Genomic DNA, 269,824 nt, shown 5'->3' with positions numbered 1-269,824 from the left:
CTACCCATGGGGTCAGCCAAAAGACCTGCTCAGATGGAGGGAGTTGCTCGGCAGCAGCCATGCAATATGTGACATCAGCCAGTCCTGTACCATCTCCACGCTAGGTTGGTATCTGTGTTTCTCCACTTCTGCACCTGCAGCTGGAACCACAGCCTTTTCTTCGTTGCAGCAGCCCAGCACTGCCTGCACCCAGGGCTGCTACATCTCCTGCACCACCTTCCTACAAACCCTAGTCAATGAGCAGGCTGCAGCCTGCTGTGAAGGTGCTGGCTCGTCTCCTGCCTGAGCTAGGGCACTCTGGGAGGGACCTTCCAGCTTGGAGCCCATTTTCTTTCTCCTCTTTTGCTGCTCTTTGCCTTTCTGGGCACAGAATTCAGAATTTCTCTTCCTCTTTCTGAGGCTGCAAAGGATTTACGAGGTCACTGCATAACCAAATCATGATCTGACTACATCTCATAAGCTCAGCAGCACTAAACTTGCTCTGTACTTGAAGGTGAAAATGGATCCTACCCTACCAAAGAGCAGTTCTGTGGAGGCATCTGTGGTGCCCATATCGCCCCAGGCTGGTACATGGGTCATTGCAGTAGCAATTCTGGGTTTTGGGCCATGGCCATACCAGGCCATCACTGATCCTAGAAGAGAGCATTTCCTGCTGGTCTCCTGATGATCCCCCACTGCACAGACTTACATCCTGTCCTCCCCTTTCCCTGCCACACAAGGACAGCGCTTTCACATCCTGTGCTGCGGCACAGTAGCTGCCACATTTCTGCCTGGGACACCGTGTTTAGATGCAGGTCAAGCAACGCTCAGTTGGGAGAGCTCTGGGGAATGAAACACGGGGTTTAAATATAGTTCTCTGGCCAGAATAGTAGCCTACATTCCCTTATAGTCATCAAGGACCTAAGGGGCAAGCAGTACCCTGGGCACGCATTGGCAACTCCAAACACACGCGTGCAGAAGGGACAGCAGGAAGCGGGGAACTCATTAAGAGACGATGGTATTTTTGCTGTGAGCAGGTGCTGCCAGGTTGGCAGCACCTCCGTAAGTCCAGATGGACCCCGAGGTCCCTTAAGGGCACGTGCAATGCAAGGGCTTGCCAGCCCTGATCCCAAGCAACTACCTGGCTTCAGCAAAAGGAGAGCAGAAAGTATTTGCTTGTCATTTCTCACCGCACTTTGCTGTAGGAGCATCACTCTCTATAGCCTGGGCTGCGTAGTAAAAGGGTGCCACACAGAGAAGCCCAGCTCTCCATAGGCGCCCCCACCACCCAGCCCTGGGGCAGACTGCTGCATCCCGGGTCCCGTGGGACTCATTCCAGGGAGGTGCTGGGATCTCAGCGGTGGTATCAGAGCCGAGCCACACACTGACCTCTGCGCCCACAGCAGCCAGGCACTCACGCCATGCAGCACCCATGCGCAGCACACACAAGGCTGCAGCAGTGAACTGCAGACCCAGAGGCCCGTGGTGAGGTGGGACATCCCATCCCTCGGGAGCAGCTCAGGGCTGGTGCTGCTCTCACCTTCTGCACCCCAGCTGCCTGGGAAGGGAGGGGATGGCTCTGCGCTGGAGGTGTTCAGCTGAGGGACAAGCAGCGTGTCAGGGCGTGTGGGCAGCGCAGGAGCTGCCCCATGGCTGAATCCCGCCTCTGTCCCTGGGTTCCCGGCTCCTGGGAAGCGTTGCTGGAGCTGGACCGAGTTTCCAGCACAGCAGAACGCTGCCCGCAGCGGCGAGCCGAGAGCCCGAGGAGGCGGCAGAGGCATTTCAAGGGGGATCCCGCAGCTCTCTCCTCTGCTGAGTGCCCTTCACAGCCAGCCGGCTCCTGCGCTACAGCGCTGGCGCCCTGCAGCCAGCCTGGATTGCAGCTGCGTGTCCTGCCGCTTGCCGGGAGGCGCCATCTGCTCAACACAGGCACCTCTCCTCCCCAGAGAGCACCAGCACGACCCACAGGGCTGGGAGAAGGGGGTTCCCTCTCCATGCTCCCCACTGCTGTCAGGAGCACCCTGCTGCTGAGCCCACCCTCCTGACCTGCACACAGCCCACTGGAGGGAAATGAAGGGATGAATGTTGAGTGATGTATGCCATTCCAGGGCTTAGTCTACTGCAAGAAGCCCAGGATGTCAGCCCGTCACCCAGTTTGCATCCAGATCCACCATCCAGACAGCTGCTCACTGGGGCATCCACCACGCACCGCAGGGCCACTCACGCTGCCCTCATGCAACCTGAACAGGCTCCCAGCAGGAAGATGAGCAAAGCTACACCCATGACCAGCCCCAGACATTGGGGTGCTGCTGCCCACCATGTGAAACGGCTCCCTTGAGACTGGAGAGGGGATGGAAGGAGACCGTGTCCTGCAGGGTCTGCTCTGGGGGAGGCTGGAAGAAGCTCCATCTCACCTGAGTCCATATTGCACCCAGCGCCTGTGTGTCGCTTTTGCAAGCTGGGGAGCTTCGGACTAAGTTGTGAAGTACTACTATCCACAGTCACTTAAGACTAATGGGGGCTGTCAACCTCTAAGTCCTGCTGTGATTCCAGTCCAAACCCCTTCCTGTGTTTTCAGCTGGCTGCGGGATCTCTATCCCAGAGCTATTGCCATCAGATTGGTCTTCCTGGGATGCTCCACCCCAAGTCCCTGAGGCTACGCAGACACTGGGTTACTATTCCAGTCCCCAGCCAAGATCCCTGTGTCTCCTTCTAGTCCTTGTCCAGCCTCATTTCACATGCTTCTCTCTTGCTTTGCATCAGAGGTTGCCTGGGCTTGAGCTCCAGGAAGGGGAAGATGAATCTGGGCCTACATAGACTTTCTTTTCACATGGTGAAGAATTATTTACACTCGGGTTGGGATTTGCTGCTCTACTAATTTTGTTGTCTCCTCGTTTGTCTGTTTGTCCCACATTTCTGATGGCATTTCCTCCGTCCCCCTTCCTTCCCTCACTGCCCCCTCTTGCGGGTGTCTTTCTTCCCTCTTCCTCCTCCTCATCCTCCCATCTGGCCAGGTTAGACAGAGGCAAGAAGAAGACACACAAGGAAGATAATCCATCGACTCCACTATCACCGAGTTTTATGCAGAAAGGGGCAAGAGATGCCAAACTGAATGACCTTTAAAACAAGCGAGTTCTCAGGTTCCCTCCCCCACCCAGCAGCAGCTCCTCTGCTCCGCTGTAACCTTCCTCTCCCTGCCCCAGCATTTATTTGTAAGTACCATCAATAATTAAGGACCTGCCTGCTTTCCTCGGCAACGGTGTTGACAGAGGCAGCTCTGACGTGTCCTGGCTCAGCCTGGCTGCTTTGCTCACTTGGGCTTTCAATTTTCTTCCCCTGCCTTGTTAGAAACACAGGAATGACCTGCCTGGAACAGACCAGAGGTCCGGAGACCCAGGATTGCTCCCTGAAGAGGGCTGGCCCCCCCAAAAGCAACCCCAGATCTGTTGGCTTTCACAGCCCCAGAGCAGCAGCACAGGATGGGATGTCTGGGGTGTCCCTGCTGTGGGCACCACCAGTCCCTGCCAGAGTCAGGCTCCAGGAGAAGAAACCCCTTGTCCACATCAGAGGACTGGGGAGCTGCCAACGCTGGTGGTTCCTTGCTGAGAAAACAGCAAGTGAGGGCTCTGTGGCTGCTGTCCCCAGCTCACCTGGGTGAGCATCACCCTGGGCACCCATCCCTGGGTACTCAGCCAGGGAAGTAGAAGAAGGAAAGTCCTACCAAGCTGTAGCACAACCAAGCAGGACCTGTTGGCCCTGGAGGCCTTATAACAGAGGGTTACAGATGGACTTAGAAATCAGGGATGGAAGGCTTCACACTGGCCTGAGGGAAGCACCGCAGGGCATAACCTGGGGACAGGCCAGGTACAGAGGCAGCAGCTGCACTTGGCACATCACTGTCCTTGGGAGCACTCCAGGTCATTCCCTGTGGGCTCAAAGGCACCCTGGCCCTTGAACAAACCCTCAGGCTGCAGGCTGCAGGCAGCCCAGCTCAGCAAGCAGAGCCTGCAGTGTGCTGGGACTGAGCCCAGGGCCCTTTTGTCAGTGCGATCCCGAGGCGGTGACAGGGCACAAGAGAGAAGCCTGGTAGTTCTTCTGGAGCTGGCTGCGATGCTGCCAGACACGGCGGAGACGTTCAGACAAGCAGTGGCAGAGGGCTGCAGCCGGAGGCGTTCGGCAGCGCGCACCCAGCCCTCCCAGCACGACCGTAACGCCTCGGGCTCCGCTGCTCCACCAGCCAAGCTCTGAATGGGAGCATGGAGGGAGCCGGGGCTGTGCCATGGCCCCAGCACCCTGCGCAGCGGCAGCGGGAAGCGGATCTGTCACGGAGTGTGGCTCTGGAGGACGGTGATGGCAGCTGGCAGCTCCCAGCCCTGCCGGTGCCGGGCTCTGCTGGGGTGGGAAGAGGGCACCAAAGGACAGCGGCAACTCAGCAGCCCTTGGCGTGCAAGCGCCCAGGCTGTCCTATCCCATCAGCGTCCGCCCCGACATTGTCCTTGTTGCAACGGGGTGGATGAGGCTCCCCTTCTGACCATACGTTCCAAGCTCTGGAATGCTGATGTACGGGGCTGCTGCTGGGGAACACTGAGAGATGGAAAAAGCACCTTCTTCCCTAGGTACCCCCACCTCCATGCAGCCCAGCGGCCCCAGGAGTGCTGGAAGAGCACCCTCTTCTGTGGGCCAGGCTCTGAGGAGCATCCCCAGCCTTCAAGGGAAGGGGTGGCCTCTGCAAGGCGTATCAGGAGTCCCTCTGCAACAGGTATCACAGCCAAGCTGGTCTTGAAGGTAAAAAAGGTAAGAAGGGACAATGCCCTCATTTCACAGAATCATAGAATGGTTAGGGTTGGAAAGGACCTTAAGATCATCTAGTTCCAACCCCCCTGCCATGGACAGGGACACCTCACACTAAACCATGTCACTCAAGGCTCTGTCCAACATGGCCTTGAACACTGCCACGGATGGAGCATTCACAGCTTCCTTGGGCAACCTATTCCAGTGCCTCACCACCCTCACTGTAAAGAACTTCTTTCTTATATCTAACCTAAACTTCCCCTGTTTAAGTTTAAATCCATTACCCCTTGTCCTATCACTACAGTCCCTTACGAAGAGTCCATCTGGCCTTGAAGGCCCCCTTCAGATACTGGAAGGCTGCTCTGAGGTCTCCACGCAGCCTGCTCTTCTCCAGGCTGAACAGCCCGAACTTTCTCATCGTGTCTTCATACAGGAGGTGCTCCAGCCCTCTTATCATCCTTGTGGCCTCCTCTGGACTTGCTCCAACAGCTCCATGTCCTTCTTATGTTGAGGACACAGAACTGTACGCAGTACTCCAAGTGAGGTCTCACGAGAGTAGAGTAGAGTAGAGGGGCAGGATCACCTCCTTCGACCTGCTGGTCACGCTTCTTTTGGTGCAGCCCAGGATACGGTTGGCTTTCTGGGCTGCGAGTGCACACTGAAGGCAGCTCACGTTTAGTTTCCCATCAACCAACACCCCCAAGTCCTTCTCTGCAGGGCTGCTCTGAATCTCTTCTCTGCCCAACCTGTAGCTGTGCCTGGAATTGGCCCAACCCAGGTGTAGGACCTTGCACTTGGCTTGGTTGAACTTCATGAGGCTGGCATCGGTCCACCTCACAAGCGAATTCAGGTCCCTCTGGATGGCATCCCTTCCCTCCAGCGTATCAACCGAACCACACAGCTTGGTGTCATCGGCAAACTTGCTGAGTGTGCATCTATCCCACTGTCCATGTCGCCGACAAAGATGTTGAACAGGATCGGTCCCCACACCAACCCTTGAGGGTAACCACTCATTACCAGTCTCCAGCTGGACATTGAGCCATTGACCACAACTCTCTGCGTGCAGTCATCCAGCCAGTTCTTTATCCACCAAGTGGTCCATCTATCAAATTTATGTCTCTCCAGTTTAGAGACAAGGATGTCATGCGGGACAGTGTCAAACGCTTCGCACAAGCCCAGGTAGATGATGTCAACTGCTCTGCCCCTGTCCATCAGTTCTGTAGCCCCAACATAGAAGGCCACCAAATTGGTCAGGCAGGATTTCCCCTTAGTGAAGCCATGTTGGCTGTCACCAACCTCCTTGTTGTTTCTCATGTGCCTTAGCATGCTTTCCAGGAGAATCTGCTCCAAGATTTTGCCAGGCACAGAGGTGAGGCTGACTGGTCTGTAGTTCCCTGGGTCTTCCATTTTCCCCTTCTTGAAAATGGGGGTTATATTTCCCTTTTTCCAGTCATCGGGAACTTCACCTGACTAGAACTTCAAATCTAAGAAAGCCCCCGGACCTCTGATCTGCTTTCTGGTGGCCGCAATGAGGAAAAGATGCTGCGCTGCCTGCCCTGGCCTTTTCCAAAAATTTCCCTGTGCACAGCCTGTGCTGTAGGACCTGATCCCCCACCGCATCCCTCAAGACCTCTTACCCCTGGCTGCAAGCACTGAGCGCCTTGGGTTTATCAAAACACAGCAGAACAGAGAGAGGTGGAAATTGGGGCAGGGAATGGAATGACAAAGAGTCACAAGCTAAAACGCGAAGCATGGACCACCCTGGGGAAAAAAAAGACACCGTGCAAAACCAACAGACTATCTCCATAAAAGTGCTGGAAAACAACCTCCCACTAGTTCTCATCCCCAGCCTGGGAAGGGAAAAGCTTCACACCTGCTCTGAATGTCGTGAAGGCTGTAACAAGCCCAGCCAGGAATAGAAGTCACTAACTAGATGCTTTCCCTCCTCCAAGGGAGAACGCAGCCAGCTCTGCTCTCCCACATGGCTCCCCAGCCTGGCTTACGCACCCGCTGCCAGGCTTGTGGAGCGAGGGGATGCTATCCACGCCGGAGAGCCCTGCAGCCAGCAGCCACGTGCCAGGGCAGGGAGGAACGTGACCAGCACAGCCGAGGAGAGCTGGCCACAGCCGGCACCCTTGGTGAGCACACAACAGCATCCCATTTCACAGGAATAAAGGAGCAGAGTAGAAGGGTGAGGAAAAGCATCCAGCATCAGCGTTTCTATACTGGTTATATCTGCTATGGCATGACCTGCTGAAGGTAGCACTGTTTCTGTGCACGTCTCCTCTTGGACTCTACTAAGGGAGATGTCTTCCCCATGCCCTCCAAGGAGCTGAGTGGCAGCAACCTGGCAGTGAGGGGACTCATGCTCCAGGGATAGGATTCGTGGGGATTACTGTGACACAGTAGAGACAGTGGCGATCCTAGAGCTAAGGCAGTGTTAATGGAGATGCCCATCTCTGGTATCAAGAAGAGCCAGCAGAAAGTGTCAGAGTCCCTACAGGAAAGGAAGGGTTGCTCAAGGGGCCACCCAGTTCTGAGCCAAAAGCAGCAGATATTCTGCTAACACAGCCATCTGAAGCAGAAAGGCTGGGAAAATCTGAGCAAATCCTCCCTGAGTCTGTTTTGCTGCCCAAAGACAGAAAATAGGATGTTTCTGCTGCCCACAGCTTCGAAATCACACTTTCTGGCAGGACAGTTGCTTTGCTTTTCCCCTCCTCCTCCTCATTTCATTAAGGGGGGTTAGGGGCTGAGAGAAGCTTGCTAAACCTTTAGACCTTTGCAGGCAGTTACCCAGTGGTGGTGAACAACCCTGGCCAAACAAGGTATTTTCCAGCAGGGAAGGAAGAGAACAGGGGTGAGGGAGCACAGAGGAAGAGTGGCTGTGGCCCAGGCATTGCTTTTTCAATTTAGCATAGCCTGGGAGCTGGGCACAGGGCACAACCTCGGAGCAGGTCCTCTCCTCCCTGGCATCCATTGGTCTGGGGCTCTACTAGCACCTCCCATGTCAATCCCACAGTGACCGGGGCTGAAGACCAGGGAAGCTGGAGGAAACACAACAGCCTGCAATCTGGCTGTGCTGGTTCTCCATCTCTTTCCTGTAGATCCAAGGGTGGAGAGAAAGGAGGAGAGCCTGGCACCGCTCCTGCCTGAGCCTAGTGTGCCATCTGGCATTTGGATGCAATACGCTGGGCTGAGTGGGAGTCAGCAGAGGGACCTGAATCTTCTGGCCTGACGTTGGAGGGATCTCAGAGAGAGGGAAGGAAAGAGGGCTCCAGCAGCAAGGAGGGAGGCGTTTGCTAATGGGAGCCAGTAGGTCCCTGGGCACAGATCCCGCCTGCAGGAGGGTTTTCGTGATTCAGTCAAGAACAAACATATGATCTGTGAAGAGAAATTAAAAACTAAGAAGAGGTAAATGAAACTGTCTTGTCTGGGGAGCTTCAGATTGGCAGGATGAGGCAGTGTGTCCACCCTCTCCCTCTCACCCTGCCACAAACAGCAAGGGTCAATGAAGGAAAGGGGTCCCAGTGGAAAGTGTTACCAGCTGCTGAGCTGAACCAGGCAGGGATAAATCCAAGTTTTGGGTGAGCAGCAAGGATTTGTTGAGACACTGTGGCTGTTCAGATGGGCAGAATGATACAGAGGTGGGGTGGAGCCTTGCCAAGCATCTTGGGTAAACACTAGGGCAGAGGGTGTTCTGCTCCAGAGACAGGGTCTGAGATGTGCAGGAAAGATCCAACAGCATCCAATTCTGCCTCCATCTTCTTGGGATGTGATTCCTGGGAGGCACAGCCTCAGTAGATGAAGAAAACCTCCTGCACTATTTTTGCACCTGCATGAACGTAACCTGGATGAAAGAAACCCTCCTGCTTCAGAGCTCAGGCCAGAGGTGGAGTGGCATAAGAAGGGAAAAAACACCCCCTTGGGCAGGTTGTATCCTGACTAACCCCACTGCAGCTGCGCTGTGCCCTGTGGGAGGTGGGGGACAAGTCCTGGTGTATCCTGGCAGGATAGCACTGGCAGCAGAGGGAGGATGCCCCTTTTCACAGACCTCGGTGTGATGCATGGTGGTGGGGATGCCAACCATAATGACGGGTGAGAGCCCCTCATTATTTCTTCTCCTGTCTTGTTTCTTTAATTAATCTCAAAGAGAGAGCATCCAACCCATCTGCACCCTCCGGCTTTGGTGGGATTGTTTATCTTGCTCCCCGCAGGGCTCCATTGGAAAGGCGAGGGTGAGCCAAGTGCCTGCAGCCTGCCAGCTGCCAGGCTCTGCTCCTCTCCGTGCCCACCATCCACGGGCAAAGCCTGCGGGATGTCCTGGGGAGATGAGCCTCTGTTCCCAGTGCTGATCCCTGCTCCCCACAGAGCTGGCACAGGCAGCAGATGGGCTGGTCTCCCCCTGCCAGCGCAGGCAAGGGGGCTGGAAGGTAGGTGGTGGAACCAAATCCAGTCTAATTAAGGGTAATTACCATTCATCCCAGGAAGCGGTAGGAGACAGAGCCCACGTTCTCCCTGCCTATTAATAGCTGTCAGCAGCTGCACAGCTCCTGCTGGGACCAGGGAGAGCAGAAAGCTTTGGGAGGAGCGGCAGCACAGAGAGCATCCTGCTCCCCTGTCCTTCAGTGCTGGCTGTGCAGGGGGCTTTTTCCTCCTTCCAGGATGCTATTCCTCTTTCTGCTTCCCCCATGATTCCAGCAGATGCTGGCTGCTTTTAAGCAGTGTTTTCCAGCAAAAGCTACAGAGAGCCAGAGGAGGGCCTGGGCACAGGGCTTTGGAGCCAGTCCCTGCTCCTCAGCATCCTCAATCTGATGAGCCCCACAGTTTTGGCAACTTTCTGTGCTCCTCATTGAAAGGGTAGAAGCCACTGGTGCAAGAGGACTCCCCCAGTGCCAAGGACAGACCTTGCTGGCTTCTGCCCTAGTGAATCGCTTTAGTGTCAGGCAGACATCAAACACCAACTGCCTCCTCTCAAACCTGACCTTCAGCTGTGCCCGCAGCTCTTCCCCCCAGAGAGATGAACCGCATCTGACAGATGGGGGCTGCCTTGCTGAAGGCATCAGCTAAAGAAACTGCCTCACATGGTGTAAAGGACTCAAATACAATGCTATCCTGAACTGGTACTGTGACTTCTGGCTGTCACAGCGTGATATGAGGACAAAGCGGGCTGCAGGAGATGCACTAACAGGGGACACGTGCACAGAGGGTGGTTTTTCATCCCCTTGCATTCCTGCTACCTCCAGCTGCCACTGTGAACAGACAGCCTGCTGCTTGCCATGAACAAAAACCTCACCAGATGTGTCTGTGCAGTCCCTGAGGAGACAGCTGGTGCTGGTGCCACCCCACCAGGGAGGAACCAAGAGGCAGATTAGAGAAGAGGAGAGCTGCTTGGCTGCGGGGTGTGTTGGTGGCTGGGCAAAGCAGGCCAGAGGAGGCAAAGGTACTTTTCTGTGCCCAGGCACTGTCCTCTCCTACTCTGGCACTAGGCAATGCCTGGCAATAGTCCCTGTCCCAGCAACAGCCCCACAGTTTCACTGCTGGTGCTGCAGGGCTGTCAGCAATCCTTGCACTCAGAGAGTTCCCCTTGAGTTCCCTTCTCTCAGCTGCTCACCTTGAAGTGGAAGATTCCTAGACTGAGAGGGGCCACATCCAGCATCTTCTTTGAGAGAAGCCAGGCTCTGCTTCTTGCTGGAGCCTATTACCGAGAGAGACCAGGGCAACAGCTGAGAAGGGAAATGTAAGAGTGGACGTTTGGGTCAAAAGAGGGGCTCCCCATGCCAGCCATGAATGGGCAACTTGGTCTTTAACTTCTGCAAGTCCCTGAAGCACACAGACGGCATACAGGCCAAAAGCCTCTCTCCCTGGATATGCTATGAAAGACCATTTGTGAATGGATCAGTTTGGAGCTTTCTGACAAAGCCTGAGCTTCTGGTGCAACAGCTCTTGAAATCACACCCAGTTGTGTGAGCTTTAAGACATGGGCAATAAAAGCAAGGATTTTCCCTTCTCTCCCCTTCCCAGGACATCACGGTGCTGCCTTCATCCCAACATGGCTCATCTCCCAGCAAGTCTTTACAAACGCCCTCAAAGAGACTAAGAAATCAAAGTGGGAGAATCCAGGTAGGATAACATGTTTCTAGTCCATCATGCCTAGGACATTAAGAGGTTGTCATCCTGCAGCCATAGCTCTGTCTCCAGAACAGCACCCGAATCCTCACTTTAGCAGCAGAAGATGCCCTGTGGGGTGTGTTCCTCCCACAGAAGGCACTGCAGGACCTTTCTCCTCTCCTATTTATTTGTTGTGATATGAAGTTCAACTACTGTTACACTGTCCTCAAACTCCAGGCAAAGACAGAGGAGCTGATAATGCACAACACCATCACAAGCGCTGTCTGGGGGAAATCTGAGACCTGGCAGCTAGAGGGATATAGAGGGCAGCTGGGATTTGCAGGTAGGATGATGCTCTAGTCACCAAAGCCAGGAAGCAGTGCCTTCCACAATCGCCTCCCTCAGATGTGAATGGGGGGAATGGGAATGAATATGGGAACGGATATAGACATTTTATCCTCCATGCAGTCAGCTCCTCCATAGCATCTGAGGAGCAACTGCCACTTGCACACCCCACTAGAAACACATGCTAATGTCTACATGCATGGAAATAAATGCTAAGGTAGATAAAGAGTTAATACAGCTATTTTAATTAGCCACCATTACTTGTTTTCAGCATATAATTCAACACCTGATTGCATCCAGTTCAACAACTGGCTGCAATACTCAGGCAACGCTGTCTCTGGGAATCAATGACTCTGGGCAGACACCACTGGACTCCATCGGACTGTGAAGTATTCAAAACATGACATTTGTATTATGTTAGCCATGAGGTAGGCTAAAGACTTCAGTGATGATGGCTTGTTGAAGGCTCAGCTCAGAAACTGAGCATAATTGTGGAGGCAACTCAGGGGGGCTATTTCTGTGGGTACAGTTTAGCGATCTCGAGTCAAACCAAATACATGCACAGAAATCAGTGCAAGAGAAAATATTTCTAGTTCTATATTGCTCTCATTTCTGCTTTTCAAGATTTCAAAAGCCCTGCAGATATGTTCCTGGGAATAATATGGTCAGTGCGAGGCCAGTGTTTGTGACGGGCTTTACAAGGCTGCTGACACCCCCTCTGTGTTAAACACCAGCTTGACTCACAGGCGGTGTCACTGTCTTCTCCAGAGCTGAGTGACAGAATCAGGCCACACCTAGGAAAGAGGCACATTGCTGCCGAAGCCTAACTCCCTATCTCTGAGAATCACAAAGGAGGCCTCAGAATCTTGATCCTTTTGTTTAATCTATGCCTCTTTGTGTGTATTGTTTTGTTGCTTAGCGTTTTGGGTAGTCTTGGATCACGTTTGTGACATCTTCACGACCACGAGATCTATTTTATATGAAAGTCAGCAAAGCTTCCCAAAATTGCCAGCTACTGTGGCGCTTGCAGGACTGCCGTGAGAGCTGGCACCAGCACGACGTGTGCTCCCACAGGGCACAGGCTGGCCACGCTCGCCACATACTCGCTACTGAGCGCACAGCCCGGGCCCCGCCTCCACGGCCCAGCGCCACCGCCCCGCCCCGGCAACGGCCGCGTCCGCAGTGACCGGCGGCGGCAGCGGCGGGTGAGAGCCGGGCGGACCGGGGGGGGCCGGGCTGTTCGTACCCCGCGGCCATCTGCAGCCGAAACCTCGGGGGGCGAGGAGGGGCCCGTGTGTTTCACAGCCGGCATCGCTGCCCCGCTCCCCGGGAGCTCGGGTCGCCTCGGTGCGACCCCTCCACCCCTTCCCCGGCCGTTCGCAGCTCTGGCTGTTAACCAGCCGGCCGGGCTAATGAGCCTTCTGCGCTCTCGGGGGCTCTGGAGAGGAGCCTCGCTGCAGTGGGCAATGGGTCTTGAAGAGCTTCTGTGTTTCTGACCCCCCTGCGGGGCAGTGACCTTCACCTGGGCACAGTGACAGACCCAGGACCACAGCGCTGGCCCCTTGCATCACCTGTACTGTTATATATATCCCCAAAGGGCCAGCTGGCCTTATTCTGCCCAACCTCCCATCGCAGACAAATTCCATTATATCTGAAGCTAAATGGATACCCCATTTGGCACCCTTTTTTTTAACTTCTTTAAAGCCCATTGCAGAGACACAACCGCTTGAGAAGCCTGTGATATGCTGCCATAATGCACACTTGGCATCGGCCTTTCTGAGTGTAAGGGAGCGTGATGAGTGCCTGCATGTGACAGCGGGATCAGGGGTGTGTTAGCCAGCCAACTGCTTGCCAATGTCCCTGCTAGCCCCCCTGCTGTAGAGGTAACAGCACGAAGGCCAGGGTGCTGCTGCACTGATGTGAGATGTCCCTCAATTTCTGGGTAGGCTGAGCTTCAGTGCAAATGTGGTCTCGGCTGTGGCATAACCAACCTCCAAATGAATTTCTCCTGCACTTGCAAATTCTTCAGTAAACGCAGCATTTACAGTTGCTCCATTTCTTGGATCGCCGTACTGCTGGTAGGAGGTATCAGCCAAAGGTTACTGGTTTCCATGCAACTCTTCTCTTTAGGTCTCTCTGGGCCTTGGTGTGAATCAAAAGAGCAGAAATCTTTTATTTCCAGGTCAAAACAGGTTCAGCTAAGGAAGGATTCTTAGGCATGCCAGGTAGCAGCATAAGTTGGCTGTGTGAGTGGATTTCTTCCTGGGAAGGGAAGTGTGATTTCTAATTTTTTTATATATATAGAAGTTTTAGTATAATTTACCTTTCAGCTTAATCTGAGTGTTAAATGACATAAACTGGGAACTTACTACATGTCCACATTCATTGTATATAATTTTATAAAGCCTTTTTAGCGGAGGTGACTGATGTGTATGTAGTAGGTGGGAAGGAGCATGCATTAATGCTCTTGACTTGGCTTATTGATAGTGAATTACAACGCTTCTCTGGTGTTTAAATACATGTTTAGCAAACCCGGTTGTAGAAACTGGCTTAGTGTGTGAGCTCTGGCTGGGCGAGACTCCTGCAGCCAGGGCGGAGGGGATGCAGCAGTGAAGGAGGCCCATCCCCTGTCGGTAGGCACACCGGTGTGGTGAGCTTACCGTGCTGGGATGGTGGGGATGGGGATGGGCACTGTGAGAGCGGTGACTCAGCGTCAGACTCAGCCCCCCTTCCCCGGCACCACAGGCGTGGGGTTGATTAAGATGCCTTGCGGGCTGGCTGCTGCACGACAACAGCCTCGCTCTTGCTTCACAGCAATGCTGAGTGGGGTGGCAGATTCAGCCGAGCTGACCTGTGGAGCTCAGGTTGAGGGGGGCTCTCCAGCGGCCAGGACACAGACACCCGAAGATATCTGCATCTTCTTTGGGGCCACCATAAGTAGGGGCTGGCCCACGCCTGGGTAGCACACACTGGCTGACCTCCTGCTGCAAGTGAGCTTTTCTCAGTGAGCTCCATTGCAATGCATGGAGAGGCTGCACCGTTTCCAGATCTGGCTTTTGGCTCTGCCTGACGGCAGCTCTGTCTCCCGGCTGGTCCCCAGGAGCCCCTTCCGTCATCCTATATGTGTCATGGGTTACATACCCTCTAAAAATCAATCTGCCATCAGTGAACTGGCAATCAGATCATCTGCTGAAATGCAGCCATGAAATAATCGTAGGCCACCGATGCTGCACTGGCTTTCCACAACAAGCTTTTAACAATTGCTTCCAAAAGGTCAGGAAAGCCATCAGGAGCTCCAATTATATGTGACTGGCCTGGAGGACAGAGTGACACAGATGCTTTTTGAATAGGACAGAGAACTGAGCAAGGAGAAAATGTTTTTCCCAGTCACTTCTACTCTATTAATGCCATCTTACTGCCATCCAGCTGTGCTTTGCCCTTCTGCTGAAGTTCATCAAGCACCAAAAGCTGGGTTTCAGCTGGGTCAGCATGCTGTGGGGAATTGGGTCTCTTCCCCTCAATGGTGGCACAGCACCTTCCTTTGGGGGCAGGGAACTTTGCAAAGAAAGGACTCATGGTCTTCACATCTATCTTTTTCTTCCACACCCACCCTTCTTCAGACCAACCAGGCTCCCTTTTCCTACAGCCTTTGCTCTGTCATCCGTACACAGTACCTCACAGGAAATACAGCTTCCCTGCCCTCGGTGCCCTTCGTCCAACTGCTTTGTGCCGGAGGATGCCCTGCCACTGCCATTTCCACCCTCTCCTGACTCTCATTTTGAAAGGGTTACTGTCTTCTTGGACCTGATTCAAGTGCATTTGAAGAAGCCTTTGCTGGCATATTTGCTGCAGTACGACATGAATCATTTTGTTTCTCTCCTCTAGTCCTTTCCTCCGTGCTTTTGCTGGTTCTTTGCAGGCCGTTCCTCAAATGTCTTTTGGAAGGGGAATGAGCAGAGGGAGCAGGACTAGCAAGGACATTTACAAAGCTTTCAGAGAGAGAGGGGCCTGTGCTGACTGAGCAGCACAGACTGGAAGGGAAGAGGAGAAGGAAGCAGCCTTGTGCATAGAAAGGACCTAAGATGTTTCACTTGGGGAGCACTGTCTGGCTCATGTCCTTCTCAAAGCAGGAGCTGTTTGGGATCAAAGAGATGTTCAGCTGAGGGTTTGTGGCACAAGATGCTACATGGCAGTTACCTTCTCTGCAGGATGTGGCTGCAGGGTCCTTTTGACTTTACTGTGGTGCAAGGCCACCTTTGCCCTGAGGCCTCCTCTTGGTCTTGCAGGACGCTGTCCTCCCTCTGACATTGCCATCCAACCATCTGCCTCATGCTTCTTTTAGGTGTCCCCAGCCATGCACTGCAGCCCTGTTATGCCCAGTTAGCCCCAGTAAGGATCTTCATGGGTCTGTATACCTCAGGAGATGCTCACAAGCCTGGATGCTTTTGTTGAAGCCAGAACTCAAGGGGCAGATTCCTCCCTAGTGTCTTCTCTGCCTCTTTCAGACTGGTAGGACTGGTAAGGGAACCATTAGGACTTCCAGGCAATATCCATACATGTGGGAACCTGACAGCTGACACCATGGGTTGTCAGGTTGTGGTAGTAAACAGCAAATGGGAAACTTTGGTCTGGGAAAGCTCTGCAGAGCTAGTAGGGTTGGGCATCCTTCCTTCCAGTCCAGGCTGGTTCTTTTAGCTCATATCTGCATAGGCTCAGTGTGGTTTGAACAGGTCTGACCCAGCTCATCAGTTAATGGACATTTGGAAAGAGTTCAGCTGGAGAGTGATTGGGAAAAGCAGAAAAATAATACAGTTATAGTGTATTCCTTTGTAAAGCATCTGTCTTTAAAGAGTCATAAGAACAGGCAGACTGCATCAAACCAGCGGGGAGTCTGGCCCAGTATCCCATCTCTGACAGTGGCTAGAAACAGAAGCACCCTCTCTCCCTCCAGCTGTGTTCAACTCACACTGAGGCAGATGCAGTTTCTGTGCATTGAGTCATTCTCAAGGGGTTTCTCTTCCATGGACTTGTCCTGGATCCTGCACAGACTCTCAGCATCCACAACATCCCATGGCAAGGAATTCCCCAGTTCAACTGCAGACTGTGTGAAGAACCATTGTTTTCCTTTGCTTTAAACCCAGCTCTTGCTCTCTTCACCTATTTCTTTTACTGGAAAAGACAGTAAACAATCAATTCCTGTCCATCCTCTTCAACAGCACTCTGAATTAACACCACATTATTATCTGCTTATTACATATGGTACCTAGAGACCTTTTTGTACAGGGCAGTGTGTAAAGATAAGGCTGAATAATCGTTGTTTTGCTGCAGTGCTTCCAGTCCAAGCAGAGGGGGTAGGTAAAGGGCAGGGGCCAAGTGTATTACAGGGGGGCAGTGTGAGCAGCCCATTCTCATCACTGGCCTCTTTCTAAAGTTGCCTTTTTCTTTTGCAGGCAGCCCAGCTAGAAAACGTGGTGGTGACTCTCAAGAAATTTTCCTCTTCTCCTGAAGGAAAAGTAGGTCCTGAGCAGGATGCAGCAGCCAGTGGCTGGTGACAGGAGCACAGCTGTTCCCTCGCTGCATCCGTCGAAGGCCAGCCTCACTGCTGACTTGTACTGTGCACACCGTCTCATTGAGGATCCCGAGTGGTCCCTCGCCACTGTCCCCCGCCTCACTGAGCTCTGCCTCCAGCACATCGTTCACAATTTCGAAAGTAAGTGGGTGCGTGTTTCCCCTGGGACACATGGAGAGAAAGCATCAGTCCTGGAGAGCAGAGGGTCAACAAGGCAGGCAGATGCATCTAAAGGGAAGAGTGTGGTACCCAGCCCTGCCAAAGGAACAGATGGGGAGAAATATCCCCTTGGGCAGCTAGTTAAACAAACTGTTTAGTTGCTAAGTATATACTTCTACACTCCAGGGATGGCTGTAGTCCTCTGGGCTGCTATCCAGGATGTGACTCTGCCTAACCTTGTCCTATCATTTCTTCTTCATTCCTCACTCTGCTGGACTCACTTTCCTCAACCATGGCCAGGGCTATAGAGTCACTGTTTCCTTCTCTTGATTCATGCATGCATTATGGTAGCACTTGAGGATGGAGCCCCATTGTGCTGAGTGCTGTACAAAGAGATGGAGAATTGGTCCCTGCTCAGAGGAGCTACCATCTTAGAATACATATTGTACTCATGGTCTCAGACCTTCTCCGTGGCTTTTGGTGGTGATGTGACAAGTTATATCCTCAGGCAGGGAATGTGCTTTTGAAGCAGGTGGACTGATGAAACATAGCAAAATAGAAAAAGGATGTCTTATCTGGGAACTGACTGGGAGGGGGGAAGGAATGACCTATATGTCTTTTTGGCTGACTTGGTGACGTGGCAGCAAAGACCAAAGATAGGTCTAAAGCTGTGTCTACATTGGGACTGTAAGATGGTACAGAGCAGCTCAGTGCTGCCTTACACCAGGAGCTGATGATACCTGGGGGTCTGAGCTGGGACGCTATTGCAGTCCTATCAGTCTGATCGGACAGTCCTATGCCAAATGGACTGGACCTACTTTGTGTGCACATAAGAGCAGTGTGCTTCGTGTCCCTCATGCCATTACCTGAGCTGTGTGGCTGCATCTTGCCCACTGCTGTGGCCTGAGTGAGCCCGAGTTAAGCCAGCCCTGTTCTGCCCATATGTCTCCCACCTCTGCTTGTGTTGTGGGACTTTGCAGAGAAGGTCACTGCAGTGCCAGCTGTAGCACACTGGAGAACGGGCTCCAGGAAGAGGTTGTGGTAAAACTCTGGGTGTCTTCACCCAGAAATGCCACAGAGACAAAGGAAACACAAAGCTAACCCCACTTTGTGTCTCAAATCTGATTTCCCATGTGCAAATAGAAATCATCCCCTGATGATTTCTATTACTCAGTGCTGCTGTGTACACGTCACCAAGCATTCACGGTGTGAGTACATACAGCTTTTCTGTGGCATTTCTTACCACAAAAAACTTCCACCACACAGAAGCGAGCTAAGACTTAGGGTGAGCATTGGGAAAGAGACTGAGGGGAGAAAGCTCCTGGGAAAAGAGAAATTTTAGTTAAACAAGGTGGACCTAAAGGCTAAGAGTGTGTCTCAGTGGAAAGGAACAGGAATCAATCTGGGGTGAGACAGATGCCTGAGTTAAGATTAAAAGGCACATGGACTTGCATGAAGAGCACACAGTTGTTGTTCTCAAATATCGTCCTTCAATATGCTTAGAAACCAAAGGGAGCAAGTTCAGCAAATGGCAAGCCAAGAGCTCTCATCACTGTAAGGCTGAACTAGCTCTCTTGGGAGCAGAAGCCCTGCTCTGAATATAAACTGCATTCAAACTGAATTTAAACTGGGAGATAAGTTTCTGATGCAGTTCCCAAATATTACAGAGTAAACCCAATTACGCTAATGTTTTATTGTAAAAGTTAGAAATCCTGCACAGAACTGCAAGAGGTGAATCCTACATGTTCCTGCCAGCTTTGCTCCCTGCACCAGTCACTGGCAACTGAGAAGAGAGCCAGTACCAGCAGAGGGGAGGGCATGGGCACACAGCTGAGGGGAGGGCAGAACCACAGTGCCAGCCATGTTTCCTACAGCCCTGACCAACCTCTCCTTCTATTCATCCCCTCCAGAGAACCCTATTTTGGACCGTCTTCTGCCTGAACACCAAAGGAAGGTACTAGACAGCCTCCCCACTGGCCTTCCACTCGCCGTCACTGCCAACCTAATAAGTGATGAAGACTACTGGAAGAGGTGCTGCACCAAGCGCTGGCAAGTGTGTGACATCTCCAACTATGGAGGCAGCTGGAAACGGATGTTCTTCGAACGTCACCTGGAGAACATCTTGAAATGTTTCATCCCTAACACCACGGACCCCAACCAGGTCCTAGAGCTCATCCCGCTCTGCAAAGACTATATTCGGAAACTGGAGGTTGACCAGTTCCTGCCACCGCTGGAGACAGATCAAAATGAGGAGAGGGATGACCTCTCTAAGACAGAGAGTGATATGGAATTCAGTGAGGTCTCCCTGCACCACTATGACCTGAGAGTCCTCGTTACTGCTCTCCCTTGCCTTGAAGAGCTTCATCTCACTTACGGTGTAAAGGACTGTGGCATGAACTTCGAGTGGAACCTCTTTAACTTCACCTACCAGGACTGCTGCAACCTGGCTGTCACCGTGAAGATGTGCCAGAACTTGAAAGTAATGTACCCCAAACCAACCCTTCCTCCCTCAGCGAGATCTTCAAATTGCTTGGGGATAGAAACCCAGGGACCATTTTTACTTGCTGGCAGCACCCTTCCTTTTTCGAGTTGCAGTCTGGCAAAGTGCAGAGATGTTAACTTGCTGGCCTAGTGCCGAGTACCTTGTTCTGCATATGTCCTTGTTAGAACAGGTTGTCAGAGGGTCGGTGAGAAAAATACTCACTCCCACAAAACATGTTCCCTGCAGCACAAGAGAAAGCAACACTCCTGTTTTAAGTCCTCACATAGTTCTGGGAAGGAAGAGAGAAGCACAAAGAGTTTTTCCTAGGGAGTTTTTGGTAGTTATGCTCAGTAAATACATGTCAACATGCCCCAGAGGAGCAGAGACCCCCAAGAACAGCATGGGGTAATACTCACATTTGCCTTAGGGTGATGAGGGGTTTTCCTTCTGGGCAGTAACACCATCTTCAGTTCTGTGGCAACTGCAGTGCAGACACTCAGCCCCTTCAAGCCATCAGGAGTCATTGCTGGCCAGAGCGCAGCCAGGGCGAGCTGGCTGGATGCTCTCCCCATGGATTGGCATGCTTTGGGAAATACTTGTCTGCTTGGCTTCCAGAAGAGAAATTACCTCTCTTGTGGTGAGGTGCCCTGGCCATGCAGGACACTGCCCTTCACAGAGAGCACTGTGGTTACCACGGGTGCACATACTCGTTCAGACACTGTTCAGCTGTTGAGTTTTGCTGTTATTCTCTGCAGACATTTTGGCAGCTTTATCTCATTTTAATTTAGCCCCCTGTGTTAGAGATCAGAAGAGAGGAACAGGCGTTTCCAAGAGATGAACCATTTCTCTCTAGAATAGGCATGGGATATCAGTGGCATACCCTGCCTGCTGGAAGTGTCTGGACACTCTAAAAGCAACTACTTTGCCTACTGGCTAAAGGTGTCTGGCATGAAGGGAGATGAATCCTGTCTGGTGGACCATAGGCTTAACTCCCCTAAGGTCTTGTACAAAGCTCAATCCAAAGCATTGGATGTTTTAGTGTCCCTGTCCTTTATCCCCACAGGTTTTGAAGCTGACGCAAAGCAAAGTGGATGATGACAAGACCAGGCTGCTGGTCCATAACTTGCTGGATCACCCCTGCCTGGTGGAGCTGAACTTGTCCCACAACGTCATCAGGGACAAGGGGGCACAAGCTATTGCCAAATTGATCAAACACAGCAAATTAGAAACCCTCGACCTGTGTAACAACCAAATCCATGACCTGGGGGCTCAGGCTCTTGCTCAAGCCCTGGCTGAGAGCTCCACCCTGACCTCCCTGAACCTGCGCCTCAACTATGTGGAGGACGAAGGCGGGGAGGCCATCGGCTGTGCCCTGCTGACCAACGCCACCCTGAAGTCTCTCCATCTGGGAAGCAATAAGCTGTCAGAGCCAACCGCTGCACTTTTCTCCCAGGTCCTGGCTCAGAACACCACCCTGACGAGTATCAACTTCTCATGCAACCACCTGGGGCTGGTAAGAGAAATCCCTTCTCCCTGCAGTTTTTGAGGCTGTGTGGTGGCCTTGCAAAGCAGAGGCTCAGCCTGCCCTGCCTCGAAGCCACAGAGGCAAATGCATCCCTCACTTTGCAATCTTGCTGCGATAACAATCGCTTGAGAGCAGATAAAGAGACTCTAGCAGGCGGCAGGAAGGAGAAGGTTATCTTCCATCCACACACACGCATTTATCTCAGTGAGCTTGTTCACAGGTCTGAATCTGGCTTCCAGGCATTGGGTTTTGGACAGAGAAGGATTTTCCCCCAGGAAACTGAAAACCAGGGAGTATGCCTGGGAAAAATCACAGCCGCTTACACATGTGGGAGTAGATAATAATGATAGGTGGTATGAGACAAGGGCCTAATGCATAGCCTCTGTGCTTTGGATCTGCTGTGCCACCTGTCACTCAGTAGCACAGAGATAGTATCACCCTTCCCAGAGTCTCCTGTCCATCATGCACTTAGAGGGGACTGTTAGAAAATTGGCTCAGTTGTTGAGCTCTTTTAACTCACCCTGCAGCTCTGGAATGGTGTGCTAGGTTGAAAGTGCCACGTTTGGGTGCTTGTAAGTGACTCCTAAAACACAGGCTTACATTTTCAAGACAGAGGAGCATCCACAGATCTTACCACATCCCTAAAAGCTGCAGTATGCAACATGCCCACAAAGCAGACTACTTCTCTTCTGCTGATTAAAAAGAGCTTTAGAAATCTGAAACTAGACAGCCAAATGCAATCATGCTGGCTTTTAAACTTTCTGCACTGCCTCAATTTTTCTCACTGTCACAATAAAGAGACAGCAAGACCAGCTGTCCCTGCTGGCAGGAATATTGGCATCAATGTGTTTGACAACGGTTTTAAAAGGATTTGATGGCAGAAAACCTTTTGTGAGTTCTGAGTTTTATGATCCTGGATGTGGAAAACCATTTGAGTTTAATGATATAGGGGGGCAAAGGTTGGAAAGGATAGAAGGATTTTTGCTTAGTAAATAATAATGTCTATATTTGGCATCTTCCTTCTGATGAACTCTCCTGTTACCCATTTGTGAAGCTCCACAGCAGCCCGACAAGTGGGCTGGTGGTATTATCTTTGGGGAAATGGGGGTTTTTGCTAGAGATGCATCAAATTCTGACCTCTGTACCCCATTAAAAAGAGACTCCTTCCTTTTTTGTTCCATCTTGGCAAAAGGTCTAAGAGGCGGGGTGCTGGGATGAGGGGACCACCTGCATGAAGGAGATGGGGACAGGAGGTGTATTTGTTAGCTAAAAAAAGAATACCTGTGGGGGAAAAAAGTCCAATTGTCAGTGCTTTAGGTAAGGGAGGGCAATCCCCCAAAGTGAGCGGCCTCCCTAAGGCTATTTACATTGCATTTCTGTCCCATGCAGGCTGGACTTCAGTTGCATGAGACGTTCCTCTCGTCTCACCAACCAGCCTGGGAAATGGCATCCAGACAGGGCACTGCTGGCATTGGGGCTCTCGGCACTGTCGGGATGAGGAGCAGCATGCTAATCACACTGCCATTTGTCCCCAGCCAGCAGTGAGCTGGGGACCGGGAACAGGGGAGAGCAGAGACTCCTCTCAGGTTATCATCTCTAGCCATGCTATTAACCAGCCTGAGCTTGAGGACTCCTGACATGGTACCCAGAGGGAGTCATTAGCATATGTCATATCACTGAGTGCTGCATAAGGTTATACTCCTTCCCTGCACTTCTCCTGTGAGCAACATTTCGGACTTGGGTGAAGGCCTTCATCCCTTTTGGCACCATCTCATGGACTTCCTACTGCCGGCAGCTGAGGTTGCACTGGGGAGGAGGGAAAGGGAGCAATACATTTCATTGTTTGATCTCCTTTAACCCTCCCTTCTCACCCGTTCGCAGGATGGTGGGAAGCAGATGCTTGAAGGGCTGGCGGGTAACAAGGTTCTGACCGAGTTCGACCTCCGCATGGCAGAGGTGGGCCAGGAGACCGAGTACCTTGTTCACCAGATCCTGTGGGCCAACCGGGAAGCAGCGAGGCTGGAGTCCCTGCAGCAGCCCAGAGAGCAGTGAGCTTTGCAAGTGCACTGTTGGAGACTCTTTACATCAGAGGCTTGTTTTCATTTGTATTTGTGAGACATATTCAACTTGTGGCTGCCACCACAGTCTTTCCCAGATCCCCACCATCCAACCACTGACATATTTTCATATAAGACATTAGATGTCATGGGACTGTACTGGCATCACAGAAGCAATTTGCCTCTGGAGTCCTCTCTCCCACTGCACGCAAGACTAAATCTCACCTCCTGTGGCATTTCTTACATGCTCCAGCAGCAAGCTTCGTTCAGGCAACTGGATGTTGTTCCACCTGCACAGAGGTAAGATGAAGTCTCCACAATCTAAATGGTCTAGTCCACACCTAACCTTCAGGGCAGGCTGCTCTTTTAGGCTTTTTGCTGAGGAGGATGTGAGGTGAATAGAGGATAGAGGAATATTGCTTCTTGTTCCTCAGCAGCTTTTTCTGACCTTTGCTCACGGATTTATTCATTTTTTATAGCAAAATCTCTCTGGAGCCTCAGATACGGGTGGTGAAAAGTAAAATAAATAAATAAATCAAATAAATGATCAGTCTCTCCACCATGGTTTCCTGCTTTGGGTTGCTATGCCTTTGATCACTGCCAGTCTGCTTTGCAAACAGGTGAATTCTTTACAACTAGATGTTTACCCTAACTAGTAGTGCTCTTCTGTGCAAGCCTGTCAAAAGAATCTGTATTTTGAGTAACTTCGAGCTAGAGGGGTCCCTGCAGGACTTCTAACCCACACAGCCCACAGGGTTGAAAACAGAGCAGCTTCCTTGGCCTTGGAGGCAAACAGAGCAGCTTCCTTCTGCTCCATGGGCTGTGGCCACCTGGGGACAGGAGAGGGCACATACCTGACTGCCTCGGTCCTTTGGCCACCCCACTGAGGAGAGGTGAGCAGGGAATTAAGGCTGACCTCCATCCCCTCCCGCACTCTGAGCAACACAGGGGCTTCACATGTCTCCCAGCACCAGCACTGACAGACCCACCGCTGGCAGCCACCTCAGTGAATCATCCGAAACTTTTATTACACCGATTTGGTTTACAATCTTTGTACTTTGATATTTCCAACAAAAAAGGCAACATTGTGATATACTGTTTGTACATATATAGAGAGACAGACAGAGCTAGATCATATTGACAGAGTTGAAAAGTAAAAACTGTTTCCCAGTGTTCACAAAAGAATCTGTTCGCCACGTTACCCGCTTCTGCCTTGCTCTGCCTGATGGATACAGACACCCGTGGTGCCGCTGGCTGCCAGCCGACAGGACCTTTACCTGTGCCATGTCATGCCCTTATAGATCAGAAAGGATGGAGTGTGAGGCTGTTCCCAGCAGTGGCGGCCATGCCAGGGGTGCTGACAGGGCTCAGCCCCAAGCCCTCACAGGCCTGTGTAGCTCCCATGGGTGTTCCAGGGGCTCTGTCCACAAGAAACCCTAGCCAGCAGCAGCAACTGTGAAACCTCCCTACCCGGGCATCTCCCACACCTTGCTTCCCATCCTCGAGACCGAGGTATTGAATAGATTTATTTCTTTTTATTTGCATTTACAAAATATTTCCACTGAATGACACACCTGAATGAGATGAGAACTCGTGTTCAGAAACAGCAGAAAAGACCCAGGTCGGCATTAGGCTGATGAAGGAACAGCTCCAGCAGCGAGGGTGGGGGCTTAATGGAGGTGGCCTGGTCCTAGTCAAGCCTGGCTGTAGCTCCAAGTACAGGGCTGCATCTGGTCAGCCAGTTGTGCAATGAAAGCTCGTGCTGGGAGGGCAGCGATGAGATCTCTCAGGTACGCTAGCAGACACAGGAGGAACTGGCTGCCAGAGCCAGTGAGGAACAGGGATGGAAAGAAAAGGGCTTGGGAAAACATATCATCACCACAACAACTGTTGACTTGCTTTCCAAGGATACTCACATCTCCTTTCCTGCAAATGGCCAAGGCTGTCAGCACCCTCCAAACCTGCTCCTGGACACCCCTTTGCCTTCCCTCCCATCAATCTCCTAGCCAAACAGAAAAGCCTAAACTGAGCAGGCTGCACTACTTGCCCACATCAAGAGCCTGCTATCTGCCAGTCTGCAAGGGTTGAAACTACTTCAAATGCCATACATGTTGGTAAAAATGAAAGTCCTGACAGCAACAGCAGATTGTCTGAGTGTGAACACTCCTGTCATTGGTGGGTCACTTGTGAGGTCCAGGTCTGGTTACCGTGGTTTGGGACTGCCATGCAGAGCGGTAACCAACAGGTCACTCTGTGCTGGGAAGGGCCAGTATGAACCCTTTAGCTCTTCCATGAGATCCATCCCCAAGGAGTGCTGCAGGGCTTTGAGGAGGGGGTCAGCTGTGGGCCTCCATCTGAGGAGGGAACAACCTTGGCACTTTGCCTGGGAGCTGGTCTTCTCTCCCTTGCACCAATGCAGTGTGAGCAGCACTCAGCAGCAGCAGAGGACCCCCAGCCAAGCTGGGAGCATCCCCTTGCCCATGTGCCACAGACATGGGGAGAGACAAGAGGGTGGCTGGGAAGTAAAGCAGGGGGAATGACACAAGGGCTTGCACTTGGGCTATGCCAGTGGGTGCCCATCAGGCCGGAGCAGGGGTGTCTGGCTGGCTCCCTCCTGCAGCAGATGGCAAGCCCTGCTTCTGCTGCTCCGAGCACAGCACACGCAGCAGCAGGAGCCCATGGCTGGCTTCCCAAGCCTGGCGGCTTCTGCTCACAGCGACCCAGGCATCGATTTGCAAGGTGTCATGCTGGCATATGCTGTAAACAGGATGGCAGGTTGATTTCAAGCACCAACTGGGGGTGGAGGAGCAGGCTGCCGTGGGGATGGGCAGAGGTTGTGCCTGGAAATGGTTGCTGCGTTCAGCCTCCCTTTGTTTCCCCAGAGCTGGATTTGTCCACACTGAGCTTCTGTCCTTGCCTGCCACGTACCTGCTGGCCCCCTGACAGCCAGCCGAGGTGCTGGTGGCTGGGGTTCAACAGCAGGGGGGGAAAAGACAACTGACACAAGCCCTCGGGGTCACTGGGGATACACAGCTTTATCCTGTCAGCACCTACAGCACATGTGCCCTGTGTGCAGCAGCCTCCTCAAAACTCCATCTCCAGCTAGCCTCGGCTGGGGCTCACACACTGCCCTGCAGACAGGGCACTTTTGGCTAATCTAGACCCCCTCCTGCTTCTTCCTTCCATTGCAGTGAAGAGGGATGAAGCCTGAGCAGCGCAGGACCAAGCCTTGTATCAGCTTCCCTAGGTGGAGTGGATGGCTCAGAAATGAAGCGTTCCTCCTCCCTACAGGCTACGCCTGAAATAGCCAAGCCTGTCAGATCCCTGTCCCTGGCTGTGATGGATTGGCCTCTCCAAGGCACAAGGCAATTTATTCATTAGTGACATTTACACCTTGTGGCTGCATTAGCCATTGCTGTTTGGTGACACGTGCTCGAACTGTCAGTGCTGGGCTCGGAGGCAGCATCACTGCTCTGACAATACAGAAAGGCTTGGTCTGGGCACCTCAGCTTGGAAATGCCTCCTGCCTGTCTCCCCGGCCCAGAGCATCCTCAGCCTGCTCGGAAAGCCTGCTTTATTCCTGGGCTTCTCCATCAAATGCCCTACTATCTCTACTACCCCTACCCTCCCTGCCTCGCAGCACCACTGTTCCAGCAGAGCAGCCTTCAGCCCTGTCTTGCCTCATGTCTTGGGGCAAAGACATCACATCCGAAAAGCCTTTTACAGCTGTTCTTCAACATCTCCTCCTCTCCCCATGTCTTGCTGAGCATTCACATACTATTTTGCCCTCCTCAGCTAGCTCCTCCATCAGGTGTGCCTTGTTCAGCCCATAGCAAAGCTGCCCTTGGTCCCAGCAAAGAAGCAGAGCCTGTGTTTGGAAACTCACCCAGAAGACACACTGTCCCCTGGTCCCACACTGCCACAACAGCTCATGTGCCTCTTCTGCCAAGAGACAGCACCAGGAACCTGGAGACGACCAAAATGTCAAGGCCTTCTGTTTTCTACCTTTGGTCTGTTGAACTTACCCTGTCTACAAAGGCTCAGAGAAGTGCTGTGAAATTCTCTGGGAGAGCATAAAGTGGTGCAAAAGTGAGGCCAGGGTGTGCTGCCTCACAACCAGAAGCATTGTTGGGAGGCTGTATGCAGGCAAACCAGCAGGTCATGGTGAGGTCTGGCCACCAGCATGCCTGAGATCATCACACATCCACTGGCATTTCACAGCTGCCCACAGTGCTAGCACAGAGAGGACCAAAATGATGCAAATGCACAGCCTTGGAGGAGTTCAGGGGAGGGGTTGCTTTGGCTCCTCAGAGGAATAACAGTTTGCACATCAGGTTTGGGAGGGTGGGAAGAGCTGGACAGTGCTGGCCAGGGAGCAGATCCAGCAGCTCTCCCGTTTCAGGAAAGGGATTAGCTTGTTCTCAAACACAGCTTGCTCCATGCTTTTATCCCTGCTCCCTGCCACTCGCTGCAGCAAATGTGACACTTCACACCATCTCCCCACAAAAATCAGGTCAGGAGTTTCCACTCACAAGGAAGCAGCAATGCTCTGTCACCAAACAAAGCCCTTGCCGCAAGGACGGGTGGGTGACACCAGACCACAGCCACAAACACACCAACCCTCTGCAGGGCTGGGGGTCCTGGACATGCACACAACCATGCAGAAGCCCACTGACATGCACAAACGCCTGGGTGAGCAGCCAGGTCACACCTCCAGGGGCAGAGGAAGCCTTTAAACTCCAGCCTTCATTCCTTATCACGCTATCCCCCTGCGTAGCAACAGGGCCACCATCCCAATCTTCCTTGAGCATTTCTTCTCCTGGTACCAGCACTGCACATGTCTAACAGAGCTGGCTGGAGTGTTTAAACCCACCCCATCATCAAAAATCTATTTTTTTTCAGCAAGGAACAGCAACCTGGAACACTTCTCACCACCATTATGGCCTTTTGGTCTCACGTCAGTTTTAAAAAGCCGTTGGCATTTCCAAAGTGAAATGCTGTTATTTTGGGCTCTACTTGTCACCGCTTTTCCCCAGCCTGCTGAATGGTGCTGTGCATGCTGCTTGATCAGACACACAATTACTTTCCTTTCCCTCTGCTTGGCCCCTGGGGACAGGTTCACTCTGGGAGGGAAAGTGCAGCACAAACAGAGCCCACCAGCCTCTAGCGTGGCTGAGGAGGAGGTGATGCCTGCTTTCAGCTGATCCTCTCTGTGCAGCTGCTTCTGCAGACACATATAGACTCAGGCTTGGGCTTTTCCAAACATTTTCACCCTGACTGGTTCATGGACTGCCATTCAAAGTCCAAATTCATGGCACGGCAGCTGATGGCACTGCTAATGGACATTGTGACCATGGGACCGATACAAAATACTAAGTCATCTCACCACGTTCTAGCTAGGCTTTTTCTTTCACTAATGTGAGTAGCTAAGATCACAGAAGCAGCTTGTGCTGATGGAAAGAACCTCATGTGCCTGTGTGTGAAGTTTGCTCTACAAAATCCGCTAAATTATAATCACAGTAGGGGATCCATCCATTCCCAAAGTTCAAAAGACCAGGGAGGGTTCAGGATGGGCACCAATTTCTCACAAGCTTAATTTTCCCAAATGAAGTTATCAAAACCAAAACAAACGAACAAAAAGGCCCAACAAAAACAGTCTTCCTTGGTGGGGAGGAGGAATAAAACCCACTTAGCTTTCCAGCAGCCACTGTGCTTATTCGCAGTGCTGGATGGTCATGCTGCACATTGCAATGGGCTCCTGAAAACTTGGCAGCTTCTGGACGTGTTGCATAGGTGGTTGATGTACCTCTTAGTAGAGCCTGTTTATGAGCTGCAGGAAGAGGAGCTTGCTGACCTCCACAAGAAACTGTCCCTCCCCCAGGACACACAGACAAGGTGAGGAGGGAAGGAGGAAGGGGACGCCACGGATCTTGAAGGTTCAGTTCTGTCCTTGGGACCTCTTTTCCCTCCTATGTGGAAAGGCTGTAGTCCTGTGGGAGAAGGCTCCTCTCTCAGTGTGGTGGAGGTCAACCTGCTTGTTATCTTGCTTTTGAGGGAGTTGAAGAGATCGCATCCATAGGCATAATGTTTCCCTTGGCAGAGCAGCTGTGATGGAGGCAGTAGAGCAGAACAATTCAACCTACTGCTTGCAGAGATAGTATATATTCAACATTCATCCATGTTGGCCAAGTCCCAACACGAACTCTGTGCATTAAAGCAATACTGTGACAGATCAATTTGTCTGGATTCAAGGACACACCACTATGAGGAGGTGCTAAGTCAACCTCACATTGATATAGCACCACCAGCTTCAATAAAACTACACTGGTAATGAACATAGCCCATTAATTTCTACCTGAAATGTGACTAAGCACCTTTTCCCTTTTTCCAGAATGCCCACGGGGAAAAGAACCTCAGGCAGGCTCAACCCCAAGACCCACTGGGCTATGAACCAGCCTTTGGCCCCCACACGTACCTGGCTCGGTGGAAACTCCAGGCCCATGTACATCAGAGGAGGCAGCATTACCAAAAAGAGCTAACACCTAAACCATGTTCTGTTTTGGAGACGATCTGAATCCAGATCATATTCATACAGACCTTATTCTAACCACTGAATACAAATGAAACATGATTAGAAGCACATATCACAAATTGAGACTTATAGCTCTTTGGTAACACAACTTCTTAGTGGTGATGTAGTATTTTAGACCCATGCCCTACCGCTACTGCAGCAGAGTAGGAGCACATTGCAGCAAGGCTGTACCCTGCTAAAAGTAAGGCAGCACTCTGGCGGTATCAGACAGTAGTACTGAAGCCATGGTTGGAAAGGCTGGAGGGAGAGCTTAAAAGATATTATTCTTCCCACAGGCTAATCAGCAAGCACTGTTTTAATGACACTGGGTGCTACCTAACTTTCTAAACTTCCATTAATAAACCCCTTCCTGCAGTCCCCTCCCCATGTGCACCCATCAGAGGTACTGAACAGCTCTGCGGCCTCTTGCATGGAGACACAACAAAGGCGGCAGGGTCGGGCTGTGTCTCCAACACGTGCATTTTATAGGGAGCAGAAATGGAGGGGGGATGTGCTTGTTTGGCATCAGAAAAACAGCAGCCTTAGCACTAATCCTGAGTATTTGCCTAGTGTCTGACTCTGAAAGGCCTAGCCTTGGTCATAAGCTGAGATTCCCCCTCCCTGTCCTAACAAATGCCCCTACAGTTGCTCAACCCAAAAGCCCTCTCTGAAATCTCCCTCCTTGATGTGGTCTGCACAATGTGCAGTGGGGCTCAAGAGGTACCACCAGCCTGGTTGGTGTCACCGCCTGGTTCTGCACAGGCAAAGTGCTAGGCACTATCTTGGAAGCTTCCAGTGTGTGCTGAGAGATGGATAAATGGGTGGTAATGTGTCTTGAACATCAGCTAATCTAGAGCTTCTCGCACACTTGTTCTATCTCTTTCTCTTGTTCAGGAAAGCTGGAGAGTACCCAACAAGTATACTGGCAGCAACAAGGAACACCAAATAACACAAACTTTCTGTCCAGCCATGCAGCAGTAAGGACTATCTCTCTCCTAGCGCCATGAAGGGCCAGGAACAGGATCTGTCTCTGGAAAAGTATGTGAGGAAAGCCTGCTGACAAGCACAATGCTGAGCCTGACCCTCGGCCCATGGAAAGCTGCAATAGGTGAATGACCCAGCTTTCACCTTCCCAGAGGGTGATGCAGGCTGTCCTGCTTTCCTTGCAAAAGGGGCCAGCAGCTCTGTGTACTTTGCTAACTTTGAAGGGATCTTCTGCACGAGAAATGAGGACACAGCCACTCTGACAGACCAAGGCATAGCTTGCACCTTTGGTCCTCTCCTCTTGCCCAGGCCAGGCTCAGAGCAGGAAGGACAGACTTGCTACACTTCTGCACCACCATGCAAGCCAAGGTTTGCCCCGTTTGATCCTGGGGGAAAGAAGACCCTGGGATTGGTGAAGGGAAGGCTGCAGAGACCAGATAACGCCTGCTTGTGACAGGAAGGCCATGGGGAAAAGGAGCAGATCCAATTAGACTCACCAGTCAATGGAGGATAAGTAATGGGATTAGGATACAGCAGGGAGAATTCAGGTTAGATGTAAGGGAGCAGGCTATCATGAGAGGAGCAGACTGGGCCATCAAATGAGCTGCCAAAGGAATCGTCATCACCGCACAGACACGGCAGAGAGCAGACACAAGTCTGCAAGAAGAGCAAACGCCTGAGTGCTGCTCAGCCTGGAGCTGTGGCGGGTGGAAGTCTGTGTGCTGAGGAGATGGGACCACTCCACCATGGAGAGGCTGTGCACCAGAACAGGGACAGACCAGCTCGGGATATCGTGCTAATAACCTGAGCTGCAAGGAGAATTTAATCAGCTGCCCTTTGCCCAGAGCACAGTGGTCCCTCACCAGCACTTAGGAGGAAACCTATACATGCACGCCCATCCTGCTGGCTCCATCAGTCGTCTGCCATGAGCTTCCCTGTCTGGCTAGACATGCTGCCCTGCCATTGCAGGCAGGGAGAAGGAGAAAGGGCACAACCCCAGTTTCAGTCTGTTCTCTTCAGCTCCACCACTTCCTTGCCAAGCCACCATACAGCTCCCATCTCTCCTGCCCAGTCCTGCTCCCAAGCATGCCATCCCCCTTTCCTGAGCCTGGCAGGAATGGAGCAGGCTGCACCACGCTGGGTAGTTCCACCATGTTCAGTGGGATAGCAAGAATATGAGGAAGGGGATCTCTGAGCAATCCTGGTGTGCAGTGGGAGCACTGACTAGAGAGGTCTCACTTCTCAGGATACTGTGGGTCAGGGACGGCCACAGACCATGGCACCGGGACTACATCTGGCACCTCTGTGGCTGGCACTATGTGCATGGGGAAGGTGTTCTGCAACAGGAAGACCCTGCAGGATCCTGCTGGCCAGAGCAGCAGTCATGCCTCAAAGATACATGTGTCCACCTGGATGGATGACCACCTCTAGAATAAGATTTCCTGGGTGACAATGGGGACAGAGGAACAAGTTGAAGAAATCTCATGAAAAGGCCCAGAAAGAGCCAAGGACAAGGTGCCTGAAAGCAGAACTCTGCTGCAGGTGCTAAAGGACAGGGGCACAGAGACCCTACTAATCTGTTAGTATTCAGAGGACTGTCATTGCCCCAAGCGGCTAAAAGGCCTGCCAAATCTTAGATATATCCATCTGTCCAAGGCACCTTGGAGGCTGGAGATTGAAAGACGAGCCACCACAGCCTAATTTAAGCAATGCGTAGGAGATTTCAAAGAGAACATGCTGGGAAAGACAAGAGGACCACACTCCTCACTAATGACCCATTGCAGCTCCACTGACTGAACCTCTCCTGACTCACTGGGACATACAAGCACACACCATTATCTCCCCAGAGTTACGAGGACCCTCGGCATTGGCCCTGGCTTACATTAAGCCCCTGAAGAGAGAAGCATAAGTGCACAGCAAACCCAATGTCATCACTAAACAAGAAAACCCTCAGGGCATCCAAAGGGGCTGCAACCACTTTCATCCAGTCTGGATGTGTGCAAATAATAATGAGAACAAAATGCAGAGAGTGATGTGCCCACACCAGAGACCTTCTGCTCCTCTGTTCTCAAAGGGACCCTCTTATTTAAACCAACATGATCCAGGTCTGGTACTAAGGGCAGATGACAAGACTGAATCATAACAGAGTGAGATTTTAAAGGACTTTCTGTTCAAACCATTGTCATTTGGAGTCTAGCACTTGAGATCCAGGAGGACAAGCTGACTTAAAAGGCAAGAGACACTGACCAGGACACACAAGGCACAAAGAGCAGAAGAACAGACTGCTCTGGGGTCAAAGCCAAGCAGACCCTTACAACGCCCACAGGCACTGACTGCTCCAAGGCTTGCCAGCAAGACATGATCTTCAAAAGAGGACTGATGTGGTGGCAGGGCGTGTTTGCAGCCTCCCCAAGATATAGGAGGTGAAGCAGTACAGCAGCATGACTAAAGAGACCCTTCATTAACAGTTGGCAGGACGAAATATAATGCCTCAGTTTGCTGTTACATCTTACCCTTTTGCAATGGCTGCAAAGGCAGATTACCAAGCTCAAATGCCCAACTGCTGATGGACTTGCAATTGTCACCCAAGACCTACTGCTCTCAGCCCTTGTTTGCCCCAGCCGATGAGGGAAGCGTGGTGAGGCTGAGGAGCAGTGCTGACTGATTTGGCATGCACTCCCACAGAGAGCTGATTGAAAAGGAGACAGCTTTTCTGAGAACAGGGACACAAGGGAACCAGGGATGTGTTGATGGAAAAGGAAAAGCTGGTGCCCGCATGCTGCTGCCACTCACGCAGCTTCAGTGACATAAAGGCTCCTTGCCCAATGTCACCAAGATCCTTTCCAGCAGGATAGAAGTGGCAGCACAAAGCTGAGCAGGCCAACCTGTCCTGACAAGAGCAGGGCAGAGGAACCCAGGGGTAATGGGCTACCTCACTTGTCACAGCCTGACCTCTCTGCAAACACCTCTATAGTGCAAACCGCTTGGTTTTAAGCAGGTTCTGCTCTAACATATCCCCAGCCTCTGTTCTGCAGAGCATCTCTCATGGCGGATACTTCCCTGTCTCCCACCTGTGGGTCCTGCACCCACAAGTGGGGCCCCACAGAAAGAGAATCTTTTTGCTCCTCAATTCCCCAGCCCAGGTTCCCAATGCTCCAGCATGCTTTTGCATTTCCCCTTTCCAGCCCCTCAGAGCTCCCTGCCAAAACCAGGCAGCCAGGAGCCTGCAGCTGAGAGTCTGCAGCCAGAGCCCGGCCTGATCTCATGCAACATTCACTCTTACAGACATGCACCAACCTGCTGCTCTATTATCAATAGGTGAATTGCAGCTGAACCTACCAGAGCCTTCCTTGATGCTTGTTGGAACCAATTAGGACTCACTTCAAAGCCAGGAAGGGACCTCGGCCACTTTATGTGTCACTTATTACCACGATGCCTGTCCCAGTGCCATCCTCTCCCCATTCCCCAGCTCAGCAGGGGCCTCCCATCTTCTCTTTCCAGCTGAGCTCTCCTCCAGCAAGCAGATCAGAAGCGCCGCAGATCTCCACTCCATCTGGGTTCACACATTCATCCCTTCCCTGGTGCTGCCTGCCTGCTGTAATCCCAAAGAGAAAGCCCTTTACCTAGGGGATGCTGACTCTCAGAGCTGGCGTGCTGAAGCTTCCTAAGGAGCTGAGCCTGGGATCCTCTGGAGGCGGTGCCATTCCCAGCAGTGAGAACAGAGTTAACAGTCGGAGCATGGTCTAAAAAAAACAGTGGGGAGGGTGGGAACAGTCGGGGGGAAGGGGAAGAGCTGGATTTGTGGCTTTCAGCCTTTGCTCTAACCTTGCCGCTCAGCTCCACGTGCCTGGATGCCCCAGACCTGTAGGCACAGGCAGTGACACGCCTCTCCCAAGGAACCTGTTCCCCTGCACCCTGCGAGAGGTGTCACTCCAGCATGGGCAGCGGGGTGGGCAGAGGTGCAGCAGGGCGCTTTCTGGTGGCTGCTGGTTCCTCAGAGCACAAGCCAGCCTGGAGCCAGGGCTGGGAGACAAAGCACCCTCCTCCCTGCATCAGGCCTGTCTTTTTATTCCCCCCTTTGGATCTTGATGCCATGAATTACGGTGTTGGGGTTGGTTTGGGTTCTTTTTTTTTTGCATGTGATGGTCAGTCTAGAGTTCTGTGCCGTGTCACAGGGCGAGCATCAGCACTCACCCCTCCGGGAGGTCAGGGCTACGGCATGGGGAGCTTTTGCTGGCTGCTGGAGCGAGATGCTCTGTCCGCTCCATCCTGATGTCCTCCTGGGCCATCTGCCTCCCCTGCGCTCCTCTCCTCAAATCCTGCGCTGGCTCCAGCCAGGCAATGGACAACGAGATCTTACCGGCCTCTGCTTTCACAGTGAGGTCTCTACACAGGACCCGTTGCGGTGGAGGTGACGGTGGTCGTGGTTTAGGCAGCCTTCATTGCGGTGCACGATGAGGATGGGGAAGTAGAGGGCGTCCTGGTAAGGAGGGGGGTCTTCCTCCTCTACAGTCACCTGGCTGGAGAGGCGGGTCTGCTCCGTGGGGCAGCTCTGCTCGTTCAGGCTCCCGCTCCGGCTCTGCCAGAGGCAGCTGCGTCGCGAGCCGTACAGGCGGCCGAGGGAGAAGCGGCTGCTGCTGAAGGGGATCCTGGGGCTGCCGTTGCAGATGCTCAGGGCACTGCGGGAGAAGATGGAGGAGCTGCTTATAGTCCTGTGGCACCGCTCGCAGTTCTGCCGGTAGCCCCCGTACCGGCAAGCAGAGTAGCTGGTGCAGCCAGACAGCCCCACCAAGTCCATCAGGACCGCTTCCGAGTAGCTGGGCACCAGCTGCTGGTTGGATCGGATGTGCCACTCCAGCTCGGTGCTGTCCACCGTGTTGACACGGGGCATCCTCCGGCAGAAGGAGCGCTCCTCGGCCGGCGTCACCGCCACGTAGTCGAACCCAAAGAGTTTCTCCACATGGTAATGGACATAGGAGGTGCGGTACTCATTTAGCACCCGCAGGGGCCAGGATAGGGTCAGCAGAGCCGCCACCCAGAAGACATAGTGGGATACATACCAAGGCAGGTTGTCTGGGTCGGAAAAGGCCACCATGTATTCCTTGAAGTCCACGTTTTTGAGGTGCATGCCCTCCCTGGCCTCCATGTAGTCATCCAAGCCCTCATTCTCTGTGAAGAAGCGGGCCCGCTGGGTCAGGTAGGAGTTCTCCGACTCCACGTTGGCAAAGCTGAAACACTTGGTGAAGCGGAGCCGCGTGGCCGGGTAGCTCTCTAGGTCAATGAGGTCCTTGGAGATGTCCTTAACTCCACAGTTGGAATAATCGAATTCGGCCTCTGCCACATGGGTGTTGACCCTCTCGTGATACACCTGGGTGGTGGTGTAGGCATCCCCGTTGCGGTAGCGGGTAACCTGCCGGGTCCTGCGGACGTAGTGGTAGCTGATGGCCTTCCACCAGATGCAGGGTGTCGCCTGCTGCATCCGCTGCACACGCTCGTGCACGCTCTCCACGTCCACTTTGTACTGCAGCTCGTTGCGGGTGTAGCAGTGCCAGCACTCCACCAGGTACACCACGTAGAGCATCACCAGGAAGGCCAAGGGGATGTAGACGTAGCCGTTGGAACAGGGGCTGTCGTGGTACATCATGGACTTGCCCTTGTAAGCGCTGTCAAATGTCAGCCGGGTCACCTTGGTGACATGGCACCAGGTCATGGCTCCCATGCAGCCGTACATGAGGAGGGACAGCAGCAGGCATTTCCAGTGGGACTCTCGGCACAAGGACTTGCTGAGAGACTGCTTCACCGGCCGCTGCTGCTCCAGGGGCCAGGGAGAAGGGGAGAGAAAACAAGAGAGGAGTCAGTTGGCTGCAGCAGCAGCAGGGGGAAGGGGAGCAGGCAGCATGGTGCCAAAGTGGCACCTGTAGCCCCTCAAACAGGGACAACACAGATGCTGTGGGGCTCTACCCTCAGCGGGCAGGCCGGTGGCTGGGATCGATCCCAGGGTGACAGTCCTACAGTGCAGGCAACTGTGACCCCCCTTCCCTTTGTGGTGCTCTGCCCCTCCATGGGAGCAGCCAGAGCCCAGCTGGATGTGGAGGAGAGCGGCAGAGGGCAACTCTGCCAGCCTGCACCTGAGCATCGCCCTTCTTCTATGGGGAGTAACCCCAGCACTGACACATCCCCTTGATGCACAGAAAGATGGAGGCTGGGGGATCTCCCCCACATGCCTTGGCTCATGCACCCATCCCACCAGTGCAAGCAGCTCTAACCGATGGGTTGTGCCACCTGAACACCTCACACAGCTCATCCCACCGTGCCTCACACTGCTCGCACACGAGTCTCTCCCCCTTTCCCAGTAATGACCGACAGCAACATGCAGGTTTCTCCTGCCAGGGCAGCACAGGCAGCCTGGGGTGCCTGTAAGATGGAGAAACAGACCTTCTGCAGCTGGGACAGTCTCTGTTCGGTAATGGCAATTCCCACCACAACACTTGGCAGCCCAAGGGGCTCTGAAGTGCTTCCCAAGTGCTTTATAACTATGGAAATGGGAAAGTATTTTGCCACAACTGAAACGCGGCCACCTCTGGTGGGAGAGAAAGCAAATACGGAATAACACTCTAAAAAGTGTTCAGGCTTGCAGAAAAGAGCACCCTGCCAATCTGCAGCAGCAGGGACAGCAAGCGGCCAGTCATGGCTCCCAGCAAATGTCCCTGCTTGCAGTGGGTTTTAGCTGTGGAAGCCCACACTTCTGGAAAAACTGCTCACAGGTCGCACAGTGAGGAAAGGACAGAACTTCAGCAATATGGATTTAATGGGACTAAACTGGTGCCTTCACCATAGGAACCATGCAGGGTTTCAGAAAGACCTGGGAAAAAGCCCTGCTTAAGGAAACCTCTGTCACTCTTTGCAACACCCTAAAGTCTCAAGTATTGATCCATCTTGGTTGGTGAGACCTGACATTATCACACCCAAAGAGAGAACATGGAAAAAGGCTATTTCCCTTCTTATACAAAAGACTTCATCCAGCAATCTCCAATGGAGCAACTTAAGAGAGGGGGGCAAGAACCCCAGCCTTGTGCAGATGCTGCTAAACTCACTAAGAGGCTTTCAGCTCTGCTCTGCCTCCCTAACTGTGCGCAGCACCACTCCTGAGCTCACCTCTGCTGCTGCAGGGGCTAGTGCCAACTGTAATGACACCACTCATGGCCGTGAAGTCCAAGCCTGGCCCCATCTCTTCACTCCTGAGCACACTGGGCTGGAGAGGTTTCTCATCCAGGGATCCCAAAAAGCTGAACGGGCTGCTGCTGTTAGAAAGTAGCGAGGGGGCTCTTTCACTTTTGCATTAAAAGCGAAATTGAAGCAAGAACCAGAGGCCACAAGGCCAGTGGCAGGCCTAGGGACAGATCTGGGCCTCTTCTTTCTTTTAAGAAATCCCTTTGCTCTCTCCTCAGCCCGAGTCCCACATGTCAATCTTTCCTCCCTATACCTTGCCAAAGCCTGGTCCAACCCCTGCCAGTGGGACTTCTGCCATTGCAATACAGCACAAATCTCCCACAGAGGCATCTCTTCCGGAGGCAGGGAGCTTCCCTTCGCCAGCAGACAGCCTGCAACAAGCGCAGCAGGCGACACATCCAGAGGGACCCTGGTGGCAATGGAAATGGTGACACATCCTACTGGGGGTCCCAAGCATCAGCAGTGCTGAGCCCCGCTCTTTGGAGCCATCATCTGAGAGCAAGAGCCAGTGACAGAGACACAGAGCCCAGGGAAGGCAGGTTGGGTAACGCTGGTCTGGAGGCAATAGGGAGACCAGTTGTGAGGCGGCTCTGCTTGATACCTCCAGCACCAACACGTGTGCCCCAGTCTTCCCAGTGCTACCCACCACTTCAGCAGCCTCACCGTCACAGGGCGAGAAGGGAACCCCAGGTAAGAGGAAAGGGAGCGAGGAGAGGAAATGGGGACACCCACAGGCAGAGATGGCTGAGCTGTGCCCTCCCTGCTCAGGTCCATGCTGTGCTTACAAGAGCCTGCCCGGATCCCTCTGGCTTTGCTTGGCTGCACCACAGCTCTCTGCACTGGATGGCTATTGCCCAGGCAGCTGATGGTTTCCTCTCCCCCAGCTGCTTTCTGCATTGCAAATCTTCCCCATCAGTGGCAGCCCCAGCTATGGGGCTCTAAGGGGGCTGCTTGGCCAACGGAGGAGCATGGGGAGGGTGCGAAGGGGGGCCTCGGGGAGATGCAAGGCACATGCTAACTCTGGGGTGTCTGTGAGGTGAGAGGGCTGGCACAGAACAGTGCCTTGTTTGGGGTGAGGGGTAACAGGGAACTGCAAACAGAGCACAAGGAATAAAGAAAAGCATTCAGCTCACTCATTTGCCACACTGGGGATGGGAGATCAGGAAGACAGATCTTTGGCCAGGTTGGTCTCAGAGAAGCAAATCCCACGTCCCAGTTGCTCTAGCCCCTCACATTCCACATGCTCCCGCTCAGGAGAAGGGAGATGCTGGCTGTCGCCCTGCAGAGATGCAGATAAGCCCTGCTGCGGTTACCCACCCAGGGCAGGGAGCGCGATGCAGCCCAGGCTGGGTTCCAGGAACTGTGTTAGCAGGGCTCTAGTCCATGCATTAGTCTCCTCCTAGGACTACGCAGTATTGAGATACTGCAGCGCTTTTACAGGGTCACGCTAACCCCTGCTGTAAACTGTTTAGAACCCAGTTTTGTTCTAGGCTTTTGAGGTAAAAAACATACACATTGGCCATGCTGGTGGAGTTTCTGAGAGCTGATCAAGTGCCAGTGATGGGATACAACCACAGCAGAGATGGAGGAGGAGCTAGCTGCAGAGTCTAATCCCAGTAGGAACTGCAGCATCCCTGCTCCTCTCCCGGGCTGCAAAGGGCTCATAAGAGCAAACAACCGGCTCCACAGCTTCCCCTTGCAGAAGCAGCTGAATAAGGTTGCCTCCTTGAGCTCTTAAGCAGCCCTGGAGAAGTCCAGCACAGCAAACATGTAGATGAAAAAGCTGGGGAAAAGGAAATCCTTTCTGTCCCAGAACAGTGCCACTGGGAGGAGAGCAGGCTCTGATATAAATGCCATCGTCATCTGCCCGCTGCAGTCTGATGGAACAAGGCGAAGTGCTTGCCCTATTTCACTGCAAACAGGGTTTCCCTCCATCACTGGGAGCCTCCCCCATTGCTCAGGCTCGAGCACCGGAGAGGGGTAAGCAAATCCGCTACTGCAGGTACACCTAAACGTCTCTGCAGTGCTAGAGGGCAGAACTGGCCCAGCCGGGGCCTGATCCCTTTGTGGGATCTCTGTGCTTCAGCTCACCATGTAGAACACATGGGACAACCCTTACCAGGCACCTGGGTGCTGTGAAGAGCCAGACTCCTGCTACAGCCTCCCCTCCCTCATACATAGCGTTTGCCTCTGACGTTGCCCCTGAGGTGAAAGGAGATGGAGTCCCATGCCTGCAGCTCTGGCTCTGGGGTGCACAGGAAGGGATGGAAGGGATAACTTAGGAGCAGCCATGAAGTGGAGATGTCCATAATACAGAGGGCAGAGGGAGTAGATGTGGGGCCCCCCACTGCTACTTGCACTAAACTCCTTTGACATCTGGGGAATCCTTTCTTCAAAATAGCCTCGAGGGGACAAACCTGCCCAGCACCCCAGTGGCCAAGCACATGGGGCAAAAGACTTTCATTGCCCCCACAACCTTGACCCTGCCACTTTGAACATTGAACAACTCCAGAAATCCTTTAAGCTTTTCAAGCTTCTCCTGAAGCAGCCTATCCTTGGCCCCATCTACCACCCCCTGTTTAACAAGTGTTCCTGTGTCTTCACCTCCTGCGCCCCGCAGAGACTCGCCTGAAACCCCTGATTCACCCCTAGAATGCTCAGGCCTCACTTCATTAGACACCCCGGATTCACAGGGTTGGGTGTCCTAGAGACAGCCCTCTATGGGGATGAAGAAACGGTTCAAAACAGCCTCAGAGCAACAGCCTGGAGGCCCAGGTAGCTCCTAAGTGCCAGGCTGTGGCAGCAGCTTCCAGGGGACTCCAGTGGGACTCCTTAGCATCAGTTTCCATGGCTCTGCCCTGCCTATTTGCTTACATCGTGCAACAAATTAATGAGCCCTGCTCCCTTTGACCTCAAATCCCCAGAACAAGGCAGGTGGGGAGGATCCAGTCATTCCTACGAACTGGCACCATCTTCCAAGGCCCCGGACAGACACTGGCAACTCCTGGTCAGGATGGTCCCAGCAAACCCCACCATCACAACCCACATGCCTACAGCTCAGATTCAGGAACTACCTGCCTAGAAGAGAGAGGTGGCTCAGCCCCAGGCTGGCAGCATCATCAACTGCAGAGGAAAGGGAAAGGCTGAGCATCTCAGAGCCAGGGAACCCTGCCAGCAGTCAGCTCCTGCAATAGAACCAAGGTCTCCATTTTACACAGCAGCTTGGAGGAGGACTGGTTCCTTACATCAGATCTCAGCTGAGCAGCAGGGCAAGGACCATTTTTTCTTGTTCCCAGGCTGAAACGCTTCCATTTCCTACCCTCCAAGGTGGAAATGCATTCCTGAGTGAGACTCAGCTCACCACCATTAAGTGTAGGTGTATGCATGTGATGCCAACAGGGAACAAGGGCTCAGCCCACTCTGGTCAGTAGCTCTTGCTACTTGCCTTGCTGAGACAAGCTGAGCAGCACCTGAAGCCTGCCTGGCTCCTAGACACAGGTATCTCAGAGATGTCAAGATGAGGCACCTTCAAACAGGACAGATCACGTTACCTATTCTCCAGTCCCCAGACATCTCCCCTGGCTCCCTGGGCAAAGGACCCTCACAGGCGGGGTTCAGCCACACTCATGGGCTGCTCAGCAATGCTGGCACAAGCAGTTGGTTCTGATGGAAATGAGGACATCACTCTGCAAGCACAGCCTTACACAAGCCCTACAGGGGAGCAGGAACACTCTCCCCTCCCGATATTTCTCCAGACAAGAGGATTGCCCTAGGTCAGTCCACGAATGCAAGCTCCCCACTAAGATCTCTCCTCATTGCACCAGCTGAGACACCAGCAAGCATGGCACTGTCAGGAAAGGCTGCAGCTTCCCTCTCCTCCACCAGCTGCTTCATGCAAAGTCTGTGATAGCTTCTTGCTGCAGAAAGTGTGCCCTTAGCCTAAAGAGTGCAGGTCATGGACTGCAGCCCTCTGCCTGCTCCCACGGGGTAAGATAATACTGGCACCCTAGTTGGCAGCCACCGCGGAGCAATCAAAGCGCAGACAATCTTCTCGGAATCCCTCAAGCCAGGGGACACTGTAGGCGAGAGAAACTCACCCAGGCACTGCCCCCACTACACTGCTTTCATCCAAACTGGCTCTTGCTCTGGCATCTCTCAAAAGCCACTGTGCTCTCTTGAATGTAGCAGCAGTGCTGCCAGGGCACTGGGGGCAAGAGACCATGTCCCAGCGTGGCACAAGCATGTCCTCATGCTAAAAAGGCACCTCACAGTTTAGCTACCCTGCTCAGATCTGTGTAGAGAGGCTGGGTTCAGGACATCAGGGCTTGTTGGATGGAAGCAGGGATTGAGGAGCAGCCGCAGAGCAGAGGAATATGGTATTTGTACAGCTTCACAGTCCTTGAACTTCAGCATTCCTCTCCCGCAATTATTTATAGCTAAATATAAGTCTGTGTATATGGAATAACCATGCATGGGCATGCATGCTTCTCCTAAGACAAGGAGGCAAAGAATACCAGGATTATGCAGCACTTGCTAACCGCAGCTCCTCAACAGCAGAGGACCAGTGATGCACCAGCTTCTGAGCACCCCCCGAGGCTGCTGCCCTTTGAGCTGTGGTCTCACCGGTGAGGACAAGCCACTGCACCAGGAAAACGCTGCCCTTCCTACACTGCCTAGGTGCCCTCCATGGGCCCCCGGCCCCATGTCATAAGGTGGGTCTTGCTAAGTCAGTACGGCTGCTTTCTCTCCTCTTGGGAAGCCCAAGCTGCGAGCGTGATGTGTGGAGGCAGACAAAGGGGCTCGCACACCTGCGTCCCTGTGCCGCTCCCCCTGCACACAGCACCCTGCTCCTCGCCCTCTGGGGCATCTGCTGCCTGGATGCCAGAAAAGTCATCAGCTGGGGGAGGACTGCAGCATACCTAGAGGCAAGGCTGTGCTGGTACCTGGCCTGCCCTAGTCTGCACCTTCTGCCTTCCCCAGCCATCCTCCAGCTGGGAGCAGCCACCAGCGACAACCCCAGGCTTCTCCTCATCCCCCCTGCTGCTCACTGCATCTTCCCTTGCAGTGACCTGGGCAGCTGTGCTACCTCCTGGCACCCCCAAGCCAGAGCGCAGCAAGGGGGGGTCTTCCATATCCATTTCTCCCAGGCACAAAACCCTCTCCCAACTGCAGTAAGCCCAAGCAGCGCCCCGCGCTCTTTTGTGGTTTCCCCCTACACCCCAGTCACCCGCGGCCCCACCTCCACCAGGACGGCGCTGGCTGATGCGCCCCTTCCAGCCCCGCGGCGAGCCCGGGCGGACAGCCGGGCGCCGGGCAGCCTGCAGCGGCGGGGACCGACGGGCGGGTTTCCTCGCCCTCCTCCCAGCCCCCAGCCGGCCCGCACCGCAGCCCCGGGGCCGGACAGGGGCTCCAGGCGAGGGGCTCCGTACCTGTGCGGGCAAAGCCCGGCCCGCGGCGGGGAGGTCAGTGAACGCGCCATGCAAAGCGAGCGGGGAGGGAAGGAGGGACGGTGGTGGGGAGCAGCCCCGGGCCGGGGGGCGGCCGCTCTTCTTCCTCACCTCCTCTCGGGCCCCCTCCGCCTCCTCCTCCGGAGGCACCGGTGTGCTGCTGCCTCCCTCGCTGGTGGCGGCGGCCGAGGCCGGGGGGGACATGGCGGCGGGGGCGCCCCGCTGGCGGTGCCTGCGGGCTGGGCAGCCGCATTATCCCGCCCGCCGCTGGGCGCTGCCTCGCCGGTCTCCGGGCGGGCGGCGGGGCGGCGCGGCGGGCGGGCGGCGCGGCGGCATGGCCCCCAGCCGCGGCACGGCGGCAGCGCTCGCCGCCCGCCGGACCCCGGCCCCCGGCCCCGCCGCAGCGCAGCGCCGCTCCCGCGCCCGCGCCCGGCGCGGCGGAGGGCGGGCAGAGCCGCGGTGGGAGGGCCGCGGCGGAGGCGGGGGGGACGGGATGGGATGGGGATGGGGATGGGGATGGGGATGAGGATGAGGATGAGGATGAGGATGAGGATGAGGTAGGGGATGGGGATGGGGATGGGGATGAGGATGAGGATGGGGATGGGGAGGGGAAGAGGTGGGAGCGCGGCGGGATCGCGCCCGACCAAGCGAGACGGCGGATGACCTTGAAGAGCCGGCGGCACGCAGAGAAGCAGGCAGCGAGCCCGACGCGGCCGTCCCTCGGGAGCCGCACCGGGAGCGGAGCTGCCGTCCGGGCTCCCGCTCCCAGCCCCGCTTACGGTGCGTCAGGCTGGCCGGGCTGCTGATGGGAAGAGGTGAGGGGTCCTGTGGGTTTCCTCCCCTCGGGATGAAGTGGGGGAGCTCGGAGGAGCAGGAGCACTTTGCTTGGGCTCCAGCGGTTTTCCTAATCCATGGGCAGCCCCAGCTGGTCGAGGGGAGTGTGGGGGTAAAGGCTGACCGTCAGCACTAATGCTGGCATCCACGGGAAAACCTTAGGTTGGGCAGTGTCTTCACTGCCATGATCTCCCCTGGGCCCAGGGATGCTTAGCTAGCTATCACAGAACTCACTGCAGCATATTTCACCCACAGACCTAACCTGTCTGGTTGTAGGGATGAGTGGGAAAATCTCTTCAGACCCTCAATCTAAACTCACAGGGGAGAATAGGGGAAACATACACAGAGCTCAGGAAGGGTCTGAACTCATCTAGGTCCAGATATTGCAGGTAGAGCCCAGCTTCCTTGACAGTCTTGGGAAATCAGGTGCCTCTGCAGGTACTTCCCCAGATCCAAACTGGGGAAAAGCATAAGCTGCAGAATTTGCTGGAAATTGCTTCACTTTTTCTGAGCTTTGAGACTCAGCCTTGACATTGGCATGAGTGGCTTGCTATTGCCCACTCTGTTGCCTGGGATGAGCCAGGAACGGTCCGTGGGCCTTATGGTCTCACTAAAGGAGATGCACCTGAGGGAAATTGCCAGCCACTGCTTCTTATGGGAATAGGTGTGACAGCCGGGGTGCTGCTGAAGGAGCTCATCTTCAAAAGAAGCTGGGGATGCATTTCCTCTTGCCTTTTTTCCCCTGTTTCCATGGGAACAGCAGCAAGCAGGAGCAGCCTGCTCTGAATTTTGTTGCCTACCGCTCAGGCACCCCTGCTCAATCCTCTAGGCAGACTTTAGCTCTTGAGGGCTTCAGACCCATCTTCACACGATGGATCCTATGCCTCCAAGGAGAGCTCACCAGTGTGTGTGTGTGTACCATGGCAGAGCAAGGCAAAGAGGCACAAGCCCAGTGCTGCCAGGATTTCTGTAGCAGCACTGTGTGCTGTTGCATGCACACTAATAGTTGCAGAGAATTTGCATGTGTACATGCAATTTCTGCTTTTTATAGCGCTAGGGACTCCTGGAGGAAGTGACTGCAGCTAGACCAAAAGGCGCTGATGGGATGATCACCCTCCAGGAACAGCTCTGGTTTTCTCTCACAGACAGGAATGTCACCCAAAAAGAGCAAAGCAGAAGGGTGGAGGGGGAAAAAGGTGATAGGCGTTTATGTCTTTGCATTAATAGCCCAAGGTGGCTCTTGCTCCAGGGGTTATGTCCATTCACTTTTGAATGCATCTTAACTTTGGACTTCTAGATGCTGCATGTATTCTGTGGCAAGGAGTCCCACAGCACACCTACAGGCTCAAGGAGCACCTTCCTTCCATGTGCCCATTTTGGGCTTGTTATCTGCTAGGACTAATCCTTGGGAAGCAGGCTGCTGCCACCCCTATGGAGCCATCCCCACAGAGCCCTGCAATTTACCCTCCACCAGTGGATTCAGTGGCTGGAAACTACTACTGGAAACAGTAGTAGGGTTTTTGTATTAGGCATTTTTGATATTGGTCCTGGCAGCATGTTTTCTGTGTCTTGGACATGACCTGCCAAGCACATCACCAGCTGTGCTGTTTCTGAGCCTAGGCGTCACAAACAAGTCCTGTGCCCTGCTGTGCCCAAACTGATGTTGTACAAGTTCTCAGCCTGTTGGAAACAGGCACGTGGCAGGTTTCAACCCCCAGATAGGAACCCAAGGGCATGGCTGACAACGTTACAAAGAGCACAGGAGAATGGGAGAAATAAGGCTGTATGATGCATAGGCCTTTTGGAAACTGAAGCAAGATGGCCAGTGTCCAAGATTGTGTTCTGTGTCACCATCAGAGGGAGAACCCAGCAGTCCTAGTTATAACACACTGCCCTAACCGCTAAAGCCTCCTTTTCCTGAGGGCAAGAGATGAAAATATCTTTGCTCTAATATGTGAGAATTCCACCCCCCCACCCCCCACCCCCAGTTATTCTGAAAGTTTCAGGATGTTCTATTGGAAGATCGCATTGGACTGCAGGACATTTCTGTTATGGGGGCATTTGTGATGTAACAAGATGGTTGAAAGAAACAGGGAGGCTTTTAAGAAGACGTGGCAACTGAAGTAGAGGTGGTACCCTTACTGGGATATCAATAGGTTTGTTCTCCAGATATTCTGTATCTGCCACCCTCCAGAGACATTTGTATCTGTTCTAAGCAGATATAAAGCACAAGGCCAATATTAGCAGTATTAGTTCACTTCCCATAACGCATCAAGCCAGAAAAGTTCTCACACTTCTGCCTCTGCTAGTTACAGAAAATGGCCTTTTTGCTCCTGGTCAAATATGGTTTTAGTTGTTACCCATGCAGTAAATTTGTGTTTAATTTCTGGACAATTTTGACAGAGGCTGCATTTTAAACCAGATGACCGTAGATACCTATCCTTGTCCTGGTATTTGTAGCCTAACTATAAAACTGGATTTTGCAGCATCATATATCCGGTTTAGCTTTATTTTGTCCAATAGGTCAAGTGTGATCAAAACTTAGTCTTTTGTTCCAAAACAATCAATGATTCCTAGCGATCTGCTGCTTTTTGTCTCTCAAGAAGCTGTGTAGCAGAGAATACCCTCATGTTAGGATGCAGGATTTTCTAATTTGGAAACTAATGCCTGTTTAATTTAGAGATTTCAAGGGTATTTTGTGCTGGCTGCCTGAGCCTTCCAGAGTGTGTCGCTCCAATTAAATTACTCCTTATTAATGCAACAAGGGAGTGTGGGTGAAGGAATGTGCCTCCTGACCCAGTTACAAGAGATCCCTTTGCCATTGCTGGTCGATGATGGTGATTGCACAGGTGCCATCTACCTTTGCAATCATTCTCCTCGAGGAAATCTATGCCATTAGGTACATTTTCCTCTGCTGCACTCAGACTTTGTGTCTGCTGGGAGGAGATCCAGGTGTGCCCTTTATTACTGTGGGAAGGAAACTCATAGGGGTCACTAATTTGTTACTGGGGAACTAGTTTGTGTTCAGCATCACTAGATAGGGGCCTGTATCTCCATGGGCAAGATGCCAGCGGTCCACAAACACACAAAGTCTTAAACTTCATGAATTAGGTTGCTCCTGCTCTGGGGTGCTTTCACAGATGAGAATTGCTGTCATTGGAAACTCTTTGGTCCCTGCTCCGATCCTTCCCTTTCCACCAAACTGCCTGTTTGCTTATTTTCCATCCAGCCCCACAAAAGTCCATATCTTTATCACCACAATTACTTGTGAAGCTCCGCAGAGGTTTTTGGCTTGGGTTAAATCAGCTTCCTCTCAGCAGCAGCCAAGCAGGATAGCCAGGGTCCTCTCTCACACACCCCCTAGAAATGAAAAGCAGATTCAGAGCTGCCCAGATGCTGTTTGACAGTCCTCAGGACATTTCATCTGATTCTCTTCTGCCTGAGTTTTTTGGCTCATCACCCTCAAAAATAAACAAGCCATGGAAACTAATGGCACTGAGCCTATGCCTAGTTATGGTCCTGGGAGTCACCTCGCTAAAAGCAGAAAATAGGTTTCTGTTGCAATTTGCCTTCCCTGCACTGAGCAGTTGGAGCTGACACATCTTGGTCTGGGGAGGCATCCCTTCTCCACCCAACCGTCCCCATGGACCTGGGCAGGCAGAGGAGATGAAGCTCTTCTGAGGAAGGTGCTAAGAGCCCACTGCACGACTGGCTGCATTACTTAGGGGCCATCACACAGGCTGGGGCTGGCAGTGAGGCCGATGTCCTGGGGGATGGCTGTGATCCCACCTTTGGTGTACCAGGAGCACCCGTTATCTGGCAACACTGACTTGTTCATCACTTATTCACAGTGCCAGGGGATGGCCACCTGCCCTCTGTGTGCCCTATGCTCCTGCTCAGCACCTGAATATTTCAGCTTGCTCACCCTGCCTCCCCACTGCCCTGAGCTAGCCATCCTGCTCACTCTGCCCTCCTAAGCCCTGCCTGGGCTCCTTGCTTGCTTACAGTAGTGTGTCTCCACCAGGCCTGTTCCCAAATCACTCTGATGCAAGTGTGGAGAGTCACAAGCTCTAATTCAGCCTGGCAGCTGGATGGTTTAACTCTACTGACAGCAGAGCTGAGCTTGCATGAGTAATATCTCTGGCAGCACAGCACAGCTTGCTAGGGACCAGCAGAGTGAGTAGCCACTTGGAGCACTGTTAGGAGGCAAGGACTGTGCTAGTGGCGGGCTGCAGGGCTGCTGTGAGGTGCTGAGGTGAAGCAGGAAGTAACTGAAACAGAACCAACTGAAAAATGAAAGTTAACCCATCCTCCTTTCTAACAACCATCAGCTCCAGTGTGGTGATGCTGAACCCTGGGATGCAGCATCCATCTGCGCTCTCAGGCAAGGTGAGCTGAGGGATGGTTAAGGGAGTTGAGGTTTTTGTTCTGTCTTGGGTAGTCCCCGCAGGGTAAACTGTGCTTAGAGAGTCATGAATAAGTGATATCCCGGTGATGGAGCACTGCCTTCCACAGCTATTCCGCAGGGAGGGAGGAGCACTCTTCATTAAAGCAGTGTGGCCTCACTGACAGAGGTTATCAGAGCCACCCTCTGGAAGTGAGTCTGTCTCTCCACTAGCTACAAAGGGAGCCCCAGGTGCTGAAATTTCTCACCTAGGGCACAGTTTCACCATCTCTTTAAGCATGGTTTTATTATCAGTTCTCCAAGACCATCTGCCATCCTTTCCCCATTCGTAACCACATCTGCCATCTCCTTTGGGAGAGCTCTGAGCACACACAGCTGCACACACACACATACACACATAAATAAATGCATACGGAGGCCTTATCAGCCATGCATTTGCTCGGATGTGAGCAGAGAGCGCTGCTGCTGCAGCCACTGAGCTGACAGCAGTTACACAAGGAGGATCTAATTTAGAATGAAATTTGGTTAAACTATCTGCAGGTTTTGTTCGTTCGCTTTGTAAGCTCGAGGATTTTTAGTGCATCTTGCATAGATCACATTCTGCTTGTAGAAGTGAATGCCATGGCTGAGGATGGGGTGAGTTAGGTGTTATCCCCATGCAAAGTATTAATTAATCCTCCTTGTCCGGCTTCCTACTCATCACACACACATATACACACAGTGAACAACAAAAGGAACTAGAAACCACCCTGTCCACTGTGGGACTCTGGGCAACAATGGGAATCGTGTCTCCTTCTCAGGGAGGTATTCCCTGGGCAACTTGCTGACCACTTACCATCCATAGACAAACTTGATCTGCTCCAGGTTGTGCCACCGTTTTGGTGTGATGGGTCCCATAACATTATGGGAGTGCACAGCAGAAGGACTAGAGTCATCCAACGTGGACTCCGAGGAGGAGACCTCCGTCTAGAAATAATCCCTTACTCTAAAAGCAAGCAGGTACCCGGAGCAGCATCCTTGGAGAGATTCAAAGTGACCCTGTGGTTTCAGCCAGACCTGCCACAAAAGAACAGCCAGTGTTTTATGGGCTGGTTACCCCAGAAAATGGGTACCTGAGGAGGACCTTCTTTGCACTGATCTGTTAGGAAGCTCGGCCTCACTTCTGGGCGTTGAATCTTCAAGAGCTATGTTCCTGCTTTACTCTGTTAGGCCAGAAAGCAAATTGACCCAGTTTGGTGCACTACAGAGCTGATTTGCTGTCAGATATATGGAACAGCAGTCAGAGAGAGCCTGTTGCCTTTCCTGCAGTTTTCCTCACTCTCCCAGGGCATCTGCTCCCAGTCAAGAGCCTGGTGCACATGGCTTCTGGGCTGAGCTCCCACAGCTGGAGCCCCAGGCAGAGGTCTGCTTTGCTGCTTGGGGTGCCCAGAGACATCTCTGGTGTGGATAATGCAGTGGGAGCTTCCTCAGGTAGGGATCTATCACCTTTCTGATGGGTTCAGTGCTTCTAATGCTGGGGATGGCAGAAAAGGGCTGCATTCCCAGGGAATGGTGCACACCAGTGCTCGCGTGGAACCAAAGCTGTGCAGTTGACAGTCGATGGGGGGGGGGAGAATGTAGCACCAGTCACATTGCCTGGTGTGAATTACTGCTGCAATAACTGCTTATAACAATTCCATGTAACCTCTGTTGCTTAAACATGGCAGAGGACCACAGGTGGGAATTACAATACCATTATTTTTCGTCAGACCAGACACAGACTGAGCATAAACTCATTTTCCCCATCACTCCCAGCCACACCTCACTTATTTCACCCAGTTAACAGCTCGAGGAACACTGGAGAAGACGCTGGTGCCAGGCAAGGTGCAACCGAGGTGAGCAGAACTTGGGTTTGAGAAGCCACATGCGGAGACCTGGGTTTCATTTAGGAAATCAGAGGATGGAACTGGGGAGAGGACATTATCAGGACAGTACCGGCGGTCACAGGTCGCCAATAGGGTCCTTCCCATGTCCAGGCTCTGCTCTGATGCTGCTGGCAGTGCAATGGGTGGGGGAGACTTTCTGGGCTCAGTTCCTTGCCGGAGAGGCTATTTTGAGTAGTGCTGAGTACCTTAGAGCAGCGTGTGTTGACACTGACCTCTAGTGGGAATAGATCCCTTCCTCTTTAGTATTTCCCTCCAATTTTAACCACTTTAAGTGACACATCTTAAGGGGGACTAGAGAGAGCCCAGAAAGAGTTTCAGTTTTAAAATCCTTAAAAGCAAATCAGAACATCAAGATTGGCTTCGTATTATATCTAAATGTTTTTATTCCCTCTACCACTATCTGCCAATACATTGTATATAGATTATATATGCATGTGCATGTATGTATGTGTATGCATCTCTATGTCTATCTCTATCTCTGTCTCTGTCTCTATCTCTATCTCTATATCTATATCTATTTAAAGCCTCTGAAAATAATGAAAGTCCCAAACCTACATGTCCAGGCAGAAAAGCTCTCTATTAAGAAGACAGCCTAAAATGGAGCCCAAGCCTTGCTGAATGAGTGACAGAAGGCAAATAACGGGGCAGAGTGGCCATGTTCATCTTTCAGACTTCCCAGTCAAATTGCCCAAAGGGTTAATAGAAGCACACCCAGCCAGAAGAGGGGCGTCAAGGAGATGGTGCCTGAGCTGGGTATTAGCGGGTGCAGTTGTAAGGTCAGAGCAGAGGGTGGCTGGACCTGGATGCCTGGTTGGCATAGCTGATTTTTAATGGGGAATGCCTGGTCTTCAGAGCTGAGCTGCAACACAGCCCTGGGAGAGCAATAGCCAAGCACGAGCACAAGCTCAAGAAAGGTCAAGGCTCACCTTAGGGATGCTGCAAGATCACTAGCTCCAGCTAAGCTCACATCATCAGCAGGGGAAGGGCATCTCCAGGGGCTGCTGGGTAGCCAGAGGTGTAAATGGCTTGCAGCAGACTGTGAGTCCCAAGTGGTGGCTCTCGAGTTACCTCCCTGCAGAGGTGGTTCAGGGCTCATTAGCTCAGGCTCTGTGCTTTGGCTGAGCCCCTCCTGGACCTGTGCTACCCTGGCAGCAGGCTCCACACCTATGCCCCAACCAGAACAGGACAAAATAATCAAGGGGTGACTGCCACTTTCTGCAAAGCAAGCAGCAATTAGTTCACGTAAAGTTAAGTCTTTGTGCATCACCACTCAGGTTTGTGCTGATTTGACCAAAGCGGATTTCTCCAAATATCTGATTTTATCCATGCAAAAGTGTGTAAGGAACCATTCCATAACAGAGCTGCATCTCTAGTAACATCTAGCATGTTACTAGAGAAAATGGCAAAGGTGTTTTGGAAGGTATTTGATGGGTAACCGAGTAGCAGTTGGGTACAGAAAGCTGAACGAGAATTCTGGGTGGGGGACAGGAACCTCAGCTGCAGATGCACATGGAGCTGGGGTGCAGCCACCAGCAGGATGTGAGAGGGAGTGACATGAGTGGCCTAGATCCCTGCTCTGCATTGAGCACAGCTGATAAGATGTGGGAGAAGCTCCTTTCCCTTAGCAGTTGTAGTCTTGCAGCCAAGGCAGTGCCAGGGACACAACTGGAATACTGAAACAGATCCTGAGCGTGGGAGGAAAACTTGTGACTGGAAGTTACTGATGCCAACGGAAACTTCCCCTGCCTGCTTCTTGCTGCCCTCGCACCCCAAGACCTTTCTTCCTGCCTGGCCGGGGTCACTTTTCATGGGTAGCTTGCCTGCAGCAAGGCTGAGGTTAAAGGCCTTTGTGTGGGGAGAGACACAAACTCGAGGTGGCAGCTGCAGCATGGGAGGGGGAAGTCATGGGCACTTTGCATGGGGTTTGTGTGAACTGGGTCCCGTTCGCACCACCAAGCTCTCCCCAGGTGAGCTCCCTTGCAGGGGATCCTTCACGTCCTGCCGGGCTGAGCTGGAAAGGTGGACACTCTGCAGGGGCAGAAAGGCATGTAAAGCGATAGAAGTGACAAGTCAAACCGATTTTGAAGTGTCACCTGCGTTCAGAGCTGTCTAGGTTGTCTTCCAAAGAAAGCCCACTGCTTGGGACACTGTAAAGTAACTAGATAAAGTCGATGCAGATCCATGAGGAACACAACTGGATAGTTTTGATGTTTGAAGGGGGGCACTGAAAGGCAGCCTGGTCAATCATTCACAGGCAGGCACCTGGGCCTTTGAGCTTTTATTTTCAGCTTTGATCTCAGTGTTCTGGCTGTTCTTGTGTGAGCCCTGGCAGCCCACTGTGGGCTATTTGCCACGCAGAAAGGCAGTGGGAAGGGGCTGGACCAAGCGACTTGTTCAGCCAACTGTAGAGACTGCTTGGCCTTTCCCTTTGCCTATACAGGCAGGACAGACAAGAAATGTGTCGGTGGTTGAAACAGGTTAAACCATGCACGTGGGAAAAGCAGACGCCTCCTCGCACCTACCTCTGCTGCCAGCAAGTGGCATCCACCGTATCGTTTCCCACAGAGCCTGCGGCTTCAGTCAGCACCCGCTCACATAACACCATCCTCTCCGCCGGTTTGGCGAGACTCCTCTCCCACCCCTGGCAGACCCGTCTGCTATTTAAAGAACCCCGACAAAACGGGCAGGGGAGGGGGTAGGTCCGGGACACACCGGCGGTTCAGTGCACCCACCTCCCCTGCGCACCCCGGGCGGGTTCTCTCCCTCCTGGGTGCTCCAGAGCGGGCGGGGAGCGGCAGTCCCGCTCAGGGGGGACCGGACCGGGGCGGGGCGGCGGCGGGGGGAATCCCGGGCAGGCGGGGCCGGGCGCGGCTGAGTCAGGAGGAGGAGCCGTGGGGCTCAGTCTCTGCGCCGGCCGCCGCTCGCTGGCTTTCCGGCCATGAGCCCCCCAGCGGAGTCGGGGCCGGGGCCGCGGCGGGCGGGCGGCGGGCGCTGAGCGATGTCGCGGGCGGCGGGCGGCGAGTGCCGCAAGGAGGCGGCGGGCTGGGAGGGCGAGGACGGGCAGTGCGACTCGGGCATCGAGTCGCTGCGTTCGCTGCCGGGCGGGAGGGAGACTCCCGCCGCCGCCGAGACCCCCCCGCCGAAATCCACCCCCGCCGCCGCCGCGATCCCCCCCGCCGACACCCTCGCAGAGGCCGCCGCCGCCGAGGAGCGGCTCGACTCCAGCTACGGCTCCGGCGCCCTTCCCGAGCCCCTGCCCGGGCTGCCGGCCGCCTGCCGCGCCGAGGAGCCGCCGCCGCCGCCCGAGGGGCTCAGCCGGCAGCAGCTGGAGGCTCTCACCTACCTTTCGGAGGACGGAGACACGTGAGTGACCGCGGACCCTGCCCTCCGTCCATCCATCCCTCCATCCCCCTCTCCATCCATTCCTCCCGGGCGGCTTGCGAGCCCGGACCCCCCAGCCCGGGGCTTGGCCCCTCGCAGCCGGCCGGCGAGGGTGCCGGTGCCTAAAGATAAGCCGGGTTTATCTGCAGTGGTCCCCAGCCCTCTCCCGAGGAGCACCCATTCTGCGGGCTGTGAGGGACTCCATGAGCCCCTGTCCTGGCGCTGAGCATGGATGCTGGGTGCCTTGGCATGGGTCTGGGTGGGTGACCAGTGGGGCATCTGAGCCAGGTCCAGAGAATGGCACCTCAGGCAACGTGGCACAGAAAGGAGCCACTTCAGGAAGCCAAATTCCACTTGCTGTGGGGCTGCTAGCAACTAGGGGGGGAATCAAACCCCCCCCTCTATCTCTTTCCCAGAGAATGCAATGTTTCCTCCCCAAGGAGGAAGGCTTGGTTGTGAGATAGCACGTAAGCAAGAGATTGGCAAGGCAGGGCAAGACCTCGAGATGGCTGTGTTAGGGCCGGAGATGCTCAACCGAGCAACCCAAGAACTACTTGTTCTCAGGTGGAAATCTCCTTGCCTTGCCAACCCGCCCACACAGCGCAGCTTTCAGCACAGTTGTGACGCATGCCCTGCTACAAGGCTGCCCTCCTGAGCCTCTGTGACGGAGATGAGTGTTTCTCTTCACGGGGGGGGGGCTTCCCACATCCGTGATGCCCTCTCGAGGGCAGAGGCATCACACGAGTTATTTGGCTTGGCTTCTGGTAACTGCCTTCAGCTAATCACAGCACTTTCCTGTCGTATGTTCCCTCGACAGAAGGTTTCCATCATGAGTGCATAGGTGCATACACAGAGCATGAGCAAAGCGTGCTCGCAGCTGAGAAGGGCAAAGCTTTGCCCCAGACCCAGGCTGGACTTTAATACCGAGTAATGGTGCAAGAGGAAGAGAAACTAAGAGGCACTGGCACAAGCAAGCAAATGTGTTCAGTAGCAGGAGCAGCAAAGGAGGGTCGGTCCTTGCCTGGCAGAGCACATTGGTTCTGAGGCTGAAGATGAGCTGGGAGCCAGCTGGAGTGTTTACTTCCCGGTTAGGAAGGAGCCTGTGCATCTGCTAATTAGTTCATTAATGCTCGCTGGGGGATCTGCTCCCAGGATTGGCTGGAAGTCTCACAGCAAGCAAGGTTATCCTAAACCAGCCTCCCACGTTCCCCAGTCAGGCGCCTGGATGGTGCTTCCTAGTGCTGTCCTGTCTGCAGGCTGGCTCTGGGGTTCCTCGGAGTGAAGGAGCTTTGCCACCTTTCCCAGCTATAACGCTAGAGCCAAGGTGCCCACAGAGAGAGCCAGGTGTCTTTTAAGCTGTGGAAGTAGCAGCTCAGACAAGCTCCCCAGGCTAGTCTGTCACACAGTGCCCAGGATTACCCGCTTGCTGTTCTTTGGTGAATCTGACAGATCTGCCTGCCTGGAGATGCTTTTGCTGCTTGGGGCTGTTCTGTAAGGTGGCTGAGCCCTTTGCTTGTCAGATGTGCTTGGAGAGACTTAACACAAGCATCTCATTAACTAGGGAAACATTAATCAGTGGTGCCTTGGTTACTGTAAGCAGGAGAGGCTCTCGGAGAGCTCTCCGAACGGTTGCAGTTGCTCTTCTGTTTTCTCTCACAGTTCAGAACAGGAAATCGGTAAAGAGTGAGGGAAGGAGTGAAAAGTCAGCTGGTGGTGCAGCTCACAGAGCTCTGGGCTGGCCGTGTCTGTGTCAGAGCTGGCTTTCTCGGGATCTGCTCCCGGCACTGGAAAAAAAAAACAACCCTATTCTTGTGGTTAGAGTGGCGAGGCTGTGGATTTCTGCCTCTGCTATTCCTGTCTCTCCTCCTGACCCTGTGGCAGAGGTAGGCGGCATTTATATTTAGAAATGCTGAACATCCACCATGGGTTGATGCAAATGGGGACTGTAAGCACCCAGCGATTCATTGAGCCGCCACCGGTTCTGTATGCAAAACCAAGTTGGGGCTGCTAGTAATGCTGAAATCTATGGAGCGATTGCTCATCTGGTGACAGAAAGTCCCCAGAGAAAAGGGATCAGATGGCTTCAGGCTGCGTCCCTTACATCCAGCCAGACAAACCCAGCAACTTCTTTTCATCTCCATCAGTGGCACATTTCCTTGTCTGCCACAAAACAGCTCCAGGCTGAGAATTAAAATCATGCTATCATTATATTTCAGGAGATTTGGGCAACAACAATTTCCTGTAATTGTAATTCTGAAAATACAAAAAGTTCAGGGGTTTTGGCCAAGTAGTTCCTGTTTCCCCAGATGCCCTGGCTGGTACTGAGCAGAGAGGAGCCTGCACAAAGGGAGCTGGCAAAAGTCTTGGCTCGCCATCTGACAAAAATCTTGGCTGTCCATAGCTGCCCCAGGCTTGCCCACCCGTGCTGCTTTGAGGTGTGCCTGTGAGCGGGCTGTGTTTGTCAGCCCGGTACTTGTGGGGGAGGTATGGGAGGTGGAGGAGCATGTGCTCAGGTGGTTGGAGCATCAGCAGGATCCTTTTTGGATACCTTCCTGCCCGCTTCTGCAGGAGAGGAGCATTAACCCAGGCAGGGTGAAGCAATGGGGCTAAAACGGGCTCTTCCTGTGCTCAAAATTAGAAGGGATCCTGTTTCTGCAGGAAGGAAATTGGCTAACAAGGGAGATGAGAGGGTGGTGGCCAGTGAAATGTGTGGGTACCGTCTTCCAACAATCATCTGCCCAAGCGTCAGCTCCCCTCCTGCCTGCCCAGTGCTGCTGGCAGTCCCTCTGCCTCAGGGAAGTCAGAGCTGCAGTAATCGGGCACCAGCACCCCAAGAGAGAGCGGCAGAGCTGGCATGGCAGGAGAGGTCAGGGATGAGGAATGGGTGGCAGGTAGAAGGTGACAGGTGTGCTTAGGGAGGTGATACGTATCCTGCTTATTGTGTAGCTGGATAGAGAACAAGGCCTGTGAGCTCAAGCACAAGCAGTTTCCTCCAAGCATCCATCTTTTCCTTGAGAACTAAGTAGCCTCCTCCAAGCATCCATCTCTTCCATGTAAGCAAACTCCTCGTCTGCTGAATGGAGTCCCGGTTGGACTGCTTCACGTGGAAGTGAAGAGAAGGGCTTTCCAGCATGCAGGCATGGCTAGTTCTGGCCAGGCTGCAGGCAGCTCTGTTGCTGTGCTCTGGCCTCCGCACAAGCTCAGCCTTTGCTAGAATTCACTGAGAAAACTCTTTCCCAGCCTTGCCAGGCAGATGCATGTGTCCGGTGTCCTGGGAAAGGGGTGGGTATGAGACCAGCTACTATGAAGTGAGATGGAATGTGATGGGATCACCTGTTGCATTCCAGCACAAGGGAAAAACCTCCCCTTTCAGTTTGGGCTTACAGCAGTTCTGCCGGCTCTGGAGAGGCAGAGTTGATTCATCAGTGTGGGAAATTAGGCAGACCTTTCCTCTCTCTAGGACTATATATTCTGTCTTAAACTTCAAAACATGTTTTCCTTTCTGCCCGGGCTGGTCCTTGGGCCACATACTAGTTTATGCCATCAGTACCTGATGCCACAGTGATGGGCCCCTTGGGCAGCTGGGTAGAGCGCGTGTAGTCTTGCTCTGGGCTCCTGGCTGTGCTGTGCTGTGGAATGCTGAAGGCTATGCCTCTGCAGGAGGGTGGTCTTCTGTATGGGGGTCCATATGCAAAGCAGCATGGCTCCTCTGCGGGACTGAAGGTCGGGGGACCCCAGCTCAGTCACAGGAGAGAGACCTTGGCCTCCTTCAGATGGAAAATGGGACTGAGCGGTTTTGGTTGGGTGCGTGTTTTGGAGAGGGAGGGGAGCAGAGGAAGCCTGACTTCCTCCTTCCCCCAGAGAAAAGTGCTGCCCTGTCTGCTGTTAAGAAATCACGTGCCAGTGACTCGTAGACTGAGATGCCTTAACAAGGGCTTAGGGACAGTTAATCGAGTAAAATTGGGGCCCCGCAGGAGCTGATGTTCTGAGCTCTCCTCCACGTGATGGTAGGGAAGTAGTCTTCCCTGCTGAGCCCTTCCGTGTGTGGGTAGCATCCTGTGGGGCCACGAGCCACTTCTCACCATACACCAGCATGTGCCAGTCATAACCCTCCCACCTCACGCATCTCTGTGCTAGAGATCTTCCTCATGAGGGGAACAGAGGTTGACCCCATCCAGACTGCCTGCTCGACGCTTGCCCTGCTGAACAGGGGTATTGCTGCACCCCTGGATCCCAGCGTGTGTGACAGCGAAGGAAACCCACAGTGAGAGAAGCAGAGGGCTGGAGAGATGCAGTTTCAGGAGAACAATTAAATAAAACTTGTGCTCTCTGCATCCCTGGTTGTTTTTGGGCTGGGAGTCCCCCTGGGCTGTTGCTGGCTGCCCAGCAGTCAGATGGCCGTGGTTAGTGGGAAGCAGGGATGCTCTTGTTTTTTCCAGAGGGGCTTTGGAAACCTCCTTTCCCAGTTGCCAGGGGAGTTCAAGTCCATCCCACACTGCTGTTGTGGGCAGAAAAGGAGTCCTAATGTGGGGCTGGCCAGAGGGACAAGGGTAACCTGTGTCCAGCTCCCTGTCCCTGGACTCTCAGCTCTTCCTCTGGACGTGCTCAAGAGTTTGGGAGAGCAGGAGAGGGCATGGCCTCCTTAGGATGCCCCAGAAGTTGCTGGCTGCTGCAGGGGTCACACATGTACAGCCTGATGTAAGGTGGGGTAAGTCCTGGCACAGCCTTCTGAGATCGCGCAGGCACAGAAGAATTTTTCCCTGTTTTGGATGACTTCAGCCTGGCCTGGAGGAAGTTTCTTTCACACTTTCCACCTGCCTAGGTTTTGCCTTGGAGCTGGGGAGAGACACAGGGAACTTCAGTGCAGAGGAAGGGAAAGAATGACTGGAAATTTCCATGTCCCGGGATGCAGAAGCCTGCTGCCTGGCTATACCAGATCAGTCGAGGTGGGAAGGGCTTCAAGTCCTTGCACTGTGCAGCAGGCTTGGCCGCTGCTCGAAAGGGTTGAGCTCAGCTAAATTAACAAAGTTTGATTTTTGTTGGTTTGTGGGTTTTTTTTTTTTAATACAATGTGATAAAAGAGGATCAGATGTGACTGTGCAGGAAGAGAGGCCGTGGGGTCTGAGCGTGAAAGTGGTTACTGGGCACCTCTCAGTGAGCTCCATGCGATGCTCTGTGCATCCCATAGGTGGGAAGCCCTCTGATGAGGCAGATGCAGGCTGAGGAGCCCGGAGGCCCTGGGATATCCTAGGCCCACTGCTGGTGCTTCATTAGAAGAAAATCCTGAGCCAGTGAGGATACTTGTGGGGCTGTAAATGATTGCTAGGGTGTGTTGTACAGGCTCTGGCAAAGTCCAGGCACTGTCCTCTTCCAAGAGCCTGTTCTGACCTCAAGATATCTCTGCGTGTACAGAAACTGTAGGAGAATGTATTTGCCTCCTGATTGTATTTGCTCCATTTAAAAGGTCCATTGGCTGCGGCATTTTTGGGAAGTTTGCTGCTTTTATTGCAATTGTTCATCTTGCTTCTCAACCATGACCCCTCTGGTGTTTAGTGCTTCTGCAATCCGGACACACCAGCTGCTCAGAAACTGAGAAGAATGCTCACATGTGTGGGTGCAGAGGCTAGAGGATGTGGGGCCAGGGGTGCCGTATGTGGGTGAACAGGGACACCTTCGTCTCCCCACCTCACTGGAAAACAAGACACCCACAGCCCTGTTGCAGTGCCTGCCCTGCCAGGCAGCCTCCAGCACCCCTCATCACCAGCAGCCACACCAGACCCTCTGCAGAGCACCACAGGAAAGCTGGAGGCTGACTCCCCTGCTCCATCAGTTCCCAGCCCTCTCTTTTGGTTCCAGGAGCAGCAGGCCCCCCCAGCAGCTGTGCCCTGCCCAGGGAAGGGGAGAAGGAAACCTGCACAACAGGAGACCCAGGGCTGGAGCAGAGGATTATGGGGATGAGCCTACAGCTGGCTGGGATTTGCTGCTCCCTTGGAGCTGCCAGAGGGCAGCTGTAACAGCTTTATGGAGCAGGGCAGCATTGCATTGGTATGCAGGGAGGAAGGGGAGCCAGGCTGGGCTGGCAGAGGGCTTCAGGGCAGGATGGAGCTGTATCGCTGAGCCTGCTGGCAGAGGTTCATGCTGATGGCTGAGGAGCGGTTAGCAGTGCAGGTTACAGGGCTTCGAACAGGAGAGCAGGGTAAGTGTGGAATTCCCCTGCTGTTTTCCTCCTCCCTCGCTCTCCCCACTTGGTGCTGGGCCATTTCCTCTCCTGAACAAGTTTCTCGTGCTAATTGTTTGCATGATTTCCCACTGCTCTGCTCAGCCAAAATGAGGAGCTGGAAGTGAACTATTCCTGCTGCAGATAAGGATCTTATCTAGAGAGGGAGAAAAAAGTAGAAAGAGAAAGAAGTAGAGTAGTAGAAAAAAGCTAATTCTACTGAATGCTGGAGCCCTTGTCCTAGGTGATTCTGGGGTGAGATCGTGAAGGGAGAGACATCTGAGGACAAGGTGTCTTGCTCAACAGATGGGGTGGGGGGGAAATCTGCATGGTCTGCCCCTTTTTTGGAGGGAGAGAAGAGGATAGCTGGAGATGTGGTGGGACTTCATCAGTTCTGCTTGTGTGTAAGAGCTGGTATCATCCTTCTGTCCTCAGGTGTGGACACTTTTCCTACCAGGCACTTGAGGTCAGTCAGAAGCTTGGGAGGTGTCCAGCACTGTGAAAATAGATGCTTTCCTGTGCCTAAACTAGGACTGCCTTAGGCGTGGCATGCTCAGACCTGAGGACATCTCCAGGGATGATCCTGACCCCTCTGCTCCAGCATCATTATCTCTCTGATGATGGGTAGATCACCTTGTGCCAGGGATGCCTGGTGCCTTTGCAATTCAGAGCGCTAATGAGACCCCTTGTGCAAGGATGGAGCTGGTGAGCAAGTGGCAAAGCTGAGAGTGAGCCCAGCAGTCTGTACTCTTAGGTTGGCCACATTTCCCTTGCCCACAGCTCCTCCATCCCTTGCCCTTTCCAAAACTCCCTGTTTGCCCTCTCCAAAAGCCCCTGCTGGGCACCCACCCCTATGGCTGCAGGCAGGAGCATGGGGAGGGAGGGAGCCGGCAAGCAGAGGAGCGCAGCGGCGTGCAGGCAGCTGAGGGACGGGCAAGAGTCTGAGCGTGGTGGGATGGAGGGTTTGTTCTGGCAAAGGCACGTGGCTGGGTGAGGAGGGGTGTCTGGCAGTGAGCGGGTATCTCTCCATCACTGTGGCCTGGCTCTGAGGCTCAGCTGTGAGCGCTGCATGCCAGCATGCAGCAGCCTATCAGCAGCTGGACTGCACGCTGCCATGGCAGATGTGTGTGCGTAGCCTTGGCCGGAAGAAAGTGGAGCTTGGCACGATGCCTGCGCCTCAGGTCTCCTGGGGGTAGGAGGTTTCCCGGGTTTGCAGGAGGCAATCCTGATTCCGAGTTGGCATCAACAGCCCCTGGCACAGAGTACACACGTGCTCTTGGTGCACTCATCCCAGCCCGGTGGCTGGATGGCTCATGGTGGTTGCCATGAGCTCACAGGTCTTGCAGCCATTTCAGGAACTTGAGGGCTGGCAGTGAGGAGAGGGGGGAACAAATGCAGAAATGAAAGCGCAGGAGGAGGCTGCACCTGGGTGGAGAATGAAGAGGGAAGGGGGGAAAGCAATCCTTTGAAGCAGCTTCAAGATGAAAGCCTGAGCTCTGGGCGGCTGGGGATGCTCAACCCCATTGCTTCCACAGCATAGATCCCAAACTTGTTCTGCCCCACATGGCTTTGCTGCCTTGTTGAGCAGCAAAGTCACCCAAGCCAGGAGGAGCTGCCCGGGGTTTCCACCTCCCCTGGGTGACTGCCCTGCTTGTCCCCATGTTATGACATGGTGTGGTGTTGGTAGTGGCAGAGGGGCCGGGGGATTCCTGGGCGGGTTGGGGCTGGCTGCGGTGGGGAGAGACCCCGGGTTCTGCTCTCTCCCCCAGGAGCCCAGCACGGCTCTGGAAAGTGAAAGCAGCGGAGGTTTAAAGTTCAAGCTGAGTTGCCTTGGAAAGTCCCCTGCCTGAGCAGTCTTATCTCTTCTGTACCTGAAAAAGGCAGATCCTGTGGCCTTCTGCACGTGGCGCCTGGGAACGAGTGTGGAGAAACAGGGGCTGTCCCTGCCAGCGAGCAAAAGACACCTTGGTGCAGCAGGTGCCACTGTGGGAACCACGGGCCTGATGCAAAACCCGCAGGGAATCTCCCTGCCTGGATCATACCCAGACAAGAGCCTGCCAAGGTTTGTTGGAGCTGTTCCTCCAGCTCTGCCCTTGCTCCTGCCCTCTGCTAGCCTGGCCTCGCCCCTCAGTGCTGCCCCTGCCCCATAGTGTGCCCCTGCCCATGGAGCTGCTCTGCCCTGGCTCACAGCCCCCTTCCCTGCCCTGGGAGCACTGACAGCGGGGGGCACACCCGTGGTGGTGCAGAGGCAAATGTGAGTTGCCTCTCCTTCCAGTGGGGAATTCCCTGCTGCAGCATGACCCGGGGCTTCCCCGGGGACAAAGCCTCTCCTATTGGGCACAGCTTCTCCCCATGATGGCAGAGCAAAGGGGAACCGGCCTTGTTTTGCCACCAAAAATGGCGCTCAACTGACATTTTGGGGGACTGACCTCTGAGCTTCTCAGCACACTCATGTGCCCCTTGCAGCTGGTGAGAAGGCAGCCCCACTTCTTCACTGCAGTGCTTTAGGGCCAGGTCTTGCCCTCCCACCTTGAGGGATGCTGTCCATCTCCCTCACTGCAGGTGACATCCCAAAGCTGGGCTGTCTGGTGAGCGGGGTGTCTTGCAAGGCTGGCACAGCTCTTGACCTTCATCCCTTGGCCCTGCTCACCTCTGCCAAGCAGCATGAGTGGCAGGAGCCCACTTAGAGCCTGGGTTTCATTTTGGAGCTGACATCTGCCAGAGATAAAAGCCACCCGGGGCAGTGGCAGTGGGGTGGCAGGAGGCTCACTCAGCTCATACCTGCCGTGCTCTGCTGCCTGCTCCTTGCTGCTGCCCACCATGGCTGGGGCTGGCTTGAGGGGGCTAGTCCCTCTTTGCTGGGAGGCCTGAGTGTGCAGCAGGTCATCAGAGGGGACTGGAAATTCCCTCCCGGCTCTGCCTCTGTCACGCTCTCACTTCTGTTCTGAGTGCACAGGGGCCGGCGTCAGACCCGGCTGGAAATAAAACCTTTCCTTGGGCTGGGGGACTCCAGCCTGCCCGGCCACCGCATGGCTGTGGGGAACATGGTTCTGAGGAGCAGGGCTGCATGTTGGCCACCCAGCTCTGATGGCCTCACCTCCAGTGTCCCTGTGCACTGGCCGGCTCCATGCCAGCACTGCCACGGCAGGGCTGGAAGGGAAGGATGTGGGGGAGAGAAGAGGAAATCGGTGTGGGCCGGCAGCTTGGCTGGCATGGGGACTCTACCGTGCAGGTGATCTTGGGCCGGTGCCGGGCTCCTGCCCTGCTTTGGCTGCCAGCCTGCACGAGGGGAAAGCAGAAATGCAGCATGCAGCTGGCAGCGGGGAACTGGAATTCCCCAGGCAGCAGCCAGTGCCTGTATCTCCCTTCACACCTGCCAAACCCAGCGCTTAGGCTCTGGGAAACACATCCCAGGCTTTTCGGACCTGTACCAGTTGGAGGCCTGGCTTTGGCCAGTGCAGGGTCCAAACCCTCTGCATGCTGTGAGGTCTGAGGGAGGACCCTGCAGTGCTTAGCAGGAACAAGCGGGTCTGTTCCCCATGTGGGTCAGAGTGAAGGACTGCCCCAGGAAGCCTCTGGCTATGTTCCTGCCTTGACCTGCTGCTGAGCTTCCCCAGGGAGAGGGCAGGATGGAGGAGCTCCAAACTGGTGACAAGGGAAGGGGACTGGGGAAGGTGGATAGATCATTCCTCCATGCAGCAGTGGTGGATATCTGCTTCTGAGCACAGCACTCAGAACTCATTTTTCTCTTTTTCCCCTCTCCTGTTCCCTTTATCCCTGCTGTAGGTTGGTTCACCTGGCCATTATCCACTGCGTCCCAGCTGTGGCACTCTGCTGTATCACTCATCTGCCCAGGGAGGTGCTGGAGATCCAAAATGATCTTTTCCAGGTATGAGGACGTGATAGGCAGAAGATGGGAGGAAGGCAGGTCCTCCCTGGATAGATGCCCAATCTATCTCTAGGACCCTCACCTGCTTCCTCCAGAGCATGGTGAAGGTCCCATGTGAGCAGCCCCTTTTCAGGGAGGGGAATAAGGGAGATACTGTGAGAGAGAGGTGTGACAGCTCCCAGCACCAGAGGGTAAAGGAGTCCTTTACGAGGCCCCAGCACATTTCAGACTGCCCCGGAGGGTGGAGCAGGCACCGCTTGAATGTGTCAGGGTAGATAACCTGGGAGAGTGAGATCTGCCCCCATGGACGATCCCTGAGCTGAGGCCTGGAGGTGCAGCAAGCTGTTTGCACTGCCCTGGTGTTAGCCACGCTTAATGCCGGGGCAGGGATGGGCCAAGCTGGCTCCCATAGGCTGGTGTGTCTCATCACACCTGGTGTCCTGCAGGGCATCCCCCCCTTCCCTAATTTCTGTCCTCACCTCCTCTCTAGACCCCGCTGCACCTTGCCGTGTACCTGGAGCAGCCCAGCGTGATCCAGGCGCTGATCCACAAGGGAGTGAACCCCGGGCTGCAGGACCGCAACGGCAACACGCCGCTGCACCTAGCCTGCGAGCAGCAGCACATGCAGTGTGCCCAGCAGCTGCTGCAGAGCACAGCCCCACCGCAGGGCACGGCACAGCCCCATGGGCACCACCACGACCTGCAGCTCCAGAACTGGCAAGGTGAGACCTGCCGGCAGCACGGTGTGGAGCCACTGGCCGGGTTAGAGCAGAGACCATAAGCTGTGTATGCAGGGATCCGGGAGCACAGCAGAGTGGGCATGGGGACGGGGTTGGTGTGCCTCAGCATGGACTAGGCTGACTGTGGCTCTCTCCTGCCCCCCCATCCCAGGCTTGGCCTGTCTGCACATCAGCACCTTGAAGGGGAACATCCCGATGATGTCTTTGCTGCTGGAGAGCGGTGCCAACATTGATGTTCGGGTAAGGCTGGGCATGGTGCGATGTTTGGGCAAGGCTGAGCATGGTGCATGGCTCCCTTGAGCGCTCTCTCCAGCCTCAGGGCAGGCACTGCTGTGGGAATGGGAGGCACTGAATTCTGAGGGAGCAGACAGAAAAGGTCCTAGAGGAGCTGTTCGGTGCTGTGACAGCAGTCAGGGTGGGGACTGCTCCCTCTGCACCCTGTGAAGGGAGTGCTGTGGACCCATCTGGGGGGACCCCTCACTCATGCACTTGTGGTGTGTGGGTTGCAGGAGGGTACGAGCGGGAAGACCCCATTGCACTTGGCTGTGGAGTGCCATAACCGCAGGGCTGTCCAGTTCCTGCTGCGCCACGGGGCGTATGTGGACGCCCAGATGTACAACGGGTGCACGCCGCTTCACCTCGCCGTGGGCCGCAAGGATGCTGCCATTGCCGCCATCCTCTCGCACTGTGGGGCTGACACCCTGCTGAGGAACATGGAGAATGAGACAGCCCAGGATCTGGCTGATGGCAATGATGATGTGAGTCTCTGTGAGGGGAAGCATGTGGCTCTGCAAGTGTGTTAGGGGCGTGCATGAGTTGGACAATTTGGGGGAAGCTCCTCGGAGGAGTTTCTAGCTGTGCCTGTCCTCCCTTATAGGGTGCAGGCATTGGCTCTGGGGGTGCGTGGGGTGGCTACCTGTTGCCTCAACCCCTAGGGAAAGCCCATAAAGGGTTTCTTGGCACTTCCCCCGCAAGGTGGGAGGCTTTAGATCTTGGTGGGGGGAGTATAGCTCTGGGCCCCTACCCCAGCTCTGTGGAGTCACCATCCTGAATCTTTACACATCCACACCTTGGCCTTTGCAGCTCCTCGCCTTGCTGCCCTTCGATGACCTGAAGATCTCAGGGAAGCCTGTGGTGTGCTCTGAATGAGCGGCTGGACTCCTTTAGCCCATTGGGCTGCCTCCTTGCTCTGCTCTGCCCTGCTGCCTGCTGGGACCTTGTCTGCCTGCAGTTCGGTGGGAGCAGCACCACTGTGGGAGACCTATCACCCCCTCTCCTCTTTGGAAAAGTTTTGTTGGCCTCGGGCTGCCTCCCCAGAGGGAAGAAGGCAGCGCTATGAGCACTACACAGGGGAGGCTTTTCTTTAAGTATTTGTGCCCAGCAGCAGGACCAAAATCCCCTCCCTGCCATGGGAGAAGTCTCTAGCTTATACAGGGAAGGAGCAGGAGAGGACTCCTTTTCATGCTGCATGGTGGACAGAGCATCCTCTGGCACCCGCAAATGCCATCAGAGTAAGCGTGGGGTGAGGAGAACTCTCAACACTCACTCTAATAAACGTTTGTTCTTGCTGCGGGCACCTGAGGTCTCATGTGATCAAACCCACACTGCTCCCCCGCAGCATCAGGAGGCTGAGCATCACCCAGGGTGCCGGGCACGGGGCTGCAGGGGCTTCCCCCACCCGCCTGCTCCTTCGGGGCCTTTGCACAGCAGAAGGTGAGTAGGAACACAGGGGCTTCCCCACTTGCAGAGCCTTTCTAGTGCTCAAGGCTGAGGCTGGGGGATCCCAGCCTGGCGCTCCGTTCCTGTGCTGTCCTGCTCAGCTTCAAGGCTGAAGAAAGAGCATAGGAGATGCTGGAAGACCAATTTTGTGGATCCCTGCTTCTGCTATTGTGCCTGACATCTTTCTGCCTTGCTGTGGTGTGGTTTCCTCTTGCACAGAGGATACAAAGATCCTGCCCTATCTCCTGGCTTGGGAGGGTGTTAAGAAACTTGGGGCATAGGTCTACCCTGAGTTTTAGATTCCCCCAAGCTGAGAGTGGAGGAGGTGGCAGGGTTATCTCCACATCCCTTCTGATGTTCAGCTTGCTGCCCTTCCCTGCCTCCTCTCCAAGCCCAAGGAGCACGTGCGAGGCATTAAGGAACCAGCAGCCAAAGGTGCTGTGGGAATGAAGACAACCGAGTGTGCCTGACCCCACCTCGGCCAGGGAAATTCCCCACTTGATGCCTGGGAGCAGCTGCTATTGTTTGGGGCAAATCCTGGATGGCGCAATCGCACAAGATGCACTGCAGTGAGCAGTGTGCTGTTGTCTTCTTCCTCCCTTCTTGGAAAGACAAATAGTAAGGGAATGCTGCCAGGAAAGCAGCATGGGCTCCCTGCAGACCTCTCTGGAGCTGGCCCAGTCTCCTCAGCAGCCCTGGGCTGGATTGTTCTGGTTTTTTTGAATCTTTGCCTCTCACCTCCTGGCAGAGCCTCAGCTCTGCTGCCAACGAGCCATGTTCTGCTCATGGGCCTCATCCAGCGCCTGCCAGGAGCTGGTGCCCATGGGGCAGCTCCGGTGCCACCTTCACAGGGGCTGTGGGGTGCACCCGGGTGGATGGGAGCGATGCGTGCTGCGGGGCAGTGGCATGGTGGGGACGGGGCTGCAGCTGGGTGGGAAGGGGGGGAAAAGGGCGGAAGCCAGTGATCTGCACTGGTTTTTTCTTTTTCTTTCTTTTTTTTTTTTAATAAAAGGAGGGTGGTTTTTAGAGATGTCAAACGTTGCTGGGTGTCCGCCTGAGGGCGGCAGCCGGCCCCGCAGCCTCCCCGCGGGCTGGGCCGGCCAGCGCGGGGCCAGGGCCGGAGAAGGCTGCGGTGTGTGCCCGGGGCAGGGCCGGGCCCGGCTCTGGAGCCTGGAAACCCGTCCTGGTGCCCGGCCTGGAGCCGGGGCCTCCCGGTCCCGCTGGCCGCCCCTCCGTTCACCGGCCGCTCCCGCCGGCGGCACCCAGCGCTGCCGCACTCCGCCGCGGGCACGGCGGCGCTCCTCCTGAGCGGCAGGGGGCGCTGTGGGCCGCCGCTGCCCGCCCGCAGGGCGGGTGTTCCGCCGCCGCCGCCGCCGGGAGCAAAGCTGAGGAGAGCCGGCGGGGAGCGGGGCCGGGCCGCAAGGTGGGTAGCGAGGCCGGAGCGGGAGCGGAGGGCGGGTCGGGCTGCGGGCGGCAGCGGTCCCCCGCTCGCACAGGGGGCAAGGGTGGGGGAGGGCTGCCGGCCCACCGCTGAGGACGTGGCCGCCGGTCCGGGAGGCGTCCCCGTGGCTCCGCTCGCCCCGCACCCGGCGGCAGCCTCTCCACGGGCACCCGGGGCTGGTCCCCGGGCTGAGGTCGCCGGAGCCTCGGAACAGCCAAGCCCTCGGGCGGGAGCGGGGTCCCGTATGCCTCTTCCCTGCCGGGGACCCCCGGCGCCAGCCCCTGCGAGCGGCCGGCGGGGACCGGCAGCCCGGGAGGCCCTGCAGGCAGCCCGGCGGCCGCGGCAGGGCACTCTGCGGCCCGGCGCTGGATGCGGGCCCCGGGCTATCACGCTCCAGGCTTGCGTTTGACCTGAGCCCTTGGAGGCGCTGGAGCTGAGCTCCCGAGGAGCGGGGCTGCAGGCAGGGGCTGTGTTCAGAGCTCCGGGCCGGGCCCCAGGCTGTGCGCCGCAGGCAGAGGGCTGCGGCCCAGCCCGGCTCCGAAGCGGTGGTTCGAGCGCTGCCCGTCCTGTGCGGAGGGGAACAGTCCCCAAGTCTGTTGTCTCGGCTCCCCGGCTGTTTGCAGGGCCCCAGACTAAGGCTCCTTTCATGCCTCACAGTGCCGCCCGCTTGCCCTGCGCGGCCCCCCCGCCTTCTACCTGTAACACTGGCGTCCCTGTTCCTTCCCAGCCTCGGTGGGGAGGGCAGCCCCTGCTGCACTGAGTCAGCTGTCGGGGCCTTGGAATTGCTAGCGCAGGCATAGAGAGAGCCATTGTCCCTCATAGCCTCCTCTTCACAGTCGCTGTGGGAGAGCAGAGCTGGTTCTCCTCCCATGGCCACGCCGAGGGGGCCGGCGGGGTAGCAGCAGGCACAGTCGTGCTGAGCAGAGCTGGCTGGCTTTCAGTCGCTGTGAGGCTGAAGGGAGTCGTGGCCCGTGAGTGCAGCAACCGACCCTGCCGTCTGTGTCTGACTTCTGCAAAAGCAAATGGCGTTTCTGCACCCTCTGCCCAACAAGAGGGCTGCTGTGATCAACCAGGGTTACTTAACACAGGCAAACCCAGCAGCATGTGGGCACCTTCAGCCCCAGGTGCCTGCACCGAACCCTGTTGTTGCATCCTGCAGTGGTGCGCCTGCAGCAGGAGATGACAGGGGTGGAGGTGTCAATCTGCCTTTTCTGCGGGGGAGAGCAGGGGGAGGAATTGGAAGCAGGCCCAGAAACCCACCCTCAGCTGTGGGTGGGTTTCTTCTCCCCAGGCTGGGAATTTCTGGGTCCTTAAGTCAGAGAAGGGAGATTTCAGGGTGAAACACAGCCTCGGCTTAGGTCAGGTTGTTGGGCTCTGGGAGCTGGCCACAGCCACTGAGGATAAGAAAAGCCTCTGAGGCCTTTCCCGAGGGGACAGGGGGTTCATGGGGAGGGCTTGTGCATGAAGTGACAGGGGACTTTCTTGCCTTTAAAGCTCTGAGTTTCTAAGTCTGTGAGTTTCATGTGAGGGCTACCAGAGGTCACAGCAATGTTGTACTGGAGCCAGGCACACCCCTAATCAGGGCCTAAATTCCTTTGACTCGCTTGTTGTTGGGGGACAGGGGATTAACATCTCTGGCCCTTTTCTGTCACAGGAGCTCAGTTTCTTCTGGTGCATGTTTATGTAGCCAGCCCCACAGCACCCTCACCTCGCCCCCAAGGTGGTCCAGAGGCTTTCTCTACTGGGAAAATTGGGGCAGGGATGGAGCATGGACCAAGGAAACATTCTACCCTGATGCAGGAAGCAGTGGTTTACTGTCGGAGGGGGGGATGCACATGTGGCCTTGGGTGTAGGAAGTTCTTGCCTGCTTGCTCATTCTGGTGTGTACCTGGTGCTCTTGTTCTTTGTGTGACCCACAGGTTTGCCTCTGTGAGGAAGGGGACAGCAGAGGGAAAAGCTCCTTCAGGGAGTTTTAAAGCTGTTTTAAAGCTGGCTAGGTCACCACCTAGGGCTGTCGCTGAAGAGTATCAGCTATACCTTATCAGATAGCCCTGGTAAAATCCCAACCAGGCAGCTGGCAGGGAAGTTCCTTCCCAGCCTGCTCTCTGGCTGTGTCTTGCCGAGTGGGTGACCCTGGTAGTTTCCTCTGGGCTGTGGGGAATGCCTTGGCACACTCCCTGCCAGCGCTGCAGTGGGGCAGGCTGACAGCCTGAGCCTCCCTGCTCTCCTCCGCTCACCTGCGCAGCCGGAGGGGAAAGCTCTGAGCTGTTTGCTCTCAGAGGAAGGCTGCTCAGGCCACAGGCTTGAAACATGAGCTGCTAGGTAGGAGTCACTTTTTCCATTCAGTGACCTTTTCTTTTTTTCCAGCCCGGAGCTGTGCTAAACTTTAACCTAAAACGGTGAGGTGCAAGGTGCTTCTTGCATGCAGAGTAAGGGCGTTGTCAGAATCTGATGGTTACAACAGTGTTCAAACAATCTCTCTGGTGCTGGAAGCCGAAGTTTCCAAGTCCACGTGTTCCTAAGCCAGAGTAAACACCCTTAACAGAAGCACTTATAAATGTCTGGCATATGCTTTTCAACTCCAGAGGGCTTTTTCTACTCCGTGTGCTGCCTTCATCAGTGCTCTTGCCAGGGTAGGACTTGGGTGCTGGTGGGGAGCAGGCTGGGCAGCGGGTGGTGTGGGCATGCAGAGCGGAGCTGACCAGGTGCTAGCAGCCCATCACCTGCCTCTTCCTCTGTGCAGATTTCGCCTTCCCCTCGTGCTGGCTGCCCTCCCTACGATGGCTACTGGTGAAGAGGTCGTCCCTGCCCTGCAGGACTCATGGGGCGACTTCTGGCTCTTCCGTTTCTTTGTTAATGCTGCTGGCTACGCGAGTATCGTGGTGCCAGGATTCCTCCTCATCCAGTACTTCAAGAGAAGGAATTACCTGGAGACAGGTAATGGCAGGAGCTTCGCTTCCACATCCTGCCTCCCTCTGAGCTCTCCGCACCCCCTTGGTCAACCCCGTTGAATGCTGACCAGTTGTTTCCCCAACCTGCTTTGTCAGACCAGGCTTGAACCGCTCACAGAGGTGCACCCCATAGCTGCCTCAGTTAAAGACAGAGGCTTCACCTCTCAAGCTGGTGCAGCTTGTGGTGCCCAAGGCTCTGATTAATTCTGTCTCTCTGTTTCCCTGCCGTGTTCAGGTCGAGGCATTTGCTTCCCTGTCATCAAATCATGCGTGTTCGGCTCTGAGGTGAAGTCTGTGCACCAGGAGGATGGCTCCCTGCCACCCCGAGCGGAGCCCCCAGAGTCCTCTACAGCCCGACAGGTCTTCAAGCTGCTCTTCTGCGCTGCTGGTCTCCAGGTAGCGGCCCTATGAGTGGCCATTCCTCTCTGGGAAGGGGGGGTGGGCAGCAGGTTTGCGGCCATCAGTTCTTTGAAAAGCAGGGATGTACGTGCTGTCCTTGATTGGGGCAGATTTGGAGGCTGGGGGCAGCCTCTCAACCAGAGTAGTCCACCAGAGGTGCTGTGTCACCTCTAAGGGCTGTGGAGGCCTGTTTAAACTGGTGTCATCTGCGCTGGGACTCCCGTCCATCTGATTGCAGTCCTCTGCAGCCATGGAGAGGGAAAATTCTGTGATTCAGCAGAGTGTTAGGGCTGCTTTTGTTCTGGCCCTCATGCCAGAGTAGTAAATACTTTTAGCCCTCTTATCTCCCTCTTATCTCTGGGTCACCTTCTGGAGCTGATGCATCCTGCCTTGATGGATTGGATTAAAATACTGGGGAGAAATACTGAATTCAGCTACAGACAAACAGGAATTTCTAATCGGAGTTTCCCTAAGTCTCAGCTACGGCCCAAGTGTCATTAGGAAGGGCAGCTTTTTGGGTCTGTGAGGACTAAAAATAGAAATGTGGGCATTGTGAGAGAAAACCCCGTGCAGCCAGCAGGAAACACCCACTTGCTGGCCCACTATCCCAGCCTTTTCAGACTTGCTGCAGCTCACCAGCAAGTCTTTCCATCTCTCTGTGCCTCAGTTTCTCCGGAGGGGACGTGTGGTGAGAGGAAGTCTGTGTTACTTTTGCGAGGGGCTCGGTGCTTTTGCACCAGACATAGCAGAGGTGACAGCCAGAACAGTGATAATCCCTGGAGAACAGTTTTGTCTGCTGGGTTTGAGACTAGAATTGATTTGGGTGGAAGAACCAAGCCCAGGGAGCTGGAAGTGAAAAACCCAATGCAGAGGCCACTGGGAAAACTGGCAAGACCTGTTGCGGGGACCTGGCACCAAAACTGCAGCAGTGCACAGATAACATTCCCTGATTCTGTCCATCTGGTTGAACAGGCAGCTCGCAGCGTAACAGCTCAGGGTACACCAGGATGTTTGCTTTGAGGGCTTCTCTCCCCTTGAAGAGGCTGTACATCCTTGGGGACAGGATGTTCGCAGTTGTAACCAGACGGGACCCTGGGTTCCCTCGGGGGGGTGGAGTGGTTGTGGCCCCATCTCCCGGGGTCGCATTGCTGTGCAGAGCGTGAGGCAACGCTGGGGCAAGCGAGGGTCTCCTGGGGTCTGCTCCTCCTGCGGCTGCTTGCAGCTGCCCTCTGTGGGTCCTGACTGTCCCTGTGCTCCTCCCGCTCCGCAGGCCTCTTACCTCACGTGGGGCGTCCTCCAGGAGCGGGTGATGACGAGAACGTATGGCGCCACTGAAACGGAACCTGGTGAGAAGTTCAAGGACTCTCAGTTCCTCGTGTTCATGAACCGCATCCTGGCCTTCACGGTGGCTGGTCTGTACTGCGCCCTCACCAAGCAGCCGCGCCACGGGGCTCCAATGTACAAATACTCCTTTGCCTCCCTCTCCAACATCCTCAGCAGCTGGTGCCAGTATGAGGCACTCAAATACATCAGCTTCCCCACCCAAGTGCTGGCCAAGGCCTCCAAAGTGATCCCAGTGATGATGATGGGCAAACTGGTGTCACGCAAGAGTTACGAGTACTGGGAGTACCTGACTGCTGCCCTCATCTCGGTGGGGGTCAGCATGTTCCTGCTCTCCAGTGCTCCCAACAGACACGTGTCCACTGTCACCACTTTCTCAGGTGTAATCCTCCTGGCTGGCTACATAATCTTTGACAGCTTCACCTCTAACTGGCAGGACGCCCTCTTTGCCTACAAGATGTCTCCTGTGCAGATGATGTTTGGTGTCAACGTCTTCTCCTGCCTCTTCACGGTGGGCTCACTCCTGGAGCAGGGTGCCTTGCTGGAGTCAGTTCGCTTCATGTCCCGGCACTCGGAGTTCACGGCCCACGCCGTGCTGCTCTCCGTGTGCTCTGCCTGCGGCCAGCTCTTCATCTTCTACACCATCAACCAATTCGGGGCAGCCGTCTTCACCATCATCATGACACTGCGCCAGGCCTTTGCCATCCTCCTCTCCTGCCTCATCTACGGGCACACTGTCACTGTGGTGGGTGGGCTGGGCGTAGCTGTTGTCTTCATGGCCCTCTTCCTCCGTGTCTATGCCCGCAGCCGCATGAAGAAGCGCAGTAAGAAGCTCCCACCAGGCGAGACCCCTGTGCAAAAGGTCTAAGGAGCTGGGGCCATGGTGTTGAAGCAGTGCCTGCTGTCCTGCCTCCACCTGGGGGTACTTGCTTGATTTCTGAGAACCCACTGAGGAGCAGCGTCGGGTATGGATGGATAGGTTGGACCAGTGACTCACTTTTCCACCTGCTTTTCTTGGGAAAGGGGCTGGAACAAGCCCAGGGAATGCTTTGGGCTGCCACAGCTCCAAACCTTTCCGTTTGCCTTAATAGGTCAAAGACTTTCAGGCAAGGCATGGGCCTGGGGGCTCACATCCTGGGGGGAAACCAGCATGAGGCTGCTGGTACTCCTGCCCCACCTCTGTCTTGTGGCTTCTCCAAAGTCACTGATGAACAAGGGAGCTCTTTTCCCTGGCACCACCTTGCCTCTGGCTAATGCACCTCCATTTCTGTCACTGCTACAGAGCTCAACTGGAGGGAAGGGCAAGCAGAACACTAGCTTTCTTTTTGAATCAACTCCATGTGAGTCAAGTCCCAGCCTGACCTGTCCCAAGGCAGGTGAGGTGCTCCAGGTAGGACAGGCACAGTTAAGGGAAGGACTCCCAGCCTGTCCTACCCCAGGCCTGGGCTCTGCTCTGGGAGAGCACTCTGCAGTGCAGGCCGGTACCTCCACGGCTGGTTTTCTCAGTTCCTTACCCCTGCTCCGAGCCACTTTTCTCCGCACCCCTTCACCCAGGTTTTTCTGCAGAGCCCAGGCTGGCCGGTACGGTTCTCCAGGCTTGCTGAGTTGTTCTAGTTTGCTTTTTGGTTACATCCGCTGCTGTCACAGGCCAAAGGCTGCGCTGCCCAGAAGCCCCAGCATCACCTCGGGGTGCCTCAGTGCCACAGGTTCTGGGCTTTGCAGTTGCCATTCAAAGAAGCACAAACAGCCCCTCTTCTTCCTGCCAACCGGAGGCACCAGGCCCAGCTTTCCTGAGGCCTGGCCAGAGCCCCGCTGTGCCTGGGGGGCTGAGCAGTGGGGCAGAACTTGCTTGCGGTGCCTTGTTCCTGCTCCACAGGCAGCAGGGGATGAGTGAGTGGGCACCTGCTCCCCAGGCAGCAGGGGATGGAGCAGTGGAAGCTGCTCTTCCCCAGGAGCCTGGGTTTTACTGGTTAACCCTTTTCTCCTCAACACAACCTGACTGCCATGCCAGCAGGTTTTGGTACTTTTGAAAGGCAACTTTTTTCTCTTTTTATTTTATTAAATTAAAAATATGCTGCATATAGTGCCCTGGGGGTAGATTTCTTTTTATTTTTAATTCTATCTACCTGAAAGGAGGGGAGAGACTTCTCAACCCTTCCTGTGTCCCCCCCACTAGTCTCTATGGGACAGCAAAGCTGTTTTTCCTTTCTAAACACAGGTGTCTCTGGCCAGGTGGGTATCCAGCCATGGCTGGACCCAAAGCTGCAAGACCTGACATGAGATCCTTGCACACATGACTGGAGAGTAGAGCCAGGTTTGGACCATGGCTTATGCTGGTGGGGAGGTGGAGGAGCTTTTAGCCTGATCCTGGTTTGGCTCCAGGGTCCCCTGCGTGGTGCAGCTGGGGCAGCCCCAGAGGATGTAGCCACAGCCTGGGTAGCCAGAGGGGTGGTGGTGCAGAGGCCTGGAGGAACCTCTCCTTTACAGGGTGGCATCTGCACCAAGACAAGCTCCACAGGCCCCTCACCAGAGCCGGGGAGGCTTGGGGTGCGGATGGTACATCCTACCGGTACATGTGGGAGACCTGGTGAAAAACCTTAGCTGTAAGCTTATGCAATCCAGTCATGGTGAGGGCTGGGGGCAGAGGCAGACCCTGGCCTCCCAGCTAGACAAAGGGGAGAGCTGGGTGAGGGCTACAAGAGGAGGAGACTATGGCCAGGAGCTGCTTACCACAGTGCTGTGCTGGCAGGGGTATCGGAGCTGGGGCCGAGCACAGCCCAGGCTTCAGAGCACTTGGCTCTCCAGCAGTTCTATCTGTGCTCCTTTCCTACCTCCGAGCTCTTGAAAGTGCCCGTGCAGCCTCACAGCCCTTCATTCTGCCTCTGCAAATCCCCCCCCCAAACATCTGCCCCCACTATCTGCTGACAGACTGAAAATGGAATTAATTTTTCCTTTGGTCAAAAAACCCCAAAAAGGTTGTGTGCCAGGTTGGGAACAGGATCTCTCTAATGTAAATGTAGATTTGAAGAAAAAAAGTTTCAAACAAAAAGAACCCAAAACCAGTTAAAAATAATTGACTTTCATAAAATGGTTTGGTTTGGAAGGGACCTTAAAGCTCATCCAGTTCCAATCCTCTGCCACAGGCAGGGACACCTTCCACTAAAGCAGGTTGCTCCAAGCCTCATTCAGTCTGGCCTTGAACACTGCCAGGGGTGGGGCATGACTTTACTGATTTATAGGGCAAAACCTTCCTCCCTCTTTTAAACACTTTTTTTTCCCCTCCTCTCCTGAGGGAAATAAACCCATGCTGAAGGCAGTTCCCAGCTCAGCTCCAGCACTGCCCTAGCAGTGGGCACCCAGACAGCTGCCACACGAGCAGCCCCGCACCTTGGTGTGCAGCAAGGGACTCCAGCAGGCTCTGCTGCCTCCCTCCCTCCCTGCTGAAGATGGACACTGGTTGAAGCCCACTCCATTTTGTGCCCGTGGTGGCTGGCAGGCAGCCAGAGAACATGATGGTGTCACTTCTCCCTGACAAAGCCCAGGAGGCACTGTGGCCAAGGGTGACAAACCCTGCTCATGGAGCGGCAGCTCAGTGCAAGCAGTAGATGAATCAGTGGTGATACCCCAGGCTTCTCAGCGGACACAGGCAAAAAACAGGGGTAGGCAGAGACTGCCAACCCCCCCAGGGCTGCAGAAGCCCAGAAAGGACAGGCTGGAGGTGGGAGGAGAGTTGTCCAGAGAATGAAGCCTTTTGGCCTAAGAGCTGAAGCGACGCAGCTGGAGTACAGTGCTGTCACTTCCCCCCTGCCCTGAAGCACAGCAGAACAAGCAGATGGCTCCTGCCCCAGCTCCTGCCCCAGGGGTGCTTGGATCAGACCAGCCAGCAGCAGAGCAGGCTCAGGCACTGGCAACGTGCAATTTGGAACAGGTTGTTCCAGGCTATGGGCATGCAGCACTCCAGCTGCCCACTGGAAGTGTCCCTGCCTTCACAGCACGCCTTGTGTTTCTCCTACCCACTTCTTGGTGCCCGTGCAGGGACAAGGTAGAGATCACCTAAGGCAGTCTGAAAACCAGTCACAGGGCAGGGGAGAGACCAAGGGCCCAATACACTCAGGCACAGGCTGAGACCCCTTCCTCCACATGGTAAGCATGAAATACAAGGGACCCTGGTAGGTAAATCACTTTCTTTGATACTTTAATTTCAGAAGAACATAAAAACCCTAGGAAAATAAACAAAACATAACTGAAATACAGTCTCCTACTCTGGAGGTCAGAGAAGCAGCAGCTCAGAGGAAGGGCTCTCCCACACCAGTGGAACAAGGTTTGATGCCTACTGGGAACATGGGAGACCCCATGGCTGGGACAGAGAAGCCTGATGCCTCCTCACCTCCGCTCCCCATCAGCTGTTCCTACTCAAGCAGAAAGACATAGAAGAGACATGCCTCAGGCTGCCTCAATCACTCGCTACTGACAAAGAGGGAATGATGACCTCCTGCACCCTGCCAAAAACAACCCCAGCCAAGCAAATCCAAGAAAACAGACACCACCAGGGAGTCAGTAGCAGCTGGTGGGAGCAGACCCGCTTCTAAGCAGACATGATACGGGGCATAGGCCTGGCAGGTGAGGGAAGAGGCTTCCTCCTGCTTTAGTCTACCTCTTCCATGCGGGATGTATCTTCATCTCCCTCCAGAGGGGGAATTTCATCTGGGGCAGCTGCACTGGGTACCTCTGCAGTCACCTCATCTTCATCAATGCCTGGGAGAAGGGAGGAAAGGAAAGGATGAGGCGTCCAGGTGACCCCTGATCCCAGAGATACTTCTGCCCACAGCCTGAGGGACAGGAATATTAGCATCCAGTAGTTATGCCAAGCCACATCTCCTGATTTACATTTTCAGCTAAATACCCAATTTGGAGGAAAAAAAGTTGGGTGCAAGCACAAGCTGTTTCATCAAATGGGTCACATCTCCCACAACAGACTTTTGACGTTCACTCTGAAGTAGTAAAAAAAAAAAGTCTCAGCTTGCAATCTGAGCAGCCTGGCAGTGGCTCCTGGCCTTGTGAGGGACAGGACAGTCCCCTCAGAGCCCTCCTCAAGTACTTTAATTCCAGGTCTCCACTTGCCCCTAGCCACCTTATGTACAGAGCCAGTTCTGCACACCACACCAGCACCACAGTTACTGGCCTCCTCCTGCCGCAAGACAGTACACACGAGCCTGACCAGCTAACTTGCTTTCAGACCTGCTCCACGCCTGAGAAGCTGCATGGACACCTACCAAGCCCCAGTTTGATCATCCTGTAGATGCAGTTGGAGTGGGTCTGGGGATCTTCCAGGGAGAAGCCAGAGGAGAGCAGAGCAGTCTCAAAGAGTAGCACCACCAGATCTTTAACAGCTTTGTCATTCTTGTCAGCAGCAGCCTTCTGGCGGAGGGTTTCCACAATTGGGTGGTCAGGGTTGATCTCCAAGTGCTTCTTGGCCATCATGTAGCCCATGGTAGAGTTGTCCCGCAGTGCCTGAGCCTTCATGATGCGCTCCATGTTGGCTGTCCAACCATAGGTGCTGGTGACGATGCAGCAGGGAGAGGAGACCAACCGGTTTGAGACAGTCACCTGCAAATGTACCCAAGGGTTAGCTGAACAAGGTCCATATGCCTTGGACTGGGCCCAGCCACAACACACACGATACCACAGAGGTCTTTGCCCCAGGTTCACCTGAGGACACCCCAAAGCAAGCACAGATCCTCCAAGCAGCTCCAGGATTGCTGCACAGATTGGTTTGGACAGCTCAGCCAGCACCTTCAGCACCCACTAATGTTTCCCACACTTACCTTCTCCCATCAATGCACGTTTTTGGGTCAGTGCCCCTCACCTGCAGCCTGGCTGCTTAGAGCAAGATGGTGCATGCTGGGATCTCCAGTCTCCTTTAGCGGCTCCTCTGCAGGAGATGAGAGGCATGCGTTGAGCTGGGGCCCTTGCCTGCGTCACAGAGGAGCCAGCCCTCCTCCCTCCAGCCCAGAGCTGAGCTCCCTGCCCATCTCACCTTCTCCACCTTCTTGTCCAGGATCTCCTTCATGAGTTTGCAGAGGGTTTCAAACTTGGCCTTGCTCTCCTCCATCTTCTTTTTCTCCTCCTCATCCTCAGGCAGCTCCAGCCCCTCTCTGGTGACCGATACCAGGGTCTTGCCATCAAACTCCTTGAGCTGCTGCACACAGTACTCGTCAATGGGCTCCGTCATGTACACCACCTCAAAGCCACGCTTCCTCACACGCTCCACGAAGGCTGAGTTGGCAACCTGCTCCTTACTCTCCCCTGTGTTTGAGAAGGGTAGAAATGAGATGTCACCAAGGCATAACAGCTAGTTCCAGCAAGACAAACAGCACCAGTCACTCAGAACCTTTAGCATGAAACTGGTTGCAGCCAGGGCTCTAGGTCTGGTGGTCTTCCCCCAGCAAACAGGGACAGGCTGTGATTCAGCAGGGAAGGCCTGCTGAAGGCACCAGCACCTACCTGGAAAAATCTGCTCTAAGTTAGGGGCTGGTAGGCAGGTAACCTGCCTCCGCCTCACTAGGACACAGAGGAGCTCTGGCTCACCTGTGATGTAGTAGATACTCTTCTGGCTGTCCTTCATACGGGACACATACTCTGCAAGCGAAGCCATCTCATCACCCGAGTGGGATGTGTGGTAACGCAGCAGCTCCGAAAGGCGCTTCCGGTTGGTCGAGTCCTCGTGGATGCCCAGCTGGGGGCAGAGGAGATGTGTGAAGCCTCCAGGATGGGAAGCGCATGCACTTGGCCACCCCTGAGGCACGGCCACCTCTGCCCACCCCCAACCACCTGAGTGCTGGGCTAAGGGCAGCCAGAGCCGCCAGCTGCCCACAAAGCCTCTGGAACACTTGCAAAACCCCCTCTATCCTGACACCCATGCAGAGAAGACATGGCACAGGGACACGGCTGCTCCTCAAGGCACACGTCATGGGCCCCTCCCTCCTGCGGGTGCAGGGTGCCCAGCTCACCTTCAGATTCTTGGAAAAAGCCTCGTAAAATTTCTTGTAGTTCTCCTTGTCCTCTGCCAGCTCGGAGAAGAGCTCCAAGCATTTCTTCACTATGTTTTTGCGGATCACCTTGAGGATCTTGCTCTGTTGGAGCATCTCACGAGAGATGTTCAGAGGCAGGTCCTCGGAGTCCACAACACCCCGGATGAAGTCTGAGTAGGGGAAATGAAAACAGGCATCAGGTTAAGAGCTCTGAGCTTCATCACAGGAGGAAAAGTGTTAAGACACTGACTACTGTGTGCCCACACCAGCTAGCAGGCTCTGTGCTGGGAGCAGTACCACAGGCTGTGGTGGTCCCAGCTCCATACTGGGAGATGGAAGTAGGGGGCTCTTACTTAGGTACTCAGGGATTAGCTCATCACAGCTGTCCATGATGAAGACACGCCTCACATACAGCTTAATGTTATTCTTCTTCTTCTTGTTCTCAAAGAGGTCAAAAGGGGCACGGCGCGGGATGAAGAGCAGGGCCCTGAACTCCAGCTGCCCTTCCACAGAGAAGTGCTGCAGAGACAGGAGGGAAAACCAGCTGCCAGAGTGCTTCCCTTCTGCGCCAGGGCCCGCTGTGGGCAGGCTGAACTACCACTCATCAGCACTTGGGCTAGCAGCCCTGGCACATCCAAGCAGCCTGCATTTGTCCCTCCTCAGCCCCACTTCCTCCTACATGCCAGGGGTCTCTGCCAGGCCTGGATGGAAGAGTCATGTCTCTCTGAGGCCAAACACCCTCCCATCCTGCTTCTAGGCCGACACTGCCAACAACTCCACTTGCATGGGAGCTGCAGTGCAAACTGAGGCACCAAGTAGCCCAGGAGCCCTCAGTCCCACTAAGGCACAACCATGCAGTAGCTGGAACCATGTTATGGGCTGGAAGGGGGCCCTCTGCCTCTACCTGGAAGCCAGGGTGGCCCTGCACCCACCTTGACAGCCAGGTGGTCCTCCCAGTCGTTGGTAAGGCTCTTGTAGAACTCGCCATACTCCTCCTGGGTGATGTCGTCAGGGTTGCGTGTCCAAATAGGCTTGGTCTTGTTCAGCTCCTCCTGGTCAATATATTTCTCCTTGATTTTCTTGGTCGTCTTCTTCTTGCCTTTACTTCCTTCCTCTTCCTCCTCATCAGAGCCCACATCTTCGATTTTGGGTTTCTCATCTTTGGACACTGACTCTTCCTCTTCCTTCTCATCTTTCTCCTCCTCTGCCTCATCACCACTGATCTCTTTCTCACGCTCCTTCTCCGTCTACGGAGAAAGGGACAAGCAAGAGTCAGGTTTATCCCCAAGCAACTGTTACCAGGAATCCTTTTGCTCCAGATGAGAGAAATGGGTGCCCTCCAAAGTCCAACAAATGTAACATCTGGAAGCAGGGCTTCTCCTGAAGCCAGCCCTAAGAGTCCCCCCACAGCACATAAAACCAAAAGCTGTGTCTGAGAAGATGAGACAAGGGGCAGAAAACCATCCATTCTCCACGGCTGGTTTAGATGACCTCCAGCAGCACAGATCAAAGGCCAAAAGTGTGCCTGGGTACCCACCACCTTCACCTCCAATAAGCCCCCAGCCTCAAATCATCTCTGGCCACAGAAGCTGGGAGCACCACTGCTCAATACCAGCCTGCAACTATGGAAGGGAACAGAAATTACTCTGCCCTTTTCTGGGCCGTTGCTCCCAGCACCACCCACCCCTGCCTCCAAGCTTCCCACAGTGCTTCCCTTACATACATAGAGTGTGATGGGGTAGCCAATGAACTGGGAGTGCTTCTTCACCACCTCTTTGACACGCTGCTCCTCCAAGTACTCTGTCTGGTCCTCCTTCAAATGCAGGATCACTTTGGTGCCCCGTCCAATGGGCTCGCCTACAGTGCATGGGGAGAAACATTAGTGTTTCAGGGCATAGTGTTAAAGGACTGAGTACAAGCAGGACCAGCTTCTTGATACATAACTAACAAGTGTAATTGACAATGCAGCATGGCTCTAGGAAGCACCAAGAAAAGGGGTGCTTCTAACAGAGAACCATGTTTGAGGATTTTTTGTACAATACATACCGTGGTCAGTTCGGACAGTGAAGGAGCCCCCAGCTGACGACTCCCAAGCATACTGCTCATCATCGTTGTGTTTGGTAATGACAACCACCTTCTCAGCCACTAGATAGGCAGAATAGAAACCCACACCGAACTGCCCAATCATGGAAATGTCTGCACCAGCCTGTGAAAGTAGAGAGAGATGACAGATCAGTGAAGAAACAGGAGATGTCTACAACTGATTCACAGCAGCAAAGAACTGGGTCAAGCACGCAGAGAAAAAGGCAAGTGCCAACAGGCAGCCAGCCTTACCCTCGGCTTCTCCCTGCTGCTGGGAAGGTGGGGAAGCACAGCTGGGTACACCAACAGCTCCCACAGCCAAAAAAGCACCATGGATATGTTTATACTCCAGTGAAAGCCTCTGGCCCAGTCCCTAGGGATCTCATGCAGATAAAGACAACCCACCTGCAGTGCTTCCATGAAGGCTTTGGTCCCGGATTTGGCAATGGTGCCCAGGTTGTTGATGAGATCTGCTTTTGTCATACCAATTCCAGTGTCCACCAAGGTGAGGGTGCGCTCCCGGGGGTTGGGGACTATGTCAATCTTGAGCTCTTTACCGCTGTCCAGCTTTGAGGGGTCAGTCAGGCTCTCGTAGCGGATCTTATCCAGTGCCTAGGGGAGGGAGTGATGCTCACCACCGCCTCCCGCCCGCAGCAGACACCCGCCTCTCCCTGCGCACCCCCCGGGACACCAGCCTCTCCCCGGGCAGAGGAAGGGGAGCGGGCTCACGTCAGAGGCGTTGGAGATGAGCTCCCGCAGAAAGATCTCCTTGTTGGAGTAGAAGGTGTTGATGATGAGCGACATGAGCTGGGCGATCTCCGCCTGGAAGGCGAACGTCTCCGCATCCTCCTGATCGCGCTGCATTTGCTCGGGCATCTGCAAGGCAAGCACAGCCCGTCAGCACCGCAGAGAACCACACCGGACCGGACCGGGCCCTGCCCTGCCTCCCGCACCTCCCTCACCTCGCTAGGCGTGACCCACCGCCGAAAAAGGGGCGTTGCCCACCGGCCGCCCTTTATAGGCACGGCGGGACTCACCACACACCGCCTCCTTCCGCCTTAAAGCGGTCCCGGCTCTGGCCGGACGCTTCAGCGGCTACTAGCGTTGCCGTTTTAACGGCGGCGGCCATGGTGGAGGCGGGCCGTAGTCCTCAGCCGGCAGTGCAAGGACACGATGGCGGCGGGCAGCAGCGCTGCGCTACTTCCAGAGCCTTCCGCAGCGGTGGTGGTACCGATAGCGGCTGTTCAGTTGCTCCCTGCGGCCGCGGCTCTTGCTGTCCCACCGGCATTCCCGAGGCTGGGAGCCGCGCAGCTCTGCCGTCCCGAGCCTGGGTGTAAGCAGCTCCTGCGGGTGAGGAGCGGGGCGGGATGGAGGGAGCGACGGGCTGTGAGATCGCGTCAGGGTCTGAGAGTAAAGAGGATCCCATTGGAAAGCGGTGTTTGGGCGTGCTGTGTTCTTAGTGTTTAACGGTGAAACAAACGTCGGTTTATCCTCCCTGTGGGGGCTGTGCGCGCACCCGAGCGGCAAAGGAAGCCGGGAGTGGGATGCGGGGACCCATAGCCTTTGGCTGGGGAAGCGGTGGCTGCGGGGCGTGTGGCGTGTGTGGGGTGGCAGCCGCTGGCAGGGGGTGCAGTTCCCCCCCAGGAGCAGGAGGGGGCACTCCGGCTGCTCCCAGGCACAAGGAAAGCTCCCGGGTGTGTGCTGCGGGTCAGTGCACCCCGAACTGTGCGGGTCCAGTCCCTGCCCAGAAGTGCCGCTGGTCCCCGGTGGACCCTGGGGGCTGCACCCCCTCCCCACTGAGCCTGCCTCCTGGGGGCCACACAAGCCACTTCACCCAGTGCCGGCTATGGAAACGCCTGCTGCCTTCGCCCCTTAACCCCCCCACAGCCCTCTCCCCTGCGGCGATGGAGACACACACATACCCAAAGGGTGTTTCGGTGTTTTTATAGAAAACGGCAACTGTACAGACGCACTTCCACAGACGAGGGATGGGGAAGCCAAGGGGGAGGTCAGGCCTCCCCCTGCAGCTCAGGCGGCCACGGGGAGGGCAGCCTGGGTGGGAAGGAGTTGCTGCCTCTCCTGTTGAAGCCCGCGGTGGGACATCCTGTCACACAACCAGGAAGCAGAAACACGACAATCACACACACACAAAGTAGGGGGACAAAAGCAAGGAGAGAGGGAGAAGGTGGGGTGTGGAGACCCCCTCCTCCCTCAGCCTAGCCATGGTGCGGGCTCTGCATGTGGGTGGGACACAGATGCCTATGCCCAGGGATACTGCTGGGCAGTGGGATGTGCACCGAGCAGACAGCAGGGATGGAGGCTGGCTGGGGCTCTCCTGCCTGCTTGCAAGTCTCAGCAGCAGAAGTGGTGTGGGATGTTCCCAGCCCCCCTGCAAGGAAAGGAGAGCAAGCCCCTCGGTGCCTCAGGGACAAGGGGAAGTGAGGAATAACACTGGATACCAGCCTTCAACTCTGTCAAGAGGAGAAGGAGGAGGCTGGGAATGGCTTTTGGCCTTGAGCTGGGGAAAATATGCAGCGTAGGAGGCAGCTGGACCTCTGTGAGATCCCGGGGGTCTTACACACACACAGCATGGGGAAGGAGAAGGCACGTAGGCCCGAAGGCATCACACAGCCAAGCATGGCAGGAACCAGGCCAGTCCTGCAGGAGTGGAACCGTCCCTGGGTCTAACATCTGCGATGGCAGTGCGGTTTGGCAGGGGCAGGCATGAGGGGCTATCTCCCCATGGTGCCAAGGTGTCCAGGGTCTCGGAGGAGGATGCGGAGCCGTCTCTCGGTGTCCCTGCACCCTCCAGGTGCCTCTGCTAGATGAGAATTCGGAACAGAAAGGAGACGGCAGCTCCTAGGGCCAAGCCCAGTGACAGGAAAAAGGCCATCACAGCTCCAGCTGTCTCTGCTTCATGGGCAAGCACTTTCCTAGGGGGAAAAACAGGTTATCGGAAGTGTCCTAGGGGATGCACGTCCTGTTCCCTTTTAAGTTCAATGGAGAGCTGGGAGGAAGCCACAGAGGAGCCAAAAGCCGTGCTCCTCTGCAGCAGGGGAACAGCAAGAGCAAATCCACCCTGGGACCAAGAGCCTCCCTCCAGACTAGGGGCTTGTAAGAAATGAGTGCATCAGGCAGTCTGCCCTCAAGCTTCTGGAGCCACGGATACCCCTCCTTTTCTCCTGCCCCATGCACTGCAGCCTGCCGGGCTGAGCCCCTGCACTGGGTAAGGCTGCTCACCCTGCTGTGAGTGCTGTGCCCTCCACATCCCTGCTGAGCTCCCCAGCGTGGCAGATGCGGGAAACAGAGAGCCCAAACAGCAGCTTCCTCATCTCTAGGATATGGAGGCACAAGGCAGATGGGACACTGGGGTTGTTTGCCCTGAGGTGGTGTGGCGATTCCCCTCTGTGCCTGCATCCCATTCTCCAGAAGCCAGGGCAGAGCAGAGGCAGGCTCCAGCAGTCATGCTGGGGCTGGCATCTGGGGTGGAGCCAGCCCTTCCCCATCCACAGCTCTTACTCACTTGGGCCCAAAGCACATGCAGAGGCTGGCCAGGTAGCCGTTGGAGATGGAGAAGAAGATCATGAAGGTGATGTACCAGGCGTCGTGAGAGAATACGACAGGCAGGTAGCCACGGGGTTGCACGTTGCACAGCATGAAAAGAGGGATAAAGATGACACGGAGGGCCACCATCACTGGCAGGAGGCAGCTGTCCTTCCCGGGCTGGGAGAAAAACACAGGTCACTGAGCAGCTGAGAAGTGGATATTCTCCATCCCATGGGATGCTGGCTGGGGCTATACAGAGGCTGTCCCTACTGCGCCAGGGCTGCAGAGGAGCCACAGAGGTGAGAGCCACAGCTGCTGAGAGACTTCCTCTGCTGCCACAAGTCTCAGTATCACCACTGGCTGTGATAAGGAGCTCCTGCTAGGTCTGAAAGTCCTGTCCCAGCCGACCTGGAGAGCACTAGGGCCAAAATACTGAGCTGGGCTTGCGGGCTACTGCTAAACCCTTGCTGGAAACAACAGGCAGGCAGGAGAGCCTTGTTCATGCTCACGCAATCTCCTCCTGCAGCCTCCATGCAGGACAAGGCTGGCTGAGGTAAATCCCCTCTTGCACCTCAGGGCCTGCAAACTGGGCTTTAACCAGCTCTTCAGCCTCCTACACCATCCCCAAGCCAAGCAGGGTAAGATCCAGCAATCTGGGAAAGGGATTATGCTGGGGCTGCTTTGGACAGTGCTGGGAAAAGCACAGACTGAGTTACAGTCTTCCCAGATCCTAGCAGAGTCCTTGGACATGTGAGGCTGGGACGAAGAAGCAGGCACCATCCCGTGTTGTTCTTGCAGCTGGGACCGAGACAGCCCCTGGTACCAAACGTTCCATCTGGGGTCCCCTCAGTTTGAGGTGCCAGCCCAGAGATGACTGGGCTCACTGGTCTGGGGTCAGGAGAGACCCACAGCTGCTGGGCTGTTGTGGCCAGTGGACGCTGCATGAGCATGGGGGAAGCTGAGGTTAGGACAGCTGCTGCATCTGTGGGCAAACTAGCAAGAGCAGCAGTTGCTTCTGCTTGAGGAGGAGAAAAGGAGCAAGCGGGGCCCCAACCGGGGAAATGAGGCTCAAACCACACACAGTCAGACTTTCCACACAGCCCTGTTTTGGAAATGTCTCCTGCTGGGTCATCCCACCACAGAGGCTGTGGCCTGGACACCAGGCAATACGGCTCATGGCCAAGGCTGAGGGCAGCCAGCAGTGATGGCCAGGGGAGAAGCAGCTCCAAGCTGTGGGGAAGCCAGGCCTGGACAGACCCACAGCATGTGTGGTGCTTGAGGAGCTTCTCTAAACGAACAGCCTGAACGATATAGGGGGAAATGGTGCTTGGGGGGGTGGGTGAAGGGGCAGGAAGAGACACAGACAGGACAGGCCCCTTCCTCAGCAACCCCCATCACAGCTCCCATCGCTCAGCCCCAGCAGCTCTGAGCCAGGCAGGGGAGATGAGAGCAAGGGCAGGGGACAGCTCTGTGACCCACATGGCATGGCTCTGCCCTGCTCCCAGGACAAGGCTCTTTAAAGCAGCTGTGTCCTGTGCTGAGGCCAGAGGTTTTATTTTGGGCTGCCCTGTCTTTCACCCTCTTTCGCTGCCGCCGTCCTGTCTCGCTGTTTGCATAGCTGGAGTGAAGGTTTGTTTACAAAGAGGCTGATGTGGAGAAGGCAGCTTCATCCAAGCCATGCCAAAAGAGGGGTAGGAGGAGGACAACACTGTGGTTCTCGGCTCTGACCCATAAATCTCTGCTTCGCACTTAAATCCAAGGCAGCAGTTAGCTCTGCACCTCCTTCCTGCTCCAAGCCATGGATGGCAGCCCCAGTGAGAGCCATGGCTGAGGGGCTGAGGCTGGGGTCTGCCTGAGCACTGGTCTGTTTTTGCTCCCTGCCCCATGCTTACCCATGTGAAGAGGGCAGTGAGACTCCGTCCTGTCCAGTCGAAGACATTAAAGAGCAGGAAGCAGGAGACAGGGATGAAGTATAAATCTGCAGAAAGGGGAGAAGGTCACTGATGAGCCCAGGGTGCCCCAGGGCTTTCTGCCACTCACATGGAGACTGTCTTTTGGGTCTAGGTCATCCTGGTTTCCCACTAAGGGCTGGAATGGTTTCCCAGCCAGGCCAGGGTCCGCATCCAAACCGTTGTACACAGTGGTTCTTCTTCCTCTTAGGCATACTGTATTGGGTTTGTGCAGTGAGGTTTTGGTAACCTGGAGGCTACAGGGGTGGCTCCTGAGAGAAGCTGCCAGAAGCTTTCCCTGTGTCCAACAGAGCCAATGCCAGGCGGCTCCAAGACAGACGCACCACTGCCTGAGGCTGAGCCCATCAACAACAGTGGTAGCAGCTCTGGGACAACACAGTTGAAGCAGATTCCCCTGCAGCCCGTGTTGCAGTCCATGGGGAGGCAGGCTGTGCCCCTGCAGCCCACGGAGGTCCATGGTGGAGCAGATATCCACCTGCAGCCCCTGGAGGACCCCACACCAGAGCAGGGGGTTGCCAAAAGGAGGCTGTGACCCGGTGGGAAGCCCACACTGGAGCAGGCTCCTGGCAGGAGCTGTGGCCCTGTGGTGAGAGGAGCCCACACTGGAGCAGGTTTGCTGAAGGACTTGTGACCCCACAGGGGACCCATGGTGGAGCAGTCTGTGAAGAACTGCAACCCATGGGAAGGATTCATGTTGGAGAAACTCATGGAGGACTGCCTGCTGCGTGATAGACCCCACACTGGAGCAGGGGAAGATGTGAAGAGCCCTCCCTTGAGGAGACAAGAGCAGCAGAAACATGTGATGAACTGACTACAACCCCCATTCCTCATCCCCCTGCACTGCTGGTGGGGAGGAGGTAAATAAATCCTAAATTAAGCCTGGGAAGAAGAGAAAGGTAGGGGAAAGTTGTTTTATGGCTTAGTTTTTATTTCTCATTACCCTACTCTGATTTGATTGGTAATAAATTAAACTAATTTCCCCAAATTAAACTAATTTCCCCAAGGCGAGTCTGTTTTGTCCGTAATGGTAGTTGGTGAATGATCTCTCAACCAACAAGCCTTTCGTTACATTTTCTCTCCCCTGTCCAGCTTAGGAGGGGGCTTTGGTGGCCACCTGGCATCCAGGCAGGGTCAAACCACCACACATACCTACTACTTCAAGCCCCAATTTCTTTTTTCCCCATTTACCTTGTTCCCAGTTTCCTCCTACCCCACCCCATCCCTGGCCACACTTACCCCATTTGTTTCCCTCTCCGAGGACAGTGGACACCTTAGCTGTGACGGATGGAAAGACGCCAATGGTGACAGTGAAGACGAAGCAGACAGACACAGCCATGACCCAGAGCTAGGCAGATGAAAGAAAGAGGCTGGTACCAAACACAAGGCAAGAGACCAGTGCAGGGATGGTCTCCTCTCCCCATGCTCTCCTACAGCTGTGCCCATCCCCTGATACAAGGGGCAGGGCAGGGGTTGCTGGCAACTCACAGACCTTCTTAAAAATAGCAATGACCGAGGGCTTCTCATCAGGGTTGTGGGGAGGGATGATCTTTGAGTTATTCTGCTCCATCCCATTGGGCTCATCTGCAGGGAGAGACACAAGTAGGGCATAGCAGACCCCAGAAAGCTGAGATCTAATTTAGTCCTTCTGTCTCATTCTTCCTCTCAGCTCTCCCTCCTTTTCCTTCCTCTTCCTTCTCTCAGCCCCTCACCTTTTTTAATCAGGTCTCTCTTGGTCTCCAGCTCTGCATTGTACACACTGTACTCAGTCTTGTCCTTCATGGAGTAGTATCGGAAGAAATCCTGCAGAGAGACAGCCACAGAGAACTCATTCATGTCTGAGGAAAGAAGGCTGCCAGGGGCTGTGTGGTAACAGCAGATATGGGCAATATGGGCAAAGAGTTTCCTCCACTTGTGTCTGATACTGACGCTTTCCTGCTTACCCAGGGGCTCATTTCCACAGTACCAGTATCCTAGAGAGGTCCCTCAGGACAGGGGAGAGCTTGCCCTGACCCAAGAGGTGGAGGCTGGGGTGCTGGTGGGCTATGGTCCTCCTGCTGCGGTGTGCAAAGGTCCCGTGTCCCCACAGCCTTCCCCACCAGGGTGACAAAGTCTCACCATGCGAGGCAGAAGGATGTAGGAGAAGATTGCCAGCACGATCGCCACACAGGCCGTGGTGAAGTAACCGATGAAGCTCTCAGGCTGCTGGGCACCAACTGGGAGCACAGGAAGGGAGGAGATGGGGGGGGGGGAGAACACACAAAGATGATGAGGGCTGATAGGAAAAGGCTCTGCTGCCATCTCCCACCCAACCGCACAGCATGATCCCAGCGGATGCTGTCAACAGCAGTGCTCTGGAAAGGCCCTGTCACCCACAGAGCTGGGATTACTCACTGGCAATACTGAAGATCATCGCCAAAGCAGCAAAGGTGCCTGCCAAGCCCTGCCCGCTCATGATGGGAGCTGTGTAGCTGGCAGGCAGGAGCCCTGCCAGCCCAAAGAGGCTGCTCTGGAGGATGGCACCAAAGGCTGCAAAGAGAAAAGATGCGCCCAAATGAGAAACCAAAAGCAAGGATGAACTGCACCTCTGCAGGGAGCCAAGGCCTTGCCCTGCAAGGCAAGGCAGGTCCCCGTCCTCCTTGGCTCTCCTGCAGTGAGTTTCATGCTTTTCTCCCTAGCCATGGGGCTGTGCCCCTTTGCTTTCCCCCACTGCCTTACTCACAGTTAATGAAGACAATGCTGATCATGGTAAAGACGAAGAAAGGCAGAGGCTCCATGGGAACCTTCACCATGATCGCGGTGACTAAAAACACCAGCCCAATGGCCACCAGGCTGCCTGAGATGCGGATCTGCTGGGGAATCCTGCAAGAGAGGGTCTCAATGAGGAAACCCCACACCCCAAAAGCCTGTGAGGCTGGGGCCAAGCTGTCCCATGGGAATCCCAGCCAAACCCCAGCACAGGAGACTGGTGCTTTGCCTTTGACTTGACTGAACAGGCTGCAGCTTGGCTCAGTGCTGAGGCAGGATGGGCCGGGGCAGGATGGGCTAGGGCTGGACTGCCCGATGGGGGCTGGCAATGGCAAGGGTGGGGCAAGGCTCACCGCTGGTGGATGAAGGAGTTGAGGCAGGTGAAGATGAGGAGGGGCACCATGGCGCAGAGAGTCATGAAGTTGTCAAACATGGACTGCAGGTAGGATTGGGACGAGGCAGCCTCACCGGTCTGGTTCAAAACGTGGCGGTTCTCTTCTGGGTCTGCAAGGCGGCTGATGAAATACTGCGAGGGAAGGAGCCTGGTGGGGCCAAGGTGCTGCGAGGTCTCCCCCTAGCATGTTCAGGCAACTTTTGTCCCCCCTCCAGCCCCATGCCCAGCCCTCCTGCTGCCTCAGCACCACTCGTCCCACCCAGGTCACCCATGCTTCTGTCTCCTGTACGGAGCTCAGTAAAGTGGGGGCTCTTCTGTGCTTTGCTGCCACACCTATACCATGGTCATGATGTGACAGGGGACGATTAGTGTCACGGGCAGCAGCAGGAGGGAAGCCCTCACCTCCCTAGCGGTCATGAAGAAATTCCATGGCAGCAGCGTTCCCAGGCCAAGGATGAAGAAGATCAGCCAGACAGCCTTGTATCTGCAGAGGGGACAGAGTGGTTTGGAGCGGGATGGTGGGCAGGGCAGGCAACAGGCGTCGCTTCTGACTATCCCTAGCAGCAGGAGGAACCAGCAGAGGGAGGGAAGAGGGAATGTATTGCCCTGCCCCACAGCCCCTGCTAGTCTGGGATGCTGGAGGAGATGTGGCACTGCACAGGGGCCACAGGAGATGCTCTCCAGGAGGCTATGAAGGCAGGGGGCGGCTGGCACACGGCACCCAGACACAGCGGCTGTCAGCAGAGCTGGGAGGGAGTCACACTCCTGTTCACAGCCCATTTGTAATGGAAAAGCTGAGCACCTCAGGGAAGGGACAGCTTCGTAGCCCAGTGAGCATGCAGGAGAGGGGGTCCCGCAGACACTGGCTCCCCCTGTCCTCTCCCTCATCTCCTGGTATCCTGGACGTGCCCCCACACCTACACCAGAGCCTGGCATTACCTGTCTTGGGGCCCGTCTCTTGCTGTCATCTTGTGTGGCAAAAGTCAGCACAGGTCCCGGCAGGTCTCGTGGCCACTCTCCGTCTGGAAAGCAAACAGAGGATTTTACAGGGAGTGAGGAACACGGGCCAGGCAGAGGCAGTGCTGGGTTCAACCCCCTGGCCATGCCACCAGGTAAGTGCTCCACAGGGAGCCACACAGAGCCAGCAAATGGCAACAGCACAGCACAACAGTTTCGGAAACCTGTGGCTCAAGAGTCCTTCAGCTGGGGCACGCCAAGCCTTCTCTCCAAGAGGGACACTGCTTTCCCGAGGTGCCCCGGCTGCCCGGCCCTGGCTGCCCAGCTGCTCTGCAGCAGGCTCTTAAGGGATTTGCGAGCCTGCAGCTCTCTGCCCCCAATCCTGGGGCTGTGAGCAAAGCATATGCGCAGCAGGCTGTGTCCACCCCCTGCCCTCCCCACCTCCCTCCAACGCCCGGGGCACGGCGGCACAAAAGACACATTTAATTGAGCAGCCTCTGCGGCCAGAACTAAGCAAACGCCCGTTTCCAATTCCCACTTCCCTGGGGCACTCACAGCCCTTTCCTGGGTCACCTTGGAAAGCCAAGGGCAGCCCTGGCACTGCTGTTCCCCCTCCCCAAGCACCCACCGCTCCTTTTCCCCCATCACCACCTGCCCAGCGCCTGCCACTACCCTTGTAGCCCCAGGAGCCCCAAGAAGAGACCTTCCCTCCCCGGTCCCCCCCTCCTCTTCCTGGGGCAGAGTGGGATTAGCCGCTTGGAGAAGCCACAGGCCTGCCTTGTCCTTTTCCAGTCCAGGCAGCACAGCATGGGGTGTTTCAGCACCTCTCCCAGGCCTTCATCTGCAGTGGGGCTTTCGGTGCTGAGGCCCTGGCCCCCCCCGGACATGCCCCTCAGCCGGCTGCACCGCTGCTGCCGGCTCCAGCATCCCTGCCTGCACCCTGCCAGGTATGGGAGGAGGCAGGCGGGAAGCAGCATGCTGGGATCTGTAGTCCCTGCCAACCCCAGTACGCGTTAAAGGCAGCGGAGCCCGTCCCTTGTCGCAGGCGCTCGCATGGTTCTGGGCACAGCTCGCCTCCTCCCTCTGTGTTCCTGCAGGGTGGGGAGCCTGCAGCTACGATGGAGCCAAAACACAGCTGGCAGGATGCAGAGAAGGATTTGGGAAGCCTGCTGACTGCTTGGAAAAGCCAGAGCTGGATGACAGGTATGTTTGCCTGGAACCCAGAGCCCCACCAACTCCTCATGCGCTACCCTGTTGATGCCAAAGCCATCTGCAGCACAACTCCCCTGCCTTCCCATGCAGACAGCTCCTGCCTTGCCCTTGAGCCACCCGGGGTTCCAGAGAAAACATCCCAGAATCTCCTCCCAGCAGCCTGCCAGCGCCCCTGTGGGCAGGCGGTGCGCTGAGCCCTGACCCTGGATTAGCAGGGGGATCTGCAAACACAACTGACACCCCGTCGCACACAGAAACCCCACCGGCGCCACGGCTTGACCCTGAGCAAACAGAGCTCACCCTAAAGCAGGAGGGAGAACCCCAACTCCCCCTGAGGGTTCCCAAGCCCTCAACACACTGCCCCTTGCCCAGCCAAGCCCCCAGCTCCCCTCCCAGCCCCCAGTGGGTCACATCAGTGTCCCAAGAAACAGGGGCAGGGACTGACCCCGCAGACATACCTGGGGAGGACAGAGCCTGGGGAGGAGGACAGGACACACAGAGTATTTGAAGGTGATGTGTGTCCCCCCTTCCGCACCCCTTGCTCTTGGGGTGAGTGTCAGGCTCAGGTCCCGGCTCAAGTCACGGGGACTAGGGCCATGTGGGTCTGGTGGCATCCGCGCAGGAGGAGGAGAGGTGTCGGGTACCAGAGCTGGCACAGGGCCGGGTCCTGCTGCCTGGCCAAGGGAGGAAGGGAAGAAAGCCATGGAGCCAGGGACATTGCAGAGGAGGCAGAGAGCATGGCTGGGGGTGCTGGGCAGGGCGCTCCGCCATGCCGCTTCCCGGCCACCTCCTGCTTCGGTCTGGAGAGTGCCCGCATCCTTGCGTCAGGAGCCCGACCTCCCCGCGGGCACTGCCGGCCGCAGCCTCCGACCTGCTCTGTTTGTTTTCTGTCTCACTTCGCTAAGTGCTTCCTAATTTTTTCCACTAAGAGCTGGTGCCTTTGTGCCAAGGGGCGCCTGGGTCAGCACTCATTACAGCAGGAAACGCGTCCAGCCACCACTCGTACAAACAACCCTACAGCAAACACGAATCAACGCAAGCAGCAGGTGGTAAACCCTGATCCCAACCTGCAAAGAGCAGCCCTACCGTAACGGACATGGGGACATAAGGGACCAGGGGATGGAGGCCACCCTCCAGCCACCAGGCTGGCACAGCACAGCTCTAACCACCTCCCAGAGGAGTCCCCTGATGTTTAACCTGGTCACCAGCTTGGTGGCTGCACAGCCTGGGGGACAAGGAAAAGGAGAAGTGATGCTGGGCCTTGACGTGAGGCCATCCATTTTATTATTTATTTGTTCCTGGGCGTAGAACAGTCTGTCTTATCCCCTCGGAATTGATGTGTAAGCAGAAGGAGCAAGATAACAAGGAATGGGGCTTAAGAAACACCAGGCTAGTGCCTCTGAGCAGGTACAAACAAGAGATGGCACAATTTTAATTGCCTATTCACACCGCACAAAGGCCTTGACAGATGCTAAGTGACACCTGTGTATTGGGCCATACTCAATCCCATTGCCAGCCAAGCCCTGGGAGCCCATGGCAGCTAGTGCCAGCCATCACCAAAACCGCCCAACCTCTGCAGAACTCGCACTGTGGGACAGCCACGCCTGCCCACAGCCATTTGTCACCAGGCTTTCGAGATGTCCCTGCCTCCCCCTTCCCACGTGCTGCCTGTTCTCTGGGTTGTGCTGCTTTCACCAACGGTGAGCATAGCACATGCTTGGCTTTCCACTCCAGAGCAATCGCATGGTGCTGGGTAGGCATGCTATACCCAGAACCACCAGCTCTTTGAAGAAAAGGCCTTTACGCCACACCAAGCATAGCACTGTCCTCGCAGTCCCTAGACATGGGGCTGCCAGCAGCTCTGATAGCGAGCACCCCATGTCCTCCTGCCACCACTTGCAGGGGATTGCTTTGCGGGGATAAGGTCATTGCTTCCTCTGAGCGCGGCCAAGATGGAGCTGGGCCAGGTGCCTCACCAGGCTTCACCCCATCCCCTACATCCGCTCACCCCTGGGTGACACCAGGATGGGGGCTCATCCAGGTTTACTGTGGGCAGGGAACAAGCTAGCATGAAGCACTGGTGGCCATGAGTCAGCTGGAGGAGGTGAAACATTCTGAGACCACCCGTTTCATGAGGTTTCATGTGCATGCCTAAACTCTGACCATACCACTCTCAGGTCCTCCTACCTTGTGCTGGGGTCCAGGGAACCAGCCTGCTGGGCAGCGTCCTGCCTGCCTCCACCTACAGCCACCAGCTGTGAGCACACGTGCTGGTATTGCACAAGACGTATGAGTGTGCACAATTGTGCACCATTACTGCAGCGTTGGGACAAATGCAAGTCCTCCCAAAATGCGAGTCCTCCCTGGGTCAAATCAGAGGCCAGTCTGGCTCAAAAGCTTTTCTCCATCAAAGGACAAGAATGGCACAGGCATAGACTAACTCCCTGATGGCTCCCCCAGCCTCTGAGCTCGGAGGGATGCATTGTTGATGTTTTCTGTAGCCCACAGTGGGTTTCACTTCCATGAAATCCCTGCTTACCCCTCTAATTCTGGAGCCTCTGAGCGAGAGCATCTCTTCCCATGCACAGAGCCTCAGCTGGGGCTCCCTTACACTCACCATCAAAGGGTGGATGAACATTGGAGTGGCTTCTCCATGCCAGTCAAGGCTTTACAGGCCTGGATTGTATCCACCCTACAGCACGTTTTCCAAACACAGAAATTCTAACTCACTTAGTCATCCAGGCAGAGCTCCACGCCTTCGGTCCTCCTTGCTGCTTTCCTCCCAACGTTCCCCTCGACCCTTCCAGGGACACAGGCTGGGGGCACGCAGGTACTGTGAGGGGGTGAGATGCCGCTCTGAAGAGCAGCACACAGCTTTCCTGCCTTGTTTCTCAAGAAGATGATTCTATGATGTGTTTTTATGCACACAAAGCTACCTGAAACAGCCGCAGGCCTTGTTGCGACTGGCCGGCTTACTGTGTAATCTTGTTTGTGGATTTGGGGCTTTTTGTTTCCCCCGCTTCCTCTATTGGTTGATATTATCTAAACTGAATTTCATCTGCATATCACCCAGTGTTGTAATGGTCTTCTGTACTCTTCCTAGCTGGCACTTGTCCTCCTGAACCTGAGTAATCCAATCACCTCAGCAAGCCCTGTCATCTCATTGCTCAGTCCCTTTTCCAGGTCACTCACGAATGCACTGAAAAACCATGGGACCCAACACAGCAATTTCTTTCCACTGCTGCAACTGACCACTGACTCCTACACCCTCCTTCCTGTTTTTGTACCAATTATGGAGCCATATGGGGACCTTCCCTCTTGACCAGCCAGTTCCCTTAAAAACTGGGCTGAAAGCCCTGATGGAATGTTTTTTGGGAAGCAGTGTGGGCACCCCGAGCCAAGTCCCTACTAAGCACTGCCCCAGCTAGAGGGCCCCTCAGCAGGAGCCTCCCTGGCTGCCCATGGACCCTGTCCCTGCGCAGACACCCAGGACACGCAGCAGATTCACCACTCAGCTTTTCCATGAAGTTCCTTCAAGCCTTTCTTAGAAACAAACGTCACATCTTTCCCCCTCCCAGTCCCCGGGGGCTGGGGCAGTTGTGAATGAATGACCAGAGGCTGCACGTGATAGCCAGCTGGTTCACCCTCCCTTTCCTTCTGGTGAACACCGCCTTGCCCTAGCAACTTGTTGCTGTTCAGGCTTTGCTTTCTAACCTTTCCTCTGCAGATGCTCTTTGAGGAGCCCCCCAAAAGAAACTCTTTTGGGGAAGAAACTCTCCTGGAGCAAACAGAGGCAAAAGCTTCATCTGGCTTTTCTGCTACATCCTCTCTTCCTCTGATACCCCGTCCCTTCAATGGACTGCAGCAGGCTTCCTACTGCTAGTGTGCCTTGTGAACAGTTTCCATCAGACAGCTGATAGCACTTCCTATTATTCTTGTTCTTCTCCTTTCTGAGCCCTGCCTCTTTGCAACAGGCTGCACCATCCGCTCCCCCAGCGCTGCTTGTGCCTCCATCCCGAGGAAGGAGTTTACCAGGGGAGCAGGATGGGAACATTTCTGCCTCCTCCCTTGCCCTGCTGCCTGCAGACAAACCTCTCCGCGTTGCCAGGGCCTGGCAGGCAGCATAAAACCTCCTGCAAGGCAGCCCATGAAGACCCTAATGAGGTGAGGGTCCTTGGGCAATGTTTCTGACCTGCTTCTCCTTGCTCCCTCTGCTCCCCCAAGGGCAAGAGAAGAGGCAGCGCTAGACCCACTCTGCCTTCAGCCTCATGGCGCTCCTGGCAGAGCCGGAGCTATGGAGGCTCCCAGCACCTGCTGTTATCTCGGCTGCAGGGCGGTGCGGGGGGAGCGTTCAGCCCCGTGGTGTGTTTTGAACCACACACACCAGACAGCTGCCAAGGCCCTTATCTGGAGGGTTCAAGGAGCCCCAAGAGGCTCCCCAGGGGCCGCAGGTAAAGCAACCCATCTGCGAGGCAAATTGCCCAAGGCCCGGCGGGACTCCAGCGCTGTCTCTGTAGGGCTTCCCACCAGGGAGAGGAGAGCGGGCAGTGATGGGGCACAGACAGCCCTAAAACTACCCCAGGTAACACAGCTCTTCCACCCATCACCCAGTCCTACAAGGCCATGGCTGCCTGCCTCCCCTCCAGGGCTGCTGAGTGGGTTTCCCGTATCAATACCCCATACCAATAAGGAGGTCTCAGCAATGGCAGCCCTGTGATGAATGCACACACCTTTCTCCTCAGCACCCAGTGAGTGCCCAAGCCCCGGCAAACCCTTGTCCAGAGAAAACCCCTCCAGGCACCCACACAAGCCCCTGGAGTGGAGATGGGTGCTCCTGCTCAGTGCCCCATCAAATGCTGCAGGGAGGGAATTTTAATGTCCCAGCAAGGAGCTTACCAGCAGGGCAGCTTGGTCCCAGACTCTTGCTCCTGGTCACTTCAGGCCACGGGACTGCGGGGACGGTGCAGACTTGGGAGAGGCAGGAAAAGCCCCATAAACATGGAAGCAGTTGCCTGCCCCAAGGCCAGTGGTTTAGGGGTGCAAGAGGAGATATAGCACCCGGGGGGGCAGGAGCTGAAGAGGGACGTCATTTCTGAGGCAACGTCAGACAGGGAGAGATAAGCTGTTCTTGGGAGCCTGTTTGCAGAGACAGGATTTGCAGGGGCTCTTCCAAGGAGCTGGTTTCCTTAATGACACCCGCTAGGCTGTCGTCCCCGGAGGGGAAAGAGCATTCTCTTCAAGCCACAACCTTGACCTGCTTCTTAGCAGGCTGAGGAAAGAGGCATGTTTTTCCAGGGCTAGGTTTGGGCTCCATTTGTTGGAAATTCAGAAAAATAAAGACCCTTTCTCCCAAGAGTGGAGGGAAGGATTTGCTCAGGGCTCCACTCAATGCAGCTGCAGAAACCACCTCCAGGACCTGGATGGTGCCTCCAAGCAGCCCTCAGCACCTCCAGGGGAGGTGTGGTGGAGTGACCCACTATGGGCAGGCACACCATGCACATGCCACCTGCCCATGGCTTCCCATGGGTTCAAGGAGCACCAGAGAATGCCTCCTTGCCCCAGACCTTCATCCTCACTTGGCATCCTCTGCAGCCAGCTGGACCTTCCATGTCTGCAGGGCCGGCCCAAGCACCCCAGAGCTGCTGGCGTGGTCGATGGAAGTGCTGCCCAGCTCTGCCTGGGGGCCATGGGAAGGGGGGGTGCTGAGGGAAGGGGTGCTTCCCAGGGTTGGCCTGGGGGTTGCAGCGGGAAGAGACACAATGGGAGGAAACCAGGTTTCCGCTTCCCAATGGAGAAAACCTTACAGGACCCTGGGGAGAGCAACCGGACACCATTAATGTAAAAATCAGCTGCAGTGGCCAGAGGCAGCCCTGAGGCAGGAGCAGGTCCTTCTTGCATCTCCATACCTGGGGCTTGGTGCAGCGGTGGCACAGGCCACCACATACCAGGAGAACCATGCACGCACAGAGGCAATCCCAACCATGACACAGCACAAGGCACAGTACCGGCTCCCAGCTCCCCTGCAGGCAGTGACACTCCTTACTTCCACCCAGTCTGGTGGGAAAAGGGATGCTCCCTGGTGGGCTGGGGCAGCACTTAGGTAAGAACCCCTGGGGCACAGCTGCCAGATGGATCTCTTGCTTTAGTAGCTCCCCCTGAGTCATGCTTGGGCTTGCTCAAGAGGAATCCCCATCTGTGCAGATGGTATCTTGCTTGGCCGCACCTTGGGCAGCAGCTACAGCACATCAGAGGGATTGGCTGAGCCTACAGGACAGTGTCCCCATTTTCCCCCACATGTCTGCAGCTGAAAGGAATGCAGGTGAGACCCATAAGAGGAAGCACACAGCAAGACAGGACGAGAACAAAACAGCTCGTGGCCAGACAAGCCTGAAGACAAGGACTCAATGAATGAGACAAAACCCATGGGAAAAGTCCCATGGCCAAGGAATGAAAGCAGGGAAAGATGAGTTTCTCCATAACCTGCCTTCTCCTGGGCTTGGTAGGACCATAACTACCTGCAAAATGTGGCTATTCCAAGGTCGCCACTCAGGAGTGGTACTGGAGGGGAAAAGCAGCCCTGCAGGAAGCCACCTGCTGTTGGTGGCCCCAGGGTGCTGGGATAGGGAGTGGAGAGGATTCCTCTGTTCCTGGTCCCAGGACTGAGCTCAGACCTGGCAGACCCAGGAAGGAGCCAGGCAGGAACAACACAAGGGTACAGAGCAACCTGTGGTGAGGGCTGGGGGAGAAGGATGGGGACAGCTTACGTTGCAGCTGGGAGCTCCTCAAAACAGCCCTGCAGTGACGGGCAAGGCAGGGGGGGCTGTGAAATCATGGGAAAGCCCCTTTAAATCCTTCCCCAAGCTATACATGGAGCTCCCTCTATGCACAGAGCCCCTGACATAGGAGGCCTGGACAGTATAACTCGATCCCAAACACGCTCTGTCCTTCCAGCTCTGGCTGCTTTCCATATGGAGCTAGTGCCGGATGCAAATGGGCAGAGCCGTCAGCAGCCAGGCAGGACCCTCGGGGCGCAAGAGCTGCCCGCACCCAGTGGGAGCTGCTGATCCACATGGTCCTGGGCCGTGCTGTCCCCTCGGCTCGTGTGGGTCCCCCCTCTCCCCATGTGGAAGAGCACCCCCGGAGCTGGATGGGGCACGCCTTGCCCCTGCACGCAGACACTCAGCGCAGGCGCTGCAGCAGGCTGCCAGCGCGGCCGGGCAGAGCTCGTTTTGCCCCCACTGGCAATTTCTGGAGGCTGGTCCAAGCTGCACGGCTGCTTCCAGCATCTCCTCAGCTCCCAGCCCTCGGAGGGCAATTCCTTCCTGCTGACCCCTGGCAGAGGCTGAGACAGAGGCACCAGGGACAACCACAACCAGGCCTGTGGCAGGTCGAGGTTGGCTCCGTCCTCTGCATGTCAGCTGTGCCTGGCAGCCAGGACAGGAATACAAGGGCTATTTTGGGTCCCTGCAGACCAAAGCGGCATTTCACTTGTAGGCCAGCACAGGAACAAGGGCCCTGGCTGACCGCTGCTTTTTGCATGGAATGTCCACAGCCCGACTGGGAAAGGGGATGGCAAGCAGGGAAGCAGGATTTGGCACCTGCCATGGTCCCTCTGCCAGCTGCCCGTCCTGCCAAGATCCTGCTTGTTGTCCGGACAGCCACAGTATCTCTCAAAGCCCTAACGCTTCAGCTGCTAAATACAGCCATTTCACAATGGATGGGGTTATGGCAGCTCTGCTCCAGGAAGTGGTTCATATCTGTCACCCTTAGCCAAGGGGCACCCTGATATCCCCAGAAAGAAAAGGAGGGAGAAACAAGGGGTGCCCTGGCTGGGTCTGCTCCTCGAGGAGCCACACACGCCTGCACATTTCCCAGCGGATCTTAAACTAGGCTGAGGGGAAGACGCAGCCCGCTGAGAGCCAGGCTTGCCACATCCCTGCTCTGCGGCAGCTCCAGAAGAGCCGCCTAGGCAGCACACGGGCTGTGGACCGGGGCATGGGAAGCCAAGGTGGCAGCGCGCCATCAGTGGTGTGGAGCGAGCAAGCAAAGGACTTGGAGTAAACACCCAGAGCGGAAACGCCACCGCTGGCACTCTCCTCCCTCCTCCCTGAACAGCTCAGCTTCCCCAGATGGCCTGGCAGGACTCGGGCAGGACATGTGGAGCCAGAGCAAGGCTCCAGGGGGACACCTCCTTCGGAGGGAATAACTCAGAGCCCAAACCTCCCACTCTTTGCACTGGCCTCGGCAAACCCATGGCAAACAGGAGAAGCTTTATGTGAGTAGGATCAGGCAGGGAGAGCCAACAGGAGGCTAGGAGCTCATCCCTGCATCTGCCCAAACCCTGGCAAAACAGTATCCCACACAACTGATAATAATAAGCCTGCTGCAAGCCGGGAAAGGGCAAGTCACATCCCCTCCAAATCCCAACCTGGAGGCACTGCCACATCTGTGCAACCAGCCACCACCCAGTGTGCTACAGCCATGAGGTCCTGCGCTGCCTGGGACCATAAGCATCCTCAGGGATGCCTCACAGAAGCATGGAGAACCCTGCATAAGAGCCACTGAGTGCTCTGCTCATGTGGAAACAGCGCTTTGCAGGCGTTGGCATTGGCTTGCAGGCTCTGCCAGCCTCCCCCGTGTTGATGTGGGGAGCAGAGGAGATGAGGGCGGCTTTGAGACACCCTGACGGTACCATAACCTTCATCAAGATGTGCTGGCCATCTGGCAAGGCATCCTGCTGGAGCTTGCCCAGGTGCCTGAACACGCTCGGATGCTGATGCGCTCCCACAGCGATGCTGGGAGATAGGGAGCCCAGGGGCCGAGCCCTGATGAAGGGATCCCTTCTGGCACTCCACATCATCCCTTGCAGACACAGAGGAAGGAAGGGAGGGACAGCTGGTGACAGACGACTTGTGTTTGTTTATTGAGGGCCAGGATTTTTACTGCTGTTGAGTTTTGTTTCTGGACGAAGGCCCCTCTTTTGGACCAAACCCAGCTGCAGAGCCCAGGCAGGGGAGCACAAGGCCCTACAGCAGCTCCCTTGACCCTCTGCAAGGCACAGCTCCTGCTCCACATCGCCTGGGAAGCCTGCACCCACTGCCCCCAGGGTAACAGCCCTGTCCGGGAACACGCTGGCAGATCAGTGCCCTGATGTGGTTCACCACACAGACACACCGGCCTTGTATTGCCACGAAGAGCGGGTGTGAAGATGGGAAGAAGCTGCAGGGAAGAGTGGATTGTTTCTTAATAGCTCGGTTGTGTGGCTGTTGGTCTGCCTCCTCCTGTGGTTAAGGGATAATGCCTCCAATCTCATCAGGATGGAGCAGAGATCTATCCAACCCTGCCATTGTCACCCACAGCCCTACACCTACAAACACCGATGGGCTGAAAGCAGAGTGCTGCCTGCATGCATTCTGCAGCAGTGAGCTCCCTGAGGGGGCAGAGGTCCTCTCTGGAGCAAATATCATCAGGGAGCTCATCCACAGCACTGAGGGAGGATGTCCCAGGCAAAAAGAAAAAAAGGAATTCCCTCCAACTTGGTCCTGAGGCCAAGAGAAGACAAAGCCTGTTGAAGGAAGGGCAGGCAGCTCCTTCAGCCCTGAGCCTCTGGCCAGGACCAAGAAGGGGACTGTACCACCAGTCCCTCCCACCTTCCTGAGCTGTTCTCCAGGAGCCATCCCCAAGCCTAAAAGGAAGGAGCTCCTCTCACAAGGGTTTCCCACAAGCAGACCTGTAGCAAAACTCAGATGGAGCTGCCCACCCCAAAGCCCTCGCTGCGTTTGAGCCAGCCCTCCTCTGGAGGTATAAATCATCTCCTTGTCCCTGCACGGCGTTGGTGGCTGGCTGCACTAAGCATGAGGAGCCACGCAGGGGTGAGGACCACACTTGGAGCTGCAGCATGGGCAGCAGTGGGGGAAGCCAAGCAGGATGGCCCAGTGGGACACCCCTTGCAGGAGGCCTGGACCATTTCAGTGGCAGTCCAGGGGCACCAGCAGGCATTCAGGCTGATGGCTTGCCCTCAGCACAGCAAGGCTGATGGCCCAATCCTGCTGCCATGACTCAGCCTTCGTACATGGCCGGAGCAGGCTGCTCCCAACCCAGCCTTGCTCTTCTCCATCTCCAGCCCCTGCCTGCTTCCTCCCTCTGCAGTTTCCCAGTCGGCTCGCTCCATGAATTTCCAGCTGGAAATCTCACAGCGAGGTGCCTTCCCATCAGACAAGTCCTAAAGGAAATGAACTAAAGCAAATCTCACTGGTAGTGGTGGGAAGAAGGCAATAAGGCTGTGCGGAAATCTGCCTGGTTTCCTGCTGGCTTCTGCATGAGCCAGCAGACAGGCAACAGGTCTTGGCTCCCCTTTGGCCTAAAAAACCCACTGTTCTCCTGGAAATGAAATCTGACTGTGCTTACCATGGCTTAAGTAAAGGCTGAAAGAGAGCCTCGAGCACTGCACCCGGAATGCCAGGCATAACAGCCATGCATACCCAGTGCTTTGAGCCTCCCCTTTCTTGGGATCGGTGAGACCAGGGAAAAGCCTGCTTCAAGCCAGAGCAGGACCAAAATGTCACAACAGTGATGCTATTCACACCACCACCATCAGCAGTGAAGTTACGCGCTATCCCTGTGCAACAGCTTCCCTTGTCTCATGGGAGCAACAGCCCTCGCACACGGTCCTCATGCAGCACCACGGCTCCTCTTCCACACAGGGACCTCAGAGCCCATGTACAGCCAACCCCCGTCCAGGTCTGCAGGGTCTGGAGTGGGAGATGGGGTGCAACTTCAGCTAGAGCACTTGGGTCCCTCCAGACCACACATCCTGATATAGCCAAACCCACCCAGCGTCCTCCCCTGCTCCACACACATCTTTCCCCATCCCACATCTTGCACACTGGAAGCATTGCTTAATCAAATCCTAATAGCTGGGTGGCTGTTAAAACCCTGACTTCTGCCCATGTGTAAATGCCTGCAGCTCACTCCGCACAGCGCTTTGCGTCTGAGCTGGGTCCGAGTTAGCATGGAGATGTGACCCCATGAGCTCGCTGTCCTGCAGCCCTGCAGGAACAGTGCCGGGCTGACAGGGGTCCCAGGGCAGAGCGAGGTGCTGGGGAGGCTCGGGAAGGTGCAGGGAGGTGAGTGGAGTTTGCACTGTGGAGGCTCTGTACAACCTGGCAAGGACCACAAGCAACAGCACCTTGCTGATAAGAGTGGGTGCTGCAGCTTCCTTAACACTTGCCAAGGACCTGCATGTTAGGCTGGACGAAAACAACATTGATCTACATGTGCCCCAGAGAAAGCACCGCAGGCTGCTCGCTGCCTTCCTAAAGCTGATGGCTGGTGCCTTCCCACCTGGGCTGGGCAGCTGGGTGCTCCCAGGCTCCCTCCAACCCAAAGGGCTGGTTCCCAAGTCCTGCTTCTGCCAGGGCAGCTGGGAATAGAGCCAGGCAGAATGAGGAAGGTGCAGCATGGGAATGGGTCAACGGGTGCCTTGTCCTCTGCGCCCTGACTTCCCTCCAGACCAGAACAAGGAGGGAGACAGGTCAGGACAGGGCAAGAACAAAGCCCATGGCTCACCTTCAAAGAGGAAGAGGCTCATTAATACCTCCCAGCCCAAGATAATAACAGCAAAGATGACATGATGGGGAAATTATGCCAGTAGTTAATATGCGGCTTGGGGTGGAAAGGTGAAGAGGGACAACTGCAGGATGGAGGTGCCCTACTGCCCTATGTGATGGCACCGGTTCAGGCTGAAGTGAGTTTCTTCAGCATCTTCACTGCAGGTACCTGGCACAGCATAGGGCCCTGCCTCTTGTCTGCACTAGCTGGGGGGGGGGATAGCCACTCAGCAAACTCAGCCACTCCTGGGGCCTGTGTTATAGCCCTCAGCACTGTATGAAAAAGGCCCTGCTCTGTAAAGAACATCTCAGTGAGCCAAAAGCAAGCCTACCTGTCTTTTCCAGGAGCAAAAGGCAATGGTGAGAGCAGGAATGCCCTGGAGGGCACATGTGTGGTGCTGGCACTGCACTGACACTGTATCAATAGCCCATGAGCCACAATCAGACAACCAGTGAACCTGAGAGAAAAGCATCCCTGCATAGTCACATCCTGAGATAGCTTTGTAGTGCTCTTGTGAGACCCCACTTGGAGTATTCTGTACAGTTCTGGTGTCCCCAGCGTAAGCAGCACATGGAGTTGTTGGAGCAAGTCTAGAGGAGGGCCACAAGGATGATAAGGGGGCTGGAGCATCTCCCATACAAAGAATAAGAAAATTTTAGCTGTTTAGCCTGGAGGAGAGAAGCTGCATGGAGACCTTACAGCAACCTGCCAGGATCTGAAGGGACCTACAAGGATGCCGGAGAGGGACTCTTCATCAGGGACTGTAGCAAAAAGATAAGGGGTAATGGCTTCAAACTTAAGGGGATATTTAGGTTAGATACAAGGAAGAAGTTCTTTACTGTGAGGGTGGTGAGGCACTGGAACAGCTTGCCCAAGGAAATTGTGAATGCTCCATCCCTGGCAGTGTTCAAGGCCAGGCTGAATGGTGCTTAGAGCAACCTGATCTAGTGGAAGGTGTCCCTGCCCATGGCAGGGGGGTTGGAACTGGATGATCTTAAGGTCCTGTCCAACCCAAACCATTCCATGATTCTATGAAGGCAGGGCTGGAGGGAACCCAAGGCTCTCTGGCGAGTGGGAATGATGCCATCAAGCCAGGATGGGATGCAGAAGGGGAATGGGATTTCCCATGTCGGCACTCACTGATGTCCCTCAATTGTGTCGGCTCACAACAGGCAACTGAGGGGCTGTTGGGCTGCTTCCTGCTTCGGAGCAGCCGGGAAGCGCATCCAGCTGCGGCCAACAGCTGCACAAATTCCTCCTGCAGCCCCCAGCCCTGGGGAATCTAGTGGGCTCAAGGATACAGGCTCACTTGTCTGCGATCCCACAGCCCCAGGGCTTGGCTGCTGCTGCCTTCCCACACAGCCCACAGCTCCACAGCCTGCTCCCGAGAGTGCTGGTGAGTACAGGCAGGGACTGTGTCGGTCTGGCAGTATTAGCACCTAGCAGGGGTGTGAGCTCAGATTTAACTACAGGCTCAGATTTTACTACAGGGGTGGGGAGGACAGCATAAAAGGGCTCCAACAGGAGCTCCTGGTGCTCCTGCCTGGGCCAGGCTCTCCGTTAACACAACTGGTTTGCTCAAGAAGGGGGGGAAAGAAATCTTCCACAGCATCACACAGCCAACTGAGAGCATTTTCTCGAGCAGGACCGGGAGCGACCCCGTCCCCGCGGCTTTGCTGCCAGCCAGGGGGCTGTGCCCCCACTGCTCGCACAGCAGCACATGGCGCCCAGCCCATGTGCCTTCCCATGGGTCCTCGCAACGCGCGCCCAGCTGCGGCACTGCACACAAACAGACACAAACACGGCGGCTCGGCAGAGATGTGCATCCCTGCAGCTGCAGGACCGCGGCACAAACCCCTCGGTGAAGTCCTGCATCCCAGCCACCACAGCATCACTGCGCTTCACCAAAACACATGCTGGCTGCTCTGCTTTGCCTCCCCAAAACCACATGTCCTCCCCACAGCAGTAACTACGGAAGGGGATCTGGAGTTGCCGTGAGAGGCAGCAAAGAAGGAAAGCCACAGAAGAAAAGTCCCCCCATCCCTAAAGGCAGAATGTATGCACACAACCCCCCCCCCCCCCCAGCCGCCACTCACACGCCGCCTTCCCACCTCGCTGCGGCGCTTGCGGCGCCGCTGGCTCCTTCCCAGGGCTCCCGGGGCGGGGGGGGAGAACCACGCACCCAGCAGCTTTGAAACGCTGCCGGGAGCCTCGGAGGGAGCCGGGAGGGGTTCGGAGGGGAGGTTACAATCTCCCCGACTTCAAGCCAATACCTTGAACTCGGCTGCCCACCGCTGCGCCCCGCTCTTTGCCGGCTCCTGCGCCTTCTGCCCCCGGCACGGATGGGAAGCTGCCTCCTCCTCCCTCCCCGCTCCGCAAACTCCTCCTTCCTCTTTTGCCGCCTTCAGCGCCACGCGGTTCCCGCATGGGTTTCCCCGCCTCCCTGCCGCGGGGAGGGAGCCGGTCAGAGGCGGCGGGACCCTCCGGGGCAGCCGCTGTCCCCCGTTCCACCGCGGAGCCCACCTGCGCCGCGCTCCGACACCTCCTCCGGGCCCCGCTCCGGAGGAAGCGGCGCAAACACACCCCCACCACATCCTGAGCTGCACCCAGCTCCGCGCTGGCGGCAGTGCCCTTACGTTAGTAAATATAGTAAACACGTTATACTACGGCGCTAAATGGGGCGCGAACTAGCCCTGTTTGCTAAGTCTATCGCTTGTCCCTCACGCTGCGTCCTAATGCAGGCAAAAACCCCCTCTGCTGGCAGTTACCACTGATGGGTGTAAATACACATATATATATATATACACACACAGAGGCATATATAGAATCATAGAATGGTTAGAGTTGGAAGGGACCTTAAAGCTCACCTAGTTCCAACCTCCCTGCCACGGGCAGGGACACCTTCCACTAGACCAGATTGCTCCAAGGCCCATCCAAGCTGGCCTTGAACACTGCCACGGACAGGGCAGCCACAGCTTCTCTGGGCAACCTGTTCCAGTGCCTCACAGTAAAGAATTTCTTCCATATATCTAATCTAAATCTTTACCCTCTTTCCGTTTAAAACCATTCTCTCTTGTCCTGTCACTACATGCCCTTGTAAAAAGTCCTTCTCCAGATTTCTTGTAGCCCCCCTTTAGGGACTGGAAGCTTCTCCAAGGTCTCCCCAGAGCCTAATCTTCTCCAGGCTGAACAAGCCCAACTCTTTCAGCCTGTCCCCATAGAAGAGATGTTCCAGCCCCAATCATCTTTTATATATATATATATATTTGGGTGTATGTGTGTGTGTATATATACATAATTATCATTATCTTGGGTTGCAGAGAGGCTCAAAGACAGCTTTTGCACTGTGCATTCATGGTGGTGCTACCCAGGATGGCAGGTAATGTGCAGACCTCTCTAAAATTTAGCCATTCCCCTGTATCCAAAGGATAAGAGTGTCGTGTGTGTCCAGTATACAAAGGGCAGGCGTGGGCTCAAAGCCAGGGTTTTTTCCAGCTGCCCATCTCCAGGTTCCTATCTCTCCGAAATAGCTATCTAGTCCACTGTGATAAAAGCCTGTCGGTTTGCTTAAGTGCCAAGGTGCAGCAGGACTCGAGGTACTTTGTCCCCCAGCAATGGGGAGTGCACCTGAATCCAACCTCATATCAGGGTGGTTAAATGTTCTGCAGAAATCTGTTTTATGTATCTTGGTGTCTCCAGGTGCTTCTGCTGGAGCAGAGGCCCCTCCTCACTCTCTGTTCCCCTGTGCCGGCACCAGGAAGTCCCTGCAGCTGCTTTGACTGCAAAAGCGTTTGATCCATTAATAAACAGCCTTGGAAAATTCTCTGCAGACAGTGATGCAGTTTGGGTTGGAAATTAAAATCAGACGTTAAAACACCCCCGAATGCTCTGGCAGATTCCCATCCTCACGCTCTCACAGTGCGATGATCTCTAACACATTGCTGCAGAATCCAAGCACCAAGCTTGTATTTTAAGAGACGTGCAAAACACCACTACCTAAGCAAGAAGTCCCCAAAGCCCGAGAAAGAGGCAATGGGGACAGGGGTGAGACAGCTCCCAGTGCTTTCTGAGGCACAATGATGCCACTGCGGGGTGTCACCCCCAGGAAGCAGCTTCTTTGCTGTCCTTCTCGGTAGCAGCTTCTGCTGCTGGATCTCTCCCTCTTGCTGGTGATAGATATTTGTTGTGCTTATGCAGTTCTGGGGCCAGATAGCAGGGTGCACTGGCAACATCAAGTGAGCAGCAGACAACATTGTCAGATAGTAAGACAAGAGGCTCTGGTCTTAAATGTAAGATTCCTATCAGATCAAATTCAATTTAAAAGCTCCCATCTCCACTCCAATTAAGCTCCTGCTGTGTCTCCCAGGCGATGATGGATCCAAGCCCTGGGCCTGCTTTTCTTCAGCCCGCTTCCCCTAAGCCTTTCCAATCTGGAAAGTCTTCTTCTGGGTAAGCTGCAACACAGGGAAAACCTCTATTCTCTTCGCTCTGCCCTGCTCTGCTCTGCTCTGCTCTCCTCTCCAGAAAAAGCAAAATAGAAGAGCAAGGTTGCCTGCTGTGGGATGTCTCATGTCACGTCCTCTCTAACTTCCAAGTGTGCCCTGCTGTCACTTACAGAGCCCCATGACCTCCGTGGCAGTCCCTGGGACATGGATGCTGTGGCTCCTCAGTGCCCATGTTTCCCCTTGAGATGTCCACACTTGCTGCTCAGCAGCTGGAGCTAAAATGTGAGCAGCACTACAGTTTTATTTTTCTATATGAGCTCTGACTTTAGCACAGACTAAAAGCTGTGGGAACTGATGCCTGAGCGCAGGGTCCAGACTGGCGGTGCCCAGCCGAACTGCCACCATGCTTCCAGTAGCCATGACAAGGCTCTCAGCATCATTAAGAGTCTCAGGCTCCATCAGGAGGAGAAACACCACAAACTTTACCTTTGAGTGGATATTCTGGGAAGTGTCTGCTTCAGGAGAGGGGGAGTGCAGCCAGTGCCTCACCTCAGGCTTTCAGCAGCAGGGTACATATCACTTACCATCACCAAAGGACGGGATTAAGTGTTCTCTAATTCACAGCTCTGTTCCTGTCCACACAGCCGCTCCCAAGCACAGGAATCAACATCTCTCAATAGATAAGTCTCTCGGTGGAGAAAGGGGGGTTGAAACCCATTAGCACTGAGCAGCATCACAGCCACGGGTGATCGCAGGCAGACAGGAGGCCAGCACATACACCCGAGGGGAGGAGAGAAGAAAGGCAGCTTCCAGATCCTAAACACAGCATGGGCTGTCTTACAGTGTCTCTGCACAGACCTCAAGAGCAATGCACGGTCCTTGGAATGTCTGATGCCAATGTCGGTGTGTGATCTCAGGGGGACAACACCTCCTCTGTGAGGGGAGGTGACAAATGGCACAGCTGGTGACAAGTCACTGCCCCACAAACATGAGAAGCCCTTGCTGGAGAGCCCAGCTGCCCTGCTTCCTCTTGATGGGGGATGCATTGCCTTTGCAGAGCCCTCTGCTCCCAAGTGACTCTTGTGTTATCATCTTCGCCTTTGTGAGTACAATAACAAGCCTCCCAGAAGAAGCAAACAGCTATGGAAATGGTTTCTGCTCCAAACTGGAAACAGCTGGTGCTTTGCCCAGTGCTGGTACTGGGCCCACCGCTGTACAACACCAGTATGACACTCACAGCTAAGCGTTTCTCCCCTGCGTAATGTAGGCAAGGAGAAAAGGCAGCCTCGAGTGGAGGCTGGGGGCTTGTTGCTGTTCCACCCTCCCCATCCCCGAAGCAGCAGCATGGTGCCAAAATACGCCGCTGCTGTTGGCAGATTGCTGCGCTCCCCCGAGCAAAGGGGGAAGGCAGAGCCCTGCTTTCCCGGAGGAAGGCAGCCAGCAAAGCCTCTCCTCTGCGTAAAGCCGGGAGTCCCATGGACATGCTCCCCAGGACACACTGATGGGGCTCGAGCTGCCCACGTCTTCAAGTTTTCTTTCTGCAACCTCAAACGCGCACTGCAGGCACCTGAACCCCAAATTGTACACTCTGCTCAATGCTAGTCTGTAACAGGCAGAACAAACAGGCAAAGTGCTCTCCCTTCAGAGGCATCTGCTGCCAAACCTTTCACAAAAGCTGCTGAGTTTTTTTGGTGGTTTGCCCTCCCCACTCCTTCTTGTAGCAATTCAACTAAAGCTACAAAATCCAAAAGGGAAAAGCAAACAAACAGCTGGTTTGGAAAGCAAGAGTGAAAAGGGAGATTTATTCCAGGCAGTGGGTAATGCATCGTATGAGATGAAGGAATATTTTCCGTTCCTCTTGGGCAATATTTGAGTTTTAAGGCCTGAGGAGGCAGCATTTGCAAGCACTCAGTGTTTCCAGGATCCTCTACACTTGGCACCCACGTCAACCGTTTTCCTTGGAGATTTGCAAGCACTTTGCAACCATATATTAATAAACCCACCAGCCCTCCTCTGCAATGAGATTTACCTCTCCCTCTAATGTGCCTGTGCTTGGGGCAGGGGAAACTGAGGCACGGCGAGGCCGTTATCCTGCAACAGGGCAGGATGCACACGTAAAGCTGTCCTTCCCAGTGCAAAACTGCCCTTCCCTTTGCAAGTGTGACACACAGCGACAGCATTTCCCTCCATCAGGCTCTGCCTGCCCCATAGCTCACCTCAAAGAGCCTCTGCGCTAGCCACAGAGCAGAGGAACAGAGAGCCAGTGTGTTTAAAAGGCAGAGCAGGCAGGCAGGACTGGGGTAGCAAGCAGATTAGCAGCCGTATCCGATTCTCTGCATGTGTGACAAGGCAGCGGAGCACAGCCAGGTTGGGAAAGGGGGAGAAGGGGCATTTTAATCAGTCACATGGAGGGAAACATAGAAGATGCTGGACCTCTGTCAAGTGCCAGCAGGTTATTAACCTATTAGTCAATGGGGGTGGGGGGTGGGGGGAACACTACGGGGTCCTGGGAATCCCGTTATAATGAGACTGCTGGATGCTTTGATAGTCAAAGCATCTCAGCCTGTTGCTGAGATCAGTGAATGGCTCAGGGACAGTTTTAGTTTTCCTGTTCCCTTGCTGGCCCTGGCTGACCCTGGAGCAGGGTTCTGGTTCCAGAGCTGCTGGCAGACCCTTTCTGGGGTGGGAGTTCTCTGGTCATTACTTGCAGGGCTCCGGATGGTGACCCCCTGAGACCTCGGTGCCCTGCCCTGCATTTTGGGAAGAGAGGTGGCAGGATGGAGGCGATGCTCACCTGATGGCCTGAGCCTGGCTGGGATGAGGTGGGAAAGGAGCAGGCTACGATCCCCTTCTGAGCTCTGCCTGTGGCACGGAGATCCAGCCAGGCACGTCACCACTTGCAGGGAGCCATGCAGATCTCCATCATCCTGCCATCCTTCTGCTTCCTCACACGACCCAACCTGCCGGGATAAAGTCAGGCAGCCTGCCTGTGATTTCTTTGCCAGAGCGCTGAGGGCAGCAAAGGAGCAGCCCTGAGTGAAAACCTGCAAGGAGAGGCCAGGGAGAGGGAGGCACTTGCTGCCAATCGGCCCCACTGCCTGCCCATGCCCAGCATCCCACTTCCCTGGTAACAATGAGGTGCAAAGGGTGTGCACCGCTACCCCCAAAGCACTCACAGCTCCAGTGAGCAGCAGGGAAGGGCCTTGACCTCGAGCACCTCCAGCCAGTGGTGGGGCCGTGGGTATTTTCCAGCTGGGCAAGCAGAAACAAACCCCATTGTGCACTGGGCGGGCACAGCTCAGTAAGGGGCTTGGGGTGCCCAAAGGGCTCCCAGGGGCTGGTGTGGACAGTAGGGACCAGCCAAGCTCCAGCCCCTCTCAGGTGACCAGAGGGGAGGGCTGAGGGCCTGGTACCCCGTGGAGCAGCGTTATCTTTGGGATGCAGAGCATCTCCCAGCTGAAAGGCTGTGGGGGGACACAAACCCCTCTGCCCAAACCACTGCTGAGGGTCTCCCATCCCTGTCACCTCCTGGCACGATCCTTCCCACAGCAATCCCTCCCTGCTCCATCCCCATCCCTCTGTCTCCCTCCCTGCACCGCTGCTGCCCTCTCCTCTGCTCCAGCTGCCCATTTGCTTAGTCTTACAAGTATTTACTGCCTAATGACACCAATTAGCCGCTGAATTGCCGGGTGACTAGTTATTGAGTGACAGCAGCACAGCCACCGGCCAAGGGTTACCCCCGCTGAGACCTGGGCAAACTCAGGACACACAGCACAGGCTCCCACCAGCCAGGGTTAACCCCTGGCACAGTGACAGACAGCAATGCCCTGCAGCATTCAGAAATGGCAGCCCCAAGGCTGAGCAGCCAGCATCACCCTGTCATGGTCTCACGCTGGGTGTCCTTGGCGGAGGAGGGAGCTGGCATGGGCAGGGACAGCCACACTATAGTCAAGGTCATCTAGCCCATTGAAGCTGTGCCGGGGGCACATCCTGCTCCTTGGCCAGCAGCACCAGCCTCCCACGATGGAGCAGAGCCACTGAAGAAGGAGCCGGCTGGCACCCGGCCACCCTCGTAAAACACCATGGGGGAGCTGCAGGCAGCTGGGAACTGGGGAATCTGGCAGGAGGAAGAGGGTGGCAGCTGCTGTGCAGTCCCACTCCCTGCAAAGCCTTAGTAGAGCATGGCTGAATCAAGCCCTGAGCAGCCACCTGAAGCCATGGCTGCCCATCAGCCTTCCTGAGGCACGTCGGTGGCAGTGAGCTGGAGGCTGCCCACCCTGCATGGCAGGGCAGGGGCAAGGCACCCCCTGTTTCCCCAGCTGGGCAGGCTCTGTGGCCACTGGCATCACAGGGACCATGGCGCATGGCCACCTGCAGAGACGAGGGCTCCAAACACAAGCCCTGGCGCTCTCATGGCCGTGTTGGCCCCGGTCTGTGCCCGACTCAACAGCTGCTGGCTGGCGTGGCGGAATTCAGCCCTGTGCAAACGTCTGGCACGGCTCACTAAATCCTGTTTGGAGTCTAAGCTTGGAGACTAAGCCTGTCCCGTCATGCTTTCCCCTTGGGCGAATCGGCAGCAGAGCTGTGGCTGAATGCTCCCAAACATCCCCCAGGGAAGTCTCCAGGAAGGCCCTTTCCCACAGCTTCCAACAGCTTCCAACAGCACCAGCCATTCATCATTTCCCCTCCTTGCCAGTCATGCTTCCGTGGGTTCCCAAGTGGAAATGAGACCCCCAGGCCACCCGGTGGAGCAGAGCCATGAGACATCAAAAGAAGGGCAGGCTGGACGCATGACCAGCAGCCTGGCCATCAGGTATCACCTGGGCATCACCTGGCCTGCCCTCCCTCCTTGGCCCCCCTGCAAAGCTCAGCATCTGCCCATGGGCAGAGGATGTGCTCACACTGCCCAGGGAGAAGGGAACCCTCAAGGGGGGGTGTCCTGCACCCCTCACGCATGGGGCTGGGGGTGACTCCCTGGATGCCCTGCGCTCATGCTGCTGGGGGGGGGCTGGCAGAGTTTTGACTGTCCCTAAAGGGGAGCCACCTGCTTCTGGGTACTGCCCATCCTCCTTGTAAAGCCCCATGACCCCAGAGGGGTTTTTCTGGGGCTGTGCTGGGGTCTCTACTGGGTGCTGTGACGGGAACACCCCCCCGCCCCGAGCACCCCCAAACTCACGCGTGCCGGTGCTGCCCCCTGCTGGCGCGGCCCGGCGCAGCCCCCCCTTGCGGCGGTCCCCGGCCGGTAGCTGTTGGGGGTCCCCAACCCGTGGGCCCCCCACCCCCGTGACCGGGATTCCACGGGGAAGGGCTTAGCCAGCCGACAGGATTAAGTGGCCCCGCGGCATGCGGGAAGGAAGGTGGGAATGCAGAGAGGGGGGAGCAGCAGTGGCGTGCTCCCAAAAGTGGGGATCTGATGGCTGGTGACAGAAGGTCCAGCCTTTCTGAACAGGGAAGCATCATTCCAAGCTGTCCCTCGGGCAGTGCGATAGAGAAGGGCAGGCAAGGGCCTAAGTGCCAGCAGCCCACTCACTGCGAGGATGAGGCAGTGGGCTGGAGCAGGGAGATGGAGCGTTGAGACCCATGTGCGCCAAGTGGGACCAGGTACCCCAAACTGCAGGCAGCGACTTGGAGGGCTTGTGGTGTGTCCCCTGTGCTAACCCATGGCTGTGTGCAGAGCGGGACTGGGGATGGGTGGGAGGGAGCCAGGAAATCTCGGGTGGGGGATAAGCAGGGAAATCCTCCAGCTCTTGCTTTGGAGGCGGTGTGAAGGAGCAGGGCAGCGTTTGCCTGTTGGTAATATACCATGCAGAAGAGAGATAGAGTTAGGAAGCAGATTTCAGGGTCCTGCTGTCGCCCAGGATGGATTACCTGAGGACACAACACAGCGACAGTCACCCTGAGCACAATACCTGTCCTGTGGGGCTGTGCTTGCAGCTCAACTGCAGGCCATGGAGAAAGGGGTCCTGGCTGGTCCTCCAAGAGCCCTGAGTCTCACAGGGATGGGATGAGATGGGACAGGACAGGGAGAAGCAGGAGGCATTTCTCCTCAAGGTAGCACACTCCTCAGAAGGCAGTTTGCCTGCTTCTCCCCACAGCCCTGGGCTATAAGGCAGCCAGGAGCATCCTTGTGCCACTGCCAAGCATCCAGCATTACCTTCCCAGGGGCTCATGGCCTGAGGCTGACTCGACACATCCATCTCCAGCTGACAGCGACTCACAGACCGCCTCCGGGGAAACAGCCTGCTCTGCTAACACTGCGACACAGACCCAGTAATCTCCTTTCTGGCAAGCCAGAAGGGGAAAATCAGCCCTGACAACAGTGGTGGCTGGCTCCCCATGAAGAGCACCCCTTCTGAGGAGCTACAGGCATCACGACTCCCTGCCTTCTCCCTTCTCCCCATAGGACCTGCCATCTCCAGTGGCTGCAAGCAGGTGGAAAAGCCTCAACTGGCTTTCACCAGTGCTGTGTCCTGGAATGGCAGAGCTGGGAAGCTTCCCAGCAGGGCTGAGATGCTGAACAGTGCCCAGCAGTGCTGCTGCTGTGCTGCTGCTAGCCCTGCTTTGCAGATGTAGTCATGCAGGTGCTGGGATCCCTGCAAAAAGACAGGCTTCTCAGAAGAAAACGAATTCCATGAAAGCCTGGCTTCCTGGTAAGCCCTGGAGTGGCTCATTGCTGCTGGCAGCTAAGGTCAGGGTTGCCTGCTGTGATGCAGGACAGGCTGCTCTGCCGCTGCTGCCCGCATCCCCCGTCCCACTGCTCCCAGTGCTGCCCAGCTGGCCTTCAGGGATGTTCCAGCTGCTTCTGGCATGGAGCAGGGCTCCTTATATGCACATCACAAGCAGGCTAGCAGCAGCATGTGGCTGTGTTCTTCCACCACATCCTCCATCATCTTCCCTGCATGGAAAATGGCCTGGGGACTATGAAAAGATGAGTTTCATGGTTTCCTACCACCCAGCTGTGTCAGCTTCCCTTGCTCCCTACCTTTCCCCATCTACCGCAGCTCCTACAGTGCCTGCTTCCTCGCTGAGGCAGCGCCAGGGCATGGGAGAGAGAGGGAGAGTGAGCAGCAGCAGTGACCCTCTTTTCTCACCTCTTGCATGACGCTTTACTGGGTCAGTAGAGCAGTGCCCTGACCTCAAGAGGCAGCACGTATGTGGGGTAAGGGCCACCCCATGAAGCCTATACTGCCTTTACTTTTGCCTCTCTCTCCTCTGCACAAGAGGTCACGCTCCTGCTAACAAGCCTCGGATCTCGGGGGCAGCCAGGACCTCTACGCTAGGCCAAATCATGCTGAGGGCAGCCAGGGAATGGCGCCTGGGGAGGAAAGAGCTGCACAGGGAACAGCGCAAGGGTAGAGGGCAGGCTCCCAGCTCCCCGCAGTCAGCCTACAAATAGAAAGAGTCATGGGAGAGTGCCCAGCTGTGGAGACAAAGGGCCTGCGAGAGGCAGATGGGGCTGCAGAAGAAGCCCTGGCAGGGAGGTGAGGGGTGCCACAGCCCTAGGGCCTCCAGGAACAGGAAAGGCTCCCCAGCAGTGTCCCCTGTGGTGCAGGCACCTCTGGGGCCATACAGGAACACATGGGACTGGCAGGTCAGGGAGGGAGTCAATGCTCAGGGAAGGCTGGGACTGACTCCAGAAGGTGACAGGGGCAAGTAAGAAGTGGCCATGCCAGTCCTGGGGTGACATCCTGACGGGCAGGGTAACCAAACACCATACCTAGCTGGCTGGTGCTGGGGGGTGGCAGGGAGGCTCTTGCTGCCCCATGGCATTATCCTGGTGCCAGCCATACCTCCCGGGACAGGGACAGGGGCGGCGGGGGGGGGGAGGTAAGGTGCCAGCACCTAGGGGTGCAGGGCCGAGCGCGCTGGGGTGAAGCACCCGTCGGACCGCCTGCCACACCCCAGCACCCCAAGCCTGGGACGGGTGCCGGGGCTGCCCTGGGACGCTGCCGCTACCGCGGCCGGGGTCCCCGCTCTGCCCCAGCACCCCGCGTTCCCACAGGCACCGGCCCGGGCGGCGGTGCCCGGTTCGCAGACCCAGAACCTGGGACGCCGCTCCCGCACGGGCCGGGGTGCGCCGGGGCTCGGCCACGCTCGCTTACATGTTGTTTTCCTTTCTGTCAGGCTCGCTCCGCGGTGCTGCCGGCTGGCAGGGCAGGATCCCGCTCGGCTCAGGCTCAGGCACAGCGCTGCCTGCAGTGCCTGCCTGCGGCTCGCCAGGTCCTAGCGCGCTGCCTGCCGCCTCAAGGACACCACGCACAAGGGTGCGGGACAGCCCTCAGCCCCAGCCCGGGGCCGCAACTGGTGCTCCCACCCCTGCCTGACCCTGCCTGGCACGCCGCTCCGACCCAGGACCCCGCTACTGCAGCACCCGTGTCTGCGAGAGGAATGCTGCTGGGGTCCCCCGCTGTCGCAGCCCCGGCACAGGGATGCTCCGTGCTCTGGGTTTCCCCAGTGCCTCCCCTCCCCCTGGAGCAGACGGCTGGCCCTCCCGCCCCTGCGCGCTCCTGGGGACCCTGCCCCGGGAGGGGGACACGGCTGTGCTGCCAGCCTGCAGCCCAGGCAAGGAGAGCAGGGTGCCGGCAGCAAGCCCCACCACTGCTGCTCCCCCCTTCCACTCCCTGCCTGCAGCGGGGCCAGGCTCCAAACCCTCCTTGCAGCCACCGGTCTGGAAAGCCACGGGTCCTGGTTGGAGTCCCAGACCTCTGTCCCCCCGGGGTTGGAGAGCAAGGCAGCGGGTGATGGTTCCAGGAGCTCAGCACAGGCTGCAGGGTGACCTTGCAGCAGCACTGCCGTGCAGCCGAAATGGAGGGCAAGTCCTTGGCTCGGCGGAGGAGGGCTTGGAGCCAGACCCCCAACCTGGTACCCGATGGAACAAGGCACAGCAGGGACAGCTCTTGTCCTGCTCACCCCCCTGCCTGCACCTTGCCTGCACTTTGCCATTACCTTGAAGGCTCAGCTCTCCCGGTGCCGGATGATGCTGCCTGCAGCCTCCTCGCTGCCCGGTGTCAAGTGCGATCGGGGCTTGGCAGGACCGGGGTGCGGAGGCTCCGCTGCCCGCCGGCTCTGCAGCCGGGAGGGGTTTGGGAGCCCTGGTGCTGGCTGGGGCCGGCTGAGCACGGCTTCCGCTGGCTCAGCAGGTGCAGCCTGCAGGCACGGGCAGATTAGCGGGGCAGGGGGAGGAGAAGTGGCTTCTGCCATAGGAAACGGCAACCAGGATTCGTCAATGGGTTGCAGCAGGGCCGAGCGCCAGCGTGGGGAAGGAGAGAGGGGAAGCTGCGGGTGGGAAGCCCCCCCGGGGAGACAATGTACCCTGTGCAAGGGGGACAGCCCCGGGCACTGAGAGCAGTGCTGCGGATGCCAGCATCCTCTCTGGGATGGCACATGTCACCCCACGCTGCTGTGCTGGACTCGGGCTATGGCGGGACACTTGTTGAGCCCCCACCCCACTGTGGGTCGGCACCAACCCCCTGGGGCCTGAGGGTGGGGGCCCCTCACAGAGCCCCCCGCACCCACTGCCCCTCCAGCGGGCCCCTCAGCTGCTCAGGAATGAACTGGCGCCTGCCCACCGGCTGCTCTCCTGGTATGTGCGGCTGGAGCCTCCTCCCCGGCCCATCCCGGGCTGGACCTCTCCCAGGACATTCCCCCCTCCCAGCCCTGCTATCCCCTTCGCCTCTTCCCATTAAGGCAGCGCAGGCAGCTGAGCTTCAGTGCCGGAGGAAAACAGGTGCCGGAGCCAAGAGCGATGGAGCCAAGTGGAAGGTGGGAAGGCACAGGGGGAGCACTAAACGCACAGCAACACCCCTCGCTGGCATGTCCTCCCACCCCTCACTGGGAGCACAGAGAAAGCCCCTCTGCCGGTGATGCCGGCGTGCCCACCTCCATCCCCAGCGGCACTGCGGGAGGGAAATGGGGTGACAGGAGCACTTCTCCTCTCTCAGCCCTTGCTGCAGAGCTGGGCTGCAGCCAGCACTTCTATTTTCAGCCCCAAAACATGTATCAAAAGGCGAGGAGTGTGTGCAGCCCAGCCTTACAGCCTGCCAGGGAGGGGCCCTGCTACCCAGAGCCCCAGAAGCTTCCCCTTCTCCCCCTGGGGCTGGTGCGTGCTCAGGGCAGGTTGGGCCACCTCCTCTTCCCCCTTACCAGTGCAGGCAGGAACCAGGGCAGCTGAAGCTGGTGTAGCCTGGTAAAGTTATTGCAAACTATCTGGTTTGCAGGAAGCCCTGGGGGTCTGGCTACATTCCCCTGACCTCTCCATGGCACACAGCACCCGCCTGCCGTGACCTGGGCCAGCGGCCATCCTACACTAGAGGAAGGCTGGGCAGGCCTGGCAAGGCTGGGCAGTCAGGAGCATTTGCTCTGCCTGCAGCGGTTTCCCCACCGAGCTCCCACAGCAGGGAAAAGGGGCCCAGATGCCCCATGGGATTAGCTGGGCTGGGTACAGGCACAGAGGAACCACAGGACAAAGCATCCTTGTGAGAGGCTCAGGCTTTCCCTCAAGAAGAACTGAACCCCACTGCAGAGGCCCCCCTCGTCTGAGGCTTCCCCCGCAGCAAGGGCCACCCTGTGGAGCCCGACGTGTGCTGCTGGAGGAAGAAGCTTGCAGACAATGTGTCTGTTTATTTTTTAATAAAAACAACACCCCCCGACCCCTGCTTGTGCTGCGTGTCGGCAGGATGCCTGGGGAGCCAGCGCACCCAGCAGAGCACCCGGCAGGAGGGGTGCTCAGTGCCGGGCTGAGGCCGGAGCTGCGGCGGCTGGAGCGGAGCCGCTCCCTGCAGCCTCTCTCCCCCGGGGAGGCGGTGAGCTGGTGCTGGGAGCAGAGACCATGCCGTGATGGCACCCAAGAGGATAAAAGGCAGGCTAGGGCTTTTCTTGCCCTCGGCTGGGGCTCACTCCTTCTTCCCAAAGAACTTCTTGAAGACAGATTTGTTCTTGGGGCGAGGGGGACCGGGAGTCTTCTCCCCCAGCGTGTCCTGTGGGGTGCCTGGCCGGGCCACGAAGGAGTGGCAGCGTGGCCGGGGCATGGCTGGCGCTTGCTCCCCGATGTACAGCGTGACCGAGTAGCTGCTCCCGGCCTCCACGGGCTCCTTGGGCACAGCCACTGGAGTGATCTTCTGGTAGGTGGCTGCAAGAGGGAGCAGTCAGCAGGGAGGCCAGGGTGACAGCAGGCGCTGCCAGCCCCCCAGAGCCCGCCCCGAGTAGGGGGCTGCAGCCCAGGCACAGAGATGTGAGACCGGGTGGATGCTGGAGCAGCATTGCACCTGCCCTCGGGTGTCGATGGGGACAGGGCCAGTGGTGCCACCTTCTGGCAGTAACAGCGAAACCAAGGTCCTACCTGAGGTGAAGGAGTAGGACCTCCTCTTGTTGGCCACCAGCCCGTAGTCGTCGTCTTGGCAGCTGTTGTCCCACAGCCCCGGGGACCCTCTGAGTGACCACTGCTGCTCTCTGTGCCTGGACACATGAGCATCCTCTGGAGCGGAATAGAGACAGGTCACAAAGCAGGGCCACCACAGGACACTCTTGTCAGCCCCAGAGAGGACACGGAAATATATCCCAGGAAGTGAAGGGAGGTAACTGGTGCTTCCCCCAACCCCATTCCTGGGCACAGGGCTCTGGATCTCCTGGCCCAGACAACACCAAGCTCAAGACTGACTGACAGGCTTCAGTTCCCCCCAGTCAGCAACCTTGCACCTCTCTGGACCGGGAAGAGGAGCCAGAGGACAGCAGGAGCCCAGCCAGGAAGAAAAGTCACCTGTTGCTGCCACAGCCCCATTGGATGGGCCATCCTGGCTGCCCAGAGCCCGCTGCAGCCAGGCGTTGGAGCGGGGTACCACCACGATCTCCTGGCTCTTGGTGGTTGTGACCTGATGCTGTCCCTGGAGGTGGGAGCTCCCAGGGCTGGGGACCTTGCTGAAACTGGAAAGTAGCAGAGATTTAGTGAACCAGACTGGCCGCCACGATGTCCTGCTGGAGCAGCACACATGGGCAAGCATGGGAAAGAGCTGTAACAACGAGACCCGGCTAGCCGGCTCCTGGCTACTCACCCCCCAGCACTGCCAGTGCCCTCGACATGCTGTGCTGCCACCTGGAAGTAATCCACTTCGGGGAAACCTGGGGGCAGAGCAAACATCCTGCTGGGTGCAGGCAGTGTGCAGGACCGTCCCGCAGAGCCAGCCCCAGGTCTGGGTGCCCGTGCTGCATGGCGGGCCCCTCCAACCTCCTGCTGCAATGCCTGCTCTTGGTCCTGCCAACCAGCCTATGATTTTATGGTGGGACCTAAAGCCCCTTGGTACGGGTACAGCAGTGGGAAGACCTCAGTATTACAAGTCTCCTTGCCTGGATGACAGGCAAGGGCTTTTCAGGCCCCACAGAGAAGATGCAAGAAGACCAAGGCGCAATTACAATTTTCCTGACACGAGCTTTTTGCTGCTGCGGCTCCACTGACGTCAGTTGTGCTATTCCTGATTTATAACTGTGTATGGGGTGTGAAAACAAAGCCTCCAAATCCTGCCTGGCAGAGATCTGCTGTTCCCAAGGCTAGTTAGGAGGAGGCATAAATCAGAGACAACACCATACTGCTGCTCTTCTGACCCCCCATCTACCAGCACACCGTGGTACGCACATACAGGCAGGCCCCTGCTCTGTCAGCAAGGGCTGCTCACCTGAGTTTTGCTGCAGCTTGGAGACCCATTCGTTCATGAGGGGCTGGGAGGGGGCCCTCAGTAGGTACTCAGAGCCATCCTGCAGCCTGCAGGGAGGGAGAACATGTCAGCAATGAGACAGACACGGGGTGCAAATACCACAGCCCCTGCCAGCCTGGGAAAGAGGGGAAGCAGGTGAGAAAGAAGGAAGGAAATCATAAGCAGTGGACTGAGCTGGCGCTGGCTGGTATCGGTGGGTGTCTGTGCCAGCAGGGGCACATCAGGGAGGGCTGCAAGACCCTGGCTGCCTGGGTTTGGGGTGACTCACTGAAGCCTGAAGCAGTTGGTCTTCTTCGTGTACTCAGCATCCGGGGTGCAGACTGCCCCGGCGAGGTTCAGGGGAAGGGCCACCACGGAGCTCTGCAGCACAGGGAACAGCAAGAACAACAGTGAGTTTGGCAGGTTCTGCCTTCCCCGGCTGCAGGGGTGAGGGTGCCCCACTGCCAACCCCGTCCCATGTCACCCCGCTCTCCCCCACCACACCTTGAGGCTGTCCCTGCGGTCCTGATAGAAGCACAGCGTCTGCCTCATCAGCACGGCATGGAAGAGGCTCCAGGCCCGGCAGCTGGCCTGTGGGACACAAGCAGGGGACAGCTGTGACACCAACAGCTTTGGGAGAAGAAGGCTCTGGCAACCCAAAATGCACCCCAGCCCCGGTGGGCTCTGCCGTCCCAGCAGCACTGCCATGGTAGTGCCAGGAGCATCCCTGGCTTCACTCCTGGATGCCTCCTGCCATGTCACAGCACCCCAGCCCTGAAGAAGCCCCGCAGCCAAACATGTACCTTCCTCCCTCCTGTCTGCAACACATGCTTCCTTTCCAGTGTCCCCTCCATCATTTGAAACTCTGTTTTACCAGGCGGGACCTGTGAGGGGACAGGGGGTGAGCGACACGGCAATGGGGTCTGTCTGACCCATCCCCAGCAGACAATGCCAAGGTGGGAATGGGACAGCAGGAGCAATTTTCTGTGCTGTTTGTAGGCTTTTGGGGTGCAGTTTGCTGGAGTGGGTAACCCAGCTGCTGCCTGGAATGTCCCCCAACCCACTGCTTGACTCTGAGGGACATCCCCTGGCTCTCACCTTGCTGCCCTCTCTCTCCTCTTCCCCACATCTCTGCCGATCCCAGGCGCTGGGGCCATCCAAGGGGGCTGTGGACACCAGCTCCTCTGTGCAGGGGGACGCTCCGTGCCTGCTGGGGCTGCCACTGCTGCTGTGCCCTGTGCTGGGGCTCTTCTCTCCCGAAGGGCTATGGAGGAGCCGGGCAGCGGTGGGAAGAGTGAACTTAGCCACTAGTACATTGCTGGCGGACGAGAGGATGAGGGGCCTGCCGGCAGTGGCGTCGGCGCTGGGCACGCTGCCTGCCCTGCTCCCTGGTCGGTGGTGGGCACGGCTGCCTGCCGGTAGGCTGGGTGCCTGCCGCTCATCCGCCCCATCCCAGATGGCCTGCAGCTCCTCCTCCTCTTCCTCAAACTGCCCATGGGCAGGGTGGCAAACCTCTCTGGTGCCCAACGCGGGGCTGTGGGGCTGAGGGGCCCCCAGCGCCCATTCCAAGACGGAGAGCTGGGTGGGGGCAACGGGGGACGCTGGGGACACTCTGGGCTGGCCACTGCCAGCTGGCCGCTGTGTGCGGGCAGGGCTAGGCACGGCTCCTGCCCTGCCTGGTGTGCCAGCAGGGGATGGCCCGAGCTCCAGCCAAGCGGCTTCGCGATGCCTGGCCCTGCCGGTGGCACCGGGGCTGCCGTCCCGGCTCAGCTGGGCAGACAGCTCATCCCTCTCCCATCCGACCTGCTTGTGCAGCAGGCCGATGAGGGGCGGCTGGCTCGGCCTGAAGTCCAGGGGGTCTTCACCAGCGCTGCCAGGGCGCCTTGAGCTCCAGCGCTCCTCCCCAGCACCGTGTGCCCTTTGCTGGCTGTAGCTGGGGTTGAAGCTCACCTCCTCGAACCATGTTCCTCGCTCGCTCTTAGGGGATGTCCCCAGCCCCTCGCCAGGCCCCTGGGGACTGTGCCCATGCACATCTGCCTTCTTCTGCCATACAGCCCCATGGGTGCCTGTGGGCTCCTGTGACCTCACCACCCTGACCTGCCTCTGCTCTTGCCCCTCCACTTCCTCCCGCCGCACCGTGGCCCCTTGGTGGCACCCCAAGACCGCTGGGTCCCGGGGCAGCTCCAGGCTGAGCACAGAGCCCAGGGAAAGGTGGGGGCATGTGGTGTTTTGATTTGGGACGTGGGTGTCCTGGGGGGCCACCCCGCACTCCGCATCAATGTCCCGCACCAGCGGGTTCCTGACATAGAGCAGCAGCTCCCCAAGCTGGGGTCCAGCAGCGGCTGCCCCCGGGCCCCCCTTCCTCCGGCTGCACTTCTGAGGCCATGTGCTGCTGGGGCCGTGCCGCTCCTCGGGTGCGGGCTGCAGGGAGCTGTCACCCATGATGCCCTGCAGGGTCAGCAGCCGGGCCTGCTCGGCCCTCGCCTGCTCCCGCCGCTGCAGGCTGTTGAAGAGGGAACCGGCCCCAGCCTTGGGCAGGGTGTGAGAGATGGCTGGTGTCCCAGCGCTGGATGCTGGAGGCCGTCGGGCGATAGCGAGCTGCCGCTTTGCACTGGAGGTTTTCCCAGCCTCCGGCTGTGCCTGGGGACACAGAGACAAGAGAGGTGTGACCCCCATGGCTGAAGCCTCCATCACCCTGCACCGACCACCCTCTCTCCATGCTGTGCCCTGGCAAGTGGGGAGCCAGGGGGCAGGCAGCCGAAAACGCTCACCAGCGGCACATGGCGAGCTGGGCGCACCACGGCTTCACCTCAGCCCCCCCGAGGGCTGCTCCCACCTCAGTGCAGGCAGGGGAATCTCTGCCCATGATGGAGTCCCCCTGGTGGGGTGCAGTGGGGGCTGCCTGTGCCATCACTTTTGGGTGGCTACTGAGACAGCAGTCACTGCTGTATGGCCCCAGGCAGCAGGGCTGGTGAATGCACTGGGCAGGGGCTGAGCACTCCCCTTCCCTGCAGAGACCCTCTCCAGCCCGGCCGCAGCCTCTCTCCTGGGTTTCCACAGCTGCAAAGATGAAAGCAAAGGGCTTTGCCTGCAGGAGCTGGAGCAGTGTCCCCCTGTACTCCTTAAGCTGGAGGGTGTTTGTTACCAAAACCCTCCTGGCAGCCTGGCAGCCCCTCGCCCTGCCTCGATGCCCTGTGACCTCTCCAGCCTGGGTCCTCTCCCTCAGGCTACCCAGGCTGGCTGCACTGGGGTGCCCAGCCACGGCTGCCCTTGGGACACGCAATGCTTCATGCAGACTCTGGAGCAACAACCGGATGCAAACACCAACAAAATACTGGGCTCCCAGCCCTAGGGTTACAGGCCATGCAACCTGGAATGAGCCCTCCTCAAACATGCAGCCTCACATGGCCCCATTCACCCTTGTTCCCTTCAGCCGGCTGCGCAAGGCACTGTTGCTGCACCCTGTCAATGGACGGGAGAGGCTCTCCTGCCTTCCATAGCTACCAAAACCACTTATCCAGGGGGCCAAACTGCAGCCAGCCCTGCCCATACCCCTTCCTCACATGCCCCAGCACCCATCACACTCTGGAGGTCATGGCATCTCCTGAGGGACCACCACTGGCAGGGCACAGCTGCATAGCAAGGAGGTAGGTAGCAATGGTCGCAGACAGGTTCACACCATGCAGCCACTCTGCCCAGCATGCAGCCTCCCCTGGGGACGTTACCTCTTCCACTGGCTGGTGAGGCGGCTTTCTCTTTCGCTTTAAACTACCCCAAGTGTTTCCTAAAAGCCCCTGGCAACGCTTCCAAAAGGTTTTACAGCCTGAGGGTTTAGTGGCAGGGAGCTGAGCAGGGGGAGAGAAAGACACAGAGAGAGTTGAGGGCAGAATGGGCGAAGGAGCCAGAGCAGGAGAGCGCAGGCAAAGGGGGTGGCGCAAGCTGGTCCTCGGCCCTTGGGCACCACTTGGCATCAGCACAGCCGAAGGTCCCTCTTCCTGAGACTGATACAGCCCCAACAGCTCGCTTGAAAACGGCCCATGGGGGCTACCCTGCAGCCCTCAGAGCCTCCCGGTCTGCATGGGTGCACAGCTCTGGGAAGCCGCCCTGGCTGGCCCTGGGACAGGCGCTGTGTGCTCACCCATGGCTCTGCCAAAGCCACCTGCCATCTCCCACGTACCGTCCGCAGCGCCTCCTCCCCCAGCTGCTCGCTGCCAGGCACCGGCTGCGCCTTCTTCTTCTCGCCCTTCTTGCTGATGCTGAGGATGAGGTTGACCGTCCCCCCCAGCCCACCGGAGCCCCGCGGCGGCAGCAGCAGTGTGGAGGTCTCAGCAGGATCCCAGATGACAGCCTCCTCGGGGGGTCCTGCACTGTGGGGTGTTGAGCTGCTGGGCTCCCTCTGGTTCTGCTCCACTGCTGATGGGTCATCTGAGCTGGGCAATGCCGGAGGGGAGATGGCCATTCCCCCTGGCAGCCGTGGCTCTGATCTTTGCACAGGCTCAAGGACGGAGCAGGGTGTGAACTCCACTGGGCTGTGGATGCTCTCCAGCTGGGGCTGAGCACACAGGGCATGCTGCTCCTGGGGAGCAAGGCAAGAGAGGGAATGTGGAGGAAGGGCTGCCAGAGGCAGGCATTTTCTCAGGACAATTTTCCCTTTGCCCTGCCTGAGAGTCCCAGAGCTATTGGCACACATCCCTCCCTTACTTTTGCACCACCCGCTCCACCCAGTGCCTTTGCTATCCTCAGCCTCAAGGCTGATCCTGCTCCCTGACAGTATCAACATGGCTGGGTACTCACTTGGCTGGCTGGGGGCATGCCCAGGGGGCTCTCCTGGTCTCTTCTGTCCTCCTGCTTGCTCCCTGTGTCCCGCTGATGCCTCTGTGCTCGCCAGCGCACCAGCACCCAGCCCAGCATGCTCTGCAGCTCCTCCAGGCGCTCCTTTATCTGAGGGGAGGAGAGATGCTGGTCAGCCTGCAAGGACCCCTGCCCCATGGACACTGGCCCTACCAGGACACCTCACTACAGAATAGCTGAGTGAAACTCCTTCCTGCCCTGAGCAGCCCCAGGATGGTACAGCTGAATGGCTGGCCCTGTGCCACTTGCTGGGGCTCTGCACCCACACCTTGTTCCCTCCTCCAGGGACTGTCCCCAGAGGACTTTGGGGGGGTGCTGAGGGTTTCCCCGTCCTCATTTGCCCAGTCCTTACCATTGCGCTCAGGTAGTGCTCCTCAGACACCAGCTGCTGCCCTGATGCTGCCAGCGCCTCGAACTCCTTGAGCTTCCCTTCGATCCTTCTCTCCAGCTCCTCGCATGGAGTCTCTGGGAGGCCATGGCCACTTGAGCTTTCAGAGAAGATCTGAGCCCGCGTGTCCTCTGTCCAGGAGCTGTAGGCATTTGAAAAATGGGCTGAGGAGGCTGAGGAATGACTCAGTCCGTCCCCAGCCCTGCAGGCCCCAGAGAAGCCATTCCCACGCTCAGGGATGGCTGGAATCAGCTTTCTAGGGTAGCAGCAAGTCTCCTGGAGCAGAGCAAGATGCTGTGGGGCTGCCCCACAGCAGGGAGCCCTGGCACAGCCCTTTGTTCCAGGCTTCCCATGGCCTTGCCTGACTGCAGCTCTGGCATTGCCCACGTACCCGCCAGTAGCCCATGCTTCCATGCCATGCTGTCACCAGCTCCCCAGCCACTGCAGAGCCAACCCTGATGGCTCATCGCCACTCACATCATGGCCAAATAATCCTTGAAGAAGAGCCGCAGCCGGCTGGCCTGCTGCACATGGGCCCGGGTCTCCTGCAGCAGCTCCTGCAGCCTTGCCCAGGCACGTAGCGTCTCCTGCACCTCCCGGCTGACGGGGCACAGCCGAGCGGGGCACAGCTCTTCCAAGTGTGCACTTGCCCTCTGCAGCTCCTCCAGCTGCCCCTGCAGGGTCTCTGACACTGCACACTAAAGAGCACAAGGCAGAAAAGGTTCAGGATGCATCTAACCCCTCTGTGCCCAGGCTGGACTCTCCTGTGTGCTGGGATGCTAGGATGGAGGGGAGGATGCAGGGATGAAGGGGAAGATGTGGTATGGAGGGGGGATGTGGGGATGGAGAGGGGGATGTGCGGATGGAGGGGAAGATGGGGGGATGAAGGGTGCTGGCACAGGGAGCAGGCAGAGCCACCCTTGGTGGGAGGACGGGCGGAGCGGAGGGCTGCCTGGTTTCCCCGCTCTGCTGGCATGAGTCACCTCCCTGCGTTGGGAAGATGAGCGAGGTGCTGGCAGCTGGGCGCTGGCACACGGGAGCTGACGTAAGCTCTTCTCCCCTCGCCTGGCCCGTGCTGGCAGAGGCAGCAGAGCGGGGCAGGGCTCGGCTCCGCTGGAAAATTCCAGCCCAGCCCGCCGCAGCGTGCCAAGGCTTACGACACCTGGGCCCCTGGGGGCCAGTGCCTCCCTGGGACGGCCCCAGCCAGCCGGGACACCTCCCCACCATGGGCACGGTGCTCCCTGGGTCTCACCTCCAGCTCCTGCTGCTGGCTCAGCAAGCCCTGCAGCCCCTCGAGATCCTTCTCACTCTTTACTGCAGTGAAGCCGCTCTCTGCTTGGATGATGTCACGAACTAGTGCCTCGGCTCTGCATCGAAGGGCCTCCAGTCGTGGGGACGCCTCTGCCACCTGGATGGGCATTGGGAGAGGGGATGAGCCCCAGGACGGGACCCTCTGTGCCACGACTCACCGTGCAGCCCCAGCCCACCCCAGCCAGAGGGTACCCTGCTGTGTGCCTGCAGAAGGGCACGGAGCAGCAGCAACAGGAGGGATCGGGATACCAACTTCACACAGAGCAGCCCCCATGTATCCAATGCCTTTACGTCCCACTGGGACCAGCCGAGGTGCATGCCCCATCCCAACTAGCCAGCATGTCCAGCTGCAGGGGAACTACCCAGCTGTTTCCCCAGACCCCCTGCCTTTGTCCCCTACCAGGCGCTCCAGGTTCTCTGTCTCTGCTGCCACCTCCATGACTCGCTCCCGCTCTTTCGCTGCATCGTTCAGCATCTCCACAGCCTCCTGCAGCTCTCCCAAGGGATGGCTCAAGTCCTCGCTGCTTGGTGGCTGCCCGGCCTGGGCCAAGAGCAGGGGAAAAGACCCCTGCAAGCTGCAATGCCCGCTTCCTGGCTGAAGCCAACAGAAAAAATGGGAGTGAGGGAGGTGGGAAACACACCCCCAGGCAGCTGGGCTGGAGGGGGGCACCCATGGGATCCCCCTTCCAGCCACAGACCAACCCTTGTGCCAATTCCAGATGCTGGGTGATCCCAAGGGATGCCTGGTCCCACTGCTCACCGCTGCAGGTCCCTGCCGGCTCCGTGCCTCCTCCTCTTGCAGGTCCTGCAGGAACTCAGACAGCACCAGGGAGTCACGCAGGTCTGCTGCCCGGCGCCGCAGGGCTGCCTGCACGCGTGCCAACCTGTGGGGACAGGCACTCATCACACATGCTGGCACCATCCACGCTGCCTTGGGGCAAGCATTATCCTCCCAGCACCTCCTCAGGGCGAGCATCCTCCTCCCTGCCCAACCTGGGGATCAGAGAGGAGGCACCTTCCCCCAGGACTCACTTATCCTCCACCATCTCCACCTTCCTCTGCATCTTCCTCGCTCCCTCGTGCTCGGTGGGCGACTCGCCCGCCGCCTCCTCCCGCAGTGCCTGCAGCTTGATGCCGCACAGCACGAGCTGCCTCTCCAGCTGGCCCATCTCCTCCAGGTCCTGGCGTAGCTCCACAGGGCTTTTCATGGCAGCCGGCTCCGAGAGCGACCCAGCCACAGTTTGCAGCCACCGCTCAGCCCGGTCCAGCTCCCCCACCAGCCTCAGTGCCTGCAGGAGAGGAGGAAGCCCATCAGCCTGGCTCTGAGCCACCCAGAGGAGGCAGGAGCCATTCTGCCACCCCACTGTGGGTACTTAGGGCACTGGCAGCTTGAGTGGCACAGTTGGAGCAGCATCTCCGGATGCCAGATGGAGATGCCACTGCCAACGCTGCAGCTCTGGCCTCGCTTGCTGATCCCCAGCAAGCAGCTGCAGCAGGGGCATGCCCCGTGCCCACCCCAGCCCTGCCTCCACATACTTTATCGATCTCCCGCAGCACAACACCGTTCTCCTGATGCTTCCTCTGCAGGTCCTCCCACAGCTCGCCCAGCTCCCGCAGCATGGCCTCCACCTGCGGGCTCCCCGGGGGCCTCCCCAGTGCCGGCCCCTCCTGGGAGGCAGGGAGGGTGGTTAGGATGGGCCCTGCTGCTGTCACCCCACACCCCACACCTGAGGGGGCTCACCAGGAACTCGGCCCTGGAGCTGGGGTCGAGGGGCTCCCGCTGCATCTGGGCTGTCTCCAGGCTCTCCACATCCCCCACCAGACACGGACGGACTCTGGGACCCACGCTGTCCTTGTGCGGGGACACAGTCTGCTGAGGAGCAGGGAGATATGGTATGTTAGTGCCTGGAGCAGGGACAGGCATGCGTGCGCAAGCAGCATGCCCACAAACAACAAGAGGGGGTCAGGGAAGGGAGTCCTGCCGCTCAATGCTGGCTCCCCTGGCTGGTCAGGGAGCAAAGTGTTTTTGGGGAGACATTACTGTGTTCACCACGTGGCAGACATCCTGCACGTGGGCCTCTGGCTGCCGTGTCCCCCACTCAGCCTCTGCCTCTCTCCTCCTCCTGCAGAGAGGGACAGTCAGGACTGCAAGGTCCCCCCTTGCACAGGGGATCCCCATCCCCTCCAACTCCATCCCACTCCCCACAGCCGGTACCTTTTGCTGTCCTCTCCATGAGGGAGCTGTGTCGCCACTGGGGAGCCAGGGCTGCTCTCCTCTCCTTTCTTGTGCTCCACCATCTTCCCTGGTACATCCTTTAGTACCTACAGCACAAAGGCTCCTGTTCCAACCTTGCCAGCCCAAAGCGTGCTTCCCTTTGTCCCAGGCCTCGCACTTATCACCTCCCATAAGCAGTGGGGCCAGGTCCAGGTGTGCTCAGCTCGGGCTTTGTGCAACACCTGATCCCCTTTCCCATAAGGTTGCTCATTTTTCCAAGGCAAAGGTGCCGGTGATGTCTGGAGGAAGGCAGATATCTGTGCTCACCCTGCTCCCAGGACCTCTTGTCCATTTGTCTCCTGCTTCCTTCCCTGCAGCTTGGGGCTCAGCACTCGGAGCCACAGCTTTTCCCACCGTGGAACTGCTCACTAGCACTGGAGCCTTCTCTGTCCTGGGAAAGGGGCACAAGAGAGGCCCAGGGGAGCAGAGGGTGAAGAGAGACCTTAAGTGGAGCTGGTGCCCCAGAGTCAGACTGCCAGGAGCTAACCCAGGTCTTTCCCCAGGCCTCCATGTCTAGTGCTGGAGGGTCCTGCCAGGCTGTGCCTTACCTCAGCGCCTGCTGGAGCTGTGCCCAGCTCTCCTTCACCTCTCGGTGCTTGGGGTTCACTCGGGCTGCCAGGCTGGGCTGCAGGCTGAGGAGCTGGGACACGGTCACATCCAGCATCTGGAGGAGAGAGACCAGCCAGGGAGCAATGACAGGGTGAGGGATGAGCCACCGTGGCCACAGTGCAAGTGCATGATGGCAACCCATCACCAGCCCTGTGGGTCCAAACCTGGTCCCCTCCTGCCCCCGGGAGGGTCCCCCATCCATCACATAGCCCCACCACCCCACACGGCTTTGGGGTGCCCACGGAGCCCCTGCCCTGCTGGTTGGTGCCAGTGCTGACCCGGGAAGGCACACACATCTCCCCTCTATTGGGACGCTTCCCAGGGCTCAGAGAATGAGGCAGAGCCTTGCACTTACCATCACCTGGCTGGCTATGTCCCTGACATCCCGATCCCGGCATGGCTCTCCCTCCCCTGGCTTCCCTACACCGCAGATGCTCCTTTGCTGTAAGAAGAAGCTGCAGTGAGCAGCAGCAGGAGGACAGGGCCCTCCCTCAGCTCTGGCAGAAAGGGGTGCTGCAAAGCTGTGCTTGCCCCACTGGTTTCCTTTCTTACACCAGGCTCAGTCCTCCAGCTCTCTCCCCAAGCCCCAGGCTGAGGGTGCTGGGACCACAGCAGCTGCCACGCAGGGGATGAGAGCAAGGTGCTGCCTGCCCAGTTTTGCTCTGGCCATGCAACAGCCCCGCACCAGGCTGACCCTGGCTCCCATGCTGGTACCTTGGTGTGGATGGCCCTGAGCAGGGTATCTGCTTGCTGGAGGAAGGCAGCCACCTCCAGGGCCAGCTGCAGAGCCTCGTGGTGCTCCTTCAGGGTCCCTTGCAGCCGCAGCCACCTGCGCCAGTGGAAGGGGAGAAGTGAAGAGCAGCCTATGCCCTTGTAGGGAGCTATGCAGAGCTGGGGTGACAGGAGGCAGGAGGGAGGTTCGGGGGTCCTGCTTCCCAGCCTGTTGGCTCCCAGTGCCCGGCTCAGCCTGTGCATCCTCCACTCACGTCTTGTTGAGGTGCTTGCGCCGGGCTGAGATGCTCCTGCTCTCACTTTTGCCTTGTTTCTCCAGCTTCTGGGCCAGGCTGTTCAGCTCCTTGTGCAGGCTCTGGAACTGCTGCTCCTCCTGGCCCAAGCAGAGACACCGACATCAGCATCCCCCCTCAAGGACCTGCACCATGCTCCAGGTTCAGGTCACCCAGCTGCCTCTCACCTGCTTCAAGTCAAGGATGCGACGGGTGAGCTGGATCTTGTCTGGGCTTTCCTGCAGGAGGGCTGCCAGGGATGGCTTCTCCTCCTGGGCCAGGGGAGAGTGTAAGAAGGCAGTGGGACAGCCTGGCTGTCCCCCTGCCTGGACTGCACTCCCTGCACCCCACACCTTGCGCCTGATCCACGCCTCCAGCCGCTCGGCTTTCCTGTTGAAGTCCTGCAGGCTCCGCAGCCCACCCAGGGCTTTGCTCTGGCTGGCGGCTGTCTGCTTCAGGAGCTGCCACTGCTCCCGCAGGGCCAGCAGTTGCCTGCGCACTGCCTCAGCGCTGGGGCTGGCCCGCCACATCAGCTGCTCACCCATCTGTGGACCCATTCAGTGTGAGGGGCTCCCAGGGACCCTCCACCGTGGAGAGCCCAGGGATGCGGGTGCTGCAGGGAATGGGAGCCGTGCCACCATCCACCCTCACCTGGTTGAGCTTTATCAGTGTGTTCTCAAAATCCTTCATGTCCCGCTGCAGCGTCTGAGCCACCTCCTCCCAGTCCTGGAGGTCACAGCCGTCCTTCAGGTCCCGCAGCTTGCCTCGCACCCAGCCCTCTGCCTGCAGTGTGGGAAGAGCCATGTGGCCAGGGACCTCCACCAGAGCCCCAAGGACACAACTTTGGGGACTCAAGCCCAAACCCCTCCGAAGCCACAACAGGGACTCAAGGACACTCTTTTGGCTGACAACCCATCTACTTCAAGCACCAACAGGCCAGCAAAGGGGCTCAGGATGGCATCAATTGCAATGGGGGTGGGAAGGTGAGCAGCATCTTGCTTCTTTCCAGCACCTGGCCCCCTCCCAGTAGGCCAGACTGAGCATCTCTGCACAGGACATCCCTGCATGTAGCATCTCTTCTCCCTTCACCCTCCTCCCTGGTGCAAGTGCCCATGCACCCTACCCAGTATGGCATAGAAGCAGCCCCCCTGCACCATCCCTGTTCCCAGGGATAAGGACTGGTTGGAGGAGGAGGATGGGGGCCGGGAGGAGCGTGTGCACGTGGGGAGGAAGCAGGGCTCTGGTGTGGGCTGACCCCCTCTCCCTGGGGCCGACAGCCAGGGAGAGGCAGCCAAACATGATCTCATGCCACAACCACGGCTTCGCTCGGGGCTGGGAGTTCAGCCTCCCCGGCGCGCGCCCTCCCCCGCTGCTCACATGAAAGGCCCCGGTGCCCCCCGCCCCGCTCCCCACGCAGCCCCTCGGGTGGGCACCCGGCTGCCCTCACCTGCAGCATCTCCCAGTTGAACTGGGCTACCAGAGGGCTTGGGTCGAGGAGGAGGGGTGCTCCCGTGCCGCTTCGCCCATCGCCTCTCAGTGCTGCAGCGGGTTCCTTACCCTTGGGGCTCTCTTTCTGGGGTGATGATGCCGGGGATGCTGCCAGCTGGGGTGGGCAGAGGTGGGGGGTTCAGTGTGCTGCCCCAGGGAGCCCTCCCCATCACCTCCCAGGAGCATTTCAGAAGCACAAATCAAGTATGTCAGCCTGCCTCATCCCTGATCCCACTCCTTCACTGGTGTTCTTGGGGTTTTCTCTCAGCATCCCGAGGCACAGCTCCCCTCTACCAAGGCTGCACCGGTGGCTTTTACAGCCCTGGCAGGGGGTTGCCAGGCTGTCCCTCGGCCTTGGCTCACTCCAGGGTAGTGGGATGGCACCCAACACCTCTGCTGGTCCCTGCACCCAATTTGGAGATGGATGCGGTGCTTGCTGCCCCTTCAGACTGAGGCTGCATGTCCCTGCAGGGAACGTTCATGTCTGTGGCATCTATTCGGTGTCACCCCAAGCAACACTGCCAGGAGATGGATAGGAGAGCCATGGGGCAGGTCCCTGATGAGCTCAGCCTGTCCCCCCTTCAGGGGCACCCGGAGGCCCCATCCCAAGCGAGCGGTGGTGGGGGCAGAAAGCACAGCATCTCCTGTGGGACTCGGCCTCATGGGCTGACAGTGCTGACGAAACCCTCTGTCAGGGCTCCAGCTCTGCCAGGGGTGACAGCGGAGGTCAGCCAGCGAAAGCACGGGCCCCCTTCCAGGCTCAGCCCCGGGTCCAGCTGCCTGCAGCCCAGGGGACGGCACAGCCACCCGGGCACTTGCTTCCCACCCCGCTGCCCAGGGATGGGGACCTGACCGTGCACTAATTGGTGGCAAACAGGAGCCTGAGCATCTCCAGGAGAAGCCTGAAGGTGCAGGGCTTGCTGCCTCCTCGCACCAGGCAGAAATTGCTCCTGCGGCTGGCCTGGGGCAGCCTTCCCTCCCCAAGGGGCTGGGTGCAAGCTGCCCTATGGGGTCTCAGCAGACCCTAAGCCTGCCAGGGTGCAATCTCCCAAGAGCCTGCAGAGTAGTGGGCTTCAGGCAACTAAGGCTCTCTAAGCACTCTGGCATGTGCTGCCCCGCCAACGGCATGGGAGTCGCTTTTCAAAGCCTTTCTGCTTAACCACAAGAACTACAGAAATCCTGTCTTTTTTTCTTTCTTTCCCTTTTTTTTTTTTTTAAATAGCAACACAGATTCTCAGGCCCTCCTGTGACTCTGGGATCTTGAGTCTCTTGACACAGCCAGGGCTGGAGGAGCATGTAATCCCGCTCCCTTGGAAGCAATAAACCCTCTGCCCACTGGCCTAAGGGGCTGACCCCTCGCCCCATCATGCCCAGCTTGTCCCCTCATTCATTTAAAGCAGCGAGGCTCCATCTGCACCTGGGCAGACCACCAGTGGCTGCCCTCACTTGCTCATACCCAAGCTGTGCCCTCCTAAACAGCGAGGGCAGTGGCACATACCGCATAGAAGGGGGAACCTCTGTCCACCGGCGAGCAGAAACCACCAGCCCGGAGGCTCCCAGCCTCCTGCTGCTCGTCCTCTGCATCCACATCCTTCCTGAGGAAGACCTAGAGACAGGAAGGCACAGTCATGAGCCTGGAAGTGCTTCACCATCCCATCAGCTGGGGGATGGAGGAACGTGCATCTGCCTCCCCGTGCCCTGGGCCAGAGGAGGCTGCTAGCAGTACCCAGACACTGCTTGGCCGGGCTCTTTCCCATCCCTCCTTATGCATCCAGGCCAGGCTCCTCTGCGCAGCATCTGCAGCTCCTGCCATGTGTTCAGCAATTGCCAAGAGCTCCTAAGGTCAGCACCTTCTCCATTTTCCCTCCCACACAGACACCCTGTTCCCCCTTGAATTGACTTCAAACGCAGCAGAAACCCATTCACTGGTCACCACTGGCCCCTGATCATCTAAGGACAGCAGGGCAGAGGCGCGAGGGCACAGGAGGACATTAACTGCAAGAGGACATTAACTCAGGCACAAACCTGAACCCTCTCAGCTGCTGATCCCTGACCTTGGTGTGGCTGGGATGCAAGAACTAAGGGGCGGCTGGCTTGCAGGGAAGGGCTGGCTCCCTCTGGATGGGGGCGAGGGAGGGAGAGGCAGGAGGAAGGAAGTCCAGGAGCTGCAGCCAGGCACAGAGAGGAGGTCCAGGATGAACTCCATGTTACCTTGTTCTTAATGGAGCCCAGCCCCAAGGGGAGAGGTGCGTGGGACTGATTGGATCATGCACAAGGGCTGTCACTCTCATCCTCTACAGATGGACTTTTTCTTGGGTTGTTGGATGTAGCAGGCCAGTGTAGGGATCTCCTTCCACTCCCTGCCCAGGCCCATCTTGCTCTCTCTCTAACAGCCATCCAAGTGTGCACAGGGCAACATGAGGTGGTGGGCAACATGTGCTGCCCCAACATCCCCTCCTATGAGCAAACAGGAGGTGTGGATCAGCGAGAGCCAGACCCAGCCCACCATGCTTGGACCACTCCAACCTGGGGACAGTGCCCAAGGGGCAACCAACCCAGGCAAAGCAGGAGTCTCTCCCTGCACAGAAAGTGGCTTTCTACTGTCTGCAGGATTGCAGAAGAGTCTCAGCATGGATGGCAGTCCCACACAGAGCTGCTGCCACCAGAACAGCTCAGAGTCCCACACACAGCCTAACAACCCTATAATTCCTGGGAGATGAGCACCACCAGAGCTTTCCAGGGGCCTCTGAAGCCTGGTTGGTGGCTGCAGGGGACAGGCCACCACTGCACGCCACAGCATCCCATCCTGAGCAGGAAAAGCGGGCAGGGAGCAAGGCTGAGTCACGGCCCAGCAGGCTCAGTGCGTCTGGCAGGAGGGTGCCAGAAGGAGAAGGCACCCCCCTGCCTGACAGCAGGGCTGAAGGATTTGGATGCCATTTAGGGGATGGCGGGGAGCTAAATATGAAATGCTTACGGGGCATAAGACCCTAGGAAGCCCCTCTTTAGGCAGCAGCTTCCCACGCCGGCTGCAGCAGGGCTCAGCCGTGGGAGACAAGCCTGCAGGTGACATGGAGCTTTATTTAAAGTCCCCGTCTCACAATCGTCAGCCGCAGGAAAACAGGGCTGCCGGCACAAGGATGACTTCATCATTCCCGCAGAGCTGCTCCACCGGGACTGCCCCCCCTCCACGGTCCCTCACAACAAACTCGCAGCAACCAAAGGCTGGGAGAAGGAGCTGTGCCCTCCCTGGCATCCAGCCGCTTCGCAGCAGGACCCCAGGCTTCACAACACGGGCAAAGCCACACATGAAACGAGCGCAGCAGCCTCAGCTGCCTCCTCTGTGAATGCTTCTTTCCCTCATTACAAGCAAGATTAACATGGCACATACGCTCGTCACATTCCCATAAAGGAGTAAGTGCCAGTGACTTCCCACAAGTAGGACGAGCGGGGTCAGACCCTCCTGGGCTGCACTGTGCCCATCCCAGAGGAGTCCCGCGTTCCTGCAGGGCAGAGCCAAGGGCCAGGGAGCACACTTGGGAAAGACCTAATGCACCCTGTGAGGGGGACAGCATTCTCTCCTGTCCTCTGGCTGCCATCCCACCAAACGCACGTTTTCCCCTGCACCCTGGCTCCCTCTCTGCCACCCAAAGCTCCATCTTGCAGCCTGCCCCCCCCTTCCAGCTCCATCCCCCCCAGGCCGGACAGGGAGGAGGGGCCGATCTTGGCAGCTTCCCGAAAGTCCCGCACCACACTGCAGAGCCGAGCACATGTCCCTGCCTTATATGAAAGAGGGGAGCCCTCGTGCCGATGCCCCTTGGGCTGCGCAGGCTCCGGCCAACCCAGCGAGGAACTGCCTGCGTGCCGGAGGAAGCGGCAGCTCTTGCGAGGCCGTGTCTGGCCTTTATTGGCAATGAGGACGAGGGTTTTGGCAGTGGGCTGTGCGGCTCTCCCTAGTGCTATCCCGCCGGGAAACCAGCTGTTGCGGTTCAGGGTTAAATCCCAAGGAGTTCCTGCCTGCTCTCGCCAGCAGCAGTGAGGTCTCCAAGCTGCCTTCCGCCCCATCCCAGCTTCACAGGGGGTCTCCTGGACTCCAGCACTGATGGATTCAGACCTCTGTGCCTGCTAGGGCTCAGGCCCAGAGGGTGGGGTGCTGGGAGCCCTGGGTCCTGCTCCTAGCCTTGTCCCAGCTCTGCCTGGCTGTGTGGCCCTCCATGAGTCACTTCCCTTCTCCCAGCCTCCGTTTCCCCTCTGGTAAATGGGAGAGTGAGTTCTCAGCTCCCCGCACACCACTGCCTTAACACAAGCATCCCAAGAGCTGAGCCCTCCACAGCCGGGCCCTAGGACAGAGCTTTTCTGGGTCATCTTAGCCCTAGGGGAAGCAAAGACCTCCTGCCCTCCAGCCTGACGGCACAGAGAAGTGCGGGGAGGAAACGGGGGGGCTGAAGGGGGGACATGGGAAAGAAAAGCAACTACCCCCAGGAGCCCTGTAGTGAGTGCTACCTCGGGGGCATGGGGACAAGGCAGCGGGGATCCTCTGGACCTCCCCAGGATCTACCCGTCCCTTGGCAGCCCGGAATGGGTACTGCAGGGGAGACACGGAGAGGAGGGTACAGGGTATGGGGAGCGCTTACCTTGAACTGAGCTTTCCCTGGCCTGCTGTTGTTGTTGTTGTGGTTCCTCTCGCCGCCGTCCCGCTTAGGGTCCCCGGGTCCCGCTGTGTCCCCCGCGCCGGTGTCCCCATGCCAGTTGGACAGCGTGATCTTCTTGATGGAGCGAGCCAGGGAGCTGCGGTTCAGCCGCTCATCGTCGGTGCCCCCATGCTCGCCGGGGCTGGGGCTGCGGGGCTGGCCCTCGGAGGCGGTGGGACCGGCCCGGGCGTGGGCCAGGTAGAGGGAGATGCGCTCGTTGAGGCTGCGGCGGAGCCCGCGGTGGTTGTCCAGAGCGGAGGCGAGGGCGATGCCGGGGCAGGCGTCCCCGGGGAAGTCGGCGGCACACTTGGGCAGCGAGAGCTTGGTGCTGATGGTGAAGGGCTGCACCTTCCTCGCCGTGCTGCCCGACATCCTCCCCGCTGCCGCCGGGCAGGGGGGCAGCCGGGTGGCGCGGCCCGGCCAGCGCGGGGCGAAGCGGCAGCGCGGGGCCCCCGCCGCCGGGGAGCGCCGGTGATGGACACAGCCCGGGCGGCGCCGGCTCCTTCCCCGGGGCGGGCGGCTGCGGCGGGGCCGCCCCTTCCCGCGGGGGCGCTCAGCGGGGCGGCCCCGCGGCGGGGGGCAGCGGGGCGGGGGGCGGCCCGGCTCCCATGGTGCGGCGGCGAGGCGCGGGCAGCCGTCCGGCCCCGGCTGCCTGGGCTGGGCTGGGCTGGGCGGACCCTCCCCTGCCCCGGTCCCTCCTCCCAAGGCGGGCAGGGCAGGCGGGGGGGGACCTGCCGCGCCCGAGCCGGTCCTGGCCCGGCCGGCGTCAGTCGTCCACCTTCTTGCGCAGGTTGAGGAGGCAGAGCAGGCAGGTGAGCAGGGCCTGGCGGCTCTCCCGGGAGCGCAGCCGGCGGCCCAGGCGGCGGAGCGGCGGCAGGAGGCGCTTGCGGGCCAGCGGCAGCAGGCGGGCGAGCAGGGCGCGCAGCAGCGGGGCGGCCAGCGGCAGGGCGGGCATGCTGCCCCCCCGAGCCTGCGGGGACACCGTCAGACCCCGGCACTCCCCGAAGTGCCTTGGCGGACCGGGAGGTGTCCGGGAGCTCCTCACGCTTCCCACGCTTCCATGCGGGAGCCCGAGCGCGGGGCTCAGAGGTCCGCACCGCTCCGGGAGTGGAGGGCTGCTTGCGGGACGCTCGGGGGAGAAGCACTGGAGGTGACCGCTATCCTCCCCACCTCGTTCCCTCTTCTCTTACCCTCCTTGGGATCCTTCCTGCTCTGGGGCACAGCTCAGCCCGTTCTGCCAGAGGAGCCTGCGCTGCTCAGCTCCCCCCACGTAGACCTGCCACCAGCCCAAATGGCAGGAACAAGAGCAAGGGACAACAACAAAAAAACCCCCAGCTGCCCATTTAAATGCCCCCTCCTCCCAAGCCAGACACATGCTCCCTGTAAGCGATACTGCTCCTCAGCCTGGGACCCCATTTGTCGGGGTGGCAGTGATGGGGGAAGAAGGGGGGCGAGGAAGGAACAACATCTGCCCACCACAGAAATGCGGGCTGGCAGGATGAGGTCCTGTTTCACTACAAGACTTCGCAGAAGCCCCAGAGCAAGCAGCCAGGTCCAAAATATGCCTGCCTGTCATTCTCTGCCAGCATGAGCGATTGCCACCCCGCTCCCACAAGGGCCAGGAATGCAGACCAGTTGGACAGCCAAGGATAATGGGCAAGGAATGGCCCAAGGTGTGAAGGGCCGAAGAGGAGATGGGCATTACCCTCTGGAAGAGCTGGGATCTGGCTCCATGTGGGGCTCCAGAGCAGGCTGGTAACCAATGTCCCATGCTTTCCAGCTGTGCCCCCAAGCTGAGCTAGCTTGGGCAAGCAGCCAGGGTCCTGCAGGCCACAAGAGTGCAAGCTAGCCAATGTGCAGACAGGAAGGTCCATGGCTTATGTCTGTGCCCTTCCGCTTCCCTCCTGCTCCTAACCTTTGTTTTGTTCCTGGTGGCTGGCTGGCTTCATTTCCTCCCCTTGTTGTTCTCTTCAAAAAACCCTGCCAAAGCCCTATTCTTGGCTCCCACTCAAGCAGAATTTAGGCAAATGAACAGACACGAGGGACTGAAAGCTACTGCTCCATCTCCCAGCCTGCCTGATGCAAGCTGTCCCTTGCCCAGGGAGTCCCATCCAAGGGCCGTTAGTTCAGCCAGGGTGACCTTTCCCAGCCCTGTGGATTCTTCTCAGGGAGCCAGCCATGGATGAGGAAAGCAGGCTGGCTGTGCCTCAGCACAGAGACACTGTGTGCCGAAACCAGAAACAGCTCCCCGAGGGCTCAGCTCCAAGCCCAGGAGCTGCAAGGACCGCGGCTGACGTCAGTCCCTTGGGACTGGCCTCCTGGAGGCTCTCGAGCTCTGGATGTGCCGTGGTCAGAGGGCTCCGGCTCCGGCACACTGCTCTGCTGTGTGCTGCTGCCGGCCCTGTGCCAGTGGTGTTACGGGGAGACGGAAACAGTCCGGTGTAGGAAGCAGGAGCCAAAGCTTTGCAGCAGCTGTGTCAGGGTTTACGCCTCCCTGGGAGGGAGCTTCTCTCCTTTTACCAGGGAGGCAGCAGGTGCAGTGCTTGGCTTACTCTGGAGACTCCTGGGTTCACTGTGCTGATCCCGGGGAAGTTGCTGCCTCGCTCAATGCCTCGATTTCCTCAGCAATACAGCCCTAGTGGGAATATCCCTCCCTATGCAAAGGGCCTGTGCAGTGCCCTGCCTCTGAGCAGGCTGGGCACCACTGGCGTCAAAAGTGCAGTGTCCCTGTTCAGCGGTAGTGACCACAGTGATGGAGGAGAGTGGAGATCTTACTCCCCAGGGAGCCTTACCTTCTGCTAGGAAAAGCCCTGCCTGAGCCCGAGGAGCTGCCCATCTACCATGGGATACTAGGGGAATCCTGTCCTCCCGTCCCATGGGGAAAGGGAGGTCCCAGCCAGGTGCAGAGGTGTTGCCGCAGAAGTGTTGCATCACGTTCCTGGGGGCATTGCATCTGAGCATTATATGGCAGAGAGATGCAAGGGAGGGGATGGAAGATCCCTTGGGAACAATGGGGCTTCAGTGTGTGGCTTCTGCAGAAACCTGTTCCTTCCCAGGGAGTGAGCACAGGTAAGTGCAGGAGGGATTACTCTGCTGTGAGAGCCAGATGCTTGCAACAACCCAGCACTGGACAGAAGGTGGGGCAGGGCTTGTTTGCCAAGCTCTTGGGTCTCATAAAGAGGCAGATCTTGGTCTCTGCCAAAAATGCAGAGACATTGCCGAGCTGCTTTCCCTATCTGGAGGGTTGGGGGGTTTGGCCTCCTTTCACAGTTGGGCAAAAGCACGGCCCAGGGAAGCAAAGGGACTTAACCCTGCTCCTCTGGTGAGTCAGGCACAGAGCTGGAAAGAGAATGCAACCTCAAAAGAAACCAAGATTCTGCCAGTATCTGCTTCCAAACACAAGATTTAAGGCACTGGCGTCCTGTGCCCGTGTGTTTCCTGAGCAAGGCATGTAGAGCCTTGCTGTAACCTCTCTGATCTGTGGCAGACTTTCTGCTCCTGCAGTTGCTGCTCTGTCTCTCAACCCTTTTTCTTGTCTATCCTTCATCCCTCTTCACCAAGGGGCCCAAAATCCCTCACCAGCTGGCTGGATCTTTTTTTTGCTGGGTACATATTGAGGCCACCCCTTTCAAGCATCCACTTTCTTTATCATACCAATTGCCAGGGGGGGCTGGGATGCAGTTCCTGAGCCCAAACAAGGACCATATACCCTTCTAGCACTAATTTCTCTCAGGTGGTCAGTTAGCAGCTGGACATCAGCAGACAAGGGCAGGAGATGCCCCTGTGCAGTGCAAGGCAGGCCCTGCTAACAGGACAGCATCTCTGCTTCATGGGATGGCAAGACCCTCGTGCCACAGGGGACAGGACGACCATTGGCACCTGCCAATGCTTAAAGCAACTGCTACATGGTGAAGGCTCCAGAAGATTTAGCAGGGAGCAGGGGTGCTGGGAAGCAGGGCATGGCCATTGGGCATCTCTTCGTAAGGTGTGCAAGATCTACTGCAAATCTTCCTCTGGGCATCGCACTGGGAGCTAACAGAAATGGCATGGGAGGAAGACGAGAGCTGGCCAAGAGTCCTTTCTTTGAGAAGACCTCATCCTTCTGGCAGGGACCCTAGGGGGTGTTGGAGGGGACACCAGTGGTGCCTGGCCCCGCACAGGAGGAATGTGGGCCATTCCTGGTGGGGAGGGACACAAGCACTATAAATAGTTCGCTTAACACACCGCGGACAGGCCCTGGAACACCCCGGCCCAGGCGCATTCGCTGTTGCTGGCACTGAGATGGCAGCTGTTGAAAAAGGCCGAATCCAGCAGCTGCTGCCGGTGCTCTCAGCCCCCACCCCATGCCCCCGTTCCTCCCACTCCCCTCATGGGGTGGCTGAGCCCTTGGCATCCCATGGCACGGGTGACACGGCATGCCAAGGAGGTGCCAGCTCTCAGCGTTGGTGCAGCTCCCTGTGCCAGCAGCGGCTGCAGGATGCTCCCACCTCTCTGCTGATGGAGCCAGAGAGATGAGGAGGATGAGAGAGGGCTTTCCTCCCTGACAGCAGCAGGGACACTGCTGAGCCTGGCCAGGAGCAGTGGGGCCATGCAAGGCTGGTGGCAGCTGCTTCCCACACACGTGCCCTCGGCTGCAGCTCTCCCAGCCCCAGCTCGGGATGCTGGGCTGCGCCATGGCCCCCTGCTAGCCCGCTCCACTCACACAAAGGCCCTTTGTGCCCACGGGAATGACATTCCTGCAGCCACGGGCCCAGGGCAGCACAGATGGGACCAGAGCCCGGCTGCCGGGGCAGCTGGTGGGGCCAGGTGGGGATGGGCTGCGGTCCTGTCCCCCATCCCATGCCTGCAGGATGGACTTGAGCAGCTGGGGTGTGGGGGGACCCCCAGCATGGGCAGACTGCTCTGGTTGTGGGAGGCGGGGGCACAGGGCATGGGGTGCTGGGGAGCAGGAGCAGGGGTGCTGTGCATCCATGGGTGCTGCTGCCCACCTGGTGTACTCCTGCCTGTGGGAGAGGTGTGGAAAAGGTGGGAGCATCCATCACAAGACAAACCCAAAGCTAAGAGCAGTTTTGGTCACATGTGGCCCCCAGCCCCTCTTGCTCCTCACCTTACACTGGCATTTAAGGACTCTGCTGGGCCTCCTCCTTGTCCCAGGGGACAGGGGGGATGATCCAGGCTACTCCTGTGGCATTAGCTGGCAGCTGGGGCCCCCCCGCCTGCTGGCCCCCCGCCAGTACTGGTCTGCCAGCTGCCGGACGGCAAGGGAAGGGATGTGCCAGCTGGCGCTGGAGGGAGGGAGGGAAGGAAGGAGGGGGCTTCTGGTAAGGCTATGGGGGCACCTGTCATCCCAAAGCCAGCCTGTCACCCTGCCCTACAATCAGGCCTGTGTGTGTGTGACAAGGGCCCGCAGCTGGGACAGCAGCGACAGCTCTGCATGCTTGCCCCTGTGTCCCAGCCCCACCTGAACCCTTGTTTTCCAAGCGCTTTTGGGTTGAATGCAGGAGCAGGGACCCCAGGCTGGCAAGCCCCAAGGTGCCCCCACCCCATGGGGGGCAGCTCAGCTCACAGGTAGCCCAGTGCAATTAGCCCACCTCCATCTAGCCCTGGAGAAATAGGCAGCCTGGGGAGGCAGCAGGGGGGATGCTCCTTCCTGCCATCGCACCTCAGTTCACCTCCATGCTCTGAGCCAGCCTGACCTGTGTGCTGGGGAGACTGGTCCCAGATTGCTGGGCTGGCACAAACAGCACCCGCACAAGGGATACCGAGATGCTGGGGGGGATGAGCTGCACAAGGGCACTCCTTTTCCAAACGCTGAGTCCCCCTGGGGCCATCTGAGCTGTGATGCCCTTCTGGGGTGTCAGCAAGTCCTGTTCTGAGCCATACAGTGAAAAACCCCACCATCCAGCCCTCCACTGTCATATTCGTGGAAGGCTTTTGCCTCCAGCTATAATCCGCGTAGTCTCAAAAGAATCAGGGGAAACCACCACAGGAAGAAAACTTCCCACAGCCCCTATCCAAGGTCACATACCTTGTGTGGTCCCTTTTCAGGGTCCAGAGCTCCAGGCTGCCCTCCAGTCCCACCCAATCCATGGTTAAATCCATGCTATCCAAGCAGACCCTTTTCCCCTACCCAACCTCCCCAAGACTTTTCCTCCCCTTTCTTTAGGAGCAGATGCACCTCTGCTGCTGCTGACACCAAGGAGCAAGCACTGGCTTTTCCTCCACTTGAAAAATCCCTGGGATAACCAAACAGCCCTGCTAAGAGCATACTGCTCGCTCTCACTTTGAGGAGCAGTTCTTCCTTACACCTTTCTTACGTGGTGCTTCCCCTGTGTGTTAGGATTCCCCTGCAAAGGAAGAGGTGAGTTATAAAATTCTAGGTGATATGGAACCCCCATTCCCAAGGCAAGACCTGCACCTTGTGGTGCTCTTCCCCCCATGCTCCAGGCTGTGTGTGAGTTGTGTGCCCTGGGCTTGGCTCTGCGTCTCATCCCCCCAACCCAGGCCACAGTGAGCAGAGGGAGGACGCAACCCCAGAGTCACTGTCCCAGGGCCACGCATCCAACAGATATGTTTATTCCTGGAGCGCGGAGTGAGCGGGGCGAGGAAGCGGAGCTGCCGGGCAGGCAGCAGTGGTTATTGCTGCAGGCACATCCTCCAGCCATGACAGGGGGCTGGGGGGAGCTAACTGCCCACCTACAAAGGACTGGCCATCATCCACCGGCAAGCTGGAGCCACCCTGTTAACCCAGGAGAAGGGGAGGGGTGGAGCACAGACAAGTGCAAGAATGGTGGCACTGGGGTCCATCTGCACAGGGCAAAGGAGCCCAAGGGAAGAGGAGAGTGTAACTGTGTGGGATGGTGAAAGAAAGCAGGAAGAAACCCCAATGTGTGCAGAACACCCCCTTCAAACCACCAACCCCTCCTCTGTGGGGGAGGGCATCACCTCTTGGGTTCTGCCCACCCCCTGTCCTGCTGGGGGCCATGAGTAGGGGCAGGGGATGCCCCAGGAGCTCCCAGGGATGGGATAGGAGGCCGAGCCGTTGTGACAGTGGTGGCATTGCTGTGTCCATGCGGAAGAGAGGAGCTTCTGCTGCACTACAGGGTGGCATGTGTTCATGCAGTGGGGGAGCCCCCAGACATTCAGTGCTTAAGTTGCAGGGCTTGACCCAGCGGTGGGGCAAAGGCATGGGCATGGAGGTGGAAGGGACGTGTTGAAGGCCACGCAGAAGGAGCCAGTGGGCTCCATGCTTTGGTCATGCTTAGTGGTGATGAATGCAGTGCAAGGGCATCAAGGAGAAGAGCATGGCCCTTCCTCCTCCCAGAAAGCCACTGCAGCTCCCTAGGAACCTGCTGCCTCTGCCTGAGCAAGGCAATACCTGCTGATGCTGCCAGGCATGGACACAGAGGCAGGAAACACGTGCTACTGGGGACGGGACAGCGCTAGAGCAAGTGAGTCCTGTCCTCCCCTTTCCCTTACAGCTCCTGCTTCTCCCTGCTTCACAGCTGGCCCCAGCCCACTCCTTCACTCCTGCCCAGCTCGGTGCAGGGATGCACAGGTACTCTGTGGTGCCTGCCCTCCTCCTGTTCTGGGCTGGGGAGACAGGAGCGGGAGTGGGAAGACACCCAGCTCAGAAGAGAAGGGCACATCCCCTGCCTGCCTTGACCCTGCCCTGGTCCACTGGAAAGGGTGGCATGAGGCTTGCCAAGAGGCAGGGCTGGTGGCTCAGCGTGGGATGGAGCAAGGAGGGAAGAGTATCCTGTGTCCACAGATCCAAGGGGAGGCACTTGAAGGGGGCCTGGGCTGCTGGGGGGTCCCAGTCGTAGAGTGTCCGTCGTGGTTCCTAGCCGCACATTGTCAGCAGCAGCCACTGGGAAAGACAGGGAGAAGGGATGAGAAACGCGGAGCCTGCAGCAATCCCGCTTTCTCATCTTGATCTTTTATGGGTTCTTTCCCTACCCAAAGGGCTGGAGGGCTTTCTACCACCCACCCCGTGTGCCCCATTCATCCTAGTGCCTGATCTCCTTGTCTCCCACCCTACCTCCCACTGAACTGAGCTTCTCACCTCAGTGAGGTTCATGACGGCTGTGCCAGTGCCTTCGGTATCCATGCTCTGGAAAAACCCTACAGGGGCACAAGAGCAAGGTGAGCAACGTGTCCCTCTGTGCCTGCCCATTCTGCCCCAGAGCCACACTCACTGAACATGGCCTCCAGCTTCACAAGGCAGCAGACAAAGTTGTCGAAGTCCACTCCCATGTCATCATCTGCATAGCGGGCCACCACCACCTGATGCAGCTTGTTGTTCAGCTTGAAACCTGCAAGGCAGAGAGCAGTCAACAGCCCAGGGAGGCAGGAGAGGAGGGTGTAACTATGGGAGTCCATGTCCCCACCCAAACGGGCCATCAACCCACCCAAGGAAGGGCACCATGTCCAGCCTCAGCAGGAAAAGAATGCTCTGCCTGGAACCATACGACTAGTTAAATCACTGATCCACCCCAGGCCTCTGCTTTGCCAGGATGGGACCCTGCAGCTCAGAGGAGGACAGAGGTTGGGACCACTTTCTGTGTGTCCCTAACTCTGAGGCTCCAGCACTTGGCACAGCGAGGATGGAGGAAGCCCAGTGTAGTCATGGACCACATCTAGCTACCACAACAGGTGGGCTCCAACTTATGCAATATAGGCTGGTTACACTCTTCTCCAGCTACTTGGGACTGGGCTGACAGCAGGAGCCCCAGCCCCGTCCTTTTCCAGACTTACCGGCTGACTCCAGAGCCATGCGCATCTCATAGGAGCTCATGGTGCCGGACTTATCCAGGTCATGCTGCCGGAAGATTGTCTGCAAAAGCATCACAGAGCCATGAAGGGCTGGCTGTCCTGTGCAGCCTGGCTATCCCCTCACCCTGCTGTCCCTGTGCAGTGTGCCATGCCTGCCGCTCCTCCTCACCAGCCAGCTCCGGATCTTGTTCCACAGGATCTGGAACTCCACCAGCCCAAGGCGGGCACTGCCATCTTTCTGGCGAACTTCGGGTCAAGGAGAAAGCAGCCAGCAAAGGGGGTGGTGTAAAGACAAAGCTATGAGATCTCAGCCAGATAAGGCAAGACAAGCCTGGCTACACTTGGCCTCCCCAGTTTTCCCTCCCAGGTTCCCTTCTCCATCCTGCCACATCAGCAAGATCAGAGCCTGCAACCCAGTGGGGAAAGTACAACGCTTAAGCTGTACTGCCATCCAGTCCCTGGGAGCAGCTGTGCTGCTGCTGTGGGAAGCGCATTGCTGTGGTGTCCTTGGAGAAAACTGGGCTGGCCTGCAGTGAAACAGAACGCTGCAGGGCCAGGCTGAAGAAGGGCTTGGAGGTGCTCCTCTACCTGATCCCTCAGTTGCATGCCCTTGTGCAGGCAGGAACACAGGCCATGGCTCCTGCCGCTTCATACCTCTCATCCTCACCTGCTCCGCAAGATGGCTTGGGCAGAAAGAAGCCCAACAGCCCTTATTCCATTCTGGGAGCGCCTTGAAGGCTGGGTGGCATCACAGCACGTCAGGCTGGGGAGCCTGTGGGGAAGGGAAGCACAGGGACTTCCTCCTGAAGGGGAAGGTTGAAGGCATGAGTGGGGCTGGGCTGGGCTTCTGTGGCAAAGCCAGAGTCCAAAGCAAGCAGGGGAACTGATGGCCCTTTCTAAAAGGGCTGCTAAAGCCCAGGGGTGTAAGGCAGGTTGCCCTGAAACCACAAGGATTCCTCCCTTCCCTGATGAATATCATCGACACAGCCGGAGAGCCAAGCCTCCTGGGAAGTCTTGCTGCCAGCAGGCTGAGCACCAGGGAAGCTGGTCCCTGCCCACGGCACCAAGAGGATACATCCATCAGGTTGACCATGTTGCGGCAGGAGTCCAGGCTGAACCCATCTGTCTTCAGATCTTTGTCTGAGGAGGAAGGAGGAGGTTGAGCACATGCATCAAAAGCCAACCCGCTGAGCAGGCTGCAGGGAGCGAGGGGCAGGAAGGGCAGTGCTTACGTCTAGCGAGGACTCTGTTCAGAATAGTGCGGAGCTCGAAGACACTGATTTCCATGTCCTGCAGCAGGAGCAGAGTTAGCAGCACCCCTTCCCTGCTCTCCACCCCACTTGTGGTCATTCCTCCCTCTCCTGCCTAAACATCTCTGCCTTAACCGCAAAACATTAGAGTGCCATTACATTTCCTGCATGCCCAGAAGAATTTAGACCACAGCTGGATGCCCCTTCACCACCCCTGGGGGCAGCTGGGCTGAGCAGTAGCAGAGATGGATTTGTCCGAAAGATGGGACTGAGCAAGCATGGGGTGGGCTGGAGCTCTCAGCCAGGAGTCCCATCCTGACCCCTCCCCATTCGAGGGTCTCCCAGAGCTCAGCACAGCCATACTCACCTCCCCTGCCAGCTGCTGGAACATGTTCTTGAAGCCATCCTCTATGTCATCCTCTGTTATTTCCTCCTGGGGTGATGCAGGCCAGAAAGAATTGGTTAGTGGTCAAACCTGGGTTCTGCCCTGCCTCCCAGGCTCAGCGAACCTGAACGGGAAGGGAAGCTCTTCTCATCCTCGTTACTTCCCATATCCCCATCACCTCGACCCTGCCAGCCTCTCTCCAGCCACAGTGACATCCCAAATCCAGGCAGCCACCTCTGGCCTTCAGCTCAACCCCCAAGCCCCAGAGCATCAGCACCAAACAAAACCAAAGTGGTGGCTCCTACCTCATCTGCCAGATCTGCCGAGATTTCCTCGTCCAGCTCCCTGTGGGCAGAAAGGAGGAAAACAAAGCCATGAGCAGGGTCCCCAGCCAGCAGCCTGCCTGTGGTGGGGAACTCTCCCATCACCCACAGACAAAGGGTGTCCTCCAGCCAGGCAGAGACTCACTCCGTGTCCGACTGCTTCTCGGTGAAGACCCGCAGGACGAAGTCGGCCTCCTTGTGCGGCTCAAAGGTGGAGGGCACCACGATGTACTCGCCGGGGGGCAGCCGGATCTGGTTGCTCACCTCCCGCAGGTTGATGAAGGTCTCAGACCGTGCCCGCGACTGGTTTCGCAGGAAGAAGTCCTTCTTCAAATGCACGTTCTGGCTGCCCCGGGCCTGTGGAATAAATGTACTTGGGGACCACAGCCCTGCAATGGGAGGGACCAAAGCCAGCCTGATCAGGCAGGACATCCCTGCCTTGCCCATCTCAGCAGGAGTCATCCCAGCACCCATTAACAGAGCAGGGTGGGAGCTCCCACTCCACTGGGTGCACATGTGTGCATGCACATGCATTAACCCATTCCTGCCCACCCCTGAACTCCTATCCAAGCGGGGGTAGGCTCTGGCAGCTCAGGACGTACCTCCTCAGGAACCTGCAGGAAGGAGAGAAGAGGGAAAAAGCCAATCAGAACCCCTCACAGCTGCACGGAGCACAGAATGGGGCACATGAACCCACAGGCTGGCAATGCAGGTGGGAAAGGTTTCCTTGAGGACTGGGATGCCAGGTCAAGGCAGGACTGGCAGGGATGAGCCGGTCCCAGGGAAGCAGTACTGGGACGGGCAGGGGTTACCTCATAGACAGCGAAGCCAATGGTGTGCATGTCACCCCCGACCCGCCGCTCCCGCCGGCGATGCTTCTGCATCAGAGCCACCAGGAAGCTGCAGGCCACCTCGTCATCCCCGGGGTCGTCATCCTCTTCCAGCAGCTTGATCTTAAACTGGGGGTTGATCCAGAATGTGGCTGGAAGGAAGAGGATGTGTGGATGAAACACCCGGCTCCATCACGCTGCTTAGAGTGGAGATGCGGAGGGGAGAGGTACCTGGGTGATTCCTGCAGCCCCCCGCAGTGCTTCCCCGGCGCCATGTGCCCTCGAACACTTGTGTGTGCCATCTGCTGAGCTCGTCCTTGGTGAGGGCATCAGGGGTCAGGTTGCAGATCTCCAGCCTGGAGAACTCCCTCATGAAGTCCCGGAAAGACATCCTGCGGGAGCAGGCAGGGGCTGAGGCCAGGGCACATCTTGGGTTAGGGAATGCAGTCAGCTCCGGGCCCAGCCAACATTTTGGCGGAATTAGGTGACAGCAAGATCTTTTACCCTGAGCAGTTATAGCTCACTTAAAGCACACTGCTGGGTTTGGGGAAAAAAGGATGTTTACCCTTCCTAGATGCTTTGCATTTTGTTAGGCTGAATTTCTTTAAACAGAGGAAAATGATTAACTAGATGAGATGAGAAAATGCTAGCAGGCTCTCCAGTGCTGGAAAGCCAGCTCATAAAAGCAGGTCACGTGTTTCAGGATCTCTCCCCAGCTCCTCTGCTCCTTCCCAGGCTCGCTGTTGAAAAAGAGCAGCACTTTGGCACTCACCAGAACTCCCCATCCTCCATCTTCAGCTGCAGCTCTTCCCTGTCACCGGGATCAATGCTGTCCCACTCGGAGGAGCTGGAATAGCAGGAGAGAGACAATTAGATGAGGACTACTCAAGGTGAACTGAGAGCACTTCAGAGCTGGCCCTCAACTGCCCCCCTCTCTGATGTGAAGGGCACTGCACATTGAACCTCCCCTCACAGCGCTGTGCACTTGCCTGCTGTGTGTGCAGTGCCCTCTGGCCTGCCAGCAGCGGGACTGAAGTCCCTGCTGCCCAACTCACCCATCGCTCCAGGCTCCAGTCCACTCCACCTGACCCCAGGGATTCCTGATGCGGATGAGCTGTTCCTGCTGACCCCGGTAGTTCACCTAACAACCAGACATGGGAGGTTGAGTCCACACCACTGGCCAGGCTATTTTATTGCCATTAAAGTCTCACTGAGCCAACTCACATCTCTGAAGGCTGTGACAGAATAAGCATGGCCCTTCACCAGCTTCTTGAAGGTCACCGCTTCCATATCAAAGGCACTTGTGATCTGAGGACAATGTGCAAGACTCAAGTGAATATGACTAAAAACCCTAACCCTTTCCCTCCACCATGTGGAGCATTCCCCTTGCTTTGCACTGCTCTAGCCAAGAGAAGCAGCAGGTAGCAGCTCCCTGCGCTCAAAGGCTGCTGGCTGAGGATGAGTTAAAGACAGTTTCTCTGATGAAGGGCCCTGCAGATGCATCAAGGAACCATCCAAAATTCTGAAAGCATGAGAGGGAGCAGACAGAAAACCCTAATCCAGGTAATTTGCAGATGCTGATGCAAGACATGGCCAGAGCTGTAGGCAAACCCTTGTTCAACAGCCTGCATTCAAGATGGACATTTCCGCTCCATCCAAAGTAGCCCATTCACAGCAGCTGGGCTGCAGCCCCACATGCTATGCCCCACACTAGCCCTGGAAAGGGTGCTCTGCCAAGAGGGAAAAGAAGTAACCTCCTGCCCAGTGTCCCAGGGAGGGCCCTGCTGACACCATCTCAGGCTGTGAGCCCTTGCTTTGGCCATTGCTGGGGCAGAGCCCGTGGCCCATCCCAGCGCACCACTTACATCGATGGAGCAGCCCAGGAGGGAGCCCCTCTCCAGCGCCTTGCGGATGATGCGGCCCATGTTGCGCGGCGGCCGTTTGAGGTCGTACATCTCTGCCACGCCACCGGTGAAGTCCTCAAAGCCCTCGGTGGTGCTGCCCCCCGAGAGCGACTCGTAGCAGCCGTTCAGCCTGAGCACCCACCAGCGAGAGGGAGGTGTGAGGTGACAAGGACACAGCCACTGCTGCTCCCCTGGCACCCAGAACAAGCAGGGACAGGGATAGAAGAGACCCTCTCCCCTCCACCCCACAGAGGGAGGTGCCCTGTCCCCCACATGTCTGCCTCAAGGGTACCCACTTGGCATAGGCCTTCTCCAGCAGAGCACTCCAGAACTCGGTGCACTCTGCTGAGTGGACAAACAGGAGCTCCCCGTCCTTGGTGGGCAGCTGGTCGTCCACCACCACATCCACCCATTCACCGAACTGCCAGATCTGCAGGGCCAGGAGAGAGTGAGATGAGCTTGGACCATCACGCAACTTGCTCATCCCTGCCCTCACCCACCACCCGAGCCAACCGGCTATGGAGGGCCAGGAGCTCCCAGCGCACCTGGAAGTGGAAGATGCCGGCATAGTCCTCCTGGAAGCTCTGCCCATGGGGCACGACGCGGTGCAGGAGCTCCTCGTTGAGCGTGAGGGAGCCGATGGCAGCCAGCAGCCAGCAGTCACCTGGGTAAGGAAAGGAAGCTGGTGTGAACACTCACCACCTCCCTAGCTGGGGGTAGGTGGTGGATGTGTAGGGGCCTGTGGCGTGCTCTCCTTGCAAACATTGGGCTCCCCAGCTCCAAAAGCACGTGGAGAGAATGAAGAGGGTCCATCAAACAAACAGAGCTCAGGGAGCCAGGCTTGCTCAGCCTGCTGTGGAGAGAAGTATTAGCTCAAGACAACAGGGAACAATCCTCCCTGACCAGGAGCCTGTGTCCAGATCACTAACAACTCCCTCTTGCAGCTGTTTATCTAGACCCTGCCGGGGCTCATTCATGAGTGCCTTCCACATTGCAGATAGCAAGTTCTGCAGTGGAATTACACTGTGCATTTGAAAAACAATTTATCCAGTGAGCGGTTTAATGCTGTTTCCCTGGCTTCTTAAATTGCGAGCAACACCACTGCGCTTTTCCTTCCAAGTGCTCTTAACCACAAGTGCTGCTCCAGGACAGCACTGTACTTTAAATTCTTTGCCTTGGTTCGCTGTTCTCTTTTGCCTTTGAAGCCTGTCACACCTTAGCCTTGAGCCTGGAAAACTTGTACCGAGCTGTGGTTTGACAAAACAGCAATCCACACTTTTTAATGAGCAACTGAACACCACCACGGTGCTCTGGGCTGTTAACGTGCTCCAGTTACCACCTCGAGTTTGTTCTAATTACTGGATGCGTTAAATGTGGTCAGCCCTGAAACCAGCGTGCTATGTGTGCTATGGTACATGCACTCCCAGTCGGGTACCCAACTTGACCCAGATCAGGACGACACTCTTGGTGGTACCCAGATCTGGTTCCAGTTGCCAGCCTGGCCAGCATACTCAGCCCATTAACACTGCTCTCCTTGTCTCAGTGCCTCTGCCTTGGGAGACACCCCTGGTGAAACAAAAAATCACCACTTATACTCCATAGCTCTCCTCTCAATTCCTTTCTGCCACAACGTATTGCTTTGCAAACACTTTGTCATGACCACCACATCCTCGCCTCAGTTTATTACTGTCATCCAACTGCCATCCCTCACCATTCACCAAAGCAGGGAGCTCTTTGGAGTAGCTCCTGACATTGTCGTCAGCATGTGTCACGCATGGATCCACCCAACATCTCTGCTGATCACAGCATGGTCAGGCTGTGCACACATCAACCCATCAATAGGGTGCCCCCCACCTTCCAGTTTCCACCGCGCTAAATGGGAAGTTAGCTTTGGTACAGCGATTGTTGTGCACAGGCTGGCATGAAAATGCACTGCACAGGTCTGGGGAAAGGTGCTGTGAAACTGCTCCACTCTCAACCTCATCCCAACACCTCTTCTCCATCCCTCCCCAGCCACTGCTCTCTTGACCAAGATCTGGGGACAGAGCTCCAGCACTCACCCAGAGCCCCCTGGCAGATGTCCGTCCGGGTTGCACCTCCAACGATGAACTGAGGGTCATCCACTAATTCCTGCAGGAGGAGAAGGGAATTAGATGCTGGTGCTGGATCTTGGGAGGGCCTGGGGTTCTGGGGGACTGGCGCCTGCTGCAGCTCTGACTCAGGAGGAAGGGTACATGGTCCCTGAGAGATGCACACCATCTGCCCTCTGCCAGGGAAAACTCTGCTTGGGGGCTGCAACCCCAAGGCCACCACAGTAAGGCAAGGCAAGGTCTGCTGCTGTAGCCATGGGAGGACACAGCTAGATAGACTGATGGCATTCTCCTTGCACTCGTGGCACCAGGAGATATACATCCTCAAAAGCCCCAGTTACCAAGGGTGACACATCCATGTCACGACACCTAGAAGCAATGGCATAGCCCACACATTGTAAAGCCCACAGTCTGCAGCCCAGAGGAAGCAGGCCCTGCTAGACATGATGCTTTTCTGAGCAGAAACTCATGGGGCATTGCTCTAGGCCCCTAGGGAAGGTGGTTATGAAGCACTGGAGGGGCTGAGCAGGCCAGCACCAGGCTGCAGGCAGGCAAACCACATCGGTGCAAGCACTGCAGGGCAGGGATGCCAGCCCAGCCCAAGAAGCAGCAAAAGCAAGCCCAGCACTTACCGATGGACGCTTCCACTCCACCCCCCTTGTCTTGCTGGAGTGCGGCCCCAGCTCCTTGAATCCAAGGGCAGAGGGGCCAGCTGGGAACTGGGGGTCCCTAAAGAGGGTGCCGCTCTCAATGCACTGCTGTTTGAGCGCCTCATAGTCCTGGTTGAGGTACTTGATGGCATTGTTGTGTTGGCCGAGCCCCTCGGCCCTCAGGCGGTCTCTCTGCAGACGGGCAGCCATCCCACCGAAGGGATTCATAGCAGGGCACCGGCAGCACTAGCTTCAGCTCCGCTCCCTGCAATGAAAAGGCAAGCGGGGCTGAGGCAGGGCCCGGTGCCTGAGCAACCCCTGGGGACATCAGCCATTTCACATCCAAGGCTGAATCCACAATTCCCCACCATTCCCACAGCAGGGATCTGCTCCATCAGCATGGTCCCGGGGCAGTGAGCAGAGCCGGCACACAGAGCATCCCCAGGGTGGCTCCAGCGCCAGGAAGACCTCCCCAAATCCCAGCCCCGGCACAGCCCCTTTCCGAGCCACGGCCTCCAGCCCGGCCATCGCAGCCCAGCTCTCTTTAGAGGACGCCAAAGGAGCAGAGCCGCTTTGAGGGCTGGCTAGGAGGAGACAGCCCACCGGCGGCCAGACCGCAGCTCTCCCGTCCCGTCCTGTCCCCGACAGGCGGAAAAGCCGAGCCTGCAGGAATTTCGGCCGCTTTCCGCCTCCCACAGCCTCCCCTCCCGGCGCAGCTTCCCGGTATCTTCCCTCATCCCGGCTCCTCCTTGTCCGTCGCAGCCGGGAGGGCGTCAGCGGCCGCCCCGCAGCGTGTCCCAGTCCCTGGGCTCCTCTTCCTCTCCCTCTCCCTCGAAAGCCGCCCCGGCTGCCTGAGCACTGAGTCAATAGGGCCGGGAAGGGAGGAGCCCGGCGGGCGCAAGCACAGCTCTATCTATGGGGCCGGCGAAGGACTAGGGAAGGAAGAGGCGGGACGGCCCTTCCCAGCGCACACACGGGCAGAGTGACTAAAGCCAGCGGGGCAGCCTGCGGGAGGCAGCGGGAAGGGATGTGGGGTGCAGCGGGGCACCCCGGCACCAGGAGACCGGGGCAGGGCAGAGACCCCACCCCGCACCGGTCGCTTCAGGGCTGCCTGGTCCAACCGTCCATGCAAGCAGGGTCGCCCGCAGCAAAGCCATAGGGCAGGGGACACCACCATGGGCTCACCAGTGTTTGCTGCTTACCCTGCCCCACTTCCCCCATCTCAGCTCCAGCTCAGTGCTGAATACCCCGGAGGTTTCCCCACACAAAGCAGTGGAGCAGTTCTCGAGTAAATAACCCAGGAGCCAGTGACCCATGCAGAGCACTGGGCTGGGGTGCCAGCGCTGGCCTGCTGCCTTCCCAGCGCCCCATCCCAGGGATCAAGGTGCAGCCTGGCTCCAGAGAGGCTGCTCTCCTTGTCCTGCAGTGCTGTGATGGTTAAGGGAAGGCAGGCAACAATGGAAAGGGCGTAAGCTCCTGGCATGTGCAAAAGGCATAAACTTGGCTGCTAACCCAAGGGGCTGCCCTAACCAGAAGCTTTTTAGGACGAAAAATCCCTCTCACTCCTCCCTCTCACTCCGACTGCCCTGGGATGCTCTAAACCCACTATTCTTCTCCAAGGCAGCACCAGCCCTTCTATCCCCTACAATGGCCCCAAATCTATGGCCCTCTTCCATCATCTCCTCCCTCCCACTCCTGCTACGCAGCCAGCACCCTGGCAGCCTCTCCCAGCAGCGAGGCACTCGCTGCCTGCAGAGCTGGTGGGATGGCTCCTCTGGTCCAGGCCGCTGCCCAGAGCCCAGGAGTGTTGCGGGAGGAATCCCAAACACAGCCACCCGCAGAGCCTGCAGCTCCCGCTCCCCAGCACTCACACCACAGCCTGCCGAGGGCTGGGAACTCCCCCTGCCCACAGCCCCCTGCACCCGCTCCCACCCTGCCTACCGGTGCTGGCCATGGCTGCGGACACGGGGAGCTCTGTGCTGCCTGGTCACAGGCAGCATGTGAGTTATTCTTAGCTCTGCAGCTCAAAATACTTGGGAAGGTTGTGCTCATGGCAGACGGAGGTCACGCAAGCGCAGAGTGAGGAAAAACATTTGAGACCCCAATATGGGACAGGAACCACGTGGGGCCTGAAGCAATGGGGTCAGTTGCTGACACCTCCCCAGCTGATGCTGTTGGGCACTGCAGGTCCTCCACGCTGGAGGCAAGTGCATGCAGAGACAAGCCAAGCCCCTGGGGCAGTTCTCCACACCAGGCACCATCCAACCACAGTGAGATGCTTTCCGGTGTCAGAGGCACCTCCGATCCCTCCCGGGTAGAAGCAGAAAGACACACTGGTCCCTGCAGGGTCCCTGATACTTCGTGGTACCTTGGTGCATACTGAAAAACCCCTGGGCAGCATCACTGCTGAAGTCCAGCCAAAAATCTCTGCAGACCTCTCGTTCACCAGCTGCTCTTAGATATCGAAGGAAGGGGGAGCTCCCTTCCTTAAAACCAGGCAGGCCGAGCCCTGACACCGCATCCTGCCGCATACTCAGCTCGGGGCAAGGAGCCATAGCCGCCCATAGGGTCCCACTTTGCGCAAGCAGCTCTCAGGCCCTCCCCAGTCCTCCGAAGGACAAAGACCCTCCTTTCCCACAAGCTCCCCTTTATGTTCCCGCATCCCCTCGGCGATATGCGGGGTTGGCATCGCATCCCGGGTGGCTGCGGTACCCATTTTACTCGCCGCCCTGATCGGGAAGCCTCCGGCTCTCTGCGGCTGCATTATCTAATGCAAAAATCCCCGCGGACGGAAAGGGGATCGCGGCATAGACGGGCAAACCTGGAGAAGCCCAGAGCCCGGGGAACCCCCCACCCTGGTGCTAACCCCGTGCTGGGGTCGGGTAAGGGTGGGGATGGGGGTGACTTACGGAAGCTGCTGCGGCCGCCACCGCCCTGCCCGGCTCAGCCCAGCCCAGCGCGGCCCGGTTCAGCCCCGCGGAAGGTGGGGTTTCAGCGGGCAGGATGTGCGGATGCCGGGAGGGCGGTGGGAGGGGGAATTAAAGGCGCAGCAGCAGCTCACAGCTACGGGGAGGGGATTTATCGGGGCTGCTGGTGCGGCCCATTCTGCCGGCACCCTCTCCCAGCCGCCGGGGGTGCAGCGGCACCGCCGGGCTGGGGCATTCCTTCAACCTTTGCTCCGAGCTAAGGGTGTGGTGCACCCCGAAACCAGGGCTCAGAGGAGACGAGGAAGAAACCTTCCCCTAGGAAAGGGTTTTGGGGTGACATGGCGCTGCCCCATGCTGCTGCCACCTCAGCTTAGCTGGGTGAAGCTCTGTGCTGCACCTCATCCCAGGGCTTGTTGACCTTCTGGTGCCTGGGCTGAGCATGGTGGTCCCAGTGGGTGCCACCTGCTGTGTGGTTCCTTCTCATAGAATCAACCAGGTTGGGAAAGACCTTTAAGATCATCAAGGACCCAGGGCTGCCAAGGGTCTGCGTCCTTGATGGACTTACCCCAGGTCTGCCGAGTCCACCAGGTTCTCCTTCCCAGGGGCCCAGGGAGGCGGTGCCTACACCACCTCGCTCCTGCAAGCCCAGGCAGTCATGGCCAGCACCCACCCGCCAGCTGCCCCTTGCTGCTGGGTGCCAGCAGGGGCACTCCAGCAGGTCCCACTGCCCTGGGGCTTCCTGCAGTGGGATGCCTGTGCATGTCCTCTGTGAGTCAGGGTGCAGCGATGCTGGGTGGTGCCCTTGCCAGTGGACATGGTTGCAGCAACATGGCTTTGTGTGGCATGGCATGGCCCAGCATAGCCTGGCACAGCTTGCCCTGATGTGGCTTAGCCCAGCATGGCCCGCAGCCCAATGGATGCCACCAGCTATAGGTTCCTATACCTCCCCTTGTGCATGGCTCCCCACTGCTCCCCAGAGCGCCTGCTTTCTAACCCACACCGCCTTGCCCCAGGGGGGTAAATCCTTGCTAGGCAGGGAGCAGGTTGCACATGGGGTCAGGAGCTGTGTCCCTTGCCTGCGGGAAGGGCAACTAGCGCATTCAAAACCAGCTGTAACACGGTCCTGCTGCTGCAGCCACAAGGGAAGTCCTGGCCAGGACACACCAGATCTGTCCTGTCCCCAACTCCACCTAAGAGAACCCACCACAGCTAGCTTGTTCTACCCACTCTGGTGTAGAGGAGGCATTGGGGTGCCCTTTATGGCTCCAACCCAGCCACAGCAGCCACTTCATCTTTATCTCAGCCAGAAGGCAGCTGCGTCCCTGCCCACAGGCTGGGAGCCTAGGGGGTCCCTGCTGGGGTCACAGCTCTGCACCAAGCTGCGGGCAGCAGCATGCTTTAAGACAAAGAGCAAGCAGTCCTGCAATGCCAGGACTTGTTCTGCCTTGGTTTTTGCCTGAATGGATCTGCCAGCTTCGTCACGAGCCTTGACCACCACTGCCTGCCTTGCCTGCTGAGATCCATCCAGGACAGAGCCCATCCTTGTTGTGACCCCATTCACCTCCTGTCCATCTCTTGCCTCATTACCCTTCGGTGGCCTTTAAAGCCGCTTTCACAGATCACTCTCCTGAGGTAGGAGACAGCTCCTGCATAATCCCGTCATGCAGGGTGCCCCATATCCTGCACTTTGTGCTTGGGAGCAGTTTCTGTCAAATACCTGCACAAATACCTGTGTAATTTCCTTGTTTCCTTCCCTCAAGTTTCCCTTTGCAGTGATGCCTGCAGGAACTTGGCAGCAGGCACTGTTCTTCTGGTCTTTAGCTCTCTTTGTCTGGGTCCAGGCATTGTCCCTTTGGCTGTGGGCTGCCGGGGGAAGGAGAGCTTTGTGTCCTCCATTCACGCTGTGTTGCTGGCACATAAAACTGCAGAGGCTGAACACAGGGAGCTGGGAACTGAGCTGGGAGGCTGCAGTGACTCGTCCATCTCTCAGAGGCCTGCCCCACACATCGCCTCTCCGTTGCTCCATCCTCCAAGCAACAGCCACGTACACAAACCTGTGTGTGCAGCAGGCTCCAGCCTGCACCCCAGAGCAGCAGGGAGCAGTCCTGGGGGCTGGCTGCTTGCTGCCTGCCCCATGCTCAGGGGATGGCTGAGCTACAAACAGCATCACACGTCAGGAAAGCAGACCCAGGCAAGCTACATGCCAGGAGTCTACCACCCCTCATCCCTTCCCAAAGGCTTTAGTCATCCACCCAAACCAGGCTCGGAGACAGGTTTCTGGCTGGAGGTGGCAGGATTAGCCATGTAAATGGCTACTGAGACTACAGGGTTGGGCTGACATCTGCCACCCGGCTAACAGCAACTCTCCCCTCCCCTCCCCACACCATTCCCAAAGCTTCTTCCTGCACCCCAGCATCAGTGCATGCAGCTCCCCACCCACCTGCTTTTAGCAGCAAAGCCTTTGATGCTTCTGCAGGCCAGAGGGAGAGCCTGCTTGGGCTGGGGAGCCCGTGAGCCATGGCTGGGTTCCTGGCAACAGGGCAAGGGCTTGCACTCATGCAGGGGGAGCACACAACCCTCCAATCCTCCTTTTGCATCACGCATGGTCCTGCATCCCTGCTGCACCTGGGGTCCTCTCCTCCCAGGCCCCAGCCCCCAACTCACTCCACAAAGAAGACTGCAAAAACAATAGCTCCTTTTTTTCCTTTTTTTCTTTTGTACACAAATATATACAGGGTATTATACACATCTCTACACAGACAGTGCCACTCGGAACACACAGCTCTCCGTGGGCAGAGCCCCGACAGCCACAGAGGCAGCCCCAGGCCACGGCCGTACCTAGAGACTGGAGCATCCCAGCCCGCCTGCTGGACCAGGGCAGGGGTGGTATGTGGGTGCAAGAATAGGGAATCAGGATCAACATCCCCCCTGCCCCAGCCTGGGAGCAGAGCAGGAGCTCTCAGCCCACATGCTCATGCCATTTTTATCTCAGCCCTGGGGGGACGGCTGACACTCACTGTGCCCCTCTGCACCCACATGTGCTCCAGCCCCAGCCAAGCCCTGGGAGCCAGGTGGCCTGCCCTCCCCATGCACTGAAGACCCGCATCTCTTCCCCTCTGTCCCCCTTTCCTCCAGGCCTAGGATTCCTACGGAGAGGTGTGCAGGAAAGTCAGCTACATCCTCCCAGAGCAGCCCCCCCGCTCTGCGTGTCTGGCTCCCCTCCACCAGGGGACAAGGGAGAGAGAAGCCATGGATGTGAGCACCCTGCCCCAGAGCAGAGCAGGGCAGGGCTGACGCTTCACTTGTTCAGGTCTATTAAAGTGCTTGGAGCTCCAGGGCCAGCACAGGTGACTGAAAAGGTAAATGACTGTCCCCTTCCACCCAGCCTGTCAGACCCTGGAGGGCACAGCCCCCACGGGCCAGTGCAGCACCCACAGGAGACAGGCAAAGGGAGGGTGGTAGTGTCTGCAATAAGCACCAAACAGGATGGTGGCAGGGGTTGAGGGAAATAAATATAGCTCGATAGCAGGGAGATTTATTATTTTCCTTTACATTTTACACAAGGGGAGGGGGTAAGCAATCGAGGGCAACTGATCCTGACCAGAAACCTGCTCTCAAAGAGCCTTTAAACAGGGCCAGACCTTCCTGCAGGTGTCAGGGGCTCCAATCCACCTCTCTCCCATCCATCCTGTCCCCTGCCTGCCTCTGAGACACAGCTACAGCCAGGGAGGGGCCAGGGGCGGAAGGGGAGGTAGGGGAGGAAGAGCCCCCTCTCTCAGGCTGGATGATGGCAGGGGAGCCTACACCCAGTCAGGGCAGGTGAAGAAAGCCAGCACAGCCCCAGGAAGCTTTTGTGCTCCTGAACATGGTGGTGGTCTTGCTCGGAGAGGGCTCCCAGGGCTCCCTCCCTCTCTGACCCCCTCAGCTGGGGGAAGACCCTGCGGCAGCTCAGGGAAGGCAGCCCATGGGGCCCCACTGCAACCAGGCAGCACCGACCTCGCAGGGTGCTGAGCGTCTGCCATCCAGGACCCTTTCTCTCCTCTCCCTAGCACCCGGGAGGCCCCCAGCAGAGCTCCCTGCCCCCAAGACCTGACCCTGCTGTGCAGACACAGAACAGCAAAGGGGGCCAGGGTCCCGCACAGGGGTCTGGTTGATTTGATTGAAAAGGGAGTAAAATGCCACTTAAAATGATGCTGCAACCCCCTGCCTGTGCCCCTGGGGAGGAGGGGACAGGACTTGGGGGAGAGGCTGCCTGCGCCTCCTCCTGCCCTCAGCACCCCTCACCCTGCGAGGGGCTGCCTAGCTCCCGTTCCTTCCCCACAGCCGTGCCACCCCTGACCACGAGGCCAGGCTGGCACCTTCCCCATGGCAGGGGATGTCTGTCACTACCCCAGTGCCTGGCCCAGCTCTCAGCACATCACACCGAGTGGGTGCTGCAAGGGGTTGAGAAAGGGCATGTGCAGGCGCAGGGAGAAGGTGCAACAAAAGGCACCCCCTCCCTAGGTGGGGCTTCCCATACACTGACTAAAGCTTTTAGTTTATCACTTTCCTGCAAGTCTAATAAATTATTAGTGTTTCCTGCCAGGAGGAAGGGGGACAGAGGGACCTGCTGAGAAGACCCCAAAGGTTCCCCTTGCACCCCTCCCCACAGCTCACCCAGCCTTCCTCCTCCCTGCAGGTCCAGAGCAGCACCGTGGGGGTCACAGCCCCCCTTCTCCCCAGCCTCCAGGGTTTTGGGGGCCGGGGACACGTTGAAGAAGGTAGCTAGTAAAGAGCATGCCCGCCGAGCTGCCGGGCCGGCGCAGGGTGGAGGAGCAGGGAAATGAAGAGCTTGTGACAGGGCTCCTGCCCTCACTGAAGGCAGCGGCCCCCTGGGGGGCGGGCGGGCAAGGGCAGCGGCCAGCACCCTTGGGTGCTTCTCCCTAGGTCTCCATGCGCACAGCCTGCCCCGCTCCTGGGCCTCCTTCCCCTCCCGCCCTCTGAGGTCCCTACTGGTGGATCTCATTCTCTATCAGGCTGTCCTCACACGACTGGAAATCCGTGTCGTTCATGCCATCTGCGTTGATGAGCTCCTCGTCCTGTGAGCCCTGCTCCTCCGACTCTGTTGCTTCACCCTCCGGCGAGGAGTCCTGCAGCACTTGGGCGATGTACTTCTGTCAGGCCAGGCACAGGGCAGGCGAGGGGTGGGAGAGAGCAGAAACACACGTGAGCCCAGTGGGCTTCTCCCGGCAGCACAGCACAATAAGCAAAGAGCCATGCAAGAGGCTGAGAGTGGGGATATGCTTGGAGGGTGAGGAAAGGTCCAGAATCCACAGGACGTACTGGGAGAGGGGCTAAAAGTGGGGATAGCTTGGCTCTGCAACAGTGGATCTGCCAAACCGCAGCATCCCCAGAGAGCCAGGGCTGGGAAAGCATGGAGCTTCCCAGCTCTGTGGAGCCCACGTGGACTGGAAGACTGTGTTCCCTTTTTGCCAGTGGATGTGTCCCTCTGAGGCTGTGCCTGCCTTCTCTGGGAATCTCCTTCTGGCAAGATGCCACTGCCCTTAGGTACAAGGAGACTAGTAAGGAGCCTGGATTACATATGCACACCCCAGCGCAGCTCCCCCGAGGAAGCAGGAGGCTCTGCTGTACCCCATCTCCACATGTACCCCCTGAATGGCTCTGCCCATAACCCAACTAGAAAAGCCTCATGGTGGAAGGAAGCAGCTGAAGGATACAGTGAGCCAAGGAGAAATTCAGAGAGCTGACTCTGAGATCTGAAGAGTTGGGCAGGGGAGGGGAGAATGCCCGAAGCACTTTCATGGCCTTCAAGGCAATGCCCACAGAGACCCCTTCGTGTTGCTCTAGGACCAGCTTGGTGTGTAACAGCCTTTGCTGACAGGCGACGTGCAAAGATGCAGAAGGAGAAGTGAGACTGACCCAGCTGGATTCACTGTCCCAGCCGAGAGAGAGGCAGAGAGTAAATGCACAGCGTCTGAGGAGCAGTGGGAAAGGGTTGAGTGTGCATGCATGTGCGTGTGGGGCGTTACAGTTCATCACCCAGCTCAGGCGAGGGGCACAGCACCCAACACTTGCCTCCCACCCTCACTGGGAGACTCTGGGTGCTGCCTCAGGGCAGTGAGGCGCGAGATACTCTGACAGAGAGTTACCCCCCTCCTTCCCAAACCCGGGTAAGGAGCACAGCAGGGCATGGACGTGGGGACAGGGACTCACAGCTGATTTGGGAGCTGGCAGACTGGTGGCGGGTCTCCCATTCTGCCTGTTTTCTACAGCGTCCACCTCTGTGTGGTCAATCTGGAGAAGAAAGGAGAAGTTAAGACTGCTGAGCAACATGTCTGCTGTCTCACCACAAGAGCAGCATACAGACAGCAGGGACAGCCTTAGGACTGTCCTCTGTGAAGAGACCTCAGGGTTGAGAGCTCTTCTGGGGAGCAGGCTGTGATTCCCCAGGAGCCCCTGCTGTTTCGTGGCTGAGCTGTGCTCCTTAGGAGAAGGTTCCACACCCCTACCCAGCACTCTGCCTCACCTTGTAGTTGTGAGCGCTGAGGTATTTGAAGTGCCCGAAGCAGACGTGACACAGGCAGATCACAATGGTGATCACGAGAACCACAAAGGTGAACATGGAAGTGGGGGCCAGGAACCCTGGGGCAAAGGAAAACCGAAGTGGTGTTGTCAGAGGGACTGTGCTCCATGGCTGCCAGGACCACAGCCTGGCAACGGAAGTGGCTCTGTAGGAGGCCAGGGGCTGGCATCCCAGCCCAGCACTCACCTGTGCGCATGGTGGAGAAGAAGAGAAGCCAGAAGAGGCAGAGGATGGGGGCTGCCACCACCTGGTTCACAGCCCCTGAATGGATTTTCTTGTCCAGCTTGGCAGGCAAGTAAGCATAATACAAGTTGTATCGGTCCACCAGGTGCTTAAGCAGCATGTACATGAGCCCTGGGAGAAAGGAAGGTATGCCAGCGGAGAATCATCCTCTTTCCCAGTGCCTTTGACTGACAACTGCCCTCTATCTCCCCCAAGCCACCCTTCTCACCTTCCCCTCTCAAGCTCTTCCCAGCCTCTGACACAGGGAGGCAGAGGGGTATCACTTACCAAAAGGGACGATGATGGGGCAAGTGATGCTGTATGTCATGACCACAGTGAAGACACACATCATCCAGGCATAAGCAGCTCCAAACTGGAACTCGTAGGCCTGGTGCTGCAAGAGGGAACAGAGACATGTCAACACGACCCTGGGAGCTGAGCAGGTGTGTGCAGCACACCCATCTATACACACAGCCCCATCAGGGCCCCACTGCAGCACTCCCATCCCCACGCAGAGGCCAGAAGCCACCCCATCAGCCCTGCTACATACTCGTTTGACATTCCTCCGCTCCGCGGCCGAGCGGGCCAGGCAGAGCCGTATCATGTACATGAGCAACCCAGGGATGCGCAGCAGGTCCATGGCATTCCCGATGAAGGCGGAGGCAATGACATAGTTGACGAAGAAGGCCCCGTTGTCTGGCAGGAACACACACCTGGGGAGGTGCAGCAAGAGCAGGCTGCAGGAGGCGCTCCCCCTTGCAGGGCAGAAGCCAGGAACCCCCAGTACCTTTGGATGCCAACAAGAACCTCCCCGCATCGCAAAGAAGGGCCTTCTGCCCAGCTCCACTTACTCAAATCGCACAGCAGCTTCGGCAAGGAACTTTTTGTCAAACAACCAGCGGAAAAACACATCCAAGCTGTGGGGGAGGGGGCAAGAAGAGGAACAGTCAGACACAGTGATCAGACAGACATGCACGTGCAAGGATGTGGAAGCTGCTCTAGAAGGACCCAAAGCTCTGACCATAGACTGCTTTGTTCCCTCTTGGGATGTGTCATTAGCAATTATGTAAATCAAACACTGGAGAAAATAGTGCAGCACCCAAAAAAGGGTGTAAAGCTTCCTACTCTCATGTGTATTCTTCTCCTTTTGCCCTGATCCTACAAGTATTTTCTTCTTCCCTCATGCAAGGAACAGCTGACTGACTCTATAGAAGAAACTGTTTAGGTATGAGGTCATCTCCAACACAGAGATTAAAAAGCTTTCCATTTTCCTCAATTCTGATTTTCTGATATAAAACTATCCAATCCTCTGGCACCTTGGGTGCTGCTGGAGTACACAGCTCCAGAGGCAACAGCAGGGGACTGAGTCTTCAGAAGGAAGCGTGGTCTGTTAACAGTATCCGGTCAAAATGCATTTAGCTGCCTAGTTTGTAACCATTTATCACAGAATCAGAGCGGTTTGGGTTGGAAGGGACTTTAAAGATCATCTAGTTACAACATCCCTGCCATGGGCAGGGACACCTTCCACTAGACCAGGTTGCTCCAAGCCCCGTCCAGCCTGGCCTTGAACACTGCCAGGGAAGGGGAGCCACAACTCTGGGCAACCTGTTCCAGTGCCTCAGCACCCTCACAATAAAGAATTTCTTTCTTATATCCAATCTAAATCTACCCTCTTTCAGCTAAAAACTGTTACCCTTGTCCTGTCACTACATGCCTCTGGACGGAAGACTATTCTTCTGCCTCTGTCAGAGTCTGTCTATTCTCAGGAGGTGCCTGACTTCACCACTGAGGGGCTGTACCCTGAATCTAGGGGGGTAAAGATCCTCCCCCCCATAATGTGTAAGCAACTCCCACAGTGAGTACCCCCAGTCCCACTCCCACTTCCCCTCAGCCACCGTTCAGTGCTGGGAGCCCGTGCCAAAGGCTGGCACCTAATGCACCACTGTTTGCCACAAAGCGTTTATGTAACTGCAGGAAGATTTGGGGCTCAGCACTGCTGCAGCCTATACATAACTTGCCCATGCAGTCAAGAGGTGTAACCTACTCTGATCTGGCTTGAATGGTGAATTCACTAGTTTTGTGCAAAATTTGGAGTGTGCAGAGCACAGAGGTGGAGAATGCCTCCTTCACCAGCAGACCTCGAGCAGACTTTTCACATGCATCCATGAACCATGCCAATTTTGTCTGCGTTATTTGTAGCACCACGACACATGTCAATGCATCTGCAGATTGATTCAGTCAGCTCCTCAGAGACCCAGACACGCACGGTCCAACTTAAACCCAGCCGGAACTAAATGTCACCTTCGTGAGATGGTGGTGGCCAAGGCACTTGTGCAGTGGGAAAAGGGTGTAGTGTAGGAGAACTACCAGGGGTGCATCTCAACCCTCCCCATGCTCTTGGTCTCTGCGCTTGCTTTCCCTTCCCACCACTTGTACCTGCTCAGGCCCAGCGATGGCAGCAGCAAGACCATGAAGATGAGGAAGGTGTAACACTTGTGCATGGTTGTCCTGTTCTCTCCAGACCTGAGGGCAGAGAGGAGGCCATTAATCTTTCACCATCACCCTGCCAACACCAGGAGCAGTGCCCCCATGGTTTTCCCATCAGTAGGCACTTCCCAGTGTCTAATCTGAACCCTACCCTGTCCGCTGCTAGTACATGGACTTGCTCCCTGTCCTTCCAGTGTGTATAAAGTCTGTTCTTGAGCCCCAGTTCCTCCCCTCCTTGTTTCACAGGCCCTCCCAGCCCTCTTATCTTTAGAGGACTCTGCAGTCGTCTCTCCTGACATGGTGACATCCACCCCACCAGGCTTTGCAACATAGAGCAGAAAGCAAAGCTTATGTCGCACGTCCTGTGGGGCATGTGCGTCACAAGCAGCACATTCTTACTGCTCTTCACTTCAAATACCTTCCCTACGGCCAGAAGCCATAGCAACTAAGGTGATTTTCCCTTGGAAAAGCTATGACTTACACATGGGCACAGGCACACCCGCTCACCAGAGCCAAGACTTCCCTCGCTACTAGCATTTCCCACCGTGACCAGCCTCAACTCCTGCCAGCTTTCTTCTTCTTGTAGATCTATGTTAAGCTCTGCTCAGACAACCATGCTGCACACAGCAGCTAAGGACCGTCAGAACAGCTGTCTATGGCAGACCCCAGGTGTCTAAAAGGCACAACATAACACCATGCTTGGAGTGGAAAACAGAAGGTCAAGCAGAAGGATCCAGCAGGAGCTTTACATCAGTGATAATGTGTAGTGGCCAGGCAGCATGCTGGTATGACTCAGAGCAGGCGCTGGCTGTCCTCACCTGGTCCAGTGCGCTTCGAAGAAGGCAGAGTAATACACGATAGTGGGCAGCAGAGCAGAGAAGCACCACAGCAACAGGGTGGGGAAGAACTGGGTGATGATGGGGTTCTGCAATGGCAGAGAAGAGCCCATGTGTTACATGGTGTGCCAGCTCTTGTGCCAGCTGCAGGTACAGCTGCCTTTGCTGATGCCCCAGCACAGCAGCTGCCACTGCAGCCTGGCCAGGGCTGATAATTTCTCTCCCCATCCCCAGCCTTGCAGGTGGTAGGGATGGTTCTCGTGCTATCCATCCTGCACACATCTCTGAAGGCCTTACATTGAGGTACTCCACGGGCTTGGTGACATTGAACTTGTCCATAGTGGTGATGATGATAGCAGGGGTAGTGAGGAAAAAGAGAAGGATGAAGAGGACCACATTGATCACGAGGCAGCGGATCCACCAGATGAAGCCCCGGATGGACAGGTGCTCCCTGGGAGGGGGGAAGGAGGGCATCAGGATGACTGTATGGGGGAGAAGGGCAGGTCTGGGGCCTCACGTACACACCATGGCCAAGCCTGCATGAACAGCACTTGGGGCACCAGCCCAAGGCTTTCCCCCTCCAAGTCAGATCAGATTGTTAGCTCAGCCAGGCTGGGCTTCAGCAAGAACAACTCATTCAGTTACCAGAGGAGCAGATGGGGAGGGAGACAGGGAGGCTGCACCCCTTTCCCCTTAGCAGGGCCCACTGAGCTGCTCACCAGTAGATGTTCTGTGGGTCAGGGGCATAGCTGACGGTCCAATTGGAGACGTGGAGGGACTCACTGCAGGAGGAGGCCCTGGGCTCCCCACGGCATGCACAGCCCTGGCACTTACAAGCATTGAAATCTTTGAGGATTCTGGAGAAGAGAAAGAGGGAGATGCTGACACAAAGGGCTGGCAGGGACAAACCAAGGAGAATGCCTTAGTGCTGGCATTCCTTTGATTTAAGGCGAGAGCTGGGACAGGTCATCTTCCTGGGGAGAAAAGGACTCTTTGCACTCACATGGCTGTGATGGTCTCATTGTGGAAGGTGACAAAGGCCATGCCCAGAGGCTTTTCATTCACCTTCTCCTTCTCCCGCTTGTAGTCATCTTTGAGCTTCTCCTCCAGCTTGGTATAGTACTCGATGGCTTCCACCTGGGCAGGGGGACCAGGGTGAGATCAGAGACTTGGAGACCCAAGCCCCCATGGGCCCTCCCACCCAACACCTCAGCTCTGCCCCCACCTCCTCGCAGCCTCTGATGACACAGCAGCACAGGTGGCCACAGGGCTTGGGGTTGATCATGGACGGGGTGTTCTCCTTGCTCTGCAGGTTGGTGAAGTAGATTCGGCCACGCTCTGCTTTCTTCCTGAAACCGCAGAGTGGAAGAGAAGGAAAGCAAGAAAAAGAAGGTGGCTCAGAAAAGCTCCTGTGGCAGCAGACTTGAGGGGGAGCCCATGGCATTGGCCCACCCTGCCTTCTCTCCCAGACAAGGAGTTACCTCTCCGCGTCGAGGAACATCAGTCGGGCCACGTCATAGCAGGGACGGGCCTCCAGGACAGTGCAGTTGGCGTAGGCCTCCCTGCAGATGGGAAGCACCAGCTCATCACACCCGGCACCAAAGGCTGTATCCTCAAGCAAACCCCGTTCAGGGCTTCTCTCCTGCCCTGGGCTGAGCATCACGATGTATAACAATAGCTTGGTGGGGGCAGCAGGGGAGCCTGCTGGCTCTGTTCTTTATAGAGGAGGCAACACCTAGAGCAAGCGCTACATCTTCCAGGCTCTAGCACAAGATGCCTCTTTGGACTTTCACCCTGTGGCAGCGCAGAACCTCTCTAACCCCACACCACCTCTGCCTTCATGGACCACAGGGTTTGGGATCAGGAAGAGGCAGAAGGGCTCCCAAAAGGTACAAAGCATTTCTCCTTTCCCCACGGTGCTTCTAAATGTGTCCCTTCTAAACATGGCCCTGACTGTTCACTGAGGTCCTGACAGAAGAGGAATTAATTTTTTTTGTTAAAAAGAAAAATATACTTTTCTGCAAGGATTGTGATCAGGGCAGAAGCAGCAGCACAACATCCCACAGTCACTGCTTGAGCACCTCCTGCCAGCACCTCATCTCTGAACCTGACTGTATCTCAGGATATGCCCTGTCCACTACTTAGCACACTGATCCCCTATGGTTATGCCAGAGATAGGTGGGCATACACAAAGGCATAAGACCAAGGAAACTGCACATTCAGATAAAATAAAAAGTACAGAAAAATAACAGCAAGATGCCCAAAATAAAAGTATTCACCTCTTTCTGCTCTCAATGTATTATTGCCATTCTAGGTAACAGTAGCGTTACCCCAAATAACATCACTGTTACAAAGCGAGCCTTTAATTATGAGTACAGTGAGACTCACTCAAAATGCTTCTTGATCTTCTCTGGCTCAGCATATTTTGAGATCCCATTGATGAAGAGAGTTCTCTTAACCTGGAAGGAAGGAAGAAAAAAGGTGAGGGCAGGTAGGTGTGGATGGTGTGAAAGACCAGACTGCAGCAAAGCCCTCTGAGGCGTGAGCCAGTGACTGGAAAATGCAGCCCCATCACTTCTAGCACCCTCTCCTATGCTTCCACCAGCTGTTGGCATCCTGCATCCTGGAGTGCTGCAGACCAACAGGCTAAGGTCTTACACTGCAGCTGCCTGAACAGAAACACGGGATACCCTTAAGAAGGTGGCAAAAGCAGCTAGAGCAACTCCTGAGGAAGACATGGGGCCCCCCTCCAGATTCACCCAGCGCAGACCTCTCCTGTTTCCCCACAGGCAGTCAGGGCTGCTGCTCTGGAGGAGATCTGCCTTTGGCCAGGCAGAATAAAAGAACAGCCATAATAAGAGTGCCCCACATTGCTGTGGGAAGTGGGGTGCTTGGCACTCTCGTCAAGGCTACCTTGACAGGAGGGCACAGGACAATGTGCCTGGGAGAGTGACCAGATCCTGCTCACCAAGTCATCCTCTTTGTAGCGCATCTTGGAGGTGTGCCGGCGCATGCTGTACACTGTCAGCAGCAGGTATAGGAAGGCAAAAGATGTGTGCAGCCACAGCAGGTTATTCCTGTCACAAGAGAGACCACAAAGGTCAATGCAAGGTTGCCACTACAGGTTTGCGTATGAGTGGTCAGGCCCTGAAGGTGCCAGGGCCATGAGCAGTGTAACCAGCATGGCCACATGCCCTACAACCACCAGCTTCACAGTGAGGGCAGAAATACAGCCTTCAAGAAAGTGAGGCTCTGCAACAAATGAGCATTTACAAAATGCCCCCCAAGGGCCTCAATTATCTATCCCACCCCCGCCCACACATACCCAGAATTCAGGTTAGCGATAGTTGTCCTCCCAAAGCTGTAGGCGTTGTTTTCTAGGGAGAAAGAGGCAAACACAAGCACATTCAGTTATCCTGAGTGGCACAGAGCACCACTAGGGTGGGCTACTGCAGGAATGTCACCTGCAGAACACCCCAGATCCAAGCTGCCCAGGATGACCCTTCAGATGCACCACACTCAAAGTGAAACAGCAGTGAGGGATTGTCTGTGTTAGTCCTGTCCTGCTCTCCACTGCTCTCCAGTGGTCTGGGATATGGTGTTGAAAGCAGGTCCCCAAGCCCAGCCAAAGCCTCCCTGCTCTCACCTAGCAGGTCCCCTGAGAAGTTGACAGGTAACACGATGCCCACGGAGAGCACACCCACAGCCACCAGCAGCCCGATGATGTGCCTCTGGAAGGACAGGTAGTGCACCGCATCACCCCCACACTTGTCCCGGATCTCGTCATCCCTGCCAGGGAGAGAAACACCCTCAATCTTCCACATTCCCTCAAGTGCTGGGTGAAGAAAAGCACAGGGGCATGGCTGCCCTTCTGGTGAGCCCACACAGCACCCCTGGTTCCGCCATACACATCTGTGACCAGGCCCTGGGGTAGGGAGCCCAGCACTCAGCCTTGAACCATCCTGGGCACAGACCTGCCCGTCCAATGCTTACTGCAGCTGGACACATGCAAACCCCAGCTCACATCCTTCTGATGGGCCTTGCCTCCCCTGCTGAGATACTATCCCACAGTGCTCTGAAGCCAAGAAGTGCTTGAGAGACTATGCCTGAGCATCATAAAGCTGGGGGTGCCTCCCTGCATCCCCCAGCCCCACTTTGTAGCAATTCCTTGGACAGCAGTGCCCACATCAGGAGTCCCAGGGAAAGGAGCATCTCTGCAGAGCAGGAGGCAGCATTCCTGAGACGGGACTGAGGCAGGGGAGACCTGGGCTTGGTGCTCTTCTCTGCCACAGACCCACTATGTGACCTTAGTTTTGGCTTCAGGACCCCTTATCTAGTCCCATCTTTGCTTGTCCTCTCCAGAGGACGCACTTCGCTTGTGTTCTTCAGAGAAGGGGCTGCAGCAAGGGCAGTGACTTCACACGGCTGTACTGTGCTGGGCATCCCAAAGCCCTGCCATGCCTTTCCTTCTTCCCCATGTGGGTCCCCTGTGCAGGTCCTGGGGCACTTACTTTATCCTGAAGATGGCTGTCAGCCAGGAGCAGAAACCCTGTGCAGAAAAAACACAGGAGGGTCTCATCATTCTGTTCCCTTATCCCCACTCCCTCCTTCAAAGGCTCAGGGACCACACTAGTGTCCTTCCACCTCAGATACGTGGCTTAGGGGGAAGACAGACCAGCACCCAGATGTGCAGAGCCATGGATGGGCCAAGGTGAAGATGACAGTGCTACTCCATGGGGCACAACACAGGCTGGATTCTGCCATGTGGCTGTCCAACCTCCCAGGCAACCCATGGCCTCTGGGGGCACCTAGCAAATGCACTGCTTTAGCCTTCATTCTGAACAAGAGGAGCTCTGCAGGGACTGTAAAGGCTGGGCCAAGCCAGTGCTCCCAAAGGACACCTGGGGAGGAGGACTATTTTCTGGGGCTTCACCACCCATCCATCACACCCTGTTATCCTACTGAACTCTGCCTCCCCTTTAGAGAGGAAAACAATGGTAGAGGTAGACAGCGGCGTGAGGAGCAGCTGGCAAGTACTGTTTGCCATGCTGAGACAATAGGTTGCACAGACATCCATTAAAGCCACACGGATGTACAGCCTACTTATTTAAGCACATGTCTAGAAGCCACATAGTTATGTCACCTTGAGGTCTACACCACACTCACACACTAAAAGGTGTGGGACTTAAGGCCTGGGGATAGGCAAACCGTGTTTCTTCTGAAGAGCCCTTTGTTCAGACAAGCTGAAGGCCACGTGAAGGCAAGGTGTTTGACTCTTGCTGCTACTCACATTGTCCCTCTGATCGAAGTCCACAGAGCTGGAGACGGAGGTGAGGCGCTCGTAGCGGTCATGGTTGTCGGAATGCAGGGCGGAGGCTACGCTAAAATGACAAGCGGGAGGCGAGGGAGAAAGTTAGGAGATGTGAGGAGGCAGCCTGGCCAGGAACCAAGAGCACCCAGAAGATTGACCCAGAGGTTAATTCAGGTCAGTTTGCTCCGGTTGAGATGGAGAGAGGTGAGATCAGAGGTAGCAGTAAGCAGAGACCCCTTCTCAGGCAGCACCCTGAGCCTGGCACACCCACAGGCTTGGCTGCGGATGCTACTTGCTCAGCACCTTCTGAGAGGCACCTGCGTTATTCAGCAGCCCTTGCAAGGAGGGCCTGGCAGCGCCTGCCACGAAGGAGAGACGAGCTCTGTTAAGTGCAGAGTTTATACAGAGGAGAGGAGGTGGGAACCAGAGGGAGCCGCAGCCCCTCCAGCCCTGGCGCTCTGGACAGGTGCTGGCAGCGGCTCCATGCCCACCTTGGGGAAGAGGAAGGTTGGGAGCCTGGTGAGCTCTATCCTGCTACACCAGCTCTCCACACCTTCAGTGCAGGGAAACCCAGAAGGAAGAGGAACACAGCTGAGCCCCAGCAGGAGTGCTGCCTGGAGCCCAACCTGCTCCACAGCCTCAGCTGAGCCTCCTGCCTGGAAATCCCTCCAGCATGAGCAGGGCAGACAGCTAGAAGCGAAAGGACAGGAAAGTAAGAGAGGTGAATATCACAGACTGCTTTACCCCAGGCACAGGCAGGGTCTTGAATGAAGAACCTGCAGCAAAAGCATCCAAGGCAGACAACAGCCCCCACTATGAATGGAAGTAGAGGGCAGCTACAAAGGAGATAGGAAAATGATCAGGAGACCTAAATTAAATAGCACTTCCAAAATGACAACAGCAGGTTGGGACCTTGGAGGTGCAAGAAGAGATATGGCTGATCTGAAGGCTAGAAGCAAAGGATAAAACCAGATGAAAACATGGTCTCCCTGTAACCAATACAGGTTCAAAGAAGATCAGATGGACAAGAACCCAAAGAAGCAGCTGAAAGTGCTAGAGACAAGGTGGCTGACACTATGGGAATGAGAACAAGCAAAAGACCCTCACAACCCTGATGAAGGAAAGAGGATGGGACATACAGCCTCTGTCAGAGCAGAGCAGCACCTGCTGAGTCCCTAGCTGGAAGTAATGGAGAAAGGAGATTAGCTGAAGGTCATGGGACTACAGCAGTGCAGATTCAACAGTGGTGTGCAGCCTTGCAACTGTGCAGCCCAACACCCTGCTCTGCTGGAGGGACAGCATGAGCTTCGACCAAGCTCTTAGCCCTTCAGTCCTTTAAAATTCCAGAGGGCTTGCAGCTGGGTGCAGGGAGTGAGGGCAAGTTTCTGCTGTTTGCAGCTCTGAGGAGAGCTCAGCATGATGATACGATGTGCTTTTGGCCCCTTTGTACTGGAAAAGCAGAGGGCAGAGCAGAAGCAGCACTGGAGGGAAGAACTGAGAAGAGTGCCATGTTATGAGATGACCAGGCTAACTCAGCTCCATTTGTAGGGATGCAGAGACAATAATGAGGAGGACCTGCAGTGCTGAGAAGACAGAAGAGGCCAAACCTTGCCAAAGATGGGAAGCTGAAGAGGGAGCTCCAATAGCACCTGCACCTAGCTGGAGGCTTTTTCAAGCAAAGCACTAACAAAGCAAGTGGATGGCAGCAAGGCTGCCCTAAGCCATGAGAAGATTAAAGGTGGGATCCCACCTGCTGCCCCAGGCTTGGTGCTGGCCCCACCAGGGAAGGAGAAGGACAGGGTCCAAGGCATGCACCACTGCAGGCCAAGGGAATCACAGGCTCTGGGACAGGAGGCCAGGCATGCCATGGAAAGGGCTTGCTGCGGTGTGAGGCAGGAGGTGGCTGTGTAGGTGGCAAGCCCCACAGGGCTCTGTGATCATTGCCCTTACACACAGAGGTGTGGGTAGGTTGGCATGACTTCCTGGTGTACACTGAATCATCGGTTAAGAATGCTGATGGCTACCACAACCCCTGGCAAGGGACAGGACAAGGGCACTTGCAGGTTCTCAGGCAAAGGGACACATCAGACAAACATACCCTTTTGCACCAAGAGCAATGTTGCACATTTAAGAGCTGGGAGCACTAGGTGGCATACATGTGCCCCTAACTCACCACTGAGCCCCAGCATAGAGCACAACTGGGATGGCAAAGTGCCACGAGCCTTGGAGGAGCACAGCCAGGATGAGGTTTCCTCACTGAGCAACACAGGCTTTTGGAAGTTTCTGGCTACCAACACTGTCCCAGCTCAAGCAGTAGGTTTGTTGGGGGTCAGGGGAGGCGCAAGAGCTTCAGCAAGTTCAGATGAAGAACAGGAGCAGGAAAAAGTGGCCTCCTGGAGAGAGTCAAGCGCTCATGAGGATAACTGAGGTGCCCCCCCCAAAAGCCTCATAGCATGATGGTTCTGCTACCTCTGCCTTACTCTCCCCGCAAGGTGTTAGCAGGGAAAAGTTGCCAGACACACCTGTAGCAGAGACAACCACTAGTGAAGCACTCAAACACGAGCAAGGGGTCCCCTCTATGCCATGTACCACAGGTACCACCATCTCTATAACTCCAACTGCTCTGCTCTTTTGGGGGCAAGGAGCAGCTACAAAAATAGGAGCATCCCTGTACCCTCTCAAGGCAATAGCAGTGGCAGGTCCCTGCTTTGCAAGTGCTGGAAGTATGAGAAGTGAGGCTGCATCTTGCTGCCTTGGCCTTAGACGTGTCAGCCTGGCTGGAGTGACCTCGCAGGCTCTGCACCACCAGCTGACTGCCTGCTCTGTGGTGTGTACCATCCAGCCAGTTGGCAAGGCACAGGGGATGCTCTTAGCCATAAAAGCAGCAAGAAAGAGGGAAGAGCAGGGAGAGATGGCAGGGTTTAATGGGCAACGCTAGGCCATGAAGCTGGAGGATGCTCTCAGCAGTGCTGAGGCAAGAAGTTTGCTTCTACAGGGGGAGAGAGAAAGGACAAAGGTGCTGCCTTGCTAAGTGTGCTGCCAGCTGGGGTTATGTGGCAAGGGACAAGGGCCAACACTTGCCCAGGTCCCAGCAGCCTCAGGGGGTAAAGAAAAAAGCTGTAAGTCTTGCAACTGCCTGCCAGCTCCTCCCTGTGCATCCATCTGCCCTTGCAGCCAGTGCGGGAGCAGAGCTCATGGCACCCTGGCACAAGAAGGACCAGGCAAAGGAGGTGACCAAACGTGCTGTGGGCTCAATCAGGTTTATTTTCTCCATCATAAGGCAGGGTAGCTGGAGGTGGTAGAGCAGGATATGTGATATGGCAACCTCCATCCTGGCAGGGACGGGGAGCTCCTTGGCACTACTGCCCTTGTGGAGTGTTTAAACACTACTAGGGGAAAACCAGGGTGCATCCAGCTGTGGAAGTGGCTGACACAAAAGGAAGGGAAAGAGAAGAGTGTGAATCCACTAAAAGGCACAAATCGAAGCCCAAACTCCCAGCCACTTAGATTAGTTCAGAAGCAAGAGAGAAAACTGCAAGAGAACAGGAGAGAGAACGAGAGAGAGAGAGAGAGAGAGAGAGAGAGAGAAAGCAAGAGAGAAGAAACGAGACCCTGAGAAAACGACATACTATTCCCGCTCCTCTCGCTCCGTCTGCCAGCGTCGGCGCCTGGGGGTACAGAAACAGAAAGGGAGAGGTTACAACCCTGGGAGCAGGTGCTGGGTCTCCTCCGTCACAGTGAGCTACGCACCCGGCACGGCTCCACACACTCCTGAGGAAGAGAAAGCTGCTGATGGTTAGACTGGAGAAGACCTTCCTTCCAGAGCCTGGCATCACCCCAGCTCACAACACAGAGCCCCCAACAGCCTGGGGGCAGAGTGCTTTGCTGCCAGCTAAAGAGAAGCTGGCCTGGCTCCACATGACGGGCATCTCAGGGAGTCCCTGAGGGACAAGGCCAGGCAGGACAGCCTGCCATGGCTGCCCAACTGCCATCTAAGCTCCCCTTCCATGCCTCTCCTCCCCAGCCAGGCAGCCAACACACTTGCATGCTACCCTCCTAAAATGCTCATCCCACCCTGCACATGGGTCAAGCAGCAGCAGGTCCTTCCTGGGATCCTCATCCTGGTGATCCACAGCTCTTACCACAGCCATATGCTTACCAGCTGTCCCTCACCAAAGAGTTTGCACCCCTCTCTGCCTGCAGCCACTGCTCCCACTCCCTTGCACACAAGGTGCTCAAGCATCACCTCAAGCATCAGAAAAAGACCACCTAAGTCCAGACCTGTGCAGCCCATGTGACCACCAGTCAGCACTTACATGACCTAAGCTTTCATGTAGGTCCAGAAAGCTTAACCCTGAGGAGTTGCTGCCCTCTCCCCCATGAAGTCTCATACAGCTATTACCTTCTCCTCTTTTTCCCCCCAATGTCCCTACACTGCTGATTCCCCCAGCCAGGCCAGGAAAGGAGAGGCCGAGGAGCCACAAGGACATAGCTGCTTATCTAATGCCATCCAGGACCACTTATTTAAACCAGGAGAGTTCCTGGTTTGGTGCTGGAAGAAAACAACTCATACTCTTTACACTGTTGTGCAGGGAGTGCCTAAAGAGCAGCTTGCTTGAATCTGTATCACCAAACGAACCAAAGAGGCTGGAGCTCAGCCCCATCTGAGCCTTTGAGTGCAACGAGCTCATGAAGCTGATTCAAAGGGAAGAATCACCTACCACAGCCAGCCTTCAGAGGCCACATTTTGCCTCTAGCATGTGACGAAGCACCACGGGCACAGCAAACCACCCCTGGAGAGGGGTGGACTACCTGCACAACCCTACTGGCTTAATCCAGGAGAGTTCCTTGGTCTGCAGTGAAAGAAAATAATCACTGTCCTTCCTGCTGGTGCCAGCAAAAACGACCATAGCATCTCACTCTGCTGTGGAGCTGCCATCCCCAGAGGGCCCTGGCTTTTGCCAACAGATGCTGTAGCCCACAAATGCATTGAGTAGGAAGGATCCATATCCAGACCGACTCATCAGCACTTAAAATGCAAACTAAACTCATATTAGCACAGCAGTACTGCACCTGGAAATGCAGCCTACCACTTTTAAGTGCTCTTAATGAGAACGGCATCCAGCAGAGCCAAAGATACCTTCAGAGGCCTAACAAAGCCTTCACTGTGGCAGCCCTCACCCTTCCTGTGACCTTTTTTCCTCTCTCTCTTCCTTCCATCTGCTGTTCCTTTGTAAGGGCTCTTGCACACCTCTGTCACTGTCAGGACCATAAGTTATATGGAGCCAATAGACACTCCCTGTGTTGGGAGAAGGATGCTGCAGCAAAAAAGCCAACAAGTGAGAATTTTTCCTGTCCTGGAGCTCAGGGGATGCAACTGGCATGCTTGCCTCTCCTCCCCAGCTGCCTTCAGCACATGCAAGGGGATTTATCCCTTCTGCCCCACAGAAAGAAGGGTACCACTCATGCCCTTCTCCCATGCTTACCTGTCAGCATCAGTCACCAGGGCCAGGCGTCCGTAGTCCCAAGCAACTTTACGCAAAATTGAAAAGACAAACAACAGTGCCTAGAAGAGAGCAAAGGAAGAGCTGTGAGATGAGGCATTGTCCAACTCTGTCCTTGTCCTCTGTGTGCAGAGCCACAGGAACAGGCAGGGTAGGAGGGGACAGAACTGCTTAGCTAACAGCACACTGAGATCATGGGACAGTACAAGTTCCCCAGGGCTGTTAAAATCAGACTATCTGTATGGCTGTGGGAGGCAGAGGTCCAGGGCACAACACACAGTAGCTAAGTCAGCCACAGGATCAAAAGGCCCCAAGGTCCCAAAGAGGTGAGATTATCCCTACAGTATCTGTGGTCCTGCAGTTAGTTTCTAAGGAGGAACAAGCAAAGCCTTTGGGTGGCTAAAGCTGCAGGGACCTGACACCATAAGCAGGAGTTTTGGGATGCGGGACTGACCTAATCTGACCCATGTCCTTAGGAAAATTTGCAACACCTTGCTTGGGCTCAGTGTGGTAGTATTGGAGTTAAGTCAATACTGGCTAAGATCACAGTAGGTAAAGGACATGATCAGGGCCATAAAGTCAGCCAGAAGCAAAGGATGGCATTCGGGGCTTTCAATTCTAACCACCCAACCACAGTCCTCCCTTCATGGATGATGAGGGGAGAAGGTGCTGAAGCAACAGTAGGTAGACTTACAAGAAAGCACATAAAATCAAGGGCTAGGACAGTAGGCACCCCTCCGAAGGGCAGCCCCTGCAGCACAGTGCTGCGGATGCGGGCACTGTAACAGTAGTCCTTGGTGCTGTTGTTGCATGTGGAGCTTTTGCAGGTGGCCCCCGCTGAGCCAAGCGTGGCAATCACGTAGGGAAGCATCTCTACAGCTTCATCGTCTTCCCTGGGGAACGGAGAGAAAGGCATGGTTAGAAGCACAGCAGCTGAACAACTCCTGCTGGAGTTAGGCGCCAGCCTTGCCTGCTACCTCAGGCTCCTCTGCACTACAGGATTTCCATGCGGAACCAGTGTGCAGGGATAGGTCATCTGGAGAAGCCTACTGAATGTGGAGGTGCTGGAAGGTATTTCAGCAGGTATTTCAGCAGCTGTGGTCCCACCACCCACAGTTCCTAAGCTCCCTTCCTCGTTCCCCAACTTTCATGCCCTTCAGGTGCATCTCTTTCTCACGGACTGCTCTTCTTCCTGGGAGACGGTGTGTCATCCCCTCCGCCTCAGCAGAGAGAACATTCAGGTACAGAAAAGAACAAAGGGGTGGGGTGGTGAGGGGATGAAGTCACATCTGGATGATGGAAACAAACTGCTATGGGACAGTTGCTGCATCATGATCCCACAATTTCCTTTGCCTGCCTGTGTGCCATTAACTTTATTAGGCTGAATCACCACCCTCTGCTCATCGCAGGCCTCAGCCCCCAGGTCCCAGGGCACCCATCAGGGGCTGGTTACACCCCCTGCTTGTTTTCTTTCCTTCCTCTGACTTGGATGCATTGAGATGCCACCATACAGAGGGTGGGAAGGAGGCGTAGCCTGTCAAATATTTATTCATTTTGGTGCACCTCAGATTGTTACAAGACCTGCAGCTGGGTGTGGGTCAGCACCACTGCAGTGTCACTGCTTGGACATGGGGAGATCTTCCTCCTGTGAAGAGCAGCTCCACGGGAAACACAGAGAAGACTATGCTAGCAATGGATAAATCAAAATTGAGCATCACTGGGATGATCTAGAAATAACAAACTGACAGCAAATCCACAACCACTATGTGTAACAGGAAGAGAAAAATCCCATCAGCTGCAGAAGGAAGAAGTGGTAACAGACGGGAAGATCTACCCAGGCTGCTGATCTCTGAACCGCTCCTTTTATCCAACATCCACCAACCATCCCAAATCCTTCACTACTACTGTGTACCATGCAGAAAGGCTGGTTGGCATAGCATCACTTCAGGTGCTGCTTACCCAAGCCCAGAAATGCCATCTTTGTGGGCTGGACAAAAGAACCATCACTTGCCTGAAGCACGAGAAAGCCACCACCACTGCCCTGTGCTGGCTTCACACATGTCCCAGAGATGCCCCCTGCCACCAGCCCTTGTAGCTACATGTTGGATGGTGACATTGGCAGGGAGGGCACAGGGCTCTTCCCTTGAGCTCACGGGTACATCCTGGCCATTTCCTGCCTGGCTGCAGAGATTTATCAGTATCACAGCACAGCGCTGGCTGGATAATGGTCACCAAACCATTCACTGCAGTGTCCTGGAAAGCTCAGTTTCCAAGTGATGCCTCCCAGCTCAGCTGGTACAGATGCACAGGTGCAAACCAGCTGAAGCACTAGTGATGAAGGGCACCACAACAAGCAAAGGCCCAGCTGGGTACAGGCTTTGAAGGGGGGTCAACCAAATTGGAAAAGCCACCAATCAGCTTGTAAAGAGATAGTCACAGGTACAGAGCTGGAGTGAGCAGGGCTGCTGGGAGCAGAAAAAGGGAGTAGAAAAGCAGGAGAAGAAAGCCAAGCCATGAGATCACAGTTGGGAAACAACTGGGAAGCCAGGCAGGATCATTCACCCTGGCTGAATTAACAAGAAACTTGGAAGCTCCAGGGGAGGGATGGGAAGAAATGATGGGATGAAACTCACCAAAGGAAAGTCACATGCTTTGGAGCATGAATGCTTATATCCCTCTGGTTTTACTTCCAAAGTGCCAGCCTAAATAGACTCACTGCAAAGAGAAATTACCTCTCATTCCTCTTTTCGGGAATCTTGCAAGCTTTTAGGTTGTAAATGGTATCTTGCAGCAATGAGTTCCAGATATTGAATAAAAGACTATGATCCTACTGCAACTGCCCAGCCTTCAGTTCTCCTTGCATTATGAGAGAAGTCAAAGAATAAAAGCCTTTGCTTTTTCTAGACCTAAGCTCACTACTATTTCTTCTCTTTCCCATGACACACGGTCTCTTCCAGCTCTAACCACTCTCACCACACACCCCAAATATATCCTCTCTTTTGACCCTATGGAAAGGTGATCAGAACCGCATACAGTATCCTGAGTAGGAAAATGACCTTGACTGCCAGAACAGCATCCTGATGCTCTCAGCATCTCTCCTTATGCTACTCCTTGTGCAGCTGAGCATGATTAACTTCTCCAGTGGCACCTCTGCACATTGAGGAAAAGTATCTCCAACCAGCCTGTAATGCTGCTGCCCTGGGTAGCCACAGTAATTTAGAAGCCAGCCATGCCCCAGAACAAACCATTCCTTCCAATACACCTGGCTGCACGCCTCTCAGAATCCACTTTCTCATTGCCTCACACTGCTTCACATGGTGTCACTTCATCTTGACAAACCTCAACCACCCCAGGGTATCGGCAGATTTTAGGCACCTTGCTGCACATTATCTTTTCGGATCATTAAGAACCAAGAACCTCATCCCTGTGCTCTTGTCACACTGAAATTGCTCCTTCACTCCTAGGCTTTGTTGGCAGACCCTTAGCCAGTTTCTGATCCATGACTTGACATCTCCTCCAGTGGACAGTTTTCTTAACAGTTTTTTGTGAGGGATTTCAGAAGTTTTCTGAATATCCAAGCAAGTTACACAAGCTGCCTGAATACTACCTACTATTTTACTGACGTACTGAAAGGCTTGCAACAGATCAGGAAGGTATGATTTTCTTCTGCAGAGACCAAACTGTTTTACCTCATTCCTGCATGTTTTATAGCCCCATTTTCTGGTAGTCTTTCTAAAAGAAATGAGGCTCACATGCTCACATTGCCCATGAGCCTACCATAATCATTATTCATACCAACCATTGTATGTTCAAGACAAACTTTGCAAGCCTATGGGTAATTTAAGCCACATTTCACAGAGACAGGTCCCAGAGATGTAGTTTTTTTCCTGAAGCCTAGATGATGGACTGGAAGGGACTGGAGATAAGCTTTCTTAGCTTCTCCAGTAACCCAACCAGAACACCCAGTAATGGAAAAGCTGGGGCATATGCGCAAGGCCTACACTGCCTTTTCATCAGCCCAGCCAGGTGGCACAGCAGCAGTCAGCACCATGCTTTGGTATGCAAGCTCCCACCTGGCTGGTAAGCACAAGAAGGGGCTCCCCATGGAGACAGAAGCGCTTCAGGGGTGCGGGAGGGCTGGGAAAGCTTGCAGGGATGTCTGGGGCACTTCTGCCCTTCCAGCTTCCCCAGCCATAGGCACACCTAGCAGCAGGGTAGAGGCAACCTGCCATCACACCACTTCAGATCAGACCCAGCAACATGCCCAGCTCCTTCTGGGGTTAGAATACAAATCTGGCAACTAAGAAAAAGCTTGGTGACCACCTCCGCAGGCTCAAACAACAATGCTTACCTGATAACCTTCCACCAAAGCCCTTTCTCAGGAACCTATCGGCTGAGCACGAGGCTGGCTAGTTTTGCCAGGCACAGAGCAACCCATGGACCCAGCAATACCTCTGTCCTCATGCTTGGTTTGCACCTTGGTCTTGGATGGCTGCTCCAGGGGACCCTCTGTCCCCACCCTCAACCACGCAGGGCATGTTGCAACCTGTCCGGTGCTGCAAGGTGCAGGGGTGGTCCTGGAGGCAGCTGACGTTGGGTGCAGTGTTTTAAACAAAGCACAGGCAGGGAGGAAAGTCAGTGTTCACAGCAAGCACAGCCTTGTGGTGCAGCAGCATACTTACCAGTTATAACAGGAATTCCCCTCTGGAAGCAGAGGAGGGAGGACTTCTCCAGCAACAACTGCCCCACTCTGCAAATACACACCTGATGCCCTGTCTCTCCCAAGGCAGAGATGGTTTTCCAAAGCTTTCTGTTCAGATCCCACTGCCTACCTCTGGGGAAGGACCCTGCGTGCCTCCTTACACCCATGCTGCCACTGTGGGTAAGAGAGCCTCTGTGACCACATGGGCTGTGCTGTACTGGGATGGGGTTAAAAGGTGCCTTTCCTGGTCCCTCCTTCCCCTGGTGTGCTGTAGGACAGGGGGAGCTTGGCTCTGCCTGGGCTGAGATGCTAACATCAGTACAAGCATCAAGAGCCAAGGCTCAGGGAATTGGTGGGAAGCTGTTGCAGTGGATGGGGTGATGGGAACCAGCCCATGGTGCCCAAGCCCTTTCCTGACCATTAACACAGCTTTCCACCACAGCATGCAGGGGGTCCAAGGAGGCAGTAAGAGCAGGACATCAAACCAGGTCCCGTGCAAGCCCCAGAGCCTTCCCCTCCTGCACTCTGTGCATTTAATGCCAACTTCCTCAAAACTGCAAAGACAGCATAGCTGGACCTGCCAAAAGGCATTTTCGGCTCTTATTCAGCAGTTCTGGACTCCATCCCCTTCTCTATAAGCAGCGGGAAGGGGGGAGGGAGGAATGGCAGTCCCCTTGCTTCCCCATCCCCAGAGAAGCCTGATCTCTGCCCCACACACCCAGCAGGACCAGCGTGTCCATGCTGCCCCATGTTTCCATGTCAGGAGCAGAGGCATCCTGCTTCCTAGCTGAAGTTCCTAAAGCATATTCCACTGGGTGCTGCAGGGTATCAGCTCCCACCCCCTAAGCCCTGTATAAATGCAGTGCTGGGAACTGCTGCTCTTGAGGGCTTGGCAGGGCAGGGGCTCTCTTCCTCCTTGCCTTTGTCCTTGGCCTGCAGCTCACCACAGCTTGCTGGGTTTTCCTCTTGGATGAGCACCCATGTGAAAGCCAAGCAAGCCTGCAAGCTCCCATCTGTCCATTGCAAAGGGAAAGAGGGAAGGCAGAGGCATGAGGCTGGGAAGGCTAGGAGGACATGCCTTGGCCCTTCCCTGGCTGTGTGTCAGTCTGCAGGGTGTGCATCAGGATGCTCACAGAGTCATCCTCCAGTCTGGGAAGGGGATAACACCCAGCAGAGGCCTGAGGGGCTTCTGCAGGGCAGAGTACCAGGAGGCACCCACTGAGGAGGCTGCCTTGCCCACTCTGAACTCTGCCATGGCACAGCATAGCTTGGGCGCACAATAAAAATAGCACTGCAGGCCCCTCCAAATGCAGCATTTCCCATTCTCACCAGCTCATCCTGGAGTCTTTGCCCCTCATGCCCAGTGTTCGCATCCTCTGCCAAAACCCTGACACCGGGGGAAAGAAAAAAGAGAAAGCATTCTGCTGGGACTCACGCAGGAATGATGCAGAAGCTGTACAGCCGGCTTACAGGCAGACAGATGCACTGACACAGGCAAGTGTCTAGCTGCGTTCTTCCAGCCACACCACTGATGTCAGCCAGACATGAGGAGGTGACCTGAGAAATGCCTGCAGAAAAATATAAATCAATAAAGCATGTGCCTGCACTTGCAGGAAGCATGATGTCAGCACACAAGCTATGTTCATTTGTTTTCTCACCAGTAAATGTTAATAACCCATCTGTAATTAGAACAGAGAGATTGTGCTCTGGTACAGATACATTCCTTTATGGAAAGGTGACAGCCACACAACAGACCGGAGGCACAGAGACAGGCAGGATACCTGCCTGGATAGCAGCAGGCTTGGGATTACAAAACAAAAGGTTTCCAGATTAAATAAAACCAACAAAACAAAACCAACCCCAAATGTGCTAAATCTCTAGGATTCAGTGTTCAGGGAGGTGAGGTGTGTTTTGGTTCCTGGCCCCAGAGGGTGCTTGCTGGTTGCATGGCCTGTACCTTGTGGACCTGCCCCTCCGAGGTGCCCTTGGTCTCCCAAGCACCATAGGTGATCTATGCTATAATGCCAGGGACCTGAGCCCGGAGGACGTGTCACCCTCTGCCAGCGCAGCACAGACCTGCCTGCACTGGGCATTGGGAACTTTCATGCAGCAGCCAGCAACCCAAAGTTGAGGAAACCTTTTCAACCCCTAAACAGCCACCTAGGTTACCTACACCTCGCCAGTGAAGCCCAGCAGAGCTCTGTGCCAACCGCCTGCAGCCATGAACAGACCACAGGAAAAGCAGACTGACCCTTGGAGAGCAAAGCAGGGAAAAGCCTCAGGAGAGACAGGAAGAAGGGGCCAGCAAATTAGCTGAAAGCCTTTCCCAGAGTACAGCAGCAAAAGAAATGGGTAAAAAACACTCTTGCTGCAGACTAAGCGGTGGGAAAGCTGCCCTGCACCATGCTTCAGACCTGGCATAGGGTTTTCAGGCAGCTGAAGGCTGGAGAAGTGCTGACACGCCGGGTGCATCAAGGAGGAACATGATCTGCAGGCCAAGGGAGAAAGCATCAAGAAGCAAATGTGCTACCAATGCATTTCAAACAAGCCTGGGCAAAGCACTGACAAGCATACAATAGAGATCAGTCCTGTATCACCAGGAAGGAGGAGGACCTGCCAAAGCCCTGCATCTCTCTGCCTCCTCTCCATCTCCTTCAGTCAACGTACAAAGCTCCCTGCATGCTTCATCATCTGTATGAGCTAGCCAGGCACACACCAGGCCTCCAAAGCTTTGATCTGGCAGGCTCGGCTTCTTCAAAGCAAAAATGAAGTGCACTCTTGCCCTGGGTCCGAAGTCCTTCCAGCTGGCTTTGCATCAGGCCTCAAATATCTGCCAGCAAAGGGCAGCACACCTTTTTTTGTGTGTATGAGCTCCCAGCCCCTGGGTTGGCAGGTACTGTCACTGTCAGCGCCAGCCCCTGGCCCCATGCTGCTCAGAGCACTGCTTTGCAGCAGCTTGTGTACTGCTGGCTGTGTCCATCCCGCTGGTCCTGCTCCCAGCACAGCTGGAGGCACAGCCAACCACACAAGTGCCTGGCAGGGATGGAACTGTAATGGAACTGTAACTACAGGGATAGACTGCAACAGCAGGGAGCCTTTGGATCTATGAGAAACCCGAGTTGGATGTTCCCCTAAAGGCGACTGAGGCCTACAGAGAAAACTTAATGAGCAAACAGGAAGGAAGCATGGCTTGCTTCCCCGCCTGAAAGGAGGAGGGGAACTCCTCCAGGAACTCTGTCCTGAACCTGCGAGAGGATGATCTTGAAGGGACACTGATGCTTTGGAGATCCCTACTTACTTCTTGGGGCTTGGTACTGGGCTGCTCCTTCGTTTCAAAGACTTGGAACGGGGTTGTTTGAAAGATGCCCTTCCCTGGGGAAAAACCACTCCACAACCTGGATAATCTCAGCATCAGGGAAATGTTCAAGTTTGAGGTGAAACCAAGCCATTTTATTGCCACAATTTTACCTTGACAGTCCTCCTTTGACCAGGCCACATCTCACTTCTTTCTTTGAGGTTATTTTCCGATTCATGATTTTCAATAAGGGGAAGACGTTTTGGGCGCTATCTTCTGTGAAGGTCAGGGAACCTGTCCATTTCATGCCTCTGACCCTTTCAAGATCCCCCAGGATAGTCAGTCACACAACCTTGCCTTTGAACATCAGCAAAACCCTTCATATGCTGCCATCACCCACCGGAAACTGTCAGCCTTACCAAGCGATATGGCTTTAGCTCCAGACAGCCTGGTCTTTTTTATGCCTCTTCTACAGCAACTCCCTCCAACCTGCTGGTAGCGCTTTCAAGTCATATGGTGCCCTGAACATAACGTTCCATGCCAAGAGGGGCTGTACCACAGCTTGAAACCCTAGTATGCTACAGTTCATCCTGGTTCATCTCTGCTGGCTAATCTGCCCTCAGCCTAGAAGACTCTTTCGTCGCTCTGGCTCTGTGTTTTGCTCCCACGTCGCACCTTGTTGCCCTCCTGCCTCAGTTTTCACATCCCTTTGGACTAAGTGCTCCTGGGCAAGGGGTGTCTGTCCCTGTCTGGCTGTCAGGGAAGGGCTGCTGGTGTCTCCGTCCCCTTCCCCCCCAGGGAGGTTTGGTATGGAACAGTGTAACACCATGCTGCAGCTCTGCTACCAAGATGACAGCCCAACCGCCTCCATCTGGCTACAAGGAACTAACAGAGCTACAGCACCTGGCACCAACCCCATCTTCTTTGCCTCCTGACAAACACTATGGAGTCTCAAAGCCACATGGACACCCCCATGGTCCTGTTCATGTGTCTCACCCTAGTCCACAACAATGGCCCATCTCCCCCTCTGCCATCAAGAGGCAGCCCAAACCTATCCATCAGTTCTCCACATCAATCAGCTCTCAGTCTGCATGGCCGCGTCACAGCCAACCCGATTTGCGTTAAAATTTTGAGTGTTAGATTTCATGACTCACTGAATCAAACACCTTGGTTCCAAATATATCTGTCACTTTCCCTGCAAGCTCCTGGGCTGTAAATCTATTGGAAAGAAATCAAGTTTGCCTGCCAGCTTGTACTTTATAAAGAAATACCACTTTCTGTTTGGCTTCCCGTGTTTCCTGTAGGCATATGCTGGTAGTGATACAGCAAACACAACATAAATAGGTTGAGTGGCGAGACTGATGAGGCGCTGGACTTCACACTATATATTCTGCAGAGCACTGGCCATATGGCAACCAAGCCCTGGTTGGGAGTAAGTCCCAGAAAACAGGGCTTCCTCACCTACCACCCAACACCCCAGCAGCAGCAACTCCACCAATTCCCAATGGACATTTACTAAACCCAAGGATGGAGACTCTACCACCTCTCAACACCAGTGGTTTTCACCTTCTGGTCTGTGGACCCCAGTAGCACATGGGCTGATCCTCAAGGGTTGCCTTCTTGGCTATCTCCTGCATGTCTATTACCAGTGCTTATGCTACCTGCACATGGTCTGCACCTTCCTCACAAAATACCTGTGGGCTCACCCCAGGCTGGCTCTCCCATACTTCATTTTTTAGGTGACAGTGTCTATTCATACAGGATCTTTACTCTACAAATACCACTTCAACTTTCCAGCACTGTTAAGGAGAATTGTTTAGGTGCATGACATCTGGCTTGGTTGAAACATGGACCAAGGAGACCTTGTCAATCCTTTATTTACTCTGAAATTTTCCATGTTCCCTTCAGTTTCTGAAGTGACTAAATGCCATCTTGCCCATTTTGCACAAGTACATATTTTTAGCAGAAGCTTTGCACCTCTCCTAGCTCTCATTCCTTTTTCCTTTGTTCGTTGTAAGCTCACCTCATCTTAAAGCTTCTTGTTTATCTCTGATCTTAATCCTCTTGTGCACAGGGGAATATAATGTACTTGCCTTCCCTCAGGCCCCATATCTGTTTGTCACAGACTGGGTATTCTCATCAACACCCAGCTTTTCCTCTTGAGCAAAGTGTATGTGTGTCTCTCATAAAACCAGGTTTTTGAGATAGTCCCTCAAGGTCACATTGACTGTTTCCTCCTCCTCACTTCTGCATGACAGGAGTCTTTACCTCCTTGCAGCACAGTGCTCAAAGACATAAGAATTTTGTTCACTGGGCACGATTACAATTGCTTACCTATACACTATGATCAGCACTTCCCACCACAGAAACCATTGGTCACGGAAATCGCCAAGCAGCAGTAAGAAACATCTCTCAGTTGTCCAAGCTGCCTCTTAGGGTTCCACAGCCAACTCCTCACCAGGGGCTGGTAGGATACCTACTGCATCAGCTGTGGAAGCATCCCTACTCCTTACTCTGCAGCATGCAAGCTGTTCACTCAGAGGTTATTTGGGTAAGTTTCTCTCATGCCCAGTCCTCCTGTCCTGAGCACGGAACACACCACACTCAGCATGCACAGGGTCGAGGCATTCTCTCTTGTATTGTACTTCAGAAGAGCTCCATGCCCTTCTTTTAGCAAGTGCTCCATAGAGACCCGGGAAAATTAAAACCCTGCATCAATTCAGGAATGGTGGCAAAGTGGATGCATGGGCTGCTTACAGAAGCATCCCTGGAGATGATGCTTAGCAGCACACAGAAAACCACTCCTTCATGTCAGGAGGTGAGGAAGATGGGCACTAGCAGTGAAGGGCTCACCAGCCTGTCTCTCTCATCCAGCAGAAAACATACAGGATGTAAAGCTAGGAAGCCTAGAGGGAAACCTCTTCCCCTGCGGGCACTGGGGGGGCAAGCACCCAGGATCCTGCATGACCTCCAGCACAAGCAGTCTCTCAGTGTTGCTCCTACAACAGGAACATCTACTCCAAATCCTGACACCCACACCCTTCCTATAACAAATAAAGGCTGATTCTTTTCAAAGGTCCTTAAGGAAGACTGTAGCTCCAAGTGTTTGCATTTTGCAGGCTGGGGATGTTCTCACCTTTTCCTCACCTTCCCTATAGTTCTCCTAGGGTAGCAGCTGCCTTGCAGGGTTGGTCTACAAAGGACCCACAGCACAGGCAAGCAACAAAGGTCAACATAATCACAACCCTGCAGCAGGCAGAACTGAGCTCCCTTTACGACTCCGTGCTGAGAAGAGATTCAGCAGCCACAGCAGGAAGAGGAAAGAAGTCAATTGTTCCTCAACAACAGCAGACATCAGCAAAGGGCTCTCACAGTAAGAGGTCTGGATGCGGTCAGCAAGCCAGGACAGGAGAACATCTAGGAACTAGCACTCTGCATCTGCTGGGGAAATCATGACAGGAGTCAGAGCTCCAGCAACAGCAGCACTGCCCAACACAGGGCACAGCACCAGTGCACTACACCCAGGGCAGGCACAGCACCCAGTACAATCCAGAGCAGCCGGGGAACCTTGGCCACAAGGATGTCCAAACTAGGACACTGTGACACTGGAAAAAACTTCAGACTTTATGGCACCCTACACACCCTGTCCCAGTGGCTACTGAACTCCAACAAGGGAGATAAAGGCTGTGAGAGACTGATTGCGAGTTCCTGCTGGGCATGAAATAAGTAACAAAGGTCACAGCACAGCGAGATGGACATTAAACACAGCCTCAAGACTGTCCTTGCCCTCAAGCCCTCATCTATGCTACAGAGAGAACTGCTGGACCTCACACGGCGTATCAGTGCCAATTCCTCTTCTGCAGCATGTTTGCTCTGATGCTGCAAGGGGGATCTAATCTAGAGGCAGCTTCCCATGAACCTCTATCTGCTCGGAAGAATGAGGGTGGAACTCCTCTTTTTGAGTTTCAGGGCAGCTCAGCTGCTGGGGCTGGGGTCTGTGGGCAGGACCCACTCGCACACACCAGGCTGGGGATGCTGGGCTCTCAGCCAGCCACCAGCACTTGAGAGATGCTGACTGGGCTCTTCTTTTCAGTGGTCTCCATCCACCCCGTGGGGCTTGGCAAAAGGAGCTGGGCCTGGCTTGGGAACACAGGGAACAAAGCACCGATCAGGCGCTGGGCACAGAGACGACGGCGCCCAGCCGAAACCAGGAACACCGAAGTGGTACTTGAAGGCAAGCAGCCCGGCTCCCAGACCACAGATAAAGGTGTGTGAGATGAAGTGGCTGCCTGGACTTAGGAGAGGGCACTGCGCTTTCAGTAAGACGTGGCAGTGCAAACCTTGTGTCATCCAGACTCCATCTCAATGTTGGGACAAACAAAGAAACAGCACTTTAACTGGGCAAAGCTGCTCTGACTCACTGTTTATCCATGGAGCACGGCTCCACAAAAGCAAATATCAAGCCTACGAAAGTCCACTGAAGACCTGCAGTTGGTAACCTGCATTCCTCTTGCTCACAGGCCTTGCTGAAGCCAGGGTGTTCACATGTAAGATCACTGAAATCCTGATCTGACATGAAGGAGGTGGCTTGGAGGTCCCCCCAGAAACAATGTGGAGCACACCAAATACTGAGCACCAAGGGCTGCTGGAGGTGAAGTCAGGAAGGGCCCTCCTGTCCAGATGGACCAGCATCACACAGAACTAAGACTGGATAGCTGGCAGCCGCCTCAGACATGCCTGTCAGGCAGCCACACCATCTCCTAGGCTCTGCTCCTCCAGGCTGTGGTGTTGGAAGGAAAACAGCAGCGGGTGCTTTCCATGGGCTTGAGCCTGGAGAACGCCCAGGAGCAGCTAAGCATCATGGCCTGGAGCTACTGTAAGTCAGCCTGTGCGTTTGGAGGCTGCTTTCCATGGAAAGCACCACCTGAACAGTGCAAATCAGTGGGGAACCATCTCATTGGAGCTGCAGCAGCAGCCCCAGGAGTGCCCATGCTCAGAACTGTGTTGCTCCCATCCCACCACCTCTGCTGCCAGGCTAAGTCCTTCAGCCTTGATCTTTATGTGAGAGTGGGAGCAAAGACCCATCGCTTATTCTGGCCATGCTTCCCAACACCACCTCTCCTTCCCAAAGCACTGCCTTGGATCTTGTGCTTCCACAGATGACTTCTAATGACAAAAGAAAACAGTGTGACAGCACTGATGGCTGGGGTCCAAGTGCCCCAAGCCTGGGGTGAATCTCATCTCTGATCTTGTGTCTCCATCCTTGCGTGAAGTCTTGAAGTTTGAAGGTCACCCAACAGCCACAGCCCTAACCCTCCCCTGGACATGGGGACCAGCACACAGCACAGCATTGACAGGATGCACCAAAGCACACCATAGGTTTCCACCAAGAAATCACACTCCTGGCTGTTCCCCTTCCATGGAAGGGGCATCCAACTGTATGGACCAATGTGAAGTGCAGCATCACAGAGGTGAGCAGGATAAATAAAAAGGAGCCAGTGGACCCCAAAGACAAGCAGGGTACCTTCAGACAACAAAACTGTTCTTTGCTGGTTCAAATACTGGAGAAGGTGTGGATGCTGTTCCATACCTTGTTTCTGGATGAGGACAACACACCGCATGTATTGTGTGAAAAGACTCACTAAAGCAGTGGCTGAGGCCTCTAATATAAAGTGACACAACAGCAAGCAGTTTCCTCCAGAATTCTCCTTATAGGCATGAAGTCTGCCTGGCCTTCCCAAACACATCACAGGAGCAGGAGTATTAAAACAATTAGTAGATTATGGCATCCTGAGATAATTACTAATTAATAACCCAGATGAGGTTACTGCTTAGTATTTCTCCCAACACAAATCCAGCAGCTGTATGGGCTTGTGCTTGTTAAGATGTTTCTTGAAGTATCTTAATGTGAGAGAAATCGTCCCTGCTCAGGAAGGCTCCTAAATACACACTTCAAATGCTCTCTCCAAAGTCATCATAACTTAAATACATGGCTAAATTCAAGTGTTTACCTAAAAAGGGTCAGACTTGAGCACTGTGCTCTGCTTCAAGCACCAGATGTTTTCCATGTGCGCCGATTATCAACCCAGCCCCAGCTGAGCGTCTCAGCATAGAGGCAGCAAAGACCAAGTAGCTTAACCACAATTTTTCTTTGATGATAAGTAGGTTCCTGCAGTACACTTCATCGTGGCTGGTTAAATAAATGATCCTAGATCAGAAAGCTTTCTTCTCTTCATGGGGAAATGGTTCTGGCAAGCATGAAAGGTATGCCATTCCTCCTGAACCTGTTTCCAAATTTCATTACTGCTGCTCCTCCAAAAATATTGCTCCCCCTTCTCAGCAAGGAGACTAAAGATCCCCTGCTGTCAGGAGACATCTCACCTGCCTCTGCTATCCTTAAACTCAGCATTTTTCCAAGCATACCTTTCCAGCCTGTTTCCACAGCCGATGTCTCTCTGTGTGGTCAGCATCTTTCTAGCCATGGTGCGCCCAAAAGTCCCAAGCACTGATATGACCAGAGCCAGAGCTGTACTGTGGTCTTGTCGCTCTGCAGCACAACGCCTTTGCATTCATAGCCTGAGAGGCCAAAGAGTTCTCTTTCAGTCACATCGTGGCCAAAAATCTAAACCCCTATATCCTGTCATCCTATCTTGTCCTCTCACTTTCCATTTCTTTCCGGCTCAGCTGCCTCCCATGGTGCCCAAACTGTCCAAAGCGGGAGGGCAAATCAAGCTTTTATTCATTTCCAAATAAACACAGGAGTTTGACGAGTGTCAACTGTTACATGGTGATCTTCAGTTTTCCCATTTATATCCACAAACATCCTAGCTGTCCCATTTTTACTTCGGGACACAAACCTGAACCTTGTTGCCAGACTTTCTAACAATCACGAGCATCAGCATCAGGGCTTGCCTGGCTCTTGGCAAACACCACCACACAACCAGCACAGCCTTTGTGTCACCATCACTGTTACAGGCGATTCTGATAAGGTCTCTTGCACTAAAGCACTTGAGTAACCTCAGAGCTGCCCAGGCAGTTGTATGACCCAGGAACTCCTGCACTCCTGCCAGGGCAGGCAACCTACAGATACCAAGGGCAGAGATGAACTCCATTAATGCATGATGGAGGAGCAGTTTCCTAACATTTGCTTTTCAAATCATGATGTGGAAAGACATGTGCCACACCAGGAAGATAAGGCAGGAGCCTCTTTCAGGGTGTTTTGCTTTTTATCAATGGAGAAAGCGCAGCTACACCACCTCATCTCACACACCAATCAGGCTGTTCCTGGAGTGCCTTTTCCCTGGCTCCTCCAGCACCTCACAGTCAGCTCAGGGGAGCCAGCCTGATACTTCACAGGAAAGCATTGTGCAGCATTAGGTTTACATGGCTTAAAACACTAGTTGGGCGACGCAGAGTAAGGATGGACAATGCTGCCTATTTGAGCAGCAGACCAAGCAGTCTCCACTCCTCAAACTGGAGAACTTTCAGGTTCAGTTTGCACTTTGCAAGCCACCACTGCCCTCCCAAGAGCTCCCAGGCAAGCCCAGCTGCTCCTTCCCCCAGTAACCCTCCCATTTGATAGGGGAGAAGGCCACAAAGTCAGAAGCCCCCCATCACCCTAGCAGGAGGCACATCCCAGGCATGCCAACTCACAGCTCCTTCTTGAATCACAGCTGCCCCTCCATCCTATGCTTCTAGGGCTGGGAGCACACCTCTCGAGCTAGCATCTAGAAGGGAAGGTGCCTGGCTGCTCCCAGAGCAAATGTGGCAGCCATGCTCTGCTCCTCCAGCACATGAAATGGGAAAGTACAGGGATGAAGGAAGGCAGAACCTCCTCCAGCCTTTCCTCCTGTGTGGCCAGCCCCACTGCTGCCACCCTGCCTCCCTGTTTATGCCCCAGGCTTGCCATGGCAATCCTGCCACAGCTCCGTAATCCAACAGGAAGGCTGGAATTTCACCCCTGGCACCCTGCCCTCCTCTTACGTCACCTGACCGGCATCCTGATCAGAGCCTGCAAGGAATCCCAGCGTACGGAAATCAGGCCTCAGCTGGGGTGGCAGTGCCAGCCACCAGGCATGGCTTCCGGGAGCTGACCGCTGGGTCTGGTGGTGGGGGGACACATCCTGTCAGGGTCAGTGCTGGGACCTCCGGATCCACCCTGCCACGCACAGCTCTGCTGGGCTCCACACCATGCACACACCGAGCGCTGCCTCCTTCACTGCAGCTCATCAGGAATCCACAGCCCCAGCAGTGCTTTAGGGCCAACACTTGCTCCCCAAGGGGTACGGGCGCAGGGACGTGCACATGTGACTGGGTGGCAATCAAAGCGAGATCCCTCTCTTGGTGCCTTCTACCTGGCACCCCAATGGGCCCTGCAAAGCAGTCATCTGCTCATCTTCAGAGTCTCACCCAGATGCTGGCTACATACCTTCTCCCAAGTCAGGGACCATCTCAACAGCAAGAAGCTGACAGCTACCAAGCCCAAGTTTTACCTCACTACTACTAGGTCAGTACCTTGGTCCCTACATGAAACACCTGCAGCCCCTCAGGTGTAACCGTAGCCCAACACAGCCATCTGCATCTAACTTCTCCCCCCTGAATCCTAGCTGCTTTTAAGCCTCCCCTCCAATGCTGCTATCCACACATTGGTAAGGGTGGGAGGCTGTGGATGGCTTCCCATGGCCAGGGGGACAGAGCTAGTGCTTAGGAAGCTCCCCGCAGCCATGCCCACAACAGCCACTTGACAAGGGGTCACCAGTGCCTCCACATGCCTGCCAGCCAAGCTCACAGCTTCCAGGCCCAGGTCCCACTACGCCTGTGCTTACCAGCAGACAAAACCCCTCCCAATATAGCATCAGTTGCCTATTTATAACATGCTGTTTACCAACACCAAGCACTCTCCTTAGAAGCGGAGGACGAGGTGAGTCAAGGAAGCATGAGCAAGGGACCTTTCTCCTGTCATGGGAAGATGAGGGGACTGTGGGAGGGTTACTTAGGGCTGGGTGCTGCAGCATGGCTGATCACCCTGCAGCTCCATCACTAATGCAACCAGACTCAAGTGTATGCTCACCATTCTTTTTAGATCAGACCCTTAAGGCCTGGGAAGATCTTCCTGCAAAAGGGTGAGATCAGATCGAGCACACAGGAGTCCACCAGCACCCCTTTGCGGCCTGCTTCATGCTTGGGAAGCACCGAGTGCCAGCAGGTGAAGAACAGATTTAACATAAGGTCTCCAAAACCCTCCTAACAGCTCCTGGGACCCTCTTCCAGCAGCTCAACAAAGGGCTGCTGGTTGCTCCAATGCTTTGACAGGGCTTCTTCAGGCAGTGCCCATCTCCCAGGGGAACCACAACCCTGGCAGCCAGCAGTCCTTCAGCAGGCAGGTGGAAGGCAGCTCCCACTGCTCACCCAGGCTCCGCTCTGGATGGTTGCTCCATCACTGTGCTTGCTCAGAGCCTCTCAGTAGAGTTCAACGTGGAGGGCGGTACAAAGCAAAGACATCTGAGGCACTAATGACACCAGCCTTCAGCAGTGGGCAGAGGTGCCCACAGCAAAGTTTGCTACAGGTCTCAAAGTGGGGTAGGGGGAGGAAAGAGATTACAACCCCAGGCCCCCATGGCAGTGTCTTGTATTTGTCATACTGCCCAGGAATATGCTCTTGAACAACAGAAGGCATGAAATGCGTACCTCCTAGGGCACCTTCAATTTTGCAGGCTTTCTCTGGTGTCCAAGCTATCCCCCCCTCCTGAGTGGCTGGAAACAGACCCTGTGTACTGTTACTGAGCTGCACACCCATATGGTGGCAAGTCAGAGCCTTGAAGTCCATCCAGGCAAAACAACCAGTGCCAGCCCCTGGCTCCTCCCAGAGCCACCACCACATTTTCCATTCCTCCCTCCAGGCTGCATCCAGCCATCTCCCAATGCCAGGCTCATTTTTAGAGCCTTACGTTTTCCTCTCTGTCTTCAAGAAAGTTATTGCTTTCCTGCCCTCAAATAGCCAACACCTCTTCCACCTACCAAACTGGTAATGGACCTCCTGGCTCCATTCCCCTGTCATTTCCCGGATCCATCTCCCTTGCCATTGCACTTACCAGTCCCAAACAGACTGGCAAGGATGTACATTCACTTTAAGAGGCTGGATCGATATCTGAGTTTTTAACATTTCCTAGCCGGCACAGGGAGGCTCAGGGGCTTTACAAGAAAGCCTCAGCTGGAGCTCGGTGTGTGTTCAGCCAAGGCCTGAAGTCCAGTTGTGTGCCTGAAGCACACTGCTTTAGGTGAGGGAATATAGGACATCATCACACACGTGGCCCAGGAACTGCTGGTCAACTGCACAAGTTTCAACTATAAACCATGCATGCAGCTCACCCTTATGTGACATCCTTTCAGTGTGGTTTCTCCCCACTCACAAGCCATGGGCCCAGTGAGGGTACAGATTTCTGCACTCCATGCGCTGCCCAAGGTGGAGGCACCAGCCAGCGGTGCTATCTGTGCCCAGGATGATCCTCACCTCCTGACTCACCATGGTATTTGGTGCTGGGCCCCCGCTCTTTGCCAGCTTCCCACACGTCCATGTGGTAGCTCCAGGCCATTCCCACCCGTCTCCCTGCCCACCCGCTCCTCCCAGCACCGACTCACCCGCCCCCAGCACTGACTCAATCCCTGCTGCTCACACATCCAGCCTGCCTCCAGCATCCCCAGTCGCAGGGCAAGGTGTCAGCACTGCTTTAGAGAGCAGCAGTGAAGCAGCATGGAACCACGATGCAGGACAGCCTGGCTCTGCTCTGCATCCCACCCAGACCAGCTGCATGACCACCAGCATGCTGCTGCTAAGCCCCGTGCCTCTGCTTCTGCCCATTGGAATCATATAAACCCCTCCCAGTGAGATCACATAGTTAATTCATGAGCACTGGGAAGACAGTCCACTTTCCAGATTAGACATACCAGCAGCACCCAAGTACTTCTTGCTGCTTGCACCCTCACTTACAGTCAACCAAAATCCCTACTGAGTTACTAGGAGTGAAGGGTATGTCCTGCAGCTATGGTACTCTGCTCCCATTAGTAAGGTCTGGGGAAGCGGCAGGGCACTGTTGCCCATTCCTTTTGGATTTACCCCTCTCCTGGGTGAGCAACACCTGTCCTGTCCCTGCTCAAGAGCATCACCAACTACAGGATTAAAACTGAAGATGTTTTTGAATGGTTTCCCCATTGTTTGCCAGGGTAACTGCAAGTGCACAAGGTTCACACTGCCTCTGCCAGTTCAGGTCAACTCCAGTGCACCTCAGGAAGTTTTTCTACTGCTGGTTTTATCTTCCATTCAAGGTCAGCACTCAGCTCCTCAGGACGAAGTCTGCTCCCCGCCCTCTAAGGAGAGGGAAGTGGCACTGAGCAGCAAGTTTGCCTCAAAAAAGCGAGAAAGAAGGAACAAAACACTCCCCCTCCACCCATGGCCCGAGTCATGGGACCCCTGCCAGCCACAGCAGGGCCTCTCCTGTCTACGGGTTGTGTCTACCTTTGGGTACCTGTGAGACCAGTGGTGCTGCAGGGTGCTCTGCCATTCCCCATTCACGGGCTCTTCATTCTGTGCCTCGTATGGCTCCTGCATATCACCTCCTGATATCCGCTTGTCTCCACTGTCACCTTTTCTCCTTTAGTTCTTCCCTTTCTTCCCTACCTGGAGAGGACTTCAGGTTTACGTTAGGACCAGGCCAATCTCCAGCCTTACCAGAGGGATTCCATGAAGAACAGCATATATGCCTGACCACTTTGTGTGGTCTGCTCTTCTTCTCACCCAGCATCCACAATCACTGGATTAGGAGCATAGAAACTGCATCTTCGCTATTCCCTTTGGGATTTGTAGTACTGATAGTAACACAGTACTGGGGAAGGAGCAGAAGGTTCCTCCCCTGGCATGGAAGGCAGCAGGGTCTCCTTCTGGACCTTTCGCCTGCTGGGTTAACAAGGGATGGGCTGGTTCTTGTCCCATCATCCCCAACACACATGCCTTAAGAAGTATGGGCAAATAACCAACCAATCTCAAACCACACCCCTCCAGCCACATATAAGTCTCAAACTCCCATTGCTCCTGACATCCATCTGGCATGAGGCTCCTGCAGGCAAAACGGGGCATGAAAACACACACACGTCCAAGTGGGGAGGCACAGCAGGAATAATAAGGCAGCTGACCTCCAGTGCCAGGGTAGGAGCAGAGCGTGTTGCCCCAGAACTCTGCTTGGAACCTCCAGAGCCAGCTCTGCAAGGAGGGGTTGGTTGGAGGGCTTCACAATCACTAATACCTTGCACAAGGGGTGTTCCGCAATGCTGGGAGGCAATTAAACATTGATCAGGATGACTGACAGGCTGGAAACAGCCAGAGGGAAGCGAGGGGAGCAAAGTGAAGAGCAGGCAGGGGTCAGACAGGCTTACCGCCCTGCAGTAGCTTTTCAGGACTAGGCTGGGAGCTTCCAGTCCATGCACCCATTCGGCCCCAACAAACCAGCTCTACCTCCACCACTGCTTGGATGGGCTGGAGTCTATCTTCACCAAACTTTGAGTTTTAAAAATCCCTTTTCTTGCTTGAAGAAATGCAGTGCAAACAAGAGACAGAGCACATGTGCTGCAGTCCAAATAGCAAAGCCCCCTCTTCCAAAGCTGTCTGACTCCTTTGTTCTCTATTTATCAGCCACACACTTCCAGCATTGCTTTCCTACCCAGACATCAGTCACTCCCATGTATTTTGGAAACAGGCTCATTAAAACTGCACACCTCCTCTACTTTGATTGCCCCATCTCTTCTCTTCACTTGATTTCTGAGCTCCAGCTAGAGGTCCTGTTTGATCTTTCACACCCAGCCAACCCCAGAGACATCTGTGAGCACAGCTGGGTCAGAAACCAGGGCAAAGACCAAGTGATCAACATGTCTCCACAGGTATAAGTCTGCTGCACAGATGGAGGTGCAGTTATACTGGCAAAACCGCTTCTCTTTTGAGGTGGTGGAATAAAGCCAGACTGGGAAGCAAGAGCATTTCTGCCATAATAATGTATGAGAAGAGGAATCAAAACAGGCAGTCCTACACATCAAGCAGGCCAGAAGCTGCAGGTGTTTTGAAGGAGGCACCTAATACACCCTACAGACATGGCCCAGACCATGTTTTTATGCCTTTGATTTGTGAAGGCACATCCCTCACCCTATACCCACCAGAGGAGGGCTGACCTATGGCTGCTGCTCCACGATACTCTTCTGGAGCTACTCAGGCTGTTCCATCCTGTAGCAGCCATCCCAGAGGAGGACACAAATGCTTACTGGGGTTATTCCCTACAATCAAAGCTCTGCTCACATCAAATGGAACAAAGCCTGAGAAAAAACAAAACAAAGGAGTGAAACATGGGGATTTTCCCCCCTTCTCTCATAGCATATCAAAGCATTTGCTTTCTCCCTGACTCACAACCATAGTCAGGAGCTATCTACTACCTTTGAAATTCCCCTCCTATCCCAGGCGATAATAAAACACGAAGATACGAGAGCGTGAGATTCCAGGAGCACCGGGCACCAGGGATTTACAAGGGATACATCCTGTCAGGCACACTGGATCATCTTTATTTTTAACAGCATTACAGTGTTAGTGGGTGAAAGGGAAGTCATGGATGTAGCAAGATTTTAACAAGCCATCTGCTGCAGCATCTCACCCAGTTGAAGTATGTTCATCAGGCTAAGGCAGAAACATCACCTCATGGACTGAAAAATGGGTGTAATGACCCTAAATAAACTGTCAGCTCTAAGTGACAGAGCACTGAACTGCAGGCTGGCAGGAACCTGAGGTGAGGGTGACATTTGGTTCCATTCATCATTTTCTCTGGCCACGGCACTTAGCTGGAGAGGTGGTAGGTGCTGGCTGCTCCCAGGTACCTTCTTTCTTTAGCAAAGAAGCCAGGTGCCACAGGGGAAGGGATGCTAGAAATCACTCAGAGGTAGATGATGGGCTGGGGCAAGGAGAGGCAGGGAGTAATTTCAGAGGCACATGCAGAGAGCAGGCATGGGTTTGTCAGGGCATCACCCTACACCAGCTGGGGCCAAACTAGTGCTTTCTTTTACTGGACATGCCTCCTCATAAGCTAGAGGTGTCTCAAGGAAAGGGCTTAGATACAAACAAGGAGGGCTTTGAAACCCAGAGAACAAGGGTGCACTGAGAAAGCAGCAACAGGCAAAGACAGGGATCTCCACCCATGCAAGAGAAGGCAGAACAAGAGAAGGTAGAACTGGGTGCATGGCTCGGAAGGCAACCACAGCCCCAGCATCACAGCATGGGTTTTTCTTGCTACTCTTCATGGCCTGGCATTTCCATCCTACCAAGCTAATGATACACAGTCATAAGATATGTTATGCTTACGCAGGATAAGCAAGTCTCACCGTAATCTTTCCTTGATTAGATAAACAGATTGATCTCCTTATGTTTCTCACCATAAAGCTTTCTCTCCAGCCCTCAGATTATCTTGTAACTCTTTTCTGCATTCTCTTCAAATTTTCAGCATCCTTTTCTGAGCACTGACACTGGATTTAGACAGTGCATTTTAGTACCAGTCTCCCCAGAACCTTCTACAGCAGTAAAGTCTCATTCAAGGGCTACTCACGCTCTTACATGCATCAAACACTTCACACTAACTGCCAGGCTTGAAGAGGCCTCGGTAGGTCATCTGGTGAGATTCTCTGCTTTAGACACAGCCAGCTGCAACTCGCCCTATCTACGGACTTCTGGCTAATTTGTTTAAAACAAACATCTCTGCTACAACTACAGCCCAGCCCCCCTAAAAACATTAGGAAAAAAATTCAAAACCCAAACCCACAGGATAGCCTCCTCTTCTGCTTCACCATCCCAACTGGTATTACAGAAAACCATGGCATCTGAACTCCGTTATTACAGGTAGTGACTTCCTGCCCTGTCTTCATCACAACTACAGTCTTCTAGAATTACACTGCTGTACATCCTTGAAGATCATGAAGTTCCCTCTTCCATCTTTTCTTCCTCAGGCTACACAGTCCTAGTTCTTCTCATCCTTCCTCCCACACTGTATTTCTAAAGACCTCAATCATTTCTGTTGCTTTCCTAGATGCTCTCTTGTTTGCGCACATCCTTCCCCAAGGGTTGCATCTGTGTCTGAGCCTGGTCCTTCAGCAACACCTCACCTGTGTCAAGTAGAGTACTAACTGCTTCCTGCACCTTAGAGGTGTCACTTGCTTGGCACAAGGCTTGCCTCGTTTTTCTCTTCACCAGCAGAGCACTAACTCATCCTACTCCCAAACTCTGGTAATAACATTTTCTCCTGTCTAGTCAGTCTCCTTATCAGACAGCAACCCTTCCAAGTACAGCTTTTCAACTGGTTGTGGGTCCACCTGAGGGACACTTATCTCCTGCCCCTTCCTCATTTGCCTACAAGGCTGACACTTGGGTCAGTAGCACAGATTGACGTAAGTCGAGATGTACTACATCTATCCCCCCTGCTCAGGCACCAGGCAAGCCATCCTTTCAGGCAGGGGTGTTGACCAACTTGACATGGTACATGCCAGATAAATGCACTGGTGGATTTTTAATTAGCACATTCTCCCACCTCCTTAACAAGATACACACTAACTGCTTAACTGTTGATTCCAGATTGTTTGGACAGGCTGTTGTACTGCCATCCTTTCTCCTTCTACTTCAAGGGATCAAGCCTTGAAATACTAGATGTTCTCCAAGGTGGCTGCTCCCCATGCAAAAGTTACCTTAAGTCTATTTTTTAAGTACTTTCAGGGAAATTTTACAAAACTTTGCCCACATGACTACATCTACTTTACCTAAATAGTCTTGTCCGATTTGTGCTTGGATTTGCTTTTTAACATTAATTCCTTTAAGAACCTTGTCACCCTGACCTTCTTTGCAAGGTGAGGACAGAGCTCTTACTGTCACATTTTATTTGTTCCTCTTTTCCATGCAGCCAGAAGCCAATTCTTTCTTCTGTCCAATAGCTGCATCAGCTCCTTCTGCCCTAGCTGGGAGATCACACTGAGTTTCACATCCAGCACAAATCTGGTTTCTTCCTCTCAGATTTACAACTTTGCAACTCATGCCAAATCAAGCTGCCTTTTCTGTGTTGTGTGTAATAGCGAGACCCTGGGCAGCTACCGCAGTTCAGGAGACACACAATAGTTAATTTCCAGGTCTATGTCTCAAGCACAGCAAGAACCCAGCAAAACCAAATCACCAACTTGCATATGCAGTCATCCTGGATAAGACGTCAGCTTTACCGCCATCACCCGAGATGAGTCCAATGGTTTCACACAGAGGGAGTCTAGACCATATGCACAGGAAATTGAGGGATGAATCCCGTTTAAGATTTTCCTTTGCACCTAAACACACTAAATTTTGACTCAAGAGCCCAAGTATCAGCACAGAGACCCTTCTCAGTCACTGCCACAATCCTTCTGACCTCCAAGAAGATGACATCAGATGTTGATAATCATTTCAAGCAGAAGACAAGGCCTGATGCCAGCTGAACTCCCTCTAACTACAAGATCATGCTAAGATTGTCTCATCCCCTGGCTTGATGAAGGGACTTGAGACAGAGCCTACTAAAGGACACTATTTTAATTAGCAAAAGCAGGGCTCAGGCCAACACACACAGCTCTCCTGCTAAATGCGCTCTGCTAATACCCCTGTCAGCAACACATCAAGAGACAGCTGGATGCTCTAAGGGAACCTCTCAGAGCTGCTTTTCAACGCAGGGCAACAGGAGAGATCACAACATCTCCCCTCAAGCCACACCACATGGCCTCCTTGTTGGTGTGACAGAGCCAGAGGTCACATCGGTGGAGCTGCCTCTCTGCAGGGCAATGCTCTGCACTAAGCCAGGAGCAGATCCCAGCATGGAAACTAGGGAGAACATCCCTAGGAGAAAGGGAACAGGGAGTCAAAGCAAGCAACTGCTCTGCACACAGAATTACAGGGTTACAGAGGGGATGAGCATACTCGATGCAGGGACTCACAGGAATAGCTCTGGTCACATACAGTCCTCCTAGGGAATGACAGGCAACAGTCAGACAGGAAAGGTCCACAGCAGCCACTCTTCCAGCCAGAGAAAGGCAGGGGGTTTTTTTCAGCTTGCTGTCAGAGGCTGTGGTGGTTCATGAGAGCAATTGCGGAACATACTGAGAACAGGCAGACATGAATCCTGCCTGCAACTGCTTTCTCCTGGTGCTGATGCAATATGCTGCCTTTCAGACACACAGTCCCTTAAGAGATCCAGCCCCTTTCTTTAATGCAATAGCATAAACATCTTCCCAGATTGGGCAACGCAAATAGGAATCTTCAAAACCTTGCTTTAAGCCAGACCTGTACTACCAACTGCCAATTTCTCTGGGGAAAAGCAGCACGCATAAAACAAGACCTCTCTCTCTTCCCAGCACAATAACCACATGGGCAGAAGCTGCTGGCATCACCAATTAGACCAAAGCACATCAAGAACAGGAGACCTTGCCCAAAAGATACAGCAGGCTATGCCAGCAGGATGCCCATCTTGCCTATATAAGCTGTGTAGCCACTATATGAGCTTGGCCTAAGGAGAGCACAGGGACAGTGGGAAAGCATTCCCACTCCTCCACCTGTTTTTATGAGGGATGGGGAGGAAGGGACTTGCAAGCACAAGTGGGAGAACAGCAGGCAGGCAATATCAACATGCAAGAGCCATGGGGGGAACAGAAGCATTTCCAGCACTGCTTAGCAACCATGTGCAGGGAACACATAACGAGCATGCAGAGAGAGCCCTGCAAAGGGCAGCGAGCACTGCACAGAGGAAAATGTTCTGCATCTCACACTTACCGAGAGAGTCTCAGGCTTCCTGCAGCTAATCTGTATTTGGAGCAGAGGGCAGACACCCAGCTCCATGCTGGACAGACATGAAGGGAGAAGGCAGTGCCAACCACAGGCCTGCAGACTCAGAGAAAAGCCATTTCATACTGCAAGCCTTTGCTCTACAAGCTTGGCACCGGCTTCACCAACCTTGCCCCTTCTCTTGCAGAGTGCATACACATACACGTTTCTTCTTCATACCTTGATTTCCGTTTTTCTCCTTTTAACCAACTTTCTAGCCAATGCACCCGGCCTGCTCCCCCAATCCCCCTGTGTTAAGAGAGCTGCTGCCAGGCTGAGAGCTGCAGGCAGAGAGATGCCTCCCGAAGAGTCCATGCTCAAGGCAGTTCCTGCACACAGCTCCCCATATGGCTGGTGAGACAAGGAATCCTTCCCAACAAGAGCCTGAGCTGCACAGGGCACAGGAGAGAGGCTGAAGGCTGCAGTTCCAGGCAGCGGGTACTTCAGAAGGGCCAGCTGCCCCATACCACAGCCCTCAAAGCGAGAGCATCAGGACCAGCAACACACTTGTGAAGATCAAAGTGGTGGAGGGACACAGGGACTCCCTCCCTGCTTAGAAACCTGCAAGCAAGCTCTGAGCTTCCCAGGCTCATTTCCAGAGCCAGGAGGAACAGCAGACAGCTCTGCTGAGACCAAACACAGGAGAACCTTCCTCTGACTCACGCAGCACCCCAAAGGCCACAGCCCATTCGAGGCTCTGCTGTTCCCCCCGCAATGCCTCCCTCCTGAGCCATCAGGCAAGACCTGGGACCCTGCAGAGCCAGCTGAGGCAGTAGCAAACCTACCCCTTTGCTTCAGGCTCCAAGCAGGGCCTCCGACTCCTTGTTTGAGAGGCAGAGAGGAGAACAGGCAGCAGGCTGGCACACCAGCTGCTCGCCACAGGAGCCACCAGCCGAGGGGGGACAGGATGGCTGCTGGGCTCAACACAGCAGGCTGCCAAGCAAGCTCTCGCTGGCAGGAAGGAGGTAGGTCAGGAGCAGCTGGAGGGGCTGCCACCAAGGAATGCTCCCCCTCTCCTTGGCTCCCACCCCTTGGAAAGCAGCTGCTAGATTAAAAAAGCCTTTACAGTACTGTCATTCAAGGACATGGAGACAATCTCCATTTGCCAAACATTCCCATCATTTTGTCTCATCTATGCACCACAAAAAGCCCCAGCAAAGATCCAGCCCCAGCCTCCAGCAAGCCTTATCATTCTTCCCCATCCTTACCCACCGCGGAGCTCCGAGATGCTTTGATATGTAAATCAGGCACAGGATCTATAACCAGCACCGTCTGCAGTTCACAGCGTGTGGGGTATATCCTACACCAGGGCCTCCTCCGGCACAAAGCAGGCGCCCCACGGCTGCGCAGGCTTCACGTCAGACAGCGCAGGTCCCGCTGTCCTTCCCGGGAGTGGGAGGTGCTGCCGGCAGAGCCGCGAGGTCCCCAGCACACAGCCTCACCCTGGCCATCAGAGTGATGCGGGCTCTTACAGAAGGAGACACGGGCCGGGGTTCACCTCGGTACACACGGGGAGGGTGGCAGAGGAGCCGCTGGCAGGACGCTGCGGGGCTCCCCGTGACCCAAGGCACTCCAGGGCTCAAGGAAAGCATAATTAGCAGGAGACAAAAAGCAGGCCCTCGGCACTGCCAGCTCTCAGGCTTTCACTGCAAATCTCACACTACCTGGGATTTTCTTAAAGTCCTACTTCCCACAACAAAGCAGCTTCATGAGGATATTTATCAAAAAAAAAAAAACACAAAAAACAAAAAAAAAAAAACCCCAAGCAAGCTCCTAGCCCATTTTATTGCTGAAGAAAGCAAAAAATATCACCAAGGATACTTTAAAAGCCCTGAAGGGAAAAAATAAACCCCACAACATAAACAAACAAGAAACAAAGCCCTCAGTATTTTTCTTTTTCTGACTGAACTCGCAGCTTCAGAACATTTCAGGATAGTCGCACCACACTCTGGTCAAAGGGAAGAACATGGAGCATTGGAAAGCCCCACAGCAATGCCTTCTTGACAAGAAAACCGACACCCTCAGAAAATACAGTAGCTTCAGCTCCTTCCAAGGTTACCGAAGACAGGAACAGACAAAAATAGAGCTAAGAGTGCAACAAAACATACTTATGAGCCAAAGCAGAGTATCTTCCCAACCCCCTGAAAGGCATCTTCTTTCCTGTTTATCTTGCTCCTATGGTATCCAGGTGAAGACTGCAGAAAGGGCTTCTCTCCTTGTAAAGGCAATGTGTGTTCCTACCACTAAAAGGGTTGGGATGAAAAGGCCTTTCCTAGGTAGACACCAGCTAATTGCAGTCATTAGAAGCAATGTCCTTAATGCTTTGCTATTTCTGGTTTGAATGGAGTCCTCGTGAAGTTGGTTTCGAGCTGAGTGGTTGGCTTTCTGCTCTCTCAGAGCATTAAGAGAATAAAGGCTATTAGGGACTACATAGCATGGGTGTTTGGAGGGGAACGGTACTAATCCCTGCACTTGCCAAGGCTCTGTCCCTCGCCCAGGTGGGGCATCTGCAGGACCATCCAAGAGGCACCTGTGCCCTGCAACCCTTTGGTGGCTTTGTGACCGCTGCTAACTGGATGCTCCTGCCCTGCAGCCGATGGTTTTCCATGTATGCTTAACCAGAGGAGGGCACTTCCACTGTAACAGACAAATCCGGGGGGAGGCTCCTCAGGGACTATGCACAACTAAATTAGCCACCCTGAGCATGTACCAGTTGGCCTTTTGCTTTCAACTCCGACCTACTATCAAGGGAAGAGCGGAGAAGGGAGGTGCCCAGAATCCCAAATTCCCTAAACACTTGGTCTCCATCCAGCTGAGAGCTATTAAACCTGCTCTGAGCACTGGGCTGACTGCAACCTCATCATAGATTTCTGGCATGATGCCTCCAGCAGGTAGCTCCGTACAGGGCGCATTCTAGGACAGGAGCAGAAACCACGGTTTACTGATTTGGAGGGGATGGCGATCAAGACAAAGAGCAGAAAGGGACTGCCTGGCTCCACAGCAATAGACACAAGCCTTATCTGACAGCCCTTTGCTAAGTCCTCCAGGGTACGAGAGGCAGGGCGGTACCAGCCAGCTGCTCCCACCCTTGAAACATCACTCCTGCCTCCCTGCTGCTCTCCGCCACAGCGGTGCCTGGAGGACAGGCAGGGAGGAGAACAAGCAGCTCCCCGGCACCCAGCACACACAAAAGCAGCCTCAGCACCTCCGACGGCGACCGCGGGTGAGATGGGAGCCGGTGCCACCCCACAGAAACCGGTCCGGCGACCCCCGGGCGCAGGAACCACGGTACCCAGCAGCGGCCGAGCCGAGGACCACGGCACAGGACGGGCGAGAAGCCCCGGAGCACCTCCCCGGCCCCGCTCCCACGCAGCGCCGGCGGGCGGCACAGGCCTCTCCGCGGGCGCCGCACCCGGGCGCGCCCCCGGCCCGCTCCGCTCCGCCCCAAGATGGCAGCGGCGCCCCCCGCCCGACCGCCCCCGCTGAGGGGCTCCGCGCAACGGCCCCACCGCCCGGCCCGGCCCGGCCCGGCCCGCACCGCCCAGAGGTGCGGCCGCTGCCCTTCCCTCAGCCCCCCCGGCAAGCACCGAGGCGGCGGCTCGCCGCGGCCCCGGGCCCGCCTGGCCTGGAGGGAGCCGCGGCCGCCGCAGCCCGCCGCGCCGGCGGCTCGCTTACCCGGTGTCAGACGCCGACTGGCTCCCCCAGGGCCGCCGCCCCGCTTCTCGCCGCCGGGCCGGGCGCTGCGGTACCGCGCTGCGCCGCGCACGGGAGCGAGCGGCGACCGCCCGGCTGGGCTCGGCTCGGTTCGGCTGGGCTCGGCGCGGGGCGGGGCCCCGGCGGGGCGGGGCGCGGCGGCACCGGCTCTGCACAGCGGTGGGCGGGCCCGCGGGCGGTGGCGCTGCTGCTCATGCGCGCGGGCGGCGGGGCCCGGTGTGTCGGAGGTGCGCGGGGCGGGAGCGGGGGCGATATGGCGGCACCGGGAGCGGGGGTGGGCTGGGGTGGCGGGGAGCGGGCCCTGAGCCGCGGGGCTCCGTCGCGGGGCTTTAGGCTGCCCGGGTGGAGCTGGCCGCGGCCTGTGTCCCGCCGCCGGCTCGTGTTGCGCCCCGTGTGCGGCTTTCACCCGGAGCCCGGCCCGCACGCAGCCTCGTGGCTGAGCCGGACGGGGCCCGAGCAGCTCCCCTCGGCGCTGGGGCTGAGAGAGAGCAAGCCGCAGGGCGGGTGGGACTGGGTTGCCCTCGTCCTCCCTTCCCGTGGCTACCGGCCGCGCTGCCCGCCTTTACAGGGAGCCATTTGCAGGTGTCTAACCCCTGAGTGTGTGTTGCTTGCTGTTCTAGAGACACTGAGAATCGCTGGCCCCAGAGGTGGCACGGGGGTGAGTTTGAGTGGCACGCAGCAGGGCAGCTAAGCCGGGGCATACTGCAGAAGCACTTGGGAGCCTGGGCTGCATGGAGCCTTTGTGTCCCTTGCAGGAGGGGTCACCTCGAGTGTCTTGTCTCTCCGAGAGGCAGCACCCTCTGCTCCTGCTGGGCTTCAGTCCTGCCCTGGCGGACAGGGCACATTCAGTCCTCCCCTAGCAGTCTGACCGGTGTGACTCCTGCACATGTGTCTTTCAGCGTGTTTCTGTGTTTCAGAATCCGTGTGGAGCTGAGCTGCCGGGATTAGGCTTGTGGGTAGGTGTGAGTCGTCATGCAGCAAAGTTAAACCAAAATTCCTGTGTCCTGACAAGAGTGGCATTTGCTCGTGTGTGTCATGGGGACTCGGGAAGTGTGGGTGCTAGTCTGTGCTTTGCTGGTTGTTCTCCAAAAACTGCCTTTGGAGGTCTGGTGAGTAAGGGGAGGCAATTTGGGGAAGAAGACAGCATGGTGGATTTCTTGTGTGTAAAGCTTACTCCTTGTAGTAAAAGCAGACAGCCTTTTTAAAAGCAGGATACAAATACTCATCTGAGCTGCGTTCACTTGTCTGGTTTGAGAGTTCTCCAAGCTTACCTGGAAGGGCCTTGTTTGGAAGGAAGGAAACTGAGTTAAGGGAAGTTTTGAGTGAGAAGCGAGGCTTATTCCAGCAAAGCTGCAGGTAGCTCTGTGCTGCCTTGTAACATGAGCATGCCTTTGTCTCCAGGACAGGTTTTTCTTAAGCCTGAATTCTATCTGTGTTAGGCATCATTTTCTAGTATGGCTTTATCAGGAAGGCCTGGAGCCGCTGTCATTCTTTGTTCTGTGAACAACTAACCCAGATTAGTGGTTCCTGACTAATTATTGAGCCACATCTCTCCACCTTCTCTTCCTTGTTTTTGTCCTTCTCCCTGCCACAGCTCCCCCCAGCGCGGTTGCTGCTATCTGCTTTGTGATTGCACCTTGCTGGCTGGGACATGGTCACCCAGGTCAGGGCTGGGAGCAGAATCTGGCCTTGTGGCTTGCCAGCTATCCTGTTCTTGAGACCTCAATATTTTCAGAAGTAGTTAAGATACATTTGAGAGGCGAATAGCAGCATTGAGTTACAGGAGTGTGGGCAGTTCTCTGAATTCACATGTAATTCCAGAAGGCAGAGACAAGGAGGGTCCTCGCTGGGCTTCACCTCCAGCCTCACAGACCAGAGAGAGCTTCTAGGGTTGAGTACCTGCTCTACTGCTCCTTTCCTTTGACCTCACACAGGTTATCCTCTCTGTAGCTTAATTTCCTGCCAGTGCACTGGGAGTAATCCCTCCCTTTTTTAGTACAGTGCTGTGAATATGAATATACAGAATGGTTTAAGGTGATTGGATAATAGAATGGTAAGAGCCATAAGTACTTTAGAGTTGGGTCATCTGGATACTTAAAATATCAGTTTTCCAGTAAAGGTGTTCAGCTCTTATTTTTTATCTGCCTTTCCTGATTGTGATTTGGAAAATTAGGTTAGTGTGTTTTGCTTCGAAATTGTTAACAGATGTACCTGTAATGAGTTTCTGTTTGTAACTTGGATCAGTAAATATCCTGATTAATAGCTAATCTTATTCATAAATGGAATTCAAAAAGACTTAATTCCTCTTTGTGAATCCTGGCCTTTCTGGTTGTCATTAATGTAAAACCAATTATGTCTTGGTAATGAATATCTTGTGTATTTTTAACACACACACACGCCCTTAATCACATTGTTTCCTTTATGAGGAGAGCCGTGAATGGATTTTGTCCCGTAGTTCACACTTGGCTCTGGTAGATCACCCTGGCAGACGGTCTATAAATAAACCAGCAGTGGCAGAGTAGGGGTTTAGGTATTTGCATGGCACATATTATCTTGGATTTATTTCCTGCATTCTAATGATGGATGACAGATGCAGTTCAAATCTTTGTGGCACCTGGAGCATGTCTGTTTTGGTCTCTTAGAAGAATAAAGGCCCCCACTATTTGACTGTGCAAATCAGGTTACTGCTATAAAGGTGAAGAATATTTTTCCCTATTTTATTTTGTATGTTTGACAGCAGGCTTTGAGTAGTACTCCTCACCATTTGCTTTGCAGCATCCATTGGTTTTCTCTGGGGCCTGTTTGGATGAGTTACTAGAAGAAAGAAGGAAAAGAAATAACTGAATGGTTGTGGAATGGCAGCTCTTGGGGATATAGGGAGCAGGGATCATTTCCAAAACTTGTGATTGAAAAGGAAACTGATACTGGATTGTTAGGTAGCAGAACTATTTAAAAGTGTGCTTACTCTAGGATGCAGGCAGGGTAAAAAGGGCACCTCGACTGGTTTTTAGGGTATACACTACTGATGAAGACTTGGTCAGAGCCGTTGCACTGGCCTCTTGAGTGTTCAGAGACCTTTTATGAGCTCCCATGGTTGTGTTAATAGTGCAGATTCATACAGACTATTCTTGTGAAGCACATCAGTATTTTTGCTGGAATGGAAGAGATCCATTTCTTGTCCACATCTCCTGGTGTTTCTCCAGAGATACTGTCATGATGTAGATGTGGGTTGGCAGGGAAAGAAGTTCTGGTCTTATGTTTTGTCATGTTCCCTTGCACGTAGCTGAAAACTGTGATTTCTGTGAATACTAGAGCCAGCATGAGGTGATGAAAATGTGTGTTGGGGGAACACAGACCTTCCTTTCCTAGTACTGTGTGCCCTGATGTAGGTTCCAAGTGAGTATGTAGTCCTGTTGTCCTTATCTGGAAGATGTCCTTGCTTCGTATCAGCTCCCTGAGGTGGTCAGCTTGTGTGTTTGCGCACATTTGACGAAAATATGGTATGTGGCCTGCTTCTGTTAGCTGGGGTGAAATGCTCCAGAATTCCTCCGTTCCAAAGCCACTCAAGATTGTGGTAGATGTAAGTTAGTTCTTTCATGTCAAGGAAAAAGGGTGAAGGTGGTAGCTTTAGTGTGGCACTTGAAAATGGCACAGTGGTTAAAGAATTTCCAGGGGCTTATAACTGGTGAAGAGTTTCTTGTTGTGCGGTGTTGGAATTTGATATCGGTCTGCTGGGTTGAATGGGGTGAGGCTGAAGGGCCCTCAAGAAGGGAGTGTTTGCTGCAGCCCGTTATTGTGTGCTCAGACTTCTTCAGTAAAGTAGAAATTGGGTCATTTCAGTGATATTTGATTAACAAACTCCTCCCTCCTCAATCTTACTCCAAACTCTGTCTGAGGTCTGTGCTAACTTTTAACAGGTGTGTGGAGTGCAGAAAAGCAAAGTGCCTCTGATTCTGGTTTAAGAAATTAGTGTCTCTGACCATGAGACAGAGCCACTGCTAGAATTTAGGGGCAGCAGGGTAGGGCCTGGGAGAGGTTTCTGTGCACAGTTCTTTATCACTGCTTTGGTGCAGCTACATGTGGCTGATGTTTGTATCAATTGTCCTTATATTGGGCCTTTCATTTTAGGATAGTGTCTGTTTAAACACTACTCTTGCCTAGCATGAAGAACTTGGAAATTAATCCTGCTTGAGCAGGAGATTGGACTAGATGACCTCCAGGAGTCCTTTTCAAGATAATTCCTTGGCAGGAGTGTATTAGTGATTAGGTACCTAATGATTTAAGGCCTAATGGTGTGAGGCAGCACAGAGAAGGAGAGAGGTGCTGGGTGTGCTGGGGCTGATGGCTGTCATCGCTTTATAGCAGCTCTTCAACTTCGGCACTAACTTGGAGCATTCATGTGGCAGCACCCAGCGTGACTGTGAGTGGCTTCTGTGCCCTTTGGAGTTTACTTTGGTAGTTAGCCACTCCATAGAGGGGAAAACTGAAGGCAGAAGAGAGAAAGCTCACAGCTGCTGAGGGAGTAAGTCACGACTGGGTCTGGTTGAGGAGCACCTGGAGACAGACCCAAACTTTCTGGAAGGGAAGCTGGCATGTTACGATAGCTGAAGATGTGATTCACTCTTTGTGAACCTACTTGCACCCTTGAATGCTGTGCTCCATCCCACAGATGCATTCTTCTCTTCCCCCCACCCTTCATGCTAATTGGAAGCATCCCCCCTGTTTACTCAGTTCCTAACAGGATGCTTCATACCAAATAATCATAGGACGTTTCTTAGCCTGTGACGCATCTTAATGTGCCGAGGAATAATTCTTAGCAAAGAAGGGGGTACTGAGTCATCTGGAAAAATAAAGAGTCCTTGGGCATTTAATGCTGTTGATGCTCCTGCTGGTAGTTTCTAAACTTCAAACCTTCACTGCTGCCACAGGGTAGAAACAGATGGTGACTCCTCCCCAGAGCAGGGCTGAGTTCAGAGTTTAGGCAGTGCTTTAGGACTCTGACATTCTGCCTTAAGCACATCTTGCTATGCTGGGCCTGACTTTGCTGTCACTCTGACAGAGGGAGAGTGTGTGCCTGTGCCTGCCCTGCCACGAGCCAGCAGACCTCTCCCATCAGCCTGCATAGTGGTGAGGATGAAGAGGCCCATCCTCTCCTGCCACCGAGGCCACCATGCCTCGGGGGAATAGAGATGGGGTGACAGGGGCAGCTGGATTCCCTAAGAAGTGTCCATCAGAGGCAACAGAGAGGCCAACTTGCTGCTGCTCTTTGGGTTTTCTAGAGGGATTCAAAGCCTCAGTGTGATTCTGGAGGTAGCAGGAGCAGTATTACTGAGTTTGAGTTTCATGCAGGGAAATGGTACACCCAAGTGCAGAGGAGGACACAGGCTGTCCTCTGCTAACGCAGAGTGTGGGCTTACAGCAAGGTAATGTAGTTGAACTTGCATAGAAATCCTGGGAGCAGGAATGCCCGGGTAATCAGACCTTGTTTGCCAGCAGCACTGTAAATACCACAGGGCCTTGTTGTCAGTAGGATTGCACAGTGAGGTAAGGAGCTGTGGCAAAAACACAGCCTTCTTGGAGGCTCATTTCAGAGAGGGCACAGTATAGGCAAGCTCTGAAGGGAAGCTCTGAACTCATTTGAAGGTCTTCTACCCCACTGAAAAGTGGTTTTGTTTAGCAAATCTCTGGCTGTTGCTGTTCTCTTCCAGACTTGCCTAAATGACAGGTGAGATGGTTTGCTGCATATCATCTTCTTTGTTCAGGGAGCACTGCTACAGAATTGCTGTGGTGCACATCTCCAGTGCTTCTCATCTTGCTGTCAGCGTTAGCTTGCTCTGTAGGACAACTGCAAACCCTAAAAATTACATACATCCCTAAGTAAGCAAACACAACACACTGGGGCAAAATAAAAACAGTAGAGGGAGAGTGAAGATTTAGCCTGGGCTTTACTTGGTTGTCATAAAACCAGCTGTGGCATCGTTTGTCAGAAGGCTGTGCGGGTATGTTTTTTCTCTATAGAGACATTAGGTCAGCTTTGTTAAGAAAAAGGTTTAAGAGTTAAAAAAATTAACTCTTAAGAATATTAAGAGTTAAAAGTTAAGAAAATGGTTTTACAATGTACTGCTACAGTTTGGCTCATCAGAACTGGCAAAGGGAGATAAGAGGTCAATGACTTTTTAATGTTTACTTTAGAAAGGGGAGAAGCAGAGCATGTGTTCGTTACACTGCCAAGGCCTAAGCAACCAGTGTCACACAGCAGTGGTTGCAGTCAGTCTTAGCTCTACCTGAGCTGGCCTGAAAGAGGACTGGCTCTCAGCCTGTGGTGTTTTCTCCCTTCTCCTGGATCTGCCTGGGTCTTCGCTCCCTACCTGATGTCAAGGTGATCTGGGTCCAGATAAACCTTTGCGGTTGCGTGTGCAGGCTGGTTGCCAACAACCTGACAGAATGAGGTTAGGGAACAGCCATAGATGTAGTCAGGGAAGAGAGTGTGGAACACTTAGAGATTGCCCCTATAACCCAGCTCTGCTGCAGTCTGGGTGCTGTTTTGGTTTGGCTTAAGTGAGCACTGTAATGTTAGAGCTGGTTGATCTGGACAGCCTTAACAGGGCGAGACTGGCAGAGGTATGATCCTGGTCTGTAACCATAGGCTGCTGAACACCTTGTGTATGCTAACGGGGAGCATGCCCTCACCAGTGGAACTTTGCCTTGTTTCTTGTCTGGCAAATTCTTTCTGGAAGCTCTGGTGCCAGTCTGTAGAGTATCTCTGGCATTTTGCTTGTTTTATAGGTAACATTGGTAGCTTTTACAAGTAACTGTGGTAGGTCACTGCAGCTTCTAAATTAGTTCACATCTGAAATTCTCAAACCTGCTGCTTGTTACATGGTTCACAGTTTACACAGAAGAGTCCTTACCGCTGTGTGCAGGCAACTGCAATGCAGTGATACTGAATCCAGCTTTGTAGTATACTCATCTGAATTATATTGTCTCCTGAATTCAGGCAGGGGTTGTTGATCTGCTTTGTGGTGTGCTGCAGATGCTGTTACCACTCCTTGTGCTGTGGATTGCAGTGTCTAAAGAGGTGCTGAGGCTCCAGTGTGTGATTCACATAAGGGAAAGGAAGCAAAACAAATTCTGTCCATTTTCCAGAGTTCCTAATTCTCTTGTTTCTTATGCAGGGAGGATTACCAGAATCCACATGGCTCTCTTGAACAGGCGATTGGGTTTATCCTTAACCCATCTAAGCAGTACGGTGATCCAGCGGCACTTCAGGTAATTTTCAAATCTTGCTTTTGCTTTTGTTTTCTTGGGAGATTTTTCTGATTGAAGTATGTGCTGTTAAGTAGGTCAAGCATAAGATACAGTATTTGTGATTCAAAATCGATAATATAATAATAATTAAAAAAAACCAAAACCATCTCACAGTTGTCTCTTCCCAGGTTGCAAAGTGAGCCCAGACACAACATAGGCAGGTTCCTGGCAGTCTGAACGTGGTCTGAACTCTGCATTTTCATATGGGTATAAGGAGGCTTTTAGGCCTTGACAGCATCACAGTGGCCTGAAAGCAGAAGTTGGAAGTGCCTGTGTTTTTCAGCCTAGTGCAAATAAGCAACAGCCAGCCCCTGCTGAATGCAGCACCAACTACATGTTTAAAATTATTCCAGAGTTTATAATTTCAGGTATTTAGAACAAAAGTAACCTGAAAAATTATTTCCTTGTACCTTAACAGTGCCCATTTTGTTAATTTTCTTTAGGTCCTTGTTCCAAGCTCAAAGCATTTAAAGCTTCTCAAATTTATGGACCTCATATTTTACAATGTCTTGCACAAAGCTTAGAGCCTAATCTCACAGTGCAGGTATGGGGAATCTCTACCATATAACTCTTTAAAGGGTCAGGGCTTAGCTTAAAGGATGAGAATAGTCATTCTTGTGGCTGTGCTCTGGCGAGGGTATTGAGACAATGCTCAGGGCTAGGTTATGTGATAGTCCCAGGAGCTATCTTGAGGAGGTACCTAAATCATACTGGCTTTCTCTGTAAATGGGTTGCATGAGAGCATTGGCCAGTAGGCATTTCAAGGAGGTATGTATGCTGACAGCCAGAGGGAGGCAGAGTCCACAGAGGTGAGCAAGACGTCAGCAGTCTTAATGGGAAAACCTTTCTTTTGTGGTGGGATTTTGCTCCAAGACTGTGATAGAAATGAAGAAAGGAGGGGAAAGAAAAAAGTCCTTCTCGTGCAGTTAATCTTGTACAGTGGTACCTGGGCAATCACACTTCTAGTGGTTTTGTACTGCTTCATTGTGCATTTGGCCCATCGAGGTTTCTCCGTCTCCTTCCTGTGACAACATCTTGTCCCTTTCCAGATTCCTTCCTTGTGCTTTCCCTGCTGTACAGCCACAGCTGACAGGCACAGGATAGTGTGGTATACCACATCCCTGCCAGGGGATGGGAGAGGGTGGCTGCTTGCAGAGGCGAGCGACTTCTAAGAGAGAAAAGAGGTGTCCTCCTGTAGGGAAAAGCTGAGGTAGGCCTCTGCTGTGGGAAGCAAATCTTGAGGGCAGCACTTGACCTCTGCAGCAGTTAGACTAACACAGACTGACCCAGCTGGCCTTCCTTTACTGGATGTAAAAATGCCGGCTTCACCTGATGAACATCCACAATATGTTTGATGCACAGGGGGTGGCTTGCTCTTCTTCTAGGTAGCATTGCAGTTACACATCTTTCATCTTCTAGAAGGGCTGATGGTCCCTGTTGATCTTTGTATACTAAACACACTTCTGCTCTGCAAAACAAGGTGAATGGTTAGGTTGATTCCCTATGCTGTCTATTTGAGTAGTTCAGCTGACACCAGCTTGGCATTCCTGCAGCTGTGTGGCCAGCATGTTTCTGGTACCTTACTGCAACTTAGTTGTTCAGCAGTAGAAAGTACCTTCCTGCTTTTCTGATGGTCTGTGTTTGGGCCTCCTTTGAAGACAAGCAACACATCACTTGAATTTCAGCTTACTGGATAAAAAAATAGCTATTCCTGTATCGGAGGTTGAATTGTTTCTGTTTATTCCTGCTGTTCCCAAGCATAGTCAGAGTCAAATCTAACAACTTAGTATTGTGCAGTTTATTTCTGCTGTTTGTTACTCCTGATAATCTCACAGAGCAAACAGATAAAGAAGAGACTGTGTCTCTCTGGGTTCCTCCCACATGGGGAAGGTGATGATGTGTTAGATTCTAGCTAGTGGCAGCTTAGCAGCCACAGCAGGACTTCAGGTGTCTCACTGAGAGCAGAATAAGATGGGAGACCCTTATAGACTTCACTGAAAAGAAGATTGTTAAGAAAAACCCTTATTGCTAGGGACTGTGTACAAGACTGAAAGAGTCTGACTTGAGTCTAAGCTTCCTGCAGGCTGTTTGTAGCGGAAGCAAGCACATTTTTTTGCTTGTAATTGAAATTGAATGGAATCATCTGCAGTCGCTAAAAAGCCCAGTAAATGTGAGCCACTCTTCATGCCATCTTTTAGTCGTGTTTCAGAGTAGAACGGTCATTACATTTGACATTTAGTGAAGAGTGTGCAAAGCCCGAAGTAGCATTTGGCTTTCAAAGAGCACATGGAATGCAGTCAGTGTGTCACCCATATGGTATGTATTTTTTGCTGGCGCCTTCTGAGTGGTGTGTGTAATGACAAGATCCTGTGCTGGGTTTGCCCTTGCTCCCAAAGGATTACTGAGGAGATCTGTCTAATTCTTTCCTGTCTTTTGCTAGTATCACTGGAGCACGCCAAGCGATACAGAAGCTCACCCGTGTGCGTGTGGTGGACAACAGCGCCTTGGGGAACACACCATACCACCGGCCACCAAAATGTATCCACGTGTATAACAAGACTGGGGTTGGCAAAGTAGGAGATAAGATCCTTCTGGCTATTAAAGGAGAAAAGAAGAAGGCTTTAATTGTAGGGCACAAAATGCCTGGTCCCACCATGACGCCTAGGTTTGATTCCAACAATGTAGTACTCATAGATGATAATGGAAATCCATTGGGGACTAGAATAAAAACACCAATACCCTATAGCCTGCGACGGAGAGAAGGAGAGTTCTCCAAAGTATTGGCCATTGCCCACAACTTTGTATGAAAGATAAGAAAGGTGTCTGGCAGTTGTGTTTATATGCTTTCATACAGTAGCTGTTCCTTGGTCCTTTTCTAAGAAAAAAAGTGGTGAAAAGTGAAAAAGTTGAGGTTCATCAAGAGTCTCTTCCTGTTTAAGAATTGCAGGCAACTAATTTAAATGTTGCAATACCTTGTTTTACTCTAAAAGGAGATTGATTTGTTTCACAGAACATCTGCAGTGTGTTTAATCATTAAAATAAGAACATGAAAATCCTTCTTGTTTTGCACTGCTTATGCTCTCTTTTCTATATTTCTGCCTTTCCCAGCTCCCCAGGAACAAGGCACAAAGCGCAGTCCCTGGTCCAATGGGGTCTACAAAATGGATTCACATAAAAGAGTAGGAGAGATACATAATGAACTATTGGCACCTTGGGCACATTTAATAAAAGGGTGAGTTTCTATGTCTTTGCCTAAGAAAAGTCTTCAGGAGTAATCAGAACTGGGAGAGCATGATGGCCTACAAACTTCAGTGGTGTGTGGTTGAACAGGGTATGCCAGAGATGGGGAAGCAGAGGTAGGAAGGGGAGGTGAATAGGGTAGGTTTGAGATGCAGCCTGTGCTCTCCACCTGGCCAGCCTCAGGAAATTGTGTTCTCTGAGTAATGCAAGGGCTGCGTTCAGAAGCTTGGAGCTTATGGCAGGTAAAGGAATACAGGGGGCAGAGCACTCCTAGAAATAGCAGTGCTTGGGAAGAGGGATGTAGCCCACATGTGTCTGGCCAGCTTTGGGCCTCTGAGCCAATTCCTCACATCTTGTGGCAATGGCAACTGGCAGTGCCTTGTCGTTCCACATCCTCTCCCTGTTGAGCTGGGAAAGCTCCTTACCCTGGCCCTGCATTGTCCAGATACAAAGGTCTGAAGACTGCAGTGCTGAGCTGTTCCATGTTTTAACTAGTTACTCCTGGCAGATGTGCCTACCCAATGCTCCTCACTGTGGAATCCATATTGCCCATGGAAGAGTTGAGCCCTGAATCCTTGTTCTCCATGATTCCAGGTAATGCAGACAAGAGATACTTTGGATTTAAATTCAGTCTTGACCTTTAAGTAATGGCACTGTCCCACCCTGTGAACTAGGGAGGATCAAACCTGTGTGCTGCCCAGTTCTGCGGGAAAGCAGAACCGGCTGCTGCCAGCAGCAACTTCCTCGATTGTTGTTGTCCATGGGTCAGTGGATGTTTGGTCTGCTGCTTTGAACCCCCCTGAACCCTGCAGGCATTGCCTTTGACCCCTTGGCATGCTTGCTTCGTAGATGTCTGCCCACTGGCATAACAGTGGAGCAGGCGCTCGTGGCTGCTGTCAGTCTTTCCAGTGTATCCGAGTGCAGTCGACTTCCAGGAGGAACTTTATGTGCTCAAAAGTGATGCTGATGCCATTTAGCTAAGCAGGATAGTGAACAAACCATGTGTGCAGTGAGCGTGCCTCCCTCCCTCCATGGCACGGCCCAAGTGCTCGGCCATTGTTTGCTGCTTTTTTCTCCCTGCTTCAACGTGCTCCCGCATCACTTTGGGATGCACTCTGGGCAGTCTGGGGTGGATGAGCGGGTTCCCCAGCTCTTTGGCGATGCTCGGTGCCCGCTCTGTGTGCCTGGGGTGCTGGCGGGGATGGAGCAGGGCTGCCCGGCCGCGGCCCCTGCAGCGAGCCGGACGGGCCCTCTAGCGGCACCCGGCGCGGAGTCCGGCCGGAGCGATGGGACTAGGCCAGGCGCTGCTCAAGCCTGAGGGGCTTTAAGGAGCGCTGGGAGCGTGGGTCCCGTCCTGGCACCGGGGAAGCTTTGTTCAGGGCTGCAAAGCGCTGGATCTACCCGAGTTAGGCGAAGAGGTGGGAAAGACAGCTCTGTGCCCTGCCATCGGCGGATGAATCTTCACAGCTGCTTGAGGTGTGTTCTAGCTTTTTCACAGCTCATCCCTTCAGCAGGCTTAAGTATTTTGAGAAAAAGGGTGAATGCTTTTATACATTATTAGGGAAGGTGTTTACGCCACTTAGCAGCTGTGTGGCCTTGCTTTACAAAACCTTCCGCAACCTTTGAAAGTCCCAAACCCCAATAAACACATAAACAAATACTTTTATAAGGTTTTTGTAATAAGCAAATCATAAGCCTATTGACATGTTTGCCATGGCCTTCCTGCAGGCAGAAGGAGCTCAGATTTCCTGAATTAAATCCTTTGGAGAACAGAAAAGGAAGCTGGCTTCCACTAGTGTAGGGCTGGAAAATATACTTTCAAAATATCCTTTGTTTCTGTGTAAAGAGGAGTCCATCCCAAGCTGGAATACCTTATAACTCGTCTAAAGGTCTGCTTTACTGTGAAGTTTTTGCTTGGCAACAGCTCCAGCCTTGAAGCGTCTCCCAGTAGGACCTAAGGGCCTGCAAACAATCCTTGTTTTTCCTGTCCTGAGCATAAGGGCTATGAGTCTCCTGGGATGCACAGACCCTGCTGTTTGGATATTAAATATTTCACAGAATATTTGCTAATAACTTTCCAGCATTTTGCTGGGGAAGAGGTCCTGGGGAGAGGCCACAAGAGGAAGCGGGCAAGACAATGCAGCATACTTGAGATTAAAAAGTGAAGCGATGCTTTATTTCTAAGTAAACTGATATGTGGAACTAAATCCTTAACCTCAGAGCTTAATAAGCAGACATGCAGACAGCTGAGCTAAGCATATCCCATAGAGCGTGTCCTGCAGTTTTTACCTGTCTTTCCCTAACGAGGAACGCAGCCTCGGCAGAAATCCCTGTCCCACTGCAAATTCCAGGTGCTGCCTGTAGCAGCATCTCAGGGGAAAAGGCCTGGCTTGTGGATGAGCCCTTAGCCTGCTCCCACCCATCCCACTGAATTCGGCGCCAGCGCAGTTGCAGGATGGTCAGCCCCTGACTGCCCCAGCACTGCTCCGGTACCATCCATCTGCGCTGCACAGGCAGGAGCAGATGGCTGGTGCCTGGCCAGTGGCCTAGGCTGATGTAGATTCTCAGGGTTCTCTTTTTCTTTGAGCAGCCCCTGTGTTCATAGAATCACAGAGTGGTTTGGGTTGAAGGGACCTTAAGGATCATCCAGTTCCAACCCCCTGCCATGGGCAGGGACACCTTCCGCTAGACCAGGTTGCTCCAAGCCCCATCCAACCTGGCCTTGAACACTGCCAGGTCTCCTCTTTTGTTTCAGCACAGGGGGAAATACCTGCTTGTTCTCAACTTCCAGGCTGGCCCCGCTCTGCTCCAGACATGCCAGAGCCTTCTGAGCAGCAAGGCAGTGGTGTCCCAGGAGCAGCTGCTGGGTTTCCTGGGCTCCAGCTTGCAGCACCCTCTTTTGCCATTCACCTGAGGCTGAGCTCTCCCCAAATGGGAGGCTTTTCCTTGTGCATCCATCCTGCTAGGAAATCAGATGCGATTTCCTCCATGGGTAGCAATTCTTGCAGGTCCTTTTCTTGAAGGATGGCTGCAGGCTGGTGGGATGATTCCCTTAGGGGAGGGAAGAAAAACAAAACACCACCTACCTCAGTTGCTGCCAGAAGGTCATTCTTTCCCCTGCTTCCTAGTTATGTTTGTTATTCTGCAACTGACAGGATTTTATATGGTAAATGGGAAAATTTCCCAGCATGAGGCGGTGCTTAAGAGGAATTCTCTCATCTCCTGTGCAGCCTCAGGGGGAGCTGCCACCTGCTGCAGAGGGAAGGCAAAGCCAAAGGCAGAGTCCTCCCAGGGTCTTCTTGCCGTGTTACAGATGTGCCTCCCTGATCAGCTCTGAGTGAGTCCCTGGGTCAGTGTCTGTTCCCGTGTGTTTGGATACAGGGTTTGTGTCAGATGAAGTTCCCAAGAGGGTGCCTATTCCCCTGGTGATGGTGGGGACTTTGTGCTCAGACTTTCTTCCTTGGGAGATCGGGGGAAGGGGTCTTTTCCTAGGTCATCCTGCATGGGTAGGGAGAGATGACCTTCGGGGAGATGCTTGCCCAGAAAAGACATGTGATGGGGCAATCTGGTGAGAGCTGGGGTATGGAAAGAGACAGGCGAGCACTGGGGATTAGCTGGCCGTGAGAAGGGGTGTCCCCAGAAGGAAGCAGGCAAGACAGATTATCACAGAGGGCTGCAGCGAGGAGCTGATGTCTTCCATCTGCTTGGAGACCGAGGCTGAGAGACAGGAGGCCCTGTCTTGTGGCCCTGTGCCAGCAGGGTGGATGGACCACAGAGCTGGGGGAGGCAGCTAGTGACTTTGGGGGCTGGGAGGGGGGGAGACAGCTGACATCACCCCAGCCGAACCAGGGCTGATGCAGCTGGAGGCTGGACTTTGGTCCAGATCGGTTGGCAGGGGTGAGGGTGGCAGGCTGCACATCCCAGAGCTGGAGGCTAGGTGGCAATGTGGGCATGGTGGTGTGCCTGGCAGCCTGCCCCCTTGGCCGCCATGCCACTCGCTCGGTGGGCCCGTAAGCCTGACTAACTGATCGCCAAAATCTCCCTCCATCAGCACGTTCCCCAGCCGCCGGCCCACAGTAGGGCAGCGGAGCCGCAGCCAGTGAGGAGGAGGAAGATGAAGACTTTGGAGCGACCCAGCCTGACCAGGTCCGTTGGGGAAAGATCCAGTGAGAGCCAGGGAGCTGTGACCAGGGCTAAACCCTCTCTCCGTGGAGCAGTGTTGAGTGGCCAGGGGCAGCAAGGTCACATCTAACCCTGTCCTGTTTTGGTGAGGGCGAGCTGGGCTGGGGAAATCAATGGAAAGAGGAGTCTGCGAGCGGCCATGTGACTCCCACAGGGCTGGTGGCTGCTCATGGCAGGGAGAGGAGGGACACAATGCCCTGTGCAGCAGTGGGGTGCTGGGTCTTGGATGGCAGTGGGCTGCAAAGCAGGGGCAGAGGTGGGGAGTGGGGAGGCACAGCCTGGGTCTCTTGGGAAGCCCGGAGCTGGGCCGCTCTCCTGATGCAAAACAACCCCTCAAAATGCATTGAGACTCCCTGCCGGGGCCATTCACCCAGAGGCAGATGCCAAATCCCCTTCCCTGAAGCTTGCCAAGCCTCAGGCGGTGAGCGGGGTTTGCAGGCTGAGCAGCATTTTCCACCCGGCCACTCGCAGAAAGGCAGTGACCCTGCCAAGCCCTTCTGATGAGACAATTTTTTAGCTGTCTGCTTCTCTTCAGGACGTGGCTGTGCTGCTTAAGATCTACATGACCCAGGGAGAGCAAAGAGGACTGGGAAACAGCTGGATCTGGGGCCTCGCTTGTTTATATCCTGCAGCTACTGTTCAAGATAGACAAGGGCAGGGTGAGAGTGTCCATCAGGGAGACCGTATGGGCTGGACACTTGTACTGGGAAATCCAGTTTCCCATGAGCTGGAGGGGGGTGAAGAGCTGGAAGTGAGGGGAGGATGCTGGGGCTGGCACCTCTGCCAGGGCAGAGCCCACAGGTCGAAGCTTGTGTGGTCGCTGCCCAAAGGGCTCTCCCGTGAGTGAGTTAGCACTGACGGCAGCCTTGTCAGCTTATTTTCTGAGTACTTTCTCCTGTTCTCCAGCATAAGAAATGGGGTGGTGAATGTTAGTGAATCTAGACTTAATGCTGTTGCGTAAATCAGTGGTAGAGCCTTGAGTGAGCTAGTGCATGCCGGGCTGGTCAGCTTATCTCAGAAGCTGTCAGGAATAGCGGATGGGAATTTTCCTAGGTCTGCGGCAGATATACCCTCTAACAAGAAAACAGAATTGGAAAGCTCAGGAGTGTCTAGCCTGGAGAGAAGGAAGATTAATGAGGGCTCCTGACAGAAGGATAAAAAGAAGGATGTGGAGAAAGCACATCAGGCACATCCATTCACCCTTCTGAGTGTGCAGTAGAGGGGACATTCAATCAAACAGTCTGGCAGAGGAAATAAAATCAGCTTTTTTCATTTTTCCTTTCACCCAACGCATAAATTGCCTCATGGAATTCATTACTCCAGGGCAGCAGCAAGCTTCATTGCTTAACACAGCTCAAAATGAACCTGGACACTTACCTCCATGCCAGGAAGGGTGAGCATGCTCAATATGAATAGTACACACACCCTCCCCAAAAGGTTGGGAAGTGATGTGCCCAGTTGTGGTGTAAACACCAATGACACACTGTCGCTTGGGCACCTGGAATATACAAGCTTGCTTTGAAATGTCTAAAGGCTATAAATTCCATGAACCTAATGTGGCTCTTCAAAAACAAACACTCAAGCCCCAGGATACAACGTGGACCAAGGCAGAGCTTGGGAAGCAAATCCAAGGTCATTTGGTGTAAGACTGTACCTTTCTCACTCCAGCGCAAATGGGCTGCTTTTCATAGTTATGGCCTCGTAGCACTTGGGTGTGGAGTGAGGGGTGGCACTGGTGAGTATTGCCCAGGGCCAAGGCCAGGACGTGGTGGTCCCGTGGCTCCTGTACGGTGAGGCTAGCCTTCTGCTTGCCTGGCAACATGGTGGGGTGAGCTCTGCTGGCACCTCAGTCTGCTAAAGGACTGCAGCTCTGTGAAGGGCTCGGTGGGCATCCTGTCCCGGGTACTGAGGTGCTTCCAGTGGTGCTCCACAGTAGCTGCCCCCCAGGCTGCCCATGGTGTGTGGGGAGAGGAGGTGAAGCTGCATTCGCAGCCCACTAGTTGCTCTTTCTGCCAGAGCAGGAAAAGGAATCAGTCAGGGTTGGGGCACCCCAAGGAAATTCTCATCTCTCACCCCTTGTTTAGCAGTTCCCGTAGCTGGGGCTATGCTCATACCAAAACCAAGGGCAATGCTTCAGTGGGCTTCCTGGCTGTTGCTCTAACTCCCCAGTATGAATGTGGATGGTGGCTGACTTCAGCCCTTGGGAGCTGAAACCTCCCAGGTAGGGTAACATCACCCTGTGACATCCACCCCTGCCCAAAGTGTGTCATCATGGAGCTCGTAACTGTGGCCATGTGGCCCAGTCTTTGCACCAAACCTCCTCCTCCTCTGATGGACCCCAGTTGTGACCATGGCATCTCAGTGTGGTTTCCTGTATTAGATACATCTCTTGGGATTAAAGGATTTGTCGCTGTAGCTTGTGACACTGGGGACCATACAGTGCAGGGATTGGAAATCATGGCAGTCCCTTCTCGGCTCGGAAACGAGCAATGTTTTGTAGGTTGGGAGAGCAGCAGTTGAGCATTAAGGACAGCATGTACTGCTCGAGAGCATGTTCCACCTCCTGCATCCGGGAGGTAGGAATAGCTCAGGTTGTTCCCTGACATCCTTGTCCTGCCAAACCTGCTCAGTGATGCCCAACCTATGCTTCTGGCCTAGCAGCTCCCTGTTGACAGCAGACCATTCCTGGTTCACCGGGGATGGCAAAAGCTGAGCAGGCCAGAGTGTGTTTCTTACCACTGTGCTTGAAGCCATCCCTAGGGGAGCCCAGCCTGTGGCCCCCCCAGGGGCTGGTTTGTACTGACTTTCACACTTTGCCCCATGATCTGGTCTAGGCTGTGTGGGATGCACAGGAGGCTTGGGAAGGTGGTATCTGCCTCCAGTGCAGGAGGGGCTGTTACTTCTGCATGATGAGCTTTTGGGCTTTTGAATTCATGCATGCCTGGACCAGAGAAAATGGTTGTGTGCTGCCCAGCCACTTGAGCTTTTCTCCTAACCATGTCTGCCTTGTTCCTCTTCAAAACAAGGCCCAGGATCCCCTATGTGCATCTGGAGAATGGTGAGAAAGGCTTAAGTTCACTGATGGCACAAAACTCATTGCTCAGAGGGGTAGATGAAGTGAGGAGAGACGGTGATAGGATTCTCGATGCTATCTTTCCCTTGTTTCCTGAGGTTGATGCTCAGCTCTTGGCACTTCTTCAGGAGGCCCTAGAAAGCTGCAGGAAGCTTCGAATCTGCATTTCGTGATGCTAACAGCAGTAAATAGCTGGTTTAACTGGCTTCACAAGTCTGCTGCGTTGCTCTTGAAATGCCTTGGCTCTGTCTTGTGGGGGAGGGACAGGTCCCTAGGAGGCCTCACCTGCAGCACGGTAAGCTGAGGACACAGGGGCCTCCGGGGTATGAAACACAGAGCTGCGGAGGCAATTCTCTCCTGGAGGCTTGGCAGCTCAGGCATTGGGGCAGGGGGGGAGAGAGAAGCCAGGCCAACCTCTTGCCTGCAAGAGAGGGTCTCCAAACACCTGCTGGACTCTGCAGGGCAGGATCCGTCCTTCCCTTGCTCCCTGGGCTCCCTTCGCTGCTGGTATCTCCACTCAGCATGTCCACAGCATTGAGACATCAAACCCGAGCCAAAAGCCCCTGTACCATGCAGAAGGGTTAACAGTGTGCTCGCTCCCTCTCTGCTTTGGGGCGCTTTGTTCATTGGAGTATTAAATTCCACAGCTGTAAATAATCTGCAGCAGGAGAGATTATCAAGGCCTTGGGAAGAAGCAGCTTTTATTAATAAGATCAGCTCTCCCTGCAAAGGATCACGTAGTCGCTCTCTACCCTTTCGTCGCTGTCAGCGACGATCCAGGCATTGCCAAGGATATTGGCATAGCTTCCCCACCTCCATCCCATGTCACCCGTCCTCCTGCCATGCTCCCTTCATTCCGCTGGTGCCGATCGGCAAACATGGCTCTTTGGAGCGACTGGTGGTGCGGGCTAGAAATGCTGCGCGCTTCACCTCAAATACAGCTGTGGTTTCACATGGCCGGGCTGCTGCTGGCTGAGGTGGGGAGGTGGCGGGACACATCCTTGCTGTGACAGGAGCATGATGCTGCTCACAGTCACGGCACCTGCCCCTGTGCCGGGCTGGAGGCTGCTCCACCTCTGACTCCTCCAGGGATATGGCTGTGGGCAGGGCCTGTCTGTTTGTTTCCACGTTTGTCCTGGGAGCAGAAAACAGGCCTGGCGGGTGTTTGGAAGGAGACACATTCCTGGTGATTTGGAACCACATGGTTTGGTGTGTGTTAGCTTTTTTCCAGAGCATCACGGGAACCTTGGGTGAAGGCAGGAGGATCACCGCTACCCAGGGTGGAATAGGCTCTATGTGGGAGGCTAGCCTGAGAGAGACTCTTTAGGATGGACACCAGGGCTTGGCCCTCTGTCAGTCCTCCCAGTCCCTGCGAATCCTGCACTTCAATACGAGGAAACACCTCCTTGCCTAATTCCTTCCTTTTCAAACCCTGCTCCCACTTGCAAGTTGTTTCTGATCCTCTTAGTGCATCCCTGGCAGTGATGGATTCTCACTGCCACCAGAGCTGAAAGCATGGTAGGGTTTGCAGCTCAGTGAGAGGGACATCAGACCTAGTGGTTGTTCCCAGCTCCAGGAGATGGCTGTGGCTGCGGTGGCTCCCCAGCATGCTGCAATAAGCCACCTGGTGCAGGGCTCTCCTGAGCTTTTAGCTTTCATTTCTGTCAGAGATGGAGAGCCAGCATGAGGCCCCTGCACCCCCAAACATCCATAATCAGCGCACAGACATCCTCCTCCTCTGCCAGGAGATGGATTGGTATTAAGAAGGAGCAAATGCTCTGGGTTTGGGGGAGTGCCCCAGTTTGCACTGAATTTTCAGGGCACCGTAAGCATTGCCAGGAGCACCAGCTCCACGGTAAAGCTTGTGAGAAGTGAGCACCAGCTCATCCTGCTGCCTCCCACTTTCTTTGCAAAGCCATTGAGCCCAGAGCTAACCCCGAGCAGACACGTATTCCCCGGCATCACTCACCCAGCCTACTCCTCCTCCCTGTATCCCCAAAGAGGCCTGTGCCCTGCTGACCAGAGCATCGCTTTTAATTAAAATGGTTCCCCTGTGATGTGCTGTCTGAATGTCTCCAGTTCTCCCCACTGGGCTCCAGCCAGAGGGACGTGCTGGGGCAGAGTATCACGCTGAAATCTCTCCGACTGCAGCCAGCTTAGAGAAACTGAAGTCAGAGCAGTGAAAGCAGCTCATAGCCACAGCGGCCTGCTGCCAACGGGCTCTACAGCAAGGGCGAGCTCTGCTCCAAGAAGGCCTGGGAATGAGAAATGGCCTCTTTCCTTTCAGAGGTGTGCAGAGCTGGGGATGCCCAGGGGAGGCTATGAATGTATCATAGAATCATAGAATGGTTTGGGTTAGAAGGGACCTTAAAGATCATCCAGTTCCAACTCCCTGCCACAGGCAGGGACACCTTCCACTAGACCAGGTTGCTCCAAGCCCCGTTCATCCCTGGTCAACTGCCAGGGATGGAGCATTCACAGCTTCTCTGGACAACCTATTTCAGTGCCTCACCACCGTCATAGTGAAGAATTTCTTCCTAATGTCTAAACTGAATCTCCCTTCTTCCAGTTTAAAACCATTCCCCCTTGTCCTGTCACTACACGCCCTTTTAAAAAGTCCCTCTCCAGATTTCTTGTAGGTCCTCTTTAGGTATTGGAAGACTGTTATAAGGTCCCTCCGGAGCCTTCCCTTCTCGAGGCTGAACAAGCCCAAGTCTCTTGGCCTGCCTTCATAGCAGAGGTGCTTTTGTGTGAACATACCTGCAGGAGAACCAAGCTGGTGGCCACGCTCAGCACCTCGTGGGATTTGGATGTCTCTCTCCAAGGCTCCCAGATGAGTAAGGGTGGGACATCCATTGGGGTTTATAAAATGGAGAAGGGAAGCAGGTAAGTGACGGTATCCAAAGGCTCCCCTTCTAAATGGAGACAAGCTTTTCCATGAAGGTGCAAGGGCTTCTCTTGGGTATCTGGGCAAGCACTTGGAGCACGGGCTGCCTGCTCCAAGGTAGCTTGGTCTCAAAGCCCCCTCAGCAAACATCTCCCCTTGCCAGCATTGTCCCAGCAGCTTTTCCAAAGATGAGGGCAGACTTCAGCCGTCTCTGCGGGAGGGGATGCTGAGGGTCAGTAATTCCCCTGGGGCACCAGGTGGAGACATTTCTCCAGCTTCCCTGGGAAGGATGAGTGCAATCCCCACCACCGGCTGCAGCTGGAGCTTCCCTGGGCTGGGGTCTTGCAGCGTTGTAGTTGCTGGTGGTTCCTCAGACATGCTGCAGGGTCAGCTCTGAGCAATGGGAACTGCTGGGGTGTTTCAACTGTTGCAGGAGTGTGTCCCCCACCCTGACCCATGTGGGACATATGCCATACAGGGCCGCTCTGACGCTCACCCCTCACAGGTGGGCACAGCAAATGGGCACCCCGTGGGGTTGGTGGGGTGCAGATGACTGGGTTTTACTCCTGTGCAGTCCCTGCATAGAACCCAACCACTGTGCCGTGGGAAGTGGAAATTCAGCCTTCTAGCAGGGGGTGAGCAAAGCCCTGGAAGGGCTGGGGAAAGGCTCTGCTGTGCAATGGGAAAGACTCTCTGAGGGGCTTGAAACCCATATGGCTGTTCTTAGGGGCCTCTCATCTGCTGAGGCATTCTAATAGCAGCCCCCTGTTGTCATGTGCTGCCCATAGATCGAGAGGTCTTGTGTGCTCACATGAGGCTGTGGCATCAGTTAGCAGTAAATTGAAATTCTTTTCCTCCTGGACATGCTGTGCTGAATCCATGGGCACCTATGGAAACTGCCGGGACACGGGTGTGCTGCTTTATTAAAGTATGCAGCATTTTATCCCTGGATGGCGGGTGGCAGGAGCCAGGCATCCGCTCGCTCGGCGACTTCTCCCCGCCCCGGCTACCTAAGAGAGGGAAACCTCCGGATCTGCTGAGAGCCAGTCGTGGCGATACCCTGCGTGACCAGCGCCACGCAGCCTTCCCCAGGGGGTCGGTCCCCATCCCGGTGCGCTCCGGCGCGCTCCCTACCCACGTCCCTGCAAGGCGGGCGGCCGCCACACGGTGTCAGGCGGGTGCCGGCATTCCCACCGAGCACCGCCCGCTCGCACCCGTGGGACCCGCCAGTCCAGTGGGCCTGGGCAAGAAGCCTTGAAAAATGGGAAATCACTGCCCGGGTTTGCTGTAACCGGTACACTGAGCGCTCCTTTCTAGAGGGGAAAGGTGGCTTCTGCTCCTTTTCCTACGGCAAGCAGGAAAGGAACTATGTTTTTCAGGTGCTGCGTGAATTTTGCGTGGTCTTTCACAGAGGGGACAGGAGAGGAGGTGGTCTCCTGCCTGGAGCACCCCAGGTGAGATGAGCTGTGCTGGGACTCAGCCTCTTGCTGCAGAATGCAGAGGAAGGCAGCCCTGCGAGGGGAACAAAGGGGCTTGGGTAGCGAGAGTGACACTTGCAAGCAGGGAGTGTTGGCAGACACAGCTGCCATTGCTTGGGGAAGAAAGCGCCTGGCAGAGCTCATGAGGGTGGGGGTCCCCAGCAGCACGAGGGGGTCAGGAGGTTCCTGCTGCTCAATGCGCCTTGGAACCAGGGCAGGCACAAGCTGGACCTTGAATCAAGTTCAGCTGTGCCTCTCCCAGCTCTCTGCTTTGTGGCTGCACCGGGTGTGTGTGTGGGAACCCATTTTTCCCGCTGCGTTTTCGTGGTGGAGGCGGGGAAGCTGGTGCAGGGAGAGGGCAGGCTGGGGAGGATGCACCAGTGAGTGACGTGTGATGCTGGAGCGAGCAGTGGCCCAGCCTCACTCAGGTGCAGCTCTCCGTGCCGTGCCTCACGTACAGAGACGCTGTCTATCCTCCAGCTATTTACCGCCAGCTCATTTTGCAAACGCTGCACTCACTAGAGTTTTTTTCTCCCTTCTCTCCCTCCCTCCCTCTCTCTTCCCTGTATTGATGCTCAGACAGTGCTCCTCATTCAGCTTCAAGCACGAGGTCTCCCACCTGCATTGCACACGCTGACCCTCCTGCCGGTTGTTCAGTTGGGATGGTCCAAATTCACACCCTTCCCCTCCTCTTGCTCCCCTGGGGCTTTATGCCTGGCAGGGGGAGCTCCGGTGAACAAAGAGGGTGGCTGGTGCGAGCTGAGATGCTGCCGGGGGGATATTTCGCCAGGGAGTCCGCTACTCCTGCTCTCCCAGCTGTGACCCTGGAGGTCCGGCCCTGGCTGCCCTGCAGGGCTGCTTGCTTCCTGCTGGGATGTGGGGTTGCCATCTTTGCTGCCACGGATAACCCTCCCTAGCGAGGAGAGAGAAGGAAGGAAAGAAACGAAGGGCATGGGGGATTGGGAGCATCACCTGATGTGGGTGGGTGGGGGCAAAACAGTTTCATGTCGGTGATAGTAAGGGATGTGGAGTAAGGCCCAACCAGGGATTGCCTCATTGCATACTGAGGAGGAAGAATAGAATGCTGTCAGCAGAGGGGATTGAGAGCCTAGGCCCTTCCCAGTGGGGAACTGGGAATGCATTGGAGAGGGAAAGGGGCTGCCCCTCCTCCTGGAGGGGGCTGCTTGGCCCTGGGAGGGTTTCTTCCTGAGCAGGGACTATGGCTTAGGCTAACTCACCCTTCTCCTGGCAGCATGTGCTACTACCATCTCTTTTTTTTAGTCTCAGGCCTATGGCTCTTTCAGGAGAAGCTGGGCTTTTATCTCCCCAACCTCCCGGTGCTGAGAGAGGTTTTAAGGAGGTGCTTTTAAACACGAGCTGGGGGTTTTCCTAAGGGTGGGAGACCAGACAGCAGAGGACTGCTGCCTCTGTGCCTCTGGATTTCTAGCTGCTTGGTCGGCGTCTGTGGGGCTGACTGCTCAGCACTTGGCAATGCCACCCCAGAGGGTGGTGAGGAGACCCCCTGAATACAGCCGAGGCAGGCCTGAGACTGGGGTGAAGGATTGAATCGAGACACCCCAACTTGGCATTAATAGTGAGGACAGGATCGCCTTTCTGCCGCGTGGAAAGTCCCGTGGGGGCTTCGGGAGCGCTGCTGGCCCGAGGGGTCGCGGTGGGGCCGGGATCCACGGTTAGGGGTGGGTGGTGCTGGCGGGGGTTGGGGGTCGGGGGGCGCTGGTGGGCCGAGCGGTGTCGGCCGCGGTCGCTACGGTAGGTGGCAGTGCCGCCCGGATTTATGAATGGAGGAGGAAGAGGAGGAGGGGAGGCAGATGGATGTGGGGAGGTGGTGATGGAGAAGGGGAGGGGGAAATTTGCTGGCTGGGCTCCGGCCTCCACCTCCGTTCCCCCTCGCCCCTGCGCCAGGCGCCCTCCCCCAGCCATTAGCATAGGCCTGCCCGGGTTTACATGTCAGGCTGCACGTTGCAGCGGCCGGATCCAGCAGCCAGCAGCGCTGGCAGCCGCCCCGAGTCAGCTGCTTCCCAGCGAGGAGCGGCGAGGAGCGGAGCGGGGCGGCGGGGAGGCAGCCCGCAGGCACCGGCTTTAAGGTGTCCTAGCCGAGATGCCGGCGCTGCCGCTTCCCGCCTGGCACCCGCCGCAACAGGGTTCCCGGACGACCCCCGAGCGCAGCGTGGGTCGGTGTGAGCGTGGCCACATGGGTTTTACACTGGGCTGCCACCGTGACCTTGGGCCCTGGCGTGCCGCTTGGAGAGCTGTCAGCCACAGGGTGCGGGTGCTGGGGTCTGGAAGCAGGCTGGGCTCTGGGGGGCACAGCCGCCTTTTGCTGTCAGCAAACTCCCTTTTCCCCACCGCCTGTTTCTATGCCCGGTTTCACAAGGCAGTGCTGGGGCATCCTTGACCCCTGCAGCTTCTTTGTGCCCCAGGGGATGTTCACAGCCCCCCCCATCCTGCTCTTCCATGACCTCCCACTTGCATCAGAGGGCCCCTGTGGCAGGGAAAGCTGGGAGAAGCTGAGTAACTCCCTGCCATTTGCTGGTGGAGAAGCTCAGGGTGATGAGTGCTCACTGCTTCGAGATAAGGAAAGGAAAAGCCCTTTTATTTTTTCCCTGGGGCCTCTGAGGCATCACCTGGGACTGCATGTGTCATTTCTAGATGCAGCTGGGATTTCCCACTGTAGGGACCCGAACGTTAGCATCATTGGCACATCTGTGGGATGGGTGACTGAGCAGCAGAAGTGACTGTGCACAGCCCCCAAATCGTCCTTCTAACACCCGGGCTGGTGTGGGTTGTGCCCACAGCACAGCACAGTCAGCTCTTGCAATTCCCAGGAGGCAGTGGGCTGGGGGAATTGGTGCTTTCCCACCCATTCTGACCATGCTGCCACATGGGGTAGCTTTGCCTGCCTGAATTGGTGAGGCTTGTTTCCGTCTGGGTTGGTGCAGAGATACTCAGGGGAGCTTTGGAAGAGCTGAGAGCAGCACTTCTACAGGAGGGAAGTTCGAGCATGGCTTTTCCAAACAGCATATTGATCCGGTTCCTGCTGGGTGTGCCTAGCCATCTGCCAGCCCCACGCCACAGCACAAGAGCAAAGCTGTCATGCGGTGTGGGCCAGCGACCCTGCAGAAAGCACTAGCCCCGCACTTGTGTCGTCTGGGCCACATTTCTCAGCAATGCCCACATTACTTGTGGGATGGACGAGGCTGGTACTGCAACACTGGACCCCCCCAGTGTGGCTGGCTGTGCCCCACTCATGGTATCCTGCAGATCTGGTGGTGCCTTTGGCACTGTTTGGGCACTGTATCCTGCCCACTGGTCCTGCTCCAGCATGGATGATCCCACCTGCCTGACCTAAATCCCACAGGGGTTTCAGCAGGACTAGGGTTTTTGTTACCCCTTGTCTGAACCAGTTAGGTAGGATTGCTGTGTGCTGGGAGGTGATTATTGTGTGTCACTCTAAAGGAGCCCATGCTTCAGCAGCATCCTGGATCCTGCAAGATCCGGAGGGCAAGCAAGCGGGGGGACTCTCCAGCCTGAGGGGTGAAGTGCCTCCGGGGCTGGGAGGTGATACAGGAGAAGGACAGGAGAGCCTGCAGAGGTGTGAGTGCTTCCTTGTGCTTGGCAAGAGGTCCCTGCCTGGGCCAGCACCCTGAGGTACTTCAAAGCCACCAGCAGCACAGACCTCAATGAGTCTCAAGCCCAGGGAGGACTGGGGCTCACCTTGCCGCCCCATTCGAGCCTGACTTGAGCGAAGGCGAGCAGCTGAACTTCAGAGCAAGCATGAAGCAGGGCCCAGCCCAGGGCCTGCAGTTTCTCACCTCTGCCCTGTGACCAGCACTGGCTACCGCTGCTTGGCTGCCACAGCTCCCCCTGCACCCTGCGTGTTTGCCAAGCACTCGAATGGTCCCTTGCTTGGAAGAGCTGACAATCCAGGGATTTTTGTTTGCATATTAAACCAGCTAAGTATTCAGAATGAACTCCAGCTACCACTGCAGGGAAAACAGCTCCAAGATACATAGTTCCCTGCCAAACCTGCCTGCACCACCTCCGAGGCAGCGGTGATGCTGCTGGGAGCGGGTGCATGGCAGGGCTCTGACCTGCCAGCCAGCACTTGGGCAGTGTCTGGCCAAGCTTTCAGGGAGAGTACCTCTCTGTAAAGCTGCCAGTGAGCATGCGGGGAGCTCGCCCTGCCACCGCTGTGTTGAGGGGCTTCCTCACACACGCCTGACTCTCCATCCTCAGGAAGCAGTCGGAAAGGAGTGGGCCATGCCTGCCTACAGCTCTAGGTACAGGGAAGCAGTTTGGGTGAGCCAGTGTGCACCCCACCATCCTGTGCCTGGGTCCCTGTGGCCATGGCATGAGTAAGAGAGACCCATGGGTAAGAGAGACCTATTCCACGTCCATGCATGGGGCAGGATGAGACCTCATCATGTAGGACAGTCACAATCGGGCCATTAGCTGTGTGCCTGGCGCTTGGTCTCACTGTTTTTTCCCCATGTGGTTTGCAGGACCTGGAGTTGGTCGGCCTGCTGGGCACAGGGCACAGCATGTCCCTTTTCCAGGGCAAGCTAGTCTGGCTCTCCCAGTCCCGTTTTGGGAAGCAGGGATCAGGGGAGTACACCCTGCCCAGCACGTAGGCCATCCTTGGGTAATGACTGTGAGTGTTTGGCTGGTCTGATGCAATGAACTAATTAGGAATTTGCTGTCACCACAGCTGGACTCACCTGGCTTGTATGCTGCAGCCGGGTGATTCTCGCTCCGTGTGACAGTCCTCCAGCCTTCCCGCGACCAGGAATAGCAGTGAGGGGATCACATGGCTGCTCTGGCTGTCCTCGCCTGCACCGTGCCATCCTCCTGGCAGCCACACATGCAAGCGTCATGAGGTGGCTTCAGTGGCCGCAGGGGAACGTGCTCCTCCTCACCAGCCCCGGGGACAGGCAGGTGACAAGTCTCCTGATGTGCTGGCAGCACACGTGGCTGGGGTGCAGCCCTGGCAGGAGAGAGCGGTGGTCGTGGCACCCCTCGTCTCTGGGATTTAGCCAATATAGCCACGGGTGTTGGGGTGACCCGACGCTTTGGAAACATCTTGCTGGTGGTTTGCAAAGGCCCTCCTGCCAGGCAAAGAGCTGAGCAGAGCAGACTGGTGCTACTTGCAGAGGGGAAGCATCCTATTTCCTGGGCCAGCATGGCACTCAGCTGGTGCTGGGTGCCCAGCAGCTGTGAGGTGGGGTATGCACAATGTACAAAGACTCTGCTGCCCGAGTCTGTGCCAGGTAACACACAATACAGAGAATCCCTTATTGCCAAGGAATAATTTTAATACCTACCCACGTGGCACAGGTTGGCCACTGGGCCTTCAGTGCTGATGCCAGCTCAGGGCATCCCAACATCACTGGGTTTTCCCACAGGGAATGCCTGGAAAGATCCCACTCCCTGCATGTCCCAAGGGGTGGTGTCTGTGAGTGGATGTGTTGAGGACCATCTTGGTGCCTGTGAAGGTGGGGGGTCCTGGGGAAGACATGCTGGGCGCAAGCAGACATCAGCTGCAGCTGCTGGAAGAGCCTCTGACAGGAAAACTGTGCGGCCCACAGAAAACGAGTCAGTATTGACATTCACAGAACATTTGTTTAGATTAAGCAATATGGCTCAAAGCTGCTCAGCTGTGGGGAGCTGGTCACCACAGCACTTACTGGATGTCTTTTGGTGTTGCTGTTCATGGCACTGGCCAAGTGGCTGGGTGGTGGCGGGGAGAATTGGCTCTGTCCCGTTAAACCTCCTCCTCCCCATCACTCCTTCTGTCCCTAGTTGCTCCTTTTAGCCAGAGAGCTGAGAAAAGGGTGTGTTTCCTTCCCAGAAGTGGATGCTCTGGGTGATGCCCTCTCCTAAAAAGCATTGTCTCTTGCAGCATTTACAAGGAGGTTGCGGTGAGGGCATCTGGTGCAAGGACCTGCCAACCTTTCCTGTGGACATGGGCACTGGAGACCAGGAGGTGACAGGCAGCCTTGCCCCAGCTCTTCCCCAGCTCTGCTGGGATGGAGGCACTGGGGTCCCTGAAGTGTTCAGGGCATCAGCTCTTCCACCAGCGTCCAAATGCAGAGTTTAGAAAGGGCTGTGGCCAGAGAGTGTGGGCTGCACTCCGATGGCACCAGCGCCTCATAGCTGCTTGTGTGCGTGGCTCTGCCAGCTGGGGAGGGGCATGCACAACATACCTCAGATGCACGGAAAAAACACATTTATTTCCTAGAAATCTATGTAAATTGGAACCATCTCCCACCAAGAAGTGCCGAGTTTGGTTTCCCGACGTAAAGTGGCAGCTACAATGAAGAAAAAGACAAATAAAAAGGCTGGACCACCCACTGTCTGGGGAGAGAGCACCCGGGTCCCCATGGTGTTTGGAGGGGGAACCGGCTGGGCCCAGAGGTCTCGGCAGGTGGGATGCTTGCTGCCTGTAAACGCGGGGAAGCCTTCCTGCAGCCCTCCCCAAACCCAAGGGAGCCACCTTAAGAGCTCTCCCTCCATAGGACCAAACGGGATCCGCCAGGCGTTTCATATACCATATTCTATAGCCAAGGAAACCTTAACAAAGAGCTGTACGCTCTCACGTTTCGCTTCAGGCTTCTCCCTGCTGCAGCTGGGGCTGAGTTTTTTAAAATCTTTGTGTCATTATTTCGTTCCTCTTTTGATTCAGCCATCGAGGGACAAGGACATGCCAAACGAAAAGAATGGGCATTTAAACAGAACTAGATTGAAGAGGCAGTGTGTGCGCTGAACAACAAGTCTTTTTACATTTCATATGATCTTATACATGGGCTCCATTCAGTATATTTCCCTTCTGTTTCATTTGAATGTACAGCATTAGCCATTCACATCCTCTGGAATTACAGCTCTTTAACATTTCCATTCTGAGCTGCCTCCATATTCTGGGGGTTGGGAGTGTTATTAGCTCAGCTGGGGAAGCACAGGCTGAGGTCAGAGTCGGTCTTGCAGGCTGGAAATGAGCTTTTTCTTTTTTTGGAAAGTGTAAGATTTGATGCTTGATGACTGCGGTCAGAAAAATAAACGAGCATACACAACTATACATATGTGCTGGAGCATGAGTGTATCTCATTTCATCGGAGGGGGGTCTTTTACATGTAACTCCTGGTGGAGCTATTTCTTCAGGTAGAAAAGTGAGCCTCAGTTTTCTGATGCTTTGTGATTGCCCGAGGTCGTACGCGTGCATGGCTCTGTGGCTGCTGCCTCATTGTCTTTTTGAAAGACAAATATTGAAAACAAATATTTACCGCACTGTTTACTAAAGCTCCCTGGATACTTGTACAAATTTAGAAGAGTTGGCCCAGAAAACTCAGTCAAACTGAGCTTGGAGTCACAAGAGGAAAACCAGGAGGGCCATGTGTGTGCAGCTAATCCTGCTGAAAAGGTTGGGAGCCAGTACCACTGTCCTGAGTGAGCATGGGTCTATGTGGAGGTATTGGTGCATCTTGCCGCCTGCTCTGCCTTACCTGAGCATCCTGCAGCATTCCCCTGGCATCACTTCTTGCACCCACCAGCACAAGGAAAGAGGCTGGAGTGGGACTGTTTCGCTCGTGAATTTGCCTTTTTTTTCTTGGCTTTAGTCGTCTGCTGGTACAATCAGACCAGTGTCCTGTTTGGGGGTGTCCCAACTGTCTCCAGCATCTACATGCAGGAAGGTTTTTTGTCAGGCAGCTGGGATATGAAAGTGGTAACAACCTGCAGAGATCAGAGAGCAGGACCTGTCACGTCTCTGCTGGCCACTTTGCAATACCTGCTTGCTGCTGAGAGGTGCTTCTCTTGGAGAATACCAAGGTTGTAGATGAAGTGGTCCTCAGGGAGCAAGGTCCCTGAAAGAAGTCTCTGCCTCCTCCACCACTCTTTTTTTGCTGTATTTTGAACTTTTTCTATGTCTTCTGCTTCATTATTTCCTCAGGCCACCTCATCTGGTCATTGTGGAAATGAGGACAAGGTGGCAAACAACATGGGCCCCCGGTGAGGCAAATAACCCAGTAAGATTGAGCTTGGCTCAGAAGGTAGCAAGGGTCCCATATTCCCCCTTGCCTGGCTTTCTATAAGAAAACAAGAAAGCAGCTTGCCTCAAGAGCAGGAGCACAGACGTGGAGGCTGGAACATGATGCCTTGTAGGTGATCACGGCCAGCTGACTTTGCTTTAACACATGGCATCTGCTGGAGAGGACTCACCTGAGCCAGGCACAAAGCCCCCATCCCCAGTCGACCACCCTTGAACCCATCGGACACAATCAGGCTGCTGGCTTTCCTGGAGATCCCATCAACCACAGCCCCCTGCCTTAATTTAACCTGGTTATTTATACCTTTTCCTGTGTGTATTTAATTATAGTAGAACCTGGCAATACCGCTGTGCTTAACGGTCTGTTGGTGTTTCCATTATGAGCCCAGACTGGAAGGGATTATATAGCCTGAGTGTTTGAACTGAGCCTCAGACAGAGTCTTGGCATAGACTTGCAGCCCAAATACAAAGATTTTCAATTGGCTAACGGCAGTTTTGAAAAGGGAACATTTTTCACATGCTTAGGCCTTTCCGTTTGCTTAAGCTGCCTTCCTCTGTTTTAAACCCAGCAACCAAGGAGTCGTAATTCAGACTGTTACAGCAGTGACTCATGTTCGTTGCACAGCGATGCTGTAAGCAGCCAAGGCAAGGCCTTCTGCCTTAAGTGGAATTATGCTTGGAAAGATGACTGGGGAAAGTCATCTTTTTCACTCACCAGGGTCACACCATCTGTGCGTCCAAACTGCAGCTACCGTGGCCAACATGAGTTGTCTCAGGCTCTGCAGTAGAGATATCTGATGCGACCAAGATGTCCTGGGTTTCATGAGCAGCCGGCAATACTTGTAGGGGGCATCAGTTGTTTCATCCTCAAGCAGACAATTGAAATAGATTAGCCCTATAAAGTCCTAAAGATGCTTTTTCTTCCCACCAGCTATACAGGGAGCCTGGGGTAATTAGCTCAGGCAGCAGCAGCCATGCTTGGGATAGTCTGGTGGGACCAGTCCCACTTGGAAGAAGTCTAGAGTAGCTCCCACAGTGGGATGTAGTACATACATCTATCTCCACAAGATTTTTCTCTAACAGCATGGAAGGCAGAGCAAGAGCAGGGGAAAGCTGTGTCTTTTTGTAATACATGGGTATTCTTGGTACAGAAGGATAAAGCAATTTGCCCATTGTCTGACAGCAGGTCAAAGGGAAGCCTTTCTTTGGAGCAAACCTAGATCTGTGTCACACACCGATGCTTCTGCAATGGGCCTTCCCCTATGTGAGTGCATGAAACAGCCAAGGTGATAAAACAAGCATGTGCTAGGAAGAGTCGTAAGTCAGGCTGGCCAGGCACCAGCAAACTAGCTAGTGAATTCCAGAGAAGCTTATAGCAAGGATCATGGGTTGCTAACAGCCTTTCTCTTGAAAGAAAGCTTGCCTTTGCTTTGGTGGGAGGCGCTCTGTGTCTGTGTCCCAGGGAGAACTGGTACATCCATTGCTGTCACCATCGATCTTCTGTCTTTTGGAGCCTAAGTGGAGGCAAATACTCAACTCTGCCCTTGACCAAATGAGAAGCAGCAAACCCCAAAGCTGCTGCATTGCAGCTTGGCCTCGGAGGGATGCTACACAAGGTGCCCTGGCTGCTGCTCCCCTGGAGCTGGGGCTGCACTTCATTCTCCATCTCAGGGGGTACTGGAGCTGGGTGCACTCAGCTGGGCTGTGCCAGGTGGCTGCACCCCCGACCTGGGAAGGGGGCACAGGAGACAGCTTGGTTCCCACCAGGACTGTCACCATGGGAACTTTAGGGACCGAGGCCATTTACGGCTGGTTGTAAACCCTGACTCTGACAGCAAAGGCTTTCTTTGCCTCTTCCTCTGGGCTTGGCCCTGGCTGTCTTAGAGAAAGCAGGCTCACACTTTGCCTCCGGCTGGCTCTGCACACACATCCCCTGGCACCGAGCTCTGGCCCACTGCGTGGGAGCTGCTCGCGCCCAGGGAAACGCCCTGGCTGTCTCTCCCAGAGAAAGTGGAGCAGATGCCTGAAGTCACCAAGCACTGCAGGTCTGATGGCTCTGCAGACATCTGTGGATGTAGGGGGCAGAGAAATGGTGGGCTCACTGTTCTTTCATGATGTTGGTGCCCCTTGGAGGAGCTCTCAGACCAATTTGTGAGGTTAAGGATCTCTGCTAAGGTCTATCTTCTCTCGGCAGGCTCCTAGCTTTGAGGTTGGAAAGGCTCATCTCTCGGCTTGGCCAAAGCTGGCAGTGCTGCGGCAGAGGAACAGCTGGCAGGAGCCACCCTGGGGAGGAGAAGTTGAGGGCAGAAGGACTTCAGCAGCCAGATCTCCTCTGGTCCTTCTTCCAATTCCAAATGCTCCTGTGAAGCCACTTCTGCTGTGCAGTTTCCGAGGACTACCCTGGTTTGGATGCCGAGCTGCCCCTCCTCTAGAGAGGTAGGTTAAAGTGCAGAGCTGGTCAAGAATTGCTCCTTCACCAAATGCTCAGCTCCTGTCAAGGAAAAAGTCACACTCACAACTTCTCGATGTTGCTCTGTCTCCCGGGAGCTGCTCTGTCTCCTGGAGCTTGTGCCCCTATTGCCCTTTCACAGGCCCAGCACCCTGGTTGAACTGCTCATCCCACTGTGAGCCAGAATGCCCTGATAACAAAATGTGGTGGCATGACCATGGTGCTGGATGGGAGCCTGGCACAGCAGGGGAGAGCGTGACAGGCTAGGGTAGAGCATGGCATGGCAAGACAGAGCTTGGCAAGGCAGGGCTCGGGGAACTGGGGGTCAAGGCCTGAGGGAGGAACAGCGCTTGGCCAAACTGCCTGGCCCCCAGGAGTTCAGGTTTGTGTTAAAAACTAAAAGCTTCCTGCAGGATCCAAAACCTACTGTTAAAACAGAATAAAAGATTCAATACAAAGAAATAGCTCCAACAGATTATGTCCAGCTGCTCCATAGAGGAAGCATTTAAGTGGAGAGCACTCAGAGACGCTCCCTTTCTCGAAGAAGCTTGCATGCTCAAACACTCTCCACTACAGGTTTCCCCACAGCTTGAGGTCCATCGTGTCTGCCAGGGCCTGTGACTCCATCTGCACAGGAGAACATCTTCTGCTGGAGTTACGCACTGGGAATAACATGGACCACTGCTTTCTGCATTCTTCTCCTGCTTCACGCTCCCTGATTTCCATCACCAATGAGTCACTGGCTGGCACCCCAGCTGGAAGATGGACAAGTCACCCCTGTGCTGCTGACACAGCCTGAATGCAAACTTTCTGCTCTTGCCTAGATATGAGATGAGAAAGAGGAGATGTGTTTCCTCAGAAAAAGTGGTAAGCTTTGTCCTGGGCTTCCTGTGGGATTCTGGGGGAAAAATGAAAAGGTGACACAGCTTTGTGAGTGTAAGTGCATTTTTTCCTCTGTGTTGGTTTTTTTATTATTATTTTTAAGGAAGTTGTAGGAAAATTTTCCTCCTTAAGGGAAAAATAAAGCAAAAGCAGAGACTGTAGCATTGACTGTTCATCCATGGAGAACAGCGGTCCCATGAAAGGCAAGCTAATGTCCATAGAGAGATTGTTTGTGTTGGTGCCTGGAGCTAATGAAGTATGGCTGTGAAGGGGGCTCTTAATGCTAGTGCAAAGTGAGGCTTACAAGCTTCAAATGTTTGCCTGGATGGTCTCCAAACCTTCTGCCCTCCTTTGGGCTGGAGCTGAGGTCGGAGACCTCGGAGCTGCGAAGATTTCATTGTGGCTGCCTCCAAGCAAAACCAGAGCATCACAATGAAAATAAATAAACAAATGGAGCTATTCTGAGCCTCAGTCACATTGGAGGGCTTCATTTGCACCATACCAAGCAGGATGTGTCTCCCTACTTGGAAGCAATGTCCAGATTCACAGTTTATTACTTTCTGATGAATTCCTCCTCTGTCTTCAGAGCATGGGTCCTCACGCCTCTATGAGACCCTCAGCTCACACTTACAGAGCTCTGCCGATTTCCACTAGCAGGGCAGGACCCTGACATCATGGTTCAGGACTGAGTGACCCCCTACTAGGAGGGTAATGTTTCCATGATGTGCAGCTTTCCCTCCATGCCTCATGTTGAAGAAACTTCTTTGCAGATGTGATCTTGTCCTGACACCTGCAAACATCAGCTCTTACACTCCCTGTGCACCTTTTGGCTGTCACCTCTGCCTGTTATGTTGTCCAAGACCTCTTGGTTTTGCTGGGGCCTTTGCCTCATTTAGTGCTGGTGACACTCAGCAGCTGGCTGCCTGCCTCCTCCCTCATCACTCCTCATTTCCTCTGGCTCCTGGGATACCTTGGCTTTCTCCAAGGTTGCATCCTTGCAGGATCCTCTTCATCCTTGTGCTGTGCTCTCGGTTGTATGCAGTTCTTCATTCTGAGTCCCCATAGAGGCTCATCTTTCTTTTTCCTCCTGGATCCAGTCCAGTTTTCCTTCAGCCAAATCCCCATCCCAAATCCTCTTTCCTCCCAGCAGTTCTTGTGGTCATGTCTTTCGGTTAGGTGAGCTCCTTTCCCCATCTTCCCATGCATGCATTGCTCACGCTGCCTGGGCCAGGATGGGGAGTGTGAGGAGGCAGGAGCTGCCTAATTTCAGGGAGGGCCTGGACTTGTGGTCTGGATCGCACTGATCCACAGCTTTGCTTATCTGGAAATCCTGCTCAGCCCCTGGCTGGGCTGCATCCTGAAAGAGGAAAAGTTTCAGTGAATTTAGCCGGTGAGCACTGTAAGGATGTCTTAAGGGAGCACATGTGAAATGGAATATTTCAAAGGCTTGGCTAAGTTTGGCAGCAGCGAAGAGTGCATCTGGACTAAACCAAAGGCCTTTCCTGCTCCTTCTTTTGCCAAACTTCAAGTCCGCATGCCAAAAACATGCAGTTTTGAGAGCTCTTCAAAGAAAAGGTCATCAGATTTCTCTGTAACAAAAGCAAGAGAAACCAAAGTATTTCCCCTTACAATGTTCTTGGAAGCAGATAAAACATTTTGGCTGAAATTATATATTTTATATCTATATTTGTATAGATAGTTCAGCATTAGGCAACCAACCAGCAAGACAAAGTTCAACCGAAACGGTTTAAGTATGGCCAAGTTAAAACCGGCTGAAAAGTGGTGCTTGGTTTGGAAGAATGACAGCAAGTTCAAAACAGTTGGCAGGAGTGGACCTACCTGCAGTGCTTGTTTTCTTGTATCTCTGCTTTCACAGAGCTGCTGAAGTGGCTATATCATATTTTGTTGGTGAAGAAAGTATGAGAAAGCCCTAAACCTTCCTCTTTTTTTCTGCCTTCACTTTCTTTCTCCCCCAAGCTAGAATGGCAGTGCCCAATCTTTAACCTGTGAGCAGCACCTGGGCTCCAGCCTTGGTTTGGAGATGGAGCTCAGGGCAGATGGGGTATGGTTGCTTATGCACAGGAGAGTTGGTCAGCTTATACCAGTGCTTTCCAGCTATCTCAGACTTACACCTCATGACAGCTCTGAATGGTGTTGTATCCTACAACACATCTTGTGTTAGGGAGAGGCTGTGTGGTCCTTACAGCAGAGTGAGGAGTGGAGGAGAGAGGGGAGCCAGGCATCACTGACTGACGTGTGGGAAGTGCAGCTGTGCAAGAAGAAATCACAGAAGATGAGTGTTCCAGGGGCAGGCAGGGCTGGGTGAGGCTGTACCACTGCTCAGGTCTGTACAGTATCCTCACTCATTTTTCTGCAGCATGATGAAGTGGTGGTTCACCAGCCTTCCTTCTGGTGCTCTGCGGTGTGTCTGTGTTCTGTCAAGCTGGGGAGTCAACATCCCAAGTGATGCTGCCTAGGACTGAGAGGAACTTATACTGCAAGGAGACCATCATCGGGATGTATAGCTGGGCCACAGCAAATGGCATAGATCTGCAGTGCAGCGGTGGAGGCATTAAAAAGGATGGAAGAAGCCTGAAGGCCCTGGTTAGCACCACTCGCTGCAGCACTGTGCACTGAGAGGTGGGTATGGATGCTGCATTAGCACAGGGCCCTTTTCCCTCCTCTCTCTCTTGCACTGCCTCTGTGCCTTGTAATGGTGAAGAAGAAGGTGAGAAGCTGGTGGGTGCACCGCCCTTTGCAAAGGTGCTGCGTGTCCTCAGAGGTGCCAGTTTTGCTCTGCTGCCAGTCTCCCGTAAGCATACTTTTTCCTCTCTGGGACACCAAATAGCCTCTGAGCAAGGAGAATGTGGCAGCCATCACACACCCTGCTGTGTTTAAGGGAGGGGAAAGAATACCCCAAGAGCAGGGGCTTTGGTGTGGCAGCTGCAGTTTTTATGACAGCCTCCTTGCATCCCAACTCTGCCATGTGAAGGGCTATCCATGTCTCGTTGGTGCTCAGCCAGCAGCAAGCTGCACTTCGCTTTCTGCCCGTATGCCAGGTCTGTGGCACCAGGCACTGTCTCCAGTTTAGGCACCTCTTGCCACTGGTGGTATGGACACTTTTGACAAAGGAAGAAGGGAGGAAGAACTTGTCAAGACCTGGATGAAGAAATCAGTATTTAGACTCAGATCCACAGCTGTAACATGGAGCTTTACATCTGTCTGCCACCAAGATGTGTTGAGCAGCCTCTGAGGTCGAGAGTTTTCCTATCCTTCACTTGGGTGGTCGGTGGGTGCCCAGCACGTCTCCAGCATTGCAGTATCTCCTGCCAGCCTTGGTCATCTGCTGATGTTCTTTGGTCTGAAGCGGATGGAGGCTGGGGTATGTGAGTCACTGTCCTCGGCTGGCCTCCGTCCACGCGCTCCATTTGGTGCTGCTTTGTGTGTGTGAGAGTGCGCTCCCCTCTCCAGCTGTGCGTGCCTGCCTGCCAGCACGCGGCTGATGGAGTGTGCAGCTGTGCTGCTTTGCACCTCTCTTCTAGCTCTGAGAGTCTTGTTCATGGATTAGGGGGAAAGAAGGAGGAGGAAGAGAAGGAAGGAGGGAAAATGAAAAGTAAATCCATAAATCAACAGAGGGGGAGATGCCTAGTAAAAGAGGATGTCCACTTTCAGACCTGTTTTCCCCCCAGGCAGTGTGGTGTGCCATCATCCCCACTGTGCCTTCACCACCAGCGAGCAGACGATGCTGCCACCCCACACCTTCCTAGAAGATGAACTGGGGTCCCTGTTGGAAGTCCTCCTGCTTTACTTGGGGGCTGCTAGCTCTTCTGGGCACCACGCTGGTTCCCAAGAAAAACTAAGCCACTGTCTTATGGCTTTGCACCCAGTTCTGCTGCTTCTGGGGCTGCTTCTGCTCTCTCCATGTGGTGAGGGGGCGACCCATCCTGCAGGTAAATGGACTGGACCTTCCTCAGTAGGCACCATCAGCTCTTGACCACAGTGTACGGCCCATAGAGCACAGAGGTGGTGAATACAGAGTTGGACAGCCCCTCCAGCAGGAGCTGGCTGCCAGCTGCAGAGCTAGGACACAGCCTCATGACCTTGTGCCCGACAGCCTTCTTCATTGCATTAGGCGCACAGGAGATCTCCAGCCATGGCACCTTGCAGGAGAACCATGAGACATCCCAATGGGGAGAGTCCCACGTGTCAGGAGGTGTTTGGAGGTAAGTTCTGCTCTTTGCAAAAGGTTGGGGAGGGCCACAGTGTGGACTGCCTAGGATCCTGATTCCTGTGTCATCCTGCAGAGATCATAACCCCCAGAGGGGCTTGTTGATCAGCAGGTGAACTAAGGGACATTTTTGGGAGCTTGAGTGCCATTCTCCTCACTGGGGTGTTGGAGACTTGGCTGTGTCAGTCTGAAGCTTTCCTTTGCATATCACAGAAAGCTTTGCCAAATGATCTATACCCTAGTGTGCGCCACAAAAAACTGCAATAGGTCTTCTGAGAATGTGCAGGACTATGAGAAAAGGGGTGGACCAGGCAAAATTGTATGGGTTGTGCTGCACACTTTCTTCCCTGTGTTTTATGGTGGATGGATTTGATGAAGACCCCACAGCCTTCAAAATATTGTCTCCCCTCCCCAAGCCTTTTCGTGGCAGATCCAGTTTCTGAAAGGGGACATTCAGATTTCCTGTTGCTTGGCCCTGTTAATCCTGTCGTTTCCCAGGGAACAGCAGTGGCCTAAAGCTTGATTGTGCTTTAGCTGGCATGGATGCAGATCTGTGGGCTCCAAGGGTTCCCCACCTGTGGGACACCTGTGCAAATGAGATTAGACAAGGCCCAGGGGATGGGGGTCAAATCAGGACAGAGCAGTGGCTTCCCAGCGAGGGCCTGGGAGGGCTGTAACTTCCTCAGCAGCTGTGAGCCTGCAGATGCCATGGGGAAGGTGCTCAGGGCATCTGGGCCAATGTTTAAGCAGCCTGGAGCGGAACCACGCTGACTTTTACAGTTTACAGCAGAGGTGTATGCTGCAGAAAGTGGAAGGTATTTTCCCAGTCTTTCTGGTGGTCCTCAATCACAGCTGAAGAAACACTTTGGATGTGAGAGCCTCCCGGTGAGATGTCAAGCCTATGCCCAGGCTAAACCCCCATCCCCGCCCTAACCTTTCTCATCTCGTAGTCCACGGAATTTCCCTGGCTTGCAAAGACCAAGGGTGATTGTGGCAGACTTCTAGTCATGGACTTTGCCTCCTGGTCTGGGTGCCAGGAGGTAACATGGTGGCAAGGCTGCCATGTGGGATGGCCCCCATCCCAGTGCTGGGTGCAGGCAAGGAGGGATAGGTTTTGACTCCTTGCAGCATGTCTTACTGTGCTGTAGGGTAGGGTGAGGAGTGTGGAATGTGTGGCACCAGCCTGCGAACAAGTGTGTGGGTGAAGCAGGGGTAGCTGCTGTGCTGGTGGGGATGGTGGGAGCGGGGAGGAGTGGTTGGAGAGAGGGCACCTCTATCCCCTAAGGTGCTCAGCTCCAGAGGGGGATGCCGGGTGTCTCACAGGATGAGCCCTCAAAATCCCAGTGGGTGCTACAGTTGCCTCAGGTGCTGCATCCTCTGACATCGCAGTACCCCATGGAAGAGAGCACCCCAGCTGAAGAAGCCAGGCTGGGTGCTGGGTAAGGAGCTGGTCTCCCACAGTGATTTCCTGCCCTGTTCTGCAGGCTGGCGATGGGGAAATCCAGGCAGCGCCCAACCTGGCGCTCCTCCCAAAGCGCTCCTCCAATAGCCTCCGACCTGCGGCGTTTCCCCCGCCACCTGCAGCTCAGCCCCTCGCCCTGTCCCACCGTCCCGGTCCCTCCTGGGTGTGGGGGGCACCTTCTTCCCTTCTGTGCATGCTCTGGCAGCCCCTCCTCCCCACCTGGGAAACAGGCTTCCTTCTCTTCCTGGCTCGCTGTGCAGACACCCGGCTTTGCACGTAGCAAATGGAGGCGATTTCCTCCTCAGCGCAGCACATGGAAAGTATTGAGCCGTGTGTGGGTTGGCTTGTTTTTTTTTTCCCCTCCTCTCCTTCTCTTCTCTTTTTTTTTTTCCCTTCCCTTGCCCAACATGCTGTCAGTGTGCTGTTGGACGCAGTGTTAGATCTTCCACTCTTCCCCGCTTGTGTACATCTGCTCCTGGTCATCCTGCGCAGCGCTGGATGTCAGGAAATGACTGGATCGCACAGCGAGCACAGCCGGACTGACCCGGCAGCGGCAGGGAGGGAGGGAGAAGGGACACTGGTGGGGTATTGGGAAGCAGGGGGGAAGAAGGAGGGTTTTGGGAGCCATAGTTTAGCTGAGACCTCTTGCGCTGCTTCTCTCCCAGTTGGAAGAGCTGTGGGGGTCCCCTGTGTCTCTCCCTTCCAGTCTGGTCAGTGTCTTCGGGGCTGGTTTGCTCCCAGAAGGGACATAGGGGTACACATTCCCTCTCTTTTCCAATGGAATATTATTTCCTGGTAACCAAGGAGGGTGACCTGGTAACCAACCAGGCAAAAGGGCTGAAGAGCCCTTTGCTCATCTTCCTCACGACCTGGGGCCAGAACAGAAATACACTTGTGTGTATTGATGTGTGAGATGCCCATCAGCCAGTGGGACTGATAAAAGAAACCTTGTAGTGAGAGGGGGTCTCTTTAAATACCCAACACTTGGTGTAGTCTGCCCTGACAAGGAAAACGGAATGCCAGGGGCTCCAAACGGACAGGCTCTATAGGTCATGATTGAGTGTGGCAACCAGGTTAGCATCAGCACTTGTGGGCTGTGTTATGAGGACTTCTGCCATCATCATTGTCTTGGGACAGAGTCAGTGTCCCCACAGACTGGCTGCAGCACCAGGGAAGGGAGAGCACTACAGCACAGCTACGCTGCCCCTCAGCCAAGGCAAGAGCGCTGTGAAGGAGCCACTGTGAAGGAGTAGGACCTTTGCAAGGTACTGGTGGTAGAGCCCAAGGGCTGTTTGTGTGTGTGTGATGACTTTGCTTTAGGGAAGGACAGCACGTATAGAACAGATACAGACACCTCTGAGCTAGCAGTGCCAATAGCTACTCACCACGAGGACATGATCCAGGTTCCGTGTAGGAGGTAAATGACTTATATTAAAGTCTGTGGGACCAAAGCTTCATTGCTTTTGTCACTCAAGCCAGCTAGATTTAATGCTAGGTTGGGTACATCCTTCAGGACAGGTAGAGTCTCCTTCACAGCATGCTGTGCTACTTGCAAGGACAGCACATGTGCTCTCTGGTACAAACACCCTATGAGCCCAAGGGTCTGTCCTCTCCATCAGTAAGTACCCTGCTGTGTGTTTGAGGAAGATACCAATGGAGTCAAGAAATTTGCTGTAAATTCTTACATGGAGTGGGGAGAAGGGGGGGATTTTTGCATCGGGCAGTTCACCAGCTTGTCTCAGTCCTTGTGCCTTGTCTCCACTCCTTGTACCACACACTGTCTGGGCTGAATACACATGCAGACATCACTGGAGGGCAAGCGGTATATGGTGGGCAGGGTGTTTCAGGACATGTTCATAAGGTGAGTGCCTGGGTTGCTACTATGCTTTATTAACCAGCACGTCAAGGAGCTCCCCCATTTCTGTTGATCTGAGCTGGGGAGATCTTCACCCTTCACCCTTCCCCCAGGTGCTGCTGCTGGTTCGCATTGCAGGAACTTGCGGTACGTGAGGGCTAGAGCAGCGTTTCAGGAGAGGAGCTGTTGGCCTTTCTCTCCACCTGACTGTCTGGTGTTTGTCCTCTGGACCATTTCCTTCCTCTAAGTAAGCACCCATCTGACTCATGTTTGAATCCCTTCCCTGCTGCTGCTCCAAGAGCTCACTGCGCACAGGAATTGCCGTGTGTGTGCAGACCTTGCGACGTGCCATCCTGCAGAGCATGCTCCCTGTCCTCCCACAAGCTGCTCTCCCTGAGCTGGTTACAAGCTTTCTCTCTTCCATGGAGTATCCTACATCCAAGCCTGGTCTTGTCTCTCAAGATTTTAACAGTGTCCAAGTTCTCCCTAAGATCTGAGCCTCCTTCTTCTGCAAGCTGCAGCCGCAGTGTGGCCAGTGCTTGCAGAAGTTTGTAAGCATGCAGAGCATGAGGTGTTTCAGAAGGCTGTGGGGCTTTTTAGCCAGAAGACTTTGGTGACATACCACTTTCTCATTGATCTGGTACTGACCTGACCCCGTCGGTGAGGTACTAGGAGGATGAACACAGGGTGCCATCTGCTAAACAAGCTGCAAAAGTGGCTGCATCTCACTTACAAGCCAGAGGGATTTTGCTCTCAGAGCGTGTGTGGGAACTTTGGGCAGTGCTACGGGGTTTTCTTTGTTTCCAGCTCCTCAGTAACATCCCTGGGTGGAACAACCTGGGAAGGGCTGATCTGAACAACATTGATGGACTCAGCTCTTGGTGGCCAATGGTGAAAGAGGCGACCATGGGATGATGGGAGATGCAGCCCATCAGGAGCTAGGGGAGGGCCCAGGATATGGGGCTAGCCTGGGGGAGGCATCCTGCACTGGGAGGTCAGGCTTCCCCCAGCCCTCACCACCTCCACTGCTGCAGGCACACAGTCCTGTTCAGGCACCCACATGCCAGCTCTGCTGTGTGCTCAGGGACGTGCTGAAGTGGGACTAAAGGTTTGGAGGGAGGAAGCTTCCCACAGTGTGGCCCTGGCAGTGAGAGCGGAGCAAGCCCACCCTGACTCCCAAGCATCCCTGTCCCTCAAGTTGCACTGCAGGCCTGTCCCAACGCCACTGCTCTGTCCTTGGGGTCCCTCCTTACTTTGCTTTCCAAATGAGAAAGGCTGATCTGGGTCTTTTCTCCTCCACATCACTCCATGAGATCCCACACTCTGCTCCTGGAAGCTCACCAGCACCCCGGCATTCCCCAGCTTTGCTCAACCCCATTAGCCAGAGAGCTGCAACCCTGATCATGGCCTGCAAGGTGCTGGCACCAGCTTGGCGCAGGTCTCATGGGCGCAGGCTGCCACTTTCTTGCCTAGCTTGCCCCATAGCTCTGCCCTGCCTGCCAGGCTGGGGCGGGAGCACTCAGCCCAGCAGGACCGGAGGCAGCTGGGGTGTGTTGATGGGAGCATGCTTCCTGGGATCCCTAGGCAAGCCTTAGTCAGAGCCCTGCTACCGTACGTGCAGCCTGGCACTGGGGTGGGGTGTGAAAGGCAGGGAGGGAGAGCAGTGATAAGCAAGCCTGGGTAATTAATTACCACTCCTGATGCATGTTTGCTCTCCAAAATGTGTGTTGGCATGATCCCGGGCAGGGCTTGACCTGGCATCCATCAGACACCTTCTTTTATCTCGGTTATTTCATCAAATCTGTTAATTGTATCTATCTCAATCCCTGGGCTCAGAATGGAGATTTCACATCAAACGGCAACGGCTCATGAAGTGGATCCTTTGCCAGCCACTGAGTTCAGCTCTGAGGCTGCAAATTGGCATAAGAGACCTCGCAGGCTGAGATTTCATCCCGAGCTCTCTGCAACCATCCTCCTCGCCCTGCTTTGGCAGATGGGATGTGCAGGATGCTGTCAAACCCTGGGTTTGGCAGGCTAGGCAGGGAAGGAATTTCCCACACTGATGACCTCTGATAAAGGATGTCCCACCCCAGCCTGCAGCAGTTGGAAAAAAGTGGCCACCTGAAGCTTGGAAACGTATCACATCTGCAGTGGTTTGAAATTGGGAGCAAGTATCTCTGTAAAATCCTTATCTGGAAGTCAGGCAGTGATGCTCATCCCAAAATATATGGGCTTGCCGCCAAAACTCCTTGTATAGCACGGATGCAAGGGTATTACATATGACGTCCCTCTTGCAGGAGCTGGCTGCCCAGCTCCAGGAGGCTTCCAGCCTGTCCTGCACATGCCCTGCAGACATCTTATTAATTTCCATTCCACAGCCCAATCTCTTCTTCCTCTGACACAATTAAAAGTTTCTTTGCAGCCCTCCAGGCGTCCCACCCTCTCACTGGCTTCCCTCTTCACAGCTCTTGCCAACTCAATCTCTACAGGACTTTGCCCTGAGCGTCCCTCCAGAAGAGCATCATAGCTGGGGCCCAGGGTGGAGATGTATGGGAAGACCACGGGGGTCTTCCTTGACTGATAGCCCAAACCTGAGCTTCAGGCAAAGACATGAAAAGCCTCTAAAAGGGGCATGAAGGAAAATGGGCCAGTGCCTTGTTCCCAGGAGAAAACAGTTCTTGTCTGTGCTTAGAAAGGGCAGCATCTCAGAGGCCCTCCCAGGGCTGCTTTTGGATAAGAGGCCTCAGGCCAAGAAGCCAGGTCAGCAAGCACAGGCTTGCCTCTCTTCTGGAGTGTTTGTCTCTTGGTGACATAAATAATAATAAAGGGTTTTGTTGCCTTTGGTGTCCTGCACCCCTGGCTCACACCTTGTGTCTGGAGTGGAGGAGCTGACGGGGCCATTTTTGACCAAGCACTCCTCGTGCAAGCAGAGTCCCTGGGGTGCTGCTGAGTCGTGCTGAGACACGAAACTATGGAAGATGGCTCCTTTCCAAGGATGCACATCTCCCAGAGCAGCCCCAACTACCAGCCACTGGGAATCAGGGAATCCAGTGGTGAGTCCACAGCTGGGATAAAGCAAGCGGCTGGACTTCCTATGCTCTCAAGCACCACGGTGAAGAAAGTGGTTTGGAGGAGGTGTGTAGGAAGCCTCTCCCAGGCACAAGTGGGTGAGAAGGGAGGGAGCATGCAGGCACTTGTTGGGAAAGCAGGCACGCAGGCAGTGTTGATCACTTCGTAGGGCTGGCAGAGTGGATGCAGGACCTGATCTCTTCCAGGAGCATAAGGAAGGTGGGGAGGGACCATACGGATGCTGGAAGTGGAGGTGCTGGGTGTGATGGATGGGAGGAAAGTTGCTGTCCCACAAAGCTGTAACTTCTCGCTATCATGAGATGTCCCACAGGACATCTGTGGCTGTCCCACAGACTCAAAAATCACCTCTCAGCTGGCCAGTGCTTGAATTGCTCCAGCAGCGCAGTAACATTCTGCACAGCTTTGACTCTTCCCTACCCAAACAGGGGCTGTTCCCTTCCCCCAGCTGCCCTGCCCACACTCACCAAAGGAAAACCCGGCCCTTTAATTCCAATCACAAATTCTGGAAATGGTTAGCGGGCTGTCATCACTCAGCCCCACCGGATATCGGGCACGGGGCATTTCCGTCCCCTGTAATTAATGGTGTGCAGGGCTGCCTGGCTCTGCAGCGAGGAGGGGAGAAGGGGGTGAGAGCTGGGTGTAGCGTTCCCCCCGCCTGCCTTTCTCACCGTGTGGTTGGGAAAACTGCTGGACCAAAAAGCATGGCAAAGAATAAGTTCATTCATGGCTAAAGGTAAGGACAAGGCAAAAAAGTTCACCAAAGAATTGGGCCACTCCTATCTGGGAAAAGAAACAGAAAATAGTGTGGGTGGGGTGGGGGGGACAATGCTGGGCAGCCCCCTTTGATGCACAGAACTACACTTTGTGCGGCTGCTGTCACAGCCCCCAAGGGGCCTGGGAACTCGGCAGCCTGTTCATCCCCTGTCTCTTCCCGGGTACCCAGAGGCAGCTGCCAGCTCCTGCCTGATGGAGAGGATGTCAGCATCGCACCCGCAGCCTCCCAGCAGCCTTTGTTTCCCCCTCTGCCTGCCCCTTTCCCAGGGCGCTCTCTGGCTCCCGGGAGCTGCCTGTTTGCCAGCTGCCTAGCGAGAGCCGCTATCTGCCCCGTGTGAATGTCGTGCATCCATCCAGCAGCCTCCCAGTCCTCTGCTGAAATGCCTCATTGTGCAGCTGGCAGGACTACGTGAGCCTAGCTACGTGGAGCGTCTTTTGCTTTGAAGCTAACTCTTTCTTTTGAGTCAACAGAGCTGTGTGGTGCAATTGTAAAATCTCCCTTCGTTGGCCAACCTCCTGATGTTAACTAAAGCTCCCTGCTATGGAAACAGGCCAGATGCTGTGGGATGCTGTCTGTAGTCTCACGTACTCTCCTTGCGTTGCAGGAGATGCTGGACTCGCACCTGCAGTGCACCCCTGAGCCAGGCAGAGAGATTGGAGCCATGTGCCCCCCCAGCCAGGGCAGTCACCACTTCCCTCATCCTTTTGCCGGTGACCTCAGATGAGTCTCTCCCTTCCTTTCGGATTAGCTGCTGAAATCCTGGCTGAAAGAGTCTGAAATGTGGTAGCAATTATCTTACAGAGAAGGGGTGAGGTTCCAGATGTTTAGGTGAAAAAAAGCAGAGGGATAGTACCTGTTCTCAAAGGAGTAAAGGAAATGTAGCCACAAGACAGCAGCCCTACCAGTCTGCCTTCAGTGTTGACAAGGACCCTGGAGCAGATGCCCTATTTGTAAGACTGACCAGGATCGCAAGGTGAGAAGTAAGACTCCAACATGGATTTGGTAACAGCCTGATTTCCTTCTACAACAGGGTTGGAGGGCAAGGCTGCAGGAGATTGAGAAGATGTGTCCTGGCTCTAATGCTGTGAGCTACTTGCATGATCAGCCCCGGTTTTGTTTTCAAAGATGCATATTACATTTCCTGCTGATGATTTGCCACATGGTTGTTGCAGGCTCTTTGGAGATCAGGAGGGGAGTTCAGGCAGATTGTGACATTGGTGAAATGATATAAACAGGATGCAATTCATAAAGGCAAATGCGAGCCACAGCAGGATAATTTGCTGTATGAATATACAAGGGGGCAACAAGACCTTCAGAAAAGGATGTGGGTGTCATTGTGGTGATGGGTGTCATTAGTGAGTGACTTGACAACACACAGATGTGAAGAAAAACAAATGTCCCTACTAGGCTATATAAACAAGAGTGCCACCAGCTCCATGTGTGATGCAGTTGTTCTACTTCATTCAGCATTAGGAAAACCTCATCCTTTCTGGATAGATCCAGTTTGGGGCAATGCAGATCAAGAAGGGCTTATACCCATTAGAGTCCATGGAAGATGATCAGCAGCCGAGTAACCATGACTTATGAGGAAAGGTTGAAAGAACTGCATTAGTTTAGTCTGCTTAGGAGAGGAGGAAAGGGAAAACATGACAACCTTCAGATTTGTAGAAAGTGTCTGTAAAAGGAACAGCATGGATTGTTCTCCATCTTCAGGAGACATAAGGTTAGGCATCCAGAAAAACTTTGCAGCTCCTTAAGCCCTTAAGGGCTCCTGTCCTCTTCAGACAGAGTGCCTTGCAGAGACCACACAATCTCCTTCTCTAGAAATTTCCAAACTCAAGGTGTTACAAATACCTGTGGTTAGATAGCAGTATCCCTCCTTTGCAGAGGTACATCTAGATAATGTCTTAGGTGCCCTGCTTTTGGTCATGCACCGTTAGATGGTCAGGCACAGCCATGAAGTTCCAGGACTGAGTTGGTCTTTGCAGGCTGACAATAAGGGCATTGCTGAAGACTAGTGAACAGCAATTCTCCTCACATTGCCATGTTGTTCAGACACCACACTATATTCCCTGTTCCAAAAAGTGGATAGCCTTGCAGGATACATGGCACAACACCAGCAAGCTGTCAGTTGTGCAGATGATGCTTCACCCACTATTCAGACAATCCTACCCTTCAGCTGACAGAGGACAGCAGGCTGCTATCACCTCTTGCTGGTAAATGCACTGGTTTAGTCACACCGCAAAGGCTCCTAACTCCGTAGAACTGTGGGTCAGTCAGAAAGGCTCATTACATCATTCCTGTCTACAAGAATCAGATGAGAAGACTTCCTGAATGGGTCCCTCATCTGGCGCTGGCTAGCTAACAAGTAAAGATTTAGATAAGTGGTGGATGAAGCCTTCCCTTTGTTGTGGCTGAAATTAAACCACTAATCCAGGGCAAGCTGAAATCGTGGAGTAAACAGTCCTTGAATGAGCTTTCATGATGGCAGAAAAAAGAGGTCCTAATATCCACTAGACTTTGCAGCAGTCCTTCAGGAGGAGGCTTAGTGGGAAAACGAACCTAAAGGAGCCTTTCAGAGGTGTACCAAACTCCTACAGAGGGCTGTTCAGAGCAGATATGGTGCCACAGTCTGTATGGGAAAGCCTCTTATGGCTGTGCTGGTTCAGCCCCATGATGAAGCATACAAACTGCCCCTTCAAACTCAAGATGCTCTGTAAAGGTTGGCACAAGCAAATGAGTCCCTCTGCCAGAGGGTAAGCATGTTCACAGAGGCTGGGTGGAGGCTGCATGGAAAAATTAGACCCTAAGCCTCACTGACACGGAGAAGCCAACCCACCGCATGCACTGAAGGAGGCATTGGCAATGAAAGGGCTGACCGTTGCCTGGATTACAACACTGAGACGAGAGAGGCCACTGTTGTATAAACATCTGTCAAGAGCAGATGAGGGCTGGAGCAGAGACATTCCCCACAGGTTTATATGATTTTCAAGGACCTGAGGCAAATGATCTGTTTTCTGGTCCTTGGTGATTTCACAGATGAGTGACTTCAGTGATCTCATGACCCATTAATAAACAGTTCTTCCAAACTCTTTGGCTGAATTGCCCCTGTGTAACAGTGCAGGATGAAACCAAGGAGAATAGCTTCCTCCAAGACATTATATTGTAGCTCAAGAGCATTTAATAAGGCCATCTGCAGGGAGTACAAAATCCCCTGTGCTTGGAAGTGAGGAGAAAGGGGTCACAATGGATAACACAGCTCAGATATTGGAAAGTACCCTCTTTGGCTGTCCTGCTCAGCCAAGACGAAACTGCCCAGCAGTTCGTTAGCTTCTGCTGGATGAAGTACACAACCATCCCAGCAACCCTCACAAGCTACAACTGGCCCTCCAAACATTCCCAGCTTTCACTGGGGATTGCATCTACAGTATTGATTTCTACCAGCCAGCACAGCTTTGTTGCTGGAGGGTGTGAAGCAGGGAGACCAGCCACACCAGCCAAACATCTCATAACATCTCATTTTGGTATCTGGCAAGTTTGTTCCAGGGGCTGAACTTGGAGGAGTAACATGACCTCCTCCCCTCCATATCTGACTGTGGTGCTCTGGCGAGCGAGTCATCCATTTTCCATGTGGAGCTCCCTGTCATTCCAAGGGAAAAGGCTGCACTTCCAGCATCCCTTGGCGCATGGGCCTCCATTCATCAGCTGCCGGCCAGGCAACACGCCATCCCCATAACAAAATGGCAGCTGCTTAGTTCCTCTGCTATTAGTACATCCCTTAGGATTTTGCTAAATTTCTCCAAGATCTCCAAGTCTTTTGGACAGTCTGTCTGAGTGGCAAGAGCTCAGCATCTGGAGATTTTGGTGTCGATCCCTCAGTGCACCGTGGCCAACTCAGAAAGGCTGCCTCTTCTTTTCCCCTGATTGCTGTGGGTCCTGCATAGGGCAGGAGTGAATTGGACCTTTTGCTGCTGCAGCTCCATGTTCTCAGGCAGAAGAAGTGTATCTGTTCCCATGGCTTGTCAACACGCTCTGTAAGCAGGAGACCCTCAGTAGACGATTAGGGAACACAGAATCTCCCCTTGTCTCCTGGTGGGGGGAAATATTAGATGAATAAATATCCCAAGCCAGGCCAGCCAGATCAAGCCCTCCTGATTTGGCAAAGTCAACCAAAGCAGACTGGGTGGTCACCAAGTGGTCCCCTCACTTTGGGGAAGCACACAACACATCACTTCTTGGTGGGACCAGCTGGCTTTCTCCTTGGTGTGGACAAAACTCCCCTGTTTCACAGAAGGTGGTAAACAAGCCCTGGACCTCATCCCTTGGCTCCAGGGCACACAGTTGCACAGCTCTTCTGATCAGTGTGGGAGGAAGCGCCTCCACCCTCCTTATGGCTGCCCAGTAATGAGCCCCAGATGCAAGCCTCTCCCTTCCATGCCTGGAAGCCCAGGCTGGCCTTGAGGGGTGGGGCACGGGCTGTTTAACCCATTCCCTGGGTTGGACAGACGGACACGTGGATGGAGGGATGGGTGGACTGACAGACAGATGCTTCCCCAGCTGCTGCTGCAGCACTGGGAGCCTCTTTCTGCAGGGTTGGCTGGCCAGGTTGCGAGAAAGGTGCTGCAAGGCTGGGGGTGCAGATGCATGTGGGTTTGTGCGCTGGGGGGAACAGCAATGGGTTTGCTTGCTCCCTGCTCAAAGGTGCATCAGGGAGTGATCTCTTCCCTAGCTCTGCTGGCATCTACACATGGCTGGGAGCTGTGGGGCTTTGCAGGGGGACAGGTTGTTGCCAACACCTTCTTCATAGGGCTGTTCCTGCGGCTCCTGCCAGCACCATCGGGCTGGGAACGTCCATCCTGCCGGCACATGGGTCTGTGGGTTACTGCAGGGTGCCCTCTCCTCCCACAGCACAGCATCCCAGCAGCACCTGGGGCTTTGGCTCCCTTTTCTTTAAGCAGCTTTTGTCCCTCAGAGAAAATCGGCGGTGAGGAACCATCTCCGGCTGGCTCTCCCGTCCAGGCGCAGGCGAGTGGCCAGGCAGCCGCTGGTGTGATGCCTACGTAGCACCGCGCCACGGAGACGGGGCAGGGGATTCCTGAGGTGACAGGGCTGAAGAGCGAGAGCGGAGCGGCGCGGGATGGTGAGAGGCTTTCTCTGCTCATATAGCTAATAGACTAATTAGCAAAGAGCTTGAAACTTGGCCGTGTTTGTTGTCAAATGCAGGCCCCCTTCCAAGTGGTGTTAACAGCCTTCCCTTTTCACTCCCTGTGCATTGTACAACAGGCTTTTCTGCAGCTTCACAGAGGATTCTTCATTTAGAAATGGATATAGGCTGAATAGCTATTGCAGCTACAGGTGACAGCACGGTCAGGAGCGAGGGGGCAGGAAGGGGGCAGGGTCCCAGGGCTGGGAGAGCCACAGGAGGCTGGGATAGGGGATGAAGGGGGCACTGACCCAGCCATGCATAACACGCAGCTGGGCTGGGGGCAGTGGGGGGCTTTGGGCATGCTATGGGCATGCTGCAGGCTGCCAGGGTGGATCAAGGGGCTTGGCCAGCTGAGGTCTCCAGGGACCTGGTGCTGAGCTACAATAGTAAATAAGAGTGACTTCAGTGCAGGACATGACTCCGTGACAAAGCAAGGAGCCTGCTAGACACCTGCACAGACAACACACAGGCACACACTGGCCCTATAGGCTGGGGCATCTACAGGCAAGAGAGGAGCAATGGGCAAAAGCGTGCTTCCAAGCCAAAGGTACGGCTCCTCGTGCCATTTGCCCACTTCTAATTAAGATGCCAATGTTTAAATGATCTCTTTGAAAAACACTCCCCTTTCACACGAGAGACAAAAAGTTCACAGAGGGGAAAGGCTGCTGGCACTGGAGGACGCTGGCAGCATGTGGGCAAGGGGCGGGCACCCCACTGCCAATGCAAATCTCCCAGAGTAGCTGAGCTGAGCCCAGGGGAAACCGGGAGGGTTTCCACCAGTTCCCACAAGTGCAGGAGCAGAGGCTGTGCCTGCAATCACGTCTGCCCACAGGCATCAGCCTTCGTAGGCTTCCTGGATAACGGTTATTTACTGCCGGCGGGAGCATGGACTCTCGCCCCCATGGGCCACCCTTCCATCTGGACACCTGGGATTTTAGTTCCCTCCAGCCTCCCAACTCGTATGCTTCTGACTCTCCAGCTCCCCAGGAGCATCATTCCTTGGTTCCCCTGGGGTGCATGACAGCAAAGTGCCTGGAGGCTTCTGGGGTTGCCCTGTCCCCACAAACCAGTGCTTTTTGCAGAGAGGACAAGGCAGGGAGGGGAGAGCTTTGCAGGAGCTTGTCTACAACCAAGGCTGGAGGCAGGGGAGATGCCTGCAGCCCTGGCTGTCCCTCAAGTGCTCCGCAGTGCCTGAAACAGGGTGTAATTCACACCTTCACCACACACTCAACTACCACCCATCCGAGGTGAGGTGAGCACCTGCCAGCCGCACACAAACATTATCTGGGTGTCACGGCAAATATTAGGCACGAGGTCTGAAGTGTGCCCAGCCTCCCCCCGAGCTCCATGAAGGCCGCTTGCCCATGGCAGGCCTGGCTTTTCCGCAGATGCTTCCAATGGCATGGCTTTGCTGCTGCTGTTTTCTTTGGGTTGGGGCCAGCTGCTTATGGAAAAGCAGCTGAAGCAGCATGGATGGCAGGTAGTGCAGAGCTGGGGGGGGGGGTGCCCTGCCGACGCAATGGCTCGCATCCCCGGCATGGCGCTGTGGAAGTCTCCCAAAACCTCAGAATTCGGATGGTGGTTTGGCAGAGTCATGACTCCGTGACAAAAGCCATGACTGAAAGTGTTTGACATATCCACTCATTCATGTGATGCTTGGAGCCAGAAAAGTCTTCCAAAAACATGTCCCCTCCTGCTGCCAGAGATCCAGGAGGAATTAACTCCCTCTAATAGCAGCCAGGAGGCCTAATATCAAACCAGGTATTTGAGCCCTTTTACACCCTTGTCACTTATTGCCTGGCTTTGGCTGCTGTAAAATCTGTTTGAAGGCCAGCCAATGAGCACTCCATGCACACCTAAGGTTAGCCAGCCCATGGGCTGCCTGGGAACTGGTCATGGTGTGTGGAGTGTGACTGGCCACCAAGTCCCACTGATTGTGCTCCTCTTCCCCAACCTAGACACCAGTCAGGCTGCAGCAAGGTCGGAGAGACTTCTGAGATCGCTGTGCGGCCTGTTGAGGTGTTGAACCCCAGCACCAACAAACTCAGGATCTCTTTGGGCCATGGGGCCAAAGTTTTCCATGAACATCAACTTCTAGTCTGGAAAATCAGTTTGGCAGCAGGGTCAGGTTTCCAGCTGAGAAGAATGAATGATCTCACTACCAAGTAAGCTATTTCCAGAGAAGCATTTCCCAAACGGAGTGCTCCGGTGCTAAGCTCCCGTGAAGCAGCACTGGCAGTACACGGCAAGGCCAGGCTGTTTCCCAGTGTGCCAGCTTAGCTTCATCATTTCCTTCACTCTCCCTCCCTGTGTTATGGATTTCAGTGCAGAGACCTGGCTGCTTTTGCATTTCCAGCTTCTTTCTATGTTTGCCTTTCTGGGTCTGGATGTCTCCTCTGTTTTCTGAATGCTGGTAATTCCCACCCATTCATCTCCCTTCTAAGCTCTGTTTTGAATTCACACATCTATTAATTTGTTGCTCATTTGGGATCCAGGCCTAGAGGCTGGGCAACCATGGAGACAGTTTCTGTCCCAGGTAGCTCTTGGTTTAAACAACCCCTGTAATTCCCTTTGCACAACCTCTTCTAGTCCTTTCAGTTTATCCCTTAACGTGGCTCCTTCCTTCTGCCCCTTCCCCTGTGTGATCCCATCACTCCTTCCACTTTTCATCCCTGCTTTCTACTCATCCCAGCTCCTCCCTCTGCTACTTCTTGGCCCCTCTTCTTTGTCTCCCCCAGTGAGCTGATTGCTTCCCTGAAGGAGACAGGGAAGAGGCATGGGTGTCCTCACCCTGCTTGTGCCTCTGGGGTGAAGTGGTAAATTGAGAGGTGTAGCATCCCGAAACTGGCAGCAGAGGTACGAGCATGAGCTGCTTTTAAGGCATTTGGACAGACAGCCCCAATAAGTAGCCGCAGCCTAACACACCCTGTTATTCCCACAGGCAGCTCTCCCTTTGCTGTTCGGAGCAGCGCTGGTAGGAAAGCGAGGAGAAGGTGGAGCATGGGTGGGAACACAGCTCCCCCACTATGGGATTCAGCAGTCCCCACCTTTGTCCGGAGTGGGGCACTGGGGGGGCATCATTGTTGGTGTGCAGGCAGAGGGTCCCAGGGGGCTGGGGTGAGGAACACCCTAGCAGAGCTGTGGGCCCCTGGGGAGAGCAGGAAAAATGCTGGGCAGGCAATAAACCCGGAGCACGATGTCCTGTCTGAGGTCTCCACACAGACTAAGTCAGAGAAGCTGCTGCTTCCACTTCCTATGGCAAACAACAGCCTCTGAGCAGCATTGTGTCTGTTGCGCTGTGCCTGCTAAAGGGCCTCTGGTGTAGGGGAAGCCACCATAGGTGACAGCAGATAGGGATCCACCCTCGTCACCTGGCTGGACTGACAAGCTTGGCATCTTTTGCATCTCCTTTTTTGTGTCATCAAGACCCAGGTTCCTTCATCTGCCTTCAAGTGTAATGCTCCCAGTAGTTATGTCTGACTGGTTTCCAGAGGCAGAAAGGGAAAACTGAACCTCCTCTGACATCCGCTTGGTGTAAGCACCCACCTTTTCTGCTGCAAATGGCAGAAAGCACAAACCTGTCAAACAGATCTTGGAGAACATGGAGGGCAGATTCTCTGCAGTCCCACTTTCCTGTCTCAGCGGTGCCCTGCTGAATTTGCTCCATAAACACCAGAAACAAGTCTCTGCAGTGGCCAGCCTTGCCTGCATGCCACAGGCTCTTGTAAATGGGAGTATGAACTTCCTGCTTCCTCTGCTGCTGCTGGCACAGGCTCTGAGCTCACCTGGTCATGCCCTTCACAATGAAGAAGCTGAGGAAGAAAATGTTGGTGCTGCCCATCTTCAGCAGCTTGGGCAAGGAAAGCTATGGGGCTGGAAAACTATCTGTAGCCAGCGAGAACCTTGCATGGGATAGGCAGAGCTGTACAGGAGAGCAGGCCCTTTCCTTAGTCTCATGGTGGCACAGAGATTGTCACATCACCCCAGAGCTGTGCCCAGTGGTCTGAAATGAAGTCTAACACCTTTTTGTTGGACCTTGCCATACCTTGGCCAATAGGCCAAAATGCATTTTCACTAGAAGCACAGCAGTGAACAGCCTTACATTTGGAGAGCTCTCTAGGGTTGTTTGGACCCAGGGGCTTGCACTTTGTTTGCATCTCTACCCACCGTAGCTGCTCAGCTCAGGCCACCTGGACGAAAGGCTCACCCTTCCTCGCTGACCACTGCAAAGGCAGTTTGCAGGATAGGGTGAATGAAGGATGTGATTAGATCTGCCTCATTTGCCTCTTTTGTTTAAGGGAATGTGATGGCAGCCGATTGCCAGCCTAGCTTTGTCCAGTTTTATAGATAGGTAATTACTCATCTGCTTCAAGAAACCTGGATTATTATTTGGCTCACCGCCCCCCCCCCCCCGAAAATTAATATTTTTCTGGAATGGGAGTATAAATAGCAAATCTGCTGTGTATGCAGTGTGTTAAATGGCCTTCAGGCATGCTGCAGGGCACAAGTGAGGGGCAGGGGCAGAGGCAGGGGTCTGCGGCCAGGCCAGCAAGCTGCACTAAGGACATGAAGATGAAAAGTGCTGCCTTCATGCAGCAGTTGTTACATGTCAGGCTTGCTTATACGCTTAATGCTCTGTAATGCTTTTGCTCTCAGGCAGAGGCTGGGTGGTGGCCTGCTACAGTGAATAACTGAGAAATTAATAAAATACTTACAAGCACAACTGGTGTGAGCTCAAAAGCTCATGTTCCTGCCTCCCCATGACATCTGCCTCTCCCTGTTCACAGCCTTTTTCATGTTTCCCATGCAAACAGCAGGGGCTCTGTGGCAGTGCCCTGCTGGGCTGTTCTGCAGGTGACACCAAGCAAAGGAGGTGACCTGCTGCCCTGGAGCATCTCAGTACCCTGAAAAGGCAGCAGGCACCCCCCACAACCCCATGTGCTACCACCTCCCCAGGGTTTGTCTGCTGCAGGGTGAGCGTCTTTCTCAGAGGATTTCAGTGGGTCTGCTTTACTGTGAGGACAGTTGGAATGGGTTGGATCTCCCAAAAGCGAGCAAACGTAGGTGCAGATGACAGGGAAATGCAGCTGAGAGCTGTGACCCACAGAGGCTGCTGCAGGCTCTATCCCTGCTGAGTTGCGCTGCTGCAGAGAGCTGAAGTAGTACGTGCTCTCTGGGGTGTAGGGACACCTTGGCTGCCTTGTCGATATATTCTTAGGCGCATCAAGGATGGGTTTGAATAGCCAAGTTACTACGTGCCTATTGTCTGGTGCCTGATGTTACAGGGACTTTCCTACCCCAGTGGTGTCACCCACGAGTGTGTAACCGTTACAGGCAGCTGCTGACTCATGAGTTCAGCACACCTCCAGCTCTGGAGACTGCTCTCTGGTCTCCAAAACAGCTGGAAACCTCATTCATTTCCAGGAGATGAGGAGGAGAAAGCGACTAAGACTTGGTTAACTCACAGCTGGCCCATGACATAATGCACAGAGGTGCACATGAAAAAAACATGTCTTACGAAAAGCTTCAGTATGTCTGACCCTTCCCTTCCCTTCCCTTCCCTTCCCTTCCCTTCCCTTCCCTTCCCTTCCCTTCCCTTCCCTTCCCTTCCCTTCCCTTCCCTTCCCTTCCCTTCCCTTCCCTTCCCTTCCCTTCCCGTGAATTTGATATGAATGTAGAGGACATTGTGTTCGAGTGTGGAATATGAATTTTGGGTGCTTTTGGACTGACATTTTTGAGTGACTCTTTTTGCTCCTGAGTTGGTGAGTGAGAAGTGGGAGCAGGGCAGGATGTTCCCAAAGCGGGGTGCTGGAGCACAGTGAGGCTGCAGGGGTTTGAGCGGAGGGAGGTAGCCTCAGTGCTCTGAAGGCTCCTCAAGGGCACGGAGCCGTGCTGGGCTGGGAACTGCTGGGCTGGGAACTGCTCAGAAACTGCTGAGAGCGGCAGCGTGATCCCCAGCGTGGCATCGCCTGCGGGCCGGTGGGAGGAGGTGTGTGGCCTTGGGACGCAGGAGGAGGTCACGATTTCTCTTTCTCAGGTCAAAGCTGTCACGCGGGCTGGTGTGATAGAGAGGCACACCCGCCTGCTTGGGAACTTGTGATCACCTGCATGGCCCCAACCAGCAGGGCCACTGGGGATGTGTGTGGTGGCACATCCACGTGCTGCTCCGGGGGGTGAGCCGTCAGCCGCCCGTCACCCGTCCCGTGCCTGCCAGCTGCCGGGGCTGCGTGCAGGGAGCCTCAGCTGACGGGCAGGCCGGCTGCCAGCCTGGGCAGCTCCGCGTGCCTCCGGCCCCGGCACACACTGGCTCGCACGTTGCTGACCGCACGTACATGCCCACAGCCCAGAAGGCCCTGGCAGCAGCCGCGCATCCCAGGCTGCCAGCCGCCCCTGCTGAGCTCCTTGTCCGCCTGCCAGCCAGTGCCTCGGCTCTGCTTCCTCCCTCTCTCTCTTGCTGCCTTTTTTTCCCTCTTCTTTTTCTCCTCTCTCCCAGTTGCAGAAGGCAAGGTGGGGGGAGAAAGGGGGGATGCCGGCAGTGGGGCAGGAGGGGATGGGAGAAGAGCTTAGGGCATCACTGCTCTGCCTGTCCGGAAAGAGATGGGTGCTCATCCTGCTGCCTCAATTGCTTCCAGAGAAGTGACTTCCTTCCCTCTCTGTGCTCTTTGTTTCATACCACAAAGGAGGAGCGGACAGTGTTGGTGCCAGGCGGGAAGCATGTCCCCCATGGGGAAGCAGCGCTCTCCGAGCAACTGCTCTGCCTGGGATTTTGTCTTGGTCCCTGCTCCCGCTGCCCAAAGTAGAGGGGTACTGCTGCCAGGTGGGGCTGGGATCCTGGACCTCTCCCAACATGGGCTAAGCCATCACTTCCCCTCCTCCTCTGTGTCACCTGAGGGTTCTGCTGTGACACACAGGGCTGGGTGGCCTGGCCCAGGCTTTGGGGTAGGTGGTGAGCCTGCAGGAGGCTTTACAAAACACAGCAGTGCCTGGTGACAAGGACCTTCACCAGAACAGTGGCAGAAACAGTCAGCGAAGCTTGCAGGACCTATATATTGTCTGCGGGGGACAGCTGAAAGGATGGATGGAGGATAAAAAGGGAGACACCAGGACTCTCCTGGACATTAGCAGTGTACAGGGGTTGCTTGCATTCATGTTTGTTAGTATCCCCATGACGTCCAATATGATGTCCATCTCCCCACTGTTCCTTTAAATCCTTGGCTTTCTTCCAGCTTGCACCAAGTCTTTTCTCCCCCAGCTTTCTAATCCAGGGCTTTTCCAGCCTGAACTCTTTGCACTGATACCTGGGGACACCTACTTCTGTATTGTCATGCCCCCAGAAAAGCCAAGGTTCTCTGGCAGACTCTTGGCCATAGTGCTGTGCAAAGCTCTTCAATGCATTTCCCTCTCTCTTTGGTAGGTGGCCCAGGGCAGAAAGCAACCAGGTGGGCTCTGACTCCAGATTTGAGGGGGATCTGTAGAGTGACAGGATGAGTTTTGCTTTCATTAACCTGTGAATCCTGCCCACAGCAACAGCACTTCTGGCACTGTATTTTGTTTTCTTCTCACTTCACCTCCCTTCTTTTTTTTTCCTCTTCCCAAAAGTCTGTCCTCTTGAGTTCTCTGGGAACACTGAACTCATCCCTATTCCAGGCAGGCTCCAGGTTCTCATTGTCACTGGCCTAGTTAGTAAGAGGAAGGGCCAAGGGCATGGTTTTTCCTCTGGACCCTCTCATGGTGAACGTGCCTGCCTGCCTGTGCCACATGGCACAAACTTTACACACCATGGGAATGTCTGCTCATATCCACATGCCCACAGATGTCACGGGACAACTTGCCTCAGTGAGACCTCATGCCAGCAGTGCTTTCTTGTGCCAGCAGCCTCCATGTGCCCGAGGGACTCACTCCACGAGTGTGTCCTCCCCAGCAGGTTTGCCCTGGCCCTGGCTCCTGCAGCCAGCCACATGCTGCGGTCATCTCCCCTGGTGTGTGTCTGCAGGAGCTGGTTAGTGACCGTGCCCATTTTATTCCTAACTTGCTTAGACATCTGAATGACTGTTTCCCCAGACACACTGCCTTGTGCTGGCATGCACCAGCACTTGTGGGTACTGTTGGATATAGCTATGTGTCCACAACATGGAGGTGCATCTCCCTTCCCTCACCCGTATTTCTCCTTTGGTGTTTACCCCTTGGTTCTTTACCCCAAGGATTTTACCCTTGAGCTCTGATGTTGATCTGCTGCCCCCCAGCATTACCAGTTCCCTCTGACTTTCTTGTTCATGGAGATGGTGACCACTGAGGCCACAGGGGTGACTGGGTGGTTGTTGTCACAGGTGACAATGGGCTTCTCCTCATTTTCTCCTGTGTCTGTGCCAACAGGGCTTTTAGATTTCCACCAGCCTCTCTTTTAGGAGATATCTGTCCATTAACTCTCAGGGCTGAAGAATACAGTTGTATAGCTTGAAGGATACCTAACCAGCCCTGACATTTTTGAAGGTTAAGTATTTTTTACCTTTCATCCAGTCCCTTTCTGTAAGCAAAGACATGTCCATCCTCTTACACATGCCAGCACTGGCTTTCTTCTGTCTTCATTCCTGGAGAGATGCTCCTGGCCTGCACATAACCTTTGGCTCTCCAAAATCATATTTGAATGTAGGAAATCTTCCTTCAACAGAAAATCTGTGCTTTGTCAGCAAAAGGAAATCCCTGGATTTGTTGATGTTCTTGGGAAACTTCTCCAAGACTTTTCCCCTGGTACTGGAAGGACAGTATGGACAGTACTGATTTCCTTATGTGAGCCCAGAGTATCTCAAACCATGCTTCTGGCTTCAGGCTGGTAATGAGGCCAGTCATTTGTTTGGGTTCCTATGGACAATTATGTCAGGGCCAAGTACTATGCCAGTAAGCTTCTTTTAAGGACTGATTTTCTTCTATACAGTCAAGATGCAGGCAGCTTATTATTAACCTCAAAGCCTGATGGCTTGCTTTGCATTGCCATTTTAGTCTGCATTTTCACTGACTCAAACACACAGCTGCCACACTTCCATGCACCCCTATCATCTCCCTGCACTTGCTTTGAGCCCCACATTACCAGACCACCTTTCCCAAGGTCACACCCCAGTGAAACTAGTCATGATGTCCTTCACCCATCCACAGAGAAGAGGCACTCTGAGGACAACACTGAGTTTTCAATCAGCCTGCTCCAATTACTTCTCCCAGCAACCCAGTGGAGAATGGAAATATGGCCTCGCTCTTCTAGACAGTCGAAGTGACATGACAGCAGCAAATGGAAAAGCAGGAGCAGAGACATCACTTGAATGCAAAGCTCCAGAGTGCCAGGCTTAGGCCAGGACAAATGTCACCATCTTGAAGGACAATGGCAGGCAAAAGTGTGCATTTTGCCCACACTCAAGCAGCTGTGTCACCACCTAGAGCAGGAAAGAATGAGAGTTTTGCTAATAAGCACTAATTATGAGGCTATACCTCCTGCTTAAAAAGTCCCCCTGCATGTGAGTAAGCATACAGCGGTGACCTTAGCAGGGCAAACCTCAGAGACTGCGGGAGGTCTGACGATGCCAGGCAAGAGAAGGGACGAGCCTATGCCAGCCCATCTCCGTGGAGAGGTGAAGCAGGCGTCCGAAAATAGACCACCACCCCGCTGCCAAGAGCAGCAAGCCTTTGATAAACAGTTTAAAAATAACCTCAGTGGGAAAGACATCGCAGCTCCCTCCATCGGAATTGGATTTGTGTCGTGTTTGCCTTGCCGTGCCCCTGCCAGCTCGCTGCTCAGCGTGCTGCTCACATGATGCCCGCTGCCTGCGGAGGCTGGCCCTGGCTGGGATGCGGGTGACCACGAGGTACTGGGAAGATGCTCGGCTCTATTTTGCTGCTGCAGCAAGGGTTTGTGCTGGCCTGGAGCAGGGAGGCAGTGGGGTGGGGACATGCCTGGTCGGGGCTACAAGGTGCTTTACGTGTTGTGGTTTCCCACCCTCCTGTTGACACAAGGGAACGGCTGTTGCGGGTGTCAAGCAGAGAGAGGAAAGCACAGGGAGGCCTGCTGCAGGAAACTGGAGCCAGACGCACTGAGAGCCAGCATGTCCTGGAGAACCCTTCTCAGGGAAGGGGGGCAGTGGGGACCCTCTGCTCCATGTGCCCTCACCTAGTGCTGGAACATGAAGCAGAGACAGAGAGGAGCTATCCCTGCCTCCCCTCTGCTCCCTAGGATGACAGTGCAAGCCATAGCCAGGAGATCACACTGGGGTGCAGCCCCATTCCCACTTGGCTGCCCTGGGATAGCAGCACTTCTCCCTAAAGAAAGTGATTTTGTGGTCTGAATCCCCTGAGATGCTGGTTCTGCATGGTTCTCAACGCTCTGGTCACCTTCACAGGCAGTCTGGGCAAGCAGCAGAGCAGCAGTCCTTATTGCACTGACACACACTTGGGCAAGACAGCCTCAGTGCTGTATGAAGGGACAACACTTATATCCCCCTCGGTCCAGTGCCACTATACACACACCCCTCCAGGTTCAGGACAAAGACCCTGCACCACTCCCTTTCCCCAGCTGCCTGGCAAAGTCTCCTCCAGAGAAGCAGGGAGCAGGGTCCGGAAGGAGTCATCCACAGACAGCAAAGCTTCATACTTCAGAAGGTTATTGTATTGCTTTTTTGGGTGGGGGAAAGCAGGAGAGAGGTGGAGCAAGGCAATCCTTCTCCAAACGTTGTTGCTCCAGCGCAGTGATCCTTGGAGAGCCCTCGCCATTCTGCTGCCAGCAGGCAGGAGCCAATTAAGGGCAATTAGGGTGGAAGTGGAGAAGGTGCCCCTTTAGTCGCCGCCAGAGCGGCCGCTGGGAGCGCTGGCAGGGCTCCACACTGTAAGGTTATTAGAGTTCTCCCCTATATTGTCCTTGGAAGAGATGCTTCAGAGCCGTCCGCTCGGAGCAGCGAGATGAAAGGGAGACCTCCTTTGATGTGTTCATCCAGAGCCTCTGCTGCGGCCCGTATAATCAACCCTAGCACTTCTTCAGTACCTTCCACTGCTCTTAATTACCTAGGCTAGTTCCCCAGTATCTGAGGTCCTAGGCAGAGCAGGACGCCCCGGGGCACAGACGTGGCCTCTGCCCCACACAGTGGATCTTCTTCCATGAAACAAGATGTAGCAAGCAAGGGCAGAGAACAGCAAGGAGGAGAGAGGATCTGGGGCAGAGGGCTGGCCAGTCTCCATTAGGAGAGGAAGAGAGGCACAGATGAAGATGAGTGGGCTTGCTCGCAGCCACACAGGCTGGGGGCTTGCACGCTCAGTAGCTGGATACTGATGATCTCAAAGCCTCCCTCCTGTCTGCGCAAACTGCCACAGGACACCAAACCACAGAGAATGACAGTGCCTGAGCTTGCAACAGCTTTGTTGCTTATTTTGTCCCAACACTTACAGAATCACCCTCCTTGGCCACCCCTTCCTCCCCTACAGCTCAGGCAGCTGAGGAACAGCAAAGGCAGGAGATGGGGCAGCTCGCCTGTGTATCATGAAGATGCCCCTTTGGCCTGCTGGAAAGATGCTTTCTTCAATCCCTGCTCTACAAGCCTGAGTAGTAGATGCCTTTGGGCAGCAGTGTCCTACCAAGACAAAGATCTCACCATGGCACAGAGTTTCCTAATATGTTGCCCACCGCACCCTTATTCCTTTCCCCCTCTCCATTCTTCTTCTTGGACAGTCACTCTCCCTCCCTGGGGATCACACGTCCCCATCCTTATTCTCAGGCTTTAGTACTCCCAATGCCTATCCTGTGTTCCTCCCCCCCATTGGACCTTAGTTGGACCCAACATTATTCTCACTGACAGAGGACTGCAGTGGGAGTGAAGCTGGAAGAGGAAAGAAAGAGGTGCAGCTTTTACCACTGGGCATGGGCTGTGATGGGATGAGAAGAAGGTCCATGATAAGTCTACACCCTCGCAGAATCTATATTTTTCCTGCATCTAGGAGCTGCTTCTGAGTGCACTTCAACTTTGTCTTGTTGTGGAGAGCGGGAATACCGTCAACTCCAGACATCAGTTGTTCTGTCTCCAGACTCTGGGAATTGTTGGTTTGGGCCAGGTTCCCCACAGTCCTCTGCAAACCAAGTGATCCTGCCTAGGTGACCCATTGGGCAGGTCCATTGCCCTACCACCCTCCCTACCATCCTCCCTGGATGGCTCCTT

The 269,824-nt window shown here is 55.1% G+C and overlaps 9 protein-coding genes and 1 long non-coding RNA gene across 33 annotated transcripts; 5 read left to right on the top strand and 5 right to left on the bottom strand.

The window, feature by feature from the left end:
* The first annotated feature begins 16,752 nt into the window (after positions 1 to 16,752).
* Positions 16,753 to 23,559, top strand: TCTE1 (t-complex-associated-testis-expressed 1). The gene is made up of 4 exons (XM_030499374.1): positions 16,753 to 16,933; positions 18,862 to 19,430; positions 20,497 to 20,946; positions 22,840 to 23,559. The coding sequence occupies exons 1-4, from the start codon at positions 16,753 to 16,755 to the stop codon at positions 23,008 to 23,010; spliced, it is 1,371 nt and encodes a 456-aa protein (XP_030355234.1). The 3' UTR covers positions 23,011 to 23,559.
* A 459-nt stretch (positions 23,560 to 24,018) lies between these two features.
* On the bottom strand, positions 24,019 to 44,101 carry TMEM151B (transmembrane protein 151B). 6 transcript variants are annotated; one of them, XM_030499369.1, is made up of 3 exons: positions 43,359 to 44,101; positions 33,910 to 36,379; positions 24,019 to 29,120 (listed from the first exon to the last, which is right to left on the bottom strand). In XM_030499369.1, exons 1-2 carry the CDS (start codon positions 43,449 to 43,451, stop codon positions 34,943 to 34,945), a joined length of 1,530 nt encoding a protein of 509 aa, XP_030355229.1. In that variant the 5' UTR covers positions 43,452 to 44,101; the 3' UTR covers positions 24,019 to 29,120; positions 33,910 to 34,942. The 6 variants fall into 6 exon arrangements, with proteins under 6 accessions (XP_030355229.1, XP_030355228.1, XP_030355224.1 ...); XM_030499368.1 differs by having other exon boundaries at positions 24,019 to 29,219; positions 43,359 to 44,096; XM_030499364.1 differs by having other exon boundaries at positions 24,019 to 29,219; positions 43,230 to 43,644.
* Positions 44,102 to 53,290: 9,189 nt separating this feature from the next.
* On the top strand, positions 53,291 to 66,214 carry NFKBIE (NFKB inhibitor epsilon). The gene is made up of 6 exons (XM_030499375.1): positions 53,291 to 53,774; positions 63,796 to 63,898; positions 64,389 to 64,620; positions 64,790 to 64,878; positions 65,148 to 65,396; positions 65,722 to 66,214. Exons 1-6 carry the CDS (start codon positions 53,410 to 53,412, stop codon positions 65,785 to 65,787), a joined length of 1,104 nt encoding a protein of 367 aa, XP_030355235.1. The 5' UTR covers positions 53,291 to 53,409; the 3' UTR covers positions 65,788 to 66,214.
* Positions 66,025 to 74,575, top strand: SLC35B2 (solute carrier family 35 member B2). 3 transcript variants are annotated; one of them, XM_030499371.1, is made up of 4 exons: positions 66,025 to 66,351; positions 70,542 to 70,735; positions 70,985 to 71,145; positions 72,419 to 74,575. In XM_030499371.1, exons 1-4 carry the CDS (start codon positions 66,047 to 66,049, stop codon positions 73,355 to 73,357), a joined length of 1,599 nt encoding a protein of 532 aa, XP_030355231.1. In that variant the 5' UTR covers positions 66,025 to 66,046; the 3' UTR covers positions 73,358 to 74,575. The 3 variants fall into 3 exon arrangements, with proteins under 3 accessions (XP_030355231.1, XP_030355233.1, XP_030355232.1); XM_030499373.1 differs by lacking the exon at positions 66,025 to 66,351 and adding an exon at positions 67,719 to 67,780; XM_030499372.1 differs by lacking the exon at positions 66,025 to 66,351 and adding an exon at positions 68,192 to 70,431.
* A 2,088-nt stretch (positions 74,576 to 76,663) lies between these two features.
* HSP90AB1 (heat shock protein 90 alpha family class B member 1) lies at positions 76,664 to 106,576 on the bottom strand. Of its 6 annotated transcripts, XR_003993460.1 has the most exons (20): positions 89,838 to 89,978; positions 89,510 to 89,644; positions 89,234 to 89,331; positions 88,828 to 88,918; positions 88,608 to 88,699; positions 88,355 to 88,463; positions 87,041 to 87,126; positions 85,126 to 85,325; positions 82,332 to 82,478; positions 82,008 to 82,214; positions 81,567 to 81,726; positions 81,244 to 81,377; positions 80,453 to 80,767; positions 79,874 to 80,039; positions 79,500 to 79,690; positions 79,078 to 79,225; positions 78,527 to 78,795; positions 78,356 to 78,421; positions 77,763 to 78,096; positions 76,664 to 77,244 (listed from the first exon to the last, which is right to left on the bottom strand). XR_003993460.1 is itself a non-coding variant. In XM_030499425.1 (19 exons), the coding sequence occupies exons 7-19, from the start codon at positions 87,042 to 87,044 to the stop codon at positions 77,135 to 77,137; spliced, it is 2,385 nt and encodes a 794-aa protein (XP_030355285.1). In that variant the 5' UTR covers positions 87,045 to 87,126; positions 88,355 to 88,463; positions 88,608 to 88,699; positions 88,828 to 88,918; positions 89,234 to 89,331; positions 89,510 to 89,644; positions 89,838 to 89,978; the 3' UTR covers positions 76,664 to 77,134. The 6 variants fall into 6 exon arrangements, 5 of the variants coding, with proteins under 5 accessions (XP_030355285.1, XP_030355286.1, XP_030355287.1 ...); XM_030499425.1 differs by lacking the exon at positions 78,356 to 78,421; XM_030499427.1 differs by lacking the exons at positions 76,664 to 77,244; positions 77,763 to 78,096 and having other exon boundaries at positions 78,299 to 78,421.
* A 12,505-nt stretch (positions 106,577 to 119,081) lies between these two features.
* On the bottom strand, positions 119,082 to 138,227 carry LOC115613432. Of its 3 annotated transcripts, none has more exons than XM_030498806.2 (32): positions 137,722 to 138,227; positions 134,589 to 134,696; positions 133,050 to 133,205; positions 132,254 to 132,385; positions 131,956 to 132,147; positions 131,791 to 131,874; positions 131,585 to 131,703; positions 131,313 to 131,427; positions 130,954 to 131,040; positions 130,538 to 130,653; positions 130,257 to 130,380; positions 129,930 to 130,036; positions 129,756 to 129,837; positions 129,456 to 129,587; positions 129,251 to 129,382; positions 128,747 to 129,003; positions 128,475 to 128,598; positions 128,115 to 128,309; positions 127,656 to 127,811; positions 126,881 to 127,101; positions 126,368 to 126,545; positions 125,959 to 126,105; positions 125,342 to 125,740; positions 122,263 to 123,804; positions 121,968 to 122,048; positions 121,669 to 121,755; positions 121,454 to 121,545; positions 121,147 to 121,232; positions 120,529 to 120,595; positions 120,237 to 120,400; positions 119,820 to 119,954; positions 119,082 to 119,609 (listed from the first exon to the last, which is right to left on the bottom strand). In XM_030498806.2, the coding sequence occupies exons 1-32, from the start codon at positions 138,148 to 138,150 to the stop codon at positions 119,374 to 119,376; spliced, it is 6,282 nt and encodes a 2,093-aa protein (XP_030354666.1). In that variant the 5' UTR covers positions 138,151 to 138,227; the 3' UTR covers positions 119,082 to 119,373. The 3 variants fall into 3 exon arrangements, with proteins under 3 accessions (XP_030354666.1, XP_030354667.1, XP_030354669.1); XM_030498807.2 differs by having other exon boundaries at positions 129,456 to 129,584; XM_030498809.2 differs by lacking the exon at positions 133,050 to 133,205.
* Positions 138,228 to 144,336: 6,109 nt separating this feature from the next.
* CAPN11 (calpain 11) lies at positions 144,337 to 156,982 on the bottom strand. Its single transcript, XM_030498805.1, has 22 exons — positions 156,895 to 156,982; positions 153,968 to 154,250; positions 153,306 to 153,375; positions 151,791 to 151,909; positions 151,542 to 151,675; positions 151,207 to 151,375; positions 150,566 to 150,649; positions 150,397 to 150,482; positions 150,114 to 150,188; positions 149,573 to 149,733; positions 149,324 to 149,493; positions 149,114 to 149,125; positions 148,657 to 148,868; positions 148,494 to 148,533; positions 148,171 to 148,236; positions 147,786 to 147,843; positions 147,629 to 147,693; positions 146,723 to 146,791; positions 146,536 to 146,614; positions 145,977 to 146,093; positions 145,844 to 145,902; positions 144,337 to 145,648 (listed from the first exon to the last, which is right to left on the bottom strand). The coding sequence occupies exons 2-22, from the start codon at positions 154,211 to 154,213 to the stop codon at positions 145,622 to 145,624; spliced, it is 2,118 nt and encodes a 705-aa protein (XP_030354665.1). The 5' UTR covers positions 154,214 to 154,250; positions 156,895 to 156,982; the 3' UTR covers positions 144,337 to 145,621.
* Positions 156,983 to 159,605: 2,623 nt separating this feature from the next.
* On the bottom strand, positions 159,606 to 207,583 carry TMEM63B (transmembrane protein 63B). Of its 9 annotated transcripts, none has more exons than XM_030498795.1 (25): positions 207,427 to 207,583; positions 183,993 to 184,125; positions 178,550 to 178,748; positions 177,838 to 177,917; positions 175,981 to 176,019; positions 172,331 to 172,421; positions 171,552 to 171,589; positions 170,687 to 170,829; positions 170,366 to 170,417; positions 170,009 to 170,117; positions 169,429 to 169,499; positions 168,522 to 168,602; positions 168,266 to 168,389; positions 168,044 to 168,177; positions 167,760 to 167,897; positions 167,338 to 167,491; positions 167,023 to 167,129; positions 166,154 to 166,240; positions 164,569 to 164,634; positions 164,268 to 164,430; positions 164,006 to 164,111; positions 163,682 to 163,849; positions 163,439 to 163,554; positions 163,126 to 163,206; positions 159,606 to 162,065 (listed from the first exon to the last, which is right to left on the bottom strand). In XM_030498795.1, the coding sequence occupies exons 3-25, from the start codon at positions 178,724 to 178,726 to the stop codon at positions 161,901 to 161,903; spliced, it is 2,490 nt and encodes an 829-aa protein (XP_030354655.1). In that variant the 5' UTR covers positions 178,727 to 178,748; positions 183,993 to 184,125; positions 207,427 to 207,583; the 3' UTR covers positions 159,606 to 161,900. The 9 variants fall into 9 exon arrangements, with proteins under 9 accessions (XP_030354655.1, XP_030354659.1, XP_030354661.1 ...); XM_030498799.1 differs by lacking the exon at positions 183,993 to 184,125 and adding an exon at positions 206,580 to 206,664 and having other exon boundaries at positions 207,427 to 207,555; XM_030498801.1 differs by lacking the exon at positions 175,981 to 176,019.
* On the top strand, positions 206,842 to 217,831 carry MRPL14 (mitochondrial ribosomal protein L14). Of its 2 annotated transcripts, none has more exons than XM_030498804.1 (3): positions 206,842 to 206,974; positions 214,641 to 214,734; positions 217,214 to 217,831. In XM_030498804.1, the coding sequence occupies exons 2-3, from the start codon at positions 214,661 to 214,663 to the stop codon at positions 217,578 to 217,580; spliced, it is 441 nt and encodes a 146-aa protein (XP_030354664.1). In that variant the 5' UTR covers positions 206,842 to 206,974; positions 214,641 to 214,660; the 3' UTR covers positions 217,581 to 217,831. The 2 variants fall into 2 exon arrangements, with proteins under 2 accessions (XP_030354664.1, XP_030354663.1); XM_030498803.1 differs by lacking the exon at positions 206,842 to 206,974 and adding an exon at positions 207,603 to 207,692.
* Positions 217,832 to 221,855: 4,024 nt separating this feature from the next.
* Positions 221,856 to 223,484, top strand: LOC115613427. Its single transcript, XR_003993386.1, has 2 exons — positions 221,856 to 222,159; positions 223,249 to 223,484. It is a non-coding gene; the product is annotated as an uncharacterized LOC115613427 (long non-coding RNA).
* The last annotated feature ends 46,340 nt before the right edge of the window (positions 223,485 to 269,824 follow it).

Source organism: Strigops habroptila, chromosome 10, assembly GCF_004027225.2.
Source record: "Strigops habroptila isolate Jane chromosome 10, bStrHab1.2.pri, whole genome shotgun sequence".
Lineage (NCBI taxonomy): Eukaryota > Metazoa > Chordata > Aves > Psittaciformes > Psittacidae > Strigops > Strigops habroptila.
The sequence above is the reverse complement of the archived record's forward strand: the minus strand, read 5'-3'. Positions and strand labels throughout refer to the sequence as shown.

Coding starts and splice junctions, on each gene's coding strand:
- TCTE1 (XM_030499374.1), top strand. CDS start 16,753: ATGCAGCAGCCAGTGGCTGGTGACAGGAGCACAGCTGTTCCCTCGCTG. Junction 16,934..18,861: donor CATCGTTCACAATTTCGAAA/GTAAGTGGGTGC, acceptor CATCCCCTCCAG/AGAACCCTATTTTGGACCGT. Junction 19,431..20,496: donor AGATGTGCCAGAACTTGAAA/GTAATGTACCCC, acceptor TTATCCCCACAG/GTTTTGAAGCTGACGCAAAG.
- TMEM151B (XM_030499364.1), bottom strand. CDS start 43,451: ATGTCCCCCCCGGCCTCGGCCGCCGCCACCAGCGAGGGAGGCAGCAGC. Junction 36,380..43,229: donor GCCGGGCTTTGCCCGCACAG/GTACGGAGCCCC, acceptor CCCCTGGAGCAG/CAGCGGCCGGTGAAGCAGTC.
- NFKBIE (XM_030499375.1), top strand. CDS start 53,410: ATGTCGCGGGCGGCGGGCGGCGAGTGCCGCAAGGAGGCGGCGGGCTGG. Junction 53,775..63,795: donor CTTTCGGAGGACGGAGACAC/GTGAGTGACCGC, acceptor TCCCTGCTGTAG/GTTGGTTCACCTGGCCATTA. Junction 64,879..65,147: donor GTGCCAACATTGATGTTCGG/GTAAGGCTGGGC, acceptor TGTGGGTTGCAG/GAGGGTACGAGCGGGAAGAC.
- SLC35B2 (XM_030499371.1), top strand. CDS start 66,047: ATGGGAGAAGTCTCTAGCTTATACAGGGAAGGAGCAGGAGAGGACTCC. Junction 66,352..70,541: donor GGGCCTTTGCACAGCAGAAG/GTGAGTAGGAAC, acceptor TCCTCTGTGCAG/ATTTCGCCTTCCCCTCGTGC. Junction 71,146..72,418: donor TCTGCGCTGCTGGTCTCCAG/GTAGCGGCCCTA, acceptor CCCGCTCCGCAG/GCCTCTTACCTCACGTGGGG.
- HSP90AB1 (XM_030499425.1), bottom strand. Junction 82,479..85,125: donor TGCATGTGCTTTGGGCCCAA/GTGAGTAAGAGC, acceptor CTTGCCTTGCAG/ATGCCCGAGCAAATGCAGCG. Junction 81,727..82,007: donor CCTTCATGGAAGCACTGCAG/GTGGGTTGTCTT, acceptor CTACTTTCACAG/GCTGGTGCAGACATTTCCAT.
- LOC115613432 (XM_030498806.2), bottom strand. CDS start 138,150: ATGTCGGGCAGCACGGCGAGGAAGGTGCAGCCCTTCACCATCAGCACC. Junction 131,704..131,790: donor GCATCCTTGACTTGAAGCAG/GTGAGAGGCAGC, acceptor TGCTTGGGCCAG/GAGGAGCAGCAGTTCCAGAG. Junction 129,004..129,250: donor TGCTGCGGGAGATCGATAAA/GTATGTGGAGGC, acceptor CCTCTCCTGCAG/GCACTGAGGCTGGTGGGGGA.
- CAPN11 (XM_030498805.1), bottom strand. CDS start 154,213: ATGAATCCCTTCGGTGGGATGGCTGCCCGTCTGCAGAGAGACCGCCTG. Junction 153,376..153,967: donor TGGAGTGGAAGCGTCCATCG/GTAAGTGCTGGG, acceptor CTCCTCCTGCAG/GAATTAGTGGATGACCCTCA. Junction 149,494..149,572: donor GGGCTGCAGGAATCACCCAG/GTACCTCTCCCC, acceptor TCTTCCTTCCAG/CCACATTCTGGATCAACCCC.
- TMEM63B (XM_030498793.1), bottom strand. CDS start 184,177: ATGCTTCCTGCAAGTGCAGGCACATGCTTTATTGATTTATATTTTTCT. Junction 168,178..168,265: donor TCATCAGAGGCTGCGAGGAG/GTGGGGGCAGAG, acceptor CCCCCTGCCCAG/GTGGAAGCCATCGAGTACTA. Junction 164,635..166,153: donor CCATCGCTGGGCCTGAGCAG/GTACAAGTGGTG, acceptor CCTCCCCCACAG/CTTGGATGTGTTTTTCCGCT.
- MRPL14 (XM_030498803.1), top strand. CDS start 207,659: ATGCGCGCGGGCGGCGGGGCCCGGTGTGTCGGAG. Junction 207,693..214,640: donor CGGGGCCCGGTGTGTCGGAG/GTGCGCGGGGCG, acceptor TTTCTTATGCAG/GGAGGATTACCAGAATCCAC. Junction 214,735..217,213: donor GTGATCCAGCGGCACTTCAG/GTAATTTTCAAA, acceptor GTCTTTTGCTAG/TATCACTGGAGCACGCCAAG.